The sequence below is a fragment of the Panthera pardus genome, unplaced genomic scaffold (assembly GCF_024362965.1).
Source record: "Panthera pardus isolate Hobbes unplaced genomic scaffold, ASM2436296v1 HiC_scaffold_6, whole genome shotgun sequence".
NCBI lineage: Eukaryota > Metazoa > Chordata > Mammalia > Carnivora > Felidae > Panthera > Panthera pardus.
Window position 1 is genome coordinate 66989459 of NW_026526991.1, and position 284114 is coordinate 67273572.

A 284114-nucleotide genomic window follows, 5' to 3' on the forward strand; every position below is an offset into this window, starting at 1 on the left:
CCATAGGTATGTGACTTGATTTATCCACATCTTAGCCTGCTCAAGTCCTTTGAATCCTCATTTTGTCATTCAATATTCCGACCACCTCCCCTGGCCTTATAGCTTCCAAAACTTAGGTCGGCGGACCTAAGTGTGCCGAATTGACCAAGGCAGGGCCAAAGACTCCGCCCTGCTGCGGTGGACGTTAGCTCGCTGACCAGGAACGCTTCAGTTCAGTTGCTCACCGGGAGCGAGGGGAGGGGGCAGACAAGGAGAGATTGTGTCTCGGGAGACGGGAGTGGTTGGAAAGGCTCAGGCGCCCGCAGGAATTGGGGGAACTCATCAGTGCTTCCACAGTCCACCCCTCTTTGGGACCCAACGTTATCACCCAAGCCTGAACATACCTGATCTGAGCCCTGGATCGGAGATCCCGGGGTATCTGATATCGAGAATGCAGAGGTGGATCACATATCAAATTCCCAGCTGGTTTGTTCTGCAAATTCCGTCTGAGCTGGGCTCGAGGCAGAAAGGCCTCGTCTCCCAGGTGCTGCTTCTGAGGAGAGGGAGGCTGGAGGCAGTGGGCAGAATTCTCCTTCGGCACCCACACCTCAGTGGAGAGTGGAGAAGTCACGAGTAGCCCCGTCCCACATTCCTCATTTGGCTTCATGAGGCCACCCCACTGCCCTTTTCACCTGCACACAGAATCCTACAGGACACCTAGAAAGGCCCGGGCCACTCTGCTCCAACCCCACCTAATTGAAAATCCTGCCCATGCCTGTGGACACCTGCGGCAGCAGGAGGGTCAGGAGAGGGCTGCCCTTCTGTGTCTGTGCCCGGCTCCCTTCGCCCATTCGACGGGCAGGATGGGCCGGGCAGCTCAAGTAGCCCATCAGGAAAGGTTTGGCAGCCCAGGTCAGCCCGGCCTGGGTGCGGAGGACCGTGAGCACCAGGTTCAGAGTGCCAGGGAAACCCCTTCCGAGAGTGTCGCCTCAGTTTCCTCCAGCTACCCCCAGCCCCACCCCCAGTCCCTCGGATTTAAATTTCTTCCCCTCTCCCACCCTGGAGCCCTGGGGCGAGGGCTGCAGGGAGGGGAATGTGGAACAGCCAGCCGTGGGTAGAGTGGGGATGGGGAGAAGTGATAAAGGGGATAGGAGAGAAGCCAGCCCCACTTCCTCTCTGATAGGACCCACCCCAGGGGCTCCCTGCCTTCTGCCCTGTGTACAGGCAGGCCTCCAGGTGGCAGGGGAGTGGACGGGAGGAAAGGCAGGATACCTGTGGCCTTTGGAGGGGACCCGTGCTGGCCTGTTGGTTCATTCTTTGAGCAAATGCATACCCAGGTCCTCCTACCCCAAACCAGCACAGTATTAGGCTAAGGGGGCAGCATAGATACAGGGAGCTCAGGGGGCTTTCCCGGCCCCTCTCCTGCCTTCCTGGCTGCAGGGAAGCAGCCAAGCTAGTGAAGCAGAGCACCCTCTTCTGTAAGCAAAGATAATAGTGATACTAACCGTGTAGGTGCTATGAAGCCCGACTGAATGAATACATAGCATTTAGAATAGTGCCTGGCGCTATCCTCTTCCTTGGAAGGAGCACCCTCCCCTCACTGCGCATCCGTGGCCAAGTCATGGCTGGAGGAGGCCGAAGTTGGAACTCACAGGTGGGCCTGCCAAGGACCGGGCTGACACTCCAGCGGTGCTCCCGGCCCTGCTCTCCCCCCCTGGCTGTAGCACCTGCTGGCAGGGCAGCTTTTGCTTGAGCAGAGCGCCCCCCCTCCCCCAAGGCAGGAGGAGCTGATGCAGGAGAGCCGGTTGACCATGCCTGGCTCGAGGGCACCCTGTTCCAGACCAGGGCTCTGCTCCACCCCATTATCTCCTCCTGCAAAGCCTCCTCCACCCATCAACCCCCAACCGAGATTATAGACCCTCAACTGTCTCCAACTGCTCTGATTCCGGGATAAGGGCTGGACACTTGTCCCCACTCCACACACTCCCTGGCAACCCCCACCTCTATCACGGGGTGTTGACAGGAGGCTGCATGTTCTCTGGGAGCTAGGGAGCGGGGTGGGGGGGCAGATGTCCCAGGGACTGCCCCCGCCCCCCCCCCACATGGGGAAAGATCTAAAGTCTCCCTCGGGTCCTCCTCTTGATTCAGGGCTGCTCTGTCTTTCTTGTCCCTGCCTCTCTGTGTCTCCAGGCTGCGTTGGCAGTTTCTGCCTCTCTCGGCTGCTCTTCCCCCACCCCCAGAGCACACCTGGCTCCTCACATCAGATAACCCAACCACAGCAGCTCCCCTCACCCCTACTCGGCTTCCAGTAGCCCCCTCCTTGCCCCTTGCTCTCGTCCTCCACCTCTTCCTCCCCTGCCTCCCCCACATCGTAGCTCCTGACTCACCTAGATTCTGGGGTGGGGGCAACAAAGTTTTATGGCCCTACTGGGTAATGAGGGTGTGAGAAGACAACTCTTTCTATCCCCTAATACACTCTCCACATTCTCTCTCTCCCTCTGTCTCCCTCCCTCTCTCTCTCTCTCTCTCTCTCTCTCTCAATCACACACACACACACACACACACACACACACACACACGGTGGAAACTCTATACCCCTGTGCCCTGAAGGAAACAGAGTGGGGGGCAGGGACTCAGCCTTGAGGTATGAGGAAAATCCAGCCTGAGGAAGTGATGGGGTGGAGTGGGGGTCGCAGAAAGGGGCTGCCTCTGGGGCTGGGGGTTCTACAGCTTTTAAGCCAGAGAAACTTCTTCCCTTTTCCAGGCCTTCCTGTTTGTGAGAGGTCACCTCTCATCCATCCTAACACCACGGGGCCTTCCCAGCAGGGCTTCCCTGGGGCCAGGTTCTGGGCTGGGGACGGGGGGCAGGTTCCATCTGGGCCATTCTCAGCCCCAGCCCCTGCCTCCCACATACCCCCCCCCAACAAAGGCCAAGTAGGGAGCAGCTGGGGTGGGGGCTTGGGGAGAGCAGGTAAGTCATAGTGGGAGGGAGCAGTGGGGCACAGGGGCAGTGGGGCAGGGACTGGTAGGTGCCTGGGAGCTGGGGACGGAGGTTTTAATGCCTCTCGACAACAAGTGAATCATAGGCAAATTATGTGGAAATGAGGGCATAAATAAAGATGTGTTATTTCAAGGCCCCAGTGTGCCGATGTATTAAGAGAGCCGAGGGGGAGGAACAGCGGGCTGCCCGGGCCGGATGGTGCCTGTAGGTGGGGCCCAGGTAGAGTTCCTGTGGGGGCTGTGAAGGTGGTGGCCCACTCCCATCTCCTGTCACCTTCGAGGAGACATGAAGCGGGTAGGTGGCAACCACAGCCCACCAACTCCTCCCCCAGAGCAGAGCGGTCCTCCCATCCCCTAAGCAACTTGGTGATCCCCCAACCCTCCCCTAACCTCCCTGGAGCCACCGCTACCCCCCACACTCTGCTCCCTTTCCCCAGGGCCCTCGCTGGACTTCTCTGGGTCCTGTCCTCCGGGGTCTGCCCCTCCACGCCCAGGACGAGGCCCCTTCAGCAGCCCAGGGGCCGGTGAAGCTCCGGGAGCTTGGAACCCAGACAGGGGATCCGAGCTTCGCCCATGGGAAGAGTGCTGTGCGAACGTAGCGGACAGCACCTGGCACGTGCACAGAGCGCCATAAATAACCCCGCTGCCTGAACAGATCCGTGACCTCCTTGCCACGGCCCTCCTGGTCGCCCAGTCCAGGCTTAGGATCAACCTTCATCCCCACTCTCCGTCCCCACCGTGTTGACGATCAGTAAATGACCGGAAAAACATGTGTACTCACTCCCCTACATAATCAGCGCCTACTGGGTATTTCCTCTTGATCTTTGTCTTTATGTCCCTGGTGGGTTGTTTTGTTTTTTAATACAGTTGCCAGCACAGTGCATAAACAAATCGCTATTCTCCTGTGCTGCTCTATTGCGTTCATAAACATCTTTTTAACAGCTTCATAATTTTCTATTAAGTGGAAATATAATTTGCCTCACAACTTTCCAGTTGTAGGTGTTCAAGTTGTTTTGAACTTTCCATCTTCTACAGAGTGCGGTGGTGAGCATCATTATTCCACACCCCCTCCTGAATTCTGGCTGTGGAAATCTAGTTTAGGGTACATTGGGTGGCATAATTGAGCAAAGGTATATAGCTCTTACTATATATTGCCAAATTGATTTCAAAAGGGTGAAAGTCATGATTTCAAAACATGTCAATGTCACCACACTCTCACTAATGTTTGAAAACAGTGTCTACCTTCATCTTATTTTATTTTTTGTTTGTTTTAAGGAGAGAGCGAGAGGGGCGCCTGGGTGGCTCAGTCGGTTAAGCGTCTGACTTCAGCTCAGGTCGTGATCTTGCGGTCCATGAGTTCGAGCCCGCGTCGGGCTCTTTGCTGACAGCTCAGAGCCTGGAGCCTGCTTTGGATTCTGTGTCTTCCTCTCTCTCTGCCCCTCCCCTGCTTACACTAATTCTCTGTCTCTCTCTCTCAAAAATAAACATTAAAAGTTAAAAAAAAATAAAGAGAGAGAGAGTGGGGGGGAGGAGGGCAGAGAGAGAGGATCTTAAGCAGGCTTCACGCTCAGCACAGAGCCCGATGCGGGGGGCTCAATCCCATGACCATGGGATCAAAACCTGAGCTGAAACCAAGAGTCAGATGCTCAACCGACTGAGCCACCCAGGCGCCCCAGCCTTCATCTTATTTTAATTGGCATTACTGTGATGACAATTAAGCTGAACATTCCCCTACCTCGCCTACTAGCTGTATTTCCTCTTTCCCTGAAGAGCCTTTGCTTTGCTTTGAACTTGAGTCTACCACTGTTTTCGTGTTCATTAGCAATTTGTGTGAGCTCTTTGTGTAAGAACAGCTTTAAAGCATCATCAGTTGCAAATGAGTGCTGATCTCTCCTCAACCTTCTCTTCCACTCTGGATTCTGACATGGCACTTCCTCTTGCTTCATTTAAATCTCTGACTGCTCCCTCTCAGCCTCCTCCCCTGGCTGCCACCCCCTGCCCACCCAAAACCTTTGTTCTCTCAAGTTTCTGTATTTAGCCATCTTTCTGGTTCCCGTACCCTTTCCCCCCTCTTTTCTCTGCTCTTATGATCTCATCCACTCCTACCTACAACTCCAGCTCTCACTGGTGATCCCAGATCTTTATTTTGCCCTCCCCTCTCAGACAACAACTGTCCATCCAACATCCCCTGAGTGTCCCACCGGCCTCTACACACCACACATCCACAGCTTGACTCTGTATTTCCTCCAGATTCACGTCCCTTTCCATGTTCCCTAACTTTGCTGACTGAATTGCTTTGGGGTTGGGGTTGTGTTTGGAAGGGGAAAGAGGAGGGTAGGAGGCTAGCACACCTGAAGAGGAAATAGGTTTCTACCAACCTGCGGCTTAGAGCAAGAGGTCTAGGAAGAGGAGAAGATTGGCTGTCTAGAAAGAGGCTCCTCTGTGACTCAGTTTCCCTGTTTGCCTAAATGTTAGGACTTGGTTCCAGGTCTAGCGGTGGATGCTTGAAAATCAAAGTGGGGGGCCTCCCTCATAGGACAAATTAATCCTTTACATGGACCTCACTGGCCCCCTCCTCCACTTCTGGGTTCCCTTCCCCAGCAAGGGACTAGAAGGGCTGAAGAAGAAACTCAGCTACCAGCCATCTAGACCTCTTCTGTGCACTATAGCAGCCGCTGCCAGCCACATGGGCCATGGAGCACTTGAAACGTGGCCCGTCAGAACTGAAATGTACTACTTGCACGTGTAAAATACACATTGGATTCCAAAGACTTAGTATGCAGAAAGGATGCAAAATAGCTCATTAACAATTTCTTGTTTCAATTACATGCTGAAATGATATATATATATTTCACATATATAAGGTTAAATAAATATAGTATTAAAATTGACTTCATCTATTTATTTTTACTTGGTGGTGGTGGTGGTTAGAAAATTTAAAGTTACACACGTGGCTCACATTCTGTGTCTATTGGATGATGCTGGTCTAGACTGTTCCAGCAGGAAAAGCAAGGGGCTCCAGGCTGAGAGGCAATGGTAGGTCATGACAGATTCTGACACGGACCCCACTGGAGATGTGGGCCAGCCAAAGTTCCAAACAGATGTCATCAACCGGTCAAGCGCCCAAGGACAGACTCTCAGTGGCCAGTCTCCCTCAGGCAAGGCAAAGCAAAGCAACATTTCTGGGATAACTTCTTTAATCCTGGACTTCATGAGGCCCTCCGACCTAGGCCTTGGCTCTCTAGAGTACACCCTTTTGGATGCCCCGTTACTCCAGGAAAACAGTCACCCAGAGCCACCCCTGCACTTTGGATCACCTCACCCCAACAGTTCATGGAGAAGTTCTCCATCATTCCACTGGGGCCAGGCCCCGGACCCCTCTAGCAGCCCAGAGGCATCCTTCCTCCAGTTTAGAGTCTTCTTTCCCACCCACTTGGGCTTAGGCTCAGCCCAAATGTGGTCTGGGAGGGGATGAGAGAGGAAGGTGGGCTTGACATAACACTGAGCCTCTAGATACACTGCCTGCCCCGCATACATATTTTAAGCTCAGTTCCTAATGCCTGTCCTTCCTGTTGTCCCACTGATAGGGGAACAGAAAGGGAACGGGAGGGGGCCAGGGTGGTGGACATTGCCCCCTGGGCTGCTCTTGTCTGTCTCAGTCTCCCTTGCCTGTGCCCCAGCTGAGCCATAGGAGGGCACTGGGAGCGGGGCCTCAGTCTGCGTGGGTATGCCCTTCCCTCCCCCCTCCTGGATGGCTCCACCTCTCCCAGGTCCTGGCTGGGATCCGAAGGCCCCAGGCAAGTGGGGGAAGGGAAGCCACTCCTACTTTCCCAGCAGCTGCTGCTGCCTCTTCCTGTTTTGCTAAAAGCCTGGCTCTGGACCCAAAGGGGTGGGGGAAGTCGCCAGCCGCTCCCGCACCCCCCCCCCCAAGGTCAACCTCATCCCCCTGGTCTTCTTAGCTAGTTATTTATAGCCCCCTAGGCCCTGGCTGAGGAGCTGCATCTCTCCTCCCTCAAATGTCAGCAGCTGTGAACATTGCCCCAGGGATGCAGCCAGATGTGCAGATTGCTCCAGATGCACAGTGCCAGGAATCGAGAGAGGCGGCAAGGCCCTTTCTGCAGTGCGTTCGGGCATTCTCCGCAGCACAGTCCAGACTTCCCCCAAGTGAGCCGCCGCGGAGCCAACACCTGTATCTCGGGAGGGTCAGGAAAGGTTCCACATATTCTCCCCATTCCCACAGCCCTGCCAAGCTACTCCGTACATTCCAGAAGGGTCAGCTTGGGCTAGACTATCTGGATTTCTTTGCATAAATTAGGGCAGTATTTATTTTAAGACTGAGTTTGTAGGGGAAAACTGTGACTGAGAGGGCCGGAGGGACAGGACCCTGTCCTTTATTACTAAGGTCCGCGTTGAGCTCTACCCGGAACAGAGCCCCATGTGGGCAGACTCTTAATGAAGCGCTTCACCGGCCATCCAGTCGGTCCTCATGGCAACCCTAATGGGGCAGGCACTTTGGACCCCCGTCTGAGGATGAGGACATAAGCATCCCAGGGGTCAAATAACATCTCTAAGGTCGTGCAGTGGGCCAGCAACGAACTCCCGCCCAAGCAGCCTGACCCCAAACTCTTGCTTTTTGAACCACAACACAACATGCCCTCTCTTTAGCTGTTCCTTTACAGGTTTTTAAATGTTTCCTTGAAAGTTCAGTGTAGAGGAGCGTGGAGCCCAGCCTCAGGATCTGCCCAAGTGGAGAGGGGTGTCTTCTCTGCCTCCTGTGCCCTCCCACCCCTAGCCACTCTGGAAGAGCTAGAGTAAGGGATGTGAGGGAGACAGAGACTTCTAGAATCACTGCTTTAGGCACAGAGGGCAGCAGGTCAGAGCAAGGCCACTGCCCTAGCCCACCGGGACCCCGTGATCCATCAGCACCCTCCTAACATGGAACTTCTGGGACTCAGACCCCAGCACGTCCTTGACCACATGGGTGTCAGAGACCCTTGACGGTCAGCCAGTTTTCTCCACTCCGGGCTCTTTTCGCCAGCCATATTCTGCTCTCCAGGAGACGCAGAATTCCTCAGTGATGGCGATTGTGGCTCCTTTGGCCTCTGTGCCCAATAACCTGGCACAGAGAAGATGCTCAATATATATGAAATTATGCTGGGTGAAAAAGAGGGTAGTGGTGGTCATATGTCAGTGGGGTACTTCAAGGTCCTAGCAAGGACACTCCATTCACATCCTGACTAGCTAGCCTCACCCCAGCTCCTCGCTCCTTTCCTGCCTCTACACCCCTGGCCCACAGGGACGCAGTCTAAATCCTGAAAGACACCTCTAGGGAAGATTGGTATATGTCCCTAGGCCAGGACGTCCTTAAGGTCTTCCTAGAGATTCCAGTGCCAGCAATAAGTGCTTCCAAAAAAGAACCATTAAGACTTGTAAAAGTCGACCCTGCCCTCCAGCCAGCGCAGCCACTGGGGCTACAGAAGGTCCAGCTGGGGGCATGTGGCAAGGCCAAAGCCCCAAGCTCACCAGTGGGTGGACCACAGCATCCCTGCGGGGGCCCACTGGAGCGAGTAATTGTGAGCTGGCTGCAGAAAGGCATTATGCAACTCAGACGAATTTCTTCTTGCTCATGATTAGAGTATGGCCCAGTGGCTGCCTCCCTGACCATAATCTCTGTTGGCACAGGCATCTCCGGGCCTGGGCAATGTGGGCTGTTAGAAGAAGCACTGATCTAGAAGCTGGGACACCTGAATTCTCTGCCTGTTCCCGTCACTGATTAACCGTGTCATCTCTGGCAAATTATTTCCAGGACGTGGGTCCTCAGTTCCCTTATCTGTAAAAGGAGTGGTGTGGATTCGATAGAGCATCCTAAACCTGACCATATCTTAGAACTACTTGGGGAGCCATAGATTACTGAGCACCCCCGCCCCAAAGAGTCTGATTGAGTCCGTGAGGGGGCCCAGAGATCTGCTTTTCACAGATTCTTCTAAGTGATTTTGTTATAATGTCAGCTTTGGGGGGCATCCTATAGACCAGATAATCTTATAAATCTTATAAGGAGCAAAGATCCTAGTCAACGGAAGAGTCATACCAAGAGGTTTGAGGGGTTTGTCAGAGGGAAGGTGGTGGGGAGTGGGTCTCATCAGGATCCTCATTGCTATAATTGCTATTTTGTTGCTGGTATTATTGCCATGGGGGGACGAGGCAGTGCCCCCATCTGCTTGTTCCCATCACTAATGGAGGTTCTGGCTTCAGGGGGCCCTGGTTTACCTCAAGGCTGGGAGTGGGGCTGGGAGAGGAGGGAAGGGTGGGTGGGGCCTCTTGGCAAGGGAACCTTTCTTTCCTTCTCTCCTGGGTGGAGTTTGGCTGGATGGGCTTTGGCACCCACCTCTGGGGCTGAGAGAGTGTCTTCCCACCCATATTCCTCCCCCACTTTCTCATCTCAGCTGCCTCAGCCCGGTGACTGCCCCTTCTCCTCCTCAGGTCCTGACTTCCTCTCCAGATTCCTTCAGTCCTTACCAACCTCATTCCTGAGCCTCGCTAATCTGTTTGCCACCCCCCTGCTTCCTCGCCTCGCCCTGCGCCCTGCGCACGCCATTCACCCTACCTGGAATGTCACCCCCCTAACCCCACACTGATTCACATCTCTGGGCTCCTCCAAAACCCAGCTCAAAATTCCCTACTTCATTCGGGCCGTGATCTGCTCGGGTCTTTCCTCTTTGCTGCGTACTCACTGACGCTTGGAGTAACAGGATTAGAAAACTGCTTTCGACTCAGAAAAATAAATAGATGTGACCTAAACCGGCTCCCCTCATTGGATAGATGAGAAAACTGAAGCCCAGAGAGGTTGTGACTTGGCCAAGATCACACAGACAGTGAGATTTTAAAAATAGTTGGCTTCACAAGAAGCTTTCAAGGATTTTAGGTTTGTTTTGTTTCCTCGACACATTGTGATCAATATGAGGGCAGAGGCTGAGTTTTTGCTTTTGCCTTTAACGTTCTTTATCTCCACTGTGGGGTGTGTGTGTGTGTGTGTGTGTGTGTGTGTGTGTGTTGTGTACCCAGGGGCAACTGTAATATTTCTTATGCTATCAGGACAATAATTCTAAAACTCACAGTGGTACAAATGTTTGAATAAGTACTTCACTTGCTCTCAGAATCAGCCCTGCGGAGATACTGCTATTTTACACAGCAGAAATCTGGCACTTAGAAAGTTGTGACCCAGGAAGTGAATGGCAGAACGGGGTCTAGAACTCAAGTCCCCTGACTTCCAGCCCAGAGCCCTGATTCTCCTGATATTCCCGGTTGGGGACCCAGAGTAGTCAAGGGGGGACCTCTGCCATCTTCTGCATTCATTCCGCTTTCTTTATCTTGGTGTTAAGGAGACCCAGTCTTTGGCTTCCTGCCCCTCCCCATCCTGTCCCACCGCTTTCTCCTTATGTCCCCCCATGTCGCTGTTGGCACATAGACACATATACGTATACTAAGAACTGCAGGTGTCTAGGGCAACAGACCACAGGGGAAACCACATCACCTTTGTTGACACTGGAGGGAGGCAGGGGCCAGGGTAAGGGACTTGCTTAGTTCTCTCCACCTGCCTTAGTCCCCAGCATCATCTGAGCCATCTGGGCTTGTAACCATGCCCCAGCCTCTTCTTGACTTATCTATCCACCTCATTCTGGCCCAGGAGGATGTATCACCTCTTCTCTCGCATCCGGAAATCCCACGTGGGGGTCTGGCTGGCTGCACCCTAAAGCCCCACATACCCCCAATCCTACCTCGAATACTTACGTAGCTCCTCTAATCCTGCCTGTGCGATGCCAACAGAGACAGTGGGAACCAGGCATGGGACCGCTTGGCTGGGGCCAGGAGGAGGTACGTTTAGCATCTAGAATGTCCCCCGTAGGTCAGCTGAGTCCTCAGGTAACCAGGTTTACACTGGGGCAGGAGATCTGGCAGTAGCTCCTCCATTGTTCTGACCTGCCACAGAGACTGCATAGGCTCTGAATCAGACATTCAGGATTAAGTCACTTACTGGCTTTGTGGACTTAGGCAAATCATTTTGTCTTTCTGAGCTTAAGTTTGCTCAGTCCAACAATGTGGGCAATAATGAGATATGAGTGAAAGGGCCTTGAATAGCACACTCTGCTAAAGGAGACGCTCAAATCCTAATTATCTTCCCTCCGTCCTTCCTGCCTTCTTGCCTTCCACTTGTTATATCTGGTCCCCTGAAACCCTTTCTTTGGAGTTGGAGACCTACCTCCCCCATCAATCTGCAAATCCCAAACCCCGTGAATTGACATTTGATCCCAGGTTCGGAAACTGGAATGCAAGGCCCAACCCAGTCCAATGAAATGGCTGTCCTCTGAGATTTCACCAAGGCCTTGGGGAATGAGCACTTTCTGATTGGCTTTGTGGGGAGTGTGTGGGAAGTCTGGGTTAGGGAGGGATCGTGGCTTTGGCTACCGCATCTAGAAGGCTGGGACAGGAGTGGTCTCAGAGCCCTGAGGTTTAGACCAGATGACTGTTTGGAGCTTTGAATCCTGGCACAACAGGGGCACCCAATGATATTTGTTGAATGAATGAATGGCCCCATCACTTACCAGTTGGGTAACTTTGGTCAGATTTCTTAACCTTTGTGGGCCATACTTTAATCATGAGCATAACAAGGATTATTAAGGATAAATGATCTAATGTTTGCCAAAGAGGGAAGCATAGGGCTGCTACATGGAATATAGTCAGTCAAAGGTAGCCAAGTAAGGGAAGGAGAGGAGAAAGAGAAGGTCAAGTAGGCCCAGAAGCCCGAAGAGAAGCAGAAGGGGTGTGTCCTCAGGCTTTGTACTGGCCAGAGACTCTGGGAAGACTCAGGGGAACTAAGGCAGGTCCTATGGGGCTAATCTCTTCTGCTAGGTGTTTGGCTGAGCAGCCTGGGAGAGGCCTGACTCAAGAGCGTAGCAGAGAAACTTCCCATGGCAACCACGGTAGAGAGAGAGTGGTAACTTACGCTTTTCTGCCTCGTGCCTCTCAGGACCCCTGGAGGCTCCCTAACATATCCTAGCAAGGGGCATGTGACTTAGAAACTGGCTTAAGATCCTGCCTTGGGTGGGAGGGTGGCGATGGAGTGAGAAGTAAGCTGGCCGGTGAAGGAGGGACACAGTCCAGCTTCCCTGAGGCAGGTCTCACATGCTGTCTTCCTGGCCCTACTTTGGGGACAGAGAGTCCTGGTGTGTGTAGGAAGGTGCTGGACACTTGGGGGACAGACAGAGGCAGGGGGAGATACCCTTTTTGCTCAACTCTCTGAGAGCTCAGTGATTAGGTCAAAAAGAAAAAGGAGGCTCACGAACAAATACATGAATGATGCACATGGTAGAAATGAGCAAACAAGGGCCCGATTTCAGTCCAGAAATAACTACAGGAGTCCTGGCAGGGGCATTAAGGTGGGGGGCATTGTGGGGCTAAAAGAGAGAGTTGGTGAGGTGGGGGGGAGAGGCTGGGAGTCTGAAGTAACCGAGCAATTTTTCTGGAAGCCGTGGGCACAGAGGAGAGATCTGGAAGGAGAGTCATCTGGTTTAGAGGTGAAAGCTGGGAAGAATGCACCTGAGGTAGAACATGTGTCTTGCAGAGTCAGCATGGCAGTCATGGGAAAAAAAGGTGTCCGGCTAGGGGGATGGTCCTTGAAGGTCATGAACATCTGTCTCAATTCAACAAATAACTCATAGGGAGCTTGAATTCCGAGCAAGGCGCTTAGCAAGACACTAAAAGAAATGCACCCATGACTAAAGGCAGTAGCTGGGCTCAGGGAATGTCCACTCTTGAACATTCTTGGGAAGGAAGAGAATTGAGGCACGTGGATGAAGGTCAGTGTACAGAGCAAGACTGTTGGTGGTGTGGGGGTGGGGTCCTTTAAAGGAGGAGAAGAATTCCTCTGGCTACGTGAATCCGGGAAAGCCTTCTAGAGATGGTGGTATAGACCTTGAGGATGGGAAAGATTTCAACAGGAGCAGCAAGGGACTGGGAGAGCATCACTTTTAGAGGAAACATGATGGGCCAAAGTAAGGGAGTAGGAAGGCACGAGGGCATGATGGGGAGCAGGCAGCAGCCCAGTTTAGCTGAAATAATAAGAGAAATAACAACTAACATTACTGACTACTAAGTACCAGGAGGCACTGGGCAAAATAGCAAGAAAAAAAATGAAGAAAGGGATGGGGCACCTGGGTGGCTCAGTCGCTTAAGCACCTGACCCTTGCTCGATTCCGGCTCAGGTCATTATCTCCCGGTCCGTGAGTTCAAGTTGGGCTCTGCGCTGACAGCTAGGGTCCTACTTGGAATTCTCTTTCTCCCTCTTCCTCTGTCCCCTCCACCCCACCTCGCATGCACACACAGGCACGTGTTCTCTCTCAAATGAACTTTAAAAAAGTTCATTTTACTTCTTTACAGAAGTGAAGAGAGGGAGGCAGGGTGAGAGAGACAGAGAGAGACAGAATGTGCACAGCGTGTTGCCATGCTGTAGGAGGGCTTGGATGCCAGGCAAGGAGTATGTGAGGGTAAGTTAACATGAGCCGAGAGGTTGGATCTGCTGCCGAGTGAGCCGTGAGACAAGGAAAGCAACCGGAGCAGGAAGGCAGCTGCTAAAAACTCCAGGTAGCAACAAGTGCTGAGGCTGGAGCTGGGCTCACGCAAACAGGGGTCTGTGGTCAGAAGTTGGACCGGGCCATGGCCAGGCCCTCCTAGGCCACTGTGGAGTCTTGCTTCCAATGTGGCATGGTGCCGCCTCTTCTACAGACGTTTCTCCTTCTGTAGAGTCATGAGACTCTTGGGGTTCCTCGGATAGAGGGAGGTAGGATGGGTAGGAAGTCAGAGGGAAGCTGCATCCTGCCTTCCAGAGGTGAAGCCTCACACTACAGGAGAGTCTAGTGTTGTGGGTGGTAGACCTCTCCCTGTCCCAGAGCCATTGGCTCGGTCTCCCACCCAGCAGATTGCCAGAGGCCACAGGGTGGATAGGCTAGGCCAGGAAGCACAATGGAGAGGTCCTCAGCCCCTGACCCCCGAGTCTGACCTTCTGGTCCTGTTAAGAGTTGAGGGTGGGGGGAGGGGGGGGGGCGCAGAGACTTGCTGCGCAAAGCTGGCCCCGAGCTGAGTTTATTAGCTGAGGGAGGGCTGGAGGCGGCTGCATTCCGACTCACAGACTGGAACATTTCTGTGATCCGCTGTAATGCACTGGGAGACACTGGGCACATTGCTGAAGTTTGACTCATAGGGACCGGGAGGGGGAAAGAAGGGGGGAGGGTTGTGGGGGGAGAGGAATGGGAGGAAGAGAGGAAGAGGAGAGGAGGGAAGGAAATCCCTTGAGAAATTTCTTTAAAAAAAGAAAACTTTCAAAATCAGCACCACCCCCAACCCCTTTTTCTTTTAATAGGAACAGGCTGGACCCTTCTGTTCCCCTCAGCAGGCGTGGGGGGCGGGGGGGCGCGAGGGGGAGGGCTGGGCAGTGATTCAAATCAGATCCTGGAACTTTCCTCAGGCAAGTCGTGTTGGGGAGGGGTATGGGGGACGGGGGTGGGGGGTGTCCGTCTGGGATTCCTTGCCCGGGACTTGGGAGTCCACGAGCGTCCCACTGTCTCTGTGTGCGGCTGTTTGCTGGTGGGCTGTACGTGCACGCACTTGCGAGCGCGGGGGTCCCTCCCAGAAGTGTGTCTGTGCGAATGATTCTGCCCTGTGTAAACAGGGCTGTGCGCTCGTGTACGCTGTGTATGCAAGGCTGCGTGCGCTCAGGTATCTGGGTTTCCGGGAATTGTGCGCGGGTCGGCGCGCCGCGCCTGGGGCTGGGCTGCAGCGCGGCGGCCGCGCGCGGGTCGGGGCCGCGTCCCGCGTTCCGGGTTCGGCGCTGCCTCCCGGGCCGCGCGGTGTGTCCGCCCGCCGCCCGTGCGCCGCGCCGGGCAGTGTCTGCCGGGGTGGTGTGTCCCCGGGCCGCGAGCGCCTGCCCCCTCCCTCCCCTCCCCCTTGGCCCGCTCTCAGACTCAGATAAAGCATTTCCTTCCATTGTCATCCTACCCGGCCGGCCGGGCTGCCAGGGCCCTCCCCCTCCCGGCCCCCTCCCTTCCTCTCGCCGTCTCTCAGTCGCTCTGCAGCCGCCGGCGACTGGGGGGATGTGAGGCCGGCGCCCCAGCCCCCCGCCCCGCCATGAGCCCCCGGCTCTGAGGGCCCCGGCCCCTGGATGCACAGCCCCGGCGCTGGTGAGTACTGGGCTGCCGCCCCCCGCCCCGCCCGCCCCGCCCTGCGCGCGGCACCCAGCGCCGCCCGCCCGGGCTCGGGCTCGGCTCCGGCTCCGCGCGGCCCGCGGGCCCGGCCTGGAGTGCGCCCCCCGACCGCGCCCGCCCCGCCCGGCTCCGCGGGGCTCTGGCAGGCCCCCGGCCGGGGCCGGTTCCGGGCCCGGAGGGCTCGGGCCTCCCGCGGGGCGCCCACATCCGCCCGCCCCGGGGCAGCGACAGGCCCGAGGGAGGGAGTTGGAGGCCCCGGGCCGCTGGCGCGCAGGCCCGGCGTCCCATCACCCCCAAGCCCGGGGAGGACCGACCGGTGGACCGGGAGGGAGGGACGGCCGCCGCGGCCCCGGGAGGGGGCGGTGCTCCGGGGCGGAAGGTTTGGAAGCGGGAGGGCAAAGGGCAGGACCCGCTGAGTTGGGGCCGGACTAGGGGCGCTGGACATCAGCGCCCCCATTCCGCGGGTCCGGGGAGGGCCGTACTCCGACCCTCCGCGGCGGATTGGGGGGGGGGGGAGTGATCCTCGGGAGGGAGGGTCCGAGACTGTGAGGTTTCGCTGAGCACCGCCCCCCACCCTTGCTCACCCATCAGGGCGAAGAGACACCTGTGCCCAAGTGAGCTGCTGAGGTGCGGGCAGCGGTGCGGGAAGGTGGGGACCGCAGACTGTGTACTGAGGGGTGGGGGACAGGATGTGCGCGCCCCCCCCCCCCCCAGGCCTGGGGTCTGTTGGTGCTAGGGAGTGTGAGCAGGGGGCAAATCTGGCAGCTGGGCTGGGCTCTGACTCCCAGAATTTCTAGGCCCGTGGCTAGGAGAGAGCCCTCTGGAGCCTACAGGCCACCCAGTTCCCCCAGCCCCATTTCCTTCTCTCTGGCTGCCCGTTTGGATCTGACCTCCCCAGCCACTGCTGCCCCTCCCACCAACTCCCCGGCCATTCCCTCGTCTCTGCTGGCTGTCCTGCGTACACGGAGGCCTCCCGCTGCATCTGGACACTGGCTGTCTTGCTGCTGCCCATCCCATCCCACACCCACATTCAACATCTGCTTGAGGCCCAGCTCCGCCTGCCAGTTTTTAGGTTGAGAATGAGGCATTGGCCCTCAGTGGCCCTGCTGGGGACTCGACATCTGGACTCATCAGCCTGTTCCCAGAACTTGCACCAGGACCCACGGGGACCTTCCTCAAGACCATTGCCCAGCCACTGGGCTGAAAGAAAGGGGACTGTGACTCAGTTCCCTCCCCACTAATGGGGTACTTGGGCAGGCCATATCTCCCCACTAAGGACCCCATAGGCCAGGTCCCTAAAGTGCTTTGGCCGCACACACTCTTCTCTCCTTGCACCGACCCCCTTGTACTTGCTGAGCCCCTTCTCTGGCTTCTGCAAGCCACTCCTAGCTCCTCATTGCTTATCATCTCATCCTCCTTACTGTCTGCTCTGTTCTCTCCACCCACCTCAGTAAATAAGTAATTTTCTTCTTCTCTGGAGTCACTTCTGAGGGAAACTGAGGCACGAAGCAGTCCTGCTGTGTTGTACCCAGTGAACCTGGACTGAAACCAGGTCTGGACCCGCTGCGGCTCCTCCCTTGCCTTTAGTCCTCTGATGTTCCTCACGGCCCAGGGAGAGACAGGCTCAGTGTGGCCTCTTGGTGTTACATCTAGAATGGCCTTGGGGCAGTGTTCTTCTGAGGCCTCTGTGTTCTTAGCTTCAGTCTCTGGGCCGTGTCTCTCTGGCCACTTGGTCTTCGGCTGGGATCCTGAGTCTGGCAAGATTGCATTCAGGTCTTGCATTGACCCTCCCAAGACTCTAAACTGCTCGCTCTGCTTTGACACTGAAGCTTAGTTTCCCCGTTAGTAAAATGAAGACAAAATTTCAGGTGCGCTTCCCAGAGCACAGAGCAGGAGAGGCTGACCCTAAGGAAGTGGATTGGCATCCAGTGCGGGGGCCATTATGCCACCCCCAACTTTCTTCAGGCAGCCGGGTGGACCCCAGCGTTCATCCCTGGTGGCTTCTGGGAGTGAGAGTTGGGACTTGGCCTTTCTCCATCCTCTTCCCCCATCCTCACTGAAAACCCTTGGGAATGGGAAACTCCTATGTGATGGGGGTGGGGAGTGGGGACCCTCGTATAGCTGTAGGCACGCTTGTCAGGGACCAGGAAGGCAGAAGCTGGTGTAACCCCCAACCTCCTCTTTGTCTTCTTCCTCCTGGCCTCTCATTAAGAGCTGGGTAATTCTGAAGTTGGCAGGGGCCCGGGAGAAGATCAGCAAAGGCGAGGCTCAGGGTCACCCAGCCAGGGAATGGTAGGCTGAGTGGGGCTGGAACTAGACCTTACCTAACTTTGCTGGTGCCCATTCTCCTGGCCTTCCCCACCCCTGGCCTGGCTTAGGTCCTGCCCATGCCCACCTCTCACACGTTGGCCCTGGCGTGTTCTTAGTCCTACCTGAGACTGGGGCCTATATTGAATATGAGCTATTGCTAGAAGCATGGCCAGAGTAAGGCCTGAGAGCTGGGAGGAGGGCATCTGTCCAGGACTGTGCATTTGTGTATGTTGGATTTGTTCACTAGATGGGGCACTTCCTCTGGGGCAGGAAGCTTTGATTTCCTGTGGTGGGGGCGTTGGTAGGATTAGGAGTAGGGGGCTCAGCTCTGGGCCATCCCTGGTGTTGTTTAGAACCACAGAGGGGCAGGCTTTCTGTATAAGGCTGCTTCCCCTAACCCAGGGGAGGCAGGAAGGAGAGCATTGGTGAGGAGGCCCAAGCTGAGGCCAGAGAAGGAGGCCATGAGGGCAATGAGATGGTGTGTGTGTGTGGGGGGGGGGGGGGGTGATAGTGGTGGGCAACACAGCAGGAAGCCTGGTCAGCAGGTGACCCTGCCGGGTATTGTGTTTCCCTGTGATATTTCCCCCCTGTTTCTGTGGTAACCTTCCCGGGGGACCCAGGCCTTCAGACTGCAGGAAGGTGCCCCCAGACAGCCCTTTCCTTAGAAGCCTAAGTGTTAGGAGGAGTCCCCAGATCGGGCCACCTCCCTAGCCCTTTTGGCTTCCAAGAACCAGGACCTGGGAATCTAGGTGAGTAGGCTGAGTGAGCACCGATAGGGGTGGTAGCTGGGTGTAGGTCCTTTTGCATCTCTTGCGGGGGAGGGCAGGGACGAGGAGGGGCTGCTGGACTTGGGGGAGGGCTCAGAACCTCCCCTCATTCCATCTCTCCACTGTCCTCTTCCAGCAGCCCTCCCTCCACAAGGGGAAGGTGAACAGCCTGCTGCCTGGAGCAAGGGGTGAGGGCGGGGGGCGGGTAGAGGCGGGAGGGATGTTTTCATCGGCAGAGCATAGCTCCTTTGGTCCTGGACCGGTTCCCAGAGGGGAAAATAAGTTCAGGATAGTGTCTGTGTAGCGTGGGTCAACATGTGACGGGTGTGTGTGCACGCCGGGTGTGTCGTGGGGGTCTGTTCGTGTGCCCCTGGGCTGGGTATATACATATGGTGGTTCCGTGGCAGTTTGGGATCCATGTGGTGGCTCTCTGTTGGGTGTTTTGGGAGTACGCACACGTGTGGTACAGACGTATGTTATCTGTACAGTTGTGCACCTTTGCAATTTGTGGCTCTGTGTGGGAATATGGACGTGTTTTGGGGGAACGTATACCTGTGTAAGCACGGCTTTTTAGTAGAAGTCCAGATGTTTGCTGAAAACACGATCTCATCTGTGGTCCTCAAATGCAAGTTCCTGAACCATTTGCTTCAGTCACCAGGGAGGATGTTAAAAAAAGTTCCTTAGGCCCCGTTCTAGACCAGCCCAGAATCTGCAGGGTTGGGGCCTAGGAATCTGGATTTTAGCATGTGCTTCAGGTGATTCTACTGCAAAGCTGTGTTTGAGGACCACTGATCAGGGCTAACCTTCCCATTTTTTCTTTTGAGGAAGCTGGGACCCGGAAAGGTATGTGGTTTGTCCAAGGACACGGGGCTATGAAGAGGAAGATCTAGGACAAAACTCAAGCCTTTCGAGACCAGTCCAGGACTTATCCCTGCATCCTCTCTGTGCATGTGTGCGCACATCCACGCTTGGCATGATGCAGTGGGCCAGATGGGGCTGATGTGGATGCTAACTGGGCTTTGACCACCCCCCACCCCCACCCCCCGCCTGGGTCCTAGGCTTCCTGACCTTTCTCTTTCTGTTACATCCTGCTTTCTCCTCCCTGACAAAATCCTGGAACTGTTGAGCATCTACCATAAAGGTGATGTTGGCAGCCAGGAGGCCCATTTACTGAGCCAGTCATTCAGCTATTCATCCATTCATTGGGAGGCTTACTCGCCTTGCTGGGTGCCAGGTACTGGGCACTGAGATGCAGTAAACACATAGGCCTGAGCGTCTGACCTCAGGGAACTTGCACTTTAGTGGAGGAGACAGACAGTAACAAGTAAGCAAGTAAAGAAATGAGTGTATATATCTAGTTATACACTGTGATAAGCCCTAAGAAGGAAATGAACTGGGTGCAGCAATAGACAATAACAAGGTGGGACGTCCTTAGACAGGGTGGCCCGGAGAGGCCTGAGAAGGTGACATATCAATGTCTTCTCTCACCTCCCCAGACTAGAAGAGGGCCCTCAGAGCTTCTGAGCAATGCTGGGGAACTGCCTGGATCCAGGTGGGGGACCTAGACTGAGCATTGGCTCAGGGCTGAAGCCTGTTTCCCCGGCATAGAGGGCAGCAGGGCCTCTGCTCCCCAAGCGGCCCCCAGAGGTTGGCCGAGGGGGAGAGGAGGAGGGGAAGCTGGACAGGGCCGAGATCGAGGCTGCTCTGCTGCTCCGAGGAACAGCCTTTTCCCTCCGTGGGGCAGAGGCCAGGGCCCTCTGTAAGTGTTGGGTGTTGGGAAGGTGGCACCATCTCTCCAGGAGCTCTCAAGCACCACCCCATTCCTGACACCAGCCTGCCTTCCTCCGGCCTCGTCCCCTTCCTCCCCATCTCCCCACCTGGAAACTCCCGTGCCAAGTCCCTCCTCTCTGGGTCTAGCCTGGCTGCCTCGGTAGCCGCTGGGATTTACTTGCCTGGCTTAGGAGTCACTGTGGAGGGAGAAGGTCAAGACTTAGAGAGGACCAGGCCCCGGAAGGGAGGATAGACCAGAGAGAAGCTCTGGGGTGCAGGCATCAGAGAGGACAGGGCAAGAGAGAGGGCTGAGGCTGGACAATCAGGGGTGCAGACAGGAGAGAAGGCGTGAAGGAGTCCTTTGGCCAGGTGCCCCAGAGCCTCTCCTGGGCCCTTGGCATCTGCTCCCTAAGCTGGATGAGACTCTCAGCCCAGGGGGCAGACACCAGCTAGTCCCCCTGCAGGTCCTACCCCACCCCCCTCTCAGGAGGCTAACTTTCACATCCAGGAGCCTCAGACCCTCTCACCTCCACGCTGTTCTGTGGGGGAAGGGAGAAAGTGGGGGTGTTCCCTGGTGGACCTAGGAGCTGAGGCTGCAGGGAGGTACAGCCCTTTCCTTAGAGACCTAGTGTTAGAGGAGCCCCCAAGTAAGAGCAGAGCCCCTTCCTGCCCCTTCCCCCTGCCGCCTCCGTTGGCATTCTACTCTGGGCCTCCTTCAGGCTGCTCAGTGCACAGACCCGGTGGACTCCTTGAGCCTCCCAGGCCTTCCCTCTCAGGCTTAACCCAGGCCCCTCCATAACCCCCACAGCAGGATGGGGAGGGGACTTTTAGTAAGGAGGGCCCAGGGCGAGGCACGCCATTCCCACCCTGCCACCTCCCCACTTCCTTCTCCTCCCCCCCTCTCCGCCCCCAGCCTGCAGGGATTAGAAACCCTGGTGGTCAGAGATGTTGGGCCTTCAGGAAGAACCTCTGCCCTGGGAAGAACCAGGGCTACCCTCTCCCCCCTCAGGAGTACAGCTCAGCTCACTTCAGAGCCCATTCCCAGGAGCCCAGCTCTGGCTCCTGCTGTCACTCCCAGCCCAGGAAGTCCCATTCCTGCCGCCCCCAGCTCCCAGGAAGGCCGGGAGAGGCGGGGCAGGCTGGGAGCCACAGGTTCGGAAAGAGTCTGGGGTGGGGGAATTCGGCAACTGGGCTGTAACCGTCTTGTTTTGCTTGCCCCACAAACCTGCCGGGCATCCGCTGCACCCGTCGGGGCGTTCAGGTTATAGAACTGCTCTCAGAATGACAGGCTGGTGGCACCCGGTTGGGGCAGGGGGTGGGGGTGGGGTGAAGGGGGGAGCCCCAGGCAGGGGGGGAGCTGGAGGGTTAAAAATAGCAGCAGCCGGGTTTCGGTTAGCAAATGTGGAGGCGGGGAGCTGGAGGCGGGGCAGGAGGCAGGCAGTGTTTGCCCGCCGCACAGGGCTGTGTTTCCCCTGGGTCCCAGGAGTGAGTCACAGTGGAGACGCTGATGAGGTGCTGGCACAGCACCCCCCTCCCCCACCCCCACCGGGCGAGGGGCTGAGTGCAGGCTGCATCTCCATGGTGCGAGGGACGTGCTTCTCTCTTCCAGACCGGCCGGGCCGTCTGGAGAGCGGGATTGTCTGATCTAGGGGCAAGAAGTGTACCATTCTGAGGCCAAAGACCTGGGTTTGATTCCAGACGCTGTGGAACCTTGTGCAAGGCTGTGAAGGCCCCTAAGCCTTCACTTCCTAGTCTTTCAAGTGGGAATTTTCTCAGACGCACATGTAAACACTTGGTGGATTCTAAAGCCCCCTACAGATGTGAATTCTCACCTGGGACCCTCCTGTGCCCATTGCAAAGCCAGGCAGAAGAGCCTTCCAGTAAGGGCACAGAGGGAGCAATGGGATGACCTTGGCAGAGTCCCTATTTTTCCTGCAAACAGCTAAGTGTAACCTTGGGCAGGCACTTGGCTGTCTGTGCCTCAGTTTCTCCATCTCTGTAATGTGAAGGTTAGTAATGGTTTCGACCTCATGGAGTTGTTATGAAGATTAAGATAAATAATGTTAGTGCCATGCCTGGTATGAAGCCAGTGCACACAGAATATTCATCATTATTATTAATGTTATTGTTCATATTTTTGAAGGTCAGGGATAGGGAATGTTAAAGACATGAAGAACAGAAACTGGGCCCAGCCCCAGTTCACAGAAAAAACCAGGCCAAATTCACTCTTCCAGATTCCTCCACCCATAAGGGCCTGGGGTAGCAGGAGTCTGTAGCCAGAAGTCACAGGGTGGACCCTTTCTTCTCTCTTTCACTCCACTGCCCCGAGGCTCCCCCAGTGAGGCAGGATGCCAGAGGACCCAAGGGTCTCGTCGCCAGCTGGCACTGGGAAGGGTCTGGGATGGGACCGCCCTGATGGCCCTGATGTGGAATACCTTGGCCGCGTCTGCTGGAGTGACCTTTATTTTAGCCCCTCCCTGGCAGCTCTTAAGACGAACATGAGGCAGGGGAGGGATGGGAAGGTCAGTGATGTCAGCAGTGAGTATTCCCAGCACTGTGGCCCTGGAAGAGGCAGGAGGCATTTCTTTCAGGAAATGATCATTATTCAGCCTACAGGCATTCATTAAGTAAGTCCTGACTTGGTGCCCAGCCCTGTGTTGGGCCTTCTGTGTGATTCAGGAGAGGCAGGGGATGCTAAGCTGTAAATAATGCAGAACCTCAGCGATCATAGGGTCCGAGAATACACTGCGTCGAGTCCATGAAAGCCTGCTGTCCTGGTTCTCATGGAAGCAGAAGTTGAACCTTGACTTTGCTCCCCATTGGCTGTGACATCTTTATACTTGGGTGTGTACCTGTACATATACATTCGTCTTATTATTATAGAGGCAGTTCTTGTGCATCGCAGGTGGTCAAACAACACAGACAAGCAAAAATTTTTAAATTGAAAAACATCCCAGTCCCAGCAGTCAGAGACCACTGCCACAATACCTCTTCACACCTCCCTGTTTCCTGATGTGCCTTTATATGTCATATTTTCTATGAAAATGAGATTATGCTGCATACGCCGGTTTTTCAGTCTGTGATCTCCACCTCCCACTGCAGTGAATTTTCATTGCACCAAATTCCCAGTTGGCCAGAAATTGTCCTTCACAGCTGGTCTGTCCAAATCAGTACTCAGGACCATGCATCTGGCTATGGAGTTCCCTGAAGGCTGTGTAAAGCACCCTGGCTGGATTTGTGATCTGGAAAAAACCCGGCCGACCAAATCCCAAGGGCAGCCCTGGCCGCAGAAGGGAATCATGTCATTGGGAGAATCATGGCCCGATAGACCTGTGCCATCTTCCCAAAATAACAGGCAAAACCAGGGGGATTCCCGGGCACCACTGGGATGGAGATCTCTGGGTACTCAACTGTCATTAATATTAACCTGGGATCCCTATGAGTGCCAGCATTCATAGCTTATCGCTATTCATGGACTCCTATCCGTGATGCCCCCAGGCCATGGAGCAGGCCAGGGGCTCCACAGTGGCACCTGCTTTCCCCTGCCCCAGGTCCAATGGTACCAATGGCCTTCCGCCCTGTTCCTAGTCCCCAGGAGTCTGCCCTGAAGGTGGGTGCTCTGTTCCAGCACTGGTGGGTTCCTCCATGTCTGCTACCTGCCCACCGCCCTGCCTGTGTATGAGGCCTGAGGGAGAGAGACAGGGAGAGAGAGAAAAAAGAGAGAGCTTTTCCTCCCAAGGGAATTCACTCCCACGTAGCCACTCCACGGGTGACTTGCTCTGGCTATGCAACCTGCCTTTTATACAGCCCTCGACGGCTTCCAGAGCGCCTTCACACAGCGTTTGACCCTGCATGGCAGCCCTGGGAGGTTTGCTTGTTTGGTTGTATCCTGCTGGAGTCTGCTTACAGGAAACAATAAAATAGTAACGTGTACATTTAAAAAAAAAAAAAAAACCAGGGAAAACACAAGATGAAAAAGGAACTGAAGATACGGTTGGGAGTGCCTCCTGGAAACAAAAGGCATGTGAAGGGCACAGGCAGAGATGATTATCTCTGTTTTTATTTTTGTTGCCGTTGATGTTTTCTGGGTGGAATACTAGAACGCTGTGGGAACACGCCGCCCCTGGGAGTCACGCCCAGGCCTTCAGATGCTGCGACCCACTGTGTCCTGTGGCCCCTCGGTGGCCGCCCCTCACCACCTGGGGACGTGGTGGACCTGTGTGTCGGTGTAATGGTTACAAGCTTAGGCCCTAGAGCCCCAGAAACCCACTTACACGAGCTGTGTGGCCTCTGCAAGTTTCTTAAAAACGCCACGCCTCGGTTTCTTCCTTTGTGAAAGGAGGTTGCTAAGGGTACCTACCATACAGGGTTTTTGTGAGGACCAAATGAGATAGTACGAGTAAGGTGCTTAGCATGGTGACGAGCACACAGTAGGCATTTGGTACACGGTTGTGGGTCATCACTGGCCTTACTTGTTAATAATTATAATTAGAAAATAAGTAGTGATCGTAATCTTATTAATCTTATAACTTCAACTTCCCCCTGGCAGTCTCTGGAGTGGGCTGAGTGGCCTCCTGGGTGGCATAGGTGGGCGGAGCCAAGGAAGACGCATCTCCTGGCTCATGTGCAGTTGGGCAGAGGCACAAGCGGGGGGCAAGCAGGAGTGGGGGACACACGAGGCCTGATCTGGCCAAGGAGGGCCCAGAAACAGCGGGAACAACAAGGAGGGCAAGGGAACGCATATGAGACCACGGAGGGAGAAGGAGCGGCTCCGAGAGGCAGCCCCAGGGCGGTGACCGTGCTTCCTGTTGGGGCAAGCGCTGGCCCTTGAGAAAGACTGTCTGGGGCTGGCTGCTAAGAGGGAGCAGCTGGTCTAAGTGGGGCGGCAGGGGCTGGGGGAGGGGACAGACAAAGGCAGAAACTGACAGAACCTCCACTCCTCTCCCCACATTACAGATGGGGCCCCCATCTTGACTGCTCAGGATGTTTTGCTTACGATAGGAAAGATGGTGGTTAGATACCATGGTGAACCTCGTATCTCAGGGATTGGAGCTGCTGGAGCAGGGGAGTGAGGGTAAGTGGGAACTTGGTTTTTGAGGGCTTTCAGGACCCGAGAAACCCTAAGGCAGTCTGACCAGGGGGCTGAGACTCCTGGAGCCTGTCAGCTCAGGAATTCCCTAGGTGCTGGGGGCAGGCCTGGCTGTAAGGAGAAGCGTATGGGTGACCGGAAGTGAATGCAGGCCCTCAGAGTCCAGCCACTCTGAGCGAATAGCTCTGCCCCCACCTTTGCACCTTTACCCAGGACAGGCAGGGGAGACTGAGTGGTGGTCTGGGAGGCTCCCGGAGGTGGGCAGGGCTCGGAGGGGCCCCTGGTTCTCTTTGCCAGAGGACGGCGAGGCTCCCCAGAGAGTGCCTGTCTCGGGACAGCTGCACACAACTTGGATGGCTCAGCTCCCCCTGCCTCAGCGTCCAGTGGGTCTCCAGCTAGGAGGAGAGGCCACAGGGTGGAATAGAGGACCCGGGCCGGGGGGGGGGGGGGGGGGGGGGCAAGGAGCCAGGAAGGACGCTTTCCCACCCCCAGGGAGCTCGAGCTGCCGCTGCCATGGTTACGTCTGCTTCCTGTTTGATTCATCTCAAACAGCAGAAGGGGGGGGGGGGGGTACCGGCTCCCAGCTCGGGCCACCGCTGCGTGGGGCTGTTTACAACAGCCGCATGTGGGATTCCCAGAAAGAGACTCCAAACCGGACATCCTGCGGCTGCAAAATACCCAGGTGTCAAGAGCTAAAAATAGCTGCCCCAGGGCCCCAGGCGAGGGGAAAGGGGCACGCTCACCGCGGGGGTGGAGGGCCGGCCTGTGGCCTCACATCCAGCCTCCTGCGTGGCCCACAGCTGCCGAGCCACAGGGCCTCGATCCCCTCGCAGGGGGGGCTGACAGGGGGCCTCTGTCTGGACAGGCCACCGCCCAGGCCACTCACCTGTGAGCCCGCCCCCGCGCCCCCCAGCCCCTCTGCCTGCCCAGCAGAGCTTGCTCTGGGACGCCCATGAGAGCCTCAGAGGGAGTTGGGAGCTCCTAGAGAAAGGGTGTAGCCGGCAGTGGAGAGCAGGGAAGATGAAGCCGATGCTCTTCTAAGACCCCAGTCTGTCACCCCTCCTCGTTCCCACATGCAGTCCGAAATCAGTGCTTGGAATCTTTGAAGTCAGCGGTTGCCGTCTATAAGTGGTTCTTCAGGATTGTCTTCACGGGGGCCCCAGAGAGGAAATAGGCTGCTTTTGCTCCCTAACCTCCCACAGGGCTGGGGTGTGCTGCGGGTACTGGTCTCTGTGGGGCTGTGTGATTCTTCCATCTTTCCCCGGGCCCAGTAAGTCCTGCATTTGCTCCCTACCTGCCGGCCCGCGGGAGCGGAAGTGTTGGGGAGAGCCCTGGAGGGTATTGGTTGACAACACGGATTCTGGAGCCCAATTGCCTGGCTCAAGTCCCAGTGGCGCCACTTCCATGTGATGTGACTAGACGAGTTCTTTAATACTGCTGGGCCTCAGTCTACTGCCCTGTGTAATGGGGATAAAAACAGTAACCACCTCATACCTTTTGTTTTGTCTTGTCGTGAGCGTTAGATGAATTAGCAAATGTAAGGCTTAGAACAACTGTCACATGGTGAAGCGTGTGTTTACAAAAGTTCAGATGGAAGAGAAAAGGAGGGGAGTGTGGTGGGGGGAGGCAGGGTGTAGGAGATGGGGCAAGGAATGCAATGGGGAGAAAATGGACTGTGGTAGAACTAAGAGCAGAGGGTACCACTGGGACCAGATGCTGAAATGCTTATGCTGGGAGGGAGGCAGCAGGCAAGTTCAGGGACAAATGGTATTAATCATGACCCCTAACCACATGCTAGGTGCTTCACACACAGTGTTGCCAATCTCAGATGGCCACTTCCAAGTAGATGCGGTATTCTTTTTTTTTTTTTTTAATGTTTATTTATTTTTGAGAGAGAGAGAGAGAGCAAACAGGGGAGGGGCAGAAAGAGAGGGACAGAGGATCTGAAGCAGGCTCCATGCAGACAGCAGAGCCTGATATGGGACTCAGGACTCTGAGCTCTCGAACTGCAAGATCATGACCTGCCCTGAAGGATGCTTAATGGACTGAGCCACCCAGGTGTCCCCCCCCCCCCCCAAGTAGATATTCTTATTACTGTTACCGATGGGGCGGCCAAGGCTTGACAGCTTACCTTGTGTCCCTGGCTCTCCCTGCACATCACTGAGGGACCAGACTTTGAACCCACGTCCATCTGACCTCAAAGCCAATGTCCTCTGTGCTGTGGACCCTCACGTTCCTCACTTTATGTGGCAGGAGTTTCTAGCCAGTGTGCAGCCCCCTGGGTTCTGGATAAATCTGAGCAGTAAGCAGCTTCATGCCAAGATAATGAGCAATAGAATTAATAATGAACAAGAGAATTTCTGGAAGGTGGGGGAGAGAGAAACTCTTCAAAAGGGTTGACTTTAAGGGAGTTCTGGGGAGTTGGATGACTGAGAATGTTCTTGTCTTTTACCTTTGGAGACTCTGAACATTTTTAGTATCGGCAAGTAGTCTGCTTTTTAATTTTTAAAAAACTGTGGGCTGCATTTTAAACTCCTTGAAAGTGAGAACCAGGTTTCATTCATGTTTCCATCTCTTCAACCCCTGGAGCAGTGACTCACATGAAAGTACTTCATGCCTGCATTTGGGATTGACTTCTTGAGTTTCCCCTGCCCTGGTCTGGCCTGGCTGTACCGCTCACCTTCTGGGTGACCGTGACCTAGCCCCTTCCCCTCTCTCTTTCCAACTCTGTGAAGTGAGAGGGTTGGCCTGAATAATCTCCGAAGCCCCATCGGCTCCTAATGTTCTCAGATTCTGTGACCTGAATGCCTTCGAGAGGCGCTTCTCCTTCGTGCTCAGCCCTCACTCTGTGTCAGAAGGGCCTGGCAACCATGATGTTCTTTCTCATGTTTATTTATTCTTGGATCTTCCTGAAGCCGTTTCACCCCCAGCTTTCATCTTCTCTGCCAGCCCCCATGCAGAGTCTAGCTTTGTCCAGCTTGTGTCAGGGAAACAGAACCAGAACAGTAATGTGGGGTGTGGAGGGAGCCAGCCCTGAACCCAGGACCTGGCCTCCTGCCGCTTCCTGCTTTCCTCTTGCCTCCTGGGGCCCAGGCCTTCCTGCGACTCCTATTCAGCTAGTCGGGAGATCTGGAAGGTGGGGACAGCCTCACAAAAGCCATTAGAGACGTTGGCAGGGGGCTTCTGGGTGGCAGTGCTCAGGAAGCCCTCTTCCTGACAAAGGGCCTAAAACACCCTTTGTTTTAGGTAAGAGAGCAGGTAAGCAGGTAAGCAGGCAGGGCTCAGGTTTCCAGCCACCTTGTGCATGCCCTGGGGCACGGTCACATCTGTGGGGCAGGTGAGGCCCAGGCCAACCAGATAGGAGTGGGAGACCAGCTTGCCCAGGTGCTCAGGGGACAGAAGAGTGGCCCTGTGTCTGCTCTGGGGACTGCAGAGCACCGGGATAGACCAGGATTTGGGGGCCTCTTTGGTCAGGCGATCTGGTTTGGGAAGGTAGGCTCGGGTGCTCATTGCCAAGTAACCTGCCTCTTCAGTCTGATGGCAGTTGCTTCCAAAGAAGGGAGAAATGGGGTGGGGAGGGCAGCTAGGATTCCAAAAATCAGAGCTTTCCACCCTGACTGGGAGCTGTGTGGAAAAGGGTCCAGGCCTAGGCAGTGTTCTCAGTCCCTCGGGTCCATTCAGTCCTGATTTTATTTGTCTGGCCCCAGATTGGTGGTAACAGCACCCTGAGAGGGGACAAGGAGAAGTGTCCCCCAAATCATTGCCAAGCCTGGGCCGTAGGATGTACACCTTCTGGTTTTTAATTCAGCCATTTGCTGGGGGGTGCTCTTAGATGCCATTCTTCTCTCTGGGACACGGGAGAGCTGCTCCACAGGTCTTATCTCTGTTGCTTTGGGCTCTTCTGCACTCATTGGCCATCAGCATAGAACCAGGGAGTTGGGGGAGAAGCGGAACTTTTTCCAGGAATTGCTTTTGGAAGCAGCCGCTGTTGGCAACACAAGCACACACATGCGTGCATGCTCCCAGCTTTTCTGAACAGAGTTTATATCATAGATCATCATCACAAAACATCCCTTTTGGGCCCGGTAACAAACACTACAGAGTTCAGGGCCATTAGTTTTTCTCCTATCCAGAGAGTGCATGGTGTCCCGAATCCACGGTTACCAGGGGAGCAAGGCTTGGCCCTGCTCTCAAGCGTGATTGCCACTGACCAGCCCTCAGGCAGGGACTGAGAGGAGGTAGGAGAGAATTCCCACTGGGAAGGGCTGGAGGCACAGGACTCTAAGCCAGGCACAGCCTGTGGGAACACACCCAGGAGCCCAGTTTAGAAACCTCTCTTGGGGAATCAGGTCCTGCAGAAGAAAAGAAGAGGTCCTAAGAGATCCTAGGGTGGGGGTTACCATGTTCTGGGGATGGGCTGCTTCCTCCCACACCAGTGTTCCTTGGGGCTCACAAACCTTGAGAAATACCCATGCCACGTCCTAGGCAGGGGGCCGGGGAAGCCATTGCTGTTGAGTCACTCATTCCTACCAGAGCCTGTCATGCGCCCAGCAAGGTGTTAGGTGCAGACTGGCGTGGCTTCCAAATGGCAGCGTGGAGACCGTGATTCATAGACTCAGTTGAGGTAGTGGACACAGAGTGGGTGCTCTGGGAAGGGAGCAGGAGGGAAGTCAGGGTGAATTTTGTGAGGAGGCCCATCGACTTGTGCTATGCAGACTTTGGGCAGGTGGACTGGCCATTCCCTACCACCTGGAGCATGGGACACTAGGGTTTGAGGGCAGTGACGGGAGGCTCCCTGTGCCTAGAGTTCTCCCTTCCCCCAGCAGTGCCTGCCTACAGGGAGTTCTCCTTTTTTCAGCCTCTGGAAGAGGAACTTTGACTGCCCCTTAAACACAGACCCAAAAGAGCAGCACCCACCAGTTGCTATTCAGAAAATATCCCTTCTGCCCTGCATCTGGCCTGAGGAGGTCTTCTGTGTGTCCATCAGGTGCCCCTTCCAGGTGGCCTTCCGGTCTCCTAGACTCCTGTCCCCTCGGCCCTGAGCTGGGATAGCAGAAGGGAAAGGTGTCCGTCTTGAACAGGGGACCTCGGATCTGAACTCTGTCTTTGCCTACCCCAGTGGGCCTCTGGGCTCCTCAGGGCCTCCTGCCACGGAGCTTCATGGGTTCTGAATGGGACAGGGGGGCTCTGGGCTGGGCTTATGAGCCTGGGAGAGGTGACTATTCCCAAAAGAAAAGACTTCTGTTTCAGAAGTCCAAAAAGAAAAAAACTGAGAGCTTCTTTTCTCTGGGGGAACAGAGGCTGCAAGACACAGGACAGGGCCTGTGCGTTCCAGATGTACCAGTTCACAGCTCCCATCATTTTTTTTTTTAATTTTTTTTTTCATGTTTATTTTATTTTTGAGACAGGGAGAGACAGCATGAACAGGGGAGGGTCAGAGAGAGAGAGAGACACAGAATCTGAAACAGGCTCCAGGCTCTGAGCTGTCAGCACAGAGCCCGACGTGGGGCTCGAACTCGCGGACCACAAGATCATGACCTGAGCCGAAGTCGGATGCTTAACCGACTGAGCCACCCAGGCGCCCCGCTCCCACCATTTCTGACTTGATCTTCAGGCCATGACCCCGTCCCTCCCCGACTGTGGAAGCCTCCCCATTTCCACCTGCTCCCATCTGCTCCCACCTGGGAGGCCTCTGAGCAGCCCCCAGCTACCCTTCTCTGGGCCAGCTTCTCCCCATCTCCCACCCGCCAGCCTCAGCAGCCGTGCCCTCCCACCTCTGGCCACCTCCCCTTCCAGTCCTCTTTCCCTCAGGGTTGTGGGAGCCTGGGCCCTAGGAGGATGGTGTCTGAGCACATCCAGGAGGGCTGAGGGCACTGTTGGGGGAACTCGGGCCTCCTTGGGCCTGCTGTGGACCGGGCTCCAGCAGGCTGAGATGTTTGAGTCACTGGGTGAGTTGAATGAGGAAGGGAGGGCTGGTGAGTGCTCTCATTCTGCACAGGGAAGTCGAGGAAAGGAATGGGATGGAGTCCTTGCTTTTTGGTTAGTTCCTGGTGCAGGTGCCAGTTTGGGAGCGCCCAAGCTGGAGTGGGACCTCCTGTAGTGGCAGGGAGCCTGCATGGCCTGGCCCGCTCATCCCTTCCCCACCCCTCCCCTGCAGCCCCTTCATGCCCTCTCTCTTCTCTCTACAGATGGGACCCAGGTGAGCCCGGGTGCCCACTGCCCCAGTCCCCCTGGCACAGGTAAGAGTCAGGCCCGAGGGAGTCCGTGGTGGGGAGTGAGGATGGAAGGGACACAAGAAGGGCGAGGAGCTGAAGGGGAGAGAAGCAGGGTAGCTGGCTGATGGGCCAGCGGGTTGGGAGGTTGGGGTTCTGAGGGTGGGGGGTGAAGTTGGCGTAGGGGTGGAGTGAGGAGTGGGATAAGAGAGGCAGCCTCGGACCTAGGCTGGTCCCACTGCTAGGAAGCAAAACAGGAAAAGGAAAGGCACGATGCTCTTCTTGTCCTTGCTGGCTGCAGTGAAACAGGAAGGCAAGTAGGAAGCTACTGTTTATACTCAGACCCCTGCCTCACATGAGGCTCCGGGCGAGGCGCCGCGTTCTTGTTTGTTGGCTTCGGTCCTCACACGGGCCCTGCAAAATGGAAAGGTGCCTCCTGCTGCTCAGGCAGGAGGGGAGGGTCCCCTCTCCTTGGTTCTCTCACCTCTCCTTGCCTCTGCCGCTCCCTGTCCGCTGTGCCGGGACTTCTGCTGCGCTCCCGTCTAGGACACGCCCGTGGGGCTGGGGCTGGAGGGGCTGAGGGCTGTCTTCCCCTTAGTCTCAGCCAGCATCTGCAGAGGGCCTACTGGGTGCCTGACGCCTAATGGTTACAGATGGTGGGGACAAATGGAGTCCGGGGATCCTCTGCGCCTCGGTCCTGGTTGTCCGAAAGATTACAGGCAGGTTGGGGAGAGTGGACACGCCAATAAAAAGGGAAGTGATAGGAGAATGTAGTTTGTGACCGGTGCCACACAAGGGACAAGTGATTGAGTTCATCCCTTCATTCAAGAAACAGATTCACCACCTGTTGTCACTTAGTCCTCCTAGATATGGAGATACGGAATTTTTTTTAATGTGTATTTAGTTTTGAGAGAGGGAGAGAGAGAGAGAGGCAGAGTGCAAGTAGGGGAGGAGCAGAGAGAGGGAGGGAGACACGGAATCCGAAGCAGGCTCCAGGCTCTGAGCTGTCAGCACAGAGCCCTACATAGGGCTCAAACTCACAAACGGCAAGATCGTGACCTGAGCCAAAGTTAGACAGTCAACCGGCAGCCACCCCAGCACCCCTAGACAGGTAATTTCTTTAAAAAAACACAGAAATCGGAAAAAGAAACAGAAACATTGATGAGCCCCATCTCTGTGCCAGGGTAACTTCCTAGGTGTTTTAGGGGGACGGACACAGAGATTTATTCATTAATTCAGCCAGAATTTATTGGGTTCCTGTCCTGTGCTGAGTACCATTCTAGGTGCTGGGATAGTGAGAAGGAAACAAAACCAAGCTCCTGCCCTTGGAGCTTACCTCAGACGGTACCTGCCCACACTGTGCTTATAGGGCACAGAACTTCCAACATGATTGGAGTCCAGAGGAGGGAGGGACACGGGGCACTGGGCTGAGTCCCGGGAAGAGGGAGGATTCCAGCCGGACTTGGAAGAAAGGGTAGGATTTGGAAAAGTAGAATGTGAGGGGTGAGGACGGTACCACCAGGGGGTCGCTGGGAGCAAAAGCTCAGAGGACAAAAGGTACGTGGGCTTGTGGCAGGACAGGAGCTGATGGCTGAGACGAAGGCTTGTGTTGGGATGTAGGAGACCACGAGAAGCCAGCTTAGCACCAGACTGTGGAGACCCCCACGTGCTAAGTGACCTTCACAGGTGTTCTCAGGGTTGCCGGCAGAGCCCCTCCCACATTCTCAGCTCAGAGTCCATCTGCTCAGCGTAAGGGATGGGCCCTCGCGGTCTGTGTGAGGCTGAAGCGGCCAGCACCGCGTCCTGTGGCCTGCCTCAGGTTCCCTGAGGTCCCTCTTGCATCATCAGGGGAGTCAGCCCAGGAAGCCAGGACACCAGATGTGGGAGGACTGAGACCCTTCCTGGCAGGAGGGTGTTAGCATCAGAGGCCTAGACTCCACCAGACTGAGAATCTGGGTTCCCTGGGTGGATGCATGAACAAGGGGTGGGGACACGGAAGCCATGCATTGCCTGCTGCAGGGCACATCTGGGTGCACAGCTGTCCCCTCCGGTCTCTTAATATCCGGAGAGTTGCGGTGGGCACCTCCCTGCTTGTCTCCATCTCCCCCGGTCAGGGCATGTTAGAGCAGGTGCCCCTTAGCAACCTACCGCAGCCCTTCTTCCTTCGTCCACTGAGAAACTTCCATGAGGGCTGGTGACTTCCTGAAAGTCCATGGGAAAAAAGAGCTAGAGCAGTGGCCTGGGTGGGACCAGAAGCCATGCTTGCTGTCTCTGTTTCCCGGGTGGCTTTGGAGAGGTCCTTTCACCCGAGCCTAAGTTTCCACATTTGGGATAATGAAATAGTAATAACTACCTCCCAGGGCCTATAGGGGATTTCAGGGTGAAAGTGTTTTGCAGACATGTGTACACATGCGCCATAGGTTTAAGGTAATGAGTAGTAATGGCTGAGTTGGGCCTGGAGACTGTGTTCCCTGACTCCCCAGCTGGTGCTTTGTCCCAGTGCCTTCCAGTCCCCCTCAGCCTTGGGCCCTGAGGGAAAGTCATCCCCTGATGAGGGATGCCTAGCATTGGATGAGCAGAAGGAGGCTTCTCCAGAAAGGTTCCCCCCCTTGTGCGCTCTGTCCTAGGGCACCTGCTCTCACCCCTACCTGCTTCCCTTTCTCCAGGATAATCACCCTGCAGACACTCCACCTCTGAGCGTCCGCAGCTGCCCCGTCCAGCCTGGTCCGGCTGGCTGTGTGGGCACACAACCTGGTCTGGTGGCTAGTTATAAATAGGTCCTGCACCCACGGCCTTGGGAAGGTACTCCTGGCCTCGGTGCAGAGGGCACTTGAGAAGAGGCGGCTGAGCCTGCGGTTCTTACAGTGCCAGGCCCAGAGCTGGCCTGAGGGTGCCTGGAGGCAGGCCCCTGCAGATGGGCCCCGGGAGCTGAGGAAGCTGCCCTGCGAATAGGGCCGTGCAGGCTCAGGATGGAGGGGCAAGGCTAGCCGCAGGTTCAGGGCACTGCCTCTTTATCCTGTGGCCCGGGATAGAGTACCGGAGGGTGACTGCTGAAAGAGCCCATGAGGCCCTCTAGGGCTGGTGGCTGAACAAAGGGGACCGTTTGCCCGCAGGCTAGCTGTTTTGAGTGCAGTTCATTAGGGGGCAGTCCGGCCAAATCTTCATTCCATCCGGGAAGAAGAGAAGGAGATGGCAGGGCCCAGAATGTTCCCCCATAGGGCTTGCAGCCCGTCACTGAATCCTCCCAGCACCCAGCCCCTGCTCTGGAGAGGCAACATATTTAGTGGAAAAGCGCCGTGCTTGGAGTCAGAAGGCTCGTTTGGAACGCTACCTCGATAGCCTAACCTTTTATGGTTACATGACCTCCTTTCTCATGGGACCGGGGTGAGGACTGAAGTGAGGAAAAGGCACCTGAGGGTGTCTTGCCCTTGTCAAGTGAGCCTGGAGGAGGCTGCTTAGGTCCTAACCTTCTCCCTCAAACTTCCCTGCCGACCCTGCCCTCTCTGTGTGCCCCCAGGCCGCCTCAGGCCCCCAGCGGACACGCCAGGCCCTCAGCCCCAGCCCATGGACCTGCGGGTGGGCCAGCGGCCCCCGGTGGAGCCCCCGCCAGAGCCGGCGCTGCTGGCCCTGCAGCACCCCCAGCACCTGCACCACCACCTGCTGTTCGCAGCAGGCCTGCCTCAGCGCTCAGCGGAACCCATGAGGGTAAAGTCAGAGCTCCCCGCACACGCGGTGGCCTCGAGCTCCGCCCCCAGCCCCCCTCCCTCCCTCCCGCCTCCCCCAGACCCTCGGCTCAGTCTTCAACTCCTTGCCCCTTCCTGGGCGGCCGGCCCTGCCCACAGCTCCCAATGGACACGCCGGTGCCCCAGTTGCAGGTGGGGCAGCAGGAGCAAGAGCTGCGGCAGCTTCTCAATAAGGACAAGAGCAAGCGAAGTAAGGACCGCACGCCGGCTGGGGTGGTTTTGCAGAGTGTGGGCGGGGCCTCGCAGAAGGGGTGGGGCCACGGGCTTGGCTCTCGCCTGAGCAGGCCAGGGCCCCTGGCCGCTTCTTATTACGCGAGGGGACGGGGCAATGGGCGGAGGATGCGGCAGGGAGGCCACCGTCCATCCACCCCCAACCCATTCGTGACTTCCCACCCCCATAGGTGCTGTAGCTAGCAGTGTGGTCAAGCAGAAGCTGGCAGAGGTGATTCTAAAGAAGCAGCAGGCAGCCCTAGAGAGAACAGTCCATCCCAATAGCCCCAGCATTCCCTACAGGTAACTCGCTCCCTCGTGTCCTCACCTTCTCTTCCCTACGGGTCAGCCTGTGCACGCTCGCTCCTACTCGCCCCCTCTGCCTCCCAGCTGCCCATCACCTGACCCTTACCCCTCGCCTCTAATTATAATGCTGTCCCCAAACCCCTCCCCCACCCGACACCTGCCCCCTTTTCTCCTTGAATTATCTCTCCCCACCCCACCCAAAGCCCTTCGTACTCCCTCACCGAGACCCCGACATACCACGCTGGCTTTCTTCTTCTGTACACGAGTCCCTTTTCTTTCTTCTTCCGTACACGAGTCCCTTTTCTCTTTATGACTTTCCCTAAGCACCAAAAAAAATCCTGATTCCTGGAGCAGGTTCCTCCTGCTGGGACAAAGAGTTCCCAGTGTGACTGGGACCCAAGCAAGCCCTGGGACCCTGGCTCCTAGGCCTAGATCTGAGGCCTGCGTTGGAGGCTGCCTATAGGAAGGGTGGCCCAATGCTGCCACCTGGAGATGGCCCCTGTTCTTGTCCCGCCACACAGTGCCTGGCCCTGTCAGCTGCTGCTGCCTCCCCTAGCAGGTCCCGGGGGCCCCTGCTCAGGAAGAGCCCTTGCAGAGCCTTTGGCTGCCAGGTCTCTGGGCCTCTCCACCCCTCTGAAGCAACCTGTGCCTTCACTCCACAGAACTCTCGAGCCCTTGGAGACGGAAGGAGCTGCTCGCTCTATGCTTAGCAGCTTTCTGCCTCCTGTTCCCAGCCTGCCCAGTGACCCCCCAGAACACTTCCCTCTCCGAAAGACAGGCGAGTGGGACAGGCAGGGGGAGACCCTCTAGGGGAGTTAAGGGGCCAGGGCTTTGGACATGGGTTGGGAGTGTGGAGGGGTGGGAGGGTCTGGCTGGGGAGCAGAAGGTCAGCCCCCAGTGGCTTGCTTTCTCCCTGGCACTGCCTTCTCTCACCTTAACTCAGAGGTGACTGGGAGGAGGGAGGTGTGGGGCCAAGTAACGCTGTGCTCCCACAGTCTCTGAGCCCAACCTGAAGCTGCGCTACAAGCCCAAAAAGTCCCTGGAGAGGAGGAAGAATCCACTGCTCAGAAAGGAGAGCGCCCCGCCCAGTCTCCGGCGGCGGCCTGCAGAGACCCTCGGTGGTAAGAGCCAGCAGGGTGAGCAGAGGTGGCTGGTGTTATCCCTTTGGGTCAGGTCCCACCCAGACAGGGCTAGTGTGCATGGTCATACAGGATGTGTCCCACACACTTGTTAGGGGGGTGAGTTGCCAGCCCCCGTACTGTTGGCTAAGCTGACGTCTGCCCAGAAGAAGGGTCACCTTCAAAAAAGTGTCCAGAGGCACTGGAGACCAGTGGCTGGCCCTCCTCCTGCCCTCTGGGAAGAAAGCAGGAAGCAGAGGCCGCCCATTGGGGAAGGGGGACTGGCCCTGCTCTGGCCACGCTTGGCCTCTGACTGTGCTTCCCTCCCCGCCCCAGACTCCTCCCCCAGTAGCAGCAGTACACCAGCATCAGGGTGCAGCTCCCCCAATGACAGCGAGCAAGGCCCCAACCCCGTCCTGGGCTCGGAGGTAAGGCCTTGCCAGGCTGGGCTCTCCGGGGGGCAGGGGGGCCGTTCTGAGGCTCAGCCTTCTTCTCAGCGAGCAGCCCTGACCAAGCTGGGGCCACAGGGTCTGGGCAGCCGGGACCCGAGCCTCCTGGGGGTTCTGGGGAAGGCGTGCCCAGAGGTAGAGGTCTGGGACCGGTGACCCCTGCCCTGCTCCCCATGGCAGGCGCTCTTGGGCCAGCGGCTGCGGCTGCAGGAGACCTCTCTGGCCCCGTTCGCCTTGCCGACAGTGTCCTTGCTGCCCGCAATCACGCTGGGGCTCCCCGCCCCTGCCAGGGTGAGTGGCTGAGGCGCCCTCCCCCACTGCAAGCCCCCAGCTTCTGTTTGCTCCCTTCTCCTACCACCTCACCCTGGCACTTTCACCGCTCTCTCTGGGAGGGATCTTTCCCCCCTGTGACTTCTCCCTTCTTCTCTCCAGGCTGATGCTGACCGCAGGACCCATCCGACACTGGGCCCTCGGGGGCCGGTCCTGGGGAGCCCCCATGCTCCCCTCTTCCTGCCCCACAGCCTGGAGTCTGAGTCTGGGGGCCCCTTGTCCTCTCGACTACAGCCCATTCTCCTCCTCGATCCCTCAGTCTCTCACGCGCCCCTGCTGACTGGTGAGTTCCCAGGCTTCTCCAGGGGAGGGGCTGGTCCCTGCATCTTGCTAAGGGCCAAGCCCAGGAAGGGTCCCTTCCTTCCTGCCCCTCTGCAGTCCCCCATCCTGCGTGTCTCCCTGCTGAGTCCCTGCCGCCTACCACCCCAAGCCTTTGCTTCCTTCCCTTCCTCCCTTTGGTTCCCTCCTTATGCCCCACCCCCACCCCATTCTTTCCAGTGCCCGGGCTTGGGCCCCTGCCCTTCCACTTTGCCCAGTCCTTACTGACCACCGAGCGGCTCTCTGGGTCAGGCCTCCACCGGCCACTAAGCCGGACCCGCTCAGAGCCCCTGCCCCCAAGCGCCACCGCCCCCCCACCGCTGGGCCCCCTGCAGCCCCGCCTGGACCGGCTCAAACCTCACGTCCAGCTGATCAAGGTGAGGGCAACTGGGTAGGGGAGGTGATGAAGGGTTGCATAACTGGGCCCCTGGGGGCTGAAAGAAGGGAGGCTTAGGAAGGGTGAGGATCTGGTGGGCCAGAGAGAGGCTATGGCTCCTGAGGGCCAAGAGCTGCCTGGCTGCTAAAGCCCCCAGCAAGATGAGCAGCCACCCAGCCCGGTCTACCGTGGCCCACTGCACACCTTGAATCCCAGCATGGCGTCTCAGCGGGCATCTCCCCTCCCCAGAGGCCAGCCAAGCCAAGTGAGAAACCCCGACTGCGGCAGATCCCCTCAGCTGAGGACCTGGAGACAGATGGTGGGGGAGTGGGGCCGGTGGGGGATGACAGCCTGGAGCACAGGGAGTCAAGCCATGGGCAGCACGAAGCCAGAGGCCCTATTCCTCTCCAGCAGCACCAGCAGGTATGGCAGCGCCGGCTTCCCTGGGAAGGTGCAGTCGGGAGACTCTGGGGTCTGGCACAGACGGAGGGGAGGGAGCCAGGTTACCAGTGTGGGAGACAACTCCGGGACCCACGGTTACCGTATCGGATCCGCACCAAGGTGCAGGCACGCACACCCCTACACACATCCGGGCACAAGCGTGCGCGCGCATGCGTCCTCATATGCCCACGCCCCGGCAGCCCGGCAGCCTCAGGGTGCAGCCGTGTCCTTGTGCAGCAGTGAGGCTGGGCTCTCGTGGGGCCACGCGCATTCCTGCCCTAGTACGTCTCCCCTGTGACCCGTTGTACCATGTGCAGGAAGGCGGCTGGGGCAGGAAATGGGGCGGAGCCAGGGCGTGCTCACAGCATATGCGTTTGCTAGTGCTGCTGTGACAAGTAGCACAAACTGGGTGCTTTAAACGGTAGTCATTTATTGTCTCACAGATCTGGGGGCCGGAAGTCCAAGATCGAGGTGCCCTCAGGGTTGGTTCCTTCAAGGGCCGTGAGGAAAGGGGCTGCTCCAGGCCTCTCTCCCCGCCTGCAGATGGCCACCTTCTCTCTGAGTCTTCTTATGGTCTTCCCTCTATGCCTGTGTACACATTTCCCCTTTTTATAAGGACGGAAGTCATATTGGATTAAGGCTCACCCTGATGAGCTCATTTTAACTTGATTATCTCTGTAAAGACCCCATCCCCAAATCAGGTCATATTCTGAGGTACTGGGCCAGGGGTTAGGACTTTGTAAACAGGAAGTAGGGGGACACAAGTCGGCCCATGGCACATGGTAGTAGTCCACACACGTGCAATGGCTCACACAGGTCCCTGTGTCCTTGGGAAGTTGGCCCGAGGCCCCTTACCTGGGTTCTGGCTTTGGAGTTCCAAGGCTCCAAGGCATTCTGGTGGAATAGCGTGGTCGTTCTGGGCTGCGGACCTTTGGGGGCATCGGCGGGGGCAGGGGGTTCAGCAGTCAAAGGCCAGAGCCCAGCCAGGAGGCAAGGCTGGAGGCATCCTGGAATCTCTCCCGAAGGGGTCCTGCCTGGAGGTTTCTGAGACCTTGGGCAGAAGCATATGGAGCAGAATCCTGAGACCTGGAATCTGAGGCCCCCTGTGTCCCTCAGGTTTTCCTCTGGGAGCAGCAGCGACTGGCTGGGCGGCTCCCACGGGGAGGAACTGGGGACTCTGTGCTGCTTTCCCTGGCCCAGGGCAGTCACCGGCCCCTGTCCAGGGCTCAGTCATCCCCAGCTGCGCCTGCCTCACTGCCAACACCAGAGCCTGCCAGCCAGGCCCGTGTCCTGCCCAGCTCAGAGACCTCTGCCAGGACCCTGCCGTTCACCACAGGTGAGGCCTGGATTAGAGTGGGGGCGGGAAAAGGGGCTGGGGGCACACGGGCTCAGGCACGAGTCCGTGTCTGTGTCGTGATGTTGCTCAGGACATTTTTTGAGGCCACAGAGCGCTTTCTGGGTCTTGTTAGGTCCATGTGGCGTCCCATGAAGCAGGTAGAGAGGGTGGTTGTTCTCATCTTACAGATGAGGAGACCTGGGCGCCGGAGACCTAAGGTGACAAGGTTGCCAAATAGCAAGCTGACGGTCAAGCCAGGCCAAGAATCCGGGTCTCCTGGCACCCAGCTCAGATCTTTCAAAAGCGATATTTGTTACGGTTGCTCTGCTTGTAAAAAGAGCTTAAAAGCATTTTAGAAATTTTGTAAACCACGTAAAAACCTAAGAATGAAATAAAAATCACCAGCCAGTATCCCACCACCCCAAAGCAGCCTCTCCTGAAGGCCTCTGTCGTTCAGCCCCATCTTAATCCAGCTGTGTACAAACCCCATCTACACACGGACTGCGTGCTGTGCCCCGCCTTGTTCTGTGAACGTGTTACGAACACGCTGTGATGCAACTCGCCCGTAAAAATGAGATTTTTGGACTATTTTGTCACAGTATTCTATCTTTATTTTTTTCAAGATTTCTTCCGGGTTGGGCTACTCGTTTTCCCTCACGGGAACGTCCTTGTGCATAAACCTTCGTTCACCCCTGGTGTTGTTTCCCACTCTTAAGGAGTGGCATCCCTGGGCCAAGTGGTGTGAAAGTTTCGCAGATCCTGCTGTCCTGAGGCGTGCTGGACACCCACAGTGTGCAGGACCCTCTAGGCATCCCTGATGTTCAGGCCGAAGCAGTCACTTCCCCAAAACTGCATCTGTCTTGTCACGTGGCTCAGTGTCACTGTAGGCTTCCCCCCTCTCAGTCTGGGGGTTTCTGAGGAATGTTTTTCTCCTCTCGTTCCCCCGTGGCCGCCTATTTGGGTCATGGCATCCAGCCTGAGACCCTGACGTTAGGCCTCCTTTTGTTAGGCTCTGAGCTCCTGAGGTCATGGTGGATGCACTGGGCCAGGGGAGCAGGGACAGTGTGGCAGGAAGGCATCGGCTGTGTGGCAGCAGCATTAGCTGGGGCTGTGTCGTGTGTGTGCGGGGTGCCTGAGGCTGCCTGGGTTAGCGACCGGGGTGGGGGTGTGTCTGGGTGTGAGGGGCCGAGGGGCAGGATGGGGTATGCGTGACGGGGGAGGGCATGTCAGGTTGGCTCCGTGTGTGTGCGCGCGTGTGTGCAGCCAGGGGCTGGGGTGGGGACTCCCTTGGGTCTGGGCCCTGAGCCCTGTTCTTGGCAGGGCTGGTGTATGACTCGGTGATGCTGAAACACCAGTGCTCCTGCGGGGACAACAGCAGGCACCCGGAGCACGCGGGCCGTATCCAGAGCATCTGGTCCCGGCTGCAGGAGCGGGGGCTCCGGAGCCAGTGTGAGGTGAGCAGGCAGGGAGGGGGCTGCGGAACCGGAGGAGGTGGGAGTGCTGGAAGGGAAGGGAAGGGAAGGGAAGGGAAGGGAAGGGAAGGGAAGGGAAGGGAAGGGAAGGGAAGGGGGGCCCTGGAGCCAGTGGGAGGTGAGGGGCCAAGTGGGTGGCGGTGATGGCAGGGAGGGGGTGAGCAGGGCCTTAGGAGCTCTGCGGGCCCTTCCCCAGTGTCTCCGGGGCCGGAAGGCCTCCCTGGAGGAGCTGCAGTCAGTGCACTCCGAGCGGCACGTGCTCCTCTATGGCACCAACCCGCTCAGCCGCCTCAAACTGGACAACGGGAAGCTGGCAGGTAGGGGCCTCATGGTGCCTGGGGTCTCTGGGGCCTCCGCTGGCTCACCCGGCCCACTCATCCCCTGTGCTCTCTTGCCCCACCCCTGCCCGGCCTGTGCCCCCAGCATCCTGGGCATCCCCAGGCTGCCCTAGTCCCTCCGCTGCCCACTGCCCTCTTGCCCTGCGTACCTGGCCCCAGCCCTCTGCGGGCTCTCTGTGCTCCCAGCCGGGCCAGAGCCGAGAGGATTCAGCTCACACACACTGGGCCTCTCCCCACAGGGCTCCTGGCACAGCGGATGTTTGTGATGCTGCCCTGTGGTGGGGTAGGGGTAAGTGTGCCCGGGGGGTCTTGAGCGGCCGTTGCCACGGGCTCTCGGAGCTCCTCCCTTCTGTTCTCCCAGGCCCAGCCCCTACCTGCTTGTTCTTGTGGTTCTACCAGACCCGTTGGGCCAGGGGCTCTCCCATAATGCTCCTCTGCCGGCTAGAAGCTCCTTGTGGACAGGTGTGTCCTCCACCTATCAGTGTCTCCTGAGTGGGGAGCCCTGTGCTTTGCACTGAGACGGTGTGTGGTAAATGTTGAGTGAGGTTCAAAGAGCAGGGGATCGCCTCCCTTCGTAAGACCCTGGTGGTGGTCGGGATTGTCCCTTCCACGCTGGCCTCCAGGAGGTCAGGCTCCATGGCCTGGGGCTGCGGGGGTGCCTCCGGTGTCCTTGGCGACCCAGGCAATTCTCTCCCGCTGCCCACCTTCCCCTCCTCCCAGCTCGCCCAGCTTCAGGGGCTCTCTGCCTCCTCTGGTGGTGTCCCAGCCAGGAGTGTGCAGGCACGGGATGGAGGCCTAGTTCTGGAGGGAAGTGGGAGCCGTAGCTGGGGGGCTGTTTGGGAGCCAGTCAGCGCCCTGTTCACAACTTCCCATTTCTTGCCACTTTCTGATTTTTCCAACTGTTGTTGCTTCTGTTTTCTCCTCCCTCCTCTCCCTCTCTGTCTGTCTCTCTCTCTCTCTTTCTCCAGCCTCTTGCGACTCTCTCTGCCTTCCTCGCCTCTCTTGGTCCGCCTCGCCCTCCCCATCTCCCCATCATGCCCCCCGGCCCCTCCCTAGCCTTGAGGCCCAGGGACTGGGTTTGGGGGGCCTCCCAGCCTGGGCTAGGGGCCCTGAGTGGAAGACAGTGGTGCAGACGGCCCCTCGAGCTCCGACCGTCCCGCAGGGCCTGAGCAGAGTCAGCTGGGGCTTAAAACCCCCTCCCGGTCCAAACCCCAAGTCCCGCCCAGGTAACGCCATGCCCCCTCCTCTGACTGGGGAGGCAGGCGCGATGCTGCCGGCAGAGTGCTGGCCAGATACGGGCTGGTGATATGGACTGAAGCTGGGAAGGAGAAGTCATGCTGGGATTGGGGGACACAGGAGGCCTTGCCTTTGGGTGGTGGGGCACTGGGGAGGCAGCGCTGTCTGCCCAGCTCCCTGCCCCTGGGGTCCTGGCCGTGGGGTGGGCACCGCCCAAGTGGGCCCCGGCTCCTGTGGGGGGCCTCTGGTGACGCAGGCCCTGGCTCTGGCCCCCACAGGTGGATACCGATACCATCTGGAATGAGCTGCACTCTTCCAACGCGGCCCGCTGGGCAGCCGGCAGCGTCACTGACCTTGCCTTCAAAGTCGCTTCCCGTGAGCTAAAGGTAGGAGGTTTGAGCTGAAGGTGGGTGAGCCACAGGGGATGCTGCAGGGACAGCCAGACCCGGAGGCCCAGACCTCTTGTTCCTCTGGGACGTCCCCACAGGGTTTTGGAAGAGAAATTGAGTGCTTGGGGGACTAAGCTGAGATTTGAACCTTAGGGTCATGTTGTTTGGTGGGGAGTCAAGCCACTGTGACCCTAGACCTCTGTCTCGAAGAGACACGGGATTATAATCGTTCAGGATCATTCAACACACAGACCCACGGGGTGACCCCTGGCGAGTTGCAGAGCACGTCTGGACCTTTGTCCATTGGCAAATTGGTTCTTGGCAATACCGAGGGTTTTTTTATAGGCCGGTTGGTGCCTGTGCTTGTTTGCTCTGGGCTGGGCACCTCACGGGGGCCTGTGCTGAGGCCCACGCACCCCCCTGTCTATGAGCTCGGAGCCCAACGTGGCCTCGTGTTCATTTCTTCTCCTTGGAGGAGCGTTGGCAGTTAAGGGCTCAGCCCTGGGTTGTAAATTTTGGCCTTGCCCTCTGCAAGCAGGCAGCTTCACACAAGTTATTTAACCTGCCTGAGCTTCAGATTTGTCCTCCTCTGTGAACTGGAGATAATCATGTTTATCTCGTGGAGATGTTGTAAGGATTAGATAACATTTACACTCATAGAGATGTTGGGATGAAACCTGGTGTTTGTAGAGTGCTTGGCACGGTGCCAGGCAGTAGATTTTGCCCAACAAATAGTAACTGTTGTTATAAAGTGATAACAGCCCGAATACACCAAGGTTGGTGGGGGGGGGGGGGGGCGGTTTGTTTTCACGTCCAGCCTAAAAGCAGAGGATGCCTGGCTCGGAGGCCCAGCACCGGGGCATCTCAGATCCAGCCTGGCTGTGGTCAGATTTGCGGACAGCTGTTGTCCTGTGACCCCTACTCAAGGGATGAGCCTCGGGTTGGGGGCAGCTTCACGGAGATGCGGCTCCGGGTGCTGACCCTTTGGTTGACGAGCGTTCTTTCTGTTTCCAGAATGGTTTTGCTGTGGTTCGGCCCCCAGGACACCATGCGGACCATTCCACAGCCATGTAAGGCCGGGGGGAGGCCTTGCTGGGGGCGATGAGGTGGGGGGGGGCATTCCCCCTCCGTCCCCTGAGCCTTCTAGGGCTAGGCCAGGCCAGGGGCAGGCAAAGGAAGGAGGCTGGAGAGGTGGAGATACAAGGGGGAAATAGGCTGGCAACGCCTCTCTCTCCTCCTCCCAGGGGCTTCTGCTTCTTCAACTCCGTGGCCATTGCCTGCCGGCAGCTTCAACAACAGGGCAAGGCCGGCAAGATCCTCATCATGGACTGGGTAGGTCCCTGTTCCTAGCCCCTTCAGATCCGTGAGCCCTGTGGAAAGAGCCCTGAGCCTGGCAGCAGAGGATATGGCTTCCTGTCCTTGTTCTGCATCAGCCCCCTGAGCCTCACTTTCCTTCTGTGTAAAATGTGGGTGAAGATGACACCACATCAAGGGGTGGGAGGCCCAGGGGCGATGGTGTGGGGGGAAGGCCCTCAGCCGTGACAACCTCCCACCGTGGCAAGAGACATTTGAGTGCTCTTTGGCCTCTACTGGCTTCTTTGTGCAGATCTGATAATTTCTGCACTTCCGGTACAGTGGTAATAATGGCAATAACAATGACCGGTAACATCAACATGCTCCTAATCACATCTAGACGCTGCAGTTTTACCTGTGACGTGTTCGTTTGATCCCGGCTATAGCCCAGTTTCAGATGAGGAGCGTGAGCCCAGAGAGGCTAAGTAACTTGCACATAGCCACACATGTAGTAAGTTCTGAGACTGGGATTTGAACTCCGGCTGTTGAGCCCTGGAGTACATGCATCCGTGCTAAACCACTCTGCCCGAACACCCGTGCATGGGACATTCCTCTGCAGAAGGTGACAGTGGAGGAACTTTCCACACTTGTGCCCGCGCACGGTCCTGTGAGTTACCAAGCGTCAGGCCACGGCTCTCCCTGGGAGGGGCGGCGCTGGGGTCCATGTACCTGCTCCTCTGTAACTCAGTTTGGGTTCTCATCACTCCATCTCCTTGGATCAGACACGGTAGTGGAGGTTGCAGACACACGTAATCCTGGATATCTCCCACTTCTGCCACACATTTGTCGCTCTTCCTGCCTGGCTGGTCCTTGGCACGTCTCCTCCCCTTCATGGTCTCATGGTATATCCACCTCCGTCCAGGGCTGTGTACACACCTGTGCACACATGGAGAGAGGCTGAGGCACAGAGAGAGCCAGTGGACTGCTTAGGACCACTTAACAGTGTAGCTCCAGGAACCCCAGGCTCCTCCCTGCCAGTCTAGGGTCCTGACCCTCAGAAGACGGACTCTGAGATCCCTTCTAACCTCCCCCGGTCTTCCACCTGTGTGCTTTCAGGCCTTCCCTAATCCATTGTCCATCTCCCTGCACAGGATGTTCACCATGGCAATGGCACCCAGCAAACCTTCTACCAGGACCCCAGTGTGCTCTACATCTCCCTGCATCGCCATGATGATGGCAACTTCTTCCCCGGCAGTGGGGCCGTGGATGAGGTAACCACATGCCCCCTTCTGGCCCCGTTGACGCTTCTTCATGGCCCTGACTGTGCCTCTGTCACAACTAGCTGTGTGATCCTGGGCAGGTTGCTTAGCCTCTCTGATCCTCCGTTTCTCCACCTGGAAGTGAAAAGGCCAGATGAACTGGTCTTGTAACACTGGCACCCTGGGATTTCTCTCCGGGGACTCTGCTCCCCTCCTGTCTCTCTTGCTTCCTGTTTTCCAGGTGGGAGCTGGCAGTGGTGAGGGCTTCAATGTCAACGTGGCCTGGGCAGGAGGTCTAGACCCCCCTATGGGGGATCCTGAGTACCTGGCTGCCTTCAGGTGAGTTCTCTGGGGGTACAGGGGAGTTACGCCCAGCAAGGCCACCCTTTCCTGCCCCTTTCCCAGCAGTACCAGGCTGGAGGTGATCTGTTGGTTTGGCAGCCCATCCTCATCCAATTACTGGACATTTTAAACCAGTCCCAGGGTGGGCCTTCCAGACTGAGACAAATGAAAGGAAAGGCAGTGTTTATGCCGGTCTCTAGGAGCCTCCAGCCCCCATGGGAAGACAGGAAACTCAGAATGAAAAAGCCAAGGGTGCTTTATAAAGTCACATGTTACCAAGAGCCAAGGTTGAACTGAATGCTGAGAAACAGGCAGGGTGGAGGGAGCACAGCTGCCACATTCAGTCAAAGAAAGCTGCCTGGAGGAGGTGGGCTTTGCACAGGAGAGAAGTAATTTATACTGTGGAGAAAGAGACAAAGCAGATGATGTCCATATTGGGGAAGTTGCTTTAGAAAAGGCAGTCTAGAAAAGAGGCTTTGGGCTCTGTTTAGGAACCCTTATGTGGTTCACTCCGGGGTCCCCATTCTGCATTTGAGAAAAGGGAACCCTGGAAATAGGTTTCAAATACTTTTCTGGAAATACTCTCATTGAGAGCTGGACTGGGGTTCCTGGTATCTGTGTGCCCTGAGCCCAGGGCCTTGAAAGACATCCAAATGGACCTCAGAGTTGGGTAAGGGTGGAGCGAGGCAGCTGTGGGGGGCCGGCAGGGGCAGAGGATTAGAGAGTGGATCTGGGTGGCCCAGGACGTCAAGAGAGTCAGCTCTCAAGTGACAAGTGGTCAAGTGTGGTCAACTCAGGCCAAAGTGGGTGGTAGCCAAGTTCTAGGTTTCTAGTCCCAGAGGCTTAGGGACCTGCCCCCACAATGGCCCCGCCCACCACACCCCGCAGACATACACAGGCTCACTCCTCTTTCCTTCCCTTTCTGTCCCATCCTTGACTCCTTCTGCCTCTTGCCAGTCAAGAGCTCTAGGTGGCTGAGTCCTTAGGCTGTGTAGGGGACATGGGTGGCCAGCCAGGTCAAGGTGGTCACAGGGATCCATTTATCCTGCTGTTATTGGGCCTCTAGGAGTCCTAAGAACAGGATGCACACAGTAAAACTGGTGGGAGAGGGCCTGTGCCCCCGGCAGCCCTGCACAGAGTGATGAGCCCCCACATCTGGCACCCTTCACAGGATGGTTGTGATGCCCATTGCCCGAGAGTTCTCTCCGGACCTGGTTCTGGTGTCAGCTGGGTTTGATGCTGCCGAGGGTCACCCAGCCCCGCTGGGTGGCTACCATGTTTCAGCTAAATGTAAGGAGGGCCCCCAGCCCAGGGGGAGGGGCAGGGAATGGGGCCAGGCTGGGAGCGGAGGCACTGCCCAGGCTGGGTTGGCAGTTTTTTTGGGGGGGCGGGGGGGAGATGGGAAGGAGCAATACTCTCAGAACAGCCCGCTCAGCCTGCTGGGCCCCAGGGCCTGGGGGACAGAGAAGATGGTGAAGCTTAGTGGATAAGATAGGCCGGAGTCGATGCCCCGGGTTCCAGTCCTGGCCTTGCCACTTACTAGCTGTGGGCCTTATGCAAGTCCAGTCCCTTAGGCTCTGCAAGCCGTGACTGAAGCTTACGGGTAGGTTTTGCATGGGAGTCCATGGGAAGGCCCTTGAAGTAGAGGTGTATGCATCTGGTGATCATTTATAAAAAAGGAAGCAAGCAGGGCAATCACAGAGGTAGAGAGAGTCTGTCTCCCCTCCAGCCGCACCTCTCCTCTTCCTCCCCACCCAATCTTTTAGGTTTTGGGTACATGACCCAGCAGCTGATGAGCTTGGCGGGAGGTGCAGTGGTGCTGGCCTTGGAAGGTGGCCATGACCTCACAGCCATCTGTGACGCTTCTGAGGCCTGTGTGGCTGCTCTTCTGGGAAACAAGGTGAGTTGTCTGCTCCCGTCTGTGCATTTATAGGGCAGGGAGCCCAGCTCCCCCAGGACTGCCCCAAAGGGCAGGCAGATGGAGTGCTTCCTGGAGGGCTTGCAGATAGGGTGGGGGCGGCAGGCCTGGAATGAGGGGGACAGAGTGGGTGCCCCTTCCCCAGGTCAAGTCTAGGACCAGTGTTTCCAACGGTAGGCAGAGTCAGGAGCACATGAATATTTGTGCCTGGAAAGCCAGGGCCCTTGGGGTAGGAGAGCTGGGCCTGTGGGTCCCTGAGAGACTGGTGGCTGATCTACTGTTTTCTTCTGTAGGTGGATCCTCTCTCAGAAGAAGGCTGGAAGCAGAAGCCCAACCTCAACGCCATCCGCTCTTTGGAAGCCGTGATCCAGGTGCACAGTGAGTATAGAGAGAGGATGCTCCTGCCCTCAGACTTGGGAGAAGCTCAGGGGCCAGTTGCCCTCGGTAACCTGGGCCCCCTGGCTTCCAGTACCAGCCAGGTGAGGGTCTCTGCTGCAGTGTTGGAATGAGCTTCCTACAAATCACCCCAACAGTAATGGTGGGACTGCCTCCCTCCCCATGAATGGATACTCTTGGAGCCCTCCAGATGGATCCAATGAGGACTACCATGAGTCAGGGAACCCCTGCCTCCTCCAGGCAGGACTGTCCTCCAATCTCCAGCTACAGCCCTAGGCCAAGGCCGGGCCAGTAGCAACGGTTAGGCCTTTTGACAAAAGCGCTGCTTCCTGCCTTGACCCTCAATCCTGGCCACAGGGTCTTGGGAGCGCTGCCTGCTCTGGGGGCTGGTTTTGGAATAACCTCACATTTGGAAAGCACTTAAAATTTTCACCTTCAACTTAGCATCTATGGAGCACTTTATATAAAGACCCATGTTCAATGCTAGGGATACAAAAGTGAATGAAATAGATTTCCCCACATCCAGGGCCAGTAGGGTGAGTATACATAACAGTGAAGATCCCACTGGTACTTTGCATGGGTACTTCACACACTGGGCCAAGCTCTGGGCTGGGCGTGTCCCATAGACATTATTTCTTACAACAGTCGGCAGGATGGTCATGTCTGTGGCCTAGCGGGGGCAGTGGAAGCCCGGGGTGGGTAAGTGACTTGCCGACAGCCACACAGAGCAGCCGTGGTGGTGGTCAGCTCTCTGTGCTCTGTCCTTCCCACCTACCACGCTGTCCTGTCCTATGTGCTGGGCTGAGCATTGCTAGGGGCAGCACATGAGTGAGATCCCGTGTTCCAGGAGGCTGGAGCTCGAGATCTGTGAGATGACTCTGATGCAGACCCCATCTAGGAGAAACTGAGCCCTCCTGGTGCTCTTAGGAACCCTATACCTTTGGGAATGGGTCACAGGTGGCCTTTCACCCAAAGAGGTGGGAGAATGGCTTGGGCACCTGCTGGAGCCCCCTCATAGCCACGATGAATCTGCTCTGCTCACCCTGTCAGGGCTGCGGGGGGCCAAGTAGGGGAACATGTTCTGTTGAAGGCAGAGGCCAGGTGAGAGCGCTGACCCGAAACAGGACACGCCCACTGCTGTCGGGCCCTTGGCCTGAGGGGTCCAGCCTCGATATCAGTCTAGGATGCATGGTGTGGCAGGGTGGAGGGGCTCGCTTCCCCAGCCCTTTCCGACTCCGCTTCTTGTCCCAGGTAAATACTGGGGCTGCATGCAGCGCCTGGCCTCCTGTCCAGACTCCTGGGTGCCCAGGGTGCCAGGGGCCGACACAGAAGAAGTAGAGGCAGTGACCGCACTGGCATCCCTCTCCGTGGGCATCCTGGCTGAAGAGCGGTAATGCCCGACCCCTGGCCGACAGGCTCTCCACCCCTCGGACTCTTCCAACTTGAGGATCCCCGATCCTGGCACAGCCGCCCCAGCCTTCTCAGGCTTCCTGGGAGGCTAGGCTGAGGCCCTTCCTGCAGCCCTTGGCCCTCCGGCATCTCAATCCTTGTCTCTCCCCCAGGCCCTCACAACAGCTGGTGGAGGAGGAAGAACCTATGAATCTCTAAGGCTTAGAACGGATCTGCCTGCCCACCCTGCCCTTCGGACCTGGTTCTCTTCTAACCTCTGGCCATAGTACCCATTCCTGGAGTCTTCAGAGAGCCTTTGGGCAGGTAGTTGGGGCCAGAGAACGGCCCCTTGACAGTCACCCCAAGGAGCCTGAGAAGGGCCCTGGGTCTAGGATAGGGACCAGAGAGGACCCCGAGAAGACGCAGGCTGGGCAGTCGGCCAGCCCTTGGTAGGGCTCTCTCAAGAACAGAGTCTACCCCTTTGGGGTGCAGGCCCCTGGCTGGGCCCCCCTTCCTCAGGACTGCACAGAGGAGGACTGGCTCAGTCAGGCTCACTGATAACCACTATTCTTGGCTCTGTAGACCCTGGGCTTTGCACACAGCCCCAGGCTCCACACAGAAATGTGAACTTGGCCTCAACCAGGGTGGCCCTTCCGAGGCTCTGAGGGCTAGGCCAGAGCGGGGGAGAAGGGGATGGGTAGGAGGAGGCAGGGGGTCCCCTATACCTGAGTGCAGGGGGAATCCCTCTCGCCTGCTTCTTCAGATGACTCTGGAAGCTTCCTCCCCCCTTCCCCCGCCACTGGGCAGGGAGACAAAGCTCCTTCCAAGAGAGCAGTCCTTGGCAGGCCTCCCATCTGGTCCCTGCCCCTGCCAGAGGTCACCCTACGTCCGCCATCTCAGTGCCCTGGTGGAGCAGACAGGTGCTCTTGGAGTTCTGTGCTTCCTGAGCCAAAGGTGCCAAACTCTTCATCTCCCCTCAGTAGCACAGCATGACCACCAGGGGCCCCTTGGTCACTGCCCTCCTCCATGAGACTTCTCTCTTTCTGGGGTCTCCCTCACCCAGCTCTGACTCCTGCCCTCCATAGGACCAGCTCGGCTGAGGGGAAAGGGGGTGGGAGAGTGGATGCAAGACATGGGGGAGGGGAGGCTGCCCTGGCCAAGTCTTCAAGGCTTCTGGGGTCCAGGCCTGGGGCCAAGAAGGAAAGTATTTGTGTGCTAGAGAGAGTGAGTGTGTGTGTGTGTGTGTGTGCGCGTGCGTGTGTGTGTGCATGTGTGTGCACACGCGTATGTGTGTGTCTTCCCGAGGACCACCACCCCGTGTATGTATGCATGTTTTTGTAAAAAAGAAAAAAAAAGAAAAGAAAAAAATGGAAAAAAAACTGAACAATAAATGTTTTATTTGCTTTAAAGGTGCCTGTGGAAGGGCCTCCTGGGGGTGAGGGGGGCACAGCGAGCATATTATGGCTGCACGGCACAGTGTGCGTCTCATTTGGTGTGGCAGAGGGACCAGGGTCGGGCTGCGGGCCGGCACGCCCTCCAGCTCCTTGCCCTTCTGTGACAGCTCCCTTGCAGGAAAAATCCATGCTGAACGCACCCTAGCGGCCCCCACCTGCCCATGGTGGGGTAATAAAGAGGCAGCGGCTTTGGTCTGGGTCTGTACACACAAGGCCCACCGGGAGTGTGGGGTACAGATACACAGACCCAGCTCACTAACACATCCGCAGAGAGTGGCGAATCAGACCTACCTGGGTTCAAGTCCCAGCTGGGGGCTCAGGTAAGTCATGTCACCTCCTGGGGCCTCTGGTTATCAGTTAAAGGCTCCAGAAATAGACGCTGTTTATGGTCCCTTCCTGCTCAAATGTACCATCCCTTCTTAACATATACCGAGCTTGGAAGAGACCATGCATGAGGCAACAGGCTGGGACAAGCTCATCCAGTCACCAGAGGGAAAGGTGCCAGGCTGCCGACGCCCATCGTTATATAGTTCTGAGCCAGCCAGGTTCCTCCAGGCGGCAGGAGTAGCAGCCGCATCACCTCAGACCTGGCCCCAAGCCCTCAGCCTGGGAGAATATGAAGGGAAGCAGGTTCACCCCCTTCCTGTCTGTCCTGGCCTCTGGGGGGACAAGGCACTACCTCCCACTGGTGGCGCTGAAGCCATGCCTCTGGGCATCCTCGCCCCTGCTGGGATGGGCTGAGAGCCAAGCCGCTGGGCTCCCCCATGCCAAGAGGGGCCAGAAGGAGAGGGCCTCCAGCCCCTGAGACACAGATCTCCCCTCTACCCTCCAGGGCACAACTTGAGCTAAGGAGACCGTTTAACTAGAGACCCTCCACCACCACCCTTCCTGCCTACCGCTCCCACAGCACCTCCCCCACTCCCCGCAAGATTCCCACCCCACAAGGAACCACCAGAGGCTATCTGATACAAATGGCTGCTGTATTTCTGCTAAAGTGACGGTGACACAGATAAGGCAAAGAGCTGAAGGGCAGGACACATCAGGTGGGGAAAGGGTAGACCGTGCAACATGGCAGCCTAACATAAAAAAGATCTATGTAACAATAGCTCCTTCCCTCCCGAGTTAGGTGAGCCCTTGTGCCAGTGTATAGGCAGAAAAGCAGATGTTGTCCTTCAGAAAGGAGATTAAAAAAGACAAAAGCTCTAGGTGAAGGGCAGTGGGCAGGGGCAGGGTCGGTGGGGTGTCTCGTGGCTAGGGATAATGCATGTGAGAAGGGATGGAAATGTAGGGCTGGAGGTGCCCGGGCACGGAGCTGAGGGGTTCCTTCCAGCCCGCACCATGCTGCCCCCTTCCCCAAAGCCCTTCTGGGGGCAGGGCACCTTTCCCAGACACTTAGTCTGGCCTCATTAAGGGAATCCTGCTTGGGGAGGGCGGTATGTGTAAAAGAGAGGGCTTGGGTATGGTGAAGATGACTGGTTCTAGCACACTCATGGGAGACCGGCTCTGGGGCGATGAGGGACACTAAACTCTCAGGTCTCCAGGCCTTGGGAAAAGAGAGTCAAGTATTGTCATCCCTGGGATTGAGGAGTTAAGCTACCTGACTCTCAAGGACAACAGGATGGGGTGTTGGGGCTGGGGCCTGAGAGGCCTCTACTAGAGATCCCTTACTTGGCCTGACCTCCCAGGTTCCCAGCCTGGCCTGAGGGAGAGTGCCCCCAGGCATAGGTCGTGGCTCACTGCCCTACCCCTTGACTCATTGCCCTGGCCCTCCTTGCGAAGATTCCTCACTGAGCGCTAAGAAAATAGATCCATTTGAAAAGGTCTAAAGCTGCCCTCCAGCCAGGCTGAGGAGGAGCAACTTGGCAGGAAGGACCCCTTTCCGCTGCACCCGGATCTCCCCCACAACGGGAGCAGGACACCTTCCGGGGAGACCGCAGTCCTCTTGCTGTGTATCTTCTGCCACAGATCTAGGGTTTCCAGGGGGGTGTGGCAGGCCTGTCTGGTGTCTCAGAGGCTGAGTCCAGGTCCTGAGGACCTCCGGGGTCCAGAAACCTCACCCCTCGGGTCAGAAGTCGCTGAGGATGCTGATGTCGGCGAAGTCAGCCCGGTAGCGGTGGGCATAAAGGCTGAGCAGGAAGGCCCACTTGAAGGAGATGAAGCTCCAGACGCAGGAGAGGTAGTAGCTGTTGGGGTCTGTGAGGCCTGCAGGGGACAGGAACCCAACCGCGACTTGAGAGGGTCTTGCCCTGGACCCCAGCCACCATGCCGCCAGCCCGGGGCCACCCCTCCCCACAAACTCCAGTAGAGATGGAGTGTGATACCTGTTTTAAAGTATTCAGGGTTTGCAGGCAGGAGGCAGTGGGGATGAGGGAAGGTTAGGACTGGCCAAACAGGTCTGTGTCCTGTACTGGGCCTTCCTGCATTTACCCTGCACCGCTTCCAACCTGCTTGAGCATTAGACTCCTTAGGGACAGGAAGGGCCTTTGCCTGCTTGCTGGTCGCAGCCACCAGGGGGCGTTCCCATCCCAGAGCTGGGCGGAAGGACTGACCCGTTCTGCTAATAACACCCGTCACTGCGGACCTCCAGCGCGCACACCCCCGCTCAATGCTTCGCACGCAGTTCACTGAACCCTGCCACCCCTAGGGGTGGGTACTCATTCCCCTCCTTAATTAACACTGAGAAAACCCAGGCACCGGGAGGTTAAGTGATCTGCCCGAGTCCCTTGGACCCAAACTTTGGAACCAGGACCAGAATCCCGGGTCTGCTCCTAAGCCCCCACCCTCCCTCCCAGTGGCCCTCCCATGACCCGCCCTCACTCTGGTGTTGGGTGACAGCCAGCACCAGGAAGGTGCAGAGGGTGGCGATGGAGACTGCCGAGAAGAGGACGCCCACGAAGAAGAAGCCACGCAGCCCTTTGAGCCAGGTCCTCCAGTAATCCTGCATGTACATCACGTGCGTCACCAGCACCCACAGCGCCAGCACACCTGCGGGGGACAGACTCGTCAGCCCAGGGAGGGATACACCGTTCCTCGCCCCGCGCCCCCCCCCCCCCCCCCAGGCCTTCAGCCCGGGGACCCCGGGGACCCCAGGGCCCTTTCTGTCCCAGAGGCCAGAGCTGTTTACATAATACTACTAAGATAATGTTGGCCTTTCACTGCCTCATGACTGCGGAGTGGAGTGTTCTGGAGGCTCCAAGGCCCCTGGCCAGGACTTGAATGCAAAAGCAGATTAAGAGAATCTAGGTGCCTTCTGTTAAGCCAGATGTTGAAGTGATGTGCAAAAATAGGGAACCATGCCATTCTTCTCCCTAATTTTTTTGTTTTGAAAAACATGAATATTTCTTACACAAAAATGTTATTTGTGGTGACGCAAGGTTATTTTTAATATTGCTTCAAAGTGCTTGAAAATGTTCTGGGTCTTAATTTCTAGTATGGTGCGTATGGATAGACAGAACCCACGTACACAAAATGTCCTCGGGGCTTCCCTACTTTTCAAGGGTGTGAAGAGGTCCTGACATCAGCAGGTTTGGGAATCAATGCAGTCCAGCCTGTTTTCTGAGGACCTGTGACTCCCTACCCTGAGGGCCACTGAGGGGGTAAGTGGCCCTCTCACCCTGATGCTCCTGCTCTACCTGGCCCTCAGAGGCCAAAACCCAGATACCTCGAGCCCTGTGGCTGACCTCTTGGCCCTTTCGCAACTCCCTGGACTGGTCTTGCAGAGTGAGGAAGCCTGGCAGGGAGACCCCCCAATGCCACCCAGCACCCAAATGGCCTTCTTGCTCTTGGCTAGACCCGACCTCACTCCCTCTAGTTTGCTGAGAGGACAGGCCAGACACCCCAGCCTTTCCTGGGCCTGCCCTCAGGGCAAACTAAGATGCCAGCTGCCACTCAGCCACTACAATGAGTGCCCTCTGTGCCGGGCCGTGCCTGCCGGTGCAGCCCCATGAGTGGAACAAATACCAATGCCATTGGCAAGGGTCTGGAGCAGGGCCACGGGGTCCCAGCAAGGAAGGAATGAGGAACGCGGCAGAGCCAGCTGTAAGCTCTCTACCTGGGTGTGGGCTACACGGGCTGCTGGATCCTAGGAGTCAGGAGACCTTTCAAAAAGACAGTCACACACACTACATGCAGAGTAGCATATGTGCATAGGAAGGGGGGGCATCTGGTTGGGGAAAGTGGTTATCTTGGGCAAGGGAGAGAAGGAAGGGAAGTTGACAGGAGATTGGGGGTGGGAGAGTGCTTCAACTGAATCAGTGGTATTTTCTTAGGCCGGGTGCTAAGTAGAAGGGAGTTCATTAAATCATCTATCCTTTTTTACATGCCCAAGATTTTTCATGTATATATATTTTTAAGTTAGGAGGGAAAAAGAGGCTGGCAGGGGGGAGCATCATCACAGAACTATGCTCTGGTTATCAGCTCAGAAGCTGTCACAATTCAGGCAGCCTGGCAAGGGACAGCAAACCACGAGACTGGAAGCCAGGAAGCCTGGGGCCTGGCACCGCTGTGCTGCTCATGACCTCTCAGAGCCTTGTGTTTCCACATCTAGAAATGGGTGAACCCAGAGGTCCTGCCAGCGCGGAAACTCAGCGACCCCAGGCTTCCAGCCTAGAGAGGGCTCTGCCCTGCCAGCCCCGCCCCCAGCCTCCCCTCCCACCCTGTCTGACCTGCACCCTGTCTGACCAGCTCCGCTCCTCCCCACCCCAACCTTCTGCAGGGGTCTGGGGCCTGGACCGTGGGCGCCTCCAGCCCTGAGATCAGGGCGAGCGGGAACAAGCGTCTATCCATCCCCGCCTAGACAGCAAGCTGGAGCAGGCCAGAGGTGGCTCATGGCTTCGGCTTACATCTTATGCGATCTGGAGCAGGGCATCTGGCCACCCTTCCCAGAAGCATCTCCCAGACCTCTCACAGGCATCCTAAGTTCATCTGGGGATGCCACTGGGTTCTAAAGGGCCCTAGGAAGAAGGCATATTGTCACTGAGCGCATCCAAGGAACAGTCTAATGGGCTTCTGCATGGGGCCGCTCTGCTTACCCTCTTCCTCAGTCCTCCATGGAGGGGCCTGAATAGAGAAGCTCTAAGATCTGTTAGCACTCAAGGATTCTGGAGCCGGCTCAGGAGAAAAATAAGGAGGTCAGAGTTATTCCTCTGTGACTCAGCAATTTCTGGGTTAGGAAATGCTGAAATAGGGGACTGTGGAAATGCCATCTCTTAGTCCACTGGCCATGCTGCAGCAGGGCCCCCAGAACTCCCCCTCCCCCATGTACCAAAAAGTGCTAGGAAAAGGAAGATGGTCATTTTGGGTGTTCCACGTACTCGTTCTTTGTTAATAAGCAGGCACAATACCCACTTCTCACTTCCCCTGCACACAGGCCTTGACTCCAGATAAACACAAGCCACTTCTGGAAGCAGGCCCCCACCACTGCCCTTGGAACAGGGGCCTCTCCCAAGGTGGTCAGGAGCCTCCACTGGTCCCCTCCCACACCTCAGGCAGGAAGCAATTGTCCCCCAGGTCTGCTCTCTTCCCCAGGATGCTCTGGATTCCAGGAAGCCTGGTCTGTCCAATTCAGGGCAGAATGGACAGTTGCCCCTGCCTGCATGCCCACCCCAGACCTCACCCCTTACTCCTCACCCCACCTGCTTCAATGAGTGGAGCCCCTGCTCCACTTGGGGCTCACGGCTAACAGGATAAGGGCAAGGAAGGAGCAGAGGTGGTCAGTGAGAGTATCACCAGTGGCTGGGTTGGTGAGGAGCCAGGAGGAGGCCAGGGGAGCCCACAGAGAAATTCAGGCAACTGGGAGCGCAGGCCAAGGCTCTGCTCTGTTCTTGCACCCCTGCCTTCCACCCCTGCCCTAGGGGAGAGCGAGGCCCCGGGCCCCAGTGCTCCTCTCCCTCTCAGCTCATGTGGGCCATTTAGATTCCTTGAGCAACTTTTCTGTTCTTTTTATCTTTCCTCGGTCTACCAGACCTGGGACAAGAGTCTGTGTTTCCCCAGGATTCCCACAGCAAAACCATTTCCTCCGCAAATGCCTTTCCTCCAAGCCGCTTCTTCCCAGACACCCATCAAGGTGGACGAGGGTGGGTCTCCACCCATGCAGGGGAGAAGGAGCGTGCTGGGGCTGCCCTCTGGTGACTCAGCAGTTTCTGCGCTGGAAAATGCCAAGTCAGAAGTGGGGTGCTCACAAGTCAGTAAATCTGCTGATGCTTCACCCCCAAAAGAGGAAGGAGGCTGGCTGCAGTCTGTCAGAACCCACTCAGGGTGGAGAGGGCAGGGGAGGGGGGCCATGACCTGGCGACCCCTCCCCCCACCCGCTGCACCACCACCCGGCAGCCTGGCTCTTCTGTTGCCACCTCCTGCTCGTCTGGAAGGCCAGACTGTCGGGGAGGCGCAGGCACCCTGCTCCAGCTGCTAGCTGGCCTAGCACCTCTCCCGGCAGGCCACACCACAGCCGGCCTGCCTCAGAGGCCAAGGGAAGCCTTCCCAGAGGGAGAGAGGGCAGAATTTGGGTCAGAGGGAAACCCCACACTCCCTGGAGCCCAAGCCACAGGACCTTTTCCACAGCCTTCCAAGAGGCAGCTGCGAAATGAACACTGCAGAGACAGAGAGAAAGAGAGTGCTACACTAGCATTTCCAACCTGGAGGGGGGCCTCCAAGATCACCTCTTTCAGTGATACCTCCTCCCACAGGGAGAAGCTGAGGCCCAGGAGGCATCAATGCGCCCAAGGTCGCATGGCTAGGCGGGGCTCGGCCCCCCTGGGCCAGACTCTAACACACTAGCTCTGACCCCCTTCCTCCTCAGCCCCAAGCAGCCCCTTCATCTCAGGTCTCAGTGCAGCCACAGGGCCTGGCCTGAAGACACCCCTTCCCAACGGGAAAGAAAGCAGCAGGGCCAACAGGAACAACACAAAATTTCACGAAGAGAACCTTCGGGAACAAAGTAGCAGGGGGACAGGGGGCGCAGAGGGGGAGCCAGGGGTCTGTAGATAACTGAGCAATGATGGGCTGGCTGCCTCCAGGGAGGACAGAAACCCACAGGTGGGGGGGGGGGCGCATCTAGGTAGGCATGAGAGCATCCCAGCCAGGGTACCCTGTGCCCTGCCTTGGTGCCCCCCAAAGGGCTCTGTTTGGCATTGCTTAGGCTGTGGTTATGTATGCTCCTCTTTTAAGGCAGAAATCCCACCTCCCCTTCCTTCTCTACCAGGGATGGCACTCAGTAAGCTTGGTGGCAATGAGTAAATACAGTTACTTTCAGTATATTTAGGACTCTTTGGGGCAGAGGATTTTAAGAACGGAATCAGGTCACCACATGTAAAAGTAATATCCTTATGTGCATTCTTTCCCAAAGTTCTTTCCCCACACATATTATTTCATGTAGCTGTGTAACCCTGGGCCAGCTATTTATTTAAGCTTCAGTTTAAGCCTTATCTGTAAAATGGGCACAATAATAATGCCTACATAGGGTTAATGTAAAGATTAAATAAGATGATAGAAACAGGTTGCTCTACACAGTGCCTGACACACAGAAAGTATTAGAAAGCAATGCTGGCAAGTAGAAATAACATGTTTTGTCTTCACGCCAGTTGTACGACACAGAGAGGTTAGTTGCGTGCCCAAAGGTGCACAGCGAAGACAGCGCATTGGTGAGGACCCTGCCTCCACCAGCACCCTGACGTTCTCACTCTAGCGCTCGCCTCCCCTCTCCTCTTTAAAGCACAGAAAAGGCAGCCAGCGCGGGGTTCAGCAGACCTTGCCAGAGGAGCCACAGCCAAGGGGCGGCAAAGACACGCCGACGTGCTGGGAAGAAAATGTCCAGTTTCCATCAGATCCCTAGCGCGGTCCCCCACCCCCACCCCCCGGGTCTCCGCTGAGGGCTCTATTTGGGGGTGGGGTCCGCACTGGCTGGAGGAGAGGGGCTTCCCCAGGAACCCCCAGACCTCCTTTCCACTTACTCCTCCTCTGCCTCACCCGGCCGCCTGGCAAGGGGCGCTTGAGGAGCGGAGATCCCCCGGCACAGGCGTGTGTGTGTGGCTGGGGGGCCGCCTGGAGGGTGGCGGGGGAAGCCGGCGCTCGGGGAGGACGCTGTCACCCGGCAGCCCCGCCGGCGGCGCGGCAGGTTCGTGCAAACGGCGGAGGCGGGCCGAGGCGGGCCGGGGCGGGCTCGGGCGGGCATCGGCTCCCGCCGGCGCCCGGGCCCGCGCGGGGCCTGCGCTGCCCACGGACGGTTTTGGGTAAACAGCTCCCCGCCCCGGTCCCCGGGGCAGCGCGGCCCGCCGGGAGCCTCCGGGAGCAGCTGACAGCGCCTCCCGCAGCCGCGCGCCCGCAGCCGGGACCCGGAGCCCCCCTTCCCCCCCGCCGCCGCCGCCGCCGCCGCCGCGCGCCCCGGGGTACCTGCGAGCCCCCCCATGGCCGCGGTCCCCGGCTGTCTGTACACCACGGTCCAGACGAGGAAGATGGAGAAGCCGGCCACAGAGCTGAGGCCGGAGTAGGCGGCGCGGAGGCCGAGCTGCAGGCGGGACGGGGCCATGGGGGCCGCGGTCGCCGGGCGGGGAGGGCGAGCGCCGCGACAGTCACAGGTGCAGGGCCGGGGCCGGGGCGGCGAGCCGCGCGAGCCGGGAGCCGGGAGCCGGGAGCCGCCGGCCGCCCCGCGCTCCGCCCCCGGCCCGCCCCCCGCGCCGCCGGCACAGCGCCCTCCCCGGCCGGAGGCCGCCCGCGCCCGGAACCTCACCGCGCGGGGCCGGAGCTCCGCCAAGCGAGGCCGTTGGGCCTCCGGGCTGGTTTGGGGGACGCCTGGTAACAAGGCGGGTGCCGGGGCCAGTCCGCGGACTCGATTTTTGGGCCTGGGCGGGGCCCGGAAACACGTGTACACAAGCCGGCGGCGGTGACTGCTTTAACATGTTTATCTCAGTATAAAAGTCTCGTTTAAAATTCCCTGTCAATTTCTCTTTAAAAATTAAGATATAAAAATTGGGAAATAGGAACGTGCACAGTGGATAGGATTCCTTCCACCCTGCCCCGAGCTACCAGATTCCCTCCCCCGGACTTTTTTACGCGCACCTCAGAGGATACTTCACCGTGAAGTATGAGAACGCCAGCGCTGTGACCGTCACCTTGTAACCTCAAACACCTCGCTCACCCTGACAGCTTCCCCTTCCTTTCATCTCCACGAGCCTCATCCCCGCCCCCACCCCAAATCCCTACCAAACGTCATCTCCACTCTCAGAATCTATAGCAGGAGTATATTGAACTACCACCGTGACCCCAACTTCCTACTGGGAGCTGGGAGGGAACATCAAACAGAACCCAGAGCCCTCAAACACATACGATCTAGGTGGGGAGGGCCATCACATACCTGCGCAAAAGAAGTCGCCTGTATATCTCTATTAGTTTCCTTTTGCTGCTCTAACAAATCACCACGAATGTAATGGCCTCAAGCAACAAACATTTATTATTGCATGGTTCTGTAGGTCAGGAGTCTAAAAATGGATCTCACTGGGCTAACATCAAGGAGATGGCAGGGGAGAATCTGTTTCCTTGCCTTTTCCAGCTTCTAGAACCACCCACATTCCTTGACTCAGGGTTCTCTTCCTTTATCTTCAAAGCTAACAGTCACGTTACCCTGACCTCTGCCTGTGTCCCTGACCTCTGCCTGTGTTGTCACGTCTTCTCTCTTGCTGACTCTGCTGCCTCCCTCTTCCCTTGTAAGGACACTTGTGATTAAGAACCTGGGTAATCCAAGCTGGTTTTTCCATCTTAGGATCCTTTAATTTAATCACACCAGCAAAATCTCTTTTGCCATGTGAAGTAACATATTCACAAATTCTGGAGACTGGGGCATGAACATGTCAGGGAGGCAATTATTCTGCCCACCACACCCTTCCAGAAGGTAAACTCCGTGAGCCAGGGACCTTCTCACTTCCCCTCCCATGAACACCTCCAAGAGTGCCTGGCACATAGTAGCCCCTTAGTGAACATTGTTGAATATAGATGAATGCGGTGGATGAGGGAAGCATTAAGTAACGGTAAATGTGAGGGGCGCCTGGGTGGCTCAGCCGGTTAAGCATCGGACTCTAGATTTTGGCTCAGGTCATGATCAGGTCGTCACATAGAACCCCACATGGGGCTCCTCGCTGAGCATGGAGCCTGCGTGGGATTCTCCTTCTCTCTCTCCCTCTGCCCCTCCCTCCCCACGCAAACGTTCAACCTCTCTCTCTCTCCAAAACAAACAACAGCAACAACTTAAAAAATAAATAATGATAAAGGTGATCATCACAAGGAGTCCAGGAAGGGCATGATTAATTGCCCAAGAAGTGATATAAACCATGGAAACCACGTTTGCCTTACTTCAGCATAGTCTGGGGAGCTTCTTAAAAAAAAAAAAAAAAAAGACCCTCCATCCATGGCTTGGAAGGCATATTTTTATTTTATTTTTTTAACGTTTATTTATTTTTGAGACAGAGAGAGACAGAGCATGAACAGGGGAGGGGCAGAGAGAGAGGGAGACACAGAATCGGAAGCAGGATCCAGGCTCTGAGCCATCAGCTCAGAGCCCGACGCAGGGCTCGAACCTGCAGACCGCGAGATCGTGACCTGACCCGAAGTTGGACGCTCCACCGACTGAGCCACCCAGGCACCCCATTGGAAGGCATACTTTTTAATGAGAAGTAATTTTCATGTGGTAAGCTCAGCACCCAACCCTTCTTGGGGAGCCAGTGATGGAGTCAGAGGAGGGAGCAAGCCCCGTGGTCCAGGGTGCGCTGCCATAGGTGGCTTCAGAGCTGGCTTACCGGGATAACACTCCAGGCAGAGGGAACAGCATGTCTGCAGCCCAGAGGGGAGAAATAACATGGCAGATTCAGATTCAGGAAACTAGAAATAGTTTGCGGTCAGTGGATGGAGTGGTGGGTTTTGAAGTCAGAAAGGTTCTGAACATAAAGGACCTTTGCACTCTGCTCGGGAGGCTGTCCTCCTCCTCGGGGGAGGGAAGTAAGAATTCTGTGTTCTAGAAATGTGCCCAGAAACTAGCATGAGGATGAACTGCCTGTGAAAAGACTAGGAGGAGAGAGCTCATCTGGACAAGTCCTTCACCTGTCCTGTGTCTTAATGACCTCATCTGTAAAGTGGGGACAGCTGTGATATCTACTTTGAGTTTTGTGATGAGGGGCCGGTGCTTAGAAGAGTGCCTGTCACTTAGTAAATGCTCAATTAAATGTCAGCAAGTATGATTAACAGTAGCGGTATGGCTGCCAGGGCAAGAGATGAGGGGAGTCTGAAAGGTGAGAGGCAGTGAGAATGAAAAAGAAGTAACTGACTTGGGGCGCCTGGGTGGCTCAGTCGTTTAAGCATCCGACTCCTGATTTCGGCTGAGCTCATGATTTCGCGGTTCATGGGTTGGAGCCCCGTGTAGGGCCCCACACTGCTTGGGATTCTCCCTCTCTCTGCCCTTCTCCTGCGCATGCTCTCTCTCTCAAAATAAATAAATTAAATTAAAAAGAAGGAACTGATGTCACGGCTATTGAAGCTATTTGAACTTTAAAGGTCGTATAGGAATTAATTAGCGGGGCAGACAGAAAGGAGGAGACCACAAATGTTATGAGTAGACACGGTGGGAGTATTGCAGAGCAGTGAGCAAACGTGTCATGCTGCAGTATGAGACTGTACAAGAAATGAAGGAGAAATAATGATCTAACCATAGCTGGCCCAGGTCGTACAAAATGGTTAAGAGCAGGCTGAAACTTCTTGACTGTAGAGGCAATGTGGTACCGTCGGAAGATCTTACACTCAGATGGGGTCACCACTCACTGCGTGACCCTAAGCAGGTTCCCATAACTCAACTGAACTTTTTGCCAAGAACAGGCCCTATGTCTACACTGTCCAAAATATTTGCTACTACATATACGCAGCTACTGAGTATTTGATACGCGGCTAGCGTGACCGAGGAGCTGGATTTTTCATTGTTTTCCATTTTAATTTAAATAGCCACGCATGGGGGCGCCTGGGTGGCGCAGTCGGTTAAGCGTCTGACTTCAGCTCAGGTCACAATCTCACGGTCTGTGAGTTCGAGCCCCGCGTCGGGCTCTGGGCTGATGGCTCAGAGCCTGGAGCCTGCTTCTGATTCTGTGTCTCCCTCTCTCTCTGCCCCTCCCCCATTCATGCTCTGTCTCTCTCTGTCTCAAAAATAAATAAACGTTAAAAAAAAAAAATTTAAATAGCCACGCATGGCTAGTGCCTACCGTGTTAGACGGCACAGGGACTTCTCAGGACCTCTGTCTGTATAATGGGAATGATGATGATACTTCATAGGCTTGTTATAACAACTGAGATATGTCGAGACACCGCAGTTAAAGTACTTGACACGGTAGCTCAACGAGTTATTGTCACCGCTCTTAAAATTGTTGTTATTGGGGCGCCTGGGTGGCTCCGTCGGTTAAGCGGCCGACTTCGGCTCGGGTCGTGATCTCTCGGTCCGTGAGTTCGAGCCCCGCATCAGGCTCTGTGCTGACAGCTCAGAGCCTGGAGCCTGTTTCGGATTCTGTGTCTCCCTCTCTCTGACCCTCCCCTGTTCATGCTCTGTCTCTCCGTGTCTCAAAAATAAATAAAACATTTAAAAAAAATTTTTAAAAATTGTTGTTATTGTCATCATTGAACAGACGTAGCATGACACAAGCCAGGCCTTAGGAAGGTTATTTAGACTGTGATATCCAGGTTAGATTTGACGGGAGAAGAAAATCGTAGCAGAGAAAGCATTCATGAGGCTATTTCGGTGGTCAGGTGTGGCATCATTAAGATCTTACCTGGAGAAAGGCCATGAGAATGGGAACGAATGGAAGGATGCTGTTCTGTTCTGTTCTGCAAAGTACATGAGTGTGCCCCACACCTACACGTCTTCCTACGTCAGCTTCTTTTCCAAGGTACTTTCAGAGAGCACATGCCCATCCCAACCCGAGACAGACGGCACTGCCCGCTCCCCCAACAAGACAGATAGCCACTCTCCCTGCTCACTAATGCTCACCATTAAGGGCTCTTCTTCTGGCACATTACCCATCAAATTTGAACTTGGAACACTTCCCAGTGTCCTTGCCGTTAAATTGATGCCATGGGATTGAGTTCTGAACAACGGAATCAAAGTGGAAGCAACGTGTGCCGTTTCCAGGCTGGACCCATGAATATCTTCCATGGGCCCTCAGTTCCCTATTTCCGTTCTTTGATGGTTTGAGGGACCGCATGTTGAAGATGGCAGCACCACATGATGGCAAGAGCCTGGGATCCCTGAATGAATGAATGAATGAATGAATGAAACAAAACCACTCATTCTGTCCTCATGCAACTGTAATGGGAGTGAAAACTACACCTTTGTTGTGCTAAACCACGGAGATTTGCAGGTTGTTTGTTACAGCTCCCTTGCTAAGCTAGTACACTCATCTCATTTCAGGTCATGTAAACATATCCCATTTGCATAACCTGTCTGGACTATCAGTCTCTCAGGAGTCACTTTAAATTGGGTCCCACCAATACTAAGACAGACTCTAAATCCCACCTGCAGGCATCTTGCCTCCTAAGACATTTCTTCCTCACTCCCCCAAAGCAGACACATTCCAGACATATATCTCCCCCCCACTGTCCCACGTCAAGGATAACACCACCGAGCTGTATTCCAGTTGACCGAGTTTATTGGACTTGTCAGGGCTCCCTCCTCCCTCTCCCAGACAGAGGGACCTCTCCTGCCCTCTGGGGCATGTCCCTGTTTACTATGGCTCCAGCCCCAAACCCCAGCATCATTTCTGAGTCCTCTCTTTCCTTCACCCCCACATCCAATTCATTAGCAAGGACAGTCGGGTCTGCCCTGTCCTTCTTCTCCTTCTCCCGGTCACCACCCTAGTCCAGCTGCCATCATCACCACCTGCCCACTTGTAACGGCCTCCTAACCGGTCTTCCTGTGCCCATCCTTTCCCTCCAGTCCATTCTCCAGCCAGCAGCTGGTATGATCTTTTAAAACTAAGAACTGGAACGTGGTACTCCCCTGCTTAATCCTTCTGTCGGCTTCCCATCTCTCTTGGGGTAAACAGGTCAGGACCTTGTCAGCCCCCACTAATACGACTGCTCATTCCAATCCCGGCACACAGGCCTTCTTTCAGTTTCTCGCATGTGCCAAGCTTGTTCCTGCCGTGGGGTTTTTGGATATCTCTTCTCTGAGTGCCCATAAGATTGATGTCTCATCATCATTCGTCAGCTCAGACTCTACTTCCGCAGAGAGACAATGCAGTCCCCCCGTCTCAAGTACAATCCGCCACCTGATTTTATGTCTTTCATGGCATCTATCACTATGTGAAATTATGTGTGTTTTCCCTTTGACCCCTACTTCTGGAACCACCGGAATATAACCTCCAGGAGGACGGGGGCTTTATCTGTTAGGGACCACCTCCTCTTGGTTTGGGCCAATCCTCTGGCCCAGGACTGTCCTGGTTTTACCACTAAAAGTTCCACATCCCAGGAAATCCCTTAGTGTAGGGTAAACAGTGATCGGCACGCTATTGCCTGCCTTCATTACTTCCGTATTCCCAGTGCCTAACGCCGGGTGCATGGGGAGGAACTCGACAAAGATTTGTGCAATGAATATAAGAACGGCCGGCTGTCCATTAAGAATTCTTCCATCCTAATGGCTACTGGGCTGGCTCAGTTGGTAGAGCATCTGACTCTTGATCCCAAGAATTCTTCGATCCTAGCTCTAGGGGGCAGTCTCCTCCAACCTTGTGTCCTGAGACCCAGAGTTACAAGGTTGAGCTAAAAATCTCCTGTGCTTGAATTTAGGTAGTGAGTTCCACAAGATTCTCCCCAGACATCGCATGGCCCCCTTGCCCACCCCCAGCTTTTGTGGAGTTCAAGGCTGAGAACCCTGAGTAAGATCCCCACCACACTCCATTCCCACCTCCTGTAGCTTTGTCTTTCTCCTGAGGCCAGGCTCATCGACCAGAGTGGAAAAGACTGTTCTAGAGAGGAGGAGCAGGTGACCTACCGAATGGGGCTCACTGTCTGGCCCCATCATGAGCATCCCAGCCGTCCAGACTGCAGGAAGACATTCTGAGTTGTGGGCTCACCAGGGGTCACCTTGCAAATCTCACTGCTTGTACTCCTCCCTGGGGCTGGGGCTGACTTCTGCCCCTGGAAGTGGATGTCTTTGCTTCTTAGAGTGAGAGTGAAACTAATCAGAGTCTGACTTTTTGCGGAGACCCCACTTCCTCTGCCTGCCCACGGACAGCCTAGAAGTCCACACAGTGGGCAGGATGCTGAGTGAGAAGATGCTCAGCCCAAGCAGCAGGTGTCTGAGCTCAAGTGCTAAATTAGCATCAGAGGCTAAGCCAGAGGCAGAGGGGTGGGGAGAGGAGGAGTGTGTTTGCACCCGCAGTACTGCTTGGGAGGGCATCCTGGGGCCCAGGCCTGCTAGTTTCTCCTAGCGTGCTCTGATGACCTCCGTCTTTGGATCTGAGTCCCCAGTCACAGGTACCTGCTCCAACTCTCTTTCCCTTTCCCTGTGGGGTTGCTATTGTGTGAGGAGGGAGGGAGGGGTGAGGGAGGGAGGGCGTGCCTGAACTTCACCTCCATATAGACTTACTCCCAGAGCTGTGGGGAGTGAGGGAACAGTAGGGCTGAGGGCAGGAGAGGAGCGTGCTGACCTTTCCCCACAGGACAAAGCCTGGCACAGAGTTGTATACAGCTTGTCCTTTTGATTGGAGTTTGGTGATTGGGTTGATTGACTGAGAAAGTCACCACAGAAGCCTAATCAATACATGTGGGTCCCACTCCAGTCCAGCTGCAAGGGCACTGGGTGAAGTAAAGGGACTAGAAATAAGGCTGTCACCTGCACTTGGTCCAGGGCACGGAGCCCAAGAATAGTGGCCTCAAGAGTGGCCACATTTGAGGGTGCTTCCTGGAAGAGGGAGGGGATGGACTAGAGATGGCCTGTGGCAGGGCAGGGCCAGGAATGGAGATTGGTCAAGAGCTGGATGGAAAGGTACCAGGAAGAAGACAGATGTGGGGGGAGCCACAAGGGAGGTAAAAAGGACCCACGCAGGAGACGGGGGTTGGGGGAGGTGGGGGATTCATTTACCTGCTGAACTCAAGAAACCTCTTCTGAGGAACTTCTGTGTTCAAGGCCCTGACTACAAAGGGTATGCTGGCCTGAACAAAGTAGAGCCAGTTCCTGCCCTTTGGGAGCTCACATTCTCTTGAAGGAGGGGTCACTAATAATAACTGGGAAGTGATTGAATTTGGGCTGTGGGGAGCATCCAGTGTGTGGCCCTGCCGGCCGTGGGGGCAGCTGGTTCCCAGGGCCCCGGAAGGCACCTGCCTTCAGCTAAGGCCTGAGGAGCAGGGGCCGGGGGAGAACCGAAGGCATCAGGGAGGATTAAATCAGGATTCAGGCCTCAAGAGGTCTCTGTGGAATGAGAAGAGAAATGCCAAGGGGGGCTCTGTGCCTGCCCCTGCATCGTGTTTAAGTCGAGTATGCTGACTCTCCATTTCTCTGGAGGTAAAGCCTCTCGAGGAGGGGGGTGGCGCCAAGGCCAAGGGCAGGAAGGACTTCCTGAGGCCCAGGCCTGGGGTGGGAGGTCTGAGCAGCCGGTGCTGCCTCTCTGTCCTGCAGGCCATGACGGACACCAGGGGTAGAGGGAGCAACCTGTCTCTCTCTCTCAGTCACACCTGCAGATCTCCTCTCTCCTGTTTCCCTCTCTGGACCCCATCTTTGTAGCCTCCTCTGGGCTGTTACGTGTCCTCTCTGGAGGAAAGAAATGGGCAGTGCTTCTGACGTCAGATAGTTTTTGGACTTTTCAGCTTCTTCTCAGGCACCAGCCACTCCTGACTGGGATTTGGGGACAGGATTGGGGTCTGCTCTGACGCCAGGAAGGGGCTTCTCTCCATGGCCTGCGTGCCTGATTACCCACATCGCTGCCCATCCTTGGCCAGTGCTCTAGATCCAGAGAGAACTGGGCATTTCACAAGCAGCGACCAGGGCCCTCCTAGGAGCCCTCCTTTGGGCTCCTGCACCTGCTCCTGCTAGAACATTAAAAACACGAGGGCCAAGTGGGTACAGCCTCTGAGTCCTGAACGAAGGCCACGGGCCTAGGATGGGGTGGAAGACTGGAGCTGTGCAGGGCTCCAGTGTTGGGAAGAGGCAAGGGGGAGGGGGCAGTGCAGGTGGTCAGCCTCAGGGAAAGGCAGGGGCAAAGGCAGGTGTGGGCTGGAAGTTGGGACAGAGCTGCAGGAGTGAAGGAGAAGGAGAGGTACTCTGAGCCTGAGGGACAGTGGCTACAGCTGGAATGGAGCTGCCGCTTCTGAACACTGATCACTCAAGGTCAGATGCAGTGTCTTCTGGGTATTCGGAACACAGGCGCGCGCGTGCGCGCGCGCACACACACACACACACACACACAACCCTTGAGAAGCAGAAGCTGGCAGGGAGAAAGTGGCTACTAATTTATGCACATTCACAGAACAGCACATTTGCCTGCTGGGCAGGCCTGTTCCCTCCCACACAGCTCTAGACCTGTCCCTGCCTTCCCTCCTGTTCTCCCAGCCTCTCCTTACCCTCCGGCCACCACAGTCACCATCACGGGCCTGTTTTTTGTGATTGTTCCCTTGCCCCTGTCACACTTGACTGGTTTGAGCACCAGCCAGGAAAGTGTGGGGGTCCCTGTTCTTGTCTCCGTCAGCTCCCCACGGATCCCCAGCCCTATCCAGTCTTCCCTCCAGTTTGCCTACCTCCCCCACCTGGAGAAGGCAGGAGCCCAATGCTCTTTTCCTCCCACTCCACCCCTGTCAAAGTGGCCCATGATCGGCTGGCTGTGACCTGCTAGTCCTGGGAAGGTTTGGCTCTGTGCCCATTAGCATTCCGCCTCCCTGCCTCTGTCCCCCACCCCCAGGAATGGGCAGGAAAGGATGGGGGAGCTGAACTGGAACCGCCCTCAGGGGAAGGTGCCTGGGCAAGTATTGAAGGACTTTAATCTTCCAGATTCCAGGAGGTAGAGCCCCCGTGAGGGTACTGGGCTCTCATTCCTCCCGCTTGTGGATCAACCACAGCCAAGGTAGAATCCCAGGGATGCTGAGGGAAGTGGAAGCAGGTCCGGGTACCCCAGCCCAGCTCTTCCATCGTCTGGTCTCCCCTTGTCTGCAGTCCCACCCGAGGCCTGTTAGTTAAATCTTCCTCTATCTTCCCACTGTCCATCCCACCAACTGACCTCAAATGACACAGGTGAGCCTGCCAGCAAAGTTTGCAGTCCAGGACAGCAGAAAAGGGTCAGTGACAGCGAAGCAGGAGGGAGATGGAACAAATTGCCCTGGAAGCTGGACCACCTGGAGCTGGAAAAGTAGCTCCTCTCCCTCCCCTGGCCTGGGGTGCAGGCCCTTGGTGGGCACCTGCTGGTCTCCCACAGTTCCTATTCATTTCATTGCCACCCCTAATCTTTCTTTTTTAAAGTTTATTTGTTTATTTTGAGAGAGAGAGAGAGAGAGAGGCCGTGAGCAGGGAAGGGGCAGAGAGAAAGAATCGCAAGCAGGCTCCGCACTGTCAGCACAGAGCCCGAGCCGATGCGGGACTCGATCCTGTGAACCGTGAGATCACGACCTGAGCCAAAATCAAGAAGCAGATGTTTCACCTACTGAGCCACCCGGGTGCCCCCCCCCACCACTGATCCTTACGTCAGGCATGGTGCTGGGCAGGGAGGCCTGACCAGATCCGTGTGTGAAGGAGATAAAGAAAATTCCGCTTGGCCCTGTGGTCCTGCAGCCCCCGGTCCGCCCAGTTGCAGATTTCCAGTTTTGAGCTGTATCTCTGGCACTCACGGTAAATGTCGCCGTGGAGTGAACCGAGGATTCCTGCGGCATCGCACGGGAAAGAGTGAGGAAGGCGAGGCTGAGAGTAGCGATGGGAGGCGGTACAAGACTGTGTGGAGCGTGAGCCCTGCAATCCCGCTGCCCAAGTCTGGCTCTACCAGACTCCATTGTGGGGCTGTGGGCAGGTTACTTCTCCTCTCTGTGCCTCGCAGTGTCTTCCCTTGCGAGCAGAGAGTGTTCTGAGGCTTAAAAGGTAAAGTCTGCAAAGTGACGTAGCACCGGCACACGGTAAGTGCCAGGAGAGGCCACCACCGTCCCACTGCAGTGGCGGCAGGGCTGGGGCATAAGGGATGAATGTAACAGATTATGCGTTGGTCGAATCAACCAGACCTGCTGGCTGATTTGATGTGGGAGAAGGAGAGACAGAGGAATCCAGTTCCTGGCTCAGGCAGTCGTGGGGCTCCTGGAGCAGGCAGCTGGGAGACGCAGGGCAGGAGGGGGGAGTTCAGACATGCCTACCTAGAGGCACGAGGGAAGATCCGGGAAGCTGTGGGTTCACAGCTCAGCAAAGAGGCCTGGGTGGGAGGAATGCAGCCAAGTCAAAGCCAGGGGCCCGGAAGCTCTCCTTACCCATTTACTCTCCCTGATTATTGTCTGGGAGCCTCTGCACTCCTCTGAAGGGAACAGGGCAGGGTTAGGAGAGGTTCTGTCCTGGCAGAGAGCTCATTGTCTGGATAGACCAGCTTCCTCATCTGTCAAATGGGATAACAATCATACCTATCTCACAGGATTGTTGTCATGCTTAAGAAAGTAAATGTATATAAACTATTAGGAAGAGGGACGGATGCATGTTAGCAATTGTTATTATTTGTCTGTCCTAACACTCTTCCAGGCATGGAGGAGGTGTCTCATGATGTCAGGGGAGGGTGAACGTTGTACCAGGGCCTGGCATGACTGTGCCCAAGATGTTCACTATCTGTCTTGGGATGTCTTACTCAGACACATTCCCCTAGTCCCCTGTCCCCTGCAGGCCTCAGCCTTATTTAAATATCTGCTGAGTGGTCATTTTACTAGCCAGCCCTCACCTGGGAATCCTGAGAAGGAAAAACCCGGCCCCATCACCTGCCTTGGTGGAAGGCAGGAGGCTTTGCCTGCCAGCAATAAGAATGAGACAAATGGAAGGTCTGGTTCCTGTGCCCGCCCTGGCCACCAGTGAACAGGCAATCACCCCAGTCATGTTCTCAGTCTCCCAGGAGAGGGGGAAATGGGGAAGAGATGTAAAAAAGAGAAAGGTAAGGAGAGAGTAGTGTTGAGAGAGAACATGGATCGGGGGAGGGGGTAGGTTTGAGACACTTCATTTTCACTCATTTGAATGACTTTTTTTGGAGACTTGCAACCCCCACCCCCCACTTCTACACACATGCTCCATTTCCCTGTCCATAGCTCCCTCTTTTAGGAGAATGAATACAATGTATGCACAGTGCAATACAGCACGAGGGGGGCGGGTTAGTGGAGCCTGGCAACCTGGGTTCAAGCCCCAGTTCATCATTTGCTAGCTGTGTGACCTTGGCAAGTCACTTAATACCTGAGCCTCAGCTGCCCCGCGCATATAAAGTGGGAATAACGCTAGCGCTACTTTCTAGGGTACTGGCAGAGATTAAATACATGAAGCCCCTGGAACAGTGCCAGGCACTTACAGTCTATTGCGGCCTGCAGGTACGCAGATGTCCCGCTCCATTTCCCAGTTCCTTTTCCACCTGCCCAAGCAAGGGCAAGTATAAAGAAGAAATGGGGGATCCCTTTCTGACCCCACTGCCGGTCCCTTGAAACTCCTCTGTCAGACCTTCTAGATCAAGTCACTAGCCCCAGCACCCTAACTTTAACTGCCCCCAAAGCCCCCCTCAGTTCTCTTCTGCATTCACCCCTGTGCCCCAGCCTGTTAGCCTTTACTCGCAACAACTAAGCTGTTCTCCCCTCTTCCAAATTCCCAGAACCAGGGTGGGTGGGTGGGTTTGGGCCTGGGGCTTCCCTCCTTCCTGAAAGGGGCATTTGAAACTCCACCACCATTTCTCAAAAGGTGAACCCAGCAGGGGTACCTGGGTGGCTCAGTTAAGCATCACATTCTTTTTTTTTTTTTTTAATGCTTATTTATGTAGAGTTGGGGGGAGGGGCAGAGGGTGAGAGAGAATCCCAATCCTGAGCATGCTCCATACTGTCAGTGCGGAGCCCTGCTGGGGGGCTCCATTTTACCAACCATTGAGACAAGACCTGAGTCCAAATCAAGAGTCAGACACTTAACCAACTGAACCATCCAGGCGCCCCAAGGAACTGACTCTTGATTTCAGCTCAAGTCATGCTCTCAGGGTTGGTGAGGTTGTGCCCTTGCATGGGGCTCTGCACTGACCGCGAAGAACCTGCTTGAGATTCTCTCTCTTTCTCTGCCCGACACCCCGCCCCCCGAATAAATAAATAGACTTAAAAAGATGTGAACCTAGCAGATAACCTTGGGGCATTTGCTCAAAGTACAGATTTTCCATTTCGTGCCAACAGAACTGAATCTGAATTTAGGGGTAGGGAGGATTTTTAAATACACATTAAAACTGAGATTTTAATCACAATTAAAATCCGTCTCCAAGAAAATAATCATCGGTGGGAGGTAGGGGCTCAGCGTCCCAAAGCAGGCAGGATGGTTTGTTAGACAAGTGTCTTCCCCAATTCAGGCAGGCTCAGCAGCAAAGAGAAAGGGACAAGGACTGGGACCAAAAAAAAGTGAGTCCTAGAAAGCTGGGACAAAAAAGTGAGTCCTAGAAAGCTGGGAGCGGGGCGTGTAACTCCTTTCAAACCCCTCATCAACGTCCTCACCAATTACTGGGTGCTGAGGGAGTCGCAGTCCAGGAGCCACGGTCTCTCCGCCTCTCAGAAGCTGGAGTGGGGAGAAGAGGGCGGCTCTGGGCCATCTACGCGGGGGTGGAAACTGAAGCCCAGAAGGCGACGGGCCTTGGTACAGAGCTGCTGCGGACCTTGGAATCCCGAGGCTCTGCTTCCTGACCCCCTCCCCCCAACCCCCCAATCCCCCCCCCCCTCGCCCCACGCAGGCAGCAGCCCGGGAGCACGAGGTGGGGGCGTGGTTCTCTAAAACCCTCTCTCTTCCGAAGCTCAGCCACAACTCCGGCCCCACCCATCCTGGAGAGCAGTCCTTTCCTCCGGCCTCAGTTTCCCCACCCGCGCCCGTGGTGTGTGTGTGTGTGTGTGTGTGTGTGTATGTGTGTGTGTGTGTGTCGGGCGGGGGGGTACGGTGGGGAGGGGGATTCCCCACGGGAAAGCAGCCCAATCCCTCCCCCGGACTGTTCGAGACCCTGAACCGAAACAGGAGGCAGGACGCCCCCGGCCGGGAAGCGGCCCCAGCCCGGATTTCCCTCCCGGGTGGGGCCGCAATGACTCACCCCCCTCCCCCTTCCCCTGGTTTCCGTGTTTGCATTTCTCCTCCCGGCCACGTGGCGGCCTGCACGGCCACTCGGCACCCCTACCCCGACACTCCGGCCGCGGCCGCCGCGACACACAACCCTGGGCCGCTCCTGCCCCCCTGGGGTTTCTCAGGCCTCCGACTAGTGCCCGCCCTATAACCCCGGAGTCCAGACTCCACCCCCGGCCCAGCCCGCCCCCTTCCCTGTGCCCTCCCCCACAGTAAGGCCGGGCGCCTCCTCCCTGCCCTCCCAGCCTGTCCCGGGGAGGGGAAGGGGGCGGGCAGCGTAGGGGGTGTGACAGCTCCCGCCCGGATCAGTGCCAGCTGCAGCCTCGCTTCGGCGCCCGGTGCCAGCTGGCTCATTCGTCTGGGACGGAGGCGGAGGCTTGGGGCTCCTTGCCGCTGGGGGGGGACTCCCCCCTACGCCCCCTGCCCTCAACCCACCCAAAAGGAGCCTCTACACCCAGCCGGTCGCCCTGGCAGCCAGTCCAGCTAGGAATTAGCCCTGTTCCGCTTCTCCTGGGGCTTACAGCCCACACCCCTCCAGGAGGAGTAGGGGTCTCCATGAGGGTCTCCCCCTCCCCAACCTTTTGCTAGAGCCTGCAGGGCTGTGCAAGCTTGAGAAGGACCATGAAGGTGGGTAAAGTGGGGTCAGGGTGGGGAGGAGCAGGAGAGGAAGCTGACATGGTGGGTGGGGTGTTTGGGTGGGAAAGAGAGGGCTGGTCAGGGGTGAAGGAGAAGGGGCGAAGAAAGGTTGAGCTGCAGCTGCATTTCTGGGGGATCCAGTGAGTCGGTAGCCTCATACTGGGAGGTGGTGGAGATCCCTCCAGGGACATGGGCAGTGGGGTGGGGCAGAAGTCCAAAGAAGACTGGGAAGAAAGGCCCGATCTCCGGTCCGCCAGCTGGAGACCCCTAAGTGCGCCAGACCGGCAGGCCCCAGTGAAGGTCTTCCTGTCCCTCCCCCGGCTCCTGGCAGGGTTGCAGCACCTCCGCCTGACCAGTCCAGAGGACTCAGAGGAAGTGGTTCTGCCTGGGGCAGTTGTGCCCTGGTCCAGCTGCCCCAGTCCCAGTCCCAGCCCCAGCCCCATGGCTCTCTGCCTTCCTCCCTGCGTCACAGGTGGGCTGGCCAGGTGAGAGCCGCTGGCAGGTGGGCCTGGCTGTGGAGGACAGCCCAGCTCTCGGAGCATCGCAGGTGGGAGGCCTCCCGGACGTGGTGCCGGAGGGGACCCTCCTCAACATGGTGCTGAAGAGGATGCACCGGCCCCGGAGCTGTTCTTACCAGCTGCTGCTTGAACACCAGCGCCCCAGCTGCATCCAGGGGCTCCGCTGGGTAAGTGCCCATTGTCTGTCGGGCCAGGGCCAGGCACCAAGGACTGCAGGAGGGCCTGGACTGGGAGAAAGAGCATGCTTCTGGGGGTGTGGGGGCTCCTGCTGGGCTGGACAGTGGGTCAAGCAGCTTGGCCGCTGTGCGCGTGGGTGGCTCACACAGCTGCACCGTGTAGGTCCATGTGCATGTGGTACTCGCGTCTTCCCGTTGTGTCATGGGGCAGGGGGAGAGGGATTTGTCATTTGTGTCACCTCTGTGTGCCCTGAGGTGGGTGGTTGTGTGTTCTCCAGGTGGTGAGGGGAGGCATGTGTGAGACGCCGGGGGCCAGGTCAAGGTGGGAGGTGGGGTAAACTTGTTTACTGCTCTTGGTACATCACCGTGGCAACATTCTCCCTCAGTGACCAGCAGAACTGCGTCAATTCTGCTTGATCTTGGGGTGAGGTGGTCACGTGAACAGTGCTTGGCATCTGGCTTTGGGGGGCTCAGCGGGGGGGGGGGGGGCTCTGAGAAGTTTGGAGACTGGAGCTGGAGTCTCCCTTTGCCAGTGAAGAATATCCTGGAGCTGCGAGAATGAAGGAGAGGGCGGGAGGGGAAGAGCAGTGGGGGCAGGGTGGGGGACAGCATAATGGTCGCAGGATCCAAATCAGCGGAGAAGCTCTCTCCGACCACCCAGACTTCACCGAGTTCCTTCACCTGAGATTCAGTGAGATTCAGTTGTGCGTCTGTTCTGTTGCCCACGGGGACAGCATTGGCAGGCGGCTGGGGGAGGGGGCGCTGGTACCAGGAGGGAACTTGGGCAAAGGGGTCGAGGGAAAACCAGAGCAGACGACAGAATTGGGAGAGCTTGTCACTTATGTCTCTTGTCGTCAAGTCCCTTTGAGTGGAGCGACTACCACCTTCAGCGTCTTTCCTCCCACCTCTTGCCCAATGGCCTTTATATTTATCAAAATAGGAGACTGAGTGAGAAAAAACAAGGTCTGCGGAGGTGATGGGCTCTTCCTCAGCGTCGGAACTGGGAGGATAATCTAGGTGTCCCTAGCTCTCCCCCCAACCCCTCCCGCACTCCCTCCCTGGGTCTTCCTGGTCAGGGCCCTCTTGGGCCTGGGTCCTGCTCGAGATGGGGCTCTGGAGGGAGCAGGGGAGCTGGCCCCTTCTGGGCTAAGCTGTCCCCCCCACCCCGCCAGGTCACTGGTAGTAGCTATTGCTTGGAGCCCGTGGGCTGGAACCCTCCCTCCCTCCTTCCCTCTCAGTCTATAATTACTTGTGCATTTCCTGTCCCCTTCCCAGCTTGTAGAGGCAAGGTGGTGAGTGGGGGAAAGGTCAGGTGCCAGGACAATGAGGTCACTGGAGGATCCCTTGGGACCCAGAGTCTGGGAAGGGGTGGAAGAGGCCGCCAGGCTGTCTCCTGACTCCCTCAACCCCCAGAATCGAAGAGCTGGGGTGCACGGGGAAGCCAGAAGGGCGATGTGAGGGTTGCTGGAGTGTAAATAGGGTGAAAGTCACAGAAACACAGCCCCTCTCTAGCCAGGTGTGTGGGGGGGGGGGGTAGGTGGGAATTGGTGATTAAAGGGTACTTAGATTTTTAGGGCTAGGGGCCTGGGCCACACCCCGCCCTGCTGACCGTCTCTGGGGAATGGGTGAGTGGGGTGGCTTCAGCCCGATGCGGCTGCATTTAAGAGGTTCTGGGGACCAGTCAAGTCGCTCCTGTCACCTGTGAGATGATTCGTCTGGCCTAGGAGGGGCTCACATAAGGGAAGGAGTGCTTGTCGGGGAGTGTGCACATGTAGGGTAAGGGGTGGATGTTGTAAAGGGGTGGAGCCTAGGCGAACAGTGCTGGGAGTTATTCAGGCCATGCCTGCCTCTTAGAAAACCAGGGGGAAACCCATCAACCTCCTGAGGTCTGAAGAGAGTACTTTCTGTTGCTACTAGATCAGGACAAGAGAAATGAAAGCAGGTTACAGGAGGGTGAGGTTAGACAGAGGATGGACTTACCATCGATGGCAAAAGTGACACTGGGGTGGGATGGAAGAACATCTCCTTTGGGAAGCATGAGAAGGAGAGGAGATCTTGTCCAATGCCCAGGAGACAGAGAGGGATCAATTTATCTAGAGGCAGGGGCAAGATCAGGATGACCTCTGGGGGGGGGTCCCGTAATCTCAGAGAAGCCTGGGATGCTTCCCTTTGAGTGATTGTTTGGGGAGAGGTGGCTAGATTCTCTAACTCAGAAAACATGCTTTCACGCAAGCGTGTTCAAACAATGGTAGTAGCTAATAGTTGTATAATACTTGTGTCCCAGGCAGCATTATAAAACCTTTACCTTTTTCGTGTCAAGTGAGCCGACAATAGCCGTGAGCTAGATACCGGTGTCATTGTCTCCTTTTATAGATGAGAGAACAGAGGCACAGAGTGGCTAAGTGACAGGTCCAGGGTTGTACATCGGCTAAGAGACAGAGTTAGGCTTCTGTCCCAGGTGACCTGGCCATGGAGTCTGAGCTCATGGTGCACTTTCTTTTGCTGTAAATGAAAACACTGACACCCCAAAGCATCACCCTTCCCCTTGCGTCCTCTCCCTGTCCCAGCACACACAGCCCTGGCCTGAGACCCTAGCCATGGCCTAAGGGAACTGGTCTGACAGGTCCCCACGAGGCTCTCTGGCTCTGTGCCTGCCCCTTCAGCGTGGCTCTGACACTGAGTGACAGGGAGGGAAGGAGGGGGGGCAGGCTATGACACTGGTGCAGGGAAGCTAGCTCCCCCTCCTCTCCTACCCTGCGTCCTTCCTGTCCAGGCGGGAGAGGAGGCAGTGGTCAAGAGCCTTCCCCCTACCCATACCAGCCACTTCTTTCCAACTGAGAACCCCAAGCTGACGCTCGGGGTTATCACATCAGAGAGAGGGTTAGCCAAGGTACAACACTTCTTTGCATTGTGTCCAGGTAATAGGCACCCATCATAAAATAACGAAGTTTAATCGAGTTGTTTAACATTTACTAAGCAGTTACCACAAGCCAAGCATCGCTTTGAGTGCTTTATGTTATTAACTCATTTGATCCTCATAATTACCTGTGACATAGCTACTATTATCACGAACCCCATTTTACAGATGAGGAGACTGAGGCAGAGAGGTCAATGATCAGCCAGGGTCACACAACTAGCTGGTAATGGGGAACTGAGATTTGGCCGAGACACATGGATGGCGAGCCCATGCCCTTGACTGTATCCTGAATAGTACCCCCACTGCCAGCCTAGGAGGCTCCCAGTGCATATGGACATAGTCCCAGAGGGACTATGACAAACCCACAGAACTTTGTTTAACGCCGTGTCTTCCAGACTTACTTGCCCGTGGAACATTCCTGAGGGCAGAATTTACCCTTCCATAGCATGAAGTGGGACAAACATGAGGCAGTGGAGGTGCCTGGGAGATGGTGACCTGTGCTTTGGAATCAGACAGGCACAGTGTGAATCCTGGTGGCCCTGTTTACCCACTCTCAGGACAGGTTATGTAACCTCGGAGCCTCCTTCTGTCTAGCTGTGAAACAGCAGACAAACACCTACTTTCGGGGCCACTGTTGGTTATTCAGTAGGATCTTGAATTTCTGAGTAGTTGTGTGACTCAGGGTAAGTTACTTCATCTTTTCTGGGCTCCTGCTTTCCTTGGCAAATTGGGAGGGATGCCTTCAGGAAACTTCCTCACCTCTGATGGGTCAGAGCCTCCTTCTTCTGATCCTCCTGCTTATTCCCTGGGGCAGGGCAGGAAACGGTTTAAACAAGGCCTGGAGATCTGGGATCTGGGTTGTGAGCTGGCACCTCCCCTCCTGATGTGCCCTCCAGGGTCAGAATAATACCAGGAAGGGAGCATATGCTGGAGCCTGGGTCTTGGGCACCAGAGAGTTGGGGCAGGGACCGGGGCCACCTGGGCCTTTTGACATGAACAACAACAAGTCATTAGTGTTCAGCACTGTTTGTTCCAACACAGGGGGCTGGCTGGGTAGCATTCCTGCCCTTCCTCCTTCCCTGGCTCCTCCTCCTCCTCCTCCTCCTCCTCCTCCTCGTCCTCCTCCTCCTCATTTCCTGTTGCTAAGTCTCCAGGGCTCTGTGTCTGGCACCAGGCTGGGCCCCATGACCCGGGCAGGGATACCCTTGGGACACCTAGCGACTTCCGCCCAGCCCCGGGCCAGGCGCCTATGCATGCCAGACCTCAGGCCTCTGCCTGGCACACAGTGGGAAGATGCCAGGATGAGCAGAGGGGGTTCTGGCCCCAAGTCTGGTTGTACCCCAGCTTCCTAGCCAGGTCCTTTTCAGGGGCTGAGTGTAGATGGGAAAGCAGGAGAGAGAGCTGGCGAGAAGGGGGAAGGGAAGGAACCAGGCAGGTGCAGTGGGTGGGGTGAGACCAAGAATGTGAGCACTTCTGGAATTTATGCACGGCTGTCTGGCCGTCCCAAGTACGTGTGACTGAGTTACACGGGCTCTTCACCCCAAGACTTCTGTTTCTTAAGTCAAAGAGGACGGACAATCCCTGTTCTGCCTACTTGATATCTGGTCCTATTCTGTAGAGAATCAGGACATCATGGAGGGAGACATACTTTGTAAACTATAAAGTGCTGCGCCTTTGGGAGGGCTCATAGAGGGTAGGGCATCCTGTCCAGAGAGGTCCACAAATTCCAGTTTTCAGGTGGCAGCAAAAAGAAGGATCATGAGGGGCGCCTGGGTGGCTCAGTCGGTTAAACGTCCGACTTCAGCTCAGGTCACAATCTCGCGGTCCGTGAGTTCGAGCCCCGCGTCGGGCTCTGGGCTGATGGCTCAGAGCCTGGAGCCTGCTTCCGGTTCTGTGTCTCCCTCTCTCTCTGCCCCTCCCCCGTTAATGCTCTGTCTCTCTCTGTCTCAAAAATAAATAAACGTTAAAAAAAAAATTAAAAAAAAAAAAAAGGCTCATGAGGGGCTTTCCAGCAAGCAGCCCGCCCTCTGCTTCACAGATGAGTAATAATAGCTAACATGTACATACAACTCTATGCCAGGCAGTGCTTTAAACATTCGGTACGAATCGCTCACATAGCCCTTCCCAAAGCCTCTGTATTGGTATTACGAGTGTTTTATAGAGTTTATGGACAAGGAAACTGAGGCAGGGAGAAGTTAGCCATATGTTCAGGATCACACTGCTAGGAAATGGAGGATCAGGGATTTGAATCCAGGCGTCTCAGGGTCTTGTGGTTGGGGACAAAGCCTGGCTCAGGATCAGGCCTTGTGACTCTGGCCCAGAAGCAAGTGTTCTAGGCCTCCCTTCCAAGCCACTCACTTCCTGGCCTATCATGGGCCTTCCTTACCTCCCATCCTCATGCTCTTCAGCTCTCTCCCCTGCACAGGTGTGGTTTACCTGGGAGCCTGGGCACACCTGGGCCCTGAGTAAGCAGAAGGGGGAGCTCATCTGCGGGGGTGCAGTGTGTGAGTCTAGAAGGAAGGCAAAGTTCTGGTGATAGGGTGGAAAGAGGCGGGTGCCTGGCATACAGGGGTGGTCGGGGAGAACTAGTGTATTTGTTGACTGAGTGTTTGGAGCTGGGGACTGGGCAGGGACTGAGAGAGACGGGGGAGGGCCGAGGTCTAAGAGCTGGATTTGAAGTCCTGGCACTAACGTGCAGACCCTCCCCCTCCTCCCACCCCTGCCCTTAGACGCCACTCACGGACAGTGAGGAGTCCCTGGATTTCAGCGTGAGCCTGGAGCAGGTACCAGCCGGGAGGGGAGGAGCCGGGAGGGGACAGCACCGCCGGGGGTCAGGGCTTGAACCTGCTGTGCTGCCCCCGTCCTAGGCCTCCACGGAGCGGGTGCTCCGGGCTGGGAAGCAGCTGCATCGACACCTCCTGGCCACCTGCCCGACCCTTATCCGAGACCGGAAGTACCACCTTAGGCTCTATCGGTGAGTGGAGGCCTGAGCCGCCTCCTTGCCCACCCCCATTTTCTCTCCCTTTTGCTCTACTTTGGACGTCGGGGCTGAGTCCTGCTTCTGGCCTCGGAAGGCACTTGTTTCTTTTTAAATTTTTTTTAAGGTTGATGTATTTATTTTGAGAGAGAGAGAGAGGGAGAGAGAGAGAGAGAGAGAGAGCACGCATAAGCAGCGGAGGGACAGAGAGAGAGGGAGAGAGAAAATCCCAAGCAGTCTCCATGCTGTCACCACAGAGGGAAGGCACCTTTCTGACGGAAAGTCTTCCTTCTGCCCTCCACCCTCCTGCCACTTAATTCTCCCTCCTCTTTGTCCCCTCACCTCTTGTAGGCAGTGCTGCTCTGGCCGGGAGCTGGTGGATGGGATCTTGGCACTGAGCCTTGGAGTTCATTCCCGAAACCAAGCCGTTGGAATCTGCCAGGTGCTCCTGGATGAAGGTGCCCTTTGCCATGGTGAGCCCGAGCCCAGGGTGGGGCCCCCGTGGGGCCGGCCGGTCCTGGGGAGCAGGCATCCGGGGGTGCCTGCAATTGCAATGGGGGCTTTGTACCCACGCGGCCTCAATTTCCTCTCCTCACACCTGGGCCTCTGCCCTGCAGTGAAACACGACTGGACCTTCCAGGACCGAGATACCCAATTCTACCGCTTCCCCGGGCCAGAGCCAGAGCCCGTGGGAGTCCATGAGCTGGAGGAGGAACTGGTGGAGGCTATGGCCCTGCTCTCCCAGCGGGGGCCTGATGCCCTGCTCACTGTGGCGCTTCGAAAGCCGTGAGTCGGGTGCCTTGCACCCCACAATCCTGGGCCTCACATGGCTCTCAGACTCTGTAGTTTCTCAGTTTCATCGCTGAGAGTTTCCCTTACTTCTCGCTGGGTCATCTGGAGTCTTCCTTCCCCACCTCTGAACCCGTTTCTTCCTCTGTAACTGTGGGTGGGGGGGCACAGCACCTCCAAAGACCTGTCCGCTCAGGTGCCGCAGTGGCTGAGACGGGGGAGCTTTGGAGCCTGCAGGCAGGTTTGGGTTCAAATTCCAGTTCCGCTGGCTACTAGCTGGGTGGCCTTGGGCCTCTCCGTGCCTCTCCGTGCCAGCTTCCTCTTCTGTCAAAGGAGGATAACGATGCCCACGTCAGGGGTTGTCATGAGGGCAGAAATGATGCACTCGAAGCGCCTAGCCCTTGTCTGGCACACCGTGTGCACTCAGTGGTGGCTGGCCTGTTACGGGTAACAATCCAGCTGGCCTCGGGCCCAGAGCGTGGTGGGTGTAGTGGCTCCCGTGCCCTCAGACCCACGGTACACCGTGTGCCTCCCGGCCCTTCCGTGCCCGCAGCCCAGGTCAGCGCACAGACGAGGAGCTGGACCTCATCTTCGAGGAGTTGCTGCATATCAAGGCCGTGGCCCACCTCTCCAACTCGGTCAGTCTGCCTGCCCTCACACTCTCCCCAGGACCCCCTCTCCCTGTGAGCCCCTGAGGCCCCAACTGCTGGGCCAGAAGACACGTCCCTCGCCTTGTGCCAATGGCTGGGAAATGTCCATCTGATTTCTTGTTCCCAGCATCCTCGTCCAGAAGTCCTTCTGCCTCTCTTAGCTCATTTCCTCCCCTTGCCCCGTATCCTGCTGAATCCCTGGCATCCGACCTACCCACATCTCTGCCCCCGATCACTTGTGTCTTTGGACCTAACCCCCCCACCCCCCCGCCGCTTCGTACCCTGGGCTCACCCCACTGACCCTCCTCTCCCCACCTCACAGGTGAAGCGGGAATTAGCAGCAGTTCTGCTCTTTGAACCCCACAGCAGAGCAGGGACCGTGTGTAAGTCAGACAGGGGATAGGAAGCTGGGCAGCAGGGACCTGGATGTGGCAGAGGCCATGGAGAAGTGGGGGATGCCCACAGGAGTGTCTGATCTGTGCTTCTCTCAGTGTTCAGCCAGGGAGACAAGGGCACCTCGTGGTACATTATCTGGAAGGGATCTGTCAACGTGGTGACCCATGGCAAAGTGAGTTCTTCCTATCTCCCCAGCCCCTGGGTTGTACCGGCTTCCCTGGTCCAAGTCCTCCCAGGAAGTACCTTCAGTGGACCCAAGGTTGCCACTCTCCAGCTTTCCTCCTGCCTTGGGGTTCTCCCACCGTGCATCTGTTCTGAGTGTTGGGGGGCCTGGCTGGGCTGTGACTGAGACCTGGTTGCAGGGGCTGGTGACCACACTGCATGAGGGAGATGACTTTGGACAGCTGGCTCTGGTGAATGACGCACCCCGGGCAGCCACCATCATCCTGCGAGAAGATAACTGTCATTTCCTCCGTGTGGATAAGCAGGACTTCAACCGTATCATTAAGGTGCCATTACTGGGGGTGGGGAGGGCAGGGGACATGGCAGGGACATGTCTCTACAGAAGTGGTAGGGGGTAAGGTAAGGGGCGTGGACAGAGAGGGCCTGTAAGGAGCAGGGAGAGGTAGGAGATGGGGGAACTTGGAGGTGATGGCTGGAGTATGGCCAAGTGAGGAGGGCAATAGCACACTGAGGAAGTTTAGCGAAACCCAAGAACTCCAGCTCAGTGTGGGAGACTGTGGGGGTAGGGGGTCACAGAGAGGTAGGGGACTAGGGTGTGAGGGGAGGCAGTGTAATGGAAAGGGGGAGCCACAGAGGGAGGCCAGTGAGGGATGGGTAGAGAGGGGCTCAGGCTGCATGATAGACAGGACTGGTAGGGCAGATCCAAGGCCATGGGCATGGAATGGGGTGGGAGAAGGGCTGAATGCCTTTGTGGGAGCCTTGTGGGTCTGGCATGGAGGTGGAGGGAGATGCTCTAAAATGGGGGAAAGGAGCCATGATGTGTGCTGAGCACTGGGTATGGCTTGTTGTCCAGGATGTGGAAGCAAAGACCATGAGGCTAGAAGAGCATGGCAAAGTGGTGTTGGTGCTGGAGAGAGCCTCCCAGGGCACTGGCCCTTCTCGCCCCCCAACCCCAGGCAGGAACCGGTAACACACCCGCCATGCTCCTTCTGCACCCCTTCTCTCTTGCCCACCTTCTCTCCTTCCGTTTCCCAGGCTTTCTTCCCTTCCTCCATGTCCGACCCCCGCCTGCTGGTCTCCTGGGGATGGGGGAAGGGGCACCCAGGGATAAGATGTGCCCCCCCAGAGCCAGCTTTCCCTCCAACCCCAAGGTGGGACAGAACTGGCAAATAGGGAAGAGTGAGATGATGTGATTGATTATTGATGTCTGTCCCAGATATGGGAGTGGGAGTGGTAGCACGTGTGCTATGGACTGGCTGTTTCTGCTAGGTATACAGTGATGTCTGGCACCCCAGAGAAGATCCTAGAACTGCTCTTGGAGGCCATGCGGCCTGATTCCAGTGCTCATGACCCAACAGGTAGGGGCAAGAGACACCCTGCCTGCTGTGTGACTCAGCGGGTGGGCAGTGTAGTCTGGGAGAGGGCCAGGCACCCTGAGTCTGACCTCACTGGCTGCTGGGCTGGTCCATGTGGTCAGTCGGCAAAAAGTACTCGTTCCTGTGCTCTTGGCTTGGGTGGGGAGAGCTGTCACAGCGGCTGGACGTTGCTGGCACACCGCCCATTATGGGACTGGGAGAAGGGCTACTCCAACTATGCCTATGTCAGTGCTCAGTAGACTTAATCTCTGAAGCCTCCTCCTGTCCCCTTGTCCCTGCCCTACAGAGACATTTCTCAGCGACTTCCTCCTGACCCACAGCGTCTTCATGCCCAGCGCCCAGCTTTGTGCTGCCCTCCTGCACCAATATCCTTCCAGCCCCGGGGTGACTAGGATGTCGTATGGAGCAGGGGGAAGGCATCCCTCACAGCATGGCTGTGCCGAACCCTCTGAAGTACCAGCCTCATGCCAGGGCCAGCTTGTCAGTGGGCCCTGGGCATCCTTGCCCCTCCTTTCCCGCCGTGTGGTGGGTGGTCTGGTTGGATGTTGTGGTCCCCTTGACCGGTGCCCACCTTCCACGCGGAGCCCTCAGGAGGCAGTGAGCAGGAGCACAGCACCTACGTCTGCAACAAAAGGCAGCAGGTCCTGCGGCTGGTCAGCCAGTGGGTGGCCCTGTATGGTCCCATGCTCTACGCTGACCCCGTGGCCACCAGCTTTCTCCAGGTACGTGGGAGTGAGGCAGGGCTGGACTGGGCTGCCAGCGTAGACGCAGCCACCTCTGTGTTGATGAATCTTGGCTCCTCCCAGAAACTCTCAGACCTGGTGAGCAGAGACGCCCGGCTTTGCATCCTGCTACGGGAGCAGTGGCCGGAGAGGCGGAAACACCACAGGTAACGCCTGGCTCCCAGTCAACTTTCCATATGCATGCCAGGCAGTGCATCAAGGACTGAGAACAGCACTCCTGGGGCCAAACGTGTGGCTTGAAATCCAAGCTGCACCGCCTGTAGCTGTGCCGCCCTGGGCACGTTCCTCCCTCTCAGGGCTTTGGGCTCCAGTCTGGAAAACCAGGAGAGATCCTATCTCAGGAGGACAAAATGTTAGCGTGCCTTAAGAGCACCGAGCAGTGCCTTGCATGCCCTGTGTGCTCCACGAGCGTCGGCTGAGGTTGCTCATTTGTCTAGACCTGCTCGTTCAATTAGCTGTTCTTACCAGTCCCCTTGCTGTCCACCTCACGTCATGTTCGTTCATTCTCCTGCATCACGCAGTCACTCCCATGTCATTCTCATATCCCGAGTGCACCTGCTGTCCTCACTTCCTCCACTCTGCACATATTTATTACCAAGCATCCTCAGGGCTGGTTCCTGCTGGCCACGCCCAGTGAATTCCCTAGAGCTTATCTTGGCCCTCCCAGACATTCCCATGGGGGCAGGTGAGGTTCAGGGAGAGCTCACCTGCAGTGGCCCCTGCCCAGTCTGACACCTGGGGTACTTCCTTGAACTCTCCTTCCCCTTCTGGCCTGGGGAAATCCCAGAGTGCAGGCTCTCGGTTGCAAGCCCCCGCTTTGCCCCTCTCTAGCTGGTGCTTACCATGTGTGCAAAACTCTGAGCCTCTGAGGAGGGTGGGGGGGATCCGGAGCCAGCCCTCCCTGCCCCTGCCCTGCCCACGGGGGCCCCTGGTCTCGTCTCACCTCCCTTCTCATTTGCTCCCCAGGATGGAAAACGGCTGTGGGAATGCATCTCCTCAGATGAAGGTGTCTGCATATGAACTGGCTCCTCTCACCTCTGTCTGGCCCTGGCTTCTTCTCTCTGCCCGCCTCCAGGACCACACGGCCCCTCCAGCCCCCACCCCAGGGCCTCTGCCTGGGAAGGGATCCCCATGCACAGACACACCCCCGGGGCGGGGACAGGTGTTCACAGAGCACGAGCCATGTGTGGCACTGGGAGCTGGCCTGATGGGAGACACAGAGGCCCAAGGTCACCTCTCCACCCCGCCCTCACCCCAAGGGGCTTCTGTTGCATTTGGGAGAGAATCCATGTTCGCAGAGCCTGTTAGCAGTTCCCTGGGAGGTGAGGGGTGGTGCCTGAAGGCAGCCTCTGAAGCCCAGGGTTCTGGGTGCCCAGCACTTCTGGGAGCCAGAGATGGCCCATACCGTTCCTGGCGGGGGCCCACAGGGAGCAAAGGGGAACGAGAACAGGGGGCAGGAGCCGAGATTTCTTGAGGCATGGTAGGAAAAAAAGACTGGAAAGGTAGGATAGGGCTGGTTGTGGGGAATGCTGCCCTGGGAACAACAACCAGGCTCTCTGTGCCCAGCTGCCTGTCCCCACTCCTGCTCCTCCTGCCGGAGACTCTCACAGCTCCTCCTCTTCTATGGGCAACGCTTGTTCCCCCCTCAGGGTCTGGAACTTTCTTTCTCTGGTTCTTTGCCCACCTGCATCCTTCCTATCTTTCCGATCTCAGCCAAAATGTTGGTTCTCAGGCCCCCCTCCCATCTCCCTATACAGAGCATTCCCCACTCCCCGCAGGCCCCCTCTCTGCTTCCTCCAAGGTGTCTTCCATGATTCCCTTCAAAGCATTATGACCAGGTGGAGTCGTTTTGTTTCTTTGCCTACTTGCTTATTATCTGTTAGTGTCGGTCACGTCCCACTAGAATGAGGGAAGGGCCTCTGTTTCCCCAGGGCTCCCACACTGCCCGGCTCGTGCCTGATGCTCAGGAACTAGTGCGGAATCGCCCTCGTGTGCTGGGCACTGTGCTAGGTGCTGACAATGTGGTAGTAGGGGAGAGCCGCCCCTGGCCTCGTGGGGCTCATAGTCAAGTGAGGGACAGAACTGCTGAGCAGTGTCACGATGCAGGACGGAAAAGGAGGGAGTCTCTGAAAAGGGAAGGGCTGACTCGGGGTCAGGATCAGGGAGAGCGACCCCAGGAGCCGAGAGCTGCAGGGTGTGAGGATCAAGGCAGTAGAGGACTGCAGTCAGGTTCAAGGGGAAGGGAGTCCACCTGTTAGGGACCCTGCAGGAGGGAGTGTGAGAAGGAGCGAGGAGACCGGGGAGGCATGCAGGGGCCACAACATGCAGGGCCCCGTGAGCCTCGGTAAGGGGTTTGGTGCTTGTTCTCCAAACCATGTGAGCAGCAGGAGGTGTCGGAGCCACGGATTGACAAGGTCAGATGTGTGTTTTGAGTAAGTCAGCTAAGGAGCCTGTGCTTTATCCAGCAGACAATGATGGCCTTGAAACTATATTAGGAAGCTTAGTCTGGCTCAGGTCAGGCAGATTGGAGGGGGAGGGCGGGAGGCGACCGAGGGCCGAGGGTAGAGAATAGTAGGGCCATTGTAACACATGAGGAGGGAGGCCACTGGGCAGGTGGAACAGGAGGTTGGCCTGGGCTGGGAGGAAGGGCGCAGAGGAACCCCCAGAACAAGATGACAAGCTGTGGGGAAGCCGGGCCAGGGGCAGGGGGCGGGGTCTGAACCTGGAGGATCTGCCGCCTGCAGAGCTGGAGGAGGAAGAGTCAGTATAGGCATTGGAAGAACAGTGGGGTGGGCAGAGGAATTGCGTTCCGGAGGCGTTTGCCCATCAGGGCTGCCCCATCGGCCCAGTGTTGGGGCCCAGTGAGAAGCGGCTGTGGGACTGGACAGGGCTGGTGACACGGGGGAGTAGATCATTGGTGGGTAAGAAGGGAGGGAGGGAGGGAGGGAGGAGCAGGTTAGGATTCCAGCTGTGGCACGTACAGCTGTGTGGCCTCATGCAGGTTATTAACCTCTCTGAGCCTCATTTATCTCCTCAATAAAATGGGAATAAGAATGATGATATTTTCATCAAAGGGCTGTTGTGAATATTTAGACACTTAGAATAAGCCTATGCTCAGCCTGACGTGTAGCAAATAGCAGACTAGCAAATGTGAGCCAAAGGAGGAAGAGGAAGAGAAAACCAGGACCAACAGCTGAGGTGTGCTCGTATTAGAACAGCCCTGGATCTATTTGGCAAAGGGGGTGACACACATGTACTAGGCACTGGCTTGTTTGTAGCCCTGCTCTGGCTCTTCTCACGGAGACATGGCGCCCGATGCCCGCTGGGGCTCGGATTCCGGCCGCCAGCAGACCCCATGCGTGGGCCCCATGCTCCCGTGACAGAGTCCTCTCCCTGGCTCTGCGTGCTCTCCTCTGTGTCCTCCGGGCCTTACTTTCTCTCCCTTTTAGGCCAGGAACATGCCTGTTTGGCTCCCCGGCCAGGACCAGCCCCTCCCCAGCAGCAACTGTGCCATTCGAGTTGGGGACAAAGGTTGGTGGTCCCAGCCGGCCAGGGCATAGCCTGCACCCTGCCGTCATCACCCTTGACCTTAGTTTGCCTGGCCGAGGAGGGCACGCTGGGCTCCTCGGGGTCTCTGTTCCAAGCTGCCAGACAGAGTCTGCCCCCCGTGTGTCCCTCCGCAGCTCAGGGCCTCCCTACCTACTCCATGCAGCGAATCCCCCCAGGCTTCCCCTTGTCACCTGTCCTGCTTCCTGGGGATCCCCCGCCCCCACTGCTACCATTGCTGCCCGCTGACTTCTGGGTAGGGGCACCAAGGAGCCCCTTCCTCCAGCTCAGCCCCGTCTTCCTCTCCAGTCCCCTATGACATTTACCGGCCGGACCACTCAGTGCTGACCCTGAAGCTGCCTGTGACGGCCTCAGTGAGAGAGGTGATGGCAGCGTTGGCCCAGGAGGATGGCTGGACCAAGGGGCAGGAGCTGGTGAAGGTCAACTCTGCAGGCGGTGAGTCGTGTCTCTGGGCAGGGTGGCCCCAAGGGAGAGGCCCCTCGGATCCGTGCCCAGACTCCCCCCATATTAAGATCATCATTTTTATCATATTCATCGATGTTAATGATGGCTAGCATTTAAGGGCAGTTCGTTATGTGTCTTCAAAGTGATCGGTGTGTGGTGTTTAAGAGCGTGAGCTCTGGAGCCTGCTGTCTGCATTTGAGCCCCTCCGTGTCTGTAGGTCCTTGAGCAGGATATTTAATCTCTCTGTGCTCTTTTTAGCACCTGTAAAATGGGGCTGATGAGAGTGCCTACTTCATAGAGGAACTGTGAGCAGTGCATGAGCTTGTTTATTTAAAGGTTTAGAATGGCGTCTGACACAGCAGTTCGTACATAGGTTTTATTATTATCATGCTCATATATCCATTTAATCCGAGTAACGACCTTATTGAGATAGGTACTTTCATCCTGTTTACAGACGGGGAAACTGAAGCTCAAAGGGGTTGTAGGCAATTTTCCCAAGTCCACATAGTAAATGAGAGACTCTGGCTTTTGACTCTAGGTAGTCCTCATTCATTCTGTCAGCCGGCAAACGTATTTGAGAGTCAGCTAATGGGCCAGTGAGGTGTTGGGAGATAGAGGCACCTTGGCAGGTGAGATAGAGGAGCTTGATGGTTAGGACCAGAAACAGGACTCCCGGACCTGGGCTGGGATCCCAGGACCCACTGCTGACTAGCTGTGTGATCCTGGTCTGAGCAGAGCGCTTATCGGATTCCTCGTCTGTCACATGAGCACTAAAACTGCACCTATCTCACAGGACTGCTGTGGCCATTAGACAAGATAACGTATATAAAACATTCAGCACGAGGAGGCACAAAGTTAGTGCTCAGAACGGGGCAGCGTGAGAATTATTTAGACCTGCTTTCAAGGAACTTGGGCCATCAGAAACCGCTGCGAGTTCTCCGTGAAGGACACAGCCCCGGGGTTGACAGCTGGAGCCCAGGGTAGACAGGAATTCGGGGTACCCAAAGAATGAAGGCAAGGAGTGGAGGCCAGAAAAGCAAAACCTTCTCCCCCTTCAGGAAGTGGGGAGACAGGATGAAGTCATGGGTGCCTGTGCTCTGTTCTGGGAAGCACCTCCCTCTGGTGGCCACCTGGAGAATTACAGTTGTCCAAGGACTTGATTGATAACCCTACTATGAGGCAGAAGCTGTTTAGAGCACTGACCTTCAGATTGTTTAGATGGACTTCCATGTCAGTGACTCATATTTTGACCACAAGCCCCCTTCTATGTGTATATTTGCTTGTAAGTCATTTGCATATAGTCCTATACTAACATCGTATCAAGCTGCCTGCGACGTAAAAATGCAAAACAGATGAGAAAAATAAATATGAGGTAATATTGTTTTGGACACATGGATGGTCTCGTATATCTGGCTTTGGTGGCTACTGGCCTACAGACTGGGGACTCGAACGTGACTAAAAACACAGTGTCGGTCAGTAGGAAGTGGTGAAAATCAACACTAAGACCTCTGTAAGGCATTTCCAGTTTTCAAAGGGCTTTTCTATGCATCGTATACTTATGGCCACTACTTCCATAAATTAGTTTATTAGACTCGTGAGTAGTCACGGTAAGTCTTGCTGTCTCCATGTGACCAAGGAGGAAGCTCAGGAAGACTCCAATATTGCCCAAGCTCTGCCTGTCTCGCTAAGAGCCCTGTCTCATCTTCCTCGGGTGTGCTGACCTGGGCAGTGCGGGTGTGTGGACACCTGCCCCTGTGCATTCAGAGCATCTGCCCAGGACTCCAACCTGGCTGCTGGCAGAAGGGGCCTCCCAGCCTCCCAAATGGGGCCTCTACCCTGCCTTCAGTGGCTCCCTGGCCTCCCTCTCTGCACCCCGACCCCTCCCAGCCCACTCTCTGCTCTCTTTGCAGATGCCATTGGCCTGCAGCCAGATGCCCGTGGTGTGGCCACATCGCTGGGGCTCAACGAACGGCTCTTTGTTGTCAACCCACAGGAAGTGCGCGAGCTGGTAGGAACAAGCAGGGTGCCAGGGAGGAGCTGTGTTTTAGGGGTGGCAGAGGTGGGTGCAGGGGAGGGTCATAGAGAGGGGAGAGAGGGGCCTGGCTCTGGCTGCTGCTGGACGTAAGGGAGAAGAGGAAGGAGTGGGCCTCAGCGGATGGGAAGGTTCCAGTTGCTGGGGAAGGGAGAGAGCCGGTTGAGAGCTCTCAAGGAGAAACAAGACCCCCCCTTGTTGGGGGCTCCCCCAGGAGACAGGAGTCGTACAAGGAGGGGGTCTCTGCACTGGGGAGCCAGCAGGAGACTAGATGCCTCTTTGGGAAGCCCTATGCTTCAGGCCCTTCCGTTCCTGGTAGCAGCCCTACCCGCCCAGACACCCCTTCAACCACAAGCACGGAGTCTCCGCCCCCAACTCTCTCCTTCCCTGCGCCTGTCCCCTGGGTTGCTCAGGCACCCCTCCTAAGCTCTCTTCCACCTGCAGACCCCGCTCCCCGAGCAGCTGGGGCCCTCCGTGGGCTCTGCTGAGGGGCTGGACCTGGTGAGTGCCAAGGACCTGGCGGGCCAGCTGACGGACCACGACTGGAACCTCTTCAACAGTATCCACCAGGTGCGGGAGCAGAGAGGGGAGGGGAGAGGCGCAGACGGCAGGGGCACCTCGCCCGGTGTGGGCTGATCTCCCCTGCTGTCCCCCATCCAGGTGGAGCTGATCCACTATGTGCTGGGCCCCCAGCATCTGCGGGACGTCACCACCGCCAACCTGGAGCGTTTCATGCGCCGCTTCAACGAGCTCCAGTACTGGGTGGCCACAGAACTGTGTCTCTGCCCTGTACCCGGCCTGCGGGCCCAGCTGCTCAGGAAGTTCATCAAGCTGGCTGCCCAGTGAGTACCTGTGGGGCCGGTGGGTGTGTGGCAGAGCCCTGAGGCCACCTTCTCTCACATCCCCGTCCCTGCTCAGTCGAGCCCCAGGTCCCCACCCCATCTAGCCCCAGCCCCCACAGAGGCAGTGCTGGCCCAGCCTGGTCCTGGCCCCAGGCTGGCTGTTGCCTGGGTGTGGGGACTGCATGGGTGTGGCTGCTTCCCCCTGAGGGCCTCTGGGTCTTCCACTCACAGCCTCAAGGAGCAAAAGAATCTCAATTCTTTCTTTGCCGTCATGTTTGGCCTCAGCAACTCGGCCATCAGCCGCCTGGCCCACACCTGGGAGGTAGGTATGATCTGGCGAGGTGGGGGGGGGGGGGGGCATGCCCATCCCGAGAGTCCCGGTTGGGGATGGGGCTCCCGTCCCAGAGCAGTGACCGCTCCATCTGCCTGTCCTTTGCAGCGGCTGCCCCACAAAGTCCGGAAGCTGTACTCGGCCCTGGAGAGGCTGTTGGTGAGCGCTGGGCCTTGGCTCCTCCTTCCAGAAACCCTGATTCTGGGCTTCCCAGAAGCCCTTCTATGTGTCTTTGGTCACTTCCAGGGTTTCCAGCCCTGGGTCAGAGCCTGACTCTCTCTGGGCTGAGAGTCTGGGCTGCTGGCTGAAGGACGGAGTGTGAGCATTATGAGGGAGCTGCGCAGTGCATTATATCCCTCAGTGCAGGGAGCATTGGCCGTGGCTATGATGTCCTGTATGAAGACCAGGACAGGGCCCACGTGGGGTCTGGCCTTGGGCTCTGATGCACCAGGGGAACATCAGGGGATCGCCGGTCTCCAGCCGACCTGCCTCAGGACCCTGGAAGCAAGTCCTGGCCCCAGACCCCACGGTGCACCGGGGCCTGTCAGTGGCCCCTCAGGGGATGCGAGGAGCCCGTGGGCTAAATTAGGCCAAATGATGAGGGAAGAGTAGGGGCCTGTCAGTGGCCCCTCAGGGGATGCGAGGAGCCCGTGGGCTAAATTAGGCCAAATGATGAGGGAAGAGTAGGGGAGCCGACTGCCTCTCCCACTCCTCCTCCCTGCTAGGAATTGTTGGGGGGCTAAGAGGTTTGGAGAGTGTTCTCTTGAGAACTGGCACAAAGGTGCTTTTGTCAGCCTGGCTCTGAGCTCTTGGGAACAAAATTCCCTTTGCAGGCTCAAGAGGTTCAAAGGAATTTACTCGCTAGAGAGGGACAGGGGCAGAAACGAGAGAGAGTTTTGAAACCTGGAGGGCCCCTGAAAGACTAATGGCTGTGAAGTTTGCTTGGGGGGCTAACCAGAGGCCAGGAAGCCGCGTGCACGCTGGCTGGCCAAGTGCTTCAGGTCTCCTCCCGCCTCTGCAGAGCCCGCCGTGGTGAGACCTGGGGCCCAGGGGAAGCGGAGCTCCGAGAGGATGGTGTTTGCTTGTGTTGCGGTGCGTGGTGGGTCATGCTGAGCGGGGCCCTCCCTCGCTCACTGTGGCTTTTTCCCTCTCAGGACCCCTCATGGAACCACCGAGTCTATCGACTGGCCCTCACCAAGCTCTCCCCTCCCATCATCCCCTTCATGCCCCTTCTTCTCAAAGGTAATAGGAACAGAGCTTACCCTTCTGCCTCCGCCCTTCCAGTCCTGTGCCCGTCTGTATGTCTATCTGACCCTTGGGGTGCTGACACGTTGGGGGCACAAAAATGAGTGAGTAGTTCCCAGGCTAGAAGCAGTGTTGAGACATGCAGGCAAGTGCTGGTGACATCAGATGGTCTCTGATACGAGAGGCCTAAGGGATACAAGGAAATTGCTCCAGGAGGTCAGAGGGGAACCGGAGGAAGAGGGCAGTGTGGGGCTGGGACAGACCCAAGGCTCTCATTATTGGCCCTTCGCCTTTCCTGGGCTGCAGGAAGGGGAAGAGCTTTGGGGACCTTTAAGCAAAACCCATCTCTTGGCAGACATGACCTTCATCCATGAGGGGAACCACACGCTGGTAGAGAATCTCATCAACTTTGAGAAGATGGTGAGTTCAAGGACAGTGAGAGTCTGCCCCTAGAGTGGGCTGGGGGATATGACTGTGGCCGTGGAAGGAGGTGGGGGGTGGGGCAGGAGATAGTCTAAAGGTATTATTAATAATACAGCTATGGGGGTGCCTGGGTGGCTCAGTCGGTTAAGCATCCGACTCTTGATTTCGGCTCGGGGCGTGATCTCGCGGGTCGTGAGTTCGTGCCCCACGTTGGGCTCTGGGCCTGCAGAGCCTGCTCGGGAGTCTCTCCCTCTCTCTCTGTCCCTCCCCGGCTTGTGTGCTCTCTGTCTCTCTCCAAATAAATAAACAAACTTCAAAAAATAATACAAATACGAATACTTCTTTTAAATAGCCCCTGCTTCACTCCCTTGCGTAGTGGAGAGGACAGCCTTTATCACCTCACCCTGCAACCAAGGCCCTCCAGGCCTCTTCCGCTCTAAGCCCTTCCTGATCTCTGTTCTTTCTTGCACTGCCTGCTCCCCGCGGGGCCGTTGGGTAGGCCGGGGCAAAGCAGACATGGCCCCATCTAGTCCCCGGGAGCGCCCCGCTCAAAGGGGGCTTGGTTACCAGCTGACCCACGGGCCACACCAGGGTCCTGCCCCTCAGGCCTGGTCTTCTGTCCTCACAGAGAATGATGGCCAGAGCCGTGAGGATGCTGCATCACTGCCGAAGCCACAGCAATGGTGAGAGGGCTGATAACCCTGCTAGGAGCCCCGGCCCCACCTCGTCCCCTTCTAGGCTCCGGCTCGGCCCAGTCTCCCTGACGCCCCACCCCCCTCACCCCTCGCAGTGCCCCTCTCACCGCTCAGAAGCCGCGTCTCCCACCTCCACGAGGACAGCCAGACAGCCAGGACATCTACGTGTAAGTGGGGCAGGGCTGGGTGCTGACGGGTCAGCCACGGCTGGCGTTTACAGGCACTTGCACGTATGATGCCCTGAGCTCTCCCCTACACCTCTGTGACGTAGGTAGAATGTTATCCCAGCTTACAGATGCGCAAACAGGCCAGAGCACTGAAGTGACTTGGGCAAGGCCCCACAGTTAGTGACTCCAGGCCTGATTTTTTCGGTTGGTCTTCAGCTGCGTGAAGTGGGATTAAATCATCAGCCACAGTTCATATAACACTGTCATCATCGGCCCTTTATTTTATTTTATGTATGTATATATTGTGATAATATGATGAACACCGCTGGGCCCCAGCCAAGTGTGAGCACATTGACAAGAGCTTCCTCTCCCTACAGGCCGTTTCCTCTTCCTGTGCCGCTAGAATACATTTATTTAGATATATTTATAAATATATAGACATATATACACACACGTGTACGTGTACATATCTCTTTAATGTGCTTCGTATATATGTTATGAGCACAAAATATTCTTTTGTTTCAGTTGTTTTTGAATTTAGTAAAAGGCGTATTATGCTGTATGGAATCTTGGGGACCTGTTTTTTTCTGAGTCTGAGCTCTTAACCACTCTTCTGCTCCAGACTGGGGGGGGGGTGGACAGTCTTCAGGACTGGCTGTGGGAAGCGGCCGGGTGGGGGGGTGGAGGGCAGCAAGGGTCGTTTGCTTCTTGTGGGAGAAGGGATGGGCTCTACCGAGTGGCATGGGTGCCCCCCCCACTCTCCTCCCCACCCCCACTCCCACGTGGCATGGGTGACCCCCCCTGACCACTCTCCCCTACGCCCTCCCCTTCCCCCACCCCCACAGGCTCTGAGCAGTCGCTGAACACCCGGAGTCCAGCCAGCACCTGGGCTTATGTCCAGCAGCTGAAGGTCATCGACAACCAGCGGGAACTCTCCCGCCTGTCCCGGGAGCTGGAGCCGTGAGGAGGCTGGGGCCCGAGCGGGCACTTCCCGTCAGGAAAGCCAGGGCACGCCTGGGGCCAAGAGGCCCACAGGCTGGCCACAGCTGGGCAGGGCTCTCCGCAGAGTGGACTCAAGGCCCTGGAGCGGGCAGCATGGAGGCAGCTGTCCCCTGTGATGACGGGTGGCCAAGGAGGACCTTGGAATGGAATGAGCCGGGGCCCAAGGCCAAGGAATGGGGGGCAGAGAGGCCCTGGAGTGGGTGGGAGAGCAGAGCAGGTGCTGGGACTCTGGGTTCAATAGAGAGCTCTCCACACCAGGTTTTTCCCAGATTCTGTGTCTTGTGGCTTTGTTGTCAGGCCATCTGTAGGCGGTTTGTTTTCGCAGCGGACAGATAGAGCCTGTCACATCTGTGCGGCGGGTGTGTGGCAGGGGCAGGGTGGCCGCCTGGGGAGGGGTGCGGGGGAGGGGCCGTCCTGCTTTTCTTCCCAGAGCACAGGAGATAAACAGTCGGGTGTGGCCAGGGCTGTTCCTACGGGCAGGGGGGCAAGCGTGATGGTCCCTGGGGAGCCTTACCATTAACATGAATTAACCGGGATGCTGTGTTCCCAGGCCAGCCCTGTTGGGGCATGGCAGTGAAGGCGACACCCTCCCAAACTCAAGAGCTGAGGAGGAGGTGCTGCGCTCCAGAGTGGACCCAGAGAGGCTGACAAACGGTCCCGCTGGTCTCTGGAGTCCAGGCAGGGCGCCAAGATGGCTGACCGCCATCCAAACCTAACCCCCTGACCACAGGGGCCGGAGCGGCTGCTGGAGCCTGGAGCCCCTGTCAGTGGCTGGCCGGGGCGACCCTTGGCTCTCCAGTGTGGTCTGTGAGCACTGTCACAGCCCAGCTGACTAACTTCCTCCACCCTCGCCTCCTGGCTGCACTTGCTGTCCCTCTCTGCCTGCAGCACGTCTCAGCCTGTTGGGTGGTCCTCACCATGAACCGAGGCCTCAGAGAAGCGGCAGGTGATGCGTAGAGAGCACTGAGGCCGAGGCTTCGGAGGGGAGCCCATCCCTTTCTGAGCCACAGCCGGATCCCAGGAAATCCAGTCTCTTCTCAGGGATGAGAATGGTCCCAGCAAGCTCCGTCAGCATTCAGTCCTTCCCTCCCCTGCCCTGCAGCAACCCCCTCTCTCCCCAGGGCCTCCTTCCTTTCAGCGGGGGGAGGTGCCCTGTCTGGCCTGGAGAAGGATCTCTTGGCCTTGGGGATGACCCCAGAGTAGGTATTGAGCAGCCGGGCCCTAGGGCGTCTGGAGGCCATGGGCCCATACCTGGAGGTGGACTAGACAGCTGGTGTGGCTCTGTACTCGCTCAAGTCCTCCTCCCCTCACCCCTGCACTGCCAGACCTCTCTTCTCCCTGTGGTCATGGACACACACACAAACTGCTTCCGGAGAGAATTAGAGCCCTTCACAGGAGGCGGCACAGCTGGGATCGTACCTCAGGTTTCTGAGTGAACATGAGCAAGTTAAGGAACAGTTCTCCGCTTCCATTTCTCCATGGGTAAGGTGGGTGTGATGGTCTCAGTCCAGCTCTAAGTGAAAAGCAAGTCGAACTATAGCTCTGCCTCAAGGGCCAAGGAGACGGCCTCGGCCCGACGGGGTGGGTGGCAGCAACGGGGTGAAGCTGGGCAGAGCCCACTCCTCCAGGGAGAGCCTGGGTAGGGCAGGTGGCAGGGTGCCCAAGCCCGTTCCCTTGCCTGTGGGTGGAGATGCAGGACCACGGGGCACGGAAGCTGCCAGAGCTGAGCAATCATGACATGAGGCCCCAGCCTTGGTGAGTCAGGACTCCCAGGGGCTCGCTTCCCTCCTGAACGCATTGTCTGCTGGGGTTTGGTCAAAGGCCAGACCGGCCTGCCGGCCACAGCCCTTCACCATCCTCTCAGACCAGGGGGCAAGACCGGCTCTGCAAAGACAGCGTGGAAGCCAAGCGTGGTCGGGGCTGGTGTCCTTGTCAGCATTCCTACTTGTCTTCTCTGGGGCCACATCGATGTCCCTTCTGCCTTGAACCACCCCACAACCTCCCAGCTGCCTCAGTCCCTTGGACATGCCTTTCGAGCCTGTTGGGAGAGGCTTTGCCAGGAAAACAGTGCCCAGGACGGGCAGGAAGTCACAGACGGGGCTCTGGAGACCCTGGTACCTGGGCTGGGTCACCATGGAGGAGGGAAAGGCTCCAGGTCACGGTGGCTTCTTGCTCTTAGGGCCACACCACCTCTGTCTCCCTGACCGCCTAGGCATGGGGGTGCTGGGGGGCATCCTCTCGTGTCCTAGCCGCCCAGGCCGTGCTCGGGGGGCTCCCAGTTGGTGTCCCGGCTTCAGGACAGCCGTGGCGGGTGGAGAAACTCGTGGGACTGCTGGGAGAAGAAAATATAAGAGGAGGCCTTTAAAAAAAAACCCTCTTACCTAAAAGGAGGTAAAGCAGAGAGGGAATGTGCGCGCGTGTGCACACGTGCTCCGAGAGGAGGAACAGAATGTAGCAGATCACTCTTCCTCTCCAGTACACCCACGTACTCACCCCTCCCTCACCCCTGACCCCTCGCTTCCTTGTGAAGGCCGGGACGCTAATTGTGGGGTGCGTCCAGGGAGGGTCACGCCTCTCCGGCAGGCCGAGCAGGATCTGGTGAAAGGGTAGGGCAGGCCGGGAGCCCAACTGTCCGACCTTCCGTCTCCTCCAGCTTTTCTCCCTGGGAGCCAGCCCTCCTCTCTCTCTACGAGCCCTGGGCCTCTGGCCGCTAGGCTTCCCAAGCAGCAAAGATTAATCTCAATATTGCTGTTACTCAATAGTATTTCCCATGCTGATTTAGATTTGAAGAGTTTTCATCCTCTCCAGCATACTTTCACCTCTATTATCTTATTTTTATGCTGATAATAAGGCAGGTGTTTTTGCCCCACCCCACCCCCATTGTACAGTCAAATTGAGGCACAGAATGATCTGCCTAAGGTCACAGAGCTGGCTAATAAGCAGGTGGACTGGTGGAGACTGGGTGTGTTATCAGCTGGGCCTGTGCCATGGGCCTTAGCTCACCCCTGCCCTGTCCTGGTGCCCCTGGCGCTCCAGATGCAATCTCCCTGAACCCCAACATTTTCTTCTCTTATAGGAACGGGCCCAGGCATGGACATTCCCCCCTCTCACACTTCATGTTTGAAATCTTACATAGTAGGGGCTCTGTGAATGAGACAGGCAGTCCTGGCCCTCATGGAGCAGACCACCCAGCCAGGCAGACAGACAGACAGACACAGAATGAGGCTGTCAGAAGGGACAGGATGTGCAGAGTGGAGGGTGCCTAGGGCCGTGCGGTCTCACTGCTCACCCCCAAGCATTTAGGCACAGCTCTGCCTCGCAGAGTTGGGGGTTCTCTCCACTTACCACTGGTGAGAGCCACTGAGTATCCTGAGCATCAGACAGGTATAGTGGCTGCTGGCCGGGGCAAACTCTGGCCTGACGGTTGTTCTTGATTCCTTCTTCCCTCCCACGGACCAATAGACCAGAATGTAAATGCATTTCCAAATGTATCCTCACTCCCTGCCCCGTGCACAAGTGCTAGGCTTCTCACACAGCTGCCGGAGGTGGGCGGAGGGGGGCGTGGGCCTGACCTAACAGTCCCCTTAGGCCTGTCCAGTTGCCCCAGACAATCCAGGTATCTGCCCCTGAGATTCTAGACTCTTCAAGACCCGAGCCCCGCCCTCCTGTTGCTCAGCTGGACAGGGCGCCTTGTGGCCCCGGTGATGAGCGGCTGTTGTCCCTCCCTGTGATGACGAGAGCAGATCCCTCTGAGAGGCTGAGTCTGACTCAGCTGTGCTCTCAGAGCATCTTGTTAGTCATGCCTGGGGCCTTCCTGGAGCAGGTGGCCCCGCTGGGGCCAGAAGGGATGCTGCTGGTGGTAGGTGGAACACTGTGGAAGGAACATGGGCCCAGTGACTCCCAGAAGAAGAGGAAAGCTGCGTCCAGAGCTCAGATCCACTTTTTAAGGGAAGTTGTGGGATTCTAGTTGCTTGTATATGTTTAGACTTTGACCAGCGTGGACGCTGGGTGAAGGAGCCCTATGTATAGGGCCTCATCTGACTCTGCCCGACATGTTCTCAGCCCTTGGGGAGAACTCAAGGCCTCAGTTGTCTGGCTGGGGTGTGAGGTGTGGGCAGCAGGAGCAGTTGCTGGGTTGCTGAATGGACGAGAATGCAGGCTTTCCTGGCACCAAGGGGACTGTAGCCACCAGACGGGTGGAGAGAGGGTGACTCTTTGCTGGGGTCATGACAGCAAGGCATTTTTAGCTTACTCTGCCTTCCAGAAAGGTGCCCTGTAAACCAGAGCGCAAGGCAGCACAGGTGGGTGTCAGGGCAGCCCTCTGTGGGTGGCAGCAAGTGGAGCCAGAGGGGCCTAGGCCTCAGCGGCCACGTGGCCTTGGGCAAGTCCCTTCCTCTCTCTCCCTTGCTTTCCCGATTTATAAACAGGGATATTGACTAGAAGGGTTTGGGTTGTATTCCCACTCTCAGTGTCTTGACTTAGGCTGTGCAAGGCAACGGGAGATGAGGGGGCAGCGACCCCTCTTGGTCATAAAGCTGCGACTCTCGGAGCATCTTCCCAGTGGTGGCCTCCAGCCAGGACGGAGTGTCAGCTGCGAGCAATTTTATTAGAAGGATTTTCAGAGAGTCCCCTACCCCTAAATATTGCCTCCTGCAGCCTGCCTGAGCTCTGGTTGTCTGTAGAAGGCCCCTGTTGTGTAGATACATAACTTGGGAAGATTCTAATGGTCTAATGGTCACGATTCTAATCCTTCTAATGGTCACTTCAAGGGAGAACTAGAAAGGAAGAGCCCTGAGGCAAGGCAGTAGGGGAGTTTTTATGACACTGGGCGAGGGGCAAGGCCCAGAGTATCACTTGGGTAGCGCAGGGCACCCCAGGGTGAGGCAGGTGGCCGGCTTCACCTGCTCGGCTTTGCTGGGGCCGGTCCTGCAGGGGCAACCCATGCAGAACAGGAGCTTGCGGGTCCCACGTGGACTCTGGTGGCTCACAGAGGAGGTCGGCCTTCTTGATCTCTCTTCTTCTCTTGGTTCTTGACTTCTGTGCTGGGCAGCTGCTGGGAATATCATCAAAGAGATCACAGAGCCATGGATTTGTTCCCGCCTGATGCTCCTAGCTTCCCCCAGATCATGTCATGGGGCTGCAAGCCCCACGCCCAGAAAATAAGCCATCCCCTTTGGCAATCAAACCAGGTGAGCTCGACGGTGCGATTCATTGAAGTCATTCCCCCAAACTTGAAAATACTCAAAAGCGCATTACATTTTTAAAATACAAATTTGTTCATGGAATTCTAAAAAGACATCACATGATGGAGAGTTTAGGTTAGGAAAACTGGCACTTTCTCATGCTTTATGTCTGTCTTAAATGTTATTTTTTCACAGAGGCGTCCCTAACCATCCTATCTAAATTAGATCTTTTGTGGCCCTGCATTTTTTAATTGAAGTATAATTAATCTACAGTGTTCTATTAGTTTCAAGTGTACAATAGAATGATTCAGCAGTTCTGTACATTACTCAGTGCTCATCATGATAAGTGTACTCTTAACTCCTGTTGCCTGTTTCACCCGTCCCCCCCACCCATCTCCCCTCTGGTAACCATCGGTTTGTTCTCTGTCGTTTTTTATTTGTCTTGTTTTCGTTGGTTTGTTCATTTGTTTTGTTTCTTAAATTCCACATATGAGTGAAATCATATGATATTTGTCTTTCTTTCTCTGACTTACTTCACTTAGCATAACACTTTCTAGATTCATCCATGTTGTTGCTAACGGCAGGATTTCACTATTTTTTATGGCTGAATAATATTCCATTATGTATATATGATGTATATAATACACACACACACACACACACACACACACACACACACACCACTTCTTTATTCATCCATCTATCAGTGGATACTTATGTTGCTTCTGTATGTTGACTATTGTCAACAATGCTGCAATAAACATGGGGGTCCTTATACATTTTTGAGTTAGTTTCTGTTTTCTTTGGGTAAATACCCAGTAGTGGAATTACTGGATCACCTGGTAAATCTATTTTTAAAATTTAGAGGAACCTCCATACCGTTTTCTATACTGACTGTACTAGTTTGTATTCCTACAGTGTATGAAGGGTCCCTTCTCTCCGCAATCTTCACTAACGCTTGTTATTTCTTGTCATTTTGAGTCTAGCCATTCTGACTGGTGTGAGATGATATCTCACTGTGGTTTTCATTTGCATTTCGCTGATGATGAGTGATGTGGAGCCTCTTTTCATGCATCTGTTGGCCACTCTTATGTCTTCTTTGGAAAGATGTCTATTCAAGCTCTGCCCATATTTTAACTGGGTTGTTTTTACGATGTTGAGTTGTGTAAGTTCTTTATATATTTTGGATATTAACCCTTTGTCAGGCATATCATTTACAAACATCTCCAGTGGTTTCCTTTGCCACGCAAAAGCCTTTTATTTTGGTGTAGTCCTAATAGTTGCATTTTGCTTTTGTTTTTTTGCCTCAGGAGACATATCTGGGAAAACGTTCCTATGTCTGATGTCAGAGAGATTACTGCCCATGTTTTGTTTTGTTTTTCTAGGAATTTTATGGTTTTAGCTCTCACATTTAGATCCTTAATCCATTTTGAATTTATTTCTGTGTATGGTGGAAAACAGTGGTCCTATTTTATTCTTTTGCATGTAGCTGTCCAGTTTTCCCAGCACCATTTATTGAGGAGATGGTCTTTTCCCCGTTGCCTATTCCTGCCTCCTTTGTTGTAGATTAATTGACCATAGATGTGTGGGTTTATTTCTGGGCTCTCTGTTCTGTTCCATTGATCTATGTGTCTTTTTTTTTTTTTTTTTTTTAAACACACACTTAACCTGCTGTTGCTATGTGTCAGGCACTCTTCTAAGGGCTTTGCAAGGATTAACTCATTCAATCTTCGCAGAATCCTTGTCAGGTACTCCTACTTTCTCTATTTTACAGTTATGGGGAGAAACCAAGGAACAGAGAGGTCAGGAAATCCAGCCAGGCTGGTACAGCTGGCGAGTGGCAGAGCTGGGATTCGAACCCAGGCGGCTTGGCTTTTGAACCAGCGGTCTCAGCATTGTGTTCTGCTCCCCCAATCACAGCTTGCAGTGTGCTTTGTCCATGGTCTCCCTCCCCCTTTGGCAGCGGAGCTCCCTGCCCTCTCATCCACTTTGCTCAGCAAGGTCAAGTGAATGAACAAAGGCTGAGAGAGGGGAAGTGCCCATAAGCTAACTACCTTAGACACTAATTATGATACTTTTGACAGATTGTGGATCTTCACACCATGGGTAGGAACCACTCCCGTCAGTCCCAACGTCGTCTTTGTGAGGGCGGAACGGCCAGCTGTGCCAACACACCTGGGGCAAGAGGCCAGTGAGGGGCCTCGTGCCAGTGCCTGGCTCCTGCTTGGCTGCTCCCGGCTCCTCTGTCTTGCCCTTGCCCTTGCTCACTCCCTTGCTAACTCTCTGAACCTCCTTATCTCTGTCTGCCTGTCTCATCCGCTTCTCTTTGTTCCTGTCTGTGCCTCCAGACCCTCCCCCAGACTACTGAGGTTTGAGGACACGAAATAGAAATTTTATTTCATGAACACTATTGGGCAGGGTAAAACCAACATCAGCACAGCTGGCATTAGATGTAGGCAGATGGTTACTTTGGGATCCTAAAAAGCAGTTTAAGTTGAGTTATCTGTTACGTCGTGGGTTCGGAAGCTGCTGGAATCCCGGGTCCTGTCTGATCCCTGCAGTGGTGGTGCTAAGGGGTGGCTTGGGGGGTTAGATGCCCCTAAGTTTCCATTAGTTCCAAACAAATGTGCAATAATGCCAAAAGACAGGGATCTGTCTGCTCTCTGTGTTGCTCATTATCTTCCATCAAGCCTTTATAACAAGTGGGGCTGGAAGGCTCGGTTCTTTCCTTCCTTCCTTCCTTCCTTCCTTCCTTCCTTCCTTCCTTCTTTCCTTCCTTCTTGGTCCCTTGCACATGTTAACATGGTTACTGAAGACACATTCAATGACAATACAAAGTGGTAGAGGGGATCCAGAAGGCAGACTCCCTGTCACAAAGAATTTCAGAGGTGAGCTGAAGAAACAACCTGTATGGATGAAAAGTTAAATGGCAGGGCAGGGGTTAACCGACACCACATCAGCAATAACACTAGAGGCATGGTGATATGCCAGACGTGCCCAGGACAAATATCAGGAGCTGAGTTCACAGGCAGGAGGGGTTACCCTGGCAGGAGGGCTGAAGTCAGGCTGCGTGGAAGGGTGGGTTTGTCCCGGGACGGGAGGTGAGTAGGCCATGGACAGTAGTGGGGAGGGCACTACAGGCTTGGGGTTTGGCCAGCAGAACCAGACGCACAGCCTGGGACTCTGACAAATGGCCCGGGTGGCGTGTCTGACTAATGCATCCGGGGCAGGTGGTGAGTGTGATGCTGAATATCAGGGCTGCCCACGAACCTAAAACGAAATGCCTGGAAATCCAATGGTGGCACACAACATACGAACCCATGCGAAAGAAAAACACACATGGAGCGGTTCTAAAACACATTCAGTAAGGCATAACTACAGACTAGGGTGGTTCACAAGCGACCGGATGTGGGTGACTGTCTTGGGTCTCGACCCTGGGTACTTCCAGGCCACAGTGGCATGGAGGCTGGAGATCTAGCTCCTTTAGGTGCCAGGGGTCCCCTTGGGAGGTGACTAGGTCTCACCTGCGCTGGGCCAGCTGCAGGGCCCTTCCTGTTCTGGTCTTGTGCTGAAGTGACCCAGCCTCGGTTTCACAGAGGACAAGGATGGTGGGTAGGCTGGCCTGGGTCAGTCCCTCCCATAGCCTGTTGGTTCTGAGACCCCCCCCCCCCGAACCAACTTGGTGGCCCAGAGACGCGTGGGGTCTACTTCAATCAGCAGTCTAACGCTGGGCCATCTCTGTCCTCTGTCCCACTTAGAAACCAAGGTTCTAAGAACAGCTTTCCAGCCCAGCCTGAATCCTGCCCATCCAGTAAACGGCATAGCACCAGGCACACGGTGAGCGCTCAGTAAATACTTGCTGATGGAATGCTCATTGCTCACACTGCTGACAGCCCGCCTGCCTCCTGATCCTTGCCCAGATGGCTTCGCCCTCTAAACCTTCCACAGTGGCACGCAATCCTCACTTCCTGATGGAGAGGAGGCCCCCCACGTTGGTGCTCTCATCACGGGCGCACCATCTCCCGCGCACCTCTCCCCACCCCCTCCCTGCCCTCTGTCACCAGAATGCAGCCTCCTGGGCCTCCCACCTTGCTGGCTGGCCCCACGGCAAGAGCTTTCGATCAAGGGTGGAAAGCCCACGTGAAGACCCAGCCGGTGAGAGAACTCAGAAAGAGGAACAGCAGAGGTTTCTGTCTAGACCAGCTGCTGTCTGCAATACCATTTAATGCGTTCGTCTCTACGTACATACGTACGTGCATCTAAGTTTATCTAGGAGGCGTCTTCGTGTGAACGTACAGATGTGTGTTCATACCTTGGCGGGTGGACTTTTTTCCTCCTGTCCTATACTTGTGGCCATGTCAGCGCGTCTTGGGTTGTAGAGTCCTGGGGTTTGGGGATCTGACCCGGGGAGTGGGGATGAGCAGCCCCGAGAGGCACAGAGGCATTCAGGTGGAGGTGGGATAGCCTCTCAGGATCACGTAAGGGCTTGCAACACCATACTTTAGTTGCCACTGAGTCTGAGTGCAGACCCCCTTGCATAGCAACCCAGACGCGATTAAGTGGCTGTTGATGCGTTTTGCAAGACAACGGGACATCAGTGCCCCTTAGGATGGCCTCTGGTGGGAAGCCCCACTGCATAGCTCACCGATGTGCTCCCGACTGTGTCTCCCAACCATTCTGGGCCTCAGTTTCCTCATCGGTGAGTGAGGATAACAACGATACCGTTAAGGGTTGCAGGGAGAGTAAAGGAGAGGGTGCACAGGGGGCTTCGTGTGTGACACGTGACACATGCTTCATCGGTGTTAACAGTTGTCCTCAACGTTGGCGTTGTAGTTCTTGCTAGGGGACCTGGGTCTGAAAGAGCCGGGTCCTCTGATGTGCCCTCTGGCTCTATGGGGTCAGTCTCAACCGTCCCTGGCTCCCAGCCTTGCTCCTGGCCTACACTTCCCCTGTTGGAGGGAGGAGCTCCTGCCCCAGAAGCTCTGTCCCACAGGCAGGTCAGCAGGACAGTAGGGCCACACCGGCAGGGCTCGATAGCCTGGCCTTAGCCAGGGTTCACCTGGCTGGGCCCTTGAAGGCACCGTCCACCCCGAATTCCGAGGCGTCATTCTCCTGGCCCAGCCAGTGATAGTCTCCTTTCTTCCCTAAACTAACTAGAGTCTGAGATCTGGGCCTGTGCTGCCCACCCCCAGAGGCCACGGGTTCTGGCTGGCGGGGGTCGCTGCCTGCTCTCGGCTTGTGCAGACGAAACTCAGGCAGGCCGAGCAGCCTTTCTGCTCCTACTCCTTCCACTGGCCTCCCCCCTCCAGGAGAGGGCCAGGCGGACTCGTCAGCTGTGCTTCTGCTGTGAGTCCCTCGCGAGGTGGCTTGCCGCAGGCTGTCCCCTGCACCCCGGAGACCCCACCTGTGGCCTCTTCTCCACACGGCACAGGTGGAAGACCGTCCCTAACCAGGGCCCGGGGCGGGAAGCCCCGAAATGAACTTGGAAGGGATTGTCAGGTCCAACCCTGTCATTTCAGAGATGGGGAGACTGAGGTCAGAGAGGGGAAGTGTCTCACATTTCAAGCACACTGGCTGAGGGGGACACGCCCTCCTACTTCACCCTTGGCAAAAAGTCACTATAGAGTAGTCTCAATCGTTCATCAATTGTGCCTTTTCATTCGAGAGTTTTCTTCTATTGAGAGGGCAGAATCTCCATGCGGCGTTCTTTCTGGAACAGGGCGTTTTAGCAGATTTTACCTTCAATAGGAGGCAAAATCTGGCAGCCCCAAGTTCCTGCACTTCTGCTCTTGGACTTGGGGAGCAAGGATGGTGAGAAGCCTCATCTCTCTGGGGAGGGTCCTTGGGAAGATGAGTGTAAGTAAGGGATGCAGGGAGCAGGCTGCTGGGCCCCCAGGAGAGGAAGGGTGGGCCCTCTGGCTCCCTCTAAGGCCTCTTGCCCATCCCTGGCCTGGATGACCGTAAATCGGGAAGCTGTGAGAACCTGGAACATGTAAAACCTGAGCTGCTGACTCAGCAAGAGTTAGAGACCATTTGCACACTATTGCTGGGGTGACTGAGCTCTGTGTGGCTTGATGTTAACAAGGGCAGCCCCTCTTCCCGACCCACACCTCCTATATCTCTCCTTCTGCTGCCCTCTACGCTTGCCTGAGCACTTACTGTTTTTCAGACCTGTAATGACCACCTTTCTATGTTCCTCATATTAAACCCCAGGAACTTAAAGATGAAGCGAGGCTGTAGCTCCTTGGAAAGTCAGGCCTGTGGCTTGCAGGTGGGTCGGTGTTTGGAGGGCATCACCCAAAGATAAGCCTATCAGTGCTCCCAATTTGGACAGAGGAACCCCCCCCCCCCCCAAACTAGATCCATCTTGCTGTGCCTGTTTGCATGACCTATTTTTCTGGCTACAAACAGCTAGCATTACCTGTTCTAAACATCTGGAATTACCCGCCTGCTTAGTCACCTTCCCTCTGGCTTCAAACAGCTGCAGGGCCCCACCCCCTCTCCACCTCCTGTCCATCTAGGGTCCCTCCCTCCCTTTTTTCTTCCTGGAAGGATCTGGAGGTACCAGATCCACAAGTTCCGATGCCTTTAAAAGGATCAGCCTGGGAAATAAGGCTCATTTGAGAGCTGTGACGTTCACCTTGACTCTAGTGAAAGTCCAACAGCCAGTCCCCTTTTGGCCTCCAACCGGGCACCATGAGGGCCTGCGTGCCCTTGATAGTGGCCATGCTCTGCAGCCTGGCCTGGGCTGGTAAGTCGTTATCTGGTGGGGGTGAAAAGCGTCCTGCCTAGAGAAGCAGAGAGGTAGAGAACTTGGTAGAAAGTGAGGGTAGTGGGACAAGAGAGGGTCAGCTCTGTTCTACAGCCATGGAGCATCTTAGACCTGTCCGTGTTGGAGTATAGGAGTGATCTCTGGGGTGAAGGGGACTGTGTAAAGGGGGCTGCAGGGCTGATGGACTAATGTCATGGATGCTCCTTCTTGACTCTTTGGAAGACCAGCTCCAAACATCTCTTAGTCCAACCTGACTTGTGATCTCACCAAGGTTTTTTCTGCGGGCTCACTATGTGGTATAAGGCTGGGGCTGGGGCTGGGGCTGGGGCTGGGGCCTGCTGGGTTTGAGTGGCCTCGTTGCCTTTGGTCACTGGCTCCACTGCCTGGGGTTGGGTGAGGTTGTCTGGGAGCGGGGGGGGGGGGGGGGGAGGGGGGGACGGCTACTGGAAAAGCCCCTGACCAGGAGGTGGGCCATGTGCTCTCCCAGCTGTACAAGCGGTCAGAGGAATGGCTCTTTGACCCAGTGTCAGAGGGACCAGAGCACAGAGAAGGGTCCCGCCTGCAGTTACTAAGCGGTGCTGGAGGTGGGACCGGCGGCTTCCTGCCTGGTAGCTGTGCAAAATGCTGATGCCGATGTGTTAACTGATGGTTAATGGGTGAGTAGGAACGAGTGCCAAGGGGGGGGGGGCCGAGCTGAGAGGTGTGTGGGGAATTCTCCCCTGCCAGAGGAGAAAGAATCAGAGCTTGATATCCATCCCACCCAACCCAGGTTGTTCCTATATAGGGTTGTTGTAAGGATTAAGATAATGTATAAGAAGTACCTTACGCGGAGTGAGATCTCAATGAACTGGGTTTTAAAGAAAATTTTAATGTTTATTTATTTTAGAGAGAGAGAAAGAGAGAGCAGGGGAGGGGCAGAGAGAGAGGGAGGGAGACACAGAATCCAAAGCAGGCTCCAGGCTCTGAGCTGTCAGCACAGAGCCTGATGCTGGGGCTGGAATTCACGAACCGTGAGATCATGACCTGAGCCGAAGTCGGTGGCTGAACTGGCTGAGCCACCCAGGTGCCTCCAATGAACTGGGGTTTTGGTTGTGATTATGCTTATAAATATTCCTGGGAAAAACTCCCTCTTGGAGTCCTTTCCAGTCAGGTTATGTCTAAGGAGACCCCTAGCGGGATGCCCAAATGGAAAAGGTTTGGAGGAGAAAGCTATTCCCAGGCTCCCTGCACCGGGACGGACCGCCTCTACTCTGGCACCCACAGCAGAACAGCTGGGAGTCAGCTCTGTCTGGGCCCTGGGTGGTGGACAGCCAATAAGGGAGGGCATGAGACCTTTTAGCTTAGCGTGAAGGAGTGGCCGCTGGGTTGGCACATCCCAGTCTCAGGAGAGGAGAGCGGCTTGAGACGTTTGGTCCCCGGACGGACACCCCTGAGGGCAGAGGCAACAGTGGCTTCTGAAGTGCAGGTGGACCCCTGAGTCTGGGATGGTGATCTGATCTGGCCGTGGGGTGGATGGGGAGGTGAGGAGGGGCCAGTGGGCGATGCCTTCTTTCCTAAGGTGGGAGGGAAGAGGCTCTGCTCTTGTCTCTCCCGGTTCCAACATCTCAGAACTGAGATTCAAGAATGTGAATCGGATGAAGGAGTCACTGCCGGCCTCAGGACCTTGGTTGTTTCAAGTGAACTGAGGCAGGAAGCTGGTCCTAGATTTTTTTTTAAATTTTTTTTTATTTTTTATTTTTTTATTTTTTTTTATTTTTATTTTTGGGACAGAGAGAGACAGAGCATGAACGGGGGAGGGGCAGAGAGAGAGGGAGACACAGAATCGGAAACAGGCTCCAGGCTCTGAGCCATCAGCCCAGAGCCTGACGCGGGGCTCGAACTCACGGACCGCGAGATCGTGACCTGGCTGAAGTCGGACGCTTAACCAACTACGCCACCCAGGCGCCCCATGGAAGCTGGTCCTAGAAATGAATCTTCTTGGTTGACTAGGTCTCCAGGGAAACAGCATCTGGCGCTCCTGGACAGGCATGGATGTAGGATGCCCCAATCATCAGAGGGCCTAATATAATAGGGACATTCAGGCTTGGGACCAGACTCTCTTGGTGGGCAGCATGGATAGGGAGGGGGCATTCTGGCATATTGAAGTCTTGAAGAGTGCACAGAAATTTAACATTTCATGGGAGAGGAGGAGAGGGGGATGGAGGGAAAACCTGAGATAGAAAAGGCCAAAACGAAGAAAGGCAGAGGCTCGGAGAGATGAGGCAGAAGGGCAAGGGACAGATGGTTGCTGAAGCAGTGACTGCACCTGACCAGTGGGTGAGGCACACAAAGAGCCTTGTGTGGCCCGGAGGCACAGGGCGGGGATGCTGGAGTGAGGAGTCAGGGTGACTAGTCCACTGAGTGTCCCCAGGACAGCACAGCAAGGCGCCTATGAGGAAAAGTCCCTCCTAGCTTCCCCTCTCCCCCCTCAAATCCCCAGGTCATCTGGAAGAAGACCGAGTTTACAGGGAACCCCTGGAAGGGGGTTCTTACTGGGACAAAGTTCTTGAACAGAGATGAAAAAGTCCCCGCAGCCAGGGCCAGTGGGGGTGTTCTGAGCTCCCCAGAACAGACCATTCACTTGGGGCCTTCTCAACTGGTGCCAGCTGCTGGAAAGAAGTGAATTCTCTCCTTGGACTCTGCTGATCTGGCCCATTGTAAATGTTGCCCTGATTTGTCTGGATTTTCTCCCTTTGGATTCTGGGTGTACTGCCAGGCTGACCGAGCGGGCAGCTGACCAAGCCTTCCTCCTGGCCTAAAAATTTCTCCTTAAGATCTCTGCATTGGGGCTCCAAGGGAGCATCATTTAGATTCAAGAGGACTTCCCCTGAGCCCCAAGGGACCAGTGGCCTTGGGCCTGGTTGTTTTTTTTTTTAATTTTTTTTTAACGTTTATTTATTTTTGAGACAGAGAGAGACAGAGCATGAACGGGGGAGGGTCAGAGAGAGGGAGACAGAATCTGAAACAGGCTCCAGGCTCCGAGCCGTCAGCACAGAGCCCGACGCGGGGCTCAAACTCACGGACCGCGAGATCACGACCTGAGCCGAAGTCGGCCGCTCAACCGACTGAGCCACCCAGGTGCCCCGGGCCTGGTTGTTTTTAAGGACAGTCCATCGGATCAAAGGCCTGCCTTCCTGGCCACATTGGAGGCCCTGTGCGCAACTTGAGGCTGCCTCAGGATCTGGTTAACCTTGACCTGACACCTCTTTGAGGTAAAGAACACAGGCTCACAGCAATGACGTCACCGTCAGCAACATAAATGCACCGACACCTCAGTCCAAGGGATGGCCCAGCTGAAACGTGGGGAGGGCGTCAGATAGATTACGTATGTCGACAGGGAAGACTGCTCCAGCCTGTCTGAACACTTGCCACGTTGAAGGTGGCCATGGAATATTGTCACTGTGCATTTATCGAACACACGTGGCCACTACGTGTCATGTGCTGTCCAGTGCTTTACCAGGATCCACCCATTTCATTCTTATAAATATTCTATGAGATGGTCTCCATCGTTATGACCCCTTCACAGATAGGGAAACTGAGGCACAGATGGTCAAATAACTTGCCCGAGATCTTGTAGCTGGAAAGCCAAAGAACCAGAATTCCAGCTCCCTGCCGTTTGGGCACCGGGTCCGGTTTCTCAACCTCCCTGCTATTCCCCCCTCATTAGCACAGGATAAACCCGCCTCCTGGACCCCAAACCGGTAACTGAATCCATATCCCTAATATTCACCTCCCACCTCCCACCCACTCCAGGCTTGAGACACCGTACCTGTGTGCAGTCACAACCGGAACCAAACCCCACATCTAACCTGAGGCAAAACTGGGATAGTTTCCCTTCTCCTGATCCTGACACATTCGTGGACCCTGAAGCGGTCTTAAACCCATCCCCCACATTCCTCACCCAAACGTGGAGACAAAACTGTTACTTTTATCAACAAATGTAACTCCAGCCCAAATCCCGGTGGTAGCTCTTCCTCTCAACCTAGCCTAATCCCAACTCTGGCCCAAGTGAGGTTTCCGTTTCCGAGTTCATTCAAATTCCGATGCTAATAGTCACTCTGACTCTGATCTTGACCTCCTCCGTAGCCCACAGCCTGGCCCCCAAGCCCAGCCTTCGCTAAATCCAAACCTCAGGAACCTCAAGTGGAAACAGAGACTCTGTAATTACCCTTAAAGCTCAAAGTGGAAGGAAAGGGCCCCCAAGGCCAGCTGTCACCCTGGTGGGGCTTGCATCTTTAGGAGTGGTAGTGGGTTTGTGCCATTGCTTTCAAGACTTTTTTGTCTCACGCCCTTCGTGACTGAAAATTTGCTTCTGCAAAAGTCATCTGGCCGGAGCTAGTGATGTGGCCTGCGGTTCCATCACAGAGCCTATTCCAGAACCCAGATCTCACCCGTACCCTCCTCGTACCCGCCCCCGCCCCCCCAGCATGAACTAATTCAAACGCATTCCAAAGGCTAGCAGAAACAGAAAGCTGGGACCCAGGGGGAAACAGGGTGTGGGGAAGACCGGATGAAGGGGAGCAAAGAACAAAGCAGCAGAAGACATAAAAGGGGCGGGATGAGAGGAAGGGGGTGGCAGAGGGGAGAGGGCAGGTGGGATCCCTGGGGCGGCAGTGACTCGCCTTCGTCCGCATGACCGGTGAAGGGTGGCCTGTGAGTCACGACCAGCCCACGGACCTCTTTCTTTGGTCTGCCTGACTTTTTTCTTTTCTTTTTTTTTTTAATCGGGAAATTTCAGCTAAAAATGAAGGCTTCTCTTGAAAAACTAGAGGCTCTGGCAACAACGAGCCTGCGTCCCGACATGGCAGCAAGTGACTGGAGCTGAGAGTGGCTGCCGATTTCAGGCAGAGCATCCCTGCCAAGTTTGTCATGGTCCCCACCTCTTCCTACCGCCCGCCCCACCCCTGCTTCTTTACCTGCTTCTACTAGCGGTCTGGTCTCAATAGGCACTTGAGTTTGTCAGCCTCATCTGTGTTATGAGCCCTGCAATACACAGTGGGTGGAAGGCGGTGAGGACGAGGCTTATGTCATGCTCGGGAGGCTACGCGTGTATCTCTCCCTTGCAGATAGCAATGATCTTCCCTGCTTCCCCGTCTGCAAACCCTACTGCAGGGGGCACCTGGATGAGGAGAATAGGAGCCTCACAGCACTGAGTTTGTGACCTTCACTGTCCACAGGAAAAATGGAGTCATGTGCGTCTCGCTGTAATGAGAAATTTAACCGGGATGCTGCTTGCCATTGTGACCGCCGGTGTCCCCGGCACGGGGACTGCTGTGAAGACTATGACCAGCTGTGTACCGGTGAGGCTCCTTGAGGAGTGAGGGCTCTGGGAGGCACAGCACGCCAGGCCAAGTCCAGGCGCATGCCCAGCCTGCCTGAAGGGACGCTGGCTTGGGCATCCAGCGGTTCATCGCGGGGTTCAAGACTGATGACAGGGCTCAAAGGGCCCGAATGGGGACACTGAGGCACAGAGCAAGGGTCAGGGATTTGGCCACTATTCGTCCCAGGTATTTTAGGACGTCCCCATTGTAAAACCCCAACGTAAAGGAAAATAGATGGCATTTACCTGGAGTATATGTCTGAACTGTCAGGATTAACAGTCCTATCTCGGAAGTTTAAGTAATTCCCCCAACAGCAAAATGACAGCAAACGTTAATATAGTGTGAATTACGTTACCAATTGTTATTCAACACGTTAAATCGCAGAAGTGTAATAACGGCATCGAACCTCCCGATGTTCAAGCCACCGGGAAGACTGCGCGCGTCACAGTACTGTTGTGACTCACTCTACTTGTCCTATAATGAGTGGACCCAGTGGCTGCAACATCTCCAATCTGTCATTCCCTGCCTAGCGATTGAACGGGACACGCACCACCCTCAAAAGCCAATTGTTTCTCTGCTATGCTAACAACATAGTTTTAAAGGAATCGTTTGACAAAAGAATTTTGAATAATTCCCCCGCTTGGGTGCCTCCAATGTTGTAGAGCACCAGATAAATGGTCTTCTGCTTTGTGACACAAAGCCTTGCTAAGTTCACTGCCAAACCATGTGCCCTGCTTCTCAGTTTGGTAAACGTGATCACTGAAGCCAATGGTAGGTAATGGCCAGCAAGACCACCGCATATGGTTGTGCAGGTTGTGCACTGCACAAGGCCACCTGGCTGAGAAGGCAAGCTGGACCAAAATTGAATCGATACCCTTCTTGCTGAGCCATGTGCCCTGATGAAGAGCTCGGTCTGCTGAGAGGAAGGAGTACCTTTTCCTAATTTTCCCGAAGTAAATTCTGGTATCTGCTGACCTGGCCATGTGTTCACCGAGCTGCTTCCACCCTGAAGGAACCCTCGTTCAATTTACACAAAAACACCACCAGCAGAAGTTCTGCTGATCAGGCCCAGGTAGGGAAACACAGGTCCGGAGCTCACTGCCAGAATCAGAGCCTGCCCCTTTCCCCTGCCTTGTGCCCTATTCAGGAGACACAGGAGAGCCCGTTCACCTTGGACCATCGGGCTGGCATTTCACAGCAGAGACAATACTTAGCTTTGGAGCCAGTCCATCTCCAAGTCTCTGATTTGCAACGCAGAATCCTTTCCCCACAGAAAAAAAAATATAGACGATGCTCACGCTCCAGACTCTAAATCAGCCCTTGAAAGTCCATTTAGCATAACATTGGCTGCGTCGAGAACCCTGCGGATTGTCAGCACTTAGAACACTCAGCACTTAGAACACGCAGCCTGGCGCAAAGTAAGTGATCAGAAGATATCGGTTGGCTGAATGAATCAGCCGACCCGCGGTTCTGATGGTAATAACACAACAGTCTCCAGAAAGCTCACTAACAGATTCTGAAGTACTTTGTAATAGTGTTGCTTCTTCGGGGCAAATTAGCGCCTGGGAGAGGAGCTCAGAGTCCCCAGGAGTAGCCTTCCTCCTCCTCCCCACCCCCCACTCCGCCCACCTTGCTCTGCCCAGAGCGGGGCTGCAGTCACACAGCCTGCAGGCCAGGGAATAGGGCAGCATTAAGAACGTGCTTTTCTGTACACGCCCTCCCCCCAGACAGTCTCTGTGGCCACTGCCAAGTGTTGTAAAGAAAGAAGGGAAGTTGGTATCTCAGCAAACAGTTCTCCGTCCTGGAGGGCCTGGGTGGAGTTCACCCTTGACTCTGACGGGGAGTTGTTATAGGTAAGGGATGTTCTAAGTGAGTGAGGGCCTTGTCATTTGGAGAATGTCAAGCCTGTCCATCTAGCAACTTAGACTAAAGAAAAGTCATAAGAAAATCAGAGTTTTCAGTCCAGAAGGCACCACCTCTGCCACCCCTCCCCTTTACACAGATGAACAAATACAAATAGATCTCCCGTTTCAGCCGATCCCGCCGAATACCTGAATGCTAACGTGGCAAGCAAAAGTTGTCCCCTGCGGAGATTCCTTTTGCTTTTTATACAGTCTGCAGCCATTTTCAGTCTGTCTCCTTCTTCATGTGGGCCTTACCCCCTGCGCCTCAGCCCCTGTTTTGTATTCTCTGCCGCTGCACTGCTTGTCCCTGAGGTTGGGGGATCTGAGAACCGAGATAAAGGGAAGGGACCCCACGGGGGTGGTTGGTGACTTTCTTTCTCTGACCTATAGTGGAAGAGGACCCCAATGAGCCAGAGCCATTCCTGGAGCTGGAGGAAGAGACAGAGGCCCCATCAAGCCGTAAGTTGGCCTTCCTAAAGCAGGGCCCTCAGGCCAGAGGAGTGGGGACATGAAAGGGTGACAAGGAGGGGTCAGCCATCCCGGTGGCCGCAGGCCCAGGCCTAAGCCAGATGGACACCCCCCACCCCAACCCAGCACCTGGAGGTGGTGAGAGGGCTGGCCTCCGCAGCCTGGGCTGTAGGCAGGAAGGGAGTCTGAGGCCTACAGAGGGAAGGGGGAAGAGATTTTATTTTTAGAGTGGGAAGATTATAAAAACAACAGGCCAGAAAGTAGAGTTCGGCCTCTCTGAAAGGGCTTCCGGACTGCGAAGGGTGTGCACCAACTTAGCTTGTTTGTTTTCCTTCCCTGGAGATCTGGAATAGGAGTGCACGAGGGCGAGGGCGAGGGCGAGGCTGGGGGGTTGGAGAGGGCGAACTGGCCGTCGGATGGAGGGGCGCCCTCTAGTGGTCCGCCGCGTATACACACACACACGCACACGCACGCACACACAGACACAGACACACACACACACACACACACACACACACACACACACACACACACACACACACCGCCCTCCCCTGTTTTCTCAGACTTGTACTCGGCGCCCAGCTCCTGCCGGGACCGCTGCCAGGAGGCCTTCGACAGGCACCAACCATGCCACTGTGATGCCCGCTGCCCAGAGTTTGGGAACTGCTGCAAGGATTTCGAGAGCCTGTGTGGCCACGGTCAGTCTCCTGCTCCCTTTAGCACAGCCCCAGAGACGGAGGAACTCTCCAGAGCAGTAGTTGTCCAGGGGGTGGTCCCTGGACCCCGCAGCAGCAGGAACACCTGAGGATTTATTAGAAATGCAAACTCTGGGGCTTCCCCCAGACCCACTGTCAGAAACTCTGGGGGTGGGGCCCCCTGACCTGTTTTAGCAAGCCTTCCAGGGGATTCTGGTGCATGCCCAAGTTTGAGAACCTCCCCAGAGGAGGGGGCGGTGTGGACACTGTGTGGACATTCTGTGGGCAAGGCCACGAGCTGATTTTAAGTATCCTTTGGGCCCCAGGCCCCTGCCCTCCAACCATGAGGGTGACCCATGCGGCCTGTCTCCCTGGCCGCCGGCTTCTGGAAGTTGCCCAAGAGAGGGGGCATGCAGATCGCTGCCCCCGCCCCCGGGCCTGCCTTGGGCTGAGATACCCCTCCCGAATTCCTTCTAGAGGGCTTCTCCTACAGCAGTGACGCCATAACCAAGGAGGAGCTGCAGAGCATCTCTGAGAAGATCTACAGGGCAGACACCAACAAAGCCCAGAAGGAAGATGTCATTATTAACAGCCAAAACCGCATCTCGCCCTCGGAGACCAGAGACCAAGTGGACTGCTGCCCAGAGCCGTGAGTTCTCATCACTCCTCTTCCAGCAAAGTCCCCCCTACCTGCTCCCACCCCGGCTTTGCTTCCTTCCCTGCCCCTGTTCTTCTCTCCTCAAGGCAGGAAGGATCAAAGGTTGAGGAAAAAAAAAAAAAGGTCTCCAGAGACAAATAAAGTCGTCTTGAGGGACTGTGGGTGTCCCGTTGGGAGGGTTGCTGTGATTGGGCCGATAATAGAACTGACCTTCCAAGAGCTGAAGGGGACGAAAAGAGTGACCTCACGTACACCCTTGGAGAGCGTCTCGAGTCCCCGCTCTGCTCCCCAACCCAACCCTCCCCTGCCTGCCCTGGTCTGTCTGGCAGTTCCCGTGGGGGGTTTTTTGCTCCATGTTCGGCCTCTCACTGAGCCTCCCTCTGCCTTCCCCAGGCTCTTCACATATGTCAACGAGAAGCTGTTTTCCAAGCCGACCTACGCCGCCTTCATCAACCTCCTCAACAACTACCAGCGGGCCACGGGCCGTGGGGAGCACTTCAGTGCCCAGCAGCTGGCTGAGCAGGATGCCTTCCTCAGAGAGGTCATGAAGACGGCAGTCATGAAGGAACTCTATGCCTTCCTCCATCACCAGAGTGAGTGAGCCTCCCCGGGCCCCAGGAGGCGGTGCTGAGGACGAGGGTGTCTGCAGGAGAGCCTGCCAGCCCTGGGGCTCCATGGTGGGGAGGCAAAGAGAGCAGGTGGGGACCGTGTAGTGGCCAGTGGATGCCTGCGAGGGGCAGGGAAGGGGCCAGCGAGGAGCCCAGGACAGACCGTGGCCCTGGGGGGCTGAAGAAGGCCTCTGTCTGGCCTGGAGGTCGCCTCTCTTTTTGATCTACCCTTAGCTGCCTCATTTATCCCCGCCACTCACTGCTTCAGTCTCAGGGTCTCTGCAGGATGGGGAGTCACCCCACTCCACCCCACCGCAGCCGCTCCCAGGGGCAGTGCCACTTTCTGGGGCACATAGGGTCCCTGATTCTCTTCCCTCCTTTTTCACAACAGAAACAGCAACAGAAAATCACCAAAAGTTCAGAGAGGGACGTTCTCCCGGGAGGGGTTCTGTTTGGAGCGGCTCCAGACAGGGACACATTTGAATCAGACCAAAAAAAGGTTTGAGCCGCAGGACTTTTTGGCATGGGGTTGTGTTTGTTAGGGTCGTGCAGATGCCTCTCGTGAACTCCAGGCAGCCAGGCTCTGCCTCGTGGGCAGCTCTGTCCAGGTCTTTCCCCTGCCTCAGAGCCTCTGCATTCCACCTGCCCACCTTCCCTTAAGAGTGAGTGACACGCATTTTTAGGTAAAGCCGGTGACACACAAGTAATCCCTGTGAAGAGGGCACGAGCCGGCACCGCCCCCTGGTGCTCCTCTGCAGTAAACACAGGAGAGAGTCTTGGAGGTCAAGGCAGCCCTCCAGCTTGTCAGAGGAGAGAAGCGGAGGCTCACACCGGCTAGGTGACCTGTCTGAGACCATGAGGGAAGTTGCGAGTTCTCTGGGACCCAGGGATTCGATACTGGGGCCAGGCTGTTCCACTACTTATCCTGTCCTCACCTCTCTCCCTGTCCAAATGCAGACCGTCCTTCCAGGTCTAGCTCACATCCCACATTGCTGAAGCTGCACCTGCCCCAGCTCACTGCTGGCTTTCAGCATCTCCTCAGAGGTCAAGGGTTTGCGGTGGGTGGGTGGTGGGATAGCCCCAAATCGCCTTGGGCCGGAGAGACCATGCCACTTGTCGGGCAAATGATCTTCCCTGTTTGAGCCTTATCTGTGAAATGGGGTCTCGGCAGATTAATGCATGTAAAGCACAGAGGGGAAAGCCGAGCACCGGGTAAGTGGTAGCCCTTCAGATGGTGAAACCATTGTCTTATTTCATGTGTATTGTTTCTTGTTTTCCGGCTGTGCTTTAAGTCCTTGAAAGGAGGGAAGATGTCTGGTACCTCTTTGGTAGCCTCCAGCACACAATTCTGGGCGGCAGGCAGTCGATATCTGATGGCTCCCTAAATTAGAGCTCCAGCCCCAACTTTTCCCCGCTGCCTCTCTGACGTCTCACGTGGCTCTCATGGCATCTACTCAGAACTTAGTGGGGAGAGAACTCACGCTTCCCACCTCTTCTTCCAGACCTCCTTCCTCAGGCTGCGCCATCCCATCAGTGACACCACAGCTTATCCCAATGCTCAGGCCCAAACCCCGGGTTTGGGAATTATATTCAGTTCTTCTCTTTGCTTCACAGCTCCTCACCTCCAACTGCCCCATCAGTAATGTCCAGCACATCCTCCTTCAAGATCTACCTCCCTGCTTCTCACCCCTCCTCCACGGCTGTCACCGCGGTTTCAGACCTGGACAAGGCGTTAGCCTCAAAACTGGTGTCCCTGCTGGCTTTTTACATATACTGCCAGAGAGAGCCTTTTTTTTTTTTTTTTTTAACATTTATTTATTTTTGAGACAGAGAGAGAGAGAGAGCATGAACAGGGGAGGGTCAGAGACAGAGGGAGACACAGAATCCGAAACAGGCTCCAGGCTCCGAGCTGTCAGCACAGAGCCCAACACGGGGCTCGAACCCACGGACTGCGAGATCATGACCTGAGCTGAAGTTGGCCGCTCAACCGACTGAGCCACCCAGGCGCCCCCAGAGTGAGCCTTTGAAAACAAAGCTATCGCATAATTTCCCTGCTTAAAAACTTTTGGTGGCTCTTTGTCCTCTCAGAAGCTATGAAAGAGTCGAGAGACCAGTTGCCGTAGGTAACGATCGCGTGAGCTCACGGGCCATATTTACCGGTCATTAACTGCGTGATCTTGTGTGAGTTACATAGCCTAGATCTGCCTCGATTTCCTCATTTCTAAATTGGGGATAATTAGTATCAACCTTATGTGAACCGTCAGTGTGCGGACTGAAAGCACTTAAAACATTTCAGGCACATAGAACGTACTCGGTACGTCTAAAATATTTTTGTACAATTACTTTTTGGTGACACCCAGCTTTCTTGCCATGGCTTGTGTGGGGGGCTGCTGCCTACCTCTCAGACTGCCTCTCCTACCACTCTCCCCTGCAGCCCACTATGCTCCGGCCACACTGACTTTTTCTTCGCTCTGAACACGAAGCCCAAGTCATCTTAGAGCCTTGTACCTGCTGCTCCCTCTACGTGGAAGAATCTCTCCCCCTGGTTTCACATGGCTGACTCCTTCAGGTCTCTGATTAGTGCTACCTTCTCTGAGAAGCCTTTCTGACCTTCTTTTCTAGAAGAGCCCCCTACCCCCACCCCACCTCCAGTCATCATGGGATGCTCTGCTTTATTTTCTTTATGGCACTTATTTTCTATCATATTGTTTAATATTTGTCTCTTCACTGGAACGGAAACCATGAAGGCAAGGATCTTGTCCTTGCCTTTCCCTGCTGGATCCTCAGGCTTTATCTGGCTTGGCACAGAACAGAGGCACTGTGGATAGTTATTGAATACACAACTGAATACATATTTGATGGTTGAACCTGTGTGTCTCTTGATGTGCTGGAGCAGGCGACCCTTCCCTGCTTCCCAGGACCTGGTCCCACCTTCTCCTCTCCTGAGTCCTCCGTGTTCCTCTCCGCAGACCGCTACAGCTCGGAACAAGAGTTTGTCAGTGACTTGAAGAACATGTGGTTTGGGCTCTATTCAAGAGGCAATGGAGAGGAAGACTCAAGTGGCTTTGAACATGTCTTCTCAGGTGAGATTATTCTGCTTGGAAAGAAAGAGTTGGAGGAAGGAAGAGAGCTTCCCTCAGGAGTAGGATGGCATTGGGCACTGATGAATCGGCAGCCAAGCCAGCTAACGGGGAGGGACACGTCTGAGGAGCCGTTTTTGAAGAACGGTCTCTTCTGGAGTATCTGGAGAGGAAAGGAGACCAGATACTGGGGCTCCCCAAAGGCACACATAGGAAGGGAGATGTGTTTGGGGGGTATGACCGTCTACCTCTGGATGGTCCTCTGCTTTCCAAGAGGGCCATGGGCTTTCTCCCCACTGTCCCACCCCATGAAGCTCCCACCAGGTTTGGCTTGCTCCTGGGGAAATGGCTGAGAGGAGTATCCAGATTGATCACCAGGGCCAGCCAGGAGGAGGAATCCTCCCAAGAGCTTGAGCTGAAAGGGTTGGGGGGGAGGCTTTCCTAGGTGAGAGTTAGGGATGTGTGGGATGCTGGGAAGTCAGGGCAAGGGATTGAGCAGGTGTGCATGCTACAAGCCAAAGCCTGAAGAAGGGGGACAGCCTCGGCATGGGAGGGGCCGTAGGGGTTGGAGGGGAGGCCCAGATCACCCACCTTGAACTCTTTATTATAGGTGAAGTCAAAAAAGGCAAAGTCACTGGCTTCCATAACTGGATCCGCTTCTACATGCAAGAGAAGGAGGGCCTGGTTGACTATTACAGTCACATCTATGACGGCCCTGTGAGTACTGAGTGATGACCCCAAGAGCTGAAGAAGCCTTATGAGTAGTCAGACTTCCTGCCCTCACTCTGCACTCCAAATAGCCAGACTTGCCTCTCACCGTGACTCTCATTGGCCACCTAGTGGGGATTGTGAATATGACTTCCTTATCTGCTGGAGAGCACGTTTAGGCAGCTGGGACCCCGAGATTCCCTTCTAAACACTGAAGGCTCCAGACTGCAGAGGGCAGGAGGCAGACAGCACCATCTCTGGATGCGAGGCTGAGGGGAGGGGAGGATTCTCAGGGCGGGGAAGACCGCTCTCAAAGATGTGCCATTACCCCCTGCCTGAATTTCCTTAGAAGGTGGCCTTGGCTGGAAGTTTCAGCCTGGCTAGTCTGAGTTCAACCCCTTACATTTTATAAAAAAGAAATCTTTGCTGCCCTGTGCCAGGAAATAATTTGGGGGCAATACATTGTCCTCCTCCACACGTAATGGCCACAAGAAACAGAGCTCCGGCTGTCAGTCACAGGAATGTTGGCTCTGGCCTCCCTGGGAGATGCACACTGGCAGCTCCAGACGGAGGGTGCCGACACCTTAGCGGGCCAGACTGTCTCCTTGGTCGACGTGAAGAAGCCAGCCTCCCCAGAAAACTCAGACGGGCCATCGCCAAATCTTGGCCGGCTGCTATCGTTTGCCACGTCTCTGTCAGACCCCACTCTGCGGTATTCACCAGGCCCTCTCTGCTACTCTCCACAGTGGGATTCTTACCCCGACGTGTTAGCCATGCAGTTCAACTGGGACGGCTACTACAAGGAAGTGGGCTCAGCCTTCATCGGCAGCAGCCCTGAGTTTGAGTTTGCGCTCTACTCCCTGTGCTTCATTGCCAGGCCTGGCAAAGTGTAAGTACTGGGCCGGCCAGGCCCGGGGAGCAGGCTGGGGCCACACGTCATCCTCAGCCAGGACCGTCGGGAGAGCTGGGTTCTGTGACTCTGTGGCTCCGACAAATCACCCTTCTGGACCTCGGTTTTCTCACTTGTGAAATGGAGTTGTTAGATAAGACTGGTGGTTGCCAGGGACACCTGAGTGGCTCAGTCGGTTAAGCGTCTGATTTCAGCTCAGGTCATGATCTCACGATTCGTGGGATTGAGCCCCACATTAGGCTCTGCACTGACAGCGAGCAGCCTGCTTAGGATTCTCTCTCTCTCTCTCTCTCTCTCTCTCTCTCTTTGCCCCTACCTGCTAATGCACATGCATGCTCTCTCTCAAAATAAATAAATCAACATTAAAAAAAAAAAAAAGACTGGTGGTTGCCAAACTTTACCTTAGCAGCAGAACCACCACGTGAAATCTTATGCAGAACCTTCCTATATAAAACAGTGAGGGGCGCCTGGGTGGCTCAGTCGGTTAAGTGTCTGACTTTGGCTCAGGTCAGGATCTCAAGGCTTGTGGATTAGGGCCCCGTGTCGGGCTCTGTGGTGACAGCTCGGAGCCTGGAGCCTGCTTTGGATTCGTTGTCTCCCTCTCTCTCTGCCCCTCCCCTGCTCTCTCTCTCTCTCTCTCTCTTAAAAATAAACATTAAAAAAAATAAAACAGTGAGAAAATGGAGCTGCCCTGGCACCCTGAGCCTCTCTCTTTGGCACCCAAGGCTCCTAGTGGGAACCTGACATCCCAGAGAGTATAGCTAGAAACCACGGGGCCCCATGCATTCCAACATTTGAGGATTTGGGGTCCTACTACTTCTAAAACCCTAACAAGACATTTCATTTCTGGGGGGCTCAGCCCTAGAGTCTGAGATTTTAGAATAATACTGTTCTGGAGGAGATGAGGAGCAGTGTTCTTTAAGAAGATAGAAAATAAGGCACAGATTTTGAAGGGCTGCTTGTGCTGGAGGTAGTGGCTGAAATAAAGCTGTGGCAGGTCTCTTAAAGGCTGTTCAAGTCTGGGTGGAGCCCTTCTGCATGGGTCGGGCTTGATCTTCCTAGGCAGGGGATGGGTGCGGAGAGATGTGATGGGCCCCTCTGACTTGGCCGTCTTTCCCCACAGGTGCCAGTTAAGCCTGGGTGGATACCCCTTGGCCATCCAGACCTATACGTGGGACAAGTCCACCTATGGAAATGGCAAGAAATACATCGCCACAGCCTATGTGGTATCTTCCACCCAATAGAGCTTGGAGCCAGACAGGGGCATGAGGACAGTGGGAGCTCTTGCAAGACTCAGGTGCTATCTGCTCTGGGCTGGAGGAGGATGGGGAAGACTGGAGGGGGGATTCCCAAGTCTAAAAATGCCCTTACGGGAAAGAGGGAAAAGAAACAAGTAAGAAAAATGCAGAGAAACTGTCAAATCTTTGTGCTGTAGCATTTTGGAAATAGAGTCCAGACAGAGAAGATGGGAGCCCTCCATAGCCCTTTGCCCTGGTGGAGACAAGTCCTTGATGTCTCTAGGCCTCATGTTTCCTTTGAATGTAAAGGGAAGGAGTTTTCCCCCTTTCCTTTTTGGGGGGGTTGGTGAGAGGGCAAACCTGACGGTGTCGTCACCGTGAAGGTGTTTTCAATTGTTCTTAAGAAGAACAGCAGATAAAAATTTAAGGTCACTGTAACGGCTGTTATCGTACACAGCTTTGCAAACTGAAGTTCAGCCCTATGTCGGGGCCTCAAAGGACTCTGGTCATGGAAATTAAGCAGTGGCCGTTTGGTCTTTTCTAGGGCTATATCCTCTCAGAACAGGGCCTGGGAGAACGCTGATGCCTGATGGAGAGGATAATGGGTTGGCACTGTGAGTGAACCTGGGAGGGAGTGAACTTCTCCGGGCCTGGGTGTTTTTGCAGCCAGCTCAGTGCCTGCATCAAGAAGCATTCTACTTGTTTAGTGCGGGTGCAGAGGTATATTTTGACCCCACATATTTTGTGAAAGGGTCCCCCAAATAGGAAGAAGATTTTGCATCAGAACAAAGAATTTACAGCTTGGTGGCATTAACAGTTATTTTAAGGGCTTATCCAGCAGCCATCATTTTACTCTGGAATTAAAGACCAGGGAGAGTGGGACTCCCTCTTCCAACCTCAGTTTCACATTTCTCCCTGACCTCAGGGAGAACCAGATACTGTCTCACAGAACTAGGTTTGAATGATGGTTTACAGCATTCGAGTCTCCAATTAAAGTCATTAAGAAAACCTGAAATCTGTCCCTTCTTTGTACGTGACCCCACCCAAGTGTCTGTCTCCCTCCCTGCCTTTTCCCTGGAGCAGGGCTGGGAGTGATGCTGCTGGCTTCAGTGTCTCTTCAGGATGGTGTGGGAATGCGGTATCTCTAAGTCCTTGAGGACTCACCAAGTCTCTCTAGCCAACAGGGGAAGGAAGTTCTTCCTGGTGGATTTGTAACGGGAAGAGTGGAAGGAGTGTACTTATGGCTTCTGGTTCCACATATAAGGAGCCTGGAAGTTACTACCCCAGCCTACCAACAAATACAAAGCTGAACAGACTGAAATAGCAACAACCCTTCTTGGATCTGGAAGAGAGGAGAGGACACAGGCAAACAGATGTCCTTAAGATTGGAAAGTCAGGCAAATAAAGATTGGAATAAGTTTGGAAAGACAGCTTACTGGGGCGGAGACTCTCAGGCAGAAACCATTGCAGAAGGCAGTGACAAGACAGGAAAATCTGAACTGCAACTGATGAATTGCCTGATGGAGAGGCAGTACAGACTACTCTGAGAGTTAAAAACTCCAGGAACCCAGTCACAGGGGGATGCCACAGTACTGTGAGATTTACCTCTTGGAGTTCCGCCAGGTCCCATAGAGTGTATCAGAGAGAAACCCCCTTGGGCTTCTGGCATAGGGAGGAGAGGTGGAATCATTTTGAAATAACTAGAGCACTCTGTCCTTAACAAAGCCTGCCTTTGGGGGAAACTTGTTAGCCAGAGGCTAACCTGCTGAAATATTATTAGAGCCTAACTGATCTGGGGAAGGGAAATACCCAAATCAACCCACTTTAGCCATCCTCTCACACACAAAGGGGGAGAAAAAAAACTTCTGAGAAACACTTGTGAAATTCTCAATCCAGAGGCACAGGCTCACTAAAAGACTCAGCCACAATCATTGTAGGACGTTTCCCCTCTCCCCACACCTCACCATCACGTTACTAAAGGCCTATTTACCAAGCCTGGCAATCAGCAAAGCATACCAAAAGGCAAAGTAACATAATTTGAAGCTATAGGGCAAACATCAGAAACAGACATGGCAGGGATGTTGGAATCATCAGATAAGGAATTTAAAGCAACTGATTAATATGTTAAGGGCTATAATAAATAAAGTAGACAGCATGCAAGAACTGATGGGCAAAATGTAAGCAGAGAAATGAAAAGCCTAAGAAAGAACCGAAAAGAAATTCTAGAGATGAAAACACTGTAACGGAAATGAAGAATACCTTTGATGGGCTTATTAGCAGACTGAACACATTTGAGGAGAGAATCTCTGAGCTTGAGGATAGCTCAAAAGAATCCCCCAAACCAAAATGCAAGAGAACAAAGGCTGAAAAACATCCAAGACAAATATCCAAGGCCTGTAGGACAACTACAAAAGGTGTAACATACACATAATGAGAATACCAGAAGGAGAAGAAAGGGAGAAAGGAACAAAAGAAATATTTGAAACAATAATGACTGAGAATTTCCCCCAATTATGACAGACACCAGAGATCCAGAAATTTCAGAAAACACCAAGCAGAATAAATGTCAAAAAAACCCAACTCTACTTTGACATATCATATTCAAATTATAGAAAATCAAACTTAAAGAAAAATTGTGAAAGAAGCCGGGGGTGGGGGGAATCTTACCTACAGAGGAACAAAGATAAGAATTACATCTGATTTCCCCTCAGAAACCATGCAATCCAGAAGAGAATAATGTGAAATATTTAAAATGTTGACAGGAAAAAACCCACCAGCCTAGAATTCTGGACCCTGAAAAATTATTCTTCAAAATGGAAGGAGAGATAAAGACTGTCTTTTTTTTTTTTTTTTTTTGAAGACTTTATTTTTAAGTAACATCTGTACCCAATGTAGGGCTCAAACTTACAACCCTGAGATCAGAGTCACATGCTCTTCTGACTGAGCCAGACAGGTGCCCCAAAGACTTTCTTAATTAAACAAAAATTTTTAAAAGAAGTTCTTTGATTTTTTTTTTTTCAACGTTTTTTATTTATTTTTGGGACAGAGAGAGACAGAGCATGAACGGGGGAGGGGCAGAGAGAGAGGGAGACACAGAATCGGAAACAAGCTCCAGGCTCCGAGCCATCAGCCCAGAGCCTGACGCGGGGCTCGAACTCACAGACCGCGAGATCGTGACCTGGCTGAAGTCGGACGCTTAACCGACTGCGCCACCCAGGCGCCCCTAAAAGAAGTTCTTTGGAGAGAAGGAAAAGAAGAAGTGAAACGTGAAGATAAGTAAAAACTTTTATTTCTCTTATTATTAATTTCTCTAAAAGACAACAGTTTGTTCAGAATAACAGTAGCAAGTGCTCACTTTGGCTGCACATATACAAAATAACAACAGCAATAATGTGTTCTATCACATATATTATGCATATATATATATATATATACACACACACACACACATACTTATGTATACTTGTATACATATATGTATTATGGATATATATGTATATATTTATCCTTACATGTAAATGAAATTAATAACAGGTACAAGGGATGAGAGGAAGGGATTAGAATTATTTTGTTAGTATAAGGTACTCCAATTACCCATGATGTGGCATAGTGTTATTTGAAAGTGGATATGGATTAATATTGTAAATGTATATTGCAAAATCTAGGATAATGATTTAAAAAAGTAAAAAAAAAAAAAAAAGAAATATAATGGATCTACTAAGAAAGGAGAAAAAAATGGAATCACATGAAAAGCTCAATTAAGAATATAAAAGCCAGGCTCAGAGCCTGGAGCCTGCTTCAGGTTCTATGTCTCCTTCTCTCTCTGCCTCTCCCCTGCTGGCATTCTGTCTCTCAAAAATAAATAAATGTAAAAAAATTTTTTTTTTTAAAAAGAGCATAAAAGCCAGAAAAAGAATGGGAAACAAAAATAGGAACAAAGACCTAGGACAACAAATAGAAAACAGTAATGAATATGGTACATATTAATTCAACTATATCAATAGTCACTTTGAATGTCAGTGGTCTAAGTGCAACAAATAAAAGAGATTGTCATAGTGGATCAAAGCGGGGTGGCTCAGTCGGTTAAGCTTCTGACTTCAGCTCAGGTCATGATCTCATGCTTAGTGAGTTTGATCCTTGCATCTGGTTCTGCACTGGCAGCATGGAGCCCTCTTTGGATCCTCTGTCCCTTTCTCTCTGCCCCTCCCACCCTCAAAAATAAATAAAACATTAAAAAAACCCCACAAGAATCAATTATATGTTGTCTACAAGAAACCAACTTCAAATATAAAGACACACATAGATAGAAAGTAAATGGATAGAGAAAAAAATACCATGCTAGCACTAATCAAAAGAAAGCAGGCATCACTATGTTAATTTCAGACAGACTAGACTTCAAGTAAGGAAAGTTATCAGGGGAAAAAAAAAGAGCATTACATAACGATAAAGGAGTCAACTCTCCAAGGAGATATAACAATTCTTTGTATTTGTTAAAATGTTTATTTATTTTGAGAGAGAGAGAGAGAGAGAAAGAGCATGCACGAGTGGGGGAGGGGCAGAGAGAGAGGGAGAGAGAGAGAATCCTGGGCAGTGGGGCTCAAACCCACAAACCATGAGATCATGACCTGAACTGAAATCAAGAGTCAAGGCACTTAACCTACTGAGCCACCTAGGCACCTGGAAGATGTAACAATTCTTAATGTGTATGCATATAACAACAGAGCATGAAATTCCAAGAGGCAAAATCTGATAAAATAGAAGAAACAGATGAGTCCAGTATCATAGTTGGAGATGTGAATATCTTGTTCTCAGAAGCAGACAGATCTGGTAGGCAGAAAATCACTAAGAACAGTTAAACTGTCCATCAATCAACATTGAATATCATTGACATCCATAAACTATTTCATCCAATATTCATATTCATATGGGTCATTCACCAAGATAGACCACATTCTGGCTCACAAAATACTCTTTAACAAATTCAGAAGAATAGAATCCTACAATGTCTGCTCTCAAAAGATAACAAAAGATAACTGGAAAACCCTAAAATACATGGACATTAAATAACACACTTCTAAATAACACGAGTCAAGGAAAAAAAATCTCAAGACAAAATTTAAAATATTTTGAAATGAAAATGACAATACAACTTACCAGAATTTGTGAGATGCAGTGCTTAGAGGAAAAATTATAGCATTTAATGCATATATTAGAAAAGGAGAGAGATCTAAAATAAATTATCTAAGTTTCCACCTTAGGAAACTAGAAAAAGAAGAGAAAATTAAGTACAACATAAGTAGAAGAAAATAAATAATAAGAATTAGAGCAGAAACCAATTAAATTGAAAATAGGAAACCAATAGAGAAAATCAATGAAACTAAAAGTTCTTTGAAAAGATCAAAAAAGTTGATACGCCTCTAGCTGGGCTAACCAAGAAAAAAGGAAAGGACACAAATTATTAATATCAAAATGAAAGAAGAACAACACCACAGATTCTATGGAAATTAAAAGGATAATAAAGGAATACTATGAACAACTCTATGCTCATAAATTCGATAACCTAGATGAAATGAATGACTTCCTTGAAAGACATAAGAAATAATAGATGATGTGAATAGGCCTATATCTATTAAAGAAGTAATAATATTAATAACCTTCCACAAGAGAAAGGACCAGGTCCAGATGGGTTTCCTGGTGAATTTTTTTAAATAGGTAAGGAAGAAATTTAACCAATTTTCTACAATCTCTTTCAGAGGATAGAAAAAGAGGGAATGCTTCCTAAGTAATTCTATGAGGTCAGCATTATGCTGATACTAAAACCAGACAAAGACATTACAAGAAAAGAAAACTACAGACCAATATATCTCATGAACATAGATGTAAAAATCCTCAAAAAAAAATTAGTAAATAGAATCCAAAAAAAAAGTATAAAAAGAATTATATAAATCTTGTGATTTATACTTGTGACCAAGTAGAATTTATTCCAGGTATCCAAGGCTGGTTCAACATTCAAAAATCAATTAATATAATCTAGCACATCGACAGACTAAAAAAGAGAAATCACATGATCATATTAATAGGTGCAAAAAAAGCATTTGACAAAATCCAATGCCCACTCATAATAAAAGCTCACAGTAAACTAGGAAAAAGAGGAAACTTTCTCAACTTGATTTAAAAAATATACAAAAAACTTACAGCTAACATCACACTTAATACTGAGAAACTTGAAAGTTTCCCACTAAAATCAGGTACAAGGCAAAAATGTCCCCTCTCACTACCCTTTTTCAACACAATACTCTTTTTAATGCAATATGGCAAGAAAAGGAAGTAAAAGGTATGCTTATTGGGAAAAGAAGACATAAAACTATCTTTATTCACAGATGACATGATCATCTATGTAGAAAATCTGAAAGACTCAACAAAAAACCTCTTGGAATTAATAAGTGCTTATAGCAAGGTTAAAGGATACAAGGTTAATATATAAAAGTAAGTTGGTTTCCTATATACCAGCAATGAATAAGTAGAATTTGAAATGAAAAACAAAATACCATTTACATTAGCACCCCCCAAAATGAAATAAGTATAAACCTGACAAAATATAAGATCTTTATGAAGAAACTTAAAACATTTTGATGAATAAGATGTAAAAATAAGTAAAGGGATAGATATTCCATGTTCAGATAGGAAGATTCAATATTGTCAAGATGTCAATTCTTCCCAACTTGATCTATAGATTCAACGGAATCCCAATCAAAATCCCAGCAAATTATTTTATAGGTATTGACAAATCAATTCTAAACTTTATATGGAGGGGCAAAAGACACAGAAGAGCCAACACAATATTGGAAGCGAAGAACAAAGTTGAAGGACTATGCTACCCGACTTCAAGCCTTACTATACAGCTACAGTAATCAAGACAGTGTGGTGTTTGGTGAAAGAAAAGACAACTAGTTCGATGGAACAGAATAGGGAGCCCAGAAATAGCCTTGCATAAATATTGCCAATGATTTTTACAAAGGAGCCAAGGTAATAGAATGGAGTTAAGATATTTTCAACAAGATTCTGGAACAACTAGACATCTACATGTAAAAAACATCAGTCTAAACAAAGGTCTCATACCCTTCACCAAAGTTAACTCTAAATGGATCATAGATCTAAATGTAAAACACAAAACCATAAAACTCCTAGAAGATAACATATGAGAAAACCTAGATGGCTTTGGGTATGGTGATGCCTTTTTAGATACAATACCAAAGACATGATTCATGAAAGACAAGTTGATAAGCTATACTTCATTAAAATTAAAAACGTCTGCTCTGTGAAAAACAGTAGCAAGAGCATTGGTGGAGAAGTTACAGACTAGGAAAAAATATTTGCAAGATACACATCTGATAATAGACTGTTATCTAAAATATACAAAGAGGGGCGCCTGGGTGGCTCAGTCGGTTAAGCGGCCAACTTCGGCTCAGGTCACGATCTCGCGGTCCGTGAGTTCGAGCCCTGCGTCGGGCTCTATGCTGACAGCTCGGAACCTGGAGCCTGTTTCAGATTCTGTGTCTCCCTCTCTCTGACCCTCCCCCATTCGTGCTCTGTCTCTCTCTGTCTCAAAAATAAATAAACGTTAAAAAAAAAAAAACAACTAAAAAAAAAATATACAAAGAACTCTTAAAACTCAACAATAAGAAAACAACTCAATTAAAAAATGGGACCATAACAAACACCGCCCCAAAGAAGATATACAGATGGCAAATAAGCATATGAAAAGATGCTCCACATCAAATGTCATCAGGGAAACGCAGATTAAAACAACATGACACCACTATAGACCTATTCGATGGCCAAAATCTGGAACACTGACAACACCAAACGCTGGTACTGATGTGAAGCAACAGGAACTCTCACTCATTACTGGTGGGAACACAAAATGGACAGTTACATTGGAAGACAGTCTGGCAATTTCTCGCAAAACGAAACATACTCTTACCATATGATCCAGCAATTATTCTTCTTGGTATCTACCCAAAGGATCTGAAAACTTATGTCCACACAATAACATGCATGTGAATGTTTATAGCAGCTGCATTCATAATTACCAAAACTTGGAAGCAAACAGGATGCTCTTCAGTAGGTGAATGGATAAACTGTGGTCCATCCAGGCAATAGAATATTATTCAGCGCTAGAAAGAAATGAGTTATCAAGCCACAAAAAAACATGGAGGAACCTAAAATTCTTTATACTGAGTGAAAACAAGCCAATATGAGCAGGCTACATCTGTATGATTCCAAGTATATGACATTCTGGAAAAAGGAAAACTATGGAGACAATAAAAAAGACCAGTCGTTCCCAGAGTTGCAGGTAGTGGGGAGGGATGAATAGACATATAACAGAGGATTTTTAGGACAGTGAAAATATTCTGTATGATACAATGATGAATGTATTGTTGTTATAAATTTTTCCAAACCCACTGTGCAGTACTAAGAGTGAACCTTTAGTTAAACTAAAGTTAGACTCTGGGTCTTAGTTAAACTAAGTTAAGACTCTGGGTGCCTGTGATGTGTCAATGTTAAGTTCATCTTTGGTAAAAAATTGCACTATTCTGATGACTGATATTGATAATGAGAGAGGCTAGGTATGTGTGGGCAGGAGGTATATGGGAAATTTCGGTACCTTCCTCTCAGCTTATTGGAACCCTAAAGCTTCTATTAAAAAAATAAAGTCTAAAACCAAAGATTGGAAGGAGCATTGCACATAGATTATGGGGTCCGGTAAATGGAGACTGGTGATCCCTAGCTCTTGTAACCAGCCCCCTTGACCACATCCACAAGGAACGTAAGGACGCTTCTGGGTGTAGCTTCTGTGGTTGTGGGAGTTGACCAAAGTGAGGGAGGAGGGGGAGATAAAGAGAGATAAAAAGAGAGTTCTTACCTGTAAACAGATGATGTAGGTCACAGATGCTAGGAAAATGCCAGGTATGAAGGAATACCTCAGGCAAGTTAAAATTCAGATGGATGAAACAGGGCCTCATCTTGTCCTTCCTCAGGGGAGCTAACAGTCAAATGAACAAGACAGTGAGTCAGTAGAACACGGTGGTCATAGGTGCTGGCTCTGAAGTCAGAATGGCCAGGTACCTCACCAAACCCTGTCATTTGCTTGCTGTCTAGGCAAATTTCTTAATTATTCAGATCAGTTTCCTCACTGGTATGATGGGGATAATATTACCATCACGTTGTGAGGTAAAAAGTATAATATGCTTATTACTTACGATAATGCTTACCTGTCTCGCTTATTACACAGATTTCATTTTTCATGAAGAGAGGTAGCTCATGTTCCCTGTGATTAACCTTAACGTTCATCTACTGGTGCCTAGTACTCATCCTCCTTACAGACCTCTTCAGAGGTATTCCAGGCAGTCAAGTAGGAGACAGAGTCAGAAATGTAGGAGTGATCACATCCCAGGGTCTGGATCTTAGCTTTGCTAAGGAGGGAGGGGCAGGAATTAATATTTAAGATCTCAAGCTGTCCCAGACTGTGCTAGGTTGGGTTTTTACATACATTTTGCTCAGTCTATTAGTTATTTCTATCTTTACCATTTTAATTTTACCTGGGCAACTAAGGCTTAGGTTAAGCCACATTCTTAGTAGGTAGCAGAACAGGGTTACAAAATTTAACCCTTTTCCTCTGGCTAGAGTGAGCTTGGATTTCTAGCAGTATTGACTCATTTATGTGTTTGTCATTCTTTCAAAGAATACTTATGAAGGCCTATGATAGAGGTTACTAATTTCCCTTCAATATCTGCTCTCCTCTTGTTTTTCCTGAATTGTTTTTAGATGAGCAACATGACTTCCAAGAGTAAAAACTTCTCTTGCAGCCAGGAGTGAACATGTGTCTAATTCCTGGCCAGTGGCATGGAAAAAGGAGTGTTCTTAAAGGCCACTATTCCCACTCTGCCCCTTCCTGCTGTCTGGATTGCAGATATGATGGCTGGAGCTTAAGCATCCATCTTGAGCCACCAGGGAAGCCATATGCTGAAGATGATGGAGCCATAAGGTCGAAGGTGCCTGGGTCTGACACTGAAATTATCATATCTATGGAGAAATAGGTTCTACTTACATAAATGGGTTAGGAAAAAGCTTAGGGCAGAAAGCCACCACCATGGGGCAAAAGCACCCGAGGCTAGGTAGCGAGATACTGTAATGGGATCATGAGTAAAATTCCTTTCCATCTGACACCAATGTACCTGATCACAAACTCCACTTGCCCCCAGGCCCTTTGCTTCTTATATGAGTTAATGATTACTATCTGATAGTTTGCTTCACATTCACCATGTATGTAAGATCTTGAGAGCTCAATAAATATGGAGATGAAACCTCTGTGGGGGACTCTTGTCTCCTCCCAGACATTAGCCTCTTTCATATTCAATTCTGCATCCACTCTCTTGCTGGACAAGAGAGAACTCCAGACTCAAAGTCTGTGACAAATACCAACCCTGGATTGCTCATATTCAGTCTTATTTTATTTGAGAGAGAAATATTCTCTCATGTTTAAGCTACTCTTATACTGGGCTTTATCTCACATGCAATTAAACCCCATACATAAATTGTTTTATTTATTTTTTAGAGAGAGAGAGAGAGCACACAAGGGACAGAGCAAGGGAGAGAATCTCAAGCAGGCTCCACACTGTCAGCGCAGAGCCTGATGTGGGGTTCTACTTCATGAACTGTGAGATCATGACCTGAGCTGAAATCAAGAGTTGGACGCTTAACCAACTGAGCCACCCAGGAGCCTCTAGTATTCCTTTTCTTAAGATTCGTATTAACTTTCAGAGTGTTTCCTTATTTAGCTATTTTGAAGATGTCAATAATTTTTTCAGACATTAACACCATTGACAAAATTAACACCATTCATAATCATTAATTGCAGCATTTTACTCTTGCAATAATAAACATTTATATATACTTCCACTATTAGAAATTCAACATATAGAACACATAGAGACACCTTTTTGAAAGTGACTATTCAGATATTAACAATAAGTGCAACTGAGATGACTGGGGTTTGTTTTCCCTAAAAAGAAATTAATTAATGAGGCATAAAAGCATAATTTACCAACCTTGTTGAAAACTATTTGAAGACATGTCAACAGAAGTGGGGAAGTCTGCACTCTAGAAAAGAACTTACAATGGCCCATGTCTGGGCTCACAAGAGAGAAGGCGGTCACTACAGGCATAGCTGTTTTTGGTAGAACAATGTGAGCCTCAGAATTAGGTAGCAAAAGCCCTCAAGACCATTTGATTTAACTCCTTTCACTTTGCTTCTGTACTCACTAAGAAATTGTCTATTATGTGACTTGAGAGGAAGAAAAATAGGAGGGAGGATTCACCCAAGGGTCTATGAGGTTTTACTAAAGGAGCCAGCAGCCCCCATCCCTCTCATCTCAATTGACTCTGGTAGAATTCATTTAAAAAAATAGATTGCTTTTGTTAAGAACATCCATAAATCAATATCTGTTTTAAAATGATTTATTATAATTAAAAACACAAAACCAAAAGGATCATTTCATTAGTAAATATGTTGATGATACACTCGATGATTTGACTATTATGATGTGAAAATACAAAGATACTATATAAATATACAGTTGGAAAGATGAGCTAATGATCTGCCCTTGTAAGAGAGGACCCCAGGGTGGGTTTTCATTGATGATTATCTGGATTAGTGGCTCCCAGTCTTAAATGAACAATTGTATCCTGTGCTTTAAAAAATCAGGATTCTCTGGCTGCACTAATTAAATCAGAATCTCTGGGGACAAAATCTAGAAATAAGATTTTTTTTTTTTTTTAAACGCTCCATAGATGATTTCAAAGTTCAGTCAAGCCTGAGAGCCACTGAACTGGATTTTGAGGCTAATGTCTGAGATCACTGAGTTGTTTCGAACTGACAGGTTTCTTTGCTTCCGTTTGTTTTCATGGACTTTTGAAATTATTTTTGTCTTACAATTTTAGAGTTGTCCTGAAAATGAAAGAAAGCTCACTCACACAGGAAGCAAACGCAAGAAATGTTAAAAGGTTCACATTCTTTCTTCTTTGTAAGCCAGGGCACTCTAAAGAGAAACCTTAGTACTGACACACGACCAAGAAAGACTCAGAGTCAGATACACTTAGAAAAGCAGAGTTTACTCGCAAAGGTGAAGAGAGGCAGACTGAAGAATTGGTTTGTCAAATACAAGTACTTACAGGAAGCAAAACAAAACAACCTTGCACATTTGTCAGAGTTACAAGATTTCACAGTCTGTTCAGATAGAGAAACAGTAACTTTCTCAGATGATTATCGTACTTACAAAGGTCGTGACCTATAGACACCCGCAGGGCAAATATTCAGGATGAAATCATCTTGAGGGGAGTCCAAGGAAATAGTCAAGGAGTTATTATTTTGGCAATCGGAACAAGTCAGGGTGACTCTGCAGTTTGGGGGTTATCTCCCGTGAAGTTTAGTTATATTGGAAGCAGGCAAGGCGTCTGATTCGGCTTTAACGCACCTGTCAATTCTCTAATTGTACCCTGAGAAGAACCGGGCACTGTATCTGACCTTCTGCGCATGCTCCGCCCGGACGCCAGGGGGCGGGGCGACGGCACGCGAGGTCTTGTGGGAAAGCTCAGGAAGGCGGGGCTCGGCGTGAGTTGCTGCGAGCCTGGGATGCCGGCCTTGCGGGCAGTAACGGCCTGGTGAGGTGAGCTGGCCTTGTCGTTATCGCCGGCTTTGGCAGCCGACGGGGCTTTTGGGGTCGCGTGGCTCGAAGGAGGCGCGCGGCCGTGGTCCCGGGTGAGGCGGAGGGCGTGAGGGCGTGAGGGTGGGCGGCGAGGGCGCGGCGGTGTCCAGGGTAGCGGCGTCCCGGGTGAGCGTTCCGGAAGGGGCTTGCTCGGCGCGCCCGGGTCTGGACGACCTGCCCTGCTGACCGTCCCTCCACCCCGGCTGCCCGGGGTACTGGGCGGGTTTGCGGTGGTCGGACCGCAGACCCACTCTCCCGAGAGAACTGCGGTGGGGCACGCCCCCTGTCGGCGTCGGTGTGCAGTGTTCGCTCGGATATTGAGTGTAAAAGCGATACGCCCCGCGCTGGAAGTTTCTGGGTGCTTGCTCCGACTCGAGCCTCGTCGCAGGTACCGTTGGGAGCCATTGCGCCTGAGGGAGCAGCAGAGGTGATGAATGAAATGGAAAAGGGTTTCGACGCTTTGCAGCATCACAGTGGCTTGCTGCGGCTTTATTCCTATTTTTGAGCCCCCAGCAAAGCACTATACTGGTTTCGCTTTATTTTTTTAAATGAGATCTACATATGTGATCAAACATGGGCACTGCCTGAAAAGAATCTTAAACTTAGTTTAGGTTCTGGGGCCAGGCTAGGGGTCAGAAGACCTATCTGCATTTGCAACCGTTAGAAAACTAATTTTTCTAATTTCTCTCTCTCCCTTTCTACTCCCCCACTCCTCTTAAGCTTTGAGTCCCCTCCCACCTTTTTGGGAACTTTGTCCCATCACTCACCCTTTTTCCTAGATCTTATCTTGTTTCTCTTCGCCAGACTATACTCCTGAGCAATCTTAGATTATTACAGAATCACGATAATCCCAATATAATCTCATTTACTCAGCATCTCATTTTATTTCCACTTTTTCTTTAAATCTCAATAAAATTCTTAATAAATCTTTACATGACCAAATATAATGCACTTTCATTACTCTTAGATGATCTTTGTGTCATTTGGCACTGCTAACCTCTCTCACCTGGAACTCTTAAGAATTCTATTCGGTGAAATTACTCGCCCAAGTTTTCCTACCAACTCTCTAGTTGTTGCTGCCTAGTTTTTCCTGTGTGTGTTGGCATCTCTTCCTCTGCTTGTTCCCCAAATGATAGTGTTTTCCAGGTTCCAGTCCCTCCCCACCCAAACCTGTAGTCACAGTGATTAAGCATGTCCAAATCCATGATTGCAGTTTCCACCTTTATGCTAACGACACTCAAATTTGTATCTCTAGCCCTGTGTGACTACCTATAACTACCTACTGGTTATATCCTGATCTTCCATAAGCACCCAGTTCAGCATATCTCAAACTGAGATATTTGCCTTTCCTCTTGTCCTCCAATCCTGAAACTTTTTCCTTTTCTTTCTTTCTTTTTTTTTTTTTAAAGGTCTAAAGAAAAATTTTTTAAGTAATCTCTACACCCAATGTGGGGCTTGAACTCATAACCCCAAAATCAAGAGTCACATGCTCCACCAACTGAGCCAGCCAGGTGCCCCCTTTTTTTCCTTTTAAAATTGTGATCCAGACTCAAAATGGCACTACTAATTTAACCAGGCTCCCAAGCCAGAAATCTAAGACACTGGTTAAGTCCTCTGCTCCCCCACTCCTTATGTGAGTCAGTCATCATGTATCTTTTATTTTCCCACTATAATACTTTTCACATAGCTTTCAGACCTCATGGCATGGCATTTCAAGATCTGTCCCATAGCCACCTCGGCCTTCTCTCTCATCATTCTCTTTCTTAGTCCTTCAGTCTGCCTGCCCACTTCCCCATGGTTAATCACTTGGCTGGCCTGTTTGAAGCTTGGCTAGTTACAGCAACTTTGGGGACTCTTTCCTTGAACCCACCATCCTACCCACCATCTGATTTATGCCTGTCCTTTGTTGTCAGTCCCACAGCATCTCTGTGTACCTCTATTTAGCACAGTTGCTCTCAACCAGGAGTTAATTATGCCTCCCAGGTGACATTTAACAATGTCTGGAGCACTTTGTCACAGTCTGGAGGGGAGGCGGAATACCGCTACCTAGTTGGAAGAGGCCAGAGATGTTGCCAACCATCTTACAATGCGTAGGACAGATCTCCTACCACAAAGAATAATCTGTCCCAAAATATTGATAGCCCTAAGGTTAAGAAACCCTGCCTAGCCTAATATTTTGTTGCTCAGCACTTGATTATTTTGCTTCCTTCTCCACTAGACGTAAGACCTTGTCTTGTTTTTACAGGGCCTGTCACATAGCAGAAGTTCAATAAATTTTGAAAAGGAGTAAAGGAGATAATTAGGATTAATTTATTTTTTTATTTTTCTAACGTTTTATTTATTTTTGAGACAGGGAGAGACAGAGCATGAACAGGGGAGGGTCAGAGAGAGGGAGACACAGAATCTGAAACAGGCTCCAGGCTCCGAGCTGTCAGCACAGAGCCCGACGCGGGGCTCGAACTCACGGACCGCGAGATCGTGACCTGAGCCGAAGTCGGCCGCTTAACCGACTGAGCCACCCAGGCGCCCTTAGGATTACTTTATAAGCTAGAGATGGGCAGACAGTCTGCTACCATGGGCTACTTGCTAATTTCAGTGATTTCCTCATTGCCTTTCATTTACATTGATTGCAGCGACTCCCGGACTTGTCTGTTTTTCATTTGTTCATTCAGCAAACATTGATTCATCTAAAAAATGATACACTGATGTTTTCTTTCTTCAGCATCACTTTAGGCTCTCCTCTATCTATGTTTTTTGACCATTTATGAAGTGGTAAAAAGTAATTAGCTAAGCTTCAAAAAAATAAACCAAATATTTTTGTTTAATTCTTGTCAGAGATTGGTTGGTCAAAACTCTGCAGGCCATAATGACTTCGACAAATAAAGCAATTGAATTACAACTACAAGTGAAACAAAATGCAGAAGAATTACAAGACTTTATGAGAGATTTAGAAAACTGGGAAAAGGATATTAAGCAGAAGGATATGGAACTAAGAAGACAGAATGGTGTTCCTGAAGAGGTAAATTTCTTAATTAAATCCTACTTTAGCATCCAGCATAACTAATTTAAAGTGAAGCAGAACCATTAAAAATTTTTTTTTAATGTTTGTTTATTCTTGAGAGAGAGAGAGAGAGAGACAGAGCACAAGCAGAGGAGGGACAGATAGAGCGGGAGACAAAGAATCCAAAGCAGGCTCCAGGCTCTGAGCTGTCAGCACAGAGCCTGACACGAGGCTTGAACCCATGAAGCATGAGATCATGACCTGAGACGAAGTCTGACGCTGAACTGACTGAGCCACCTAGGTGCCCCAAAGCACAACCTTTTAAAATGTTTTGTGAAAAGACTGAATTTGAAGTGATTTGCTGCCTGTTGGCATTCTGAAAAATTCTGCTTTTTAAAGTCTTTGTAATTATTTATATTAACTACATGAAGACATTTTAAGACTTAGCGAATAGTTCCTGAAAGGAAGGCCATGTGAAAATTCTTAAGGTAAATGAGTAACATCATATAATATTTAGTGTGTATATATATTATACAGATCATATATAATTGTATATTTCATGATATATTAACATACAGTATTAGCATATAATGTAGATGGTACAACCAAACGTTTTTCTTAAGAGTGTGCATTTAAATATGGATAGCTTTTTCATACTAATGATGTGGAGGCAGTTCAGTTTGCTGTTGTACTACTGCTAATTCATTATAGTAAGGCCGAAGAGCAGGCAGGTTTGGAAGTGTGCATTTAGGATTGCAAATTAAATGTATAATGAAACTTTCTAGATACTAACTTTTCTTGTGACTAAACAATGTTCAACATTTGTCAGAGAATGAATTTAACATTTCAGGCATGAATTGTCATAAGTGAAGATGGTAAATTGATATTTTTACATACTTAAAAAATAAAAAGTACTTCCTACTTGAAGGTATAATTTAGTGAGAATTTTAAACGTTGCTAGTTACACAAAAATGTAATTAATAGAGCAGGGCTTAAAACATTGTGTGTGTTTTTTTTTTCCCCTGTCCCTAGAATTTACCTCCTATTCGAAATGGGAATTTTAGGAAAAAGAAGAAAGGCAAACCTAAAGAGTCCTCTAAAAAAACCAAAGATGAAAACACAAAAAACAGGATAAAATCTTATGATTATGAAGCATGGGCAAAACTTGATGTGGTAAGTTAATCTACTCCTGTGCTTCTTAGTATTTGAATAAAATTATCTTAGAGTTAGCTAAGAGTCATGGGTTAAATGAAAAATAAAGTTCTTGTGCCTGTTTTTGCCATTTGGATTGTTTTATGTGGATACAAATTCATTCATAGTGCTCTTCAATTTGCTACATTATTTTTTCTCCTGCAGCCCTCTTTCAGTGTATAGTGGCTAAAACAGCCAGTGTTCTTTTCTTTTTTTCCTATTTTTTTCTTCCTTTTTTCTCTTTTTGCAAAAATAATATGTAGAGGTCCAGTGTACTCTTCTTCCAGTTTACCCCAGTGGTTATATCATCCTTAACTACAGTGCAGTATCAAAACCAGGAAATCGATATGGTACAATGTATGTATAGTTCTGTGCCATTTTATCCCGTGAACACTTGGGTAACCACCATGGCATTTAGAACTCAAAAATATTGCATTGCCACAAAGATCTCTCGTGCTGTCCGTTAATACTTGCCCACATCCCTCCTCCCCACCGTCTCTAATCCCTAGACAGCCAGAATTCTAAGATAGTAATAACTCCCAGAAAAGAAGGACTCTGCTATATGTTTTTATAGACTGAAGGACCTAATACTGGCTGAAAGGGAATGCCTTAGTGTCTAGTCTTGGGGCTGTGGCTATGGGACAATAAAAGTAGGCCTCTCTTGATCCCCAGAGAATGGGCTTCACCCTTCTAGATGAGGGTAAATCTGTTTGCCTCCCATCTCCCACACGTAACACATGGTATAACTGGAAAATTACCACCAGTACTCTGCCTCCGAACCCTCTATGTAGTGCTTCAAGCAGCCATCATTAGGTCAGGCTGTGAAAGGCAATCTGTTGGTCAGCCTTATTCTAGACTCTCACCCACCTTAAGGGTTGATTTGGTTTGATTGATCTGAAATATATATTCCTTTTTAGTCTTTCTGAAAGTGTTAATGTAATAGTCAATTTATACAAAAGAGTAAGCGAAGATATATGGTCTAAAGCATAATAATAAAATGAATATGTGAGCCCACCATGTAACTTACAGAGAATTTTTCAGTCCTGTTGAAGCTACCAGTGTGCTTCTTTCCTACCCCATCTTCTTTTCTCCCCCTCTACTTCCATAGATAACCACTCTTGTGATTTTTGTGTTTGTTATTTTATTTGCACTTTACTGTTTAATATTTTTATTTGAGGTTATACATACAGTAAAGTGCAAAAATCTGAATTTTTGCTCATATGTATACTTGAGAAACCACCATCCACATCAAGATATAAGACATTTCCAGCATCTCAGAAACCTCCCTTTTCAGTTGATTGCCCCCCAAAGGTAGCTGCTGTTGTGATCTCTAATATTTTAGATGAGTTTTGCCAGTTAATGGAATTTCATATAAATGTATCATATAGTATACACTCTTTTTTTTTTAGCTTCGGTTACTAGCATTATCTGACATTGATCCGTATTGTCAATAGCAGTAATTTGTTTTTTTCATTGCTGATCAGAATTCCATTGTGAGAGTATATCACAATTTGTGTATCCACTCTTCTGTTGACATACATTTGGGTTGCTATTATAAACAAACCTGTTATGAACATTCTTGTATGTGTCTTTTGATGGATATAAGCACCCGGGGGGAATTTGCCAGGTATACTTTATATACACATTTAGTTTTAGAAGATACTGCTTAGTGGTTTTCCAAATTAGTTGTATTTTTCTTAATGAAACCAAGGCTAATAGACTCAAGATGGAGCTGGCACTATTAATTAAATAGTTTGCTATCTGTTTCAGTATTGTCCTGATGTAAGAGAAGTATGGTTTTAGGTCTTGAATTTATTACTGTGGGAAATGATACTTTCTGAACATGACTTTTACTCTGCTGAGTATTATATAGTCCACTTTGCATTTTTCGTGACCTTACCCCTCATTATGTAGCCTTTTCCTTTTCATAAGGTGGTATCTTACAGTGCTTTTTCTTGAAAGGCATCATCTCAGATCATTACCTAGAGAGGTGCTTTGTACACAAACGTTTGTTCATTCAGCAGATACTGATTGAACTGCTTTGTGTGGTCGATGCTGTCATGATGTACTGCATTGCTTGATGTCATTTTAGTGTATCTATGCAAGATAATAGGTGTTTACTTACCATCCGCTCTAGTTCAGATCTGAGCATCCTGCTTTAGTGTCCTGCTGCTGGTGGTATTATACACATATAAACATAGCAGGAATGGATAATCTTGTCTCGTTAATGTTGGTAGGGTGGTGGTATTTCTGGAATCTTCATGCTAACACACAGCTAAGCTTCAGTCTATCTCTTAATGTTCATTCAGTGTAACTAAGCATAGATTTTATTTTTTAATTTGTCAATACTTTTTTTTTTTTTTTTTTTTTTTTACATAAAATAGTATGCTGTTTGTTAAATGCAAAAACGATTTTGTTTACATAATTGAAGTTTTTGTTTAAATGAGCTTTAGTGGGGGTTCTTGGGTGGCTAAGTTGGTTAAGCATCTGACTTCGGCTCAGGTCATGATCTCACCATTCATGAGTTGGAGCCCTGCGTCGGGCTCTGCGCTGACAGCTCAGAGGCTGGAGCCTGCTTTGGATTCTCCCTCTCTCTCTCTCTGCCCTCCCCCACTCACACTCTGCCTCTCTCTCCCCAAAATAAATAAAAACATTAAAAAATATTTAAATGAGCTTTAGTGAACTCTTTAATGCTTACTAGTTTAAAATCTCTTTGTAAAAACCATTCTTTTATCATATATATTTAAAATATATTGATGGGGTTCATGAGATGATTTATTACCATGAAAGGAAAGTGTGATCCCAAAGAGATTGGGAATTGCGGGACTAGCATAATACATATTTTCTCTGATAGTCTGCTATATTTTTGGAATTCGCTGAGAAACAATACAACAGCCGCGGACAGAGGAGTCAGATTTGCCTGGGTTCAAATCCTGACTTGACCACTTATTAGCTGAGTGATGTTGAGTTAACAAACTTCTGTGTTTCGGTTCCTTGCAGTGAAAAATGGGTAACTACACTTACCTCATAGGTTTTTTGAAGATTAGGAGTTATTGTGTTCTGCAAGCAGTTTTTAATGTTTTAAGATTAAGGAAGGAAAAAGCGTTTTAGTAAAAAACACTCTCTTGGCTATTGGTTGTTTATTATATTAATTTGGGGTTATTTGCAAACTTTGGTTATGTCAAGCTAATACCTCACTACTAATAGTTTGTGACTTAGGGGTGTTTTGTGGACCCTATTGACTTAGCTTACTTTATGTGTTCAAAGGTAGATTCTTTAAGTGGTTTGGATCTTGGTTTTCTAAGGGTACATTTTTCTCTGGATATAATCCTAACCATGAGGGGTTATTTGGGTTGAAAGCAACCTTAGACCTTTACGTCTTTAGGTGATAACAACCTAAGTTCTATTGAGTGTCCTTTTTTTTTTTTTCTTTTTTATGTCTTCTTTATTTTAATGGTCATGTAGTTATGAACACTAAGTTTTCCTACTTACAATTTCAGGACAGCATCCTTGATGAGCTTGATAAAGAAGAGAGTACCCATGATTCTGTGTCTCAAGAATCAGAGTCAGAAGAAGATGGGATTCATGTAGATTCACAAAAGGCTCTTACTCTAAAAGAAAAGGTATTCTTTAGGTTAGCATTAGTTTCCTTCATGTAAGCAGGATATGTAGAAAATCACATGGCTCCCATTATTTCTTCAACATAGTGTGGGGGGTATTCAAATTTTAAGTTTTTATTGGCTGTACCCATATCAAGAGAGAGTAGAGCTTGTTGATTAGGAACGTATGCTCTGAAACCAGATTACATGGGTTCAGATCCTGTGACAAGTTCTTTAAATTGCTTGTACCTCAGTTTTCTTAACTGTAAATATCAGATTAATATTATTAGTAAATTTCAATGGGTTATTATGAATATTAAGGGAATTACTATATGTAAAGTGCATGGACTGTACAGAGAGTCGTTTTAAGATTTTTTGTAGTAGACAAAAGTAACTTAAAATCAGCATGACATGAGTATTAAATTCCACTCCTCCATATCACAGGCCATCTTTGGTTACTTTTTGGAATGTTAAACATCCCTCTTTGGAAAAGCCTTGTTATAAAACTAGGCTTTTCAAAAAGCCTTTTGCTTTTCAAAAAGATGGAACTCTTTTCAGATTAAACTTCATCTTGATGCCTTTCTTTTGTTACATTTCTGTGGGTTATTGTCAGTAAAAGGTATATAATGCTAGGTGTGTTACTCATTTTTCTACCAGGGCTTTTGGATTGTGCCCATACAATGACTATATAGTGAATTATCAGCATTTGTTGAAAGACCGTTTTGCTTAATTCTGTTTTCTTTACTGTTAACCTTGATTACAGAGCTAATGAGTTAGAAAGCTATGCATAATATTGAAAGCAAATGTCTCTGGAATTCTGTGCCAGTATGTATCTGACTCATATGCTTTTTCAGGGCAATAAATACTTCAAACAAGGAAAATATGATGAAGCAATTGAATGCTACACCAAAGGCATGGATGCTGATCCGTATAATCCTGTGTTGCCAACAAACAGAGCGTCAGCGTACTTTAGGTTGAAAAAGTAAGGGATTTCCATAATGTGTGTGAATATTTTATGTGTGTATCAACACTGATTGAAGAAAAGAATCTTTCATACACCCAGGCAATGACATAATATTCAGAAATAAAAAGGCATGAGTTACTAAGCCTTGAAAAGTCGTAGAGAAACTCCAGACACATATTTCTTCTTTTTTTTTTTTAATAGTGTTACTGACTTTTTATTCTCATTACTAAGCATAGTAAAACAAACCTACAATCATTTGCTTTCATTATAATTTCTTGAACAAAAGAGCATTTGGCAGTATTAAGGACATAATCTTAGAGCAGTCTTTTAAATGAAATCAATTTGGCTTTATAAAAATTTCCCACATGGCCTTTCTTTTCCAGATTTTCAACATAAAGTGGTAAAAACTTGTCCCAAATTTTGGCATTTGCATGCAGAGTAGCATTTGGGAACCATACATCATAAAAAGATAACTGTCATCTTCCCTTGAAAATGGGGGTGGGGTCTTCATTTTTTTTTTTCTTCCAAGTTTTTATTGAAATTCCAGTTAACATACAGTGTAATGTTAGTTTCAGGTATAGAATGTAGTGATTCGTCACTTAATACAACACCTGATGCTCATTACAAGTGCACTCCTTAATATCCATCATCTGCTTAACCTATCCCCCACCCCAGCGTAACCCACCTCCCGTCCAGCAGCCCTCAGTTTGTTCACGAAAGTTAAGAGTCTGTTTCTTGCTTTGTCTCTCTCCCTCCCACCCCAGTTCATTTGATTTGTTTTCTAAATTCCACATATGAGTGAAATTATATGGTATTTGTCTTTCTCTGACTGACTTCATTTAGCATAATACTCTCTGGCTGCATCTGTGTTGACACAAATGGCAAGCTTTCATTCTTTTTGATGGCTAAGTAATATTCTGTTGTGTATAGATACCGTATCTTCTTTATCCATTTATCAGTTGATGGACATTTGGGCTCTTTCCATAATTTGGCTATTGATAATGTTGATATAAACATCAGGGTGCATGTATTTAGTATTTTTTAATGCTTTGGGTAAATTTCTAGTAGTGTAATTGCTGGAATTTAGGGTAGTCCTCTTTTTAACTTTTTGAAGACCCTCCATACTGTTTTCCACAGTGGCTGTACCAGTGTGCCTTCCCATCAACAGGGTAAAAGGGTTCCCTGTTCTCCACATCCTTACCAACATCTGTTGTTTCCTGCGTTGTTAATTGTAGCCATTCTGACAGGTGCGAGGTGATACCTCATTGCAGTTTTGATTTGTATTTACCTGATGATGAGTGATGTTGAGCATCTTTTCATGCGTCTGTTAGCCGTCTGTACGTCTTTGGAGAAATCACTATGCATGTCTTGTGCCCACTTCTTCGCTGGATTATTTGTTGTTTTGGGTGTTTTTGATCAGTTCTGTATAGATTTTGGTAACTAAACCTTTATCAGATATGCCATTTACAGATATCTTCTCCCATTCTGAAGATTGCCTTTTAGTTTTATTGATTATTTCCTTTGCTGTGAAGAAGCTATTTTTTTAAATGTTTATATATTTATTTTGAGAGAGAGCACAAGTGGAGGAGGGGCAGAGAGAGAAGGAGAGAGAGAATCCCAAGCAGACTCTGCCCTATCAGTGCAGAGCTCATCACAGGGCTCAATCCCATGACCACCAGATCACGACCTGAGCCAAAATCAATAGCCAGATACTTAACTAACTGAGCTACCTAGGGGCCCCCAGAAACTTTTTATCTTGATGAAGTCCCAGTAGTTCATTTTTGCTTTTGCTTCTCTTGCCTCAGGAGACATGCGTAGTAAGAAGTTGCTATGGTTTAGGTCAGAGAGGTTGCTACCTGTGTTCTCTTCTAGAATTTTAATGGTTTCCTGTCTCACATTTAGGTCTTTCATCCATTTTGAATTTGTTTATTTTTGTGTATAGTGTAAGAAAGTAGTCCAGTTTCATTCCGCATGTTGCTATCCAGTTTTCCCAACACCATTTGTTAAAGAGGCTTAAAAAAAAAATTTTTTTTTTTTTAATGTTTATTTATTTTTGAGACATGGGAGAGAGACAGAGGATGAGCTTGGGAGGATGAGCATGGGAGAGAGAGGGGACACAGAATCCGAAGCAGACTCCAGGCTCTGAGCTGTCAGCATGGAGCACAGTTGGGGCTCGAACCCACGATACATGAGATCATGACTTGAGCCGAAGTCAGATGCTTAACGAACTGAGCCACCCAGGTGCCCAGAAGAGGCTGTCTTTTTTCCATTGGATATTCTTTCCTACTGTTACTGTATTATTATCAATGAGTTTCTTTAGGTTTGATATTAATTGTTTTACATATCTGGTGCTCTCATATGGGGGCATAAATATTTATAATTGTTAAGATCATCTTGTTGGATAGTCCCCTTATTATGATATGGTGCCCTTCTTCCTCTCTTGTCTTTGGTTTAAAATCTAGTTTGTCTGGGGGCGCCTGTGTGGCTCAGTCAGTTAAGTGTCCCAATTCTTGATTTGGGCTCAGGTTATGATCTCATGGTTTGTGAGTTCTGGCTACACAAAGCCTGCTTGGGATCCTGGGAATCCTCTCTGTCTCTGTCCCTTGCCCGGTTGCACACACGCGTGCACTTTCTCTTTCAAATAAATAAACTTAAAAAAAATAAGCAAAATCTAGTTTGTCTGATATTGCTACTCTGGCTTTCTTTTGGCTTCCATTTGCATGATAGATGGTTTTCCATCCCCTCATTTTCAGTCTGCAGCTGAGTCTCTTATAGATAGCATATACATGGGTCTTATTTTTTTTATCCATTCTGACACGTCTTTTGATTGGAGCATTTGGTCCATTTACATTTAGAGTAATTCTTGATAGATATGAGTTTAGTGTTATTTTATTGTTGTTTCTGGAGATTTTCTCTATCCGTTTCTAGTCTTTGTTGTTTTTGGTCTTTTCCCAAAGAGTCCCCCTTAATATTTCTTGCGGGGCTGGTTTAGTGGTCACGAACTCCTTTAGTTTTTGTTTGTCTAGGAAACTCTTTACCTCTCCTATTCTGAATGACAGCCTTGCTGGATAGAGTATTCTTGGCTGCATATTTTTCCTATTTAGCGTGTTGAATGTATCATGCTACTCCCTTCTGGCTTGCCAAGTTTTTGTGGAGAGATCTGCAGCTTGGCCTTATGGGTCTTCCTTTGTAAGTTAGGGACTTCTTTTGTCTTGCTGCTTTTAGGATTTTTTTTTTTTTTATCACAGTATTTTGCAAGTTTAATTACAATATGTCTGATGTTGGTCTGCTTCTGTTGATTTTGATTGGAGTTCTCTGTGCCTCCTGGATTTGGATGTTTATTTCCTTTCCCAGATTAGGGAAGTTTTCAATTATTATTTCCTCAAATAAACCTTCTGCACCCTTTTCTGTCTTTCTTTCTGGGACTCCTATGATACAAATATTACTACATTTGATGGAATCACTGAGTTCCCTAGTATTCTCGTGATCCATAATTCTTCTCTTTTGTTCAGCTTTATTATTTTCCATTATTCTATCTTCTGTATCACTTATTTGTTCCTCTGCTTCTTCCATCGTTGTGGTCATTACATGCAGTCTGTTTCAAATCTCAGTTATTGCATTTCTCATTTCTGACTGTTTTTTAGCTCTTTTTTCTCTGTGGTACGGCTGTCCCTGATGTCTTTCATGCTTTTCTCAAGACCACCAAGTATCCTTTTAAGTGTTGCTTTAAATTTTCCATCAGGCATATTACTTATGCTTTTTTTCCATTAGATCTCTGTTCAGGATCTTTTCTTGTTCTTTCTTTTGGGATGAATTCCTCCATGTTGGCACTTTGTCTGAGTCTCTGTCTTCTTCTCTGTGTTAGAAAAGCCTGTTATGTTTCCTGCTCCTGAGAGTCATGGCTTTGTGAAGAAGAGGTCATATAAGTGTCCAAGGCGTGGAGCTTCAGGAAGTGTCTCTGGTGTGTGCTGCATGCACTCTGCTGCTGGGTTTTGGCTGCTCTGTCTTTCAGGTCAGTCATCTGCAGAGGCTCTCCTTGCCTGCAGTGGGCAGTGTTTGGATTAGCCAGAGTATGGGGAGTTTTAACTAGGTGTGCTTTGGTCCACTTACTAAATGAGACCTAAGTCTACTTCCACTAGAACCAGAGCTTTGCAGAACTCTATGGCCAGTAGCTGTGGTGCATGAAGAGGTTTCTGCTGGCTTTCTGAGGAAGGGGCCTGCTGCTCTGTGACTTAGGCACTCTTGCCTGAGAAAAGCAGTGCCAGTGGAGCACAGGTGGGTGTGACTTGGTGTGAGCAGGTAGGGCAGCCAGTGTTGGCACCGTGTTGTTTACTGAAGTTGGTTTATGCTGGGTGGTAGGGGAGGGAACTGGTGTCAGCCAGCTCCTTTGTCCTCGGAGAGGGGTCTCTGTGCTCTCAGGGAAGCATTCCAGAAGAGCAAATAATTTTCCCTTGTGCATCCCAGGTGGTTTTCAGATTGCTGGTTTCATGCTCTTTCCATGTTGCCTGCCTGGAACAGTGCAGTGCACTTTGGGCTCTGTTGTAGCCAAGGCTGCTGACTTTTAAAACTCCAGACTTTAGGGACCTGGTCTGGTGGGGACCCTCGCTGGTCTTCTGGAGGAGGGTCTCACTGTGCTGGGATGGATGCAGTTTTGACCAAGAAGGGCAATCGCTGTAGCTCAGGGTCATGGGATTTGGAGCAAAGCAGGTTAAATAGCCAGTGTCTGGGTTAGCTGCCCTCAGTCAGTGTCTCTGTGCCTACGCTGAGAGGTGTGGGGGGATGGAAATGGTTCTTTCATCCCCGGAGAGGCCCCTTTTTGAAAGCCACCTCTCATAGATGTGCTCCAAGAAAAGGGAACAATTTTAGGGGATCCTCAGATCACTGTACTGTCTGCCCCAGGGTTGTTTGCCTGCCTGCCCTCCAGGAGTAGGGCGGTGCCCTTCAGGGCTCTATCCTAGCCCTGCCCTATGACCTCTAAAACTCCTGTCTTTGAGCCCTGCTGGTTGCAGAAACTAGAAAATTAGTCCCTTGTTTTCCAAACCAGTGGCTTTGGGGAAGTGTTCTCCCCTTGCGTTTCCCGGTGTGCTCTCCTCTCTCTTATCTTTCTTCACCACCAGGGCTTCCTCCCTGTATCCATTTTCCTGGTGCTGGATTGTTGGTTGCCTCCTTTCTTTCACTCTTTCCTTTTCTTCTCCCTCTTTCCCCCCCTCTCTCCCTCCCTACCACCCTTTTCTCCCTTCCTTAAAGCAGTGATAATGTTGACAGTTTTGTAGGTTTCTTGGGGTTGGGTCACAGGATGTATATATACGTTCTACTTACATGGTGATGACCAGTTGTACAAGTAATGCAAAGGTAGTTGTAGAAGTTTATGTTCTCATTAGGAGTGTGTGTGGATGCTTGCTCCGTGTCTTTACCAACACTGGTAGAATCGGGCTTCTTAATTGTTTTCAGTCAAGTGGGTGCAAAATGGTAATTCACCTTGGTCTTAATTTGCATTTCCACAACTGCTAATGAGGTTGAACATCTTATGTATTTATTTGTCACCTGTATTCCTTTGTTTCCCTGTGAAATGCCTGTTTTGTCTTTTGGGCATTTTTCTGTAAGTCTGTTTTTCTATTGATTTTTAAGAATTCTTTCGGGATACTAATCCTTCAGTGTTTATAATAATTATTTCCCCCCAATCTGCAGCTTTGCTTTTTTTCTTTCTCTGTGAAGTCTCAATGAGCAGAAATTCTTAATTTTAATATATTTCAATTTATTGTTTTTTTTTTTAGAGGTTAGCACTTTAAAAAATATAATTTGTTACAACAGTAGTTTCCCATGCTAAGCTCATAATAGTCTTCTATATTTTCTTCTAAAAGTTTTTAAGTTTTAATTTTCATGTTTAAGTCTTTATGTATGCTGAAGGTAGAAGTCTAATTTCGTATCTTTTCATATGACTATTTCAGTCATGTCAGTCTTATTTATTGAACATCCACACTTTCCCCATGGATCTGCAATGCCACCTTGTCGTATGCTTAGTTTGCATGGATCTCTTTTTCTTTCTTTTTTTTTTTTTTTTTATGTTTATTTACTTATTTTGATAGCGAGAGAGGGCAAGGGAGGGGCAGGGAGAGAGAGAATGCCAAGCAGACTCCGCACTGTCAGCACAGAGCTTGATGTGGAGTTTAGTCTCATAAACCATGAGACCATGAACTGAAATCCACTGAGCTCAACCCACTGAGCCACCTAGGTGTTCCACATGGATCTCTTTTTCATCATTCTGTTCTCCAGTTGATCTGTTGCCTATCCGTATAACTCATTCCATACTACCTTTAATTGCTATAGCATTATAATAAGTCTCCATATTTGGCATAGGACATGTATTCTTACCTTATTATTTTTTGGGAATGTCTTGGGTATTCTTGGACTTTTGCTTATCAGTGTAAATACCGGAATCATCTTGTCAAACTCCTTGAAAAATTCTGTAGGTATTTTGATTCTAATTGCTTTGGATTTATAGATCAGTTTGGAGAGAATTATATTGCTATGGTTTTGTGACTTAGTATAAATCATGAATATGATATATCTCCACTTAAGTCTTTGATGTTTTTGAAGACAGTCTTCAAATGTTCTGCATATGGGTCTTACATATCTTTTGTTAGATTTATTTCTGTTTTTTTGTTGTTGTTGCTTATCTTTAGTAAAGCAGTCACCTTGCAAACTTTCATTATTACTAACAGTGTCTCCACATTGTTTTGAGTTTTTTAGGTAGACCATCACATCATCTGAGTTTTGTTCCTCTCCAGTCTTTTAGCTGTATATTTCTTTCTTGTGAAACTGCATTAGCCAGGACCTCTAATATAATACTGACAGAAAGCAGTGGTAGTGGGCATTCTTTTTCGTTTAGAGGGAATGTTACTTACATCTCACCATCATGAATTAATGCTTTTCAGTAGCCTTAAGTAAATAAAAGAAGGTGGGATATCAGAAACAAATTTTGAAGTTTTGGTTTGACAAATGAATATTATTAACTTCAACTTTTTTAAATTGCAGATTTGCTGTTGCTGAGTCTGATTGTAATTTAGCAATTGCCTTGAATAGAAGTTATACCAAGGCTTATACAAGACGAGGTGCTGCTCGATTTGCTTTGCAAAAGTTAGAGGATGCCAAAAAAGGTATTAATATTTTCATCTTATTATTATCTAAAACACTCTTTAATAGTTTAATTTAACAGATGCTATACAAAGAATACTAGGTAATCACAGTTACTACCCTCAGAGAGATTTCTATATTTGAAGAAATCTCATTTTTGCTACTTTGGGAAGGAATGCATTATTTGCCACCAATCAGACTTTGGTTCAAATTCTTACTCCACTGTGTATTAGCTATGTGACCAAGGGGAAGGTTGTGGGTCCCCTATGATTTTCAGTTTTCCTGCCGTAAAATAGGGATTAAAGCATCTTGTTGGATATCGTGAGGCAGAGAGGCACGGCACATAGAGTCCGTGACATGTTTTTCTTCATTTGTAAAGTCTAAGCCTTTTGTTACTCCATAAAATAAGTTTGTGTACTATAAATCATAAAATCTGAATAAAGTTGATAATCTAATAGGATTCTGTGTTTCTGGTTTTAAGATGTACAACTTAATGATAGTAAGTGTCCTTCCTGGGGCTGGTGGAAGAGGGTGATTTGTCAAGGGATTCTGTTAGGATTTTGTTTGTCTTGGTGGAGAATGAAGATAGTCCAGTAACCGTCCTGTTGGTTAGTATTTCTTGGTTCCTCGTAATTTTGCTGTAGGATGCATGCCTGTTTGTCACATGTAGCAAATGATTGTTCTATGGAATTTTTTGATATCTTGTCTTTCACATATTCTTTATCTTCAAATTTACTTAGATTATGAAAAAGTATTAGAACTAGAACCAAATAACTTTGAAGCAACGAATGAACTCAGGAAAATTAATCAGGTAAGACATAGTTATTTAAGTGCATTACTTAACGTTTATTTGATGAAGTAAAGGTTTTTGCATAGTCTTTGTACCATAGATTACTTAATATAGACTTTTTCTAATTTTAATTCTTTGTACTGTACAGTTTTACTAAACAAATTTGCAAGCTAGAGGAAGTAGAATAGTATTTCAGGATCCCTAGGAATCATCATTTAAAAAAGTCATCTGAGAGACACCTGACTGGCCCACTTGGTATAGAGTATAAGACTCTTGATTTTGGGGTTGTGAGTTTGAGCCTCACTGTTGGTGTAGAGATTACTTAAAATCTTCAAAAAAAATCACTGGAGGTTTTTCAACTCCTGCTGCTTTATTTTTTCCCAGATGACAATTATTTTTCTTTATCCCCATAATTTTTCTTTTTGGCTTGTGCTTTTATTTCTGTACTAAGTTTTTGCATATTTCTTTGATTTTGTTAGTTTTAAGTTGTTCTGTCTTTATAGTTTATATCTTAGCAAAAATAGTACTAATTTTTTAACAGTAAGAAAATACTTAAAAAGTTTTTTGTCAAATTATACTGTACAGTTACATATTCCTTTCACTTTGCTGTTGAATCAGAGTCATAATTATTGTGCCATGCATTGAAACTTTGAGAAAAAAGTGACAATGATTGGGGAAAATCTGCTTTTAAATATTGCCATTACTTATAGCACATAAAATCTGTTGATAAATATATCAACTGTCTTATAATTGTTAACTGTGTTATATATTTTTGTATTTTGTCTGAGGTCAAGTAATGACTATGAATATGAAGTTTGAGAAATTTGGTGATGTCTTGATTATCCGTTTATTTATTTTTTTTTTTAATTTTTTTTTTTCAACGTTTTTTATTTATTTTTGGGACAGAGAGAGACAGAGCATGAACGGGGGAGGGGCAGAGAGAGAGGGAGACACAGAATCGGAAACAGGCTCCAGGCTCCGAGCCATCAGCCCAGAGCCTGACGCGGGGCTCGAACTCACGGACCGCGAGATCGTGACCTGGCTGAAGTCGGACGCTTAACCGACTGCGCCACCCAGGCGCCCCGATTATCCGTTTATTTTTGAAAATAGTTTCTAGGATGGTGCCTGGCCTGTGTAGAATTTCAGTAAATATTTGTTGGATAAATAAATGAACAACTACCATTAGTGATTTTAATTGGAATAAGATGTGTATTAAATTTATTATGTATCTGTTTTGTTTTGTAATTTGAATTAGATTTTGAATTAGAGTGAAAGATATTATTTCAGTATTAATTTGAAGTATGGTAGAAATTCTAATATATTTGAGTAATTTAGTATTTCACAGTGAAATATGTATGCATCTTGTATTACTTGTTTTATTTTAGTGGACTACTGTGTCTCCTAGGCTTTAGCATCCAAAGAAAATTCATGCCCAAAGGGAGCTGATACGATGATTAAGACAACTGAAGAAGAGAAAAAGCAAATTGAACAGCAACAGAATAAGCAGCAGGCCATTTCACAGAAAGATCTGGTAATCCAGAGGGATTTCAACATACATATGTTTTGTTGAATTTGCTCTTTGTTTCTTGTTCATCTGTTTCTGTCTTCTCTAATATTTAGATTCTTCAGTAGGAGTTGCAAATTACACTAAAAACCTCTGGAGCTTATAATTCAAAACTTGAGTAATTGATGACTTGGTACATAATTAAAAAAAAAACATAGTTTAGGGAGCAAATTACTCTGATTATTTTAACATACTTACATATAGATGTAAATTTAGCGTAGAAATAAGTTACAGTTCATTCTTATATATAATTTTTTTTCCGCTAATTCACACTAGACTGTTTCTAATAAATTCGTTTAGAAATCGTTGACATTTAATTTAATATATCTGTAGTTTTTCATGGACCCACAGAAGATTTTTAATAAATACTTATGGAATGATTATTGATTGTGATAAGCCTATAAATCAATGTTACAGGGTAATCTGGTATGCACATTCTAATATGGTTTAATTTATCCTGTGTTTAGACATGTTAATGTTACCAAAGAATGAACTGTACAATTTTGGTACTCTGTCCTTTCACAAAAATTACTTGGGTTATGAAATTCTATTGTGCAACCTTTGGTGTAACTAGAGTATAATATTTAAGCCTATATTACAATGTGTTTTTAAATTAAGCTTTAACATTTAATTAGTAGAATAATGGTTAATGCTGCAAAGTAGGATAGTAGTGTATGTTTCTTTTTAGTTCTGAAAAGAGAAGAATGCCATTACAAAAAACCACCTAAACTAACATTCTAAAGCATATATCGTGGACTAGATTTTTAACATTAAAATATACTTTAATTACTGGTATAATATTGTTGAGTATTCTCATAGTGTTTACTTAAGATTTGAATTCAACTAACTTTTTGGCATTTTTTTTCGTTCTTCTTTATATTTCTCTCCAAAATGATAGGGGAATGGATTTTTCAAAGAGGGGAAATACGAAAGGGCAATTGAATGCTACACTCGGGGGATAGCAGCAGATGGCACTAATGCCCTTCTTCCGGCTAACAGAGCAATGGCCTATCTGAAGATTCAGAAGTAAGTGTTGGATGTACTTAATGCTTTTCAGGGTGAAAATGAAATTTACCATAAATTGGCTTATTAGATAGACAATTAAATAAAATATAATTTATTTACTCCTGAGCATTAAATTTATTTTTTATTTAAAAAAAAATTTTTTTTAATGTTTATTTTTCACAGAGAGAGCGTGCGCGTGCGTGCATGAGTGGGGGAGGGGCAGAGAGAGAGGGAGACACAGAATCAGAAGCAGCTGAGCATTAAATTTAAAAGAGAGAGACTGAATATCAGTATGTATTCAGTAAATATTAGCTCTTGTTATTATTTTCCCACTATTTTTGTTTTTTTTAATGTTTGTTTATTTTTGAGAGAAACAGAGACAGAATGCGAGTGGGTTAGGGGCAGAGAGAGAGGGAGACACAGAATCCCAAGCAGGCTTCAGGCTCTGAGCTCTCAGCACAGAGCCCGACGCGGGGCTCGAACTCATGAGCTGTGAGATCATGACCTGAGCCAAAGTCGGATGCTCAACCAACTGAGCCACCCAGGCGCCCCTATTGTCCCACTTTTAATAGTCTGCCATTACACAATTTAACATTAATTGTTTCATGCGTGTTATTCTGAATTAATGATTTAAAAATTATTAAAAAAAATCTTTTTAATGTTTATTGAGAGAGAGACAGCTTGAGTGGGGAGGGACAGGGAGAGAGGGAGACACAGGCTTCAGGTTCTGAGCTGTCAGTAACAGAGCCCGATGTAGGGCTCAAACTCATAAGCTGTGAGATCGTGACCTGAGCCGAAGTCGGACGCTTAACTGACTGAGCCACCCAGGTGTCCCTAAAAAGTATTTTAACCTCAGAACCTTTTGGGCACATTTTTATCTGGAAGTGTTTTATATATGCATATCCATACATCACAAAAGAGAATTGTTGCCATTGAGATAAGCTGATTGATTATATATATACAGCTAAAACTTGGTCCTATGGTACTAAACAACTGTTCGGGATGTACTCAGGGGTTCCAAGTTGGACAATCAGGATAATATCTGACGGCAGAAACTGTGTCTCATGGTTCTTTATATCTGTTGTGATAATATTTTATACACTAGTGACAGAATTTAAGAAAAAACCATGTAAATACTTAAAATAGGGATTCGTAGTTACCTTGGTGCCATGGACCCCTTTGGCTGCATGGGGAACCTTCTTCAGAATAGTATTTTTCCATGTATAATTATACATTTGAGAGTACAAAGGAAATCAATTTTATTGAAACAGTTTTTAAAAATTTGTGATACAGTGATATACATACCACAACAAAATGAGAAACTACATTTAAAACATAGGCGAATTCGGGGTGCTGGGGTGGCTCAGTTGGTGAAGTGTCTGACTTCTTGATCTCAGCTCAGGTCTTGATCTCAGGTCTGTGAGTTCAGGTTCTATGCTGGGCATGGAGCCTACTTAAAAAAAAATACAGGTAAATTTGGGGCGCCTGGGTGGCTCAGTCGGTTAAGCGTCCGACTTCAGCTCAGGTCACGATCTCGCGATCTCACGGTCCGTGAGTTCGAGCCCCGCGTCGGGCTCTGGGCTGATGGCTCAGAGCCTGGAGCCTGCTTCCGATTCTGTGTCTCTCTCTCTGCTCCTCCCCCGTTCATGCTCTGTCTCTCTCTCTGTCTCAAAAATAAATAAACGTTAAAAAAAAAAAAATTAAAAAAAAAATACAGGTAAATTTAAAGCTAAAAATGTTTTTGAAAGACGTAATGTGAAACTTTAGGTTTGGGGTGATCTGTGACATCTTCTTCCATATACTGATGAACTGATAAGTGTGGATAGGAAATACCCAAAAAGGTGCACAGATGATTGTGTTCCCAGTGTGATAACACGTGACCTTGCTCTTTGGCATCTGAATGACTGCTAGGGACAGAGTTGCCCGATAGTTGGCCAGTTAGGTCATAGGAGCATTTATAAACAGGGATTCTGTGATCACATACAAACAAACAGCAGGTTAAATTACTACTGTAAATCTGAAATAGTGGTGAGCATAAATAGTATTTTGAGATGTTTGTAACAGTTGTAATGTGATATGAAAATATCAGTGATACTTATTAGTGTAAAATCACCTACTGCTTTTGCTACCGTGGTTTATTGTCTGCAGTTATAATGGAAAGAAAAGCTAAATCCCATTTAAAGTAAGTAACTGAAAATAAGCATGTAGTATTTTTTCCATTCAGCTTTTCACATCTCTCAAAGGACCTCAGGTTAGGAACTCCTGTCATATAAGTAAATTTTGTTTATATATATCCTCATTTAAACTAACAGACAAACATGGGGTGCCTAGGTGGCTCAGTCGATTAAGCATCTGACTTTGGTTCAGGTCATGATCTCGTGGTTTGTGGGTTCGAGTCCTGTGTTGGGCTCTGTGCTGACAGCTCGGAGCCTGGAGCCTGCTTCGGATTCTGTGTCTCCCTCTCTCTCTGCCCCTTGCTCTCGCTCTCTCTCTCTCTCTCTCTCTCAAGACTGAATAGATACTAAAAATTAAAAAAATAGACACAATTAGAGATACATTATTTTGATCAGTGAGAGTGAATAATAGGTTGAGATATGAAAAATAGGTTGAGTGTCCCAGTTCAGAGTGGAAAAGTTCATGTAACTTCTGAAAGGGCAAGTGGTTCGTATTATGACTGTTATGCAGGGTCCAGTGATAGAGATAAGGCTGGAGAGCCAGACAAGCCCTTGGCTTTGTGCTCTTTAAAGTACTGTACCCTGAAAAGTGTGGGGGCCGTGTTCATGTCTTGAATGGGAGAATGACCTAATCAGCAAAGTAGAATATATATTGGTAGAGGCATAGGGCCTCTATATTTGCACATATACAGACATACTCTTTCTTTCATTGAAAAGCGAATTAAAGGATTAAGGGATGTTTAAGTTCACTAGAAATTTTATTTTGTTCTTAGGAGGTCTTGTTTCAAGGGTAGGATAGCAGTCATGTAGGCCTTAGGGAAAATGTAATCACAGGAGATTCTCCTGTTTTAGAATATTTTTATTATGAAATGTTTGCAGCTTTCATGAAAGTAATATAATAAACTTCATGTACCAAATCATCTAGTTTTAACAAGCCGTACTTTTTTTGTTACATTTAGCTTTTTTCCCTCTGAATTATTGTAAAGCAAATCATAGGTATTATGACATCTAATCCCTAAAGGATTTTTTGTACATAACCACAATACCATTATCATGCCAAATAAATTTACAGTAATTCATTAATGTCATTTTGAAATATAGGAGGGTCTTAAGTTTTTGGTTTTTTTTTAAGGTCTCCTTAGCTTTCTGTTTTTATAGAGCACTACCCAGTCTGACTGAATTGATAGCTGGTTGCATGGTTGAGTAGAATTTATGAAAAGCGTTAGATGATATGCCATCACACATATAAGGAGTCCTAAGTCCCATGGTCTTGTTTTCCTTAGGTGGTGTCTATTGTGGGTAAATATTATTGAAGTTGTATTTGAAAATTAGTGCCAGTTCTAACTGTTAGTGTAGTACTTACGTGTACTACACGTAAAGTTAGAGGGGAGGTAGGCTGCCAGCAGTGGGATTCTTTTGTCTGCTCTGCTTGTGCTTTACCATCATTCGATTGCATCCTTCCAGCACACTTTTTTCTGGCTTTCTTTTAATCTGGTACCTTTTCCCTCCTTACCAGATAATCCCAAGTTTTGGTGAGAATGAAGAATAAAAAAGAAATGGTCTTCTTTCAAAGACAGATTTGGGAGTTTTTAGTTGAAATAATATGCCTGCTTTTTACATTAGAAACTCAAGTTTATGTGAAGTTTTTCTATAAGCTGCATTTTCCAGTTGGTAATTTTGTCGTGTTTAACAGATATGAAGAAGCTGAAAAAGACTGCACACAAGCTATTTTATTAGATGGCTCATACTCTAAAGCTTTTGCCAGGAGAGGAACGGCGAGAACATTTTTGGGAAAGTTAAATGATGCCAAACAAGGTACGACTGTTTTATGACAACTGTCACTCACTTGTCCTGATGAGACTGCCAAGTTACAGAAGCAGAGATTCATGTAGCTTTTCCAGGGTTCAAGAATACAGAACTTAGAGAAGTAAATTTTCTTTCACAGTTTAGATCATTCATAGTTGGCATATTTGGAGGAATATGGCTTCCGTAGTGGACCGGATTATCTTTTACTTTAATAGCATATAGTCTAATCTGGCTAACTGCCAGTGGAAATTAATGAGTAATTTGAATTATCAGTGAAAAGGAAAAGGCAGAAAGAAAAGGGAAGGGGATCAGCTGTTCAGGGTTAGAGGATAATGTGGAATCTGGAGTGATGCGCCTTTTTATTCTTGGTACTAATTATTTTATTTTTCCAGGATCTGTCAGATTTTAAGTATTCATTCTGTTAGTTTCTTTAAAGAACCAACTTGGTTTTATTGTGTGTGTTTTCTGTTTCATTTTATTTCTGCTCTTTCTTCAGCTTTGTTTAGGTTTAATTTGCATGTTTTCTAATACTTTGACATCAGTACTTGGATTTTCAGCCGCCTTTTCTCATATGTGCATTTAAATATGACAGTTTCTCTCTAAGCCTGGCTTTAGCTGTAGCTCATGTATTTAAAAAATGGTAGTAAAATATACATAACGTGAACAAAATTTACCATCTTAACCCTTTTTAAGTGTACAGTTCAGTAGCATTAAGTATGTTCACACTGTTGTGCAAGCATCACTACCAAACATCTTTAGAACTTTTTCATCATCTAATCCTGAAAATCTCCCCATTAAATAAGAACTTCTTGTCCCCCCCCCCCCCCCACTTCCAGCCCTTGGTAACCACCATTCTACTTTCTATCTATGAATTTGACTATTCTACATACGTTATATAAGTTGAATCATGCAATATTTGTCATTTTGTGTCTGGCTTATTTCTTTTATTTTTTTAACGTTTATTTTTGAGACAGAGACAGAGCATGAACGGGGGAGGGTCAGAGAGAGAGGGAGTGTGTCTGGCTTATTTCACTTAGCATAATGTCTTCAAGGTTTAAGGCTGAACAATATCCCATTATATGGTCTCTTAGATTCTATCTTACATTTGCTGAGTGACCCTGTCATTCTTTAGTAGTGTGTGTGAGAGCTTTGGTGAGTTAGATGACCTCTAGGTCTTATTTGTATCATCTGTAAAGTGGCGTTGTGATGAGGGTTACAAGAGAATTCACATAAAGTAACTAGAATAGAACTTAGTAAATGCTTAGCTCTTACTGTTGCTCCCTGTTTCTAGCATCCTGAGTAAAACTTCTTGAGATAAACATGGGTTATTAACTAAATGTATCATGTCTTGAACTCCATAAAGTATTTCACTAATTTATTGTAGTTCTTAAAAATTCACTTTAGATTTTGAAACTGTTTTACTTCTGGAACCTGGGAATAAGCAAGCAGTAACTGAACTTTCCAAAATTAAAAAGGTAATGTGTTCTTTTCACCAAAATACGGTCTTATTTTCTGAAACAGAAACACATTATCTGTTAACATAAATAACTTGAGGATATTTTGATACTCATGCTTACAAATTTATTTTCAAGGACTTAATTGAGAAAGGACACTGGGATGATGTTTTTCTCGATTCTGCACAAAGGCAAAATGTGATAAAACCTGTTGATAATCCATCTCATCTTGGGTCAACTGTAAGTGAAAAGCACTTTTCTTTCGGTTTTTTCCATTTTAAGTATCAGTGTTGTATTAATAAGAGTTGGAAACAAACTGTTGAATTAATAAACTCTGAAAAGAAATGTTGAAAGTTCTTAGGACCATTTTTAGAATCTTTAAAAAACACTTCTTAGGATTATTGACGTAATAAAACTGGAGAAAATTCAGCTATTTAGAATTCTGGTATAACTTTTTCAGTGACTTAATTTAGCGGTATAAATTTAAATATTTCCATATGTTTTCTGATATTAAAGATATTTGAAGTCGTTTTACATTTTATAATAATTAAATATTTTTAATTGCTAGTACCATTCTTGTTCGAGATTATGATTTTATTATAAGAGCTTTGCATCTTGTGTGGGGTTTGATCTAAAATCAGCACCTGAGTTCAACCACAACAGAAATAAGGTGAATGTGCTTTGCATGTCAACTCCTACTGTTCACATCCTCTGCAGGTGGAGGTGGTAGGTGCACTCCCCGGGGCCACCAAGATGTGGGAGGTAGAGGTGGCTTGTAGCGCATGAATGGTGATGAGGGGGGGGCATGGAGTAGGACGTGCAGGATGGTCCTGGTAAGGGAGGAAGTTCTCTTGCATCCATATTGACCTGCAGAACAGAAGTGAAAGCTATGTTGATATGACAGAAGAACCAATACCAGCAGCAGCTGAAACCCAAAAAAGCAGGTGTTAGCACCTGCCACCTTTCCTACCACCGGGTTGCAAGAGAGCAGCATCAGTGCCAGAAAACGCTACCCTTCCCACTGGGTGTCACCTACAGCTTGGGGGAATAGATGCCAGGAGGTTAAACGACTGTCACCACCCGTCACTGCCCATGTTTGCGAATGTAGAACAGCAAGGGGTCGCATCCTAGAGGACGAACACAAGTAATTACAGACTAATAAAGTAGCATTTCAGACAGGCATTCGCATCCCTCCCTCTCCGTGGCCACAGAAGGTTGTTATTTGTATATTGAGAAGAGAACGAATGGGAATAAAAAGCCCATACTCTGCACGTGGAATCATAGCCACTCCCATGGAAAAGTTCTGCCTGTCAGCCCTGACCTCCCTCTGTGTCCCTCCCAGACAAAGAAGTCTTCTCTGGGAGTTCTGTTAATGGCCTCAGATCTCTGGTTGGATAGGGATGTCTGGAGTCTTGCAGGGGAACTGAGAACGTGTTTTCTGAGAGGAGCATGTTACTTATAAATGTCAACTAAGCTCAGCTATGTTTATGTTACTTTGTTAATTCTGATTTTTAAGTACACTGTGAGACACAGTGATTATATTCTATGGAAAAAGACAAAAATTCTAAATGATAGGATCAACACAGATGTGTTTCAGCTTCTAGTTTAAAACTCCCATGATGTATCATGAGGGGTGGTATCCATTCTAACAGTGACTCAGGACACAACAGAACGTGCTCATGTGAACGCAACTGAAGGACTTTGTGGGGAACTGGCCCTGCAGTTTTAACTGATTTTCTTTCTTCATAACTTCCATTTCCAGTGTACGTTTTCTAGCACAAATACGTGACTTCTGATAATTAAGCATATTTTTACCCAGGGTACAACTGGAGGGATTCCGTGTAGCGCATCTGCCACCAGAGAAGGAGCAGTGATGAGTTAGGAAATTTACCTAAGACCATTCAAAATGGCACAAAGCACACAGTGTAAAGTTGGAGGGATGAGGTTTCACATTTTCCAGTTGTGAGGATTACCGCAGACATTCTGAACAGGTTAATTGTCTCACTGGAGACAGGAGAGGAGGAAACAACAACCATCCCACATAGAGGAGTTCTTGGGAGTCAGCCAGGCCGTGAGACTTCAGTATGGAGTGTGGTGCCATCCTCCTCGTGTTATTCCCAGAAATGCGCGGTAAAAGCCCTAAGGTCCTCAGCCTTTAAGTGCTTTTGGCTTCTGGAGGCACAACCAAGACAACAAGCTGAAAATCGAGAAGCCTGGAGGCTCCTGAGCTAAGAGTTTGGACTTTGAAAATAAGTAACGCAGCAGACACACCACACAACACACAAAACAGAGGTAAGGCCAGGAGAGGGTGCTGTCCAGAAAGATGAAGGTTTCCCGGAAGAGTCACAACTGAAAATGACTGCAGCGTCTCCCTTGTCCTCTGTACCCTTGGTAGAGACAGAGCTGCTGTTCCTCACGGGAGCAGCACCAGCTTCTGGATCTGATAAAGGCCCTAGGAGGACTGGAGGCCTGTTGTGATTTGCAAAGATTGTGCAGAATTAAAAGAAACCCCCATTTATTCCTTCACCATCTTAAACTCTCTACTCTCAGGTCCCTGCTCAGAAGCAGAGAGTTTTTCACATGTTCAGGTGACCCCCAAGGATAAGGGGGAGACCTGTCCCTTTTACTTAGTGAAGACACCACAGGGCCCTGGTTCGGGTGTTTTCATAACTCATCAAACAACTGTGGACAGCCTGGGGCTCAGTCAGTTGGAAATAAAGTTAGAGGTGTGCCTCGTGGCTCGAAGAATCCAGCACATGGTCTTTGTACAATGCACATTTGCACAAGTGGTATGTCCACCTTGCTGTAATCAGCCTCATTCTCTCTGAGAGACACCTGCTCCCAGCTCTGTGTGGGGAAATGACACAGCCCATTGCATGTATGTCTGGAGAAACCTGAGGATCGTTAAAATGTCCTCAGTCAGGTTTATTACCCTAACATTGCAAAGCCCTCAGTACTATATCTACACCTTAAAAAAAAAAAAAAAAAAAAATCAGCACCTACGGCAGAACTGTAGTATATGCAAATCGTCCTTAAAAATATACCATTGCACATTGTTTTTGGTATACTGTAGTATTTTTCATTAAGCCCAACAAAGCAAGTTTTTTCCCCCTGCAATATTAGAAGGAATAGCTGGTGTGAATTTAGCAATTTGTTCTGTGCTGGATCTTTAAAGTTATTCATTTAGGGCAAATATATATATATATATAAATATATCTATATATGATATGACTCTATGGTAATTTCTAACATTCACATATACAGAAGAGTACACAAGACAAATTAAGATTTAAAAAATAATTATAAAGTGAACACCCATGAAATCAGCTAGGTCAAAACTTGAGAGGTGTCAGCCCCCAAAATCTCCCCGTGTGCCCCTCACTGCTCGTGATTCCCTCCCTGCCTCCTGGAAGTAACTGTTATGCATGGCAGATATTTTGAGAGAAATAATTTTGTAAGGAAGTCAAAACAGATACTTTGTCTTCTTTTTACAAAGGAAGAAAGGCAAAGAAAGTTTGTCAAGTTCATATTTCAGGTTACTAACAGAATTTCTTAGTTTAATGCTTTTCCAGTGTTGTTTTTAATTCCACACCCAACGTGGGACTTGAACTCAGGACCCTGAGATCAAGAGTTGCATGCTCTACTGACTGAGACAGCCAGGCGCCCCCTAGTGTTCTTACTGTGACTTTATTCTGAGACTGTACTTGTTCATATGCCAGGCATAAACCTAGTAGCTTTTATACATTGTATGCATTTTCATACATTATGTTAATGTGCTGCTATTCTGTTCTTTTCAGTAAAGGTGATCAGATGTTTAATTAAAAGTGGTTTAAACTTTTACATCTTTGTAAGATGTTTTCACAAAAATTAATTCACAAGGTTTAAAAAGCTTTTGTCAGACTTCGTTGTCCATAATTATAAAAACATTGACATGTAGTAAACCAAATATCTGTGTATGTGATGTACCATGGCCAGTGTGCCCTGAGGAGCTTTTATATATTTGTTAGGTTCTCTTCTCCCTCACTTTAAATATCAGTTTATGTTAATAGTTTGAAAACGCAACATGTATTTAAATCTTTTGTGGGAAGACCTCAAAACAAAACAAAACACCTCTATGAAATGTAACATCTGAGGTAAACCATTCTGTAAATGATCCCGAACAAAATCAGTATCCTAGCGGGGAAGGGAAAATTGCTGTTTATTTTTATAATAGGTCTCTATAGTAAAAAAGTGGGTGTTATTTAAAAAATCAAAGATGCAGTTTGATGTAATGTTTTTAAGAGTTGATTTTAGTCCCCCTTCATAAACTTTGAAGTCTTGGGCCAGTTACCAAATCCCTGTGTGATCCTTACTTTTTCTCCTTGAGAATAACTCACAGGTTAGTTTAGATCAAAGGAAATAATACCGATTAACGCTAAGGCAGTTTTAGGTGAAATGAATATTAATTTCCTTTTCAGGAACCTGATCACGGGAAAAGTGGTCAGGAAAGAGAGGAAAGCCCAGGACGTGGAGAGAGTCCTAGGATGATTTTAGTCAAGTGAGAGCCTAGGCCAGGGAAGTCTCTGTTTCAAGGGCTGACAGCCTGAGAGCACTTCTGGCAAATCTCCGGAGAGAATGTAGAAGAGCAGTGATGTAGATTATCTGGGACCTGGGGCTCCCTAATGGGTGGTAGTAAATGAAGCGTTTCCTGATCTCATAGCCTCTGCTGAAATACTTTATTTTCATTTCTCTGTTTTCCTGTAGCAAAACTTCACCTTTCTACCTGGTACTTCCCATCTCTTTCTCCCTTTCTGTTTATTATTTTTCTCTTCCTTTTCTTGAAATGGCCATATTCATATAGAGCTAAGTAAAATGTCATGCATCTAAATTTAATTAAAAAAAATGGTTAATTGAAGCTTTCATATATTCTTACATCTTTCTGTAGTGATATCTTTTGTGTTTGACTCCTGTTAACCAGCATACTGTCATTACCCCTGCCCCCCTAACCATCAGTAGCCCTCAGCAGCTCCCAGTGGGAGCTGCCTACACTTAATAGAGACCACCGATTAGGAAATTTTAAAATTGGGATCATGTTGACACATCTGTTGTCAGTGAAAGGATTTGGCTTTAAATGGGACTATATTGATTTAGTTCAATGATTATTGCCTGTCAGAAATGACAGTTTATTTTGCAGCACTAACACATGCCCATTCTTGGTTAATATCTTCATAGAAAACTGTTGCTGTTGATTTTTCTCAGCAAAGCGAAGGCCTTAGCTTAACGTAATTGCACTTTAAATAGAACTGCTACTGTGATTCTGTTAACAAATTTGCTAATGGCTTTTAAAAGTTATGTTCATCCAGTAACATTTGGTTGTTAACTGTTAGTCTTAGCTGTGTTAATAGAATGTCTGCATTTAACATTGAGTTTGTATGTCATTGAGTTCAGTATATATGTCAAAAAAGTTTTTTTTTTTTTTAATGTTTGTTTATTTTTGACAGAGAGACAGAGCATGAGCGGGGGAGGGGCAGAGAGAGAGGGAGACACCGAATCCAAAGCAGCCTCCAGGCTCTGAGCTGTCAGCCCAGAGCCTGACGCAGGGCTTGAACTCACAAACCATGAGATCATGACCTGAGCCAAAGTTGGATGCTCAACCAACCGACTGAGCCACCCAGGCGCCCCCAAAAAGTTTTTATATCTACAACGTTTTGATTTAAAGTTCAACCATACAGTTGGAATGAACACTTAGATTATATTGAAGAAAAATTTTTTTTTTAAATATTTCTTTTTTTCAACGTTTTTTTTTTTATTTATTTTTGGGACAGAGAGAGACAGAGCATGAATGGGGGAGGGGCAGAGAGAGAGGGAGACACAGAATCGGAAACAGGCTCCAGGCTCGGAGCCATCAGCCCAGAGCCTGACGCGGGGCTCGAACTCACGGACCGCGAGATCGTGACCTGGCTGAAGTCGGACGCTTAACCGACTGCGCCACCCAGGCGCCCCTGAAGAAAAATTTTTTATTACTAACAGAGTATTATATGTAAACTTAAGAAATTGAACATGTTTGACACAGTGACTGAAAGAGTAAACCCTATTTATTTTATTAAATTAAAAACCATACGGTCAAGTCTTACCAACTTCGTGAATATCTTTGGCAGATCTTTAATCCTTCGCTGGTTTTATCCAGCTGCTACATATTAGAAAATCTACTTCGATTTTAATGTTAGTCTGTTTCATACAGAATACTAATTAACTGTCTGACCTTTTTCTGCGTGTCTTCAGTTAGCCCACTGTAGGTTTGGCTATCATTTTTCTTGGCTTTGTTGCCTGTAGGATGAAGTCCAAACTCCTTGACATGGCGCATAATTCCTTTATAACTGCCTTTAAGGAGCCTTTCAGGCTTTGTCCATACCACCACTCCTCCCCTTGCACCAGCCCCATTGGACTTCTCATATTTCCACTGACCATGCAGTGCCCTTCCACATTGCCGTTCATGTGTCCTTTTTCTGTGAAGCCTCCCTTGTTCTCTTAGCATTTTGTACTTCACCTTTTATAGCATGCATCCCATTGTCTTGTAATTATGTATAGGAGCATCTCTTCTTTCTCCCATTTAGACTTCCATATGGTAGGGACTGTGCATCTTTTTAGTCTTTATATTCTCAGAGTATGACTCCTGTGTGTCTAACCATCAAATTGAATTTACTTACAACTGTTAGTCTGGGAAATTAAAATCCAAGTACATTCTCAAAATACATAGCCGATATCAGCTGTAAGAACACTGCAACCTTTTAATTTGTGATCCTAAAATAGAAAACCCTAATACGTTGATTTAAAGAATTGATTTTAATTGTTTTAGAAACCACTCAAGAAGGTTATTATTGAAGAAACTGGTAATTTGATACAGACTATTGATGTGCCAGATACTGCTGCTAATAACATTACTCTGGCAAATGGGATAGCAAGTGCAGGCGCTACAAGTAAGAAAAATTCAAGCCAAGATGACCTTTTGCCCACAAGTGATATTCCAAAAGCAAAAGTACTGAAAATAGAAGAAATCAGTGATACTTCAGTCCGGCCGTGAGTAGAAGAAATACTCTTATTTTATACTCATCTGGAATGCTTGTAATTCACTAGAAAGTTGATATTACTGATGAGACTTCTGGTTTGTGCTCATCACCAAAATTCTTTGAACTGCCCAACTTCACATTGTAGTTTTTCTTTTTCATATGTACTTAACTGTAAGAGAGGGTTCGTTTAAGGTGTGATCACTATTCCTATACCATAGTGGGAGAGTTAGAAATAAGAAAGTATCTTGAGCAAATTGATTCTGTGCATTTTTGTTCTAGAACTTCAGTGTATGTATTTCACTTTTTAATTTAGAAAAATCTTTAGTTTCTTTTTTATGAAAATTTTTAATGTTTATTGTTGAGAGAGAGAGAGACTGAGAGTGCACACAAGTGGGGGAGGGGCAGAGAGAGAGGGAGACACAGAGTATGAAGCAGGTTCCAGGCTCTGAGCTGTCAGCACAGAGCCCGATGTGAGGCTCGAATTCACGAACTGTGAGATCATGACCTGAGCCGAAGTCGGACACTTAACTGACTCAGCCACCCGGGCACTCCTAAAAATCTTTAATTTTTTAAAAGGAAGCTTCATAAAAAGTGTAGAATTTAGTCATCGTTATTCTAGTCATTAATACATAAGATTATTTGTGGGCTCCTTAAATTATGCTTGGAATTTTAAAATAGTCATATGTATGCTTAATGGTAAGAACATAAAAGATATAGATTAATTCGGTTTATTTTGGGATGTTGAAGCTTTATTCATCCATTCTTGTATTGCCATCAGCAATCCTATTAAAAGTTTTTTTTTAATGTTGAATTTCAGTGGTTTTATTTAAAGTGATAGTGATAAGTGATTTGAGGAAAACACTAAGTAGGCAGATATTGTTTTTAAAGGAGGAGGCACTTAGTGTCTTGGAGTATCTTTCTTGACACGTGCTAATTCAGATTTCGGAAAGGCTGAGTTGTGAGTGTATGGGATGTAGTAATGTATATAGAAATGGTGCGCTTTAAAAGGTGACCAGGTTATATTAGCCCTATAGATGAGAATAGTTGTTATATAGCCAGTATGTGAAAATTTGCAAAAGTATAATCTGTCTTACCAAAAATACAGATATTGACAGCTAAAAGAATTTGCTATGTGCAGAATATAAATAGTTACAATAATATATTAGTAAAGTCAGAAATTAAAAAATCTCTGTTGATGTCTCCTTATATAAGCTTTGACGATTTGTGGTTCTTTTCTAATTGTTTGATGCCTCTGAAATATTTCAGACCCCAAGTCAACCTGAAACAGGATGTATGTCAGTCTTTCAGTGAGAAGACTTCTATACAGATAGACAGAGCACCTGCTCAGTTTATCACTACTGTTCTTCCTCCTGTTCCTGCAAACTCGTTTCAGCTTGAATCTGATTTCAGACAACTTAAAAATTCCCCAGATATGTTGTATCGGTATGTGAAGGTAAGAAAGAGGAAGCTAGCAGTTCTAGTTAAGTGAAAGGTCAGAGCTGCTTTTGTCACTATATAATAAGAGTACTGTATTTGCTCTTGTATAAGAGGGTTGTAGAGCACTTGCTGAATGCGTATATTACCCTGGCCAGACTATTTTAAATACTTGCAACCAGGAAGCCTTTGGAAATAGGTTCTGTGTTAAATTCTGTGGTCTAAAATAACTTAATCTAATTTGAAAAACCATAACCTAAACTTAATTCTTCATTCTTCTTTAACTTCTTTAAGAAGTTAAAATACATTGAGTGCCTTCCATGTGCCCCAAGCAACTGCTTGCAATATTTAGGCAATCATTCTCCTGAAAATGAGCTCTTATTTGCTCCCAGAAAAAGAACAAATCTTATGAAATTGACCAAATAATGGATTTTAGCATTGTCTTTCTCAAGTGTGATTACAGTAATAATCCCTTGCAATTTTCCAGAACGCAATTACTTCTAAATACATTGTCTCATGTAATTCTATTTTTTAAACTGTCCGGTTATTTTTATTGCTCCTTGAGAGCACTCTCAAGTTTCCTGTCTCTCCTAAGGGGGTGTACATCTCCATCTCTCTGTTCATGAGATTTTTCTCTGCCTTGAGCAGAGTGATTATCTTACAGTTCCTCTTTTGTTCTATCACAGTTACATTTCACTGTGACCTCATTATTACTCAGTAAGGACTAATGCATGATAGTTATTCTTTACCATATTCACCTAAGCAATTGTTATATACATAATTTGTGATATGTGAATGTTGCCATAATGTAGTTTTCTAACTCTTTATATCTCTTCCAAGAAAATTGAACCATCCATGTATCCTAAGTTGTTTCAGAAGAATCTAGATCCAGATGTATTCAACCAAATCATTAAAATTCTGCATGACTTTTACATTGAGTAAGTTGAATTTTTTTCCCTTATACCTGTGTATTGTAATGTTACGCTGTTTCTAGTGATTTGGGAAAGTCATTCTCTTGGATTTCATTATTACTGTATTCTGTATAACTAAATCAGCTTTCTAGTAAATTTCAGCATTACAGAAGTTGTAAAAAGATGACAAGTGCAAGCAATAAGAAGAGAAATGACTAGGTAGGAGGAAAAAGGACTTAAAAATTTTTTTAAATTTTTTTTTTAACGTTTATTTATTATTGAGAGACAGAGACAGAGCATGAGCACGGGAGGGGCAGAGAGAGGAGACAGAATCTGAAGCATGCTCCAGGCTCTGAGCTGTCAGCACAGAGCCTGATGTGGGGCTCGAACTCACAAACCGTGAGATCATGACCTGAGTCGAAGTCGGACGCTTAACTGCCTGAGCCACCCAGGCGCCCCTTAAAAAAACTTTTTTTAAAGAAAGGAAGGTGTAGAAGTGACAGATGTGATAGCAAGTTAATAAAGTCTGTGCTAAGCTTCACATTTAGGAATATTGTGATTTCTTCAGTTGACGATAAATCTCTTCATTTGGGCACTTAAAATATAGACTATATCCAGGGAGAAAGATAAATGGAGGTCTTATTTCTATATAATTAGAAATACTGTGTTAGAAAAAACCAGAATTAAATGAGCTACTTTTAATCATTTGTTTTATATTTGGATTATTTCAGGAAAGAAGAGCCATCACTCATCTTTGAAATCTTACAGAGACTTTCTGAACTAAAAAGGTTTGATATGGCAGTGATGTTTATGTCAGAACCTGAGAAAAAAAGTAAGTTCTGTGAAGAAAGCTTTTCCAGATCTCTTTATTCTGACATGTTCCTTTATGTTTTCAACAAACAGTAGGGAACATGTATTGAATATTTACTATGTATAAGGCACATACATTTAAATTTAATCACAAGTTAAATTGAATTAAGTGAAATAAAATCTTTTAATCCTGACAACAGTGTTATGAGTTGTAGGTGTGATTATCAGTTCCCTTTTACAAAGGTGGAAACTGAGGCATAGAGAGGTAAGGAACTTGACCAAGGTCACCTAGGTAGGAAGTCAGACCCAGGATTCAACCTTAGGCAGTCTGGCTTTATAGTCTGGACTCTTCTTGAAAATGCATCAGAGCATAACGGTGGAGAGCCTGCTGTCGTGGACCACGTAAAGGGTACCTGCCACAGGAGCAGGTAACTGGGCATGAGTGCAAGGAGGTGGGACTCATACTATGAGAGTAATTTTCTTGTGTTTGATTTCAGCTGAATCCTCAGAGAAGCACAGGAGTTGATTAATGAAGAGGGTGGGGAAGAGTTTTGACCCAGGGAGTGACGTATGCAGAAGTTCTGAGGCAGGAGAGAGCAGACTGAATTCAGAAACTAAGTACAGTGCAGCTGGATTATGGGGGGGAAATTGGCAGATGATGAGCCTGCAGAATTGTATTCCTTATTTATTTCTACATCTTGGTCTTTACCATGAGGTGTCAGCTTAGGGAAACCTGACTAAAATCGACCTGTGCGGGAACTTCAATTACTTAGAGTTTGGGACTTTACTTAAGTTTTAGGAAAAAGAGAAAGGTATTAGAATACAAGAGTACCGGTTGTTTAGTTTTAAAAATAGCAAAAACTGTGTACCATTTTCATATACCTCCTGGACTAAACGTACTTTGGGCTCCTTTTCTTGTTTATGTTTCTCGCAGCAACATTGAGTCTGAATCACTAAGAAAAATACATTTTACATTGTACTTAGAGAAGTGGACATGTAATTTTACATGAACTTTTTGGGTAGAGTTTAAAAAGTAAAAGACGTTTCTGTTTTAAGTCAAAAATAGCCCCTGAAATTCCCTAAAAAATATTGGCTTCTCTTAATTACTATTCTAATCTTTTGTACTACTTTTTTTCCTGCTCCACTATACTGACTTTATATCTTTAGATATATCAAGCTAGTAAACTTATTTTGGCCTTTGGCGCTCTGCGTTTGGCCGTTGCCTCAGCCTAGAATGTCTTCCCCTTGCCTACTTCTTCACTTCATTCAGTTTTCACCTGAGAGTTGCCACCTCAGAGGCACCTTTTCTCAGTAGACCTACTCAGAATAACTGCTCCTCTGCCCTCCCTCATCACCTCTGGCTTCTTACCCTGCTTCACTTTTCTTCATAGTATGTAACTAGCTGAAAATATTTCCTGTATTTGTTTATTATTTTTCTCTCCCTGTTAGAATGAAAGCTCCCTGAGAACAGGATCTTTGTGTACCTTGTTCTCTAGGCCTCAGGGCGTAGAACCGTGCTTAGTGCATAACAGCCTGTCAGTATAAATGCATTGAATAAAGGAGCTTCTTGCTACTGTCATGTGGGAAGTTCAAGTGTATTCAAAGAATGGGAGTTGTTTCCTTAGACTGGCCTACCAACAGTACTGTCTTGGTTGGGTCACCATTGCCAGCCAAGGGGAGCACCTGGGGAGCACCTGGAAGGGCTCCTGGCATGTAACTAAGCATTTAATTAATATTTAGCTGTTGTTATCTGTTGTATCATTAACAACCAGTAGCTGGTTTTAATGTTGAGAAATGTATGAACTATAACGGAGTTTTCCAAAGTGTTGAATGTGGGCCATTCAGTGGTATGAAAGGTGATTTTATATGATTTATAGGCAAATTCTGTTTTACTTTTTTAAGTTTATTTTTTTATTTTGAGAGCGAGAGAGCACACAAGCAGGGGAGGGGCAGAGAGAGAGAGGGAAAGAGAATCCCAAGCAGTCTCCATAGTGTCAGCACAGAGCCTGACTTGGGGCTAGAACCCACAAACCATGAGATCATGGCCTGAGCTGAGATCAAGAGTTAGACGCTTAACAGACTGAGCCACCCAATCGCCCTGTTTTAACTTTTAAGGGTTAACATATTTTATTAGATATTATAAAAATGTATCACTAACATGATTTTGTGATGTTATTAGGAAGTTTTAATTTACAGTAGTGATACAGAATTTTCTTTTAAAATAAAATGGTTTCAGTTTAAAAAACAGTTAATTGAAATATTAAGTAACTAAAAGTATACTTGTTACACAGGCAAAAGTGTTTAAGGTAGTACAGAATCAGTTAAGTTTAATCTGCAAGTTTAATGTTATTGAGAAAGTAGGGGAATTTTTTTACAGAATATTCTGGTAAGAAATGTCATTAGTTTCCTGTGTTTTTTTCTCAGATAACCTTTTTAAATATCTGAATTAGAATTTATAAATAATCCTAATGATTATTGCTTTAAAATATGAAGAGTTTTACTTGGCAAATCAGGTTATTGCCTTTAGTTTTTGTTTCACTTAGTTTTTAAAAAATGGAGATTAAAATGATTCTTTTCTCTTTTTTTCAGTTGCACGTGTGTTGTTCAATCACATAGACAAATCAGGATTGAAGGATAAGTCTGTTGAAGAACTTAAGAAAAGATATGGTGGCTGATTTCCATTGTTTACTGAAATTATTGTCTTTGACTTTCATATGTAAATTTTTTTTTACTGAAAATAAAGTATTTTGCTTTTTAAGAAAATGAAATCATACAGGAAAGGAGTATCTGTAGACGTAAGTTAATTGTACAGTGAACTGTGACTTAAGTAATGAGAAATGTCCTCAAGTGAACTATTTATAAGTCATTTTCCAGAAATAAAAATATAATGTATACTTATGAAGATCAATATTTTACGTCATTTAAAATTTTAAATCTACATTCTTCAGTACCCCATAATTATAACAGTATTTTTATATTTTCATGTTTTTGTAGCCATGTGACAAGGTTGCTTCGTTAGCATATGAATAAAGTTATATTGGTATAGAGGTTAAGTAGATAAACAGTTTCTATAGTTTTAATATCATTATGCTAGTTAAGTAATATAAAATTATTTAATTGCAGGGTATATAATTTTAGTATTTATGTTGAAAGGACACTGTTAACTAGACTCTTTGAACAGGTTAATCAAAGAGTCACAGCATCCTTCAGTTTTCATGCTGCAGTTTTTTTTCCTCCTGATATCCACATTTATGTCTTCTAAAGGCAGACAATTATCTAAAGTAAAGTGTAAGATTTTAAAAACTAAGAATGTTTAAAGTTGTAATTAGCACGTAGCCTGCGTGTGTGTTTGTGTGTAAGTGTGGTGGTGTCTGTAAAGCTTCTGAAAGCAAGGCTGGTGTTCTACTCATCCTTGTTTTACATATTACCTGGCACAGTCCTTTGCACATAATAAAGCACTCAATTGGTATTTACACAATTTAATTCATTTTTACCATAGGAATCAACTTTAGTAAATGTTTAAAATAGCACCCCAGCAAATTTTGGGCATACTGTAAATGTTAAAACTAAGTTAATTTTAGAGGCCATCAGGTTGTTAAAACATTAGGTCACCATTCTGTAGCTGTTATCAGCATCAGTAAGACAAATTTAGGACTTTTATTTTATACTGTTGGTTATTTTGTTACATCGTACATATGCTTAAAATTGCTTGAGTAATAATCGTACTGTGTTTACAAAGATAATTTCCCAGTTCATGGTATGCATTATTAAAATGATCATAATTTGTGTAGCTTCCGTATTTTACAATACACTTAGGATAGAGCTCGTTAGTGTTATGCATTGCTAAGTGTATTCTATTTTGGCCTATGGAAAGGCAATGAAATCGAGCCTTTTATGTATAGCTTATACACAAGCTACAAGTATTGAATTTTGAATGACTTTAATGATTTTGATGCACAGAAGTGCATTCCAAAGGCAAAAATGTTCTTTATTTTCTTGAGTGATCCTTGGAAGGCTTACAAACTAGTTAGGGCAGGTAGTGTGATTACCTTTTTTTTTAGGTTTTTAATTTTAATCCCAGTGTAGTTAACATACTGTTTAACATACTGTATGACATAGTATAGTGTTCTATTAGTTTCAGGTATATAACAGTGATTCACCACTTCCATACATCACCCTGTGCTCATCACAAGTGTCATCCTTAATCCCCATTCCCTATTTCACCCATCCCTCCATCCACTTTTCCTCTGGTAATCATCAATTTGTTATCTATAGTTAAGAGTCTGTTTCTTGGTTTGTCTCTCTCATTTTCCTTTGCTCATTTAGTTTAAGTTCCACATATGAGTAAGATTATATGGTACTTACCTTTCTCTGACCGACTTCACTTAGCATTATACTCCCTAGCTCCATCCATTTTGTTGCAAATGGCAAGATTTCATTCTTTTTTTATGGCTGAATAATACTCTATTTTATATATACACCACATCTTCTCTATCCATTCATCTATCGATAGGCGATTGCCATTTTTAACACAAGAAACGGAGATTTACAGGGTAAATGGTTCCATGATTTCAGAGCTAAAAAATAGCAGAATAGGTTCAGAATATAGTGTCTTCTATTCGTAACCTACAGCTATTTGAACTAGTCCAACCTGGAATATTTATTTTGCATTACTTCCGTACAGACTGTGGACTGACTGAAGTATGGATCCCAAAATTTACTTTAGAATTTGTATTAGTTTTAATGATAGCCTGTTTTCCCCCAGAGAAGATTTCATGTAGTGGTTAAGACAAAGGTTTGGAGTCAGACTTCTCATTTGTATTCTGGCTTCATTCTTCTGGCTTTAGGGCCTTGGACCAATCACTTTGCTTTGCTTTGGTTTCCTGAGCTGTGGAATGGACATACTAGTAGTTTCTACCTCATTGGGCGACCGTGAGGATTAAAGGAATGGACACATTTGTGTTTGGAACAGAGTCCAGATATATAGCAAGCACTTTAAGTTACTATTGTTGTTATTATTATAGTTACCCTCATATCCTGAAAGTTGTTGGAATATAGTCTTTAGGGAATGTCTTATTGTTGCCTTACTGCAAAATAGCACAGTGGTAAAGAGAGTCATTTTGTATTCCGAGTGTACATCCCATTTGCACTTAAATTGCTTGTGACTTCAGACACATTGCTCAACCTTCCTAAGCCTCAGTTTCTCCTTACATAAAATTAGAAAAATAGTAAGTGCCTCCTTCAAAGATTCTTGGAAAGATAAATGTGCTGATACATACAAGCATTTAATACAGTGCCTGTCATATAGTGCTTAGTTATTTTTGTTAATAATAGTAATATCACTAATTGACATAAAAACACAAAAGCAGAACTTCCCAAATGATTTCTTTCTAAAAATCTAGTTCTTCACTGTTAATAATATCTCCTTACTTGATAGCAACATTTAAATCATAATCTTGCATTATTGACAGAAAACCATGCCTACCATTTATTGACTTTCTCCCAGTCTTTTTATTTGCATTAATTTCAACAAATGGGTACAATGTACCCAAATCCCTACCATTTCAGTAGTTTATGTTAATGCGTTTGAGAAAGATTTTACTCCCAACCTACAAATCTATTATTTGTGTCAAGAGAAAGCATTTCTGAACACAGTACCAAAGCTCAGTTTACCTTTTTATAATTTCTTAATGTTTGATATTTGTCAGAATTCTGTTTAACATTAAAACATTTAATGTTAATTAAACTATTGTTTGATTCATTCATTCATTCATTCATTCATTCATTCAACAAGTATTTTTTGAGTACACATCTAATGCCAGGCGCTAGTAGGCACTGGAAATACAAAATGAACAAACTAAAAATGGATTTTGCCTTCACAAAGCTTAAAAGGGTGTGGGGGATAAAATAAACAGTATGACAGCTGTTATGACAGGTAATACAAGGGGGTCATGGGAAACAGGAACAGATGCAAAATACAAGCCCTGTTTGACAAACTTTAATCTGGAGCATGGAGTGGGAGCTAGACAGCGGTAAGAAATGAAGCGGGAGAAGAAAGCCGGGCCAAGATCATAAGAGACGTGGACTTCCCCATGAGCGAACTGGGAAACTAGGGAGGATTCATGTAGAGGAGAGGCTGTCAGGTTTGTATCTTACAAAGTTTCCTTTGGCTGCTGTGGGAAGCACAGTTGCATGGGAACTATGGAGTCAGGGCAACTTGTTGGCAGACTTTTTGGGTGATTAAGGTAAGAGATTATGGTGAGTACTAGCCATAAGGAGAGAGAGAAGTGGTAAGAATGGAGAAATATTTAGGAAGTAGAATAGATGAGACCTGGCTCTGGATCCAGGGCCTCCACATTCAGCGCGTCACTCCAGCGAGCGCCCGTTTGCACCGACTGCCTAGGGAATGGCATCCCTGGACGTACTGTGAATGCTTCCTATCTGTGCAGCCTTCTGATCCTGTTGTGGAACGAGTATTGGGGTGAGAGGTCGAGAAGCAGAAGGAAGCATTGAGGACCATGCCCAGTTTTCCCCCCAGAGAGTGGTGGTTTCATTCGCAGAAATGGAGACCACAGAGGGTGACACAGGAATGTAGGGGACTAAGCACTGGGGAAAACCAGACACAGCTTCTACCCTCAGGTGACTCTCAGTGTAGCTAGGGAGTCCAAAAAACTGGTCGTTAACAGTACGGTGCTACGTCTCCTTTCTTCTGGGGCTGCGACTTGATGTGGCGTGGATGGCAGGTATTTTGTGACGGCTCGTTTTTACAGATGTAGTTAAATCTTGTTTTCATGCTTTTAAAAATCCGAAATGGCATGGAAAGTAGACTTTCAGGAGCGTCTGCTTTTGAAAAAAGGTGTGAGAGATTCAGTTTTTTCTGAAGTGAGTTATGAAGCAGGTCACATTAAAAAATAAAGCAAAATTTTGGGGCACCCGGGTGGCTGTTGGTGAAGCATCTGACTTCGGCTCAGGTCATGATCTCATGGTTCGTGAGTTAGAGACCCGCATTGGGCTCTGTGCTGACAGCTCAGAGCCTGGAGCCTGCTTTGGATTCCGTATCTCCCTCTCTCTGCCCCTCCCTTGCTCACACTCTGTCTCTCCAAAATAAATGTTAAAAAGAAAATTAAAAAATAAAGCAAAATTTCTAATTCACTGGAGAATCACACTATTCACAACTTTTTCCAGAATAGTTACTGGAAAGGGAGAAGAGTGAAGCTGTACATGGTACAGGTTATTTCAAAATCACTTTGATTATGTTTTGTCAAATAATTTGGGGCAACAATAGGACTTGATTAGCAATTCTTTTTAACATGATTGTTTTGAATTATAGATAGGTTTGAAAATTCAATTATTTCCCTCTCAAGTGAGGATGGAAAGCCTCCGTCTACATTAGCCCTAAGAGCAGCCTTTCTAACGAGATGGATCATTTGTTTTATATAGCAGGCCATGTGCACTGCTGATTCTAACCTGTTCATGAGGAGCCGAATTCTACATCTCTCTTCTGAAAACAGCTGCTCCTAAAGTCGGAGCACCTCAAGTATCTGGAAATAATCCTTCATTGGCTGATGCTTACAATGGCATTTGAAATTAAGTAAAAAAGACCTCTGGGCAATTTTATCCAATAAATGTTCATCTATATTTCTCTTAGAATATCCATATCTAATAACAGAAAGGCAAGACATACACACACACCCTGCCATCAGCAGAAACACAGCTTGTGTGTGTACACAGCCCTTCCCTGGTGCCACACTGAACTTCCACTCTGGAGGGGACCACGGGTAGCAGTGCGGGGTGGTGGTGGTGTGGGGGGCTGGGGTGGGCTTGGTCTGTGTGCCTCTGGGCCCTCCCTGTCCCGGGACACGGGGCTGTGGGTAGCAGATCTAAGAAGATACTCTGAGTTTTTGTTGATCTCTCTGACTGCAACCAGCCAGTCCAACGTGGGAGGTAGGACACCGTCGATTTATGGAATCAGTACTGTGCCTTTACAGCGACTGGTGCTGTGTTGATGGCGGCAAAGCAAGCAGGACTGTGTGTCATGAAAGACCCAGCAGTGGAGGGACTTGACTGGTGATTCTGGAGCTGGAGATAACGGGGATAGGCAGGGAAGGCTGTGTGAGGAGGTCCGAGCGGCCTGGAAGGGCATAGAGGATCTGGTTCGCTAGGAGAGAGGTGACCCTAGCTGCCAGGGGTTACGGATAGACAACAAAGTGGCAGCATGGAAACCGCTGTGACAGGTTCTGAATGGGGCAGCAAAGCCCAGTCCTGTTCCCTCCGTGAGTAGTAGAGTTGTCCTCTGTTGCGTCTCCTGGAGGCTCTTGTATTTTTACATGATGACATTGTAGCATTTAAACTTCACACTTTTCAAATACCAGCCGGAGGGGTCAGAGAAAAAAAAATCAAAGGAAACAGACAGTCATGCAATCCGCGCAGATGGAACTACAAATTTAGGCCTCATTAGGATCCTTCTTTTGGTTTATCATCTCTTCAGGGAATAGCATAAATGAGGAAGTCCTGTCTGAGTTCTGTTTCAATCTACTTTACTGCTTGCCTTGCCGACTGACATTTAAAATCACCAAAGCCAATGAACACATTGAAGATGACGCTGAGGCTGAGAGTCGGGAGAACAGTAGTTTCATAAAACTAGGGCATCCTTTGGGAGATGTGGGACCGAAGAACAGGATAAAATGAGATTAATAGAGATTGGGTAGAGACAGGAAGAAATATTGAAAAATATGTAAAGATGTCATCAATAATAGAAGATTCTCAGCTGCTAGTAAGTTACTGAAATCTATCAAATGCTTTTCTGACCTGGTCTGCCTCTCTTTTAGTAATGAGTCTCTCACCACACAAGCTTGCTTCCTCCCTCAGCATGGAGACTGACTTGCATAGAGCAGAGCAGAGTAGGCACTCGATTAACACTTCACTGATTGAAAGATGAGTAAAGCTCAAGACAGTTGTCGCTGAGTCCTGTCCACCAACACCAGGCGGAAGCAATTGTAAATTAATTTGAGCTTACAAAAGGAGAATTTTAAAAGCAGCCATTCTATAGCCAGAGTAGTGGAAACACACAAGGGTAGATGACTCATTCTATTGATCAGGTACCAGAATGGAATTTGCAGTACCATTCAGAATACATCTGGAACTCTGTCTCAAAGAATCAGGGCCATAGTAGAAAGTGGGTTATTTATTTATTTTATTTATTTGTTTTTTTAATGTATGTTAGAGAGAGTGCGAGCAGGGGAGGGGCAGAGAGAGGGAGACACAGAATCCAAAGCCGGCTCCAGGCTCTGCGCTGTCAACATAGTGGGGCTTGAACTCATGCCCTGTGAGATCATGATGAGCTGAAGTCGGACGCTTAACTGAGCCACCCAGGCGCCCTGAAGGTAGAGTTTGTATCATACGTGCTCTGGTGCTGCATGGCATTCAGTTGCTCCTTTGTGACCCTTGAAACTATCCAGTGAGATATATAGGGCAGCTGTTAGGTTAAATTACTTGCCCAAAGTTGTGTGAATTGCGACATAACTCAAAACTCTGTGGTGGTTCTAGAAACTTCAATTAGGTCCCCACTCATGGAATCCAGTAATGATCTTACGACTCAACTCGTAGCACCACAAACCATTGAGTGGTGGCTCAGTGGGAACTAGAGTTAGTCTGCATATCAGTGGGATTATAGACATGTAATGTGATTTCTTTCAAGGGATGGTTTCCAAAGCACATTACTTGGCACATAAAATGAAGTTAATATTGCTGAATAACTGAATGAATGAATTAAGCGCTATGGAATAAGATGAAGCCTCCAGGCGAATAGCCTTTTAATTGGCTCAAAGCACTTGCCTGAACATTAAAGACCTTTCATCATCAATGAGGCTTATTTTAATTCTGTTTTGCAGGATTGTGTTCAGAGAACTTCACCCCTCCCCCAATGTTCTTTGAATTTTAAATGAATGCAGAGAGGGAATAGGAATTTTGTTTCTCATGTGGAACTCTCTTATTGGTCATAACAATTCAAAAGGCTTAGTGATAATGTTAGCTGCCATTTATATGCATTCTGTTGTGTGTGCGGTAGGCACTGTACCCAGGGCTTTGCACATACTATCTCCGTCCTAGGAACAGGCTCAGAAAGAAGTTGTTCTGGGAAGCTGGGAGTTGAACAGAGGTTAGTCTGACTTAAGACACTCATACTCTTCCTTCCACACTTTAGTCACTGCCAAGCTCTCTCCCCAATAACACAGAAGTAGGGTGACTGGAGACACAGGCTGGCAGCTGGCATTTCTTTGGTATCACTGCCACCCACTGCATCTTCAGAAAATAGCGCATGCATGACAGACAGCATGCTGATAGGAATCCAAATGAGAGTGAATTTTAATTTCTCAGCAAGATGTTGGCTCTTCAGCGTCTGTAGAAATCTCCTAGCACTTTTAGCAAACGTGAAGGTCTAACCTTTGATGGTGTTGTTTCGTATTGAAACCTGGGAGGAGGATATGGGGAAGGGACAGAGTGTGGCCAAGAGTTTAAGTCTGGTCCTGCGTGAGTTCTTCAGTTCATCTTGTTGACTAACAGGTCCTGCAGACCTCCTCTGTGCCGGGCATCAGGGTGGTTGGCTTCGGGAGCTGGCACACAGGAAAGGGTATTTTTAGTGTTTGTTTGAGCCCCGTTATGAGCCATTGGATTCACTCTGTCTTGCCAAAGTCATCTGACATCCCTGGATGTGTTCACACTGGGAGGCTGTGAGGTCACTGGGCAAATGTCCACATCAAAGTCAGTGCCCAGCTGTGGCTACATCAGAGGCTCCATCTTTCCACGCCAAGCAGAATCCCTTTTTCTACAGCGTCACAAGATCTTTCTAGGGACTAGGAGGGTGTGCGTGGGGGTATTCTTCCTCCCTTCAGTACTTTAGTACCTGGGACCGGGATCTAAAATAAAAATAGACTGGACTTTGAAGAGGTCACAAAATGCAGTTAGAAATGAGTGTGTAGAAATGGTCTGTCCTTCTTTGGGACAGAGGAGAGAGGAGCGTGTGTGTGCGTGTGTATGTGCGGTGGGAAATGGCTAAGGGTCTGTATATGATATTCAGGTCTGTTTTAGCTACTGGCCATCTGTTTCTCTTCTCCTTTCTTTGCTTCCCATTTTCCATCATCAAGAAATTGTTTTGATTTTTGCTTTACGGAGTCCATTTAAGTAATAAAATATGGTGATTTGGGTATTTCTCACTGGGATAATTTCAATGTGCATGTTCCATAACATCAGAGCAAAAACTATGATAACTATGAAGTCAAGGCAGATCCAGGATTATGGTAAACTGGTGCATTTGTCATGGCAAAAAGCCAAGTTGGGAACAAGATGTTGTCATAGTTTTGTGGTCATTGGTTCGATATCCTGAAGATTATGCCATGTTCAATCCTCTTTTCTACTCTTTGGACCAAGCCTTTTGTGAGTGCTAAACATCCTTGAATTCTCTGTGATTGGTCACTGCTCATTGGGCAGAAATTAGCTTATTAGGATGGCAAAAGGACCAAAGGGAAGGACTCATCCATTTATTGCCTAGCAATAAAGTGATGTGCCAGGCTGTTTCTCCAGCTGAAGTTGCTACTGACCTGATTTTAGCCCTAAAAGCCTGTAATTTGAGGCCCAGGGCAGTATTATCTCTAGAGTCTAACAGTGGTAGAAACTCTGCTCGGTTATAGACTCAATCGTGTCCTCAGCCCTGGGCTTGGATTAGGCGGCCACCGAGAAGTGCCAGAGGGCCCCTTGCCAAGTACATCTCCCCACTGGCTTGCTGCAGTGCCTGAAAAACCTATTCTAGACCTCTTGGAGACAAACAATTTTACCTTGGCCCGGTCATTATAATTTGAAAGAGCTAATTGGCCCATTAACAGAGATGATTTTATCTCATAAAATCCATACCACCCTCAGGCCTTGGAGAGGATGATGCTAAAAGGATCCAAAGGCAGACTTGGGAGGCCAAAGCCAGGGTGAGATTCCAAGTAATCCAGAAGTGTAGGGAGTGACCTAACTAGGGCAACTGGAGAAGGAGAACAGGAAGGCAAATGGACCCTGTCTACCTCCCACAGACTCAAAGTTTTGCCTGAGTGGGGCCTGGAGACACTGAGGTCCTAGGCTCACAGCCTTGATGTAAGTATCCATGGGTCTCCAGGGTGAGTGTTCTCCTGGGTCAGTTCAGTGTTAGGTACTCTGGTTATTGTTACCCCAGCAAACACTAGAGCAAGGTGGTGGGAGGGAAGTTTCAGTAGGATGCTGTAAGTGGCTCCCATCTACCTTCAGCCCTATTGCAAACCAAATAGCAAGGCCATCTGAAGCCCTCACACGGCAGAATCCAGATTCAAATAGATTTCTGTAACTCACCAGGAGAACCTCAAGGGCTCCAGCTCTAGTGGGTCATCCATTTCTTTGATTTTCCCCAGACATAGCCTGAGCCTCCTACTTGTGTCCCTGGAAGACATCATCTTCCATTGGGTCCCAGAAACACCCACCCTGGAGTGTTTACACGTGCACAAATCCATCCTGACTGCTCCTTGTCAGCAGCTTCTATGGACAGCTGATGCAGGCTTTCTGGCCGTGGCCACCCTGTGACGACTTCTTCTGGCTTCTGCACCTTCCAAAGCCTGCTCAACCCAAAGTGTGGGCACAGACCTCTCTGTTAGCCTCCCAAACACAGGGGATACTAGAAGGCGAAGCTTAACAAGACTTCATCCAACATTTGAGGATGCCATCAGAACATTACAGGCCAGAAAGAGAATCTGAAACCAGGCATCCCCGTTCCTGGAGTCCACTGCTTCCTTGCATGGTGCCCCTCCTCAAGTCCAGAATTCTCTTCCAGCTGGCCCAAGCCAGATAAAGCAAAAACCAGGTGCCCTCCTCTAACAGTCTGTGCAGAGGATTATTTTGTGAAGGTAGCTTTTACATTTGAAGGCTCGGCCTCTCATTCTGTAGCCTCTGCTCCTGGCCCTGGATTACTCCCATCTTCAGGACTTCTCAGAAAGATGAGTGGGTAGGCACTTAGCCTTAGATCTGCTTGACCAAAACGCAACTTGTCTTTCTCAGAGCAATAGGAAAAACTTCCCAAGAGAAAAACAAAGTCCAGTTAATACAGAATGTGCAGAGAATGCTTGTGATTCCCCAAATGTTGGCTTTAATTAATTAATTAATTCATTCATTTATTTATTTTAGCCTTGTGTCTTACATTGGGTACTTGGGATTTGACTTAGCCCTTTTTACTCATCCTTTTCATCTTCTTTTCTACCCAAGAAAGCCTGATTTGGGTCATCAGAGTAAGTCAGAATGTTCAAACTGAGTGTATAATCTGTCAAACTTTAGCCTTTGCCGTCTGAAATATTTCTAAGTCAGGCTGCAGCGCCACACTTGATTTTGTCATTGCTTTCGGTAGAGCAAAGCAGAACAAAGCTGTCACTAACTGAACGCACAACATCATTAACTGCCAGAGAACTGTGAATCCAGATCTGGTAGAGATTCAGAAAAAGAATAAAGCATCTAGGGGAATGAGGGTCCTTAGATGAACTTGGAAGCTCATGTTAATAGACCAAATTGACTGGCTTGTAAATGACCTGAATTCAGGATTAAGATTTTCATTACTATTGTGATCAATATTGATGTTAATGACATTGTCCTTAACATTTGTTAGAAGGAAAGCAGAGTCTCATTTGCATGTATAATTACTTTTTGTAGATCTGCTTTTCTTAGCTGGAGCTGTATGATTATCATTTTTTAAAGGACTGCATTATTAACTTTGATCCAGGAGATGGCAGTGTGCTTTTTGTGTTGCGACTTGGATGTGAAATCTTCTACCTCCTTTTTTCCCATGAACTGAAATGGATAATAGGGCGGGGCATTGTGAAATCCACGATGTAATGTGTTCATTGGTTCACTACATTAAAACAATAATACAACATTGAGTCTGAGTTATAGGACTGGGATTATATTTTAAATTCATAAAATTAATGTGGTGGGTTTTGGGGTTTTTTTGTTTGTTTGTTTGTTTTGTTTTGTTTTGTTTTGTTTTTTTATCAAGCAAATAGTCCATGCTTAATCCTGTGCCGGATTTTCAGCAGGTAGAGTAGAAATATAAAAAGCTATCATTGCACTAAGAGGCTTAAAATTTAGATGTGGAGTCACAAGGCTAATAATAATAAAACAGAAGATAGTTATGTATTAAATGAATTAGGAGTTAAGAGGAAGGAGAGATTGCTGTGGCCTGACATCAGCAAGACTTTTCAGAGGTGGTAATTAAAGGGATAGGTAGGGACTTTTGGATAAAGATGGTGTCTCAAGCACATTTAGTTTTCTTCCTCTCTCTCCTCAGATCTTACAAAAATAGTAGTAAATAATTACAAATGAATAAATCATAAACAGCAAAAAGAAAAGCAATTGGGGGTTAGGAAATGAGATATCAACAAATTTTGGAAAGATGAAGGCGGAGGGTGTTAGAGAAAGAATTTGCATGAAGGAGCATATGGAAGGTGTTGTGGCTGAATATGATGAAGTCCTAGCCCCCGGTACCTCCCAATGTGACTGTCTTTGGAGACAGGGTCTTTAAAGAGGTAACTAAGTTAAAATGTGGTCATTTTAATCCAGTGTGATTGTTGTCCTTATAAAGAAAAGATTAGGGCACACAGAGGGAAGAAGGACAACCACGTGGAGACACATGAAAGAAACAGGTCCCTACAAGCCAAGGAGAGAGTCCTTCGGAAGAAACCAACCCTACTGACACCTTGACCTTGGACCTCTAGCCTCCGGAATTGTGAGAAAATGAATTTCTGCTGTTTGAGCCACGTTATCTGTGGTACTTTGTTATGGCAGCCCTACCAAACTAATCGGAATACATTCCAGAATGCTTGAGAGACTCTGAAACAGGGAAAGGGTAGGGTAGGTGTCTTTCATTAAATTTGGGAAATTCTTAGTCACCATTGCTTCAAATATTTCTTCTGCTTCTTTCTTGTCTTTCTGGTATTCCTGTTATGTGTATTTTACACCTTTTGTAATTGTCCCATGTTTCTTAAATATTCTATTTTGTCTTTTTCACTCTTTTTTCTCTTTGCATTTCAGTTTTAGAAGTTTTGTGTTGTACATTTAGGTCTATGATCCATCTTGGGTAAGTTTTTGTGAAAATTTCACTGGCTAATTGCACAGACCAGATCTTCCAGCATTATGCTATATAAGACTGGTAAGAGGGAACATTCTGCCTTGATCCTGATTTTAGAGGGGAAGCATTCAGCCTTTCATTATTAAGTATAATGCTAGATGCAGGGTTTTTTTTTTTTTAAATGTAAATACTCTATTAAGCTGAGGAAAGTCCCCTCTATCCTCTATTTGTATTTCTGTAAGTTTTTTAAAAAATCAACAAGGGGTGTTAAATTTTTTTGAATGCTTTTTCTCTATTGATTGATAAGATCATTCAGTTTTTTTTACATTAGCCTTTTTATATAGTGGATTGCATTGATTATTTTTTGAATATTGAACTGGTCTTGCATCCCTGGAATAAAGCCCATTCATGGTATAGAATTCTTTTCGTATCATGTTGAATTCCATTTGCTAGTATTGTGTTAAGGATTTTTTTTTTTTTTTACATTCATATTCATGAGGGTTATTGGTTTCTGTCTTTGTACTGTCTTTGTCTGGTTTTGGAACTAAGGTAATAGTAGTTTTATAAAACAAATAGAGAAATGTTTTCTCCTCTTATATTTTTAGGAAGGGATTATGTAGAATTGGTGCTAATTCTTCCTCAAACATTAGATCAGATTCTCCAGTGAAACAATCTGGGCCTGGAGATTTGTTTTGGGGGGATTTTTAAATGACAAATTAAATTTCCTTAATACTATAAGTCTAAAGTATTTCATATTGAATGATAATGGTGGTTTGTGTTTTGATTCATTTCTTGTCAGTTGTCAGATTTGTATGTGTAGAGTTGTTTATAGTATTCTCTTATTATCCTTGAAGTAATTTCGATTATGTTAAATTTCTTAAGGTTTGTTTTATGGCCCAGGATATAGTATATGATTTGTGGGCACTTGGAAAAGCTATGGATTCTGCTGTTGTTGGGTGGAGTATTTTATAAATTCCCAACCTGTTGGTAGACGGTGTTGAGTTCTTCCATATCTTGCTGATTTTTTGTCTAGTCCTCAACAACTGTTGAGAGAGGAGTGTTGAAATCTCCAACTATAATGGTGGATTTGTCTATTTCTTATTTCAATTCTATTAGTTCTTGCTTCACATACTTTGCAGTTGTCCTGTTTGGTACATACACATTTCAGATTGCTATGTCTTCTTTGTGGATTGATCCTTTTGTCATTAAGTAATCTCATTCCTTGTTTCTAGTGGTTTTCTTTGTTCTGAAGTCTTCTTTACTTAATATAGGCACCCTTTGATTGCTTTCCTTTGATTAATGTTTACATGATATACCTTCTTCTGTCCTTTTACTTTCAAATTTCTTATATCATTATGAAGTGAGTTTCTTGTGATCAGAATTTGGTTAGGTCATGTTTTGTAATCCAATCTGTTGATCCCTATCTTTAAATTTGTCTGTTTAGATCATTTATATTTAATGTAATTATTGACACATTAGGATATAAGTTTGGCATTTTATTTTTTGTTTTCCATTTATTCTTATTGTTTTTCATTTCTGTTCTCTTTTTCTTGCCTTCTTGTGTGTTATTGGAACATATTCTAAAATTCCATTTTGATTATTTCTGTACGTTTTTAAAGTTTATGTTTTAATAAAGCATTTTATTGGTTGCTTTAGGTACTGCATTATATATACACATAACTTATTGTAGTCTACTTGTATTGTCATGTTACCAATTTGAGTGAAGTATAGAAATCTTACCTCTCTTTATGTCTCTTCATACTCCCCTATTTATAGCATAACAGTCTTGTATATTTTTTCTACATATATTTAGAACCATAGCAGACAATGTTATAATTCCTGCTTCAACCCTCAAATATAATTCAGAAAGCCTATTGTAGGAAATAATGTTATATAGGAAAAATGTAAGAAAATAATGTAGGAAAGCCTGTTGTATTTGTTTAGTTTTTAATATTCCAGGGTTTCTTCTTTTATTGTTTTCTTTCTGTTTAGAGAATTTTCTTTAATCAATCTTTTTGGACAGGTCTCCTGATAAGACCTGTTTTCCTTCATGTGAGAATTTTTTGATATCCACATCATTCTTGAAAGATGTCTTCACTGGAATCTGGTGAACCTATTAGATTCTTGGTTGATAGTTCTCTTCTTTCAGCACTGAAAAGTACTGTGCCTGTTCTTTTTGGTCTCTGTGGTTTATGATGAGAAATCCAATGTCATTGTAATTTTCCTATAGTTAAGTTGTCATTATTCTCTGGCTGCTTTCAATATTTCTAATCTATTAATTCATTTATTCTGTAATTTCTAATGTTCTATCTTTCAGTTCATTGTTTCTCTCCTATGTTTCCTCCTGCTGTTGAGCCCATCCACTGAGATTTTTATTCCAGTCATTGTATTTTTCAGTTCTCAAATTTCCACTTCGCTCTTTACATCCTCTGTTTCCCATTTTTTATTTGTTTTAAGCATGTTTGTAATTGTTTGTTGAAGTTTGTTGTCCTTTTCAGTTTGAGCACTTCCTATTTCTTTGTATAACCAGTGATTTTTAATTGAAACCTGGGCATATTCATATCATGTATGAGAATCTGGATCTTACTTAAACCTTCTTTTTTAAACTGATTTCATTTGACACTTCTCTGGCAGAGATGTGGGTGGGGGCACCACCACCCTGTTACTATCAGGTGGAAGTAGAATTCTGGGTTCCCCATTCAGCCTCTGTATGAGGATGGGGATTCTTCATACTGATGGGTGGATATGGCAGTGTCATTTCCTCATGTGGTCTCCACTGACACTGTGATGGGGCAGTCTCCTGATTGCTGAGTGGTAGTCAAAGTCCTGATACTCCATTAGGCCTCCTCTGACACCATCCCATCTGGGAAGGGGAGTGGGCACCTCCTTATTGCTGGGTGGGGGTTGAAGTCCAGTTGCCCAATGGTCTCCATTTGATACCACGAGGGGTTGGCATGCTTGTTACTGGCCAGTGGGGATAAAATTCCTGGCCCCCTACTTGTTCTCCTCTCCTACTAGCCCTCTCGGGTGTTGGAGCTCCTCATTAGAGTCTGGTGAGGGTGTGAGCCTAGGCTCCCTACTTGGCTTTTTCTGGTATGGATGAGAGTGGAGCCACAGATTTTTCTGTGGTGTTTGTCTGGAGCAGAGCTCTGTTCTCTAAAAGTCGGTGCTTTGTTTGGCTGCTCCTTTCCTGGTCCTTGGCAAACTTTTGGGGGCCTTATTTTGATCTGTGCCCGTTGGTGTTTCTGGATTGCTGATCTTTTCAGCAACATGTTTGGGATGTGTGAGGCAAAAAGAAAACTCAAGGTATTCACTACTGTTTTCTTTGGGTCCCAAAGTCCCTAGTTGATCTGTCTCATTCTACTTTTCAATCTTCTTATATTTGATTTATAAGTAATGTCTAGGGATTTTATTTGTATTTAGCAGGAGAACTAGGGAAAGGTACACCTATTACTAATAGTTTTAAAATATTTTTTGTACTTTTAGACTTAATCTCCTCCAGAAGCTTAAGTCAGAATCTCTGCATCATGTTTGGTTCCTCACTTTCCCTCATTTTCCATTGGTAAGTCCTCTTGGCTATATCTCTGAAACATATTCAGATCCTCTTCTCTCCATGTTCACTTCCATTAGCCAAGGTCAAGTCAGGATCTCCTTCCTAGACCACTACGGATAGTAGTAGTCTGGTTTCCCTGCTTCCATTCTTGCCCCTACAACCTATTCTCTTACAATTATTACAGTAAACTTTAAAAAATATAAACCACTTCATGTCACTACCCTGATTCAGTACCTTTAAATGGTTTTTTTATTGCATTTTGAATAGCATGCGAACTCCTTATCCTACTTTGTTAAGTCTCCAAATGATCTACCCCTTGCCTACCTCTCTATCTGTATCTCTTCTACCCCTCCTTTAAGTCAAAATGATCCCATCTTACTTACCTCATTTTTCCTGCCCGGTACTTCTCTCTAGGACCTGCCTCAGGGCCTTTGCCTCAGGGCTATTACAGAGCCCAGAATGCTCTTTTCCCAGATCTTCACAGGGTTCTTTTGCGTATGTGGATTCTGTCTAAAACATCATCTTCTGGGAGAAGCTTTCCTTACCCCCTCTCTTACCTAAGTAACTTTCTATATCAACGCCCTATTTAATTTCCTTCAAAACATCTATCCCTAATGTTTTCTGGTATATCTGTTTACTAGTCATCAGTTCTCTTCTCCCTATGAGATATAAACTCCATGAGATCAGGGTTATTGCCTATCTTGTTTTCTGAGATGCACTGGAGACACAGTATCTAAATAATTTTTACTAATTGGATGAATTCAATCAACTCCTAGCGAGCTAGTTATGTACAGAGGTCTATGTTGGGTATAAGATAATTTTTCATATTGGACATATATAATCTGACCACTGGCCTTTTGTTCTAGATATCTTGGTCATCTTTTATAAAGCTGGAAACTGAGGCTTGAGGAGACTCAGCACTTTTCCCAACATTAGTGAATTCAGTTCTACCGTCATTTACCGAGGGCCCACTATATGCCAGACACATACGTGGCTCCAGGAACACAAACATGAACAAAGCAGGGCTCTTACCCTCTAATTTCTCACAGTCTGGTGTGGGAGACAGAGCAGAAAGCACTAACAATACTACAATGCGATGTGTGAATAAACTGTGGTAAACCTTATTCTCAAGGTAGGAACAAAACACTAAGAGATAAAGAAATTGTGTGACTAATTCTGCTGGACGGTTGGATGAAGATTTTGAAACGCTTTACAGAGAACACACCATTTGAGCTAGGCCTTCAAAGATGAATAGGATTTTGCCAGGTGCAGAAGGGGTGATAAGAGCTTTTCCAGACAGAAGAGGAGAGGAGATGTGAAAGCAGAGGGGCCAGTGAGCTGTTTGAGAGCAGGCTGGACTTTCACAACACTTATTAAAGTCAGCATTAAAGTGAATCTGGCCCAAGAACTGCATGAATAGACTTTAATTCTTTTCTGAGTTAATAAATATTTGATCTGTCTCCAAGAGTCAACGAACGTTTGCTTTGTCTAAGATTTTACTTCCGAAGTTGTTTGTGGTTTTCCCTCAATCAGCCTCTTCTGTTTGAATGAACTGTCGTTGCACCACGTAAAAGTGGGGATAGGATCATGGTAAATTCGCAAACGCCCTCGCTTGCTTTTTCCACAGGCTTGGCATGGTGTGGTGGACCGTAGTTAGGGAAGGCTTTCTTACCCTCTGCTGGTATGACCACATAGCATGAAATCCCCGAACTAGGAACTCTTGGCTGTGGATTCAGTCTTGCTGGGCGGGACGCAAATATCACTGGGAAGAGAAATACAGAAAACCGTTATGAACATTAACATCGTCCTGAGAGTGAACCGTGAGCCTCTTCCTTCCGTGCTAGCCAGTGTCCTTCGGGAACCGAGGGAATGGGCACTTGGTTGTAGAGGGAAGACGAGAAGGAGAATATGCCAAATATATGCCAGAAATAACAGAGCTGGGTGCTCTGGTGCTTTTGGCATTTTAAGTTCCTCAACGCTGTTCTAATTTTACAGATTGGGTCACTGGGGCACGTGGAAGTTGAGTAGCTCGACTGAGGTCATACTTCTAACAGTAACAAAACTGGAATTCAAAACCAGGTCTGTTTCCAAAGCTGGATTGCCTCTCAGCACCTGCCTTCTATAGTAGGTAGCGTGTGGTCACACGGGGGGGGGGGGGGGGGGGAGGTGGGTGGTGGTGGTGACAGTGAGCATGGTGGGAAAAAAAATGGCCAAGACATAGAGCGGGAAGCCACAGGTCACTCTGTTCACAGTCACACTTTGGGCTGACCCTGAGGAAGGATAGCACCGTCTCTCCAGTCCAGGAGTTGTCTCTTTGACCTCACTGATGTGCCACCTGTCTAGAGAAGTTGGAGGGACAGAGCCGTTATCTGGATAAGCCAATAAAATTCTTGGCAAAATAAAACTGTACCAGATAACTCTTGAAAGCGGCCCGCGTGCTTGCTTCCTACAGTGTATCTGCGGCTTGGAGATAATCAGAAAACCTTTCCCATCAGATGTCGTATCACAGATGAGAAGAACAGTGTGAAGGAAGGCAACGTGTGAATCAGGCAAACAGTGTTAGGTACAGGCGGGCTTAAACCCGTTGTCCCTCGTCCTTGGAAAGGCCGGTGTGATTCTCTGCCAAGTTCCCTTGAACTTGCTCATCCCTTGAAAGCATGAAGCAGGACTCTTCAGGACCTGTCACCCGGAGGCGAGGACTGTAGTCCACAGGGAAATGGCCTCCTGGGGGTGTTACGCACGTTCATCGTCCGGAGATTAGAGGAGATTGTGCCGCGCCGCCACACAAAGAAGCCATTGTGCAGCTTGTGGGTAGGGGCGCCACACGCACATGCGTGCACACACATGTGCCCGCACACACACACCTCCAGGGTGCATGCCCATCTCCCCCTTCTTGTATTGTATACACACGAGTGAGCTGTGATGCTGCAGTGCCTCTGGGGAGTCTAGCCCGCCCCACCCAGCTGGGCTCTCCCAGCATGCAGCGGGGCTGGGAAGTAGAGGACTCTGCACCTTGGGTCAATGTCAGCCATCAGTCCACTTCTGGATACACCGTGTTGTGAAGTCTTCCTAAGAACCGGAAGCTAGGTCCCGTCCCCCTTTTCACTACTTCAAGGAGCGAGCATTTTATTCAGTTCCAGTGACATGTACCTTGAACACATCAGTGCTGTAGACTGCGTGGCCAAGGAGATGTTGTTGTTGGCTCCTTCTTACACTGACGATAAACTCTCACTTTCAGCATCGGGTAGGATCTCCTTGTTCGTTTCACTCCAGCCACTTGAGCCCCCTTTCTGTTGCTCAGACATGCCTGAGGCCCTTGCCTGGAACTCTCTTCCCGCCTCATCTTGCTGGGCCTCAGCTCAAGGGTTGCCTCCTAAGAGAGGTCTTCCCTCATCATTCAGCCTCGGGTTTTCTCTTCCTCCCTGCCATACACCTGCTCTAGTCATTCTCTAACCAGCATATCCGCTTGCTTCTTTTATTGCAAGCTTAGCATTCATCACTGCCTGATTGATCTTGTCTGTAAGTTCTTTGTTTCTTGTCTGTGTTCTAACTTCTTGAAAACAAGGACCTTGTCTGTTTCCTGTACTCTTGGCATTTAGAATATCCCAGGACGGTCTGTGGTAGTTGTTCAATAAGTGTTTGTGTGTGAATCAGTGATCGATACCGTTCCTGCATCTGTGCTTTATAGGCTAGAGAGGCAGTGGAGCGTCAGAACTTAGGTTCGAGAGTCAGGAAGCTGGGAGTGTGAATCCGAGCTAGGGGGTTGATGACCCAAAGTCCCTGAAGTTCAGATTCTTCATCTGTAACAAGAAGATAATAGTAGCATGTACTTCACAGAGTGGATGGGAGGATTAAAGAAGGCAATTCATCTGAAGGGCTCGGCATTGGGTTTGCAACTTAGTGACGACAAGTGTTGTATTTTATTATTACCGGGAGTGAATCTAATGAGAAGGTAATAAAATGTGCGGGCTGAGGCGGAGGTGGAGGGCAGGCTGCCTCAATGACGTCTAGTGTGGGACCCGTTTCAGACAGGGGAGCTCTATCCGGCCGATTATGCCCCTGACCCAAATCAACAGACCAATTGGAAGGAGAGGCATCCATGATGACGGTCCTCACGGGCATCATGGTAACAGAAGGACCTTACTCGGGTTCACCTTGCCCCCAGTAGCCTCTTGTCTAACTTCCCTGCAGCTCGGGAATCCTGTTCCTTCTTAGAGGGGAGGCAACAGCCCTCTAGCAGCAAGCTCACGGTGGTTAGCGATGCCAGTGAGTGGCTTTAAAAATCTGATGTGGCTGAGATCACCTTCTCTCATTTAGAGTCTGGGTCACGTATAGGAAGAAACATACTAGCCCTTTATCTACCGTCAATTCCGATTTCATGCTTCCTTCTGCATGTGCTATCTAAATTAAATCTCCACTCCGCTAGGGAGCCCTCTGGCTTCTGGCTCCTATTTTTGGAATAGTAGTGAAGACTCCTCCAGAAAAGGAGGCTCTCGGGCTCCTGCTGTGGTCTGGGCTCCCCCAGGCTCTGCATGTCTGAGGGTTAGTGTTTCTCGTTTTCCTGCCACGGGGATGTTTATTGTTCAGCTGGTGACACCAGTGGTGTCTTGAAACTAAGCCCTGGTCCACCAGTAATTCCAGGCCCTGTCCCCAACAGGCTCTGAAGCCAGAGTCCCAAGGACAGCTCTGAAGTTCTGCCTTTCATGCTCGTCTGGCTCTTTTTTTTTTTTTTGCATGAGTAGATAGACTCTCAACAAAGAGTGACATGTAATAAATAGCAAGCGAGAGATCTGTAGGGGTAAGGGGGAAGAAATGGGTGTTGAAAGATTTACATACTGGATTGAGAATCTTGCCGAAGGCCAGCTGTTAACAGTGCTGAGCTCTGTTGCTATTTTCAGTAACCCCTGTGGGTAGAGCTAGGGGCTGGGTGATGCTCCTGTAGGCCAGGTGTGCGGAGGTCTCCCTCCCAGGGCTGAAGGGACCTGCCAGATGGGGGTGTGTGGCAGGACCAAGGGCCTGTGACTTGGTTTTCCCTTGGAGTACTTGTCCAGGATGGCCACGGCCACCCCCGGGCCTGGCTCCCAGGGTTGGGCGATTAAGCTTGAAAATTCAGGTCCACAAACAGATAGAAACTTCTTTCTTCGGTTCCCCTCAGCAGATCTCGGGCATACTGACATTTTCAAGTGGACTTTACCAAATTCTTTTTTTTTTTAACGTTTATTTATTTTTGAGACAGAGAGAGACAGAGCATGAATGGGGGAGGTTCAAAGAAAGGGAGACACAGAATCTGAAACAGGCTCCAGGCTCTGAGCTGTCAGCACAGAGCCCGACGCGGGGCTCGAACTCACGGACTGCGAGATCATGACCTGAGCCGAAGTCGGCCGCTTAACCGACTGAGCCACCCAGGCGCCCCTGACTTTACCAAATTCTAAGAGCAAACATAGAACACAAATGAAGCAGATATTGGAGGCAGACAAAGTTCAGCTTGCACAGTCCGGGGGTCATGACATCTGGGTAGCCTGCAGCACTCTGCTGTCCCTTCTGGAGTCCCCTAGTCCCAGCAGCCGGACTGCCTCCATGCAGAGGGCACCTGCCTTCTTCTCTGATGCCACAATCTGCTTTCCCAGATGTAAGCACCTAGCCTCCTCGCCACTTTCAGTTCTTCAAGTTCAAGGCCAAGGGAAAATGCTAATGTTGTCTGTCCAGTAGGGACTTCCCACTGAGTTTTGGGTTCTGGTCCAAAGATGGGTCTTTCTCCAGCCACCTGGGAAGATGGTGCATTTCAGGTGAAACCTCTGCTTAGAAAAAGCAGTTTTGTTCTTAACATGTCCAAGGGAGGAAATAATAACTAAAAGTGTTCCTCCACTTACAGCTTTGTGGAGGAAGTCACTGATAAACGGTGCTCCGCTGGGAGATCTGAAGAGTGAAGGCCTGGAAGGACAAACTTCCTTCCAGAGTTGGGCAGACTCTCTCTCTTCCTCAATGCCTTTCCCAGAGTGTCTGTTTTGGGGTCCTCCATTCACACATTTGGTACGTTTCTGGATTGTCACCAATTATGCCCATGAGTTTTGATAAGCTTCTCAGCAGGTGGGTTTTCCACCTTTCATGGGGCAGGAAGAACCTTGTCTCTGGGGGGCAGGGGCTGGCAGAAGGTATTTCCTCAACTGTGAGATGAAGGGTGTGCTGGACGGGTGGGATGGTCTTCCCAGTGCCTCTTATATCTGAGTGAATCTCTTCTTTTCCTAGCCTTTTCTACCAAACCTTGCTTTCTCACTTTTTCTTTTTCTTTTCTTTTTTTGTTTTTTGCAATGAAGAAAAGATAGTCTTTTTAATTTTTATTATTTTTTATACAATTTATTGTCAAATTGGTTTCCATACAACACCCAGTGCTCATCCCAACAGGTGCCCTCCTCCATGCCCATCACCCACTTTCCCCTCCCTCCCATCCCCCATCAACCCTCAGTTTGTTCTCAGTATTTAAGAGTCTCTTATGGTTTGCCTCCTTCCCTCTCTGTAACTTCCCCCTGCCCCTTTCCCTTCCCCCTGGTCTTCTGTTAAGTTTCTCAGGATCCACATATGAGTGAAAACATATGGTCTCACTTTTTCTTGATCCAGGACTTGGTCAGCCATTCACGTTATGACATCACCTTACTATCTTGAGGTGGTGCAATTCCAGTACAAAGCAAGGAAACTTGGATGTGTTAGTTGGCAACTCTGTGTGCCCACACATGTGATCCCTGGCCCCCCTCCGCCAAGGTGACCTTCTCAGAGGTTTTAAAGGGGACACCAAGTGAGGTGGCTGAAGGGAGAGCTGGTTGATGTGGGCCACAATGGGTCGGCACAGGCTGGCGTCATTTTGGGTAGTGGGGTTGTTATGCCCAGAATTCGTGATCCCCAAAGACCACCAGGGAGCCAAGTCCAATGCAAAAGCAAAAGAGCCTTTATTCGAGCTAGCTCGAGCTCAATCCCCTACCTGCACCGACGCAGCGGTGAGATGCTGGGGAGACAGAGCGAGGTTCAAAAGCACAAAGGTTTTATTGGGGTCTAGGGGCAGTTGGTGAGGTAATGGCTGTGGCCTCAGCCGATTGGCTGGGGAAGGGTCGTGGCCTCAGCCGATTGGCTGGGGAAGGGTCCGAGTCCTGTTAGGCAGGTTGCCGGGCGTGTTGTGATTGGGAAGTTTGAACGGGTGAGCGGGAGGTTACTCAAGGGGAGGAGGCGTGGTCTGAGGTTTCTGCCATTTTCCCCGGGAAGAGGGCATGTCGGGGACATAGTCACTCAAGGTGGAGGACACAGAACAAGATGGAGTCGGCTGGTGTAGGTCCGCCCTTTCAGGGTATGAACCCAAGAGTTATGCTTGACAGGTGTGGAGAGGCAGCAGGGGGGCAGGGCAACACTTCAGGGGGTGGTGCTCTGATGGGCTTGTGACCTGCTGTGTCAGGTTGTGGAAGCCAGAGATGAAAACAGAAGGGAATAGGTTGTGAACGTTCTCCGGCGCCAAACCCAGGAGCCCGGACTACGTTCCAGAGACAAAGGGGAACCTTTGGAGGGATCTGAGCTCTCTCTGAACTAATCTGATGAATCCGCCTTCAGGAAAGCAGTCTGGCTGCAATGTGTTAAGCCGATTATATTAATTTTAATGACAGAGTTGTAGACAGCAGTGTATCGAATGAGGAATCCATAACGTGTAAATAGTTTATTTGCAAAAGCATAGCTCGGACCTTATGTTGTAATGTAAGGCGGGAGAATATCGTAAGATGCTAATGGATATATGTGTGTTTTTTCTCCTGGAATTCACTTCTGACTCTTCCACATTTAGGCAATTAGTTGGTCCCAAAGGCCTGCGCCCCATGTCAGTGCAGCACCAGGACCACGGGACTCGAAGGGTCTTGTAGGCAGCACCCTGTTGCGAGCGGACAACTCGGTCACCAGAGGAAACCCTGTCCTACGGCAGCCTGGCACTGTGAGATTCCAGAGCTGTGGCCGAGCAGGAAGCCTGCACTTGTCCTCCCGCGTGTCTCCTCCTCTCTCACGCGACTGTCACACTCACAGTACTTCCGACACCAGGTGCGGCCAGGTTTCTGCACCAAGCAATTCTCCGACACCATCTACCTCCAGGTAGCACCCTATCTCACGGGCTGAGGGCTCAGTTGCCTGAGACTGCCCCTACTTCAGACGGCACTGCACGTAGTAGGTCTCCGGGTGACCCACACCTTCTGTCTGACTTGGCTACACATCAGAGGTTCCCATGACGTCCTCCGCCTTGGATTTGATTGTTTCCTAGAACAGCTCACAGCACTCCAGAAAACACTTACTTATGTTTACCTGTTTACTATATAATAATGGATGTGCTAAAGCACACAGATGAACAGCCAGATGAAGAGGCACCTAGGGTGAGGTCTGGGAGAATCCTGAGCGCAGAAACTTCTGTTCCTGTGGATTGGGCTGTGTCACCCTCCTAGTAAGTGACGTGGATGTGTTCACCCACCTAGAAGCTCTCCTAACTCCATACCTTGGGGTGTAGGCACGATCAATTATTGAATGCATATCCAGCCCCTCTCCCCTTTCTGGAAAATGGGGGGGGGGGCGGTGGTGGTGGGAGAGGGCTGAAAATTCTGAGCTTCTCATCATGGCTTGGTCTTTCTGGGGACTGGACCCATCCAGGAGCCATCGGGGAGTCCACCAAAAGTCACCTGTTTAGAACAAAAGACACTATTGCTCAGAAAATTTCATGGAATTTAGGACATCTGTGTTAGGAACTGGGGTCAAAGACCAACGATTAGAACAAAAGTGTTTTATCACTCAGGTATCCACGAGGGTTTTAGGAGCTCTGTGCCAAGAACAGGGGCAGAGGCCAATATTTTCTATTTTCTATTATCTCACAGCAGCACACCCCAGGGAAAGCATCAAGAAACAGTGCTTCCACTTTCCCAGGAGAAGGAGGATTTAAAACAGAAACCAAGTGGGGCGCCTGGGTGGCTTAGCCGGTTGAGCGTCCGAATTCAGCTCAGGTCAGGATCTCATGGTTCGTGGGTTCGAGCCCCGGTCAGGCTCTGTGCTGACGGCTCAGAGCCTGGGGCCTGCTTCAGAGTCTGTGTCTCACTCTCTCTGCCCCTCCCCTGCGCACGCTCTGTCTCTCTCTCCCAAAAATAAATAAACATTAAACAAAATAAAAAATAAATCAAATAGAAACTAAGTTGAGTTATAAAAAATAAAGTTATAATTTTTGACACCAGGGTATATAGGTTGAGGTTCATACCTAATACAAGGTCAGTTTAGCTATCATGACAGACAGTAGTTTACATGGCTGTTTGAGTAGCTGATAGAGGCAGTTTTCTAGGATGATTTGCAAATCTGGTAGGGATTTGAGGCCCTTTTCCTCAGGTGATGGAAAGAGCCCTGGGCTTAGGGGCTCTTACGGTCCAACACTGCCTCACATCAGTACCACATCTGTAGGCTAAGTTTGCCACAAAAATACAGGACACTCCATTAAATGTGAATTTCAGGGGCACCTGAGTGGCTCAGTCAGTTAAGCGTCTGACTTCGGCTCAGGTCATGATCTCATGGCTTGTGGGCTCGAGCCCCATGTCGGGCTCTGCTGCCAGCTCAGAGCCTGGAGCTGCTTTGGATTCTGTGTCTCCCTCTCTCTCTGCTCTTCCCCTGCTCATATTCTGTCTCTGTCTCTGTCTCTCTCTCAAAAATAAATACACATTAAAACAATATTTAAAAAATGTGAATTTCAGATAATGAATAATGTTGGGGACATACTTATACTAAAACATTATTTGTTATTACCTGGAATAAATTGAACTAGGTATCCTGTGTTTTTCTCCCCTTATGTCTGGCCCCCTTACTTAGGGCAAGTCATTTAAACTCTTGGAGCTTCGGTTTCTTCGTCTGAAAGATAGAGAGGGCTTTGCTTTATGGTGCTGTGCTGATCCCTGCAGCAGGGGGAAGTTTTTCTCCGCCTTAGGGTCTCTGGCTGGGTTCAAAACTTGAACTGACAAGGGGAAAATCATACAAATTTATTGAAGATAACTCTCACGTGACATGGGAGACTTCGTAAGGAGAGGAAGGCCCAAAGAATCGGCTAGATCTGAGTATTTTTACATAAGATGTAATGAAGAGTGAACAGCCATGGAGGACTATGTTAGAGTGAGGTGTAGGAGGTAAGTGTAGGAAGCTGGGAAAACCTAGGGAGGCTTGCTTGTTAGGATTTCTCTCCAGGTCCCTTCTTCAGAGATAAGGGTGCTCCTTGCCTCCAGGGGAGGGCACCTCCCACAAGAGGGTTTTATGACCTGTTTCCAGAAGGATGGAAGGAAGATCATGGTGGCCTTCCTGCTCAAACTCCTTCAGCTTAAAATGTTGGATATGCCAAGGTGCCACATTTTAGGGTAGCATGTCTGGAACCCCATCATTCCAATAGTTAAAGTGATCTAGAATCTATAGTCTTATGCACTCCTAGAATAACTCTGGTCTGTGTGGAGTAGGGCAGATGCAAGTTTTCATTCTACTTAATAGATGTGTGTTCTTGGATATCCATCATATGCGATAATAGTGATATCTATCTCATAGTGTACTTATGAAGTTTAAATGAGTTAACGAATGTGAAGTGCTCAGCTCTGAGCACGGTACGTTGTAAGTGCTCAATAAATAATACTTAGTTACTACTGCACGTGCATAAATATGCTGCAACATTATCAGGCTAAATCAGGAAGGCTTGCTGAGTGCTCTCTCTGCACTAAGTGCTGCTGGGCACTATCTTTTCCTTCCAGTTAGTAATCAGAAGGGGACAGAAATTGGCAAGTTTAAAAGAGGAAGCAACTTACACCTCTTCCTAAGTATGTTAAGAGACAGAGATAACACCTTTGTGAATATTTTTGAAGAGTCTAAAAAATTTTCCTGAACCTTGAATGGACTCCAAAGAAATCCAAAGCTGATGCCTACATTTTACTGCAGGCAAAAACATCCCTCATAAACAAACTGGGGGTTTGATGCAGCCTTAGATGTATCACCACCCCGAGGCTAAAACTCTGCCTGTTTATTAAACCAAACAGACGCAATCTGGGTCACAGCATTAGCGAATGGCGAGCCAGCCTGGCCTGGTGCTCTACCTCCCTGAGCACAGAGGGAGAAAAGAAATGCATCAAACAGAGCTCATCAGAGCAGTTTCGAGAGAGGCTCGGATACCTTTCAAAAGAAGAAAACATGAAGATGTAACCACACGAAAAGGCAGAGATGAAAGCTAGGGAGTAGTGGCAACAGAAGCATCAGGTTTTAAATAGTTTTGGGCTTGTTTAAAAACTGGGAGTATTTGTGTAGCTGCCTCTCCACTCTCAGTGTTGGCTTTTCAGGGACCTCAGAGACTTACTGGAGAAGGGGACAGATAAGCAGGTGCCTAACCGTCAGAACCTGCAGCCGGCAGACAAACAGAAAACCACTTCCTCCCCAGTCCCTTTTCCGAAGCCCTGAGCCCACCCGGACTCCACCTGCAGGTTTCTGCAGCCGCTCTCCTTTCTCCCAATCTTTCTAGTGTTTTCTTTACTGACCTTTTCCATCCCGAAGCTCTCACAGTCCAATCTCCATGCCGCTCGCTGCCTTGTGAGTCATTTTTAACATTTGGTAGGTTTCATTGCTGAAATAATCATGTCTCTCACGGAATGGAGGTGGTGGGCCATGGAGTCGAGTGAAGTGAATATCTGTTTATGGGGTGAAGAACACATTTACATCAATCACAAGCTGCATAGTCTGAGCTGACATATAAGATGCCCCTTGGGAGTGACTGCTTTTTTGCTTGTTTTTTTTTTTTTTTTTTCAGTTGAAGTACTTGTCATTTCATTTCATATTTCTTTAGATGCAATCAAGGCATGTTAGTGAAAATGCATGAGTCAAACATTTCTTTAAAAAACAACTGCTTTCAGACAACATAGCCTGTGGAAGTCAGATGTATTTTCGTATCTTATGGTAAATACTTGCCTATGGAGAAGCCTTATTATGTAAATTCATCTGCATATGCAGTGGTGAATAATTCCTTGAAACCGTTGGTTGGGTTATGAAATCGTCTCACAGGTTGAAAAATCATCATGCTTTCTGCTAAAAGTATGTACTGCCCCCCTTTCTTACTTGTGGTTCCTGGACAGCAAAACCCAGGGTCCTCTGGGAAGCCTCCTGCGTTCATTAGTCTGGTTTCTCTGGTGACTCTCTTTAGATTCCCTTGTTATCCCCAAGCGTCTTTCAGTTTGCTCTTTTCTTATTTTCTCTTTCTTTTCCCCCAGAAAGCTTACATGAAAAGTCCATTATTAGAGAGCACAGGTTGACTGTGTCCCATCATGGGCTCTGTGTGGTCTGGAGTTTGGGGAGTTGCAGAATAAGCAGTGACGGTGGCAGCCTGTGGAAGTGAGGCTGACCTGGTTAAGCAGGTGGATGTAACCAGATCAGTCACACCCTCACGCCCTCTGCTTCTACCCTCTGCCCTCCCACCTCCTCCCACTGTGCCCAGTACTTAAGACAAAGGCACTAGAAAGAGCATGGATTTTGGAGTCACACAGACCTGCCTTTGCGTCCTGTCACCTCGTAAGCTGTGGGACCTGGTAAGGCACTTGGTACTCTGGGTCAGGGTTTCTTTAGCTGAAACACGAGGAGGGTACCATATGCCCCGCTTTGCCAGGGCCAATCTTGGTTTATGCTTTGTGTCCTGGCACACTTATGCATAGCGTCTCCATTCAACATGTCAAGCGTCCTGAGTAGATTCTATGGTGACCCTACAAAAGGGAGTAATTCTTACTTCCTGTTGTTGTGGTAAGGATGACATTTTAAGCGTCTACTATGGTGTCTGGTGCATAGAGCCTCGAGATGGTACCTTTTGTCGTTATTAACGATGATTTGAAATGATGCTCCCGCCTACTGTAAGTGATTTACTTGATGTGGTAAGTCCATACATGAGCTTGGAACAGAAAAGTCTGTTTCACACTCTGGAATCCATTTAGATTTTATGTTTCGTGTTAGAAATGGAATTAACTCCCACCGTGGTGTTTTAGGACCTCAATTAAATGTAAGATTCACAAGAATGAGTTCACCAAAGTCAGAAGCGGTAATGATCAGCTTGGATTGGAAAGGAGAAGAGAAATTAGGCACATTTTATTTCATTTTTTTAAAAGGAAAAAAAGTTCTATTTAAAACAAAAACAAAACAAATGAACATTCCCAGAAGGGTGGAATGAATCACAGGCATAGATCGCTTTTTCAAAAGAAATTCTCCTCGCTGAACTCTTTGGGTAGAGGCAAGAGCTGAACACTTTGGTAACAAAGCCCAGAGGTCAGAGGTCTTCTAGATGGGTGAGGTGTCTTAGCAGAGAGGAGGGGCCAAGTACTGCTTAAGACAAAACATATATATGAGAAATTCTCTATAGTGGAAATGGCAGAGGTATTCATGGGAAGTTTGTTAGGGAGAAAACCAAGGGTTGGCGCAGTCTGTTTTTTTTCTAGAGTCGTGAACTAGCTGCCAGAAGTATTAACCTCATGCAGGTGCCAGACCCTGAACTAGACCCTGGTAACATGGCAATGTGGCACAAAGTGTACAGACTACAGAGAAGGAGACAGACACATGGGCAATGGCAGGACTCTGCACTATGGTACTGGCATGCTGGGAAGGTTATGATGGGCTAGCTGCTGTAACAAACAACCCCCAGCCCATGACTCAGCTCAGTAGGTGTTTATTTCCCTCTTGTATTACGGAGTCATGCAAGTGGTTGAAAAGCAGTCATCATATGGCTCCAACAGTCTCCATGGCCTTGGAGTTTCTCTTCTGGGTCCTCAGCATCCAGTCAACAGATGGAAGGAAGAGAAAACTGGAGTGTTGCACAGGAAGATAATTTTGGGCTAGGCTTGAAAGTGGTGACCACAGGCCATTTGTCAGAGCTTAGTCACATTGCCTCCACATAATGCCATGGCTGGACAGCCAGTTACTGGAAACAGTTCTACATGATGGAAGGGGAAGGGGAGTATTTGTCTTTGGCAAACAGTCAACTGTTTTTGGGACTTACACACTGAGGATGAGTGTGTAATGAGAGCTCAGAAGAGAAATAAAGCCAACTGTGTGTGTGTGTGTATGTGTGTCTGTCCATGTGTGTGGTCGGAGAGGGAAGGGAAATTATAGCAATGGATGGCTTCCCAGAAGAATTGATATTTAAGCTGAGTTTTAGAGAGAAATAAGATTTAAGTCAGAAGGGCAGGGGGAAGGGACAGTTTAAATAGTAGATGCAGCATGTGCAAAGGCACTGGGGTATTCATTCATCTAGCCAACAAATCTTTATAAAAGTGCCTTTAAGGTGCCTGGAATCCTTCCAAATGCTGGGAATGCATACATAAGATAGACAAGTTTTTCCCCCTCGTTACCCTGTACTCTAGTGAAGGGAGACAAGCCATCAGCAAACCAGCAAAAAGTCCACAACTCAAAAACTCAAGTAGCATGTTACATGGGGGAGAACTGCATGTTCTTAAGTAGGACTAGAGCTAAGGGTGCATGTTGAAGGTGGTGGTGCAGGACGTGAGAAATGATGAGACCAGAGGAGATAGGAAAGGCCAGCCAGAGAAGGGCCTTTCATGCACGAAAGGGCATCAGGAAGAGGGGCTGGGCTCAGCTTTGAATTGTGGAGAGTCCACCTGCCTGCGGATGGACTTCAGGTGTGGCTGCCGGGAGGCTGATCGTGAGGCTGCTGGCATGATGTAAGTGTGAGGTGATGAGGCCGAGGTGGGGAGGATGGAAATGAGAGCTGTGCCAGAGGTACAGGGATAGGACCAGGCAGTCACATCATGGGGACTAAGGAGAGGGAGGGTTCCAGGACGACCCCTCGACTCCTCTCCCCTCCCTCCCAGGTCTCAGGCAGAAAACAGTTCGGTCCAGTCATTCTAGTTTGTGCACACTTTTATTTTTTTTAAATGTATTTATACAACATCACAGAAAAAAAAGCCAAAAAAATAAAATAAAATTTCTACCTTGCCTGTTTTCTTTTATTAGATAGTTGTGGGTACAAATTATTAACTTAATGTTATTTGGTTTATACATTTCAGTTAGTTGGCTTAACTATTTCCATTTCTTCCATCTGTCCTGGGTGGAGGTGGCCTTTAAAGTCGCCTGACCAGGGAACTAGCACAGAACAGCAGAGGGAAAGCCTTCTTCCCCACCATCTCTGAGCCAGGCTGGAGCCAGAAACACCCTCCTGGGGTGTTCCTTTCTCTTCACCTCTTCACATTTCACTTTCTTTCATCCTTCAAATGATATGGTCCAACATTCTTCATGGCCAAGACGGAATCCCAGCTAACATCTTTGATTTTGAACTAAAATTAAGAAAATAAATAAATAGCAATGGGTGGTTTAGAACTGATTTGCCATTCTAATAGAAGTGTACAGATATATTTGGGGGCTAGGAAAGAAAAAGACTATTGAAGTAACAAATGCAATTATGACTACACAGAACAGCTTTCCTAAAGACCAGAGCTTCAATCTTCGTATGTTTTTAAATTAACTTACAAATGATGTGATTAAATGTGCCTATTCTCTGATTACAACGTTGTGTGCGGCCGTGGGTCCTGGCATTTTTAGTATGCAATGTTACAGTAATGCTTTGCAATAGGAACATGGCTGTCTTCTAAAAGAGATTTAAAATATTTCTCAGAAAAAATATGAGCATTAACTAGGAATAAGACTATTAGAAAGAGAGTTCCATCTCCTAAGGCATATCATTAGTAGAAGTTGTTTTATGTTTAAGACTTTCCCCCCCTTAGGTAGAAAAATGGAACCACAGTAGTCAAGGCAGAACATTATGCTTGTCATCTTCTGGATTCAAATGATTGGGCTCTAACCTTAGTGTAGTGAAATTTCACAGATGAAATGAGTTGCCAGAAGTGCAACTTCTTGGAGCATGGAGAGAGGGAGCAAAGGCATCAGAAGGGCATCCCATGACAACTGTACTCATGCCAAATGTTCTGGAAATGTGACAGATATTGCTGCTAAGGCAGGGGTTCAGGTTGTGGAGCATTCTCTCTGGGAAGCACCAGAAGATGTCACTGTGAAAGGAGTTGGGCTCCTACACCTGCGTGTTGGCAAAGGAAAGGAAGCAGGAACTTTGGAGATTGACATGTTTTCTTAGTGAAGCCTACCAAAGCTAGGCAGAGATCAGAAGCTTGAAATAAACAGTCCTTCAAAGTTCAAGGTGTCCAAGAAAGAAAACTCATTTCCTTTCTGTTGTGTGTTTTTACTGAGAAACTATGTGCTAGATATGATTATGAATTTAACACCAGTGTTATTGGTTGCTTATTTATTTATTCAAAACCACACTTATTGAGTGTCTACCAGGTGCCAGAAAGTAGATTTGATCCTAAGGATCTAAAGATGAATAAGGTATAGTGTTTTACCTTCCGAGGCTCAAAAACCCAGCGGGAAGTCATTTAAACATATAGGTTTAATTTGGTAAGGTAAGTGCTAATAGAGGTGTATATAAAATGCCAGGGGAAACCGTGCTAAGACCAGCTCAGTGAAGTTGGGGAAGTTTTCGTAGAGGCTACGATATTTGAGTAGATAAAACTTATCTTCCCGTGTCTGTCTAAACTCCAGTGAAAGTCAATAAACATGAACAGATTTATTAATTCAGTGCTTCTTCTTAGCTACCCAAATCACAAAAGGACAAGAAAGTGGTTTCCAAACCTGGCACCCATCAGATTCACCTGTGGAGTTTAACCAAATTTCTGTGATGTTTAAACATATGAAAAGACTTTCAACCACCCTCACCATAAAATAAATGCAAATTATTTGTCAGATTGGTAAAAATCTATAAGACCCATTTTGCTTGTGAGACTTATGGGGGAAACAGATCCTTTCATGTGTTGGTGGTGGGAATGCAATCTGGTACTTAGCAGAGGAAGATGACAATACATTATAGAATAATAAATTAAGGAAGAATTTATTCTTTGGTCCAGAAATTTCACTCCTAAAAATGTATCCTAAACATATGCCTGCATAAGTACAAAATAACACATGTGCAAAAGGTATTCATCATGATTTTCTTTCTTTCTTTCTTTCTTTCTTTCTTTCTTTCTTTCTTTCTTTCTTTCTCTTTCTTCTTTCTTTCTTCTTTCTTTCTTTCTTTCTTTCTTTCTTTCTTTCTTTCTTTCTTTCTTTCCTATAATTTAAAAGTATTGGAGATAACTCAAATGAGCATCAATAGAGGGCTGGAGGATAGGTCATAATATGACTACTCAGTGGAGCACTATGCAGCCATGAAAGGAATGAGGAAGATCTCCATGTTACTGATGTGAAGTGCCACCCAGAATACTTTAAGTGTCAAAAACAAAAAGCAGAATGAGGACCTGTTGTGTGCCATGCTACTTTTGCTCAAGAAGGGAGGATATAAGAATTTATGTATTTTTTTCTTTTTTTAAAATGTTTTATTTATTTTTGAGACAGAGAGAGACAGAGCATGAGCAGGGGAGGGGCAGAGAGAGAGGGAGACACAGAATCGGAAGCAGGCTCCAGGCTCCGAGCTGTCAGCACAGAGCCCGACGCGGGGCTCGAACCCACAAACCGCGAGATCATGACTTGAGCCAAAGTCGTATGCTTAACCGACTGAGCCACCCAGGCGCCCCTACGTATTTTTTTTCTTAATTTTTCTTTCCACAAGCCATTGGAAGTTTAAATCAGAAACTAATAAAAATGGTAACCTATCTAAAACTTTTGAAAAGTCTTCTTTATTTCAAAAATAATCTCAAAGTTAAAGTAAAGTTGCAAGTCTGGGGCAAATAAGTTTTTTTCATAATCATTTAGAGTACATTGCTGAAATAGTGCTTCCTTCACCCTCCAAAATTTAGTGTGCATTTCCCTGAAATATAGTACAATCATTAAATCAGGACATTAAAACAGAAACATGTACGTGTGGATCCCTAGACCCCATTCAGTCTCTGAATGTCCTTTAGAACAAAGAATCCCTGCTGAGAATCACATGCTATGTTTAGTGTCAGGTTCATTAGTCTCTTAAAGTCTGGAACAGTTCCTCAGTCTTTACTTCAAGACCCTCTGAAGATTTTGAATATTGCATACTCATTATGTCGAAGAATATCCCTTGATTTGGGTTGTCTGATGTTTCCTCATGATTAGGTTCAAGGGTGTGCATTCATCACAAAAATGATGTGTGTTCTCATTACATAAATTTGAGCTGTCTCATGACTGATGATGTCAACTTTGATCATTTGATTGAGGGGGTCCACTATAGTTACTCTTTTTCCCTTTGTGATTAATGTGTAGTGGGTAGGCAGGGACTTTGAAAGTGTGTAAATATCCTGTTCCTCAACAAACTTTTGATTAATTAATTTGTATCATGGTTTCCTATTTTATTCATGGATTATTATTTGTTACTATCATTATTTTGAGGCTCAAACTGTGCCATATTTGATGAGTAGGAGCCTCTTTAAGATGGCTTCTGGGTCCTTTTGAGATGGTTTCATTATTCTTGGAGTACTTCTTTGCTTTTTGGCACATGGTATTCTGATGTTGGATTTTTCCTGCCCAGCCCTGGAATCAGCCACTTCTCCAGGGATACCTGGTTCATTTTACTGGAGAATGATGGAGATTTACAAACTAAGATTTATGTGCTAGCTGTACTTGTTATTATTGGAGTGTTTGCTCTCAGGACAAATCAGTGGACAAATGAATATATATATATATATATATATATATATATATATACACACATATATATACATATATATGTTTGTATGTATAAATTTACATCTATATTTATTTCTATGTCTATGAATATATTTTGAAAACTGAGGTCAGCTTGATAGCTCCAGTTTCTAGTTAATATCACAGGATTCATTCTACTTTTCTCCCTTTCTATTGTTTGCTACTCCCTTCTCTGACACTGAGAAACTTTGGTTGCCATTTTCCTTAATAGAGTCATTTATTTGCCCAATCCACCTGTATGTGACCAATCTTCCATCTCCTATCTGCTTAAAGTAAAAGCTCTGTATTGTTAACTTTGAATTGGAAATTTCCATATGAACATATGATTTAAAAATATACATATGTATATTTCCCCCTGCCTTTATCAATAGAAGGGCCTGAAAGCATTGATGATCCAATGGCAGTGGGTACCCCTAGCACCCAGATTTTGGTTTCTAACTATCCATTCCCACTGAAAGGAACCAGGACTCTTTAGAGAAATGGTTGATTCTGGGCCTGGGTGAGCAAGGGAGCCTGGAATACCTTGCTTGCTAGAAAAGGAGCCAATTTGAAGAGGGGGCTTACAGGACAAAAATGGAATAATTTGAGCTTCAAAAAGAGTCACTGCAATGGAATGAAACATGCTGACTATATGAATCTGTAAGTCTATAAAATGATACTCAGAAAAGAGAAAATCAAAGACAGAATGAAACAAACAAAACACCATTTGTTACCTACTCCTTACTCTGAAAAGTGATAATTCAAGATAAATAATTATTTACCTTGTGTTTCCAGGAGGAGCACGTGATGAAATAAATCTCTTTCTCTTCTCTCTCTCTCTCTCTCTCTCTCTCTCTCTCATAAAGATAGCCAGCTAATAAATATAGAATGAATGATAGAAACAGAAAAAAAAAATCACATTTTTTCAACCCCTAATGAAGGAATTGATTAGGGTAAGAATCATCAGTGAGTGATCAAGCCATTAGGCGATATATTGATGGAGAATTGGATACTTTAGTGCAGCTGAAGTATTACTCTACAGATGATCTGATGGTTTAAAAAGAAAATGGAACTTCACAATGGAGGGATGAAGCTATCTCTGGCTTACCAATAATGGTTCAATTAGATATGATATACCTCACGATGTGTTGCAATATCAAACAGCATAAATAATGATATCTCGCCTAAAATGTTTAACCTGAATGTAATCCAGGCTCCAGATCCAAACTCTAGTTTACAGGGAATGCATGCATGAGAGGAATAAGTTACATGACACTACAGATCCAGAAAGTGGGCCATTCTGAGGGACATCTGGCCTGGTCTCTTTACCAAGTTAATGTCATGCTGAAGAAAGGGGGAAGGGGAGCATTGTTTTCAGTTACGAATGACTTAAGGGATATAAAAACCGAACATAGCATAGATTGGATCTTTGTAGTTCTAAGCTGGGTGTAACATACATTTTTGGAGCAATTAATAAAATTTGAATAAGGATTAGATATTAGATGATAATAACAAAGAATTATCATGATTTTTAAAAGCTATATAATGGTGTTGACTTTGACAAGAAAAATGTTATCATTTATTTAAAATCCTTTAGTAAAAATTGATGAGTCAAATATAACAATGTGAACAACTCTCAGTCTAAATAATAGCTATATGGGAGTGATTATACTCTATTTTTCTATATGCTTGAAAATATCCATAATAAAAAGTTAAAAATAATTCTGATTCCTAGTTTCCAATCCAGACCTACTGAATGAGGCTAAACCCTAGTTGGCATCTTATTTGATCAAATATGCTATCTCAGTGAGGGAATGGATGAACAAATGTCCTTTTCACTTGTATAATCTTCAACAAATACTGATCAGGTCCCTACTGAAGGCCACGTACTTTTATAGGTCCTAAAGATTCCGCAGTGAGCAAAACAGAAACAAGGGATGTTAAACCCATGGAGCTTAGTGTCTTGCCTTCTCCATAGTGGAACTCTTTAAAACAAACAAACTTTTAAAAGTTGTTAAATACAACACAAACACAGAAAACAGACGGGCAGCTTAATGACTTGTTGGAGAGTACCACCCCTGCCCGATGCAGGACCCTGCCAGTCACCCAGACTCTTTCACGCCCCCAACCCCCAAGTCACAACCCTCTTCCTTCTCAGAAGGGTGGGTTTTAGAAGGCGATTATAAGGATTAAAGGCAAGTTAGATTATAAGGATTAAAGGCCAAGTTCAGAACCTTGCCCTTAGAATTCTTCTGAATATCCTCTACTCCTCCAAAGTGAGGTTTTGCATTTTTTCCTTTGGTTCAAAAGATGTTAATCTCAAAGTTTTAGCAAACAGTAAAATTCAGACATGCATTATTAGACAGGTGATTTTCACTTTATCTTATCAAGTAAATGGAGCAGCTCTGGGGCAGACTCACTCCTGAGTCACAGCTAATTCTGAGAACATAATGTCATGAGGGATCTTCAGATGCAAAGCATAATTCTATCACGGTGGGATGAAGAAATTAAAATGTTATTTCAAATAACCTCAGCGCCAGCTTCAAATGAATGAAGTTATGGTCTCAAGAGACTGTCTGCAGTGTTATTATGTTGTAGTGATGTTAGAAGGTGACCTGAGGCATTGCTCGTTACCTGGGCTGGCTGAATCAAATGAGAAATAAGGTTTTCTCTTTAAAAAAAAAAAATCAGAGAACTTTAATCTTCTCCACATTTTATTTGAGTTTTTTTTCCTTTCCTAATTTAAGTCTTTCAGTTTCAGACCTGAAATATCATAAAGATGGGTGATGTGTTCCCTGCCCGACTGTTCTCGGAATGCCCAAATCTCGGTAACAACACGAGGATTGAAAAGGAAAGATACATGCCTTTCATTTGGAAGTTTCAAAGCTCTAATACTAGGGGATTTTATTTTTTCATTTTTTTTAAAAAGCTTATTTATTTATTTTGGTGAGGGAGGGGCAAAGAGCAAGGGAGAGAATCCCAAGCAGGCTCTGTGCTGACAGTGTGGGGTGTGGGGTGGGGGACGCGGAGTTCGAACTCACCTGAACCAAAATCAAGAATCAGATGCTTAACCCACTGAGCCACCCAGGTGCCCCATACTAGGTAATTTTAAATGCACAATAATGTACCATCATCACCAGGCTGTTGTGTGCACTGGATAAAATAAGCACGTGGTGCAGCTCGGGGTACCCCCAGGAGTCCAGGAAGAACTTGGGGGGCAGCTGAGGTGGAGGGGAAGGGTTCCAGACTGCGTGGGAGCTGGGTTCCCCTTCCAGCAACTCCATTTCCTACCCGCATGGCTGTGGGCCCATCTATCCATGGTGAAGCCTCAGTCTCATCATGGGTAAGTGGGGGCAGATTTCTCACAGGGATGCTGAGGGTTTTTTTTTATGTTTTTAATTATTTTATTTTATTTTATTATTTTTTAAAATTTACATCCGAGTTGGCATATAGTGCAACAATGATTGACCCATTTAGCCCATCCCCCTCCCACAACCCCTCCGGTAATACTGTTCTCCGTATTTAAGAGTCTCTTCTGTTTTGTCCCCCTTCCTGTTTTTATATTATTTTTTGCTTCCCTTCCCTTGTGTTCATCTGTTCTGTGTCTTAAAGTCTTTTAGATGAGTGAATTCATAGGATATTTGGCTTTCTCTGACTGACCAATTTCACTTAGCATAATACCCTCTGGTTCCATCCACGTAGTTGCAAATGGCAAGATTTCATTCTTTTTGATCGCTGAGTAATACTTCATTGTGTATATATATATATATATATATATATATATATATATGCCACATCTTCTTTATCCATTCATCCATCGATGGACAGTTGGGCTCTTTCCATACTTTGTCTATAGTTGATAATGTGCTATAAACATGGGGGTGCATGCGTCCCTCCGAAACAGCACACTTGTATCCCTTGGATAAATACCTAGTAGTGCAATTGCTGGGTTGTAGGGTAGTTCTATTTTTAATTTGTTTGAGGACCCTTCATACTGTTTTCCAGAGTGGCTGCACCAGTTTGGGATGCTGTGAGTTTTAATGGGGACACCTACCATGACTTAGTGCTTACTGTGGCCCACTGTGCCCCCTCACACCTGCTGCCTCCTGTATTTTTCTCCATGTTTCTACCCTCCCTGTGTTACTCATGAGCCACTAGAAAACATAGGAAGCTATGTATTTTTAAAAGGTGGCATTTGCCATATCAACTGCTACCCTCTCGGAGAGGAGGCATCTCAATTGCACCCTGAGTCCTCATTTAAGAGAGTTTTAATCTCTTTCGAATTACTTACTCTCTCGAAACCTTAATTTCCTCACGTATAAAATGAAGATAAGAAGAGTACCTCTCCACTGGGCTGCAGTGAGGATTGGATGAGAGAATGGGTTTTTGTTTTTATGAGTGGTGAGTCAGGAACATTTCACAAAGCCTTGAGTCCGGGGCCCAGCTGCCTGTGTGGGGAGAGGACCCCCATGTCACCCCTCTTGATATGAAGCCTAAACCCTGGTCGTGGAAGCGGCAGCTGGGGCTACAGGGTGACGAATGCGGCTTGCGGTATGCGACATGAACTCCTGCTCGGGGCCAGGCTTCCCACAGCAAGACCTGGAACACATCGGAGAGAGATGGGGAAGACACAATCCTATTACCTTTCTCTTTCTATCTATCACTGCCTCTCTCTAGTCAATAAATGTCTCCCAGCTAGTGCCTCTCAGCAACTTCCTTGGGGTTTAGAGCTTGACACTTTAAGTTTTAATGAGGAATAATAGCCACATTAGGCTCCTTTTTTTCCCCCCTTGTGCAAAGCCTTATATTTGTTTGCTTTCTGGAAAAAAAACCAAAAGTGTATCATGTTGTCCGTCTTGGGCTGGACATTAAATAAAAACAGCCAGATTGGAACAAAATGCCAGCAATAGGCTCTGAGGTGTCAAAGAGTGAGCTTCCTGGTCCCTGAGGCCCGCCCCCCGGAGGCCCTGGGAAGTGCGGCTTCTCACAGAAGGAGGATGAAAGTCTTAAAGGGCCTGCTGTACCAGGCCCTTGCCATTGGGCTATATTCTCAAGTTGTTTATTGCCTACATTTTATATCTCTTCCCGGTGCTCCTTTGAATGCGGGATGTGTGCTCTGGGGACCCTCATCTCTCCTGAATATCTTCTTTGCCTGCTGGCCTGAAGTTCTGCCACTGGCCATTATCCCCAGAAGTCCCGCTGTTGAGGGGCTACCCGGAGGTGTTCTGTTCCAATGGCAAAATCCAGGGGAGAGGTTACACATTCTATAACATTCTTTCTCACCTGAGAGTTTTAAGCGGTACCTACAATTTCATCTAAAGGGATGGTGACGATGATGTTACCGCTTACACTTGCACGAATGCTTCATTGCTTATAGAAATAGAACGGTCTCATGGTTTCATGGCATCCCTACGCAGCAGGCTGGCCAAGAGACGTTGCTCCAATCTTACAGATGAGAAAATAGATGGGAGGCTTACGCAGCTCACTTGACACATAGTGGTCAATTTGGGCTCAGCAAAATCATCAGACCAAGAGTATAAAGTAGGTCCTGAGTTCACTCTGGGGTCTAGTGGTTCTAGAAAGAGAATCTTTGCTTGGATGGAAGGAAAGTAGTATTTATTGAGCCCCCAGGGCACCAGTGATCAGCCATTTTACCTGTATTCTTTCATGGTGGGTGACCACCTTCCTTTGTTTTTATGTATGAATTATCCCCGCTCTCAGGAAGGTTACGTGGCTAAGAGGTGGAGGTGGATTTAAGCCAGTCTTCTCGGGGCGCCTGGTTGGCTCAGTTGGTTAAGCGTCTGACTTTGGCTTGGGCCATGATCTCGTGGTGTGTGAGTTCAAGCCCCACATCGGGCTCTGTGCTGACAGCTAGGAGACTGGAGCCTCCTTCGGATTCTGTCTTCCTCTCTCTGCTCCTCCCCTGTTCATGCTCTATTTCTCTCTCTCTCTCTCAAAAATAAATAAACATTAAAAAAAAAAAAAAGTTAAACCCATCTTCTCTTACTTCGAAGCTCAGAACTGCCAGGGATTGTGGAACACAACTCTTGACTAGACTTTTCTAGTGGGGCCATCAAATCTGGGCTTCCCTCAAGCAAGGTGGTCTTGGCTGGGCACGGCTGTGTGCAAGCCCAGCCCAGCTGTCCCAATATCCACAAACGTTCTGTGATGAACTGTACCCACCGTCTTTATGGATACTCATGGCAATGCTGTTTTAACGTTACTGCTGACAATTTAATGTATTTACGCTCCAGGCCATATTTCTTCGTGCAGTTGTCAAATCATTTAAAAAGACATTTATTTAGGCCTATTTATTAGTTACGCTCTGTCTGACTGATAAACACAATCTGTTAGACTGGCTTGTACCAAAATGTATTTATTATTAAAACATTGCTGAAATATAACCAATTTCCTGGTTTCTTGGGTTTACATGAAATCTCATGGTATTGATATATTATCCACTCTAATATGCGAATGTTTAGTTAGGCTCAAAATAAATCATTTTGTCTTTCTTTGTAACTCTTCGGCATAAAGTTTGTTTGGCTTAATGGCTTGGTTAGATATCCCCATAACAAACTCTTTTATAACTCCGTATATTTTTTTCTCCAAAAGAAGATAGAAGTTATAAATATGCATGGAGCAGGAGGCTGTGGGAAAAAGCAATTTGCAGCTCTTGGTAACTTTGGGGCGACCATGCACAGCATCAGAGAATGGGGAAGAGTTGTCTTGTGGGCAAATGAGTATGGTTATTTATTGGAGAATCAGCACTCAGGGTAAAAGTCCAACAGATTTTTTTTTTTTTTTTAATTTGCCACCACATCCTTTTTCTTCAAAGTTTTGAACTATTTGATTTGCAAAGAAACTATATTTAGGTAGTTGCCGCTGAATCGAGTTTTTAAGTGGGCCCTTATGTCAAGTTTCTTTCCTCTTTAAGAATTTTGAGCTTAGGGAGAAGTGAAGAAATATGTTTCCATCCTCTTGATAGAGGTCGAAAAGGTGAAGTGACTTGTCTAAGGACACACAGCTGGTTGGGGCAGAGGCAGAATAGATATGGTCTCCTGACTCTGACAGGGCTATTGTTTCTGTTCCAAATGTGGTGAGCTCGCCTGTGTAAGAAACAGGATCTTCACATACTGATTAATGGAAAGTTGCCACGCATGAGTGGTGGGTTACCCACACGTGGGTGACTGGTTATATATATTTTTATAATGGTACATAGTTGTAAAAATTTCAAACAATCTGAATATGTATTAAGTATCTAAGAATGAAAGCCCACCTCTTCCTGGTCCCTTCTGGTCTCACTTCCCAGAACTCATCACCAATAGCTTGGTCTATAGCCATCCAGATTTTTCTATGCACATTTAAAACTCTTCTCTGTTCCCCAAAACACACAAAATTTACCTTTTAAATGAAAATTAAATTGTTTATATATACCTAATCTTCTGTTGTTTTTTTCTTTTTTTAATGTTTGTTTATTTATTTTGAGAGAGCGTGCAAGTGGAGGAGGGGCAGAGAGAGAGAGGTAGGGAGAGACAGAGGATCCCAAGTAAGCTCTGCACTGTCAGCACAGGGGCTCGATCTCACAAACCCCGAGCCAAAATCAAGAGTCGGATGCTTAACTGACTGAGCCACCCAGGCACCCCTGTTATTTGCTTTTTCATAACAAATTTTTTTAAAAGTTATGATCAGGGGCGCCTGGGTGGCGCAGTCGGTTAAGCGTCGGACTTCAGCCAGGTCACGATCTCGCGGTCAGTGAGTTCGAGCCCCGCGTCAGGCTCTGGGCTGATGGCTCGGAGCCTGGAGCCTGTTTCCGATTCTGTGTCTCCCTGTCTCTCTGCCCCTCCCCCGTTCATGCTCTGTCTCTCTCTGTCCCAAAAATAAATAAAAAACGTTGAAAAAAAATTAAAAAAAAAAAAGTTATCATGATCGATTTCATAATATATTTCAAAAAAATAGATCATGGGCTTCTTTCCATGTCAGTATATACAACCCTATCTTCTTCCTTGTGCGGTTTTCCAGTAGGTAGAACAGAATATATTTAACCAGTGTCCTATTGATATAAACCTTGCTGTATTCTATTGCCAATTTTTAAAAATTATACATCATGACCATGGCATATGCTGTTTGCAGATCACAACACCATACAGCCTGCCTTTCCCTTCCCCTTATAATTTTAAGAGTCCCTTCTACCCACCTATAATCATCATTCAGTCTTTGGTTCGATATTTCCAGTGAGGCGTTAAACTCACTGCCAGTATATGCTGGGTACAATGCAACGTGCGGCTCTAAGATTCTACTGGAGATAATTTGTGTTCCTGTAGTGATTCAGAGTTTTGCAGAGCTGTAGGCTCATTATTAAGAATAGAACAGCCATTATTCTGTAGAAGCCAGGCAGGGCTGGTTATTAGAAGCTCAGACTGAAAAATGTCAGAGTCAGTCATCAGGAACTACACATCTGAAAAATGCTGCTGCTAATTCTTTGTTTACTTTCCTGTTTTAAATACAAGAGTAAAGGAAGTTAGTGTCTGAAATTAACAAACTTAAAAAATTCTACATATTAGCCCTTATGTCATTCATAATTCAACAGCCATTTATGGAGTGTGTACTCTATGGCAGATTCTGTATTAGACCGAGGCTTCAACGCACATCACACATGGCTTCCACCCCGAGGTGCTCCAGACTCTGACGCTTAAAAAGACATTGTGTTCTTTGGTAGATATTGGCTGCTTTGCTAATTTTTAAAAAAGGGAAGAAAGAGGGGCTCCTGGTTGGTTAATGACTTAATCACCCCGAAGACCCCATCTCCTAACGCTTACCCCCTTTGGGGGTAAGGATTCAACATATGAGTTTTAGGGGCACAAACATTCATAGCAATAGACACAGTCCTATCTGGTTAGAGTCAAAGAACATGGGACCCCATTTTTTAAACAACCATTTAATGGACTGGAAGCATTTCACCTCATTGTTACAGCTATCTTCTCTCTATCCCGTAGTTCTGGGTTTCCAGGCCAACATTTTGTATGAGGAGCAAATGAGCTTCGCCTTGGCTTGTCCATTCATGGCCATTGTGCATCCTTCAAGATTTTACTAACCTTTCCTCAATATGCGACTATATGACAATAGCTAGCTTTGGCTCAGGGTGAATGTGTTCCATATGGATTCAAAGTTATTGATACTCATTTAAGTCATGTTTACCATTGTAGTGACTGTTCGCACTTCTATCATATCACATAATTATCATTTCTTTTTTTGTGGTGGGAAAAATTAAGATCTGGTCTCTTAGCAAGTTTGATGTTCATAACGCGGTACTGTTGTCTATAATTACCACACTGTGCATTAAATCTCCAGGGGTTATTTATCTATTAGTTGCAAGTTTGTGCCATTAAACAGCATCTCTCCTATTCCCTTACCTCCAGTTCCTGGTAACCACTATTCTACTCATTGTTTTTAAGAGTTCTTCTTTCTTACATCCTTTGGGTAAATACCTAGTAGTGCAATTGCTGGGTCATAGAGTAGTTCTATTGTTAACTTTTTGAGGAACCTCCATACTGTTTTCCACAGTGGCTGCACCAGTTTGTATTCCCACCAACAGTGCAAGAGGGTTTCCTTTTCTCCACACCCTTGCCAACATTGGTTGTTTCTTGTGTTGTTAATTGTAGTCATTCTGACAGGTGTGAGGTGGTATCTCATTGTGGTTTTGTTGAGCATCTTCTCGTGTGTCTGTGAGCCGTCTGGATGTCTTCTTTGGAAACGTGTCTATTCATGTCTTCTTCCCATTTCTTACCTAGATTATTTGTTTTTTGGGTGTTGAGTTTGATGAGTTTCTTACAGGTTTTGGATACTAATCCTTTATCAGATATGCCATTTGCAAATATCTTCTCCCATTCTGTAGTCTGCCTTTTAGTTTTGCTGATTGTTTCCTTCACTGTGCAGAACTTTTTATCTTGATGAAGTCCCAATAGTTCATTTTTGCTTTTGTTTCCCTTGCCTTCAGTGACATGTCTAGTAAGAAGTTGATGTTGCCAAGGTCAAAGACGGTGCTGTCTGTGTTCTCCTCCAGGCTTTTGGTGGTTTCCTTTCTCACATTTAGTTCTTCCATGGATTTTGAATTTTTGTATACCATGTAAGAAAGTGGTCCAGTTTCATTCTTCTTCATATTGCTGTCTAGTTTTCCCAGAACCATTTAATTAAGAGACTATCTTTTTTCCATGGGATATTTTTTCCTGCTCTGTTGAAGATTAGTTGACCATAGAGCTGTAGGTCCACTTTTGGGTTTTCTATTCTGTTCCATTGATTTGTGTGTCTGTTTTTGTGCCAGTGCCATCCTGTCTTAATGACTACAGCTTTGTAATATACCTTGAGGTCTGGAATTGTGATGCCTCAGCTTTGCTTTGCTTTTCAAGATTCTTTTGGCTATTTGGGGTCTTTTGTGCTTCCATACAAATTTTAGGGTTGTTTGTTTTAGCTCTGTGAAAAATGCTGCTGGTATTTTGATAAGGATTGCATGACTAGGTATTTACCCCAAAGATACAAAAATACTGATTTGAAGGGGCACATGCACCCCAATGTTTATAGCAGCCTCCCTGGCCGGGAGTAGCTGAGTGGCCAACGTGGACACAAGGAAAGCAGTGGCCATCACCCACACTGGGTCGATGCCAGGCCAGTCTGGCTAGTCTTCCATCAACTATTTTACAATGACAATAATTATTATGTGAATGTGCTCCAAATGTAGTGATTCTAACTTTAATAATTCCATTCAACCAGTTAATTTTTAAATTAAAGCAGCAATATCCCGACTGTTTTAATGACCTTCCTCATTAACCAAAAAGTGTATCAGCATGCTCTCCAATCCGTATGGATTTATTTATAAATTATATACCCATGCCACTATATCCATATGTTACCTATATTACAAGGTATGCATAAAAGAGCAATTGAAAAGGTAACAATAAAGATAACAATAAGTGACTTTTTTCTTATTTTATTCATTACTAGAACAGTATCACTCAATTATGATGATGAATGCTCTAGCTGCTTCCTTTTAAAAATGCCTTGCCGATCCTGATGACTTCATGCTCCCATTAGCTAATAATAACAGGCACAACACAAACTCAAGGCAAGGTTCATAACAAGTGAGACGGGAGGTAAATCTATATTTTAAGTAGGCTTTCTATTGAGTTTAAATTTGGGGGTTGACTTTTGGTCAGATAGATCAGAACCTTGCTTTACCTCATGATGTGGCTGATAAAAAAGCTGGCATGTTCTAAGATTCACAGCAATACATGCAATGCCATTTTCTTTTCTTTTCTTTCTTTCTTTCTCTCTTTTTTTTGCGTCTTCTTATTTTTTGGGGGATTTATCTTTAATTCTCTCCATTTTGTGAAAGGTAGTTTAGTTGAAATCAGATCCTACGTGCCATACATCCCCTGAGACACATCTGAACTCCAACGTGTGGCCATTTGGTGAAAGTGAACAACAAAAACAAAATGTGTCAACTCTTTGCTTAGGGAACTTTCACTTTTCCCCCAAGATACCCAGAGAACCACAGGGTGGGGAGAGCCAGTTCCAAGCCTACGTTTCAAGAGACCATGTTCTCTCTCTGTCTTTTTGTCTCTTTTTCTCTCTCCGTCTCTCTCTTATGCACTCTCTTTCCCTCTCTTCCTCTCTCTTTATCTTTTCCCTTCCCTTCTCTCCTCTCCTCTCCCCTTCTTCTCTCCTCTCTTCCCCTGTTTCTTTCTCCCTCATCCCTCTACCATTGTAAGAACAGTCCTGGGCTAGCCTGATGGAAATTGAGATAAACTTCATGAAGCAGAACCAGTTTGTCACAGCTGAAGCCATCCTAGAACTGCCAGCCCCCTCCATCTGTCCATGGACCCCAGTTGAGCTCCCTTGAGCCTCTCCCAGATCAGCAGAACCACCTAGTCATAGACCTGTGAGAAATCATAAGTGGTTGCTGGTTTTAGCCATTACGTTCTGGGGTGGTTTGCTATGTGGCAATAGCTAACTGATACAGAGGCTCAGAGATTTAGGTTACGTGATTGTTGGTGGCAGACCCAGGAGTCGATTCAGGCTGCTTTTTATTCCTGGTCTAGGTGTTTCTCTGTCATAGGATACTTCCGAATCTATCTACCTGCCTTCCCCTTGAGGATCTGAGCTCCTGTCCTCTGAAGGGTAACCGCTGCTTCATTCTATCCCCTCCCAGAGTCAATGGCGGCCACATGGATGCATAGGTGACATCCTCATGCAAAGAAGAGCCATTTAGATTTTGTAGAATGAATCTCTTAGAAGACATATCAAACAGTCTTTGGTTGTTCTGTAACTGTCTGGTATCTCCATCTGCCTGTTTTTTACATAAAAATTGCATAAACCAAATCATATTAGCTCTATTTGATTTTCCTACTTAACATGTAGCCGTAAAACAAAACTGTGCATTGTCATCTAGAGGTCACGGAATGCATCAATTCCTGATGTTGTTATGACTCTGAGATGCCTTCTGGGAATGCTCTGAGGTGGAGCTTCCCCCGCACTGCGCCTTGGCTTGCCACTTTACCTCGGGCTGTGGGACAAAATGTCAACCTACGGCTGATGCAAGGCTTGATTTCTAAGACTGGGCTCATCCGCCTGCTTTGTACAATCTCATATCAACGTAGTAAGAAAGGTCACTGAACAATGAGACAATCAAGATGTTTCCACCCCGTGAATGAAGTTTGGTGTAAAAAGAAGCAAACCGAGTGCCAGAAATAAATTATCGGCTTATCAACATGTTTATTAAGTGCATCATACTTGGAGCACCAGATGTAAGAAAGACAAAGGCTAAATGCCAGCAGAAGGGTTGCTAAGTAAATTATTTGGCTTGTTGCTGGTAATGAGAGGCTGCATTTGGTGGGAGTTGCCATGAAATTATATGTTTCTGCCGTTTTGTTCCTCAATGAACCGTGATCAACTCTAGGAATTGTTTCGATAAGTTTTCCCTTCGGTGTTGAGAGAAAAGAAAATTCTCTCTAAAGGAAAACTTTGATGAGCTTCAAATTTTTTTTTCCTGAATTCATTTGGGTTCATTTTGGGTTGTTGGTTACACAGCAATAATGTCTTCATTTTGGGTTGTTGGTTACACAGCAATAAATGAATTAAACTGATTAATAAATGTATCAAATGTAATTTATGATTACCTCTAATTCTCCCCTTTCCTTATACCTTGCAAAACAAAACAAAACAAAGCAAAAACTACTGTTGATTTGAGTTATGCTCAAAACTTAGAATGAGCAAAAAGATGAACCTAGAAAGACATTTTGTTAGCATTTTCAAATCATATTTCTGCTGGAGAAATGGGCGAATCTTACAATAAAGCTGCTGATTTGATTAGGAAGACTACTAATTACACACGGTAGCAACACCCTCATGCACAATCTTCTATTCATAGATCTAGCATTTTCCCCATTTGGTGTTTAGAGAAACATTTTCTGGCCGCGTTGAGAAGAATGTCATTAGAAGCTCCAGTAAACAATTCTGGGTGGGGTGTCCATTTGAGCAAGCAGCTGTCCTTTGAAAATTGCCTTTATTGTTTGAGGCTCCCAATTTTGCAGTCAGGAGGTCGTATAAAATCAATTAAGTCAGAGGATCCCTGGGTAATCAGCCCCGAGAACTGTTGCCCCAGCTGCGATTATTTGGCGACCGTGGCAGCTTACGTCCTACCCCCGTGTCACTGGTGCCCACGCATTAGCCTTCACCTCCTGGCAGCACTGTGGTCCTGCTCCCCTTAGCTGCTTTCTTTCACCACCCTTGCTGGTTTAGCGCAGGCTGCTCTCTCCCCTTCCCCCCAGCTCCCCTCTCCAGAGATGCCAAGAGAATGTCCTGCTGGGTTAACAGGTTGTGGCTTTCAGTTCCTCCTCACTGGCAGGTAGGAAGCCGGGAGGAAGTACCACAAAGTGCTGCTGTTGCTACGGCAACCAGAGCTGCTCCTCAGAAAAGCTGTTAAAGAGGAAAAGCTTCTCTAGTCTTCTGATTATCCTTCCGTAACTTCTCCTTTCTTCAGCCTCTTATTAGGCGCCTCAAGCCATCATTTCTCCCAATAACCCCATACACCTTCCCATAAGGAAATCACTCACACCGAGGCTTAGACCACCGAAAAGTCTTCCTCCTTGAAAAAGATACAAATGCTTAAACCCAAAGAAGAAAATCTCACCGTATCTAGTATTATAATTTTATGCATCATTTGGCTGGGTGAAGAAGTACATTGATGTATATAAGGTAGAGACTTCATTCATTCATTTAGTCACCAAACACCAGGCAAAATGCTAAGCCCTGAGGATTCAGAGATAAATAGACACACTTTCTATCTCACAGTCTGGTGGAAAGGCAGATATGAAAATAGTCACAATAAGGTATGGCTGGTGTCTGATAAAACGTTTTCTGGCCCCATGGGGTGTAAGGGATGGGTAAGCCCTTCTGCAGGGGAAGGGGGTGAGAGTCAGGAAAGGCTCGTGACACAGACAAGTTAGGAGACGGGCACGTGTGTGCAGTAAGCACCTCTTAAACGCTCTCCTGAGTTCATTATCTTGGTTGAATTTATGGGGCCTTAGAAGGCCCAGGGAGTCTTCATGAGATAAAGTGTAAATATGATTCAAAGAAAGCTGGGGGTGTCTCACTTGATAGTACTTGGAAGGTGGAAATAGTAGGGATTGAAGCAGAGATGGTGGAGGCTGGGAAGGAGGGGAGCCACTCGGGGACCGTCTTGGGGGAAAGTCCTGGCTAGAGCACTCAACAGGACCTGGGGGAGGTAAGAATGGGGACAACTGGAGGCTAGTGTGGGAGGTGCAGTTGGTGTAAGGTAATGAAGCCCCTGGAGGTACGGGAGCCCGAAATTGGGTGGGGGACACAGATGAGAAAAAGATCCATCTGACTACTATTTTTTTTTAAATTTTGTTAATATTTATTTATTTTTGAGAGACAGAGACAGCGTATGAGCGGGAAAGGGACAGAGAGAGAGGGAAACACAGAGATCGAAGCAGGCTGCAGGTTCCGAGCTGTCAGCACGGACCTCGACATGGGGCTTGAACTCACAAATTGTGAGATCATGACCCGAGCCGAAGTTGGACGCCTAACCGACTGAGCCACCCAGGCGCCCCCCATATGACCATTGTTAAGGGCAGTAGTGTAGTGACATGGTTAACAGCTAGGCTTTGGAATTCAACAAATGTGAGTTTGTCTCCATTCTACTACCACTAGCTGGAGCCTTTGAACAAATAGGAATCTTTCTGAGCCTATCTTCTCAGCTGTAAAATGGGGAATAGAGATCTGTTATTGGCTGAATCGTGTCCTCCTCCTAAATTCATATATTGAGGTCCTAACCTCCAGCACTGTATTTGGAGACAGGGTCTCCAGAAGGTGACCATATTTGGAGACAGGCTTTAAAGCGACGATTAAGTTCGAATGAGCTCATTAGGGTGGGCCCTAGTCCAATAGGACTGGAAGAAGAAGGAATTTGGACCCAGACACATATAGAGGGAAGATGATGTGAAGAAATGGAGAGAAAATGACCATTTACAGCCGAGGAGAGAGGCCTGGAGCAGCGCCTCCCCTCACAGCCCTCAGAAGGAACCACCCCTGTGCACACCTTGATTCCAGACTTCCAGCTTCCAGAACCGTAGGAAAATAAATCTCTATTATGTGCCCCCCAGTCTGTGATACTTTGTTACGGCAGCCCTAGGAAACTAATACACGGAGTTGTCACGGGGATTAAATAATTTATACAATATACCAAAGCATGTGATAACGTTCAATATGTGGTACTTATTATTATCAATAAAAATAAAATTGGCTTTACTATAAACAAAAGTAAATCCTAACTCACTTGCATTATTGGGCTGACAAGGTTATCAAGATTACTTGATCTCTCTGGTTAACTGCGTGCCAGAGGGTCCTTTGTTTCCATTCTGAAGTTCAAATCTTTTAAATATGCCTCATCCACCCTTATGCTGATTAAAATTAAACCTTCTTTTGATTTACAGGCCTGAGTGCCTCTCTTTAATTGCAAGAGATTGAAACTGAACGTGTACTGCTTACAGAAAGAAGTTTTGTTTTGTTTTTAATAAGTCAGTTGTCAATGTTTTCTAATGACTTCCTTCTCTATTTTCACAACGGAGTGCTGAAAATTCCAGTTAACTTGAAGGTTCTAGGCAATTGAATAAATCCAGTGTGTCAACATTCTTTACTTTCCCCGGGCACATTCTGCAAAACACAGTCTTACATAACTGCTCTACATTGAAAGGACTTGAACTTGTGTCTGGAACTTTAATTATAATAAAAAAACATATGCAAATTACTATCATTGTCTCTATTTATTTTGGACCAGCTGCTTCGAAACAATTAACAAACAAATCATGTAAATGTAATTAGTTAAGAGAAATACCAGGCTCTGAACAGAAAACAGAAAAAACTGAATTCTGTTTACAATCTTCTAGATTATGCTTCTCCATTGCATTTATAGGAGCAGTAAATTGTACTTTATCATTGCCTTGATCTGACATGTCTACTTATCTTCTGAGAGTGAAATTTATTTAGTTTCTTTCTCTTCCTTGAGGAGAAGGTTATAAACCACAGAACAAGTGATCTTTATTGGTTCTTATCTACCCAAGAAAATTCTGTGCCTCGAATTTCAAGGAAAGAAGAATGAATGAGGAAGATTATGGGAAGATGTAACTCAGACTCAGGAGGAAGGAAAACAGGAACTTTAATGGGTGTGAGGATTAAAATGCCATTCCTCCCCACAGGAGATGGAGATTCAAGGTACTCCCTGAATCTGGGCTATGCTGGGCTGTACTTTGCAACTAGCTTTGGCAAATAGAATGTGGGTGAATAAACAGTGTGATTTCCGAGCAAGTCCTCAAGAATATTTGCAACTTCTCCCATTTTCTTGCATCATTGCTCTGAGACTGCCATGTAAAGAAGCTTGCTTGAGTCACCTGGAAAATGACAGATCACATGAAAAGAGACCCAGCTGAAAGCCAGCATCAACTGCCAGACATATGCGTGAGGCCATCTTAGATTATCCAGCTCCAGTCCCCGCAAGACCAGGAGAAGAATCAGCTAGCTGAGTCTAGTCCATATTGCTGACCTACTGAATGGAGAGTAGGTTAAAGCAATATTGTTTTAAGTCACTAAGTTTTGGGTTATTTTTTACACATCAATAAATATCTGATACAAAAATCACATAGGACATTGACAAAACATTTTACAAAATCTAACATTCTGTCATGATAAAAACATCCAACAAAATAGAAATAAAAGCATAATTTCCTTAACCCGATAAAAGATATCTATGAAAAACCTTTGGTGAACATCGTACTTAACTGTGAAAGACCGATCGCTTTCCCTCTAAGGTCATGAAGAAAATAAGGATGTTCATTCTCACCACTTCCATTCAACATTGTACTGAAGATTCTAGTCAAGACAATTAGGGAATAAAAAGAAATAAAAGCCATCCATACTGTAATGGAAGAAATATGATATTCTACTTGCAGATGATATGATAGAAAATCCCAAGGAATCCACTGGAAAATTATTAGAACAAATGAACGAGTCTAGCAAGGAGCAAGATGCCAGATCAATGTACAAATATCATTTGTGTTTCTATACAGTTGCAATGGAATCAGAAAATGAAATTAAGAAAACAATTCCATTGAAAATAGAATTAACAAGACTAAAATACTTATATATTTGTTCAACATAAGAAATCCGAGACTTGTGTAACTAAAACCGTGAAACACTGTTGAGAGAACACAGAGATCTAAAAAAATGGAAAAAATATTATGTTCATTAATAAGAAGACTTAACATTGTTGAGATGGCAATACTACCCAAACTGATCTATAGATTCAACACAATCCTTATAATCCTTATCAAATCACAGCTGACTGTTTTTGTAGAAATTGACAAGCTGATCCTAAAATTCATATAGAAATGCAGAAGACACAGATTGGATCACACCATCTTGAAAAAGAAGAGCAGAGTTGGAGGACTCATTTCCAGATTTAAGAAGTTACTACAAACCTACAATAGTCAAGATAGAATGTTCTGGTATAAATATGGACATGTAGGTAAGTGGAAGAGACTTGAGGGTCCAGAAATAAGCCCTCACATTTATGTTCAACTGATTTTTGACAGTGTACCTATAGAGTTACGTGGAGAAACAATGGTCTTTTCAGGAAATGGTACCGGGACAAATGGATATACACATGCAAAATAACGACTTTAGATTCCTACCTCACACCACACACACAGATTAACTCAAAATGATGATAGAAGAGCTGAAACTATACATCTCCTGGAAAAAACATAGGAACAAGTCCCTACGACCCTGGGTTCGGCAACTGCTTTTTAGACAAAAAATGGAAAGCACAAGTGACCGAAGAAAAAAATAGAGAAATGGGATTTTATCAAAATTAAAAACACTCGTTCTTTAAAGGACAATGCCAAGAAAGTAAACGGAAAACCGACAGAATGTGAGAAAATACGTAAATTGTATTTCTGATAAGGGAGTTTTATTCACCAGGTATAAAGTAACGTACAACTCTAATAAAAAGAGAAATAACTCAGTTTAAAAATGAGCAAAGGAACTGAGTAGACATTTCTCTAAAGAAGATACACAAATGGCTAATAAGGACAAGGAAAGATGTGCAATATGACTAGTCGTTAGGGCAATCAAAACCACAGTGACACACATCTTCACACCCACTAGTATGACTATAATAAAAAAGACAGAAAACTAGTGTTTGGAAGGAGGTGTAGCCATTGGAACCCTCAAACACTGCTGGTGGGAATGGAAAATAGTGAGGCCACTTTTGAAAACAGTTCCTCAAAATGTTAAACATAGAGTTGCCATATAAGCCAGCGATTCCACTCCTAGGTATATACCTGCGAGAAATAAAAATGCATGTCCACAGTCAAAAATGTGTACATTTCTATTCAAGTCAGCGTTATTCAAAATAGGCAGAAAATAAAAACAACCCAAGTTCCTATCAGAATGGATAAACAACACGTGCTATAGCCACACATTGGAATATTACTCAGCTACAAAAAGAATGAACTACTGACATGTGCTACACCATGGATGAACCTGGAACCCCTTTCAATGAGTGGAAGAAGCCAATTAGGAAAGAGCACGTACTGCATGATTTTATTTATATGAGATATTGAGAATTGGCAAATCTATAGAGACAAAGTAGATTAGTAGTTGCCTCGGCCTGGGGGTAGGTGGGAGGGAGGGAGGACGTTGAGCGTTGGCCGAGGCGTATGGGGTGCGTTTCATGGTGATGAAAATGTTCTAGAATCAGAGTTTTGTGATAGTTGCACAGCTTCGAGAAAACTAAAAATAACCACTGAACTGTGCACCTTAAGTGGATCAGTTTTACAGCATGAGAATAATATGTCAATAAAGCTATTTTTATTATTTTTTATTATTTTTATTCAAAAAAATTTTTTTAACATTTATTTATTTTTGAGACAGAGAGAGAGCATGAACAGGGGAGGGTCAGAGAAAGAGGGAGACACAGAATCTGAAACAGGCTCCAGGCTCTGAGCTGTCAGCACAGAGCCCCACCCGGGGCTCGAACCCATGAACTGAGAGATCGTGACCTGAGCCGAAGCCGGACGCTTAGCCGACTGAGCCACCCAGGCGCCCCAATAAAACTATTTTTAAAAAATTGCACAGGAGCTCACACCTCGATACAGTGTGTTTTTGCCACCGATGCCCCTGTCGCTTTCCCTTTTCAGTGTCCTGGAATGGTGCGATTTGGCCATCACTCTGTACAAGAGCTCTTTTGATGACGTGTCCTAAAGGGCCTCTCGGCAGATAATACCAAAATCTCGTTTCAGACAGCTGGCTTACCCGGGCAGGTCTAAGAGGACAGGTTTCATGGCTGCAGCCAGCTTCAGTCGTGTGTCCCCACGCCAGCCACTGTGATGAGTTGGGACACAAGGGTAGTCTGGACACAGTCCTTTTCCACCGGGAGCATCTGGCCATGTGGGAATTCAGACCCGCAGGTAGTTACTGGGCAGAGCACTATGGCTGCTGCTCCCTGGGGCAGGGGGGTAGGTGGCAATACAGAGGGTGAGGGACGATGCTATTTGGAGGAACCAGGTAAGAGTCACTAAGAAACTAACTTGTGAGCCAGGGCTTGAGGAATCGGTGGGGTGGGGAGGGGTGTAGTCTACACTGCTGGGCGCGTGTGAAGAAAGGGCATTGCCGGAGCTATTTTTCCCCCACCCCTCCCCACCTCGAGTGGTCTATTTTATCCGCTCACGGCCCTCTTCCCTTGGAGTCATTACAGTCTTGCTGGTCCATGTTTTGGGGAGGATCGTGGATCTGGCCACACAGTGAAGTGAATATTGAGCCAGGTCCTGGTTGCTTTCACTGTCTGCTTCCGAACGTGGCCTTGTGTAACCTCTAGTCCTCGGGTAACTGCTGGTGGCAGTTTTTATTTACGGCCCTCTTTTACTGTTGGGACAGCCCTACCCCAACCCCTGAGTTTTAAGAAGCAAGTCTGACTCCAGGTCCCTCCCTTTGAATGAGACACTGTTAGTCTCTCTGATCCCACGGGACCTAAAATTTGTGGCTGTTTGCTTGCTCTGGGAACAGAGCCTGGCGTGTCCGAGATTTTCTTCCTGCACGTCACTTTACCTTTCTTCACCACTTCGTGCCCTCAGAGGTACTACTCTTGTTTTTCAGTCTGACAATGTTCTTTTAGTTTTCTTTTTATATTTTCATGCCATTTTTCAGTGTTTGGACAAAAAAAGTAGGGAGGGAAGGGAAACAAAGCATGCCCTTTGACTATACACCCCAGTCAGGATTTGATGCACTGGTAAATGAAGGCTAGTGATCTAGGATGATTGGATACCTAGATAAGTTACCAAGATAAGTTACAACATAATCAGTGACCTAAAAGAATGGGTATTAATTTTATGATGTGCTCCCTGATTAAAGAATTCCAAGGTCAGGGCACCTGGGTGGCTCGGTCGGTTAAGTGTCTGAGTTCAGCTGAGGTCATGATCTCATGGTTTGTGGGTTCGAGCCCCAAGGAGGGCTGACAGCTCACAGCCTGGAGCCTGCTTCAGATTCTGTGTCTCCCTCTCTCTCTACTCCTCCCCTGCTTGCACTCTGTCTCTCTCTCCCTCTCTCAAAAAATAAATAAACATTAAAAAAAAAAAAAAAAAGAATTCCAAGGTCAAATACATTTGGGAAATGCTGCATAGTATACTCTACTCATAGAGATTCAAAATGAATATTATGTACCCCAATGTTTATAGCAGCACTTACAACAATAGCCAAATTATGGAAAAAAGCCTAAATGTCCATCAACTGATGAATGGATAAAGAAACTGGTTTATATACACAATGGAATACTACTTTGGCAATGAGAAAGAATGAAATCTGGCCATTTGCAGCAACATGGATGGAACTGGAGGGTATGATGCTAAGTGAAATAAGTCAGGCAGAGAAAGACAGATACCATATGTTTTCACTCATATGTGGATCCTAAGAAACTTAACAGAAGACCATGGGTGAGGGGAAGGGGGAAAATAAAGTTACAGAAAGGGAGGGAGGCAAACCATAAGAGACTCTTAAATACTGAGAACAAACTGAGGGTTGATGGAGGGTGGGAAAGAGGGGTAAGTGGGTGATGGGCATTGAGGAGGGCACCTGTTGGGATGAGCACTGGGTGTTGTATGGAAACCAATCTGACAATAAATTATATTTAATAGAAAACAATACAGTAAAAAATAAATAAAATAGAATACAATTTAAATTTCTAGTAAAAAAAAATAAAGACTCTGGAAAGTTCTGTAGTAAATAAACTTCTTTGTCTTCATTTAATCTGGTGTTTCTCAAATTTTCTTGACCATGTAACAATTTTTCCCATAAAACCCACTAATAGCTCATGACACTTTGGCAAATACTGGCCCCGAAAATCCTCTTATTATTAGCATGTAGTCATAGCGCTTACATAGCTAGTTTCTAGAAGATATAGGAGAAGGGGATACTATACGAATTAGAATGAAGTTTAGAGACTCAAAAGACTCTAGGCCCATTTAAAGTCTTTTGGCTTCTCTATTCACTCTGAACAAATCTTCTAACAGTCTCTCAGAATTCGGACATGGCTTATTCTGGAACTGCTCCTTCTCCATTTAGAAACCTTCCAGAGATGCCTTTGAATGGCAGCTCTGTCCTTCTTCAACTGCTGTGTGCCTCAGCTTATGGGACAGTTGGCCTACTCTGCTTGTCTCGTGGAGCCTGCTTTTCACAATGAGCAACGGTAGGGAACATAGGAATTTCTCTTTCAGCTCCCCAATGGGTTCCAGACGAAACTGAACCCTTCAGCAAGATGACTGATGTTTAACACGGTCCATTTCTGAAATGCACATGTGCTATTTGCCCAAATATGGACTCGGCTACACCCAATGCATGATGGGAACATGGGGTTCACTTGCTTGTTCTCTGCTGTTGGTCCACCCCTTCCCCGTTTCCATTCCCAGCCTGAAGGATCTTTCAACATTTTCTGGGAGTTAAAGATAAGAGTAAGGTATCTCAGCTCACCATGCTGTTAGAAAATGCTTTTTATTTAAATGTTTGTTTCCTCTGCTGGCCACTGTGTTTGTAAGAATAGAAGCTGTGTCTCATTTCTCTTATTTCTTCCACAATAGGCACAGATGGTAATCCATAGCAGCTGCCCAATAAATAAATGTAATATGAATGAACGCTTTCCATAGGGGTAAAAATGATATTTGAATAATCTCAAATTTTTCAAAAAGTACATGTTCACACAGTGACGATTACCAAGGATTTGAAATAGTAGTTTCTCCCCAAACAGTTAGATGACAGGGATTTAGTCTTTTTTTTAAATGTTTATTTTTATTTTGTAAGAGAGAGAGAGAGAGAGAGCAAATGCAGGGGAGGGCACAGAGAGAGGGAGACAGAGAATCCCAAGCAAGCCCCTCGATGTCAGCACAGAGCCTGATGCAGGGCTTGATCTCACAAACCATGAGATCATGACCTGAGCTGAAACCAAGAGTTGGATGCTTAACCAACTGAACCACCCAGGTGCTCCCCTTGTTTTATTTTATTTTATTTTATTTTATTTTATTTTATTTTATTTTATGTTATTATTTTTGAGAGAGAGAGAATGCATGAATAGGGGAGGGGGAGAAGGAGAGGGAGAGAGAACCTCAAGCATGCCCTGTGCCCATCACAGAGTCTGACTCGGGTGGGACTCAATCTCACAACTGTGACATCATGACCTGAGCGGAAATTGAGAGCCGGTCACTTAACTGACTGAGCCACCCAGGCACTCGGACAGGGATCTATTCTTAACTTGGGTCCATTTCTCCCCAGGCCCTTCTCTTCTCTCCTCACAACCACCAGCTTTTTCTTTTGAAAAAATTGTGAACTGTGCTCGCTTCGGCAGCACATATACTGAAAAAATTGTGAACTGCAGACAAGTTGAGAGAATAATTATCGTAAATACCTGGAGCCCCCAATAATTATCATTATTATATGCAATAAAATTAACATTGATGAATAACATTATTTGAGACATAGTCCCTATTCTAATTTCCCTCATTGCCCCTCTCCCACAATTCTTCGTAACTTTTTTTTTTCATTCAAGAGTCCATCAGGGATCTCACATTGCATTTGATGATGGAGACCCTGCCACAGGGAGCCACAGGGCAGGGGACAGCAGCTCCTCCTTACTGGGCTGGGCCAGCTGACTACTCAGGGCACTATTTTATGATCTAGTGTACCTCACCAGGTGTCTGTCCTCAGTTTGTGCTGCCCACTGACACATAAACTATGACCAGGCCTGCCTGTGCTTTCAATATGTTAGCGATTTCAATGAAATCATTTTTAAGATGCTGACATCCTAAGGTGAATAATTCCTACCCAGACAAAACAATAGTGACCTAAACATTCCAGATTTTATTTTCTTGTGGACAAGGAGTCTAAAATTAGCATGTTTCCTATCAGCCCTCTCCTCCATCATCTGGCATTTGTTCTCATGGTAGAAAATGGCTGCCAGAACTTCAGCCATCACATCTGTATTCCAGGCAGTAGGACTGAGAAAGGAAAAGAGAAGCTTTGGTCCCCTTTTTAAACAGGAAACCCCCTGCAAACAGCACATAATGCTTCTTATAATCTCAATGCCAAGCAAACAAACAAACAAATAAATAAAAACATAGTCACATGACCATAGCTGTCTGCAAGGGAGACTAAAAAAATGTAATCTTAGCTAGGTGGTAATGTGCCTGGCAAAAAATTAGGATTCTGTTACCAAAGAGAACAGGGTATTGGGTGACAACTAGCAGTCTCTGCCCTATGTCCCTCATTGGGGTGGGGCACAGGACCCATGTTGGCCTAGGCTGGTTCTGGTTCCTTGGGGAAGATACAATAACTGTGGGGACTTACATTTCCTATTTTATTTAACAACATCCGGTCTAGAGTGAGTAAATATTTATTGATCTATTTTGAATAAAAATTCTTAATCATTTCATTAAAACCATAATAATTTATTTAAGCGTGGTTGAAAAAGCCTGGGCTTGGGTCAGACAGACCTGGGTTTGCCACATGCCTGCTGTGAGGGTCAAACGGTACATGTGAAGTGTTCAATAGCTCGGCAACAAATAGTAACCGCTAGCCTGCCTTCCTGTCCTCCTTTCTTCCCTTCTTCCTCCCTTCCTCCCATCAGGGTTCTATGTCTTGGCAGAGAGATCCCGTTAAGATGTGCTGCTTTCCAATTGCTTCTTAAAACCAACTGTGTCCGGCTAAATTGGAAAGGATCTTTAGCTGTGGCCGGGGGACCGTTTGCTGACTTGCATACATCCCTGGGTGAGGCTGCCTAGCTCTAGAGTCTTAAGTAGGACACTTCTTATGTGAGAGGGGAGTTTCAGGAACAGCTTAGAATAAACACACCCTCTTTTTTTTTTTTTTTTTTTTGAACATAGCAAGCTTTCAGCTACGGAGACAGTAGGGATAGGTTCAGTGAATGATTTGGGTCTCCTGTGCCTCTGACTTTATATAAAGGGCACAGTCTTTCAGAGGCAGACCCACAGAAGGCCGAGGAACATCGTCTTTAGTTCTGGACAATTCCCATCTCAGCTGCTTCTTTGGAAACTGCTGCCTGAATCATGTAAGCCGCTGAGAACAAAGAGTAGAAAGGGAAGCATTTTTGTAAAACATCTGTACAGCGTCCACTTCAAGCAGGGATGAGGAGCGGTGGGGAAAATTAATGGTTGTTTTGACAGCCTGACTCTTTAAGCTGAAGCACTAAAAGTACGTTTCACATCGTTAAATACAACTTCTCTTCCTTACTCAAAGTTGAGATGTGACAATGGTTGATTATTATGTGCAGGCTACTTTATTTGACTCTTTCTCAGTAGTTCACATGGGGGGATATTAACCACAGATGTCTTTTGAGGTCCAGATAGAATGCCTTTGGTCTTCTTAATAGGTTTGACATTAAGTTGGTGAAGGTGCCTGCTAAAATGTTGACAGCCTCATCCCATATTAGAGGTATTTATTACCTTTGGACATTTCAGGGGCTAAGCTGATTTTGGGGACTACCTCTTTACCAAGATGCCTTTTTAATGGAGGGATAGATTCTTGATTCACTGAGTGGGAACTCAGTGCAGAACCAGAGTGGTGGAGTGGATAGAGCTTTGGATTTAGAGTTGGACCGTGTGGTCCAAGCCCCATCTTGGCAGTTGGAGCGAACTTGATCAGGGTCACTATGAGATTCATGATAAATCAGTTTGGATGTCAGGCGCTGACTCTGGTGTCAGCTGTCCTCTGTTATTTAATTCTGACACTGATTCTAGGAGGTGCTTTTCCTTTCATCTCAGAAAGGTTTCGTCAATCTCACAGGTGGATCCACCGGGCGTGTTCCCCTGTGCTGCGTGTCTTCACATAGGACGCTTGAGGCCATGTGGTCACCATGAAGACTAAATCCACCCACGGAAGATGGTGGAGCAGAGAGTGAGAAGCAGCGTAGGCCCATGATGACACTGTAGAGCGGCCGTCCCAACCTTGGACTGAAGAGCCCCGGACTTCTAGCAATGTGAGGAAGACAGTCCTCTGTGTGTTTCAGTTTCCCTTGGTCGGGTCTCTGTTATTCGTGGCTAAAAACATTTCTAACTGATCCTGCCTCTCCCCCATAAATTGTGTATTGGGACAGCTCAGAACGGGGGACAGATTAGGCAAACCTTCATGGAACACAGGTTGAATATAAAGAAATGTGTTTTTCTCCCCCTCTCACTTCCTTTTCTGAAATGGTTGCTTGACATGTGTTTGTTACGACAGAAGGGATCGTGGTCAGAAAACAGAATGCTTTTCTTCTTTGCTATAATTTTGATGATTTCTTCACGTGTAAGGTTTTTTCCTGCTTCTCACACTTTGGCGAAAATTAAAGATGACATCTTCCTTAGAGATCAGCAGCTGGTTGCTCCATTTATGACAAAAATCATTTAAAGATGAAAATTGTGAAGTTATTTTATCTGACATAATTCTATTTGCTGAACAATTTGAGAACTTAAATCAAACTGTTCTGGTCCTAAGTGAACAAGGTTACCTACAGCTTTAAAGGTTATTGAATTAAAAAAAAAACATTTAAAGTATCCTTAGAGATCTATAGATTAAAAGAGACTTTGTGGAAATATTGACCGGTTGCAATTTATGGACCTTATTTGGATACTGACTTGAACAAATAATGTGTTCAACAAATTTGTGAAACCCTGCAACAATAGGGGAATGTTAGTGGTTTTTATGGAATTACCATTATTTTTAGGTGTGGTGGTAATATTGTGGTGATATTTTGAAGTCTTTATCTTTTAGAGATATCTACTGAACTATTTATAGACAAAACGTCTTGGATTTGTCCATGAGTTCATAACATGGCCATGAGGTTCCTTGTTGATTCTGGGTGATGAGGTTCATTGTCCCAGTCTCTCAGCTGTTGTGTACCTTTGACATTTCCTGTAATAACAATATTGCAAACAAAGGCAATTAGAGAAGTGATGACATTACACAGGAAAAATTAATTGGGGGGTTCCATATGCTCTGTCCCAATAACGAGGAAAAACCTGAACAGATTGAAAAATCAACAACTTTCTAGAAGCTGTAAGAATGGTGATGAAACAGGGCTAATGGCTGCCCTCAAGCATGGCAACGAATACAGAGAATAACAGTGTACTGACCAGAGACTCAGAAACCACCATGGGAACCAGTGCTGGGGTAGGCAAACCACAACAGCAGTTGGCTAATTGCTGGAGCCTCCGTGTGGACAAGCGAGGATCTCTCTCTCTCTCTTTGTGAGATTTACCTCCAGGAGTTGTTCAGGTTCTCAAAGTAAATATCAAAGGAAATCCCCTCATGCTCTTGAGATACACCAGAGCACTCTGTCCTTAACAAGGTCTGTCCTCAGGAGAAACTAGGTTAATGAGAGCCTAACCTGCTGGGCTGTTTTCATAGCCTAACTGACCCGGGGACATTCTTGTCTACTCTAGCCATCTTCTTTCACACAGTGGGCTGTGGGAGAGAAAGAAAAAATTTAAACATATGTGACCATTCACAGTTTAGAGACATTGGCTTACTGAAGACTGAGATTTAATCATAGGGCTGTAGAATGCTTCCCTCCTGTGCACACCTTACCACCACATTGCTAAAGGCCTACTACAGCCGTTTCTTTTATGTGGTACATCATGTCTGGCTATCAAGGAAAATATTATACCAAAAAGCAAAAAAGCTTACAATATGAATAGACAGGGCAAGCACCAGAACTTGACATGGCAGGGATGTTGGAATTATCAGCCCTAAAATGTAAAACAACTATGATTAATATGTGAAGGGATCTAATGGAGAAAGTAGATAGCATTGAAAAACATTTGGGTAATATAAGTAGAGAGATGGAAATCCAACGAAAGAACCAAAAAGATATACTAGAGATAAAGAAAAAAACACACTGTAAAAGAAATGAAGAATGCTTTTGATGGGCTTACTAGTAGACTGCACATGACTGAGGAAAGAGTTTCTGAGCTCGAGGATGTCTGAGTAGAAACTTCCAAAACTAAAAAACAAAGATAAACAAGTCTGAAAAAACAGAACGGAATATCCAAGGACTGTGGAACAACTATAAGGGTGTAACATACAGGTAATGGGAATACTGGAAGAGAGGAGAGAAAGAAACAGAACAAGTATTTGAAATATAATGACTGGTAATCTCCCTAAATTAACATCAGACATCAAACCACAGATCCAGGGAACTCAGAGAACACCAAGCCTGATAAATGCCCCCCAAACTACACGTAGGTGTATCATTTTAAAACTACAGGAAATCAAAGATAAAGCGCTGAAAGAAGGCAGAGGAAAAAACACCTTAGCCACAGAGGAACGAAGATAAGAATGATAGCTGACTTCTACTCAGAAACCATATGAACAAGAAGACAGTGCAGGGCAATATTGAAAGGGTTGAGAGAAAAAAAACCACCAACGTAGAATTCTGCATCCTTCAAAAGTGAAGGAGAAATACATTGTTTTCAGACAAACAAAAATCGAGGAATTTGTTGCCAGTACACCTGCCTTGAAAGAAATGTTAAAAGGAGTTCTTTAGACAGAAGGAAAATAACATAGGTCAGAAACTCAGATCTACATAAAGAAAGGAAGAGCATCACAGAAGGATTAAGTCAGGGTAAAATAAAACTTTTGTTTTTCTTATTCTTAACTGATCTCTCAGAAAATAGTTTGTTCAAAATAATACTACTAATATTTATAATTATCTACGCTTATATATAAGTGAAATGAATGACAATAGCACAAGGGACGGGAGAGAGAAATAAAAATTATTTGTTAGTATAAAGTACTCACGCTACTCATGAAGTGATATGGTATTTGAAAGTGGACTTCTATGAGTTGTAAATGTATCTTGCAAACTGGGAAATCATTCCTTTGTTTCTCCTTTGTGCTCACACTATTATCACCCAATGTTTATAATACCAGTTGTAAGGGTTGTCTAAACATCAAACTATTTTAGGACATCAATCAGCTGGCTGTCCTACAATTTGATTTAATTCTGACACTAACATGAGTTAGTCCAGAAGACACAGGTTAAGGGCTCAGTCCCACGAGACTGCCTTCCACGTTAGGTGCCAACCACCAATAGTAGGTCCACAGGTCATCCACAACTTCTGCTGACTTCGCTGCAAATTGGAGGCTTCTGTGACCCCCTCCTTGGATTCAGTCATTTGCTAGAACAGCTCATAGAACTCAGGGAAGCACTTACTTATGTTTGCCAGTTTATATTGTATAGTAAACATGTTTATGTTCATCAGTTTCTATTGTATAATAAAGGATATGATAAAGGATACAGATAAACACCAGATGAAGAGATACATAGGGTGAGTTCTGGAGGGGTCTTGTTCACAGGAGCTTCTGTTTCTGTGGAGCTGGGCTGTACTGCCCTCCTGACACATAAATATGTTCACCAACCTGAAAGCTCCCTGAACCCTGTACTTTTGACAAATAAATGAATCTAGACATAGACCTTACAACTTCCCCTAAAATTAACTCAAAGTCAGTAAACCTAAATATAAAATACAAAGCTATAGAACTCCTAAAAGAAAACACAGGAGAAAATTTAGATAGCCTCAGGTATGGTAATGACTTTTTATTTATTTATTTTTATTTTATTTTATTTTATTTAAAAAAAAATTTTTTTAAATTTTCTTTAACGTTTATTTATTTTGGGGGCAGAGAGAGAGCATGAACGGGGAGGGGAAGAGAGAGAGGGAGACACAGAATCGGAAGCAGGCTCCAGGCTCTGAGCCATCAGCCCAGAGCCCGAAGCCGGGCTCGAACTCACGGACCGCGAGACCGCGACCTGAGCTGAAGTCGGACGCTTAACCGACTGAGCCACCCAGGCGCCCCTAAAATTTTTTTAATGTTTATTTATTTTTGAAAGAGAGAGAGAGAGAGAGAGAGCAGGGGAGGGGCAGAGAGAGAAGGAGACACAGAATCCAAATCAGGTTCCAGGCTCTGAGCTGTCAGCACAGAGCCCGATGCAGGGCTCAAACTCATGAACCATGAGATCATGACCTGAGCTGAAGTCAGATGCTCTGACTTTTTAGATACGATACCAAAGACAATATTGATGAAAGAAATAATTGATAAGATGGACTTCATTAAAATAAAAAACTTCGGCCCTGTGATAAGTAATGTCAAGAGAATTAGAAGACAAGGGAGAAATTATTTGCAAAAGACACATCTGATACAGGGCTGGTGGGAAGGGATGAATAGGCAGGGCACAGACGATTTTTAGGCTGATGAAAATAGTGTGATATTATAATAATATGTCATTATACATTTGTCCAAACGCATAGAATGTGTAATAACAAAGGGAACCCTAATATGGATGGACTATGGACTTTGGGTGATTATGATGTGCCAGTGTAAGGCTCATCAGTTGTAACAAATATTTCACTCTGGTGGGGGATGTGGCTAATGGGGGAAGCTGTGCATGTGTGAGGATAGGGGGATATGGGAAATCTCTGTACCTTCCTCTCAATTTTGCTATGAACCTAAAACTGCTGTAAAAAAAAGTTTAAAAAAAAGTACTAAACAGACTGAAGTCAGAAATGTTACTCCCTTATTTAAAAAAAATCCCAATTTTCGGGGCGCCTGGGTGGCTCAGTCAGTTGAGCGGCCGACTTCAGCTCAGGTCACAATCTCACGGTCCGTGAGTTCGAGCCCTGCGTCGGGCTCTGGGCTGATGGCTCAGAGCCTGGAGCCTGCTTCCGATTCTGTGTCTCGCTCTCTCTCTGCCCCTCTCCCGTTCATGCTCTGTCTCTCTCTGTCTCAAAAATAAATAAATGTTAAAAAAAAAAAGATTAAAAAAAATCCCAATTTTCTTCATTAGAATCTTCACAGAGCTAACCCAACCCCAAAAGAACTCTCAGGTGATGCTTCTTACATTACAGCTGTTATTCTCATTTTCCAGTTTCTGGACTTCCATTTCAACGATGCTTTCTATGGTTTATCGGACACCCAGCATTTACAGTCCTGTGTTGTCTGTTATTATTTAACATGTATGTATTTCATCTCAACTAGATTAAAACCTTCCAGAAGGTAGGGACTTTCCCCTTATCCTTATTTATTTATTTTTTTAAAACTCTGCCTCCATGACTATGGTGGGTCTCAGATAAGAGAGGGATTCAGAAAAATATTCCTTCATTTGGTGGCCGGTTCTGATTGTTTTGTAGGGCTTACATGATTACTTACATCTTAAAATTTTTTTTTAAATTTTTTTATTTTTGAGAGAGAGACAGAGACAGAGCATGAACAGGGGAGGGGCAGAGAGAGAGGGAGACACAGAATCTGAAACAGGCTCCAGGCTCTGAGCTGTCAGCACAGAGCCCGAAACTTACATCTTATTGAATATCTGCTATGTGCTAAATGATTTTTTTTAACACATTATCTGTAATCTTGAAAAGCCACTGGAAAAGGAGGTATTACAATATTAAACAGATGAGTAAACTTAGGCCCAGTGAGGTTAAAAACAGTTCGTGCAAAAGCACACAGGTGGAAGTCAGCAGAACTGCGCTTCTAATCCAGGTATGGCTAACTGCAAAGACCCAGCTCCCTGCACAGAACACAGAAGATACCAATATCCTGGGAACTCTGAAAGGCAAGGGTGGGAGGGGGCGGGCGGGGGGGGGGGGCGTTCAAAGGAAAATTGAAGGTAGCTGCCTATCAGAATGCATTTCCTTCCAAACTAGTTGTGTATAGATGCCCTGGAGGCCAGAGGAAATACTAGCTGGACGTGCAAAGCCCACCCCACCGAGTCCGGTGCATCTCAGCACTTTGCACTCAGAGGCTGAGCTCCTGGAGGGCTGCTACGGATGGAGAAGTGTTTCCTTCTGAAATCCCTACCACTTCCATCAGACAAAGGCAGGTACTTGAGCTCTTTTAAGGTGAAATAGGTCTGTTCTTGAGAAAGAAAAACACCTGCCTGGAGGGTCCTGGGGAGGATGTTACACAGCACAGCATGGGGCTTCATTGCCCCCAAATCACATGAAAGCTGCCCTCAAATGGTCTCCCCTCCTTCTCTTGTCATGTCTACGCTGCACTATCCCCAGTCTCTCTCCCCACACCACCCCCTTCCCGGTCAACCAACCCTCTGGCTAGGACCCTTTCTCCAAATATACAATCTCCGGGCTCGGCCTCCTTAAAAGAGACGAGAGAGAAAATGACTATAAATAACGTATTTATAGTTTAATATTTTTATTCTATTATAATTCAAATAATACAGAAGTGTTAAGTAAAATATTAACATTTATTCCTGCCCTCTTCTCCCCCAATCTCACTCAACAGATTTCCAAGATCACCTATAAAAGATGGTCTTGGAGCCTTCTAAACTCTCCTCTATTCAAATGTAATCATTGATTTCTAGATCTGTTTACAGTTTTAGCAGAAACAGGGAAAACTGATCTTTCAAAGCCGTCAGATATATGTGCCCCTTGTTCTAGGAATGGAGACTGATCTTTTGTTCAGGGAAACAAAACCCTTTCATGGGCTTTTTGAAAATGCAGAGCCAAGGTCAAGAGCCTAATCCACAGGGAGAGGTTGAGACTAAGCATCACTAAGCCGCTTTGCATGATAAAATAAAAAGATGTCCTCAGTAAGTGGAGAATGGTATGACCCTGGGCTCCTTAAGGATCTTTGAAAATATGGGGAGGCCACTGGAGTTGGGAGCCTACTATCCCGGCAGAGGACAAAGGCTTGAATCTTTCTCTGGACGTTGCAGGAAAGGGTGGCCCCGGAAGGTGGGAGAACTGGGGGCCAGTCAGAGCAGCTGCTCTAACTGGGATTTTGCTATATATATTCTTTTGCACGTTGGTGTTTCCCCTTAGCATTTCTTTTTTTTTTTTTTTTTTTTTTAACATTTATTTATTTTTGAGACAGAGAGAGACACAGCATGAACGGGGGAGGGGCAGAGAGAGAGGGAGACACAGAATCGGAAGCAGGCTCCAGGCTCTGAGCCATCAGCCCAGAGCCCGACGCGGGGCTCAAACTCATGGACCGCGAGACCGCGACCTGAGCTGAAGTCGGACGCTTAACCGACTGAGCCACCCAGGCGCCCCTCCCCTTAGCATTTCTATCTGAGACATCTTCCCTGCCATGTTTGGTGGGTTTATCACCACTTCTCAGTGATGGTGAGTGAAGAAGCCATCCAGGGTACACAGGGTAGCTCATTAGTAGATGAAAATAAATGGATATCCCTGGGCAGAGAAGTAAATTAACTTTGCTTTAAATGTAAATGTTCCTGCAAGGAGCTGGAAGTGCATTTTAATGACCTTCTTATGGCCAAATATAAACCACATCAGCAGACCAGCCCTTGTCTCCTTTCCTAGACTTTAATTTCCTCCTTTGAACAAAGGGACAATGAGACATCTGATTCGGAACAGAATGTGTTACATGGCTGTTAAATTAAATGTGCAGGGACAAGATTGAGGCTTTAAAAATGTGTGCTCAATTTTTCCATCAACGGGAAGTCTCTGCAAAATCACCTGACTCAATAAGGACTCTGTTGTTGGATTATCAGATGCCCCGGGCCCTTGGGAAATGAAAGGACTTGAGGTCGGTTGCTGTCTGTTTGTGTCTGGGCCCCACCCTGACATCCTTGGCTGCCCTCTGGACTCTCTCTGCCTCAGTTTCCCCCCTTTTGTACACACTCGTCTCTCTCCCGAGTCCTGTTCTCAGCACATGTGGGCTTTCCAGAAACACTCCCCTGCTGTCCTAATTCCTGAGACCCCACTTTGTTATGAACAGAAGATTCACCTGGGAATTTAAGACTTGGGCTTGAGCCTTGTCTCTACCTTTCAAACTGCTTTATCCTCTCCTTTGTCCAACTGGGAAGTGGAATAATAGTAGGTCGTGACAACCTTAGAATGGTGATGGGTGATAATGTATGTGGTCACGCTTGCTAAGCTTTTGAGAGCTATAGAAGTGCGAGGCAGTTGGCAATAACAAAGCACCTAGATTTACAGCTCCTGTCATCATGGTGATGACTTCATAAAATACCCACTCTGGGCCTGGGACAGGTAGGTAAGAAATGTGGTTTTTTTTTTTTTAGGGATTCAAAAAGCATTTAACCCCCTGAATGTTGGATCTGGCAGGATCTTTGGAGATCATCAAGGCTCAAGTCCCAACATCTCGTTTTCAGATGGACGAATGAAGGCAGTAGCTGTCTGGGGGCAAGATGCGTCTCAGGTCACCTGACACACAGTCCCCGGGCTCTTCCCCTTCATCCATGATGCCAGCTTCACCCTGTGGCTGGTGGGGCCTCGGCGAAAGGTGAGTACTCTCCTGATAGGATTTTCTCTCAGAGTAACTCAAGTGTTGCCATGGCCACCCAGCATTTATTACCAAATGAGTTATTTTTAAGGTGTTTAATAAGGGAAAGTGTTGGGGTGAGGGAACAGTGTCGGCTGAAGCTCCGCCTCTCCCTTCCTGTTAATATTGGAGACTGCGATCAGCAAGGTGACAAAGGTCAGGCCTGGGCTAGGCTGTGATAAAGGACAAATTGGTCTTTGGGGTCTCATCCAAATGTTTTGTTTTCTAAGTTTGGTGCCTTCTCTTCCTTCATCCACCCTCCCCCCCGCCCCCCCCCCCCCCCCCACTCCACTCCACTCCACTCCGTGTTGTGCTGGTGCTCCAAGGCAGCTTTTCACGAATTCCTATGGGTGCAAACCTTCCCTGGCTCCCTTCCTTTGTCCACGTATTCAGTCCCCCATCACCCATCTATCCGGGACTCTGCTGAGGAAGGTAGTGTTCTGCACTCTTACCGAGAAAATAAAGGAGAATAATGGCCTAATGTCTTTAACGTTCCACACGATAATATCGTATATCTCTCTCGTGAATTTTATTTATTGTAAAGCAGTGTAATGAGAATAGTAAATGGAAAAAAAAAAAGTCCACCACGGTTTCAGCCTCTCACATGCCAACTGTTTTCATTCTGGAATTCCCTGCTGGTTTTGTCCATATGCTACATGTTTTACAGAGTAGGAACTCATAGCACATCTACAATTCAGCCCTGTGCTTTCGGAGTACCATTACATTAGTTTGCCATAGACTGCAGAATCATCGTATTTAATGATCATGTAATATTTCACACCATGGTTATATTATGATCTATTTAACCATTCTCCCTCCCCCCTCCCCAACCTCGCTTTTTTTTTAGGATATGTCGGTTATTTCTATTTTTCTCCACCATTGGCAACCTTGAAAATAGATACCTTCGATTCTTTTCTCCTTTTGCATGATTTCCAAAGAATACGTTCCGAACAATTGAATCGAGTCAAAGGCGAAGAACAATTTTAGGGATATGCAATTTACATAACAAACATGTTCTGAGGATCCGTTACAAATGCAAGTTGTAGAGCCTGCCCTCAGTATTTAGTGGCAAAAAAAAAAAAAAAAAAAAAAAAAAAGACATCTGTTACAATAAATAGCCCCATTAAGTGCCTGCTCAGCACCAGGAACTACACTGGCAGGTGTTTACATATGTTATGTTTATTTCACAATATCACAAAGGGTAGCACTGTTGCATTCTTATTTGGCAGATGAGAAAACTGAGGTCCAGAGAAGTTAAATTACTTGCCCAAGGTCACACAGCCAGTGAGTGACCGAGCTGGGGATTCAAACCAAGGTCTCCCTGACTTCAACGCTCATGGGCTTTTCTCCTCAGGCTCCCCAGTCCCTCTTCACGCATAGGTATTTGCTACATTGTTTCCTCCAAAGAGCGTGCAATGTTGTAGCAATTTTTGCCAACGGTGTGAGACTTCGTGTTTCATTTCTGCCCACCGCATAAGGTATACTTATTTTCCCGACCAATTTTGTAGGTTTTTTCAAATGTAAAAGCATAAACATTATTATGCTTTTAAAGAGTGACTTTCAAGCTGGACTCAAAAGTATTGACTAACACAATGCTTCAGACAGCGAGGAAGGGCTTACCTTCAAATCTTGCTCTGGAAGCTGCCCTTTATTCCTAGGGTTTTGCCTTGATGAGGGCAGAACTCGTTCACATGGTTTCTGTAACTGTTCCAGATAACGTCGTCACCCTTACGGTAAGGGGATTTGTGGGATGTGCTCAGTCATTATCAGATTTCAGAGGTGATGAAGCTCTTCTGCTTATCAGATGTTCCAGGGCGTGTGAGCTGCATCGTGATACTTTTTGTTTGAAATAACTTTTATTATGTGCGGGATTATATTCATTGTAGACAAATCATGTAATCAAATAAGCCAAAGTAGATAAAGAGCAGCCATAATTCCATCTCTGAGATATAGTATCACCATATGTATTTTGTGCTGTGTCTCATATATATATATATATATATATATATATATATATATATATATGATCTTTCCATACTAAGTTTCCTGTGAACTGGTTTCTGCATTCAAAATACTGCCGACACATCTCCCCAAGTCATTGAAGATACTTCGACAGCACTTTTCTAATGGCTTCGTGGTATTTTGTTCTGGCATAATGTACCCAATTAATTCTCTATTATTGGAAATTTAGGTGGATTTCATCTTTTTGCTACAGTGCTGCAATGAACAGTCTAATAGTTATATCTCTTATTCACATGTTCAATTGCTTTCTCAGGTTAAATTCCTATAGATACAATTACTGGGTCAGAAGGCATGTACTTTTGAAAGGGTTTCTATCAATATTGATAAATTATCTGATACAAAGACTATATCAACTTACACTTCCCAAACTCTTGGACAATACTACATACAGCACTTAATTTTGTTCCCGCCACCTTCATAGATCTCTACATGACCTCATTTTTGTTTCAATTTCTATTTCTTCAGTTAAAGTAACACTGAATATTTTTTCGTGTATTGGCTAGCAAAACACATGTGTTATTTTATTTTTTTTACTTTATTTGATATTTATTTTTTTGGAGAGAGAGTGCAAGTGAGTGAAGGGCAGAGAGAGAGAGAAGATCCAAGGAAGGACAGAGAGACAGAGAGAGAGTGAGAAGGAAGTGGGGCTCACCCGAGGCGGGGCTTGTGTTCACCTGAAGCGGGGCTGGTGGTCGCTTGATGTGGGGCTTGAGCTCGCCCAGTGTGGGACTCGAACGTGTAAATCATAAGATCATGACCTGAGCCTAAGTCAGATGCTTAAAGCCTGAGCCACCCAGGTGCCCCAAACACACTTGTTTTAAATGCATGTTTGATCAAATGCCTGTTTCTAATTTACCGTGTTTGGTTCAGCTAGCCTCAATGCACCATAAACTCTGGAAGCTGCCATTCTAGGTGCCCATTCTAGAGGTGTTTTGGAACATGGCGGCCATGGTGAGCACCTTGCAGAGAAAAAGATGACAGGGACAGATTTTTATGGAAGTAGGATTTTAATGTGCTGCTGTGGCTGGATTAAAATTATTGTCGAATGAAAAAATGGTGAGAGTCATAAAGTGTCTCGTGTTTAACCTAAAAGACCTTCAGCAGCTGTGAATTCTCCAGTGCAGTGTAGTTATCAACTATTACACAAGCGGGGGGCAGGTGCTGCTGACTTATTCACATACCATTTCTCTTTGTTGGTGCTTAAATCTGGCAATGTGTTGCCAAATGTTACTTTCTCCTCTTCTGGAGAGGCACACATTTTAATTAGTCAAGGAGGGAGTGGGATGTTCTGTTGCCTGCCAGATGACAAGTCTTGGCTAAGAAAGGAAATCAGTAAAAACATTAAGGCCATTTAAATAGAGTTGCCTCTGTTTCCGGAAATGAAATCTCCCAAGGAAGTCTTCGCATGACAAGACTGTAAAGAGGACTTCATATTTTACTTATGCTGATTTCAGTGAACATCTTTAGAATTATGAACCAGAGGCAGACAAAGCTAGAGTTTACAGTTACGTGTGATGGAATACTATCAGCACAATCGGTGTATTTAGCGTGCAAAACTAAAAACTAATATTGAAGGCAATCCTTGCTATGAAAGCTATAGTTATGGTTGGCATGCCTCCCTCTTACTTCTCAACACTAGTTGTATTTTCAAGATGCCCAACTTTAACACTTAATCTTTCACTTATCTATTTGTTCAGAAGACAGGTTTCAGTGCCCAGTTTATGCCAGAGATGATACTACACAGTGAAGACGGTAAGATATGGTTGCAGTCCAACAGGAAATTGTATCGGCAGGAGACAGCCAGATAGTCAAACAGCTGTTATATAAAACATGAAACAAATGCTGAGAAAGAGAAACAAAATATAAAGTCGGTCTGAAGGGGAAAAATTGCGGCATGAAAAAGTCAGCTTGATGCCTCGGTTCCTGTATTATGAGTCTAGGAGATTCCAGCAACGTAAAACACCTAAGGTAAAGTGCGTTAAAGGTGGTTGCCTCTGCAGGGTGGGTTGATAGGCAGAAGACAGGAGTCTTTCCTTGCCCTCCACCTCTGAAGCAGTCCTGACCCTGAGCCCGTCTGTGTCTACAGAAGTATCTGGATCTCCAGGGTGCTGAATGCTGGTGTGCCGGGGTGGTGAGTATTATGAGGCCTTATTTCCGATCTTAGCACCATTGGATCATAGGGAATTCTTGTGTTTCCTAGGTTTTGACAAACGCAGTTATACCCCAGTACCCCAGTTCAGAGGCATTAGACTCTATGAAGACCAATATGGACTCAGGAGTCTTTTGAGCGGCAGAATGCCAGGAGGGGAGAGTCACCCCTGGTATCTTGTCTCATACAAACGTCTGCTCTCAGAGCATTGCTCACTTCTGGTTTACAATAGGGACTGTCCTGTGGATCACTTAAGGAAAGCTGTTTTGTGGGGGGCGCCTGGGTGACTCAGTTGGTTAAGTGTCTGACTCTTGATCTCAGCTCAGGTCATGATCTCACAGTTCATGAGTTTGGACCCCGCGTCAGGTTCTGCACTGACAGTGTGGGGCCTGCTAGGGATTCTGTCTCTCTCTCTCTGCTCCTCCCCTGTTCCCTCCCTCCCTCTCACTCTCTCTCTCTCTCTCTCAAAATAAATAAGCTTAAAAAAAAAAAGAAAAGCTATTTTCTGTTTTTATTTGCATTAAAGATGAAATATTATAAGCATTGAGTATTATATGTATAATTCATACGTTGGCTAAATGAAGTCATTGTGTTCTATTCCAGTGGAATAGAATTATGTTTTCAGTGTAATTACTATGAAGAGAGTCCATAGCTTTTAGCAGATCATCAAAGGGGTCAGTGATCCCCAAAAGGCTGAGCTGAAGTTCAGCCCAGGTAGAGGTTTCTGGGCACAGGTAGGGGAGGGTTTTCTGACCGGCAGGATGCTGCTCCAAAACTCTGTAATCACACCAATATGACATCCCTGATCTTCCAGGTTAGCTCTATCTGACTTCTGAAGAAATGCCATATACATTCTGTGTTGCTGCCTGTGAATTCTTGCTCATACTTTCTTTTATTAGTTTGAACAATATGAGATTGCTGCTATTCGACTTTTTTTTTTTAACTGCAGAACTGAATGCAAATGGTTCAATCCAATGTAGAAAACCAAGTATTTAATTTGAGCCCCTTTGAGAAGCAAAACAGAAATTGCTCTTAAATGCATTTGGGACTTTACCACCGTTTCTCGGGACTACAATGCCAAACAGCCTAATCACAGCAACAACCAACCCTCTGTTAAGGAGTTCAATAGTTGACTCTTAAAGGCAAGACTTTAACCATGAGAAGATCTCTGTGCCCCAGGACCAGCTAGAACAGATGCTTGGGTGAAGAGAAGAGAAGAGAATGATTTCATGTCAAAACCTTACTGGTTGCGCTGTAGGAATGTAACTGTATGAGCTGGGAAATGCTCTGTATACTTTGTTTGACTTTAGTCTGGCCCTTATGCAAGTGCTTTGTATAATTTATAGCCCTGCAACTTGACAGGTGAGGGGAAACAGGAGTGAGGACCATAGAAATGCTACACCATTGATTAAAGAGTCAGAACATCATTCCTTTGAATAAAAGGATAAAGGACCTGACGTTCTTTCGCCTAGAAAAGAGAATTGGAAGTGATTTAGTAGCTGTCTTGTATTTAAGGCACTCCTGGGACCACTGCCATGGTTCTCTGCCTCAAGAGAAATAGACTTCATCTGCAGCTGGGGACGGCTTCTTGGTAATTATGGCAAAAATATAAACAGTGCTAGGTGACCTTTCCAATGATCTTTTCCCAAGCAACTGTGGAATCTTGACATCATCCTTTCAAGATATCATCTCTGGTTCATCTTTATCGCCAACCAGTAGGAACAGGTGTCTCAGAGTGAGTCTTTAGGAATTAGGAACAGGCTGGAGGGAAAGAGTTTCGGCTGGGGGTAGAGACCTTTATGTTGTCTTAAACTGAATCACGCTTGAACTACGGTCACTCCTGGCTGTGGTAAAATCCCATAATCTCTCTGGATCTTTTCCCACTTGTGGATGAAAGGCGAATCAGGAAAAAATAATATCATCCTAGAATTGATTGAGATGAAATCCAGAGGACATAAAATTAACCAGGTTTAAGTGAATAATTCAATGGATTTAGCGCACTCACAATACTGTGTAAGTACCACTTCTATCTAGTTTCAAAACATTTCCATTAATCCAAAGTAAAACCACTTAGCCACTTAGTCATTTCTCCCCATCATCTTGTCGACCCCCAGCCCCTGGCAGCCACCTAATCTGAATTCTGTTTCTATAAATTTATCTATTCTGGATATTTCATATAAATGGAATCATGCAATATGTGACCTTCTGTGTCTAGCTTCTTTTACTTAGCATAATGTTTTCAAGCTTCATCAACATTGAACCCTACAACAGTGCTTTATTCCTTACTTCATTTCAGTACTTCCTTCTTGAATGATGTTCCATTGCATATTTTTTAAAGTTTATTTATTTATTTTGAGAGGGAGAGGGGTGGGGGAGGAAGAGAGAGAGAGCGAGCGCACAAGCAGGGGGAGGGCAGAGAAGGAGAGACAGAATCCCAAGCAGGCTCTACACCATCAGTACAGAGCCTGATGCGGGGTCCAAACTCATGAACTGGGAGATCATGACCTGAGCCGAGATCAAGAGTCAGACACTTAACTGAGTCACCCAGGCGCCCCTATTCCCTTGCATATTTTTGCCACAATTTGCTTATCCATTCATCAGCTGATGGACACTTGGGCTATTTCTACCTTTTGGCGATTGTAGACAGTGTTGCTATAAACATAAATGTACACATCCTTGTTGGAGCACCTGTTTTCAGTTTTGGGGGGTAGATACCTAGCAGTTGAATTGTGGGGTCATATAGTAATTCTATGTTTAACTTTTTGAGGAGCTCCCAGACTATTCTCCATAGTGGCCGAGCCATTCACATTCCAGTCAGTAAGGCACTAGGATTCCAGTTTCTCCACATCCCCGTCAACACTGGTAATTTTTTACTTTTTTGCTACTAGCCATCATAGTGGGTCTGAAGTGGCTGGTTTTGATTTGCATTTCCTTAGTGATTAATGATGTAGATCTTTTCATGTTTTTGTTGTTGTTGTTGGCCTTTTGTATATCTTCTTTGGAGAAATGTCTATTCAAGTCCTTTGCCCGTTTTAAAAATGGGGTTGTTTGTCTTTTAGGTTGTTGAGCCATCTAATTCTCTACATATGGGAGTCTAATTCTCCTTCAGGATTTCTAGAGGATACTAAGATTTTTTTCCTTTGTCATGGATGCAGATGAACCAGCCAGAGAGTTTGTGTTCAAACACAGATTAATGGCCTCCTCACCTCTCCCTTCCTAGATTTTGACTCAAGGGGTCTGGGAGGAGGCCAAGAATTTGCATTTCCAACCAGCTCCCAGATGATGCTGAGGCTATCGGCCCATGGACCACACTTTGAGCAGCACTACTAAGATAGACAGCTTTTTGAGTGGCTGCCCCATCCTAAACTTCTGTTCTGAGACCTCCCTCTTATTTTTTCAGAATAATAGGTCCTGTGCCCATACATATACCCCATGATTGCTTCCCTCAGTCACAGACTGTTAGACTCCAAAAGCATGCCCGACCCAAGGTGAACCAGCCAGATTTTCAGTTTTGGGACTTTGTAATTGACACTCAGAGATATTAGTCAATTTTCTACCGGTCTCAGGAACCGAATCGTGTAGGGGCTAAGCTGTGGTGTGGCCTCCCTCTGTCATGTGCTTGTAGAGAAATTACAAAGATGATGCAGAGCCCCTGTATGTTTCACCCAGTCTCTCCTAATATGAACATCAAATATTGCATATTTGTCAAATTTGTCAAAATTAAGAAATTAATGTTGGTACATTACTATTAACTAAATTTCAGACTTTATTTGGATTTTTACCAGTCTTTACAGTAAATGATTACCCCCAGTTTGGGTTCCGGGATCCAATCCATGGTACCTCATTGAATTTAGTCATCATGTCTCCTTAGTCTCTTGGGGTTTCTGACAATTTCCCAGATGTCCCTTGTCTGTCAGGACCTTGACGGTTTTAAGGGGTGCTGACCAGACACTTTGTAGAATAATCCCAATTTGAATTGGCCTGATATTTTTCTTATGGATAAAGTGAGGTTAGTGGTTCTTGGGAAGAATTCCATAGAGTGGAAGTGCCCTCCTCATCATTTCATATCAATGGGTGTGGGGGGGCAGTTATGATATCTACAAGATTTTTAGAGGGAAATGGCATGTGCTCTGCAGTGTGATCCCCTTGTGACTTGCCTGCCCCCAACCTTCAGTAACGTTCCTGGAAACTGGTAAAGGCTTCTCGTCACTGGTGTAGGGTCAAGACAGAAGCAGACAGCATGCACATGGGGAGGATGATGTCTAGGTACAGAAGGATGTAAGTAAGAAAAAGAAGCATGCATCAAGTTTCAAATTTTCCATGATGCACACATATGTGTTATGTATATAATAATACACAGGTTGACTACAAAGAAAAAGGCGAGCGTGAAGTCAGGAGATGACTGACAAAACCCAAGTCTTTGCTGGGCCTTCACCTCACCGCACTCATGGAGTAAGACTGAGGTCCCTTCCTGAGTCGGCTTCCACTGCCCTAGGATGTGCCACGTGACTTGTTCCCGAAGGTCAGAAACACCTGCTGTGCCACCACCCTTCTCCTGCATGATCCTGCAGCTCTCCTAAAGGGCCATTTCTCAGCCCCTGGGACTCTCTCCCTGCCAGCAAGCTGTGACGCTCCTCTTGGTGGTACTCACTGGGTTGCTTTGCCCACATCCACCGCTGGTGACAGGGCCATGGCTAAAATGGTAAGCTGGCCTGTTGTTTCCAGCCTCCTTGCACGTGCGCAGCGATGACGAGGCAAGATTTCTTGACTCCCCTCCCCCGGCTGGCAGCCCCCCTCTTCTGTGCCCAGGCTGGGCCGTTCTCCCTGGGGAGCTGCAGCTGGACCGCTCTGCTCTTCCCTGTCAGGGGGGGAGAATAAGTCTCGTCCTGCAGGCCAGCGGGAACCTCTGCTGTGGTGGCAAAGGGCGTATCGCCCACTTCCCCGGATCTCCCCCCAAACTAGGCTGTTTTTCACTGCAGTGGAAGAGAAAAGGATGCATTCCGTTACTTCTACAGGGATGTGTTCAAAAGGATACGTATTTCTAGATCTGCAAACTTATGACCTGATGAATAAGTTGAACGAGGGGAAAACAAAAATGAATATACTGAAAACACAGCACGATTACGAAACCAGGCAGTTTCCAGGATGATCACCCACGCCCCACGCTGCCGCAGCAAAACAGAAGACAAACAGGCACTGCTGGACGTATCTTCACCACAGGCCCCCATGCAGCCTGTCCCGGCTCTGTCTACGCCCACCACGTGTCCTCTCAACTTCAACAAGCCGGTTCAACCAGCCAGGCCCCTTGGAAGTGCGGGACCAGATGATTGCCCAGTATCCTTCCTTGGGACTCTGAGTCCTTCACCTTTTCCAGACAGCCCGGTGGGGAGCATCGGGAAATGGCGTGACAGGACTGGAAGATGAGATTTGACTGGTACTGTATAGCTAGTTCTTCCTTGATGAGTGAAGAGCAGAGCCCCTAATAGCACAGCTTTTTCGACATTGGCAAAGGAGAGGGACCTTTGAGAAAAATGTCCCAGCTGAGTCAAATGCTCTGCTAAGGTGGCTGTAACGGTGGGCTTGGGAGTTGCTCATGGGTGACTTGGCTCAGACTGGATTTTGATTTCTCTGGGCCTTTCTCCTGCCTTTTTTGCCCCTCGTCTTCACCCCGGACCTGCAGATGGTCCTCTCAAGCATTGCCCTCCCTGCAGGTAGCACTCAGGGCATGTGAGCAGAATGGGTATCCCAATGAAAGTACGTATGGTGCTCGGGGAGAGACTGGAAGGACAAAAGGGGGCAGAGGTGAAGGGTCAAGGCACCCAGGACAAAGAAAAGCAGTAAAAACTTCTATGCAGCACTCTAAAATTGTTTGTGGAGAAAACCAAAGACCAGGCCCCTTATGGAGGCTTGCCTGGACAAATGCACTGGCAAAGCATTTGGGTAGCTAACATGTGATTTTAAGGATTTTGAGAAAAGTGACTTTGGTGCCAATTTGAGCTTCCAATAAAGGAAAAAGTGGAGTGACATCATAAACTCAGTGGCTGGATAGGCTCTTCTGCTTTACCAGTTCCGAGTTCCTTCCTCTGACTTGTTGAAGGGGAGTCTTTCTCTTGCAGAGAAGCCGCACCCTTGGGGCCTGAGCCCCGAAGAAGGAGCCAGGCCAAGTCTTCCAACGAGGGCCTCCCCCTTCATGCCAGCAACAAAGGAAGTATGTTCCAAGCGTGGATTTTTCTGGCAGTCAAAGGACAGAGGGTGGGAGGCTTTCTTGAATACGTAACAAAGGATGGTAGTCACGTCCATAAGGTGGGCTGGTTAGGCTGTCCTGTTGCAGGACTCGCTTGTGCTGCTTCATGTGTTCATGGGAAGGTTGCATTTAGGGCTCTACGCATAATTAGGGTCTTAGCCCCACAGCCAGGCCTCATGGGCACTGAGGTATGGTAAAACAACCACGCTCCAGGAAGACATGTGACCAACATCCCTCAAAATGCAGAGCCACTCTAGGATTTTCTGGCTGTCACTTGAGTGTTTCCAAGTCCCAGGGCCCAGTGCTTTGCTCTTCCTCTGCTCCTCTTCATAATACAATACGTAGAAAACCCTAACAACTCCACCAAAAAACCATTAGAACAAATAAATTCAGTGAAGTTGCAGCATACAAAATTAACATACAGAAATCTGTTGTGTTTCCATGCACTAACAATAAAGTAGCAGAAAGAGAAATTAGGAAAACAGTCCCATTTAAATTGCACCAAAAGGAATAAAATGCCTAATAATAAATTGAACCAAGGAGGTGAAAGACCTGTAATCTGAAAACTGTAAAACATCGATGAAAGAAATGGAAAGCAATGCAAAGAAAGGGAAAGATATACCATTTTCATGGATGAGAAGGGTTAATATTATTAAAATGTCGGGGCACCTGGGTGGCTCAGTTGGTTGAGCCTCTGACTTCGGCATAGGTCATGATCTCACGATTTGTGGATTCGATCCCCATATCAGACCCTCTCCTGTCAGCACAGAGCCTACTTCGAATCCTGTATCCCCTTCTCTCTCTGTCCCTCCCCTGCTTGTGCTCTCTCTTTCTGTCTCTCTCAAAATAAATAAATAAACTTAAAAAATAAAAAATAAAATGTCCATACTACCCAAGACAATCTACAGATTTATTTATTTATTTATTTTTTTGACAATCTACAGATTTAATGCAATTTCCATTAAAATACCAAGAGAGCCTTTCACAGAACTAGAACAAATAATCCTAAAATTTGTGTGGAACAACCAAAGACTCTGAGCAGCCAAGGCAATCTTGAAAAAGAAGAACAAAACTAGAGGTTTCATAATCTTAGATTTCAAGAAATACTATAGTAATCGAAACAGTATGATCCTGGCACAAAAACAGACAGATAGATCAATAGAACAGGTTGCAGAGCCCAGAAATAAGCCCATGCTTATTTGGTCAATTAACCTATGACAAAGGAGGCAAGAACATAAAATGGGGAAAGGCAGGCTCTTCAATAAATGTGCTGAGAACACTGGACAGCTACATGCAAAAGAATGAAAGTAGGCCAAACCATACATACAAATAAATTCAAAATGAAGGCCTGTGAGACCTGAAATCATAAAACTTTTAAAACATTGCAATAATCTCTTGGCAAATGAGACTTAGCAACATTTTTCTGAATATCTCTCCTCAGGTGAGAAAAAGAAAAGCAAGAATAAACTATTATTGGGAACTACAACAAAATAAAAAACTTTTGCACAGCCAAGGAAACCAACAAATCAAAAGGCAAAACTACTGAATGGGAGAAGATATTTGCAAATGATGTATCCAATAAAGGTTAATATATAGCCAAAATATACAAAGAACTTATACAACTCAACACCGAAAAACAAATAATCCAATTTAAAAAAGCCGAAAGCTTTTCCACATTGAGTAGGAGGTTAGCCATGCGTCTGTCATACATGACCTGTCATATGTGATATGTCATATATGTCAAATAATATACTTTTTGATTTGGAAGGGATGTCGGAGACTGCCCAACTTTCTTGTTTTATATGTGTGGAAATCGATGCCCTTGAGTGCCAGGCATGAGGTCATCAGGGCAAGCTCCAGATATAATCACGGCTCTGTGCTCCTCCTGTCTCTGTGTCTAACTACTTTATTTTTCACCACTCTTACCATTCTATTCAGCATCCATCAAGCAAGAATCGCTATTAGTTGGCATTTGCATATTTTACTTGCACCAGGATAGTTAAGGTTTCCAGTGACGACCCAAGAGATAAACAGGTAAAACTGTGTTCAGTGTTTGATTATTCCATCATTTGCCATTTCCTGAAAACTGAGCAACTCTTGTTACTACACTTGGTAACACTTCCTAACCCCTAACCTCATTTTCATCTCATTCTATACTTGAATGGTTCAGGAGGTATTTTAGGAGGATTCTTCACTCTTTCTTCTTTGCTGTCCTCCTTTTTTGCTTGGTGGAATTGAAGTATTTCTTTTTTGGGGTACATGATCCTTTGGTCCCCCACATGTCAAGCTCTTAATTAGAATTTTTAGAAAGACCTTTATTTATTTTATTTTTTTTTTAACGTTTATTTATTTTTGAGACAGAGAGAGACAGAGCATGAACAGGGGAGGGGCAGAGAGAGAGAGGGAGACACAGAATCTGAAACGGGCTCCAGGCTCTGAGCTGTCAGCACAGAGCCCGACGCGGGGCTCGAACTCACGGACCGTGAGATCATGACCTGAGCCGAAGTCGGACACTTAACCAACCAAGCCACCCAGGTGCCCCTAGAAAGACCTTTAATTGGGCAGTATGGATTAGACTAGTTTGGACTGTGCATAAATGTTCAGAATCACACCTCAGGTTTTAAGAGTCCCTCAACTTTGCTCACAAATACTGGCTGGATCATATTTCACTTTCTTGGTACCCCTCCCCCCAATCCACCCAGCCTTCCTCAGTTCCCTTTAGTGGAATTCTCCAAGGCAGTATCTCTTCATATAAAACAAACACACACAAAAAAGTTGATAGGAGAAACTAACTCCTTGGCTCTTTTATAACTATGTTCTCCCTCTCTCTCTCTCTCTCTCTCTCTCTCTCTCTCTCTCTCTCTCTTTTTAAAACTTCCAGGCTACTGGCTCAGACCTGTTCCTCCTTCTGATCTCTCATGGACCTTGCCCCTTTTAGGAAAATAAAAACCAACATAGATTGCTTTGAAACTGTATTCCCCACAGAGGTGATCTCAGACATCTAAGTATACCTTGTTCCTTTCCCAGAATAGATTAGAGACAGTATTTTAATCAATCGGTAGCTATTACAAACACAATTAGTGTTTGCTCAGCACTGTGCTCAAAGCTGTGGGTTGACAAACAAGTATGAAGTATGATCCCTGCTCCTGTGTTCCAGAAGGGAGCACGATTTAGGGCCCCAGTTTAAAACCACTTACTACTTGACCTTGGGCTTGCTTCACCTCTTCAAGCCTTAGTTTCCTTGCCTGTAAATGAGGTTAATAATCCTTCTATTCCATGGAATTTTAGTAAGAATTTAATGAAAGAGTGAGTGAAAATGCTTAATGTAGTGCCAGCTGCATACTAAAGGCTCAATAAATTTAGCTAAATTACTATTGTTATTTAGAGAAGTAGAAAGATATATTTGGGGTAGATGATGAAAACTGCATAAAGAACTTAGATTTCATGGGGTTTGGAATGTTAGAAGGGCATTTAATGCTTTCAGTCTTCCTCATCTCCCTTTAATGGAATTCTCCAAGGCAGTATCTGTCTCCCTCTCTCTCCCCCCCCCCCCCCCCGGTCTGAAAATAAATAAACATTAAAAAAAACTAAAGAGAGATTACCTATAGAGAAGGAGTAAGACAACAAAAAAGGAGAAAACTTAAAAGCCATTCCTAGTTTGACTAAAAGGAAATAAAGGAACTGTATCAGTCAGGCCAAGTTATACTGTAGTACATACAGCTCCAGAATGTCGTGATGGAACACCACACGTTTCTTTTTCATTCCCAACACATGTCCAACCCAGGTTGGTGGGGGACACTCTGCTCAACCTGGTTGCTCAGAGACCTCTTTGGACACAAGACTGCTGCTTCCTCATATGCTCATTGTCTGCATTATTCCTCTGTGATTCTTGTAGATTTCCTTCCAGTATCAACGACCAGCCTTCTCCCTATGGAGCCATATTCAAACTTTCGAAGAGAGGAAATCTAATCGACTCAGGAAGTCAAAACCCTTCCAATTGCACCGTAGGCCACTGCCCAGACTCCTGTTTGCCTTTTTGTCTAATTCTCTGTGGCCAAGAGGTCACGTTAAATTAAGTGACAGCCCAAAAAATTAACCTAAAGTCCTCAGAGCTTCAACTCTAGCCACAGGAGGTTTGTCCTGAAGCAGCCCCACTTACAAGGTTATTCCCAAAGGGAGACCATGGAGCCAGTATTCGAGTGAGAGCCCAGTGCTTTTTAGGGGGCGGGGTGGGGGGGAGGGGAGCTTGGTCTATTTGTAAACAGAATTCCAACTAATTTGCACTCATAGACGTGTTCTTGTTTTCCTCTTTTTCTTCAATTTCTAAAGTCATCTCAAGGTAAAAGCATCTCTTTTTGTGGTCCATATGAGTGCAGAAAAAAGAGATAAGAAATGCTTTAATTTACTACCTTTGGTTTATTTGTAGTATGAATGCAATTCAGGGAAAATACATAAACTGAGTTATCGTTACTAGAAGAAATGTTGTAATGTCAACTATCATATTTGTGAATGTACAATGGCGAACAAACAAAGGCAATTGGAAATCAGCTCCCAGATGCCTTTCCGCTGAAACTCAGCGTCTCGAGCTCAGACACTCAGTAAATTAGAGGCCTGACCAGGGCCTAGTCCTACACGCAGCAGCCAGAGTGCTTTGCTACCTGGAGAGAAATGCCTTTCGTTCGTGCAGAATTTGAGAGCTAACAAACTGCTTTTCCCTTTCCCCTCACTGGTGTTATCTCCAGTCTTTTAAGGTAACCAGGTCTCACTTACCCTCGTTGTCAGCTGAGGAAACTAAGGCCAGAGAAGTTGTAATTTCGCCAAGATTTTGAAAGAAATGTAGACACACATTAGTATGCAGGCCTTTCTAATTCCCCACGTTTTGTTCTTTGGCCTTGTAAGATGCTGCAGACCCAGCCCTCTCCCGCGCAGCACCTCCTGCAGGGACTAAAATGCAGATGTGGCTCTCAGCACTGCCAGCTGTGTGACCTTGGACAAATCACTTGGCTCTCTATTCTTCATTTTCCTTCTGTATAAAATTGAAGTAATTATAACCTAACTCCAGGGCCTAATGTGGTTTAATGTCTTTAAAGTACTTAGCATATGCTAACCGCTTGCTAACCGGTGGCTATTATTACCATTAGACCGATCCCTTTGGGTTAAGCTGTTGCTGTTGTGTCAAAATGTAAATAGGTCTTTTAGCAGGTCAAGTACATTCACCTCCAGCCGCAGTGAACTTATTAAGAGGGAACTGAGGCAGGCAGGACAGCTGCGTTACCAGAGAGAAACACGGGTGGGAGACAGTGCCCGGAAGACATGTCCAGGTGGGGCTCCTCAGGTAGGGGCCCAGACAGCCAGCAGAGTGGTTAGGAAATTGGGGCATGGCGGCTCAGAGCCCTAAGGGGGGAGTTGGGGTCACGACAGAGATAAACCCCACACTGTCATCTTTTTTGCCATGGGTTGGCGTTTGCTGCTGGGAATCCCTGGGATCTCTTCAAGCGAGTGAGGTTAAGAATGTCTTCAGTCACAGCTCAGGAGAGGCCATTCATTTTTGAGGACCATTAAAGAAAAGTTCTCATTCAAATGAGGTGGGGACACACTTTGAGAACGGCCAGGGACTAGTCTGCCTCCCCACCGCCCCACCCCCAGCCCCGTTCCCAGATAACAGCTGTAAGGAGGTACGAAGTCAGGCTGGAGAGCAAACTTGTTTGGGGAGAAATAGAGACGACTAATGAACTGAAGAAAGTATTCTCACTCTCACTAGAAATGCAAGAAATGAGAAGTGTACTGATTTTTAGATTAATAATAACATACTTTGGAAGGGTTGTAACCAAGGGAGGATTGTGGTCAGAACGCTTTCTAAAAAAAATTTGCCTCTAACTCTCTGGTACGTCAACATGGAAATGGTCAAGACACAAAATTTGTATTAAAAAAAAAATAACAGAATACCCCAAACTGGTATTGCAGTCACTATAGACATCATGCTCAGTGTCTCCTCCACTCACTTGGATGTGCCTGCCTCCCTCTGTGCCTGGCCCGACACACCCCATCGCTCCTCCCTGAGAGATGGAGAGAGACAGAACATGAGTGGGAGAGGCACGGAGAGAGAGGGAGACACAGACTCTGAAGCAGGCTCCAGGCTCCGAGCTGTCAGCACAGAGCCCGACGCTGGGCTCGAACTCATGAACCGTGAGATCGTGACCTGAACTGAAGTCGGACGCTTAACTGACTGAGCCCTCCAGGTGCCCCCCTTTTAGGTTTCTTGTCTGTGTTGCACAGTTAGAGCATTTCACCCACTGCACGTGTTGGAGCGCTTTGCAAACAAAGGCAGAAATCTCTGCACTCAAGTTGTTTACAGCCCACTGGAGTTGAAGAGAACTAGGATACATGTCAATGTAACACAAGACAGAAGGGGGAAAATGTCCCATTTTAAATATAAATGAAATACTGGAGTCTTTCAAACAATGAGGAAGGTAGAGTTAGCTGTGAATGTGTTTTTTGGTCTCCCATTTTACAGAAGGTAGGGTTGAGACCCACAGGGAGAAAGTGATGATCTTTGGTACAAGGAACTGGTTTGGGTACCTGAACTCAGGCACTTCCTTTGTATCCGCCTTGGGGAGCAGGACTCTGAGTTGGCCAGGGTTCCAGTGAGCATTCTGAGGAACTTGAGTCAACCAAGGGGCTCCGCTTTGGTGGTCAAGTGTTTGGGAAATGTACGCCCTTTCCTGGGAGGGTCAGAGTGGCCATTCACACATAAAGTTTCTTAGAAGTTCAACAGAGAAGAAAGCTTCACTCAACCCGGAGAGGCTGGAGTCTCCCCACACACTTTCTGACCCCTGTGGACCCAGTTTTCTCTTCAGAGAGGCTACCAAATACCCCTGGAGAGGCCCTGTCTTTGTCAGTCACTCAATGACCCTTCCTCTTCCCTTAAGTTGGGAAACTAAGAGGAAAGGAGAGAAAAGCCTCTGAAGGTGAGCTTTTCCCGATTCCTTCCTCTGGCTAGCTTGCTTCTAAGGCACTTATTTGTGTTTTCATTACGAGTAATCTTTACCTAACTTTTTCGATGAAGGACATTTATCTCAGCGTGTTGGTTAGTGACAAAATTCTGGATCACGTGTCTGAGCCCATTTGCCATTACCCGTGATATAATTAATCCCTTCTCCGGGAACTTTCTATTTCAATTTTTTCTATTTAATTCTTTTCTGTTTAATTTTATATGCCAAAATAATGTGTTAACTTTTATTTATTTTAATATTGTTTGTTTTTAAAAGAGGTAATACAGTCACGTGGCACAAGGTCCAAAAGTCAGAACAACAACAGCAACAAAAAACCCAAAAGAACACCCAATTTGTACTGTGTGTGTGTGTGTGTGTGTGTGTGTGTGTGTATTTTCTTTGCCTTTCTTCCCACGCAAATGGCCAGATACACATTGTTAGCTTTTCACTTCTTGCGCTTACAGCTGCATCTGGAACAGTGCATTTTGAGTGCATAGAGTGTCCTCATTTGTTTCTCTGGCTGCATGATGCTGGATGTGCTATTTATTTAAACATAACGTTTAGGTCATTTCCAGCCTTTTGCTCTAGTCAGTGCTGTAGTAAATAACTTGAGAAACTGAGGACACTGGTAAAATCAGTAGCAGCCTCCTGCCCTCAAACCTATCCAGAAAGTTAGCTGCTGATCTATAAAAACCCTCTTCGTAATGTGCAACGTAGCAAGGTGGCCTGGATAAACCAATAAATGGGGGTGGGAGAAATTCAGGCCATTCATGTGCACTGGTGAGCACACAGCACACAGGGAGCAGAAGACAGGATTCAAGACCCCCAAAGGGTCTGGGGGTTTTATTTCAGCATGAGATGGAAGTGCCTCGTGGATGGTTACCAAATGCTCCCTGGGTGCTTAAATGGCAATGAAACTGTTCACGTAGTATTAATATGTACCGGATTTCTCAATTTTTAAAACTAAGAACGTTAAAAACTTCTTACTTTTGCACAACGCGGGGGGTTAAGGGCGCCAACCCCCTCACAGTTGAAAATCCGCGTGTAACTTTTGACTCCCCCCCCCAAATCTAAGTAATAGCTTACTATTGACCAGAAGTCTTACCAATGACATAAACAGTCAATTAATACATAGTTGGCGTTTTATATGTATTATGTACATTGTGAAATTGAATACATATTATATTCTTACCATGGAGTAAGCTAGAGAAAAGAGAATGTACTGAGAAAATCATAAGGAAGAGAAAATACATTTGTGGTACTGGACTACAGTTCTAATAAAAAAAGAAAATCTGTAGAGCCACATCGTTCAAACTGGTGGTGTTCAAGGGTTGACTGTAATTTTAGGGGCACCTGGATGGACGTTTTAGTCCGACTTTGGCTTGGGTCAGGATCTCACGGTTTGTGGGTTTGAGCCCCATGTCGGGCTCTGTGCTGACAGCTCAGAGCCTGGAGCCTCCTTCGGATTCTGTGTCTCCCTCTCTCTCTGCCCCTCCTTGGCTCACATTCTCTCTCTCTCTCTCTCTCTGTCAAAAATAATAAACATTAAAAAAAGGGTTGACTGTAATTTTAAAAGCTATCATTTATTGAGCACTTACCATATTCAGACACAGTTATGAACACTTTACAGGCATTACCTTATGTAATCTATTAACATCCGATGAGACTGGTGTTATTATTATCCCCATTTTAGAAATGAGGAAATTGAGGCTGAAGGAGGTTCTGTAGCTCCATCAAGAGCACACAGTCAGTGGGAAATGGAGCCAGGTTTCTGAACCCAGAGCTTCCCCCCCACCTTGGCCACTGCTTGGTACCTACTGTGGGTCTTCACTTTTAAGTCTTCTCTGCTTTAACCAACAGCACAATAAAAAGAGATTTGAAATTTTTATATTCCTAAATGTGTCATGGGGTTTTGTGGTCAGCTTTGAGGACGTTAAAAGCCGTCTGAGTGGCCCATAATTCAAATAGATGAGCCATTGATTGTTACAGAACAATGTTTTCCTTTCCTCCTGTGTTGCTCTTTCTGCTTCATGTTGCCATGATTGTATTTCGATTCTTGTTTTTGTTCCCTCAAAGTAATCTGCTTGCAGCCCAACATGAAATCAACACTGAAAACGACTCTGGCATTTTGTTAAAGATAAATGTCCTTCATAGGCTGTGATATTGGGTTTATTCTTCCCACCACGTTCTTTCAAAGGCTGAATTTATCCTTCAAATAAGCTTCCAGCTGCTTTATGGAGGCAGATGGTGGTGCAAATCCCCTCTCTTAAGGTCCAGTGGGATCACCGAAGGCAAGGGACAAGTACTGGGAGGCTCACAAAGACGTCAGGAAAGATAACGACCAAGAACGGTTTACCAACAAAACGTAACGCCTCTCTGCGGGCTCGTTCTGTCCCTGTTGGTGTTGGAAATTTGGACATCTCTTGCGTTTCGAGTAGGATTTGCTCTAATTTGTAAACCAAATTATTGGTGATTCGCGCCAGTCGAGACCGGCGGAAGCGGTGTCCTGCCGGCCGAAGGTAGTTATTTATCATCCACACACCATCCAATTCCAAAAAGCACTCGAGTGGCTACTCAAGTGAGCTAAGCATCCATGAGGTAGAGACTTGAAGACCTGTCGGTAAAACCAGTCCCACTGGAGCCTCCGGTCACATGTCCTCTCCCGCAGAAGGCCGCCTTTGGTCTTTCCAAGGGGAAGAAGTCTCAGCGCATTCTTGGGGAGCCCAAGTGCCAGCTTTCTCCTCCCTTGAAAGGAATTCCTTTGGCGCCTTTGGAAAAAGGGAAGTCTTTGTCAGACGCTCTTTCTGGTGTCATTCAAGGGCAGCCGGGGTCACGTGCTGGCACCAACGCGGTCCACTCTCCGTGGGCTTCTCTTCCCTCTTGGCTGCGCACAGCGCTGGTACCGGTACCGAGGGGGGCAAGGGAGGCAACCAGGGTCCCAGGTTTAATTTCAGGAGGCATTTTCTGTAGGGATTGTGTAGGCTCAAGGTCCATCTGCACCGGTCCTGGCCCTACCCGGCCGCCCTAAACTCCACGGACTTCAGTCCTTTGTTGAGCAGGATGCAGGTGCGGTCTGACCCGCGTCACCTCAGCAGCAACGTTACCCCGGTGCCGGAGGACACGAACCGGAGGGATGGACATATTACTTCATCTCTTTGTACCTCAGCGTCCTCGTGCGTAAATGGGTTGATGACGGTAAAGAGCTAGGCCACCTTGTCGGGATGCTGTGCATTCAGACAGGTGAAGCACGAAGAGCAGCCTCGGCACACGGTAAACCCCCAGTAAAGCCCACCTTTCTCCCCTCTTACTAGTCTTCCGGTTCCCGTCTCACATACTTCCGGGCCACCGCCCCAAGCTGTAGATGTGGATGAAGCTTTCTAAGAAGGTAGGAGGGGATTCAACAGAATTTGAAAGGAGAATTTTCAACTGTCAACCAAAACATTATTTCCTGGAGACTCAAGGGGAAAGATCCCAGCAGCTAAGGGCTAACAGGAAGTGACGCACTTCCCGACTTCCTTTCTCTCCTCGGGCTTCCGTGTCTCCCCGGGTACTCCCATTTTCAGTTCTTTGTTTTCTGGATCTTCTGCCACCAGAAGATTTGCGGCAACGTCATTCTATCCCCACAGAACTCTCGCCTCCAAATCCGTCCTGTTTCCCCAACTGAATACTTTCCCACCCCAGACTTTTCAGGCCAGAGTAGCACCTGGAGCCATCAGCAGCCCAGTCCAGGGTGGGCCGTGGAAGACCGTATCCAGTCTCCTACGAGGTCCCCTGGGCAAATGTGCCTCTCAAAGGGACATTTTCTGGTTGTCCTCCCCATCGCCAACACCACCTTGATTTTCTATTGAGGGAGTCACTCCTTCCCTATACTCAGTCCTGAAGTCAGGGTAAGATCTTCTCTTCCCTAGATCTAGCACTGAACTAAAGCCAACAAGTCTATTCCATACTCCTGGCTCTGGTGACTGGTTCCAGATAGAGCTCCATAAGGCTAGTCCCCAACAATGAGGTAAGAGGAGACATTTGCTGGGGCTTCTGACAAAGCTGGCTTCTTCTGCAAAACTTTTTATAAAAATGTTTATTTATTTATTTTTGGGAAAGAGAGAGAGCGACCATGAGCAGGGTAGGGGCAGAGAAAGAGAGAAAGAGAGAGAGGGAGTCAGAGAATCCAAAGCAGGCTGCACAGAGTCCAAGGTGGGGCTCAAACTCACCAACCGAACCATGAGATCATGACCTGCGTGGAAGTCGGATGCTCAACCAACTGAGCCACCCAGGGGCTCCCTGCAGGACATTTCTGAAGTGGCTTTTGACCCCCACAATCTCCCTCCCTCACCAGATATATATGAGGAGGGATATAGCCTTGGAGTGCTGCAGCAGGAGGGCAGAGCCTGCCTAGGGATGATGTCAACACCAGATACACTCACACACACAGAAAGTGAGGTGAAGGAGGGAGAAAGAGAGAGAGGGACAAACAGAGACAGGCAGAGAGAGAAAGGGAGGGAAGAGTCTTGGGTTCTATATCAAGTCTCTTTTGACTGTTCAGTTATGTGAGACAATAGATTGCCTTTATTGTTGAAGCCAGAGTTATGTTTCCTGTTATTTACAGCATAGTGACCTAATTGATTTTGGTGTCTTTGTTTTCTAAGAGTCTAGCAGAGAGTGTAAGGGTCAAAATCAATCTCTCTCTCTCTCTCTCTCTCTCTATTTCTCTGCCTCAATCTCTCTTCTTCCCTTCATGAAATACACACATTCCTTAGGGAAAATATTAATTCTTAGATGTTATAAAGTCACTGTCATTCATAAGAAGGAAGAGCAGCATTTTTTCGCTTAGCTTAGAGTCTTCAGGGCATTCTTGCCCAGAGAAATGATAGTCTCTGTACATTATTATGCACGACCATTTTAGTACATGTTTCTTATCTGCACCTCAAATCTCAACTTGTGCACTTGAGACCCGCCTGGAGTAAGAGACGAAGCCATTACTGAGTTATTCACTTCTTAATGGCTGCTTTGTAAGCTCCCTGGAAACTAAGTTAAAGCTTCAAAATTATAACTTGTAAAGGCCTGATTAGTTTTCCCACAAGGCCTTCTCTTCCCTAGTTGAGGCTGGAAGGAACCTGTGTCCTTTTTTTTTTTTCCCCCAATACTTCTAGTTATACTTATTCCAGAGGTCAAGTTGAATTAGGAGCGTCATCACATTGCCTGAAGAATTGTGCGGTCTGGTTGATCACATTTTCTTATCTACTAACCCAGGTTAACCAAACTTCTCTGAACACTTTTGATACTCAGGGCAATGAAAGATATTAAGCATTGTCCTTGACATCGACTCTGAAGTTTTTGCCCTTCCACAGTCTCTGAACTGGTTGCCCTTCCGGATAAGAATGCGGTTCAAGGACAACTTTCATTTCCCTGTAGGGCTTTGGAGAAAAATTAAACATTTGAGATAAAAATAATCCTCAGAATGCCATATTTTCATTCTATTTTACACTCATAATTCGGCAGGTCTGAGAAGGATTTGCCTATCTCACTTTAATGGAAAGGTTCTACTTTAGGAAAGCCTTTTGTCTGAATGTTGGGGAAAGTGTTATAAAAAGAGAATACATTTACAGCAAATCCGTTTGCGATGGTGTTCGCTATTATCTGTAAGTAGAGTGATGATGTCGTATATTGTGCAAAGCAAGCTACTTTTGAGGATGAAAGTGGGGAACTATTAATAAGGACATCAAGGAACACCTGGGTGGCTCTGTTGGTTGAGCATTTGGCTTTGGCTTTGGTCGTGATCTCCTGGTTTGTGAGTTCGAGCCCCACGGCGGGCTCTGTGCTGACAGCTCAGAGCCTGGAGCTGTTTTGTATTTTGTGTCGCCCTCTCTCTCTACCCCTCCCCCACTCATGCTCTGTCTCTGTCTCTCTCTGAAAAATAAATAAAAGTTGAAAAAAAAACCACAAAAAAAACAAGGACATCAAGACGTCCACAACTGGCCAAGATGGAGAACAGGGACAGATTTACCCTCCCACCTGAAACAACTAAACAACCAAACAAAAGATAGGAAACTACAGTTTTTGAGACATTGGACGTCAGACAGTGAAGGGCAGGGATCCCTGAGACATAGAAAATGCATGACGTGAGCCTGTGATTGCCCCATATTACTGCCTGGAGAGAGTTTCTGGTCTGTAACACTAGGAGAGGGGACCCAGGCAGAGACAGGTGGACTCCCCGAGTTGAGGAGACATTGCTGGGCGCATAACACTGTGCTGCTGGAGTTCATGGGGCAGAGTACTAAAGAGGAAATAACTACAGAGAGAAAGGGAGAGAGAGAGAGAGAGGGAGAGAGAATGCACTCTGGAGATCTGCAAAAGGTCCCTGTTAAGTACTCAGCTGATGACTGATCGGTGCACAGGTTTGAGGAAACAACCCAAGGTCAGGGAAACAACCAAATGAATGGATTAAATGAATTTCTGGAGCTGACACAACGCGAGGGAATAGCTCTCCCTCTCATCAGCCCGAGTGGAAGACCTCATAATGCCTGGGGCCTCAGGTTGAGCACTCGGAAGATTTTTATCTCAGTAGTGGGGCGACATTAACATTCTGCTTTGCGGTCCCACTTAAGAGAGCTTAAAAGTGAGGCCCGAGATACCCAAATTATTTCCAGCTACTTTAGTTCTGTCTCAAAGCAAAGTGGAAGAATTTTTATAGAAATATGAACATATCCAACACCCTGAAAGATTAAATTCACAACATTTAGCATCTAATTAAAACTTGCCAACATTCAAAAGAAGAAGGAAAATACAACCCAGGATGAGAAGAAAATCTATTTATTGAAACCAACCTAGAACTGATATAGAACTAGCGGACAAAGACAATAAAGCAGTTGTTATTACTGTATCCTACATGTCCAAGAAGCTTAGAGGAAAGATTTAATACAGTCAGTGAAAGCATAAAGAAGGTTCAAATTGAACTTCTAGAGATGAAAACTATAATATGTGAAAAGAAAAGTATCCCTGGGGTAGGAGAAAAGATTAGTGACTTGACAACATAGATAGAAACTATTCAAAATTATACACAGAGAGGAAAAAAGATTGAAAAGGAAGTGAACAGAGTGTCACTGAGCTGTGGAAAGACTCCAAATGGCCTAATATACCATTAGGTAACCACTGGAGTCTTCAAAAGGGGGGGCAGAAACATGATTTTAAAAAATGAGACAAAAGTCCTCCCATTCAGTGAAAACTGTAACCCATGAACCCAAGAAGCTCAACCAACCCCATGCATAAGAAATATCAAGAAAATTACACTGAGGTACGTTGTAATCAATTGGCTTATAAACAGTGGTGCAGAGAACATCTTAAATTTTTTTTTTTAACTTTTTTAAATTTATTTTTGAGACAGGGAGAGACAGAGCATGAACAAGGGAGGGTCAGAGAGAAGGAGACACAGAATCTGAAACAGGCTCCAGGCTCTGAGCTGTCAGCACAGAGCCCGACACGGGGCTCGAACTCACGGACCGCGAGATCGTGACCTGAGCTGAAGTCGGCCGCTTAACCGACTGAGCCACCCAGGCGCCCCGAGAACATCTTAAAAGTAGCAGAGATAAAAGACACATGAAGTACAAAAGAACAAAGATGGGCATGGCAGTAAAAGAAAAAAAAACAACAACAAGCTTTCAACCTGAGATTCAAATCTACCTTCACCCTCAATTTTAAAAGATGGAGACATACAGGAGCTGAGAGAATTCACCACCTGCAGACCTGCCTATAAGAAATGTTAAAGGAAGTCCTTTAGGCAGAAGAAAAAGGGTATCAGATGGAAATCTGGATCAACCAAAGGGCTGAAGAGCACAGAAATGGCAACCACATGGATAAATATAAATACTTTTTCTTGTGTTAACAATCTCTTTAAAGATAATTGAAGGGCGCCTGGGTGGCTCAGTCGGTTGAGTGCCCCATCTTGGTTTCAGCCCAGGTCATGATCTCATGGTTCGTGAATTCGAGCTCCACATTCGAGCGCAGAGCCTGTTTGGGATTCTCTATGTCCCTCTCTCTCTCTGCCCCTCCCCTGCTCACTCTCTCTCTCTCAAAATAAATACATTAAAAAAAAAAGATAAGTGACTTAAATGTTTTTTAGATGTTTATTTATTATTGAGAGACAGAGAGAGACAGAGCATGAGCAGGAGAGGGGCAGAGAGAGGGGGAGACACAGAATCCGAAGCAGGCTGCAGGCTCCGAGCTGTCAGCACAGAGCCAGATGCGGGGCTCGAACTCACAAACTGCGAGATCATGACCTGAGCCGAAGTCGGGCGCTTAACCAACTGAGTCACCCAGGTGCCCCAAGATAATTGACTTTTTAATACAGACTATTAGCAGTGTATTGTGGGGTTTATAACATACGGCAACATGAAATGTGTGGCTACGATAGCACAAAGAAAGGAAGGAGAAACGGAAATACGAGTGGCGTAATATTACTAGAAGAGAGGCTGCATTGCCTTACAAATATATAAACTGTAATGCAACACTAAAGATAACCGCACAAAGTGATAGCTAATGTAGCAACAAAGTAGATAAAATGATATCATAAAAAATACTCAATCCAAAAGAAGGCAGACGAGGAGAAAAGGAAAACGAATGGAGAACCTATGGAACGAATAGAAAAATGAATAGTGATTATTGGGGTGCCTGGTCGGCTCAGTTGGTTGTGCATCCGACACTTGATTTTGGTTCAGGTCACGATGTCATGCGTCTGGTTCTGTGCTGAGAGCATGGAGCCTGCTTTAGATTCTCTCTCTCCCTCTCCCTCTGCCCCACCCCTGCTCATGTGTGCTCTCTCTCTCATTCCCTCTCTTTCTCTAAAAAAAAAAAAAAAAAAAAAAAAAAAGACCTTGGTTGTCAGATTGGATAAGAAAAAAAGCAAGAGCTGACCATATGCTGCCTACAAGAACCACTTTTAATGCAAAGAAAATAGGTTAAAAGTAAAAGGATGGGGCTTACAACAGAGGCTGGAGCCATGTCACCTGGGACGTGTGGGATTTCTCTAGGGGAGGGAGGCCACCTGTTCCACAGAATCATGAATCCTGGAATATGGCCAATTTCTCAGACTAGAGAAAACTTATCAATGAGAATCAGGAGCCCAGTCAGCTTCGAGTAACTGGGTTGACTTGGTGTCTTTTAGTGGAAACTGGGTGTGACATGTGTGAGAAAGATCCAAAATTAGGGGGAACTGAAAAGAGAGAAGCTATTCCTGGATTGACATAATAACCATGTGCAGAGATAAACTACCAAAGTATGAAGAAAATGTTCCTCTAGGAACATTAGAGGATGTTATTAGGAAATAACAGATGAATGCAAGAAACACTTGCACATGGAAACAGGAGTTGTATTTTGTTTGAGGCAAGGATTAAGATACTTTATAAAGAACATCTATACTTGGGTGGTGCAGTTCAGTATATTTGTGATCAAAGTGGATACTTGGATGTAAGGCATGCAGAGGACAAACCGATTCAGATTTGTATGGAGAAAGGAGACAGAACGCTTCCTAGGAGGGACTTGTCAACACCTTACTCTGGATGAAAGGAGTCATAGAAGGGCAAGGAAGCTGTTTGTTGGAGAACGGAAACTGCTGAACACAACTGACCAGCTGACCATTTTGATGTTCAAGGACAGCTTACAAAACCTGGGGGCACAAACAGCCCAGTGGTGCTCTCTTGAAACCAATAAACCCTTCAGAGGTCCTGAGTGTGATAATTAAACAGGAATTACATCATTTCCCCTTTGCTTTCACATTGTGAACTCGAAGCTAGGCTCTTTCTCCTTGGCTAGATCATCTGGTCAGATTTTTTTAAATGAAACAAAACTGGTTTTGACATGAGATAAACTGTGAAAGTGTGGATACATTACATTTATGGAATTCGTTATGAATCGTTTTCTTTAACGAAATCAAGAAGAGCGGTTCAGTAGACCTGTGTTGGCATAGACATCCAACCACAACCTGCATGAAAGCTTAGTCTTCCAAATTATGACGACTTAGCATATTGTACCTGAATATTACCCTGAGGCTTTAAGTCAAATATCTACTAATGCCATCATTGCCCTATAAGGAATAATAGTAAATAACATAAGCAAGCAAATGGAAGACACTTCTGCCCACCACCCTTCTTTTTCCTTATTTTGAGGCGTTGGGGAGAAAGCCTATCATTGGACACGCTCTCAATTACTTACACAACTTTCTTGTTCAAAGACAACAGTCTTAATTTTACATAAATGAATGTCCACACCTTCAATTCATGCATGTTTAGTGCTTTTGTCTAGTTCCTTGAAATCACCTTTGTTCAGAGTCTTTGTTTCAGGTTCTGTGTATCTCTGTGAACGAAAAGGTGGCTCCAGCTCGGAGCAGAGTGCCTAGGCTAACTCCCAGCATCGCAGGGGGATAACAGGGCCATGTTCTTTGATGTTCATGTTCCAAAAGGGATGGTTCCCAGGACCTTGAGGTTGTAAAACTGGCAAAAATTTACACCCATGTCAAAGGGAGAAAGAAAGGATTCACCGACATTAGGCTTCTCACAGAAATGCTTGTAACAAGAGAGGAGAGGATTGAAGCCTCTTTCTCCTCTGGCTTTTGGAAAATTCTAAATGCTTTCATTTGCCCCTACCTTACCCAGAAACCAGGTGGACAAGGGGACATCACTGTGGAGAACAGAGGAGGCAGGAGACCAAGAACCAGGAATAAGTCAAGTCCCCTTCTACCAATCATCATGAGGATACAGAAATCCCTTTCTTAAACTTCCAGGTGTTTATCTGGAAGAACAGCCAGGGAGGAGAAGAAAATCTGAAGTTCTGAGCATTTATCCTGATGATATGAAGTTTCCTTAAGAGATTATGCTTAAAGTATTAGCTAGAACTGAATTTGTCAGACTGTGCTATGTTATTCTTTTGCTATTCAATGGAATAGGAGTTCATGGAAAAAAAAAAAGAACAGTTATGACAAACATAGAAGTAACATTTTCTTTACCACTTTGTATCTGATACATAGATTTGTGTTTCTGCTGGACAGTTATCTATAATTCACTTGCACCATTAATTAATTAATTAATTAATTATTATTTTTAAAATTTACATCCAAGTTAGTTAGCATCTAGTGCAACAATGATTTCAGGAGCAGATTCCTTAATGCCCCTTACCCCTTTAGTCCATCCCCCCTCCCAGGACCCCTCCAGTAACCCTCTGTTGTTCTCCATATTGAAGAGTCTTTTATGTTTTGTCCCCCTCCTTGTTTTTATATTATTTTTGCTTCCCTTTCCTTATGTTCATCTGTTTTGTATCTTAAATTCCTCATATGAGTGAAGTCATATGATACTTGTTTTTTTCTGACTAATTTCACTTAGCATAATACCCTTTAGTTCCATCCACGTAGCTGCAAATGGCAAGATTTCATTCTCTTTGATTGCCGAGTAATACTCCATTATATATATACCACATTTTCTTTATCCAGTCATCCATCGATGGACATTTGGGCTTTTTCCATACTTTGGCTATTATCGATAGCGCTGCTGTAAACATTGGGGTACCTGCACCATTATTTTTAATTTGCATAATTGGACCTGGCTTGGCTCATGTGTGGGAAAATCAAACCGAAACATAGCAAACAAAACCCAAAAAACTTTTAAGTACAGGATGAATCACTTAAAACTCATCTATGCATGGCTGTAGTATGAAATAAATACATACACTTAGGAATTAATATCAAGTCTTGAACACTGTAGACAGAGTTCAATATAAGACATTCTTAAGATCTTGTTTGCCCTTTTCCAAGACTCTCCTTCTTTCTGCATACAAACAAATGAACAAAAATTTAAAAAACATGTTATCATACATATCCTACCATATCAGAGAGGAAGAACAAATATTATCTTGAAATATTTGTTCAGTATTTGGTTTAAACAAACCACCCAACATCAAAGGTTCACAGCAAAAGGGGTAAATGTTGGTGAAATTAGCCAGTGGAGCAAAGAACTCTTAAGTGGAATCCCATTTAAGCAAAAAGAAAAACACTTTCAGAACGGGTTACATGGAATGAAGCTCCCTAGGGCAATGCTTTTGGTGTAATTATTTGAAGCTTCCTATTAAACAGCGAGCACTCTGGAGATTGAGTTTGCCTGTTGTGTCCCAGCTGAGAGAAACCCACACTAATGGCCTTCCAGCTTCCAAATTGGGGCCTAAAACACACAATATTGAGTGTAGCCAAACCTTTCCAAAGGACTGGTTGCCAAATCTTTTTTTCCTTTTAGAAGCAGTGAATCCAATTTCCTAGGAAGTCTAGAATAAACTGCAAGGAATAGATGGGATTTTTATGTTAAAAGAGCAGTAATTGGATTGTATGCACACAGCTTCCTAGGACCCTGTGGCTCCACACTATTTAGAGAGGGTTGTGTTCAATTCATGTAAGTCATAGTCTCTTTGCTCAAGACATGGCAGTCAGTTGATTCCAGAAAGGAGACGAACACATTCTGCAGGCATGTGTGGAGGCTTAGAGCTGTCTAGTCTTAGGAACTGGTCCTTGATTTGTGCCGACTCGTTTTGTTCAGAAACAGTAAGGGGATTTAGATTTATGCATGTTATGCCCAGAATTCGTGATCCCCAAAGACCACCAGGGAGCCGAGTCCGATGCAAAAGCAAAAGAGCCTTTATTCAAGCTAGCTCGAGCTCAATCCCCTACCTGCACCAATGCAGCAGTGAGATCCCGGAGAGAGAGTGAGTTTCAAAAGCACAAAGGTTTTATAGGGGTCTAGGGGCAGTTGGTGAGGTAATGGCTGTGGCCTCAGCCGATTGGCTGGGGAAGGGTCGTGGCCTCAGCCGATTGGTTGGGGAAGGGTCGGAGTCCTGTTACGCAGGTCGCTGGGCGTGTTTTTTTTTTTTTTTTTTTTTTTAATTTTTTTTTAACGTTTATTTATTTTTGAGACAGAGAGAGACAGAGCATGAACAGGGGAGGGGCAGAGAGAGAGGGAGAGACAGAATCGGAAGCAGGCTCCAGGCTCTGAGCCATCAGCCCAGAGCCCGACGCGGGGCTCGAACTCCCGGATCGTGAGATCGTGACCTGAGCTGAAGTCGGATGCTTAACCGACTGAGCCACCCAGGCGCCCCAGGGCGTGTTTTGATCAGAAAGTTTGAACGGGTGAGCGGGAGGTTACTCAAGGGGAGGAGGCGTGGTCTAGGTGAAGGACACAGAACAAGATGGAGTCGGTTGGCATAGGCCCGCCCTTTCATGCACAAAGTGTCTCCCATTCAAGAATTTTGAGAAGTTCTCAAAAATGAATCACACTATTTTAATAAATCTTACAGAAAAAAAAAAAAAAACCCACTGCCAAACTCAAACTCCTAGACAAATCAAGAGACTGATTTATTGAACTTTGTCTTGGTTCTTGGCCCAAGATGATTTTGTTATTTTTAAAAGGTGAGCACAGCCCATCCAGAAACATCTCACAACGTTGAATATTAAAAACATTTCTTTGCTAGGCTGCTTGATTGAGAAAGTATTTGCTGATAAAACCTCTTTGTTGCTGTTGCTGCTGTATTATATGATGAAAGGGATACATCCTGCTACTCACAGGCTAAAGACTTGGATTAGTTCACAAGCTTGTATTTGACTCCAAGATGTGTCTCTGGGACAGTGAAAGACAGCCATCTGTATATATCTAGATATATCTACATATAGAATGTATATATGTATAGAATAGATATACATATATCTATACGTAGCTATATCTATCTATAGCTATATCATCTATAACTATATCATATATCTAACTTGGTAGAGATTCTTGTGATTATTTGCTCAAAGAACATTTGTAATTTCATTCCAAATTATGCTTCTAAGAGACCAAAACTCACTATTGTTACTAATCAAAACCCAACATTATGTCTGACAGTCAGAAAGGCGTTCATTTTTTTTTTAACTGAGTAAGAGAGATTCCACACTTAACTTTCATTGGCTACCGCTCCTGAGAAATTTTGGAAATGGAAGAGGGGAGTGGTGAGAGAGATGACTGGCACTGTGATTTGAGGCCTATCACTAAAGCACATTTAACACTAAGCTCCACAGTGCAACTCTACCCTAGGTACCAAAGGTGGCCATCAAAGGTTTTCAATGTGGAAAAGAGGGATGGGATGGGAACGGTATTTTAGGAAGAGTAATCTGGCCTTTAGAGACTTGAAATTTTCAATTTCAGTGCTGGGTGTAATTTAGGCATGGAAAACAATTGATCTACCCTGTGTCACAAACACAATTCCCTTTATCATCTCTCTGAGCCCTGTAGGGTCTTCTCACTGTTTCCAAACATGCAGAACTCATGCCCACGGTAACACCCTTGACCTTGACATTCATTCCCTTGGAACGTACTACTTTTTTATTGGCAAATCCTACCATTTCTTTAACTCTGCTTAAGCCTCAGTTCCCCCCAAGGAGTTTTCCCACCCCCTAAACACATACACTACTGTGATCTCTGTCTCTAGAGAACTCCAGTAACTCTTAGCTGCACCATTTCCAAAATGCTATCACAAACTACCTTGTAGTGCAGACTTTGTGTCTCTGGAATCAATGGACTACAGTGTCTTTGAGTGAAGGGACTATGACTTTGTGAATTGAACATGGCCCCTCCCCCAACATTAAACTGTAGGTAGTACATGAGCTTGATGGATGCCATGTGCACAAATATTAACTGATTGCACCCCCACCCTTACCCTAGATACTCTGCTTGTCTTTTCAATGTAGTCAGAAACTAGAGATAAGAATCTTAGTCTCTCCATCACTTTGTACGTTTCATGCTCTCTGCAACAAGGTGGCTTTCACTTTCTCTAAGGAGGATTATATTTCAATAGTAGGGACAGAATGGCAATATTAGCTTGCAGTTCATCCCATAAAGAAGTAGAGTCGATTTCTCTCCCCTTGGAATTTTGGTTTGGCCATAGGGTTTGTTTTGGCCAAGGGACATTAGCAAGCATGGCATAAACAAAAGTTTGGCCAGTGTTTGTTCACTGGGACTTGTTCTCTGTCTTGTTGTTTTTGGAACCAAGCTGCCTAATAAAAAAAAAAGCCCAGAGGAGCCTGAAAGACACTGGAGATATGTGACCCAGTTACTCTATGGCCCCAGCCAAACACCAGACATACAAGTGAGCCATGCAGCACCAATCAGTCCCTGGCCGGTCTACCAGTTGACTGCAATGGCATGTGTGCTCCTCAGTAAAATTAGCAGAGGAAGTCTAGTCCAAATGAGTGATCTACGGAGTTACGAACTAATAAATAATCATTTTTAGTCTCTAAGTTTGGGATGTTTTGTTACACTGCAAAATCAAACTGATTTTGTATAGAATACAAAGTTGATTTCATATATAACAAAATCAAGAGATTAAAACATCTCCTTTTCATGCATATTTGTAGAAGTCAGCTGTGCTTTGAAAAAGAGTGCACACAAGGGGCACCTGGGTGGCTCAGTCAGTTGAACGTCTGACTCTTGGTTTTGGCTCAGGTCATGATCTGACAGTTTGTGAGTTTGAGCCCCACATCAGGCTCTGTGCTGACAGTGTGGGTCCTGCTTGGGATTCTCTCTCTCTCTCTTTCTCTCTCTCTCTCTCTCTCTCCCAATCTCAAAATAAATAAATAAACATTAAAAAAAAAAGAGTGCACACAACTTCTATAGAGCAGCCTAAGAATTAAGTTATTATCTATAGCTGAATCTAAGGAAAACAAACAAATGAACACACAAACAAACCGCAAAAGAAACCCATGACTTAGGCAAGTTCATTACTTCTAAATTCTATCACAGAGAGGCAGGAACAGCTTCTTTCCTCTCTTCCTAGAGGACAGAGTAGAGATAAAAGCCCTATACCATGGAAGAAAAGAACAGAATGCAGCTGATATGGTTCTTTTCTCCACAAATATTTCTTTTTGGTTGCCCCAATACTTCAGCAGCAGACAACAACGTCAACAGAGCTAACATGGTCCAGGCACTAAGCTGAGAGCTCTTCATAGATGGTCTTACTTAATTCTCTCTGTTATTCTATGAAGGGGGCAATGCTCTGATGTCTGTGTTAAGGATGAAGAAATGGATTTAAAGCACTGAACTAACTGAACTAACTAGCTCAGGAGATTATTGAACTAGGAAAGTGGTGAAGCTGGAATTCAAATCCAGGCAGTTTGGATTCTTAACCAAGATCTACACTCTTAAGGTGCTATGCTGCCTCCCAAACAGAGGGCTTAAACAAACACCCTGCAAAGACTGGTTTGTATTTTAGTATCCTACTTTGGATAATGATACGTGATAGCTTCGCTTTTATTTTAACTATGATTCGTAGGCCTGGAAGCTAAAAAGAAAAGGTATAATCATTAGGCTACTTTCATGTTGGATACCATCATTTTCCACTTTCTACTATTTTAAATTATTTCCTTTTTTTTTTTTTTTTTTGTCTCTATGTGTAGAATTTCAGTCATAGCAGAAAATGATGTATCTTTACAATAATGAAGCTTTGGTAAATATCGGGATATCAGAGAAAATGGCCCCTTCTGTTCCAGAAGAGTTATAGCTATAGGATCCAAAGCATAGGATTAAAGAGGTTTACAGATCCATGCGAACACAGACTTTAACACTATAGAATTCACTTACAACTCAGTTTACTAAGCCAACTAAATGAATTCACATATTTAAAGTACTCTGTGTGTTGTAAAGTGTTATACTGGGTTTTGTTTCTTTGTTTGTTTGGTTTTTTTTTTTTTTTTTTTTTTTTTTTTGCTAAATCAGTTCTTCAGAAATGTAGACACAATAGGGAAAAATGATGGCAAAGCCTAAAGGGTAACAACGATTGTACTTTGTTAGTGCTTTTGTTATGAGGTTCTGCCTTATAGCAAAGCATCATGGAAATATCTTTAGGCACCTTTGACTGCTCGATGCCAGCCTAACAACTCTATTACATGACAAGCTGCATCCTTGAGTTATTTTGTTGAGCTTATGTAGTGTTCTAAAACAGACAAGCATTTACATTCTCTTATCAAGTCATTTAGATTTTCGGAGCCTCAGTTTCCTTCGCTGTAAAATGGGCCTCATGAGATCATTGTGAGATAAGGATTAACGTATATGAGGATGTTGCTATAAGAATCCATGCATCTCAACATTACAGTCACTTTATGTGACAAATATGGACCAACCCAACACAGCAAGTTCAAAACCACCAAGTCAGTGGTCCCCAAAGGCCTCATAACTATTCGTTTGCATCCAAATTAGAAAGAAGTAAACACTCTATCCTCAACAAATTCTCTCTGCCCTTACAGTGCTTCCTGTGTTCTTCTCTCTCTTTTCTCTGCCCTGTCTTTTTCAAAGACTCTTTAGCAACTACAGTTGTATATCTAGCCATCATTAATCTTTTATTATCACAAATAGCACTCTGTAACTGTCTCTCTATGACCTTTATTGTCCCTTGTTCACAGAAATGTACTGAAAGATGAGACAATCCTGGCCTAATATGTGAAATATGGTGAAAATATGATGTTTTCTCAGAAACTGGAATAGAGAACAGTCCTTGGTTAAACCACTCTTTATACTTAAGATCAGAATGTCCCTTTTATTTTATTTTATTTTATTTTATTATTTTATTTTATATTTTTCATGTTTATTTATTTTTGAGAGATAGAGAGAGAGCAAGAACAAGAGAGAGCACACACGAGTGGGGGAGGGGCAGAGAGAGCGAGAGAGAGAGGGAAACACAGAATCCGAAGCAGGCTCCAGGCTCTGAGCTGTCAGCACAGAGTCCAATGAGGGGCTCGAACCCACAAACTGCGAGGGCTGGAACTCACGAACCAGCCCTCACGAACCGTGAGATCATGACCTGAGCTGAAGTCGGCTGCTCAACTGACTGAGCCACCCAGGTGCCCTGGAATGCCCTTTTTAAAACTTACAAAGAATGTGTGTTGCTATTAATAAACATTCTCTGAGTACTGATTGAAAAAAGCTCTCATAACATAATGTTTAAAGTCTGACAACGTGCTACTGGTTAAAAAGATTATCTAGGAGGAGCTGACTTAAAGTAATCAATCAAGTCCACTGGGCCACAAATGAGAAGCTATTTGGGAATTTGGGAAGGTGTATTTCTGCTGGATCTGTCCTTGGAAGAGACCCTCAGAAATCTCCTTATCTTTCCATAGCAGGAATTACCCGAAGCATCAGTAATGACAATGATTTTGCTGTGTGTGAGACCTGCTCTCAGGTACCCTTCTATCTTTCTCACTGCTCCCAGGGGGCATTATTTATTTTTTTTACATGGTGACAGTCTACAGGTCACTGAGTCAGTAAGAGATGAGTAGGGACTGAACCCAGCACTCTGACTCCAAAGCTCTGTGGTTCCTCTTTGACATAACCTCCTGAAACTCCCTTCCTCATGGGAGGATCCTTCTCAGCTGTTTTCCAGGGCTGATCTTGGCCAACTGTGATGTCTTCTTCAGTACTCTCCTCCTTGCCTTTCTCCGTTCCCTTCCTTGCTCCTTCCCTTTGCTTGATCTGGCATCATCCAGTCTGCCCCCTGTACCGTGACCACTTAGCTGTCCTTTACAGGCTCTGGCAGGCTTGGACCTCTCAGATTCTACCAGGAGGGAGAGCTTCTCCATCTGCCTTCCTCCAGATCCGCTCCTTCGAGGCTACAAAACTCACTAAGGGTCAACAGCAGCTCAGTGTCATTCTTCTTGGGGGTTGTTTGGATTTTTCAATAGGAGATAGAATAATGGCAGAGTTAACCAACGAAGCAGGCAGAGATAGCTGGGACAGGGCATTCAGGCAGGGGAATTGTCCTAGCATGTGTTAGTTGGGGCAACGGATGCTTTGACACTGGAAAGAGTGTTGCAATCAACTGGTGATGCCAGCTTTAGCCAAGGGTGTGGGGTATAGATAGGGGTAACTGTGGCAGGAGCTGAGGCTTGAAAGATGTGTACCTCAAGGCATGTTCGGTGCATTGTGAATACTCAATTTAGTTGAAGGAGTCTTTCTGCTATAGTCACTTCTGGTTTTTGCCTATCTATATCTATATCTATATCTATATCTATATCTATAGATATATAGATGTATATATTTCTTCTTGCCTCCATTTTGACACTTGGTTGTGCACAGATCTGCAGCCCTGGGGCAGGGGGGTGGGGTCCAGCCATCCATCCATTCCTGGGCCTGTGGAAGAACATTGTAGGTAACAGACACCAAGCTGGCTGTGAAGCCTGCGAGGATGAAATGGACTGGGAAGAATAATCATAGCCCTATTCGTTAGGACTCAAAGAATCAGGGTCCTGGGAAATTCTGTGGCTCTGTGTAGAAGGAGGACAACAGGCCCACTGCTCCAGAGGGCCAGTGGGCACTGCTCGGTGCTTGTAATGCTGTTTCCTGGTGGCTGACCCGTCACCCTCTGGGACTCCCCTTTGAGGGGCAGGAGCCCAGAGATATGTGCAGCCTGTCCCCCGGAGATAAATGACCTTGGGATGATTCATGCCTTGCTTTCCTGCTTCTTCTCATTTTCATATCACCTGTCAGTTCAGTTTTACATGGTGCTTCCTACTTAAAGCATCATTTCACCAAATAACGGAACCATTTCCCACCCCCTTCCCAGTGTTATGCCTAAATTTGTGGGTTTGTTTTATTCCAAAAGTGTGAGTAGAGGTCCATTATATCCCTGTCTTTTTCAAATATGTAAAAAATAACAGTTTCTCTATGATTCAAGATAGCTGTCTACAATGACAAAAGCAGAAAAATAAATAGATGGGATAGAAAATAAAACTAATAGACGTATTATATTCTGTCCAGAAGGGCCTCCGTTTCTGGATCATCAGCAAAGATTTCACCTAGGTCTAGATGAGAAACAGACTGGTCAGTGGCTTTCATTAATTTATTTTTTTTGGGGGGCGGAGGGAATATTTGTTAAATTCTTAAAATACACAATGTTCTGAAGACAACTCTAAAATATTTGAGGTATGGATATAAGCCTGGGAGAAGATGACAAAACCATGATTCTTCTGCTGAAGCCTCTTGAGATACAGAAAATATTTTCCTCTTCCTCAAGACTATCTCTCAGGATAAATCCACTGGGATCACATCATGAGAGAGAATTATTCAAGTGAACTGAGGCTAAGGAGAAAAATAGGCATTAAAAATTTTTCTGGCATTCTGTCTTCCTAAAATAGAACGCTAGATACACCGGCTCTTATGGAGTATGTTAAACACGATGCGGGGGGCGCCTGGATGGCGCAGTCGGTTAAGCGTCCGACTTCAGCCAGGTCACGATCTCGCGGTCCGTGAGTTCGAGCCCCGCGTCAGGCTCTGGGCTGATGGCTCGGAGCCTGGAGCCTGTTTCCGATTCTGTGTCTCCCTCTCTCTCTGCCCCTCCCCCGTTCATGCTCTGTCTCTCTCTGTCCCAAAAATAAATAAAAAAACGTTGAAAAAAAAAAATTTTAAACACGATGCGGAGATACGATTGCATCACAGAAGTAAAACATAAGTCCCTTCACCTTGTGGGAATTAAAATGTCACAGGCTAAATTATTTCTGCTTGCCACCCAAATGCTAGTGCCCTCTGTACAGGAAGACTTTTCTGTGTATTCTTACATATTTTTACTTGCGTTTACAAGCATTTGTTACTCATAGAAAATGTATGTTATTGTGTTAGTGAGTATGCTTGTTTTAATACGAATGATAACATTCTGCATGTGTCGTTCCGCAACTTTTTTCCATCAACAATGTGCCTTTGAGATATTTCCATGTGAGTATGTGCAACTCTCTCTCGTATAACGTATACCCCACATCACACACATAAATGTCAGTTATTATTTTTGAACTAATCCGGAATGTACCATAATGAGTACGTGCGTAGGTTATGTGACCATTCAGCTCCTGATGGAAAGACACATGGGGTGTTTCCACTTTCACTCTTACGTGTCTTCAACATGCCTTTTCCATCAGATGTGCAAAGTTTCTTTAGGGAAGATACTGAAAAACAGATTTGCTGGGATATAACATAGGTACCATTGTGGATTCTGTTAGCTGGGGATCAGAATAGATATTTGCTTACGTTCTCTACCTGCACTAATATTATCAAATGTTTAAATGTTAGCCAATCTGATGGGTTAAAAAACGATACGTTACTGTTTTCATTTTCATTTTCTTGATTTCCAATTGAATTGAGCACTGTTTTTGAGGTGCTTCATGCCGTTTGTAGTTCCTTTCTGTGAGTTGCCTGCTCACATGTTTGGGGACTTTTTTTTTTTTTTTGTCTGTTTTTACACTGGGTTATTTGCTCTCCCTCCCATTTTTAGAGATTTTTTTCTTTGTCTATTCCAGAAATCAATCTTTTACCTATCACATGTCAAAGTATCTTCTCCTAGTCTATCATTTTTTAAAACTCATTTTCTGCATGATGTTGTCATGATGTTATATTGTCATATTGGAAGTAGCTAAGTGTATGAGTCCTTTCTAATGATTTTTTTGTTTCTGTATCCCACAAGGACTTACCTACCCAAGGTCACGAATGTATTTTCATTTACTTGTTTTGAATACTTTCATGTATTTTGATCTTATCTTTAGGACTTTACTCCAGTTGTAATTTATTTTGTAACTAGCATGAAATGAAAATATATCTTTTTCATTTCCCAATGGATCTCCAGTGCACCTGATGCTATTTATTTTATTTTTAAAAATATTTATTTATTTTTTGATAGAGAGAGAGAGTGCGCATGCATGTGAGCAGGGGAGGGGCAGAGAGAAAGAGGGAGAAAGAATCCCAGGCAGGCTCCAAGCTGTCAGCGCAGAGCCCAATATGGGGCTCGAATTCACGAGTGGGGAGATCATGACATGAGCCGAAATCAAGAGTCGGATGTTTAACCTCCTGAGCTACCCAGGTGACACAACACAATACTATTTATTAAGGAACCTTCCCACTGATTTGAAATGCTTTCTTTTGGAAATACGAAAGAAATTTCCATATGTGTGGAATTTCTGTTCTAGTCCAGAGAGGCACTTTATTCCTGTTCCAATACCACATTGCTTAAAAATTGCTGTATCTTATAATAAAGTTTGATACTGGAAATATCAAAAGTCCCAGAATTTGTTCTTCATTTCCAAAATTACCTCGATTACTGCTTGCATTTACTGTTTCATGTGAATTTTAGCATGATCTTGCCAAGTTACATAAAAAGATAATTTGAGGATTTTCATTAGAAGCACGTTGAATTTACAGATTAATTTGTGGAGAGTTGAATGCTTACAAACACTAAATCTTCTTGTTCACAATCAGATATATTATTTTTTTTAATGCTCATTTATTTATTTTGAGAGAGAGAGAGAGAGAGCAAAGTGACAGAGGGGCAGAGAGAGAGGATCAGAGAATCCCAAGCAGGTTCAGCACCATCAGTGTAAAAGCCTGACGCTGTGCTTGATCCTGTGAACCATGAGATCATGACCTGAGCCGAAATCAAGAGTCGAACGCTTAACTGAGCCACCCGACGCCCCACAATCAGATATATTCTTGAGGAATACTTTTGAATTTTCTTTAAAAGGGTCTTGTGCATCTTGGTAAGTTTATTTAGATATTTTATAGCTTTGTTACTGTTGCAAATAGCATATTTTTCAATTGCTTTTTGCATGTGTTATAGGAAAGGATAGTACTTTTAAATTCTTTTTTTCGTAACAAGTTCCCTATGCAAGGAAGACTTACTCTTTTCAGTGCTGGGAAAAATGTATTTGAAACTTTAAAATGTCTTTAAAGTTTTAAAAGAGTGAGCAGAAATGCATACAAACATTTTTTCATCAAGAAGTTGGGTCTGCTTTCACCAACTGTTTGCAGTAACGCTGGGAGTTACCTGTTGTTCTAATTGTTTTCAATACGGATTCTGCTGCTCCTCTCATTTCCCTTAAGAAGGAGTTCTGATGTTTAAGTCAAATAAGGTCAAATAGATATTAATCTTGAATATATTAGCCTTAAAGCAAGGTAGATAGATTTTTTTTTTTTAGATAAACCAGTAAATATGGATTGGAAACTTTTTGTGCGAGACATAGTTACTGTGAAACATATAAAAATGGATCAGATGTTTCCCCTGCCCTCAAGGAACCTACAATGGAGTTAGCACTGAATGTGTTCTCAAGAAGCTTAGTGGCCACAAATTCAGCAAAATAATAAGAGCTAAAGTTACTGAATGAGTGAGTACTCTATGCCAGAAACACGTATTGCTTTATTTAATCCTTATAACACTCCCATGCAGAGGACATATTACTATTCCCATTTTAGGGATGAATCTTTTGAGTATAGGAGTATACAATAAGTGATTTGACTGGCCTTTGTTCTACATTCCCGGGAGGGAACTTGTAAACCCTTGGAATTTCCTTCAGCAATAGAAGAGTCTTTGTTATTCACAGTGGGTCCTCAGATCACAACCAAAAGTTTATGACAATAAAGTGACTCACGAGGGCCCCTAGATAGTTTGCGCTAAGAAGATGACTCAACACGGGGGCTGGCCAGCCAGAAAGACCAACCATGTGATGAGAGGGTTGAGGCTTTGAGCCATGATGTTAGTCTGACGTCCAAGGAGACGAGGGGCCTGGAGATTGAGTTCAGTCATCTTGCCAATGATTCACTTAGCCATGCCTACGTAATGAAACCCCAACAAAAACTCTGTGCACTAACGATCCAGTGAGCTTCCATGGTTCGGAATACTCTGAGGATTACCACAGATCATAGCCAGGAGGAGGCAATGCTGTCCAGGACTCCACGGAGAGAGGATGAT

At 47.5% G+C, this 284114-nt stretch overlaps 5 protein-coding genes and 2 long non-coding RNA genes across 19 annotated transcripts; 4 read left to right on the forward strand and 3 right to left on the reverse strand.

The window, feature by feature from the left end:
- The first annotated feature begins 14663 nt into the window (after positions 1-14663).
- On the forward strand, positions 14664-51449 carry HDAC7 (histone deacetylase 7). 8 transcript variants are annotated; one of them, XM_053895867.1, is made up of 27 exons: positions 14981-15209; positions 25037-25154; positions 31358-31408; positions 34899-35086; positions 35224-35314; positions 35526-35637; positions 36303-36418; positions 36636-36761; positions 37095-37186; positions 37388-37498; positions 37640-37820; positions 38036-38232; positions 38481-38654; positions 39789-40008; positions 41329-41462; positions 41677-41797; positions 42058-42107; positions 43333-43440; positions 44458-44513; positions 44688-44775; positions 45888-46007; positions 46237-46334; positions 47509-47627; positions 48104-48237; positions 48549-48633; positions 49903-50041; positions 50214-51449. In XM_053895867.1, the coding sequence occupies exons 2-27, from the start codon at positions 25103-25105 to the stop codon at positions 50257-50259; spliced, it is 3009 nt and encodes a 1002-aa protein (XP_053751842.1). In that variant the 5' UTR covers positions 14981-15209; positions 25037-25102; the 3' UTR covers positions 50260-51449. The 8 variants fall into 8 exon arrangements, with proteins under 8 accessions (XP_019274689.1, XP_053751842.1, XP_053751843.1 ...); XM_019419144.2 differs by lacking the exons at positions 14981-15209; positions 25037-25154 and adding an exon at positions 14664-14748; XM_053895868.1 differs by lacking the exon at positions 25037-25154 and having other exon boundaries at positions 14983-15209.
- Positions 51450-52455: 1006 nt separating this feature from the next.
- SLC48A1 (solute carrier family 48 member 1) lies at positions 52456-60151 on the reverse strand. The gene is made up of 3 exons (XM_019419151.2): positions 59880-60151; positions 54312-54479; positions 52456-53696 (listed from the first exon to the last, which is right to left on the reverse strand). The coding sequence occupies exons 1-3, from the start codon at positions 60013-60015 to the stop codon at positions 53560-53562; spliced, it is 441 nt and encodes a 146-aa protein (XP_019274696.1). The 5' UTR covers positions 60016-60151; the 3' UTR covers positions 52456-53559.
- Positions 60152-74054: 13903 nt separating this feature from the next.
- RAPGEF3 (Rap guanine nucleotide exchange factor 3) lies at positions 74055-96164 on the forward strand. Of its 2 annotated transcripts, XM_053895585.1 has the most exons (28): positions 74056-74412; positions 74894-75106; positions 80762-80815; positions 80900-81006; positions 81361-81482; positions 81627-81795; positions 82352-82436; positions 82771-82831; positions 82940-83016; positions 83207-83353; positions 83881-83993; positions 84297-84385; positions 84690-84768; positions 84975-85125; positions 85210-85292; positions 86113-86152; positions 88596-88677; positions 89002-89148; positions 91068-91165; positions 91634-91759; positions 91850-92031; positions 92263-92353; positions 92471-92521; positions 93517-93604; positions 93963-94027; positions 94659-94713; positions 94821-94892; positions 95738-96164. In XM_053895585.1, the coding sequence occupies exons 1-28, from the start codon at positions 74407-74409 to the stop codon at positions 95854-95856; spliced, it is 2772 nt and encodes a 923-aa protein (XP_053751560.1). In that variant the 5' UTR covers positions 74056-74406; the 3' UTR covers positions 95857-96164. The 2 variants fall into 2 exon arrangements, with proteins under 2 accessions (XP_053751561.1, XP_053751560.1); XM_053895586.1 differs by lacking the exons at positions 82771-82831; positions 82940-83016 and having other exon boundaries at positions 74055-74412.
- Positions 96165-96273: 109 nt separating this feature from the next.
- Positions 96274-136132, reverse strand: LOC109249023 (uncharacterized). 4 transcript variants are annotated; one of them, XR_008419632.1, is made up of 4 exons: positions 135817-136132; positions 132405-132524; positions 99240-100947; positions 96274-98226 (listed from the first exon to the last, which is right to left on the reverse strand). It is a non-coding gene; the product is annotated as an uncharacterized LOC109249023 (long non-coding RNA). The 4 variants fall into 4 exon arrangements; XR_008419633.1 differs by lacking the exons at positions 96274-98226; positions 99240-100947 and adding exons at positions 120623-120785; positions 121214-121281; XR_002072413.2 differs by lacking the exon at positions 96274-98226 and having other exon boundaries at positions 99149-100944.
- On the forward strand, positions 105098-124493 carry ENDOU (endonuclease, poly(U) specific). Of its 2 annotated transcripts, none has more exons than XM_019419137.2 (10): positions 105098-107828; positions 113066-113188; positions 115504-115572; positions 116145-116279; positions 116754-116925; positions 117328-117527; positions 120512-120625; positions 121233-121339; positions 122077-122219; positions 123364-124493. In XM_019419137.2, exons 1-10 carry the CDS (start codon positions 107774-107776, stop codon positions 123482-123484), a joined length of 1239 nt encoding a protein of 412 aa, XP_019274682.2. In that variant the 5' UTR covers positions 105098-107773; the 3' UTR covers positions 123485-124493. The 2 variants fall into 2 exon arrangements, with proteins under 2 accessions (XP_019274682.2, XP_053751562.1); XM_053895587.1 differs by lacking the exon at positions 105098-107828 and adding an exon at positions 110856-112750.
- RPAP3 (RNA polymerase II associated protein 3) lies at positions 136092-176874 on the forward strand. The gene is made up of 17 exons (XM_019419136.2): positions 136092-136206; positions 139081-139264; positions 140279-140419; positions 143938-144060; positions 144891-145018; positions 152036-152157; positions 152875-152945; positions 154330-154455; positions 155387-155514; positions 159361-159482; positions 160878-160948; positions 161066-161167; positions 167763-167983; positions 169240-169426; positions 170248-170345; positions 171050-171150; positions 173718-176874. The coding sequence occupies exons 2-17, from the start codon at positions 139112-139114 to the stop codon at positions 173801-173803; spliced, it is 1980 nt and encodes a 659-aa protein (XP_019274681.1). The 5' UTR covers positions 136092-136206; positions 139081-139111; the 3' UTR covers positions 173804-176874.
- A 20601-nt stretch (positions 176875-197475) lies between these two features.
- On the reverse strand, positions 197476-202175 carry LOC109249018 (uncharacterized). Its single transcript, XR_002072411.2, has 3 exons — positions 201920-202175; positions 201346-201495; positions 197476-198489 (listed from the first exon to the last, which is right to left on the reverse strand). It is a non-coding gene; the product is annotated as an uncharacterized LOC109249018 (long non-coding RNA).
- Between the last annotated feature and the right edge of the window lie 81939 nt (positions 202176-284114).

Coding starts and splice junctions, on each gene's coding strand:
- SLC48A1 (XM_019419151.2), bottom strand. CDS start 60,015: ATGGCCCCGTCCCGCCTGCAGCTCGGCCTCCGCGCCGCCTACTCCGGC. Junction 54,480..59,879: donor GGCCATGGGGGGGCTCGCAG/GTACCCCGGGGC, acceptor TGTCCCCCGCAG/GTGTGCTGGCGCTGTGGGTG. Junction 53,697..54,311: donor GGCTGTCACCCAACACCAGA/GTGAGGGCGGGT, acceptor TGTCCCCTGCAG/GCCTCACAGACCCCAACAGC.
- RAPGEF3 (XM_053895585.1), top strand. Junction 81,007..81,360: donor TACCACCTTAGGCTCTATCG/GTGAGTGGAGGC, acceptor CACCTCTTGTAG/GCAGTGCTGCTCTGGCCGGG. Junction 84,386..84,689: donor CAGTGCTCATGACCCAACAG/GTAGGGGCAAGA, acceptor CCTGCCCTACAG/AGACATTTCTCAGCGACTTC.
- HDAC7 (XM_019419144.2), top strand. CDS start 14,679: ATGATTCTGCCCTGTGTAAACAGGGCTGTGCGCTCGTGTACGCTGTGT. Junction 38,233..38,480: donor CTCACGTCCAGCTGATCAAG/GTGAGGGCAACT, acceptor TCCCCTCCCCAG/AGGCCAGCCAAGCCAAGTGA. Junction 46,008..46,236: donor GCAGTGGGGCCGTGGATGAG/GTAACCACATGC, acceptor CCTGTTTTCCAG/GTGGGAGCTGGCAGTGGTGA.
- ENDOU (XM_019419137.2), top strand. CDS start 107,774: ATGAGGGCCTGCGTGCCCTTGATAGTGGCCATGCTCTGCAGCCTGGCC. Junction 115,573..116,144: donor GACAGAGGCCCCATCAAGCC/GTAAGTTGGCCT, acceptor CTGTTTTCTCAG/ACTTGTACTCGGCGCCCAGC. Junction 122,220..123,363: donor ATTGCCAGGCCTGGCAAAGT/GTAAGTACTGGG, acceptor CTTTCCCCACAG/GTGCCAGTTAAGCCTGGGTG.
- RPAP3 (XM_019419136.2), top strand. CDS start 139,112: ATGACTTCGACAAATAAAGCAATTGAATTACAACTACAAGTGAAACAA. Junction 154,456..155,386: donor CCATTTCACAGAAAGATCTG/GTAATCCAGAGG, acceptor CCAAAATGATAG/GGGAATGGATTTTTCAAAGA. Junction 159,483..160,877: donor GTTAAATGATGCCAAACAAG/GTACGACTGTTT, acceptor AATTCACTTTAG/ATTTTGAAACTGTTTTACTT.